The sequence below is a fragment of the Vulpes lagopus genome, chromosome 11, assembly GCF_018345385.1.
Source record: "Vulpes lagopus strain Blue_001 chromosome 11, ASM1834538v1, whole genome shotgun sequence".
Lineage (NCBI taxonomy): Eukaryota > Metazoa > Chordata > Mammalia > Carnivora > Canidae > Vulpes > Vulpes lagopus.
The window spans coordinates 24251726-24540083 of NC_054834.1; the positions used below are offsets into that span (position 1 = coordinate 24251726).

At 38.5% G+C, this 288358-nt stretch overlaps 2 protein-coding genes and 2 non-coding genes across 5 annotated transcripts; 2 read left to right on the forward strand and 2 right to left on the reverse strand.

The window, feature by feature from the left end:
* Positions 1-12368: 12368 nt before the first annotated feature.
* SEMA3D (semaphorin 3D) lies at positions 12369-216745 on the reverse strand. 2 transcript variants are annotated; one of them, XM_041723209.1, is made up of 18 exons: positions 216637-216745; positions 144956-145146; positions 123356-123516; positions 104771-104833; positions 95761-95880; positions 90382-90475; positions 87439-87567; positions 78813-78955; positions 65015-65129; positions 63739-63808; positions 61034-61178; positions 41675-41897; positions 39477-39565; positions 37617-37658; positions 34504-34661; positions 32277-32341; positions 25191-25330; positions 12369-16746 (listed from the first exon to the last, which is right to left on the reverse strand). In XM_041723209.1, the coding sequence occupies exons 2-18, from the start codon at positions 145104-145106 to the stop codon at positions 16321-16323; spliced, it is 2334 nt and encodes a 777-aa protein (XP_041579143.1). In that variant the 5' UTR covers positions 145107-145146; positions 216637-216745; the 3' UTR covers positions 12369-16320. The 2 variants fall into 2 exon arrangements, with proteins under 2 accessions (XP_041579143.1, XP_041579142.1); XM_041723208.1 differs by lacking the exon at positions 216637-216745 and adding an exon at positions 200180-200246.
* LOC121472396 lies at positions 110402-110506 on the forward strand. Its single transcript, XR_005982880.1, has one exon. It is a non-coding gene; the product is annotated as a U6 spliceosomal RNA (small nuclear RNA).
* Positions 203064-224359, forward strand: LOC121471502 (basic proline-rich protein-like). Its single transcript, XM_041722319.1, has 4 exons — positions 203064-203132; positions 203548-203646; positions 214545-216274; positions 224212-224359. Exons 1-4 carry the CDS (start codon positions 203064-203066, stop codon positions 224357-224359), a joined length of 2046 nt encoding a protein of 681 aa, XP_041578253.1.
* A 31273-nt stretch (positions 224360-255632) lies between these two features.
* LOC121472393 lies at positions 255633-255738 on the reverse strand. Its single transcript, XR_005982877.1, has one exon. It is a non-coding gene; the product is annotated as a U6 spliceosomal RNA (small nuclear RNA).
* Positions 255739-288358: the final 32620 nt, after the last annotated feature.

The following is a 288358-nucleotide window of genomic DNA, read 5'->3' on the forward strand; positions in this document are numbered from 1 at the left end:
ACCAGGGACTCTTGACTCAAGCTACTTCCTACCCTGCCACTTCTCCTCTTTCACTTAGGCAAGGCCCCTTCATAGGACACAGAAATCCAGAGGGGCAGTGCCCTAACCAGCTCTAGCCTCTAATACTCTTTTTCTTCTTTCTGTGCATTGAAATTCACCTAATTTATCCTATTTCTTCAGAAATTATACTCATACTGTAATAAATAATGCTGCCATATATTCTAATCCCTGTTTACATACATTTACATGTTATTCATTCAATGAATATTTGAGTTACTGACTTTGTGTTAAGAATTGTTCAAGACCCCATAGACAGTATGAAAAAAACAATAACAGCCCTCAAAAAAATTACCCATGGGGCTCCTGGGTGGCTCAGTGGTTGAGTGTCTGCCTTCAGCCCAGGGCGTGATCCTGGAGACCTGGGGTCGAGTCCCACATTGGGCTCCCTGCGGGGAGCCTGCTTCTCCCTCAGCCTGTGTCTCTGCCTCTCTCTCTCTCTCTCTCTCTCTCTCTGTGTGTGTGTGTCTCTCATGAATAAATGAATAAAATCTTAAAAAAAAAAAAAGAATTAACCAAAATAAATGAATGACAGCTGATGTCAGATTTAAGACCAAAATGGAGAGAGGGAAAATTTTGGATGTTGCCATCTGCCAAAGCAAACAATACGAGGTCACAGGTTCAGATATGCTTCTGTTGCTTTGAGATGAATGGTAAATCCTGAAAGTGACAGCTAACAGAAACTTTAGCATAAGAGTTTAGGAGAAGAGTCTTAGTACAGATGACTATTTGGGAATCTTAAGAGTAGAAATGGCAGGTAGAGCTGAAGGCATAAAATAAATTGCCCATGGAAAATTATAGTCACAGTGAATCCTTACATTGCATTATGTCATGATATTGGTGTTATCCTCAATTTACAAGTGGGCCACAGAAAGGATACATAACCTTCCTCAAGTCAAACAGTTCTCAAATTATAGAGCATGGATGTGAACCGAAGTGATATGGCTTCAGATAAATGAGAGTCTTCCCTGAGGTATGTAATAATTTAAGAACTACAGAAGATAAGAAGCTGGAAAAGACTTTAAGAAGAATGGCATAGTAGAAGCGAGAACCAAAAGGGACTCATGTAAAGTAGCAAAGATGAAATTAATTTGATGTCAGTTATCAGTGCCGGAGGTGGTAGATCGAATAAGAGAAGAGTAAAAAGTATGGTCACCTTTGGGTCACTGGTTATCTTAGCAAAACGCCAGTTATTGTTGATTCGGGAAATATGGGGAAGGAGAAGAAATAGATGCAGAAATTGTAGTAACTTTACCTTTAAGCACGACTATACAAGAAGAGATTGGAAGAGATATAACCAGAGAATAAAACTGAGGAAGAAGTGATGTTGAAAATAGGGAAAAAAAGAAGAACTGATGTAATGAGTCCTTGGTGAAGATGGAAATGGATGAGACCCAAGAGTACAAGTGGACAGGTTACCTTGAATTCTAAGGTACAGTTAAAGGCCTAAGAAAAGGTGCAGTTGTAATAGAGATAAGAGGGAGGTGGAAGAAATTTGGACCTGGTCAAGTTTTTTCCTTTGAGAAATAAAAGATAAATATATTTTCATTTTATTTTTTTAAAGGAGATAAATGGCCTCATACTTAGAATGTAGGTTTGTACATTCTGTACAATGTAGGTTTGTACAAAACCTACATTTCTAAAAGTAGAGATGCTGAACATCATGGCAGATGAGTAGAAGCAATGGTTCTTTGGTCAGAGGGAGTTTGTAATGCAGTGTATCAAGGTGTCAAGACGACTGTCAACTATACCTGGGAAAGAGTAGACTCTTTACCAGAACTTACGTTATTTTGAAAAAAAAAAAAAAAAAAAAAGATCAGTGCTAGGAAGATTTCCTAGGGATGTTTCACTTTGGTTACCTTAAAACAGAGAGTCTCGATCTTCCGGTGATGAAGGGGGAGGAATGAGGTCTCCACTCACCCAACGGCTTTAGCTCCGTCCTTCATGCTTTCTTGCCTTCAACGTAATCCCCAGCCGCTGTCCCCTGGATGTAAGAAATACCAGCCTTTTCTTTACATAGTGGCTTTCATCCCTGTTCTTACTGGGTCCCTCCAGCTGAGGATTACTTCTTCCCCTGGAGCAAAAGCCTTTGCTGACCACAACTCCACCGCAGTTCATACAATTCTCCCTGTCAAAAATCCCCCCCCCCAAAAAAAGAAAATCCCAGCTTCAGATGTTTTTCTATCACTTCCAAATCAATCTCAGAAACTGAGTGCCACCTTTTCAGCCTTTCTTTGCTTTCTTTCAAGACTTTCACTCAGTTCTCGTGTCAATTTTCTAGCTGTAAGCTCTACTACTGTTGGGGTTACTGATTCAAACTTCCTTTTAGTCTTATCCCATTCTCATTGCTCTTTTCACCAGCCTTCAATTCTTCACTTTGCTTCTCTTAATTCTCGATGGATCACAATCTCTTAACATCTGTTAGATGTGGACACACTGTGTGTGTCTACAAACGGTTATAATGCACAACTACACATGTACTTGATACCACTCCTCAGTGCATGGGTTCAAATCTACCCAGGAGAGGTATGTGTTAGGTCAAATGAGTATATGGTGGTTGAACATTTCTGACAGGCTAAATTGTGGAGACACAGCCAGGAAGTGTATTGTAAAAGTTCTCCTAGGCGAAAAGAAATGATAGAAATCATATGGGAGATGATTCCAGAAAGAGCAAGAAATAAATCTCTGTCAAACTCCTAGCATACTGAGATCTTTATAAACAACAACACACTTTTCCATGCACTTCTTGCTTCTTTTGCCCAGCCAGATTAATTTCTTACCTCAGAGATCTTCAAAACAGAAAAAGTCTGAATGATGAGTAAAAGTTGTCTACACAGGCACACACACACACACATCTGAAGAATTTAGACCCTGTTTATAAAGAGATTATTGTTCTAATGGAATGTCTGATCCTATTGGTTTAGGGATCTCTGCGCTTCAACAATGACATGGAAATTTCCACAAAGAGGTCTGAGAGGGAAGAAAAGATACAGTTTAAGAAGCCTGTGTTGCTTCACTTTCTTATAATATTGGATGGTTATATAGTATATATTAATCTACAATGTGTTCATATAATAAATATGTCTAAAATAAAAAAAATTGAATAGGACACAATTTGAGATAAGAATATTGCTGGAGTGATGCCAGGCTTCTACTCACCAGACATTTATAAATTGGAATATCACTAATCCCTACTCCCTTTACCTTTTATTTTTATTTTTTTCTATTTTTGCTCCTAGTCAGTCTTAAGACAGGCGTTCTCTGTAGTTCACTGCTTTTATAAATACCCATGCTAGTAACTGCCTGCAACTTCCTATTGGAATCTACTCTTCTGTGTGCAATCAGTCCTGTACCTTGGTCAGCACAGAACACGCAGATGCGGTTCTGGAGTGAAGCACAGCTGCGTCTCCTGGTAGTGTTACCTGACAAATGTCCCGAGCACAGACTCGCCTCTCTGGAGAGAAAGCAATCTGCACCAAAAAGAAAAAATGGAATTGAGTCCTCTGAGCCTCCAGAAGAGGCTTTCTGTCTAACATGCCTTGTAAATGGAGCCACAGGTCATTACGTTGTACAGATAGCATCACTCTTTACTTCTACGCAGAAGAGGGGTAACTTCTGACCAACAGACCCTTTCAGATTCAGCAAAGAGCCCTAATTTGAGATTTATTTGATACTCTGGAAACCACAATTGTTTTAGCTGACAGGCTATTGCGAAAACACAAAAGCAACTAAATATCTCTAAAAGGGAGGGCTTCAATTTTATGAATGTGAATGAATAACTAGAATGCTATTGACTGAATTTATTAAAGTACATAATTGAACTTGGTGCCACAACTACCACCCAGTTCATTCCACACCATCTTCTAACTCCATGATTGTGTTTTCTAACTCTACGGGAATATATTAGTTTGGAAAATCGTAAGAATGAGACATCACCTCAGGAGAAAGAGAACAAATGATTAATAATTCTTACATTGCAACATGGAAAATTACTATAAATATTCTATTATTGTCATCTAAGAGTCATCCTAAGTATAATTTCTTGACTGTGATAATGTAACATATGGCTGCTTCTAGAACAGGGTTTATGGGTTACCCTTGAGAATCAGTGCTTGCTTTTATCAATTTGCAGCTGCAACACAGAACGATTCAGAGCCAACCAACTTGGGTTCAAACACAGTGTCTGCCTGCATGTGGCCTCGTGCAAGTAATTTATTCTCATGGTGACTCAGTTTCCTCATTTGTAAAGTCTGGATGAAAACAGTACTGGTTTCACAGGAAGCTGTGGGAATTAAATGAGTTAATATTTCTAGAGCATTTAGAACTGGCACAAAGTATGTCTATGTTAGTATGGGTGAAATAAAATATCGCTGGAAAGTTCATTTAATCTCTGGAATTCCGCATCTTTTCATCAGGAAATATAGATTAAATTAGTATTTACTTTATTAGGTTATTAAAAGAATTGCATACAGGTTGCATTATGCAAATATTAACTTCCATAATGATTAGCTATTAATAAACAGAAACAAAACCAAACCTCCGTATAGCAGTAAGGAGAACACTCATTAGAGACATTTCTAATTTACAAGCGGGCCGAGACTCAGGATTGCTGATACTAACCACTTGGAATTCAGAATCAAACAGCCAGGATGTGACTCTTGGTTCTGCCACTTGTTGGCTTTATAACATCTGTCTGGACATTAGGTCACACATTTATTGTCTGCCCAGTCTTGGCTTCTTCTGAAAACTGGATGATAATTCCTAAGTCCAAGTGCAGCCGTGGGCATTAAGCGAGGCCACGTCTGCGAGGCAGCCCGCGCGCTGGATACGCACAATAATTGGTGGCGTAGGAACTCCCAGTTTTGTTGTGTTGCAAAGTTTGAACCGCAAATCACATTTTCCCCAAGAAGCTACCTTTCAAATCGTGGCCAATACCTTGGGAAAGTCCACGTAAAGATGAACACAGCAGCAAGCCCACAGCGAGACCCCCGATCTGAAGTCCCCAGGTGCCAAACCTGCGCTGCGCTCGTCTGCGCTCCGCCCTCGCCTCCAGGCCCCGCAGCGGCCCGTGGCTCTCCCTCGGCCTCCCAGCCTCGGCGGGGGCTTCAGGCCACACGCCTGCTCTCCATCCCCGTCCCTACCCGCCCTGAACCTGGGACGGCGGACTGACAAGCCTCTTTCTGACAAGCGGCCCCAGGCCCTCTTCCGACCACACTCTGACCTCGGGCCTCAGTGTCCATCCTGCAGGACCCGCAACGCCCAGTTTCCTAAGAATCCGGTCGAGTCGGTTCATCGAGACTCTCCCACCACCTCCCGCGTGTGACCGCCCCTGGGACCCCAGCGCATCCTCATCCTGCACCACCCTCGTGTCATTCGGTGACCCCGGCCCGCCCTCCCCAAGAGTCCTGTTAGGTTGGTTCAGCCTTTCCCAGCTCTGTTTTTTTTTTTTTTTTTTTTTTTTTTTTTTTTTTTTTTTTTATGATAGTCACAGAGAGAGAGAGAGAGAGAGGCAGAGACACAGGCAGAGGGAGAAGCAGGCTCCATGCACCGGGAGCCCGACGTGGGATTCGATCCCGGGTCTCCAGGATCACGCCCTGGGCCAAAGGCAGGCGCCAAACCGCTGCACCACCCAGGGTTCCCCCTTTCCCCGCTCTTACCTCCGAGGTGTCCTCTTAGGAACATGCTCCCCGGCGACCCTCTCTGACCGCATTGCCCAGGGTACATTTGGAATTGAGCCCAGTTTTTCTTTTTCTAAATTTCTATAGAGGTTGTCTTTAACTCAAGACACACAATCCTACTTCTTCACTGTTCCGGATTCCTTCCGCTTACCTATATTCCTCCCTCGCTCCAGTAAGACAAGAGGACAACTTTTATCTTCCTTTTGGTCCCCTCACACCATTACATTGACACTAAAGAGGAATGAACTGGAACCCGACCCAGGTTGCCATCTTGGCAAGAGACACTGCAAACCACTTCTCCCTGTTGGTGGCTCTCCTGGGAAGATAAAGCGGAAAACAAAGGACAGTTGTCTAAATGCGTGTGGCACGGAGCTCCTTTGTAGGTTCCTCAGATACACAGCTGTATCGTGGAAGTCTCAAACAATTCTCCACATTCCCAAAAATAAGTACTTCTATGTTTTGTTACTTTGATCATTTGTATACCTGATATGTAAAAACCTGTTGGATAAATACATTTACAAATAGCTTGAATTTACATTGTGTCCAAAGGAGGGGAATGTAGGTTTTTTTTTTTTTTTTTTTTTTTTTTTTAGCAAATAGTTCTAAATGTGGCTACAGCTAGGAATGTTTGTTTTTCAGGCATGGGGACTTGAAAGCTTGATTTCTTCTGCGAATTACATACATCATTCTGGGTTCAAATTAAAATCAAAACTCCCATATGTCACTATTTCACTTTTCTTTTTTTTTAATTTTTAAAAAAGATTTTATTTTATTCCTGAGAGACACGGTGGGGGGTGGGTAGAGGCACAGGCAGAGAAGCAGGCTCCATGCAGGGAGCTCCACGTGGGACTCGATCCTGGGACTCCAGGATCACACCCTGGGCTGAAGGCAGGTGCTAAACCACTGAGCCACCGGGCTGCCCAGTATTTTGCTTTTAAAATATATAACGCATCTTTTAAAATTTATTTTTATTTTTTCTGATTGGAGTTCAATTTGCCAACATCTAGCATAACACCCAGTGCTCATCCCGCCAAGTGCCCCCCTCAGTGCCCATCACCTAGTCACCCCCACCCCCCACCCACCTCCCCTTCCACTACCCCTTGCTCGTTTCCCAGAGTTAGGAGTCTCTCATGTTCTCTTTCCTTTTCTGATACTTCCCACTCATTTTCTCTCCTTTCTCCTTTATTCCCTTTCACTATTTTTTATATTCCCCAAATGAACAAGACCATATAATGCTTGTCCTTCTCTGACTGACTTACTTCACTCAGCATCACACCCTCCAGTTCCCTCCACGTCCAAGCAAGTGGTGGGGATTCGCCCTTTCTGAGGGCTGAGGACATCCCGCTGTATACAGAGCCCACATCCTCTCTATCCATTGCCTGTCGGTGGGCACCGCGGCTCCTCCCACAGTTGGGCCACAGTGGACATCGCTGCTATATAACGCATCTTAATAGTACCTAAGTGACCGAAATTTCCTTTGCTGTGTAAGAGATCAAATGTAACCAATAGACCTAATCCAATCACATTTTCAGGGTAGAAAATGGACAAAGAACAATGTTAAAATTTTGGTTTGCTTTTATTTAGCCCTTGACTCTAAAGGTCTAGTAGAAGATTTCGTTTAACACTTACATGCTCTTACGTGTAAATCAAGCAGGACAAAACTATGGCAAAAATAAAATATCATTTACCAAAGAATATCTGTCAGAGAAATCTATATTCTTCTTTTTTAAGAAATCTATATTTTTGACTATGCTATGAACTTAAATCTTTCAAGTTTTATTTTTTTTTTTCAAGTTTTCTTTAAAGATTTCTTCAAAGTCCTTGTGCTTAAACAAATCATCCATTACAGATTACATGGACCTTCTCCCTATCAGTTTAAATCATGTACTTTGTGGCATTGAGTCCACCTGAATCAAAGAAAAGCCCCAACGACATGAGTTTGTAACTGTTGTTTAAAACAGACGAACATTCAAAATGAAAATAGACCTTCATCAATTTACCAATTTGATTTAAAAGGAAGCACATGGTGTAGGAATTTCTAAAAATGCTTCCATTTGGTGGAATCTTTTTTCTTAATAGTTCCTTAAAGAATCACAATAATTTTGAGGGAAACTCTTGTTGTTCCACAACACTTGTTTAAGTCGTTTTCAGTCGCTAACCGCGGCTAACTGTAGAGAGGTAGTTCTCAGGCAGTTTGGCTTCTGTGGAAGAAATAAGGAAAATTCATAACTTTGTAAGCTTTTTAGTACTTGGGAAATACCTCACTAAGGTACAGAGAAGCGCATGAGTCCCTAGGTCAGGACGCACAGATCCAGGCTTCCGCCCGCGGCCCACAGTCCGGGGGCCTGAGCACCAGCCCGGGTGTCAGGCTGCCCACGGGCTTCCTTCAAGCCGTCTCGACCCCGTGTGTGATGCCGACACCGCGAGCCCCGGCCATAGCTTCACAGCTACACCCCCCCCACCCCCGCGAGACGCGGGCCCCCAGGCCCACCTGCGGCCGCCTGAGGGCCACCTGCAAGCACAGTGCTGAGCTCCTGGTGCTAGGGGCCCTGGGCCCACTTGCGGCCACCTGCGGCCACCTGAAGCCACCTGTAAGCACAGTGCTGAGCCCCTGGCGCTAGGGGTCCTGGGCCCACTTGCGGCCACCTGCGGCCACCTGCAAGCGTAGTGCTGAGGCCCCGTGTGCTAGGGGCCCCCAGTCCACCTCTGGCCACCTGCAGCCACCTGCAAGCATAGTGCTGAGCTCCAGGTGCTAGGGGCCCAGGGCCCACCTGTGGCCACCTGCGGCCACCTGCAAGCACAGTGCTGAGCCCCTGGTGCTAGGGGCCCTGGGCCCACTTGCGGCCACCTGCGGCCACCTGAAGCCACCTGCAAGCACAGTGCTAAGCCCCTGGCGCTAGGGGCCCTGGGCCCACTTGCGGCCACCTGCGGCCACCTGAAGCCACCTGCAAGCACAGTGCTGAGCCCCTGGCGCTAGGGGCCCTGGGCCCACTTGCGGCCACCTGTGGCCACCTGCAGCCACCTGCAAGCACAGTGCTGAGCCCCAGGCGCTAGGGGCCCCGGGCCCACCTATGGCCACCTGCGGCCACCTGCAAGCACAGTGCTGAGGCCCCCAGCCCACCTCTGGCCACCTGCAGCCACCTGCAAGCACAGTGCTGAGCCCCGGGCTCAGGCGCTAGGGGCTTCTTTCCTATAGTATACAGAGGAGAGAGTCTAGTTTACGAAGTAGGCACAAGACATAAACGCGATAATAAAATAGAGCAAACATAGCAACGCACCGTGATAAAACCTGTGGCTCTGGTGGCCCCCAAGGCCCCGACCGCGGCCTCCAAGGCCCCTTGGGCGACAGGGCGGGAGGCGGGGTCGGGGGAGAGAGGGAGGCGGGGCGGGGGGAGAGAGGGAGGCGCAGCGAGGGGGCTCGTGCTGCAGCCTGGGCTCCGGGGCACCTGCCGGCTCGGCGAGGGCGTCGCACGGGTCACCTTGACGGGCGTCCCCGCGCCCACGGAGAGGGACTGCCCATGACGGACCTCGCTGGACCTCCTTCCTTTTTTTCTTTCCTTCTTTTTTTTTAAACTGTCATCCACCCAGTTGCAAAACATGGAAATCAAGAGGTCATTTTTTCACTCTGTGTTTATTTCTTATATGAAAATTTTTTTTTTAAACATTTTTTTAATTTTTATTTATTTATGATAGTCACACAGAGAGAGAGAGGCAGAGACACAGGCAGAGGGAGAAGCAGGCTCCATGCACCGGGAGCCTGATGTGGGACTCGATCCTGGGTCTCCAGGATCGCGCCCTGGGCCAAAGGCAGGCGCCAAACCGCTGCGCCACCCAGGGATCCCTCTTATATGAAAATTTGATGAGAATTTCATTCTGTCATTTCTCGGGCTTAAAAATACCAAGATGCCCCCCTCTGCCTACAGGCTTAACTCCCTAGCCATTCTGAACCCTAAAATTCCTCATAATCAGGCCCTTGGCGTCCTGTCCAGCTTCCCGTGATTGGCACACAGGAGGAAGTTAGGTGATTCTCATCGTTCACTTTGCCTGTGGCCACTGACACCTAAGGCTGCTTCCAGATGTGTGTTCAGACTAACCACATCAACCACACAAAACCACAACAGGTGATTCTGTTTGTTTTTCAATAGTAAAGATGACCTGTATGAGAGGCTACTCTTAGAACACAATTCAGTAATTGAAAGATAACTGTCCCATCGTACTTGTTTCAATATATTCAAAGCTTAGAGGAACATGGCCCATTAAATAATCCTTTTCCTGATTCTAAATGATAACCTCCCATCCTGTCAATTGGTTTCATGCTCTCCTTATCCAGATTTAGGTAGTCTAAGTGAATACTCCCTGAATATGCCCCCATACACTCCTGCAATACTTATTTAAATACACTAGCCCCTCACTAACAGGCCCCAATAAAATTGAGAATTCGTAAAGGGTAAAATGTTGGGCTACATTTTGGCCTATCTCTACACATAAAGAAAACATCCATAGTAAATTAAAAGGGCAAATTATATTGATATAAAATCTTTCCTACAGAAAATCATGATCTATGGGACCATTTAAAGACATTTGCAAGTTATAAATATTTCTCTTCCTTCTCCAGTTACCTAAAGAGCCTAAGTCGGTTTATAATTTTGATACGTAAGCCAGAAAGAAGAAACTCTATATTTTAAATATCAACCTTGAACAGTGTTCAATGCAAGAAAGGCCAACTCAGCTGTTTGGAGTCTTTTTGGCATGTTAAGCACATAGTTGGATATCCCAGTTGCCTTAGGCATTTCCATAACAATAAGGTGTGGCTTTGAAAACTAGACATTATCCCAGGGTCCCTGAGGCCAACCAAGGTCCTAGCTGTCACGTTTTTTAAAAATAATCAGGGTGCCCAAGAAAGTCCATAACGTAAGCCTGGAAGGCTGCATCTATTATGATGGCTGAGTATGTAGTGTTCCGATATGCTAGTTTCTCTTTCCCTCTCTCTTTCAAACTGACTCTTGAGTAATTCGTTCTGTGAGATTTAGAACCTTAATTTACTTTTTACTGTGAAATATTTGAAGCACATAGAACTGTATTGGGAGTGATATATTTAAATTGCAATCCAATGCCCAACTTCGTCAACTATTAACATTTAAATACACTAGTTCCTACGAATGTGTGTAATAGAAATGTAACACTGGGTTTAGATATGTTTTTAAGAAAATAAAACATTATTAAAACAATGGTAGCTCCCTTTATCCTCATTCTCTTGTTTCTTGAGGAAAATGTTTTTGAATTTGGTGCTTAACTTTTTCTGAAATGATTTTTTTATATGTTTACTACTTACATATGAATGTATGCATCCTTAAGCAGTATCATTTACTTCTTTAAACTTGATATACCCAATATAATTCTGTTTGCATTCCTATACTTCTTGATTTTACTCATTTGACATTGTTTCTGAAATTTTTCTATGTTGATGAACACAGATCTCTTTTTAATTTAAACTTCTGTATCCATTTAGCAACTGTACTTCAATTTATCCATTCTCCTTGTGTAGAACATACATATTGTTCTCTTTTTTCTAGTATAATTAATCCTACAATAACTATTTTTGAAAATGTCTATTATTGCGCATGTGGAGAAGGTTCTCAAGGGTATGCACTTAATTGTGAAAAGATGGTTCTTGGTGTATGTGCATTTTAAACTTCATTGGGAATATCAGGTCACTCTCCAAGAGGAGTGTTTGTACCAATACACACACAAAAGACAAGTATATGAACTTCTGAAAGAAACAATGAAGTTATTTGCAGCTTCATCTTCCCAGAAAAGACTTTCCAGGGATAGAAACACTGCTAATGCAGGTAACAACTTGTGTGGTTATAGATACTTTTATTTCTCAAATGTTAAACTCTTGTTTCTTTTGTCTTGAGAATGCCTCATGCACTTTTCTAACTTATACAATTGGAATTTTCTTCATTTTCAATCTTGTGTTATGCCTTATTTACAGTAACGACTTGGACATGACCGTACTAAGGTCCTACTAAGAGTGCCCTATATAAAATTATATTTTTCTTTTAAAGATTCTACATTTACTGTACTCTCATGTTTAAAGATTGTCAGAACACCACAAAACCTGACATTTTTCTGTATAATATCTCTACGAGCTATCTGATAACCAGGTTTGGGGAGGTATTATATGTTACCTATTAGAAATATATCCTTCACGAATGTACCGAATTGGCAAGAAATATAATTTTCTCTAAAAGAAATGTCTTTCTAAAGCAAAAACAAAACCTCAGCTAACTCCTTTAATAAGTTATACTCATTTGGCTAAAGATACAGATGAGTATTTTCAAATTTCACTTATTTGGTGATCACTGGAAATCTTAAAAGTAGTTACTTGTGGTAGTAATGTTTATGTCAGTCTGCCAACGTCTAAATTTAGATCACAGTAAAGTGCAACTATATAATTGTATTGGTTGGGGAAAAACATATATTCCTTTCTTTCATAAGAGAATTTACTGCAAACTTAAAATGCAAAATATATTTACTGAATGTTATCAGGAAATATTTTCTTAGGTATTTGATTTAGTGCAATGCCACGTATAAAATCCAGTTACCATGTTTAGGGTTTGAAAAAAAACTTGCACAAAACCAACATTCTGTTTATAACCATAGAACACTAATGTTTGCATTTTATTATAATACAACCAAAATATACATTTGACAATATTCAATTATTTTAGATTACAAGACTACATTTCTTTTAAAATACCAAAACTGTAATTTGAAATTGATTGGTAACCACTTACAATACCAGAATTAAATTAAATGATTAAATGATAGATTGTTGCCCTTTCCCAAAAAATCATCTATCTCAAACTTACCATAAATACTTTACACTACAAAATATTTAAATGAGAGGTATAAGTCATGTGCATGTTCCTGTCTTTGCGCTGTCAATATTTAGAATGTTGGAATTTTAGATCTTATATTTTAACCTCAGATGTAAGCTAAGTTATTTAAATATTTTGGTCATTTCCTGTGAGAAAAATATATCTTTCTATACAAACATTTCAAATATCTCTTTTTTTCCCCTTAAACTGTCCATTCCCAATAAGGCTAATCAATTTTCCAACATGCTAAGACAAATGTAACATTCTAAAGAGAAGCCATTTAGGTTTTAATTTTCATTTGTATTTATGATATATGTATATATAGCTTATATTTAAGTTTAAAATATCAGTGTATAACTAATGCTATTGTTCAACTTAATATTTTGTGGACATCTGGATAATACAAAGTTGTCTTTGAAAGTTTAATTTTGATAATGTTGAAAAACAGGCACTGGCCACTGTAAACTTATTTTTTAATTGAGTCTATACAATTCAGCAGGAACGAAACTTAATAGCATAAAAGAACTGAAATACAGACCGAAGACAGAGTTCAAGAGTAAGACCGTTTTGTAAGCAGCATATTCTAAATGAGCATCAGTAGCCAAGAGATTGATGAGATTTGGTGAAGATTGCAATTCTTCTACTCTTGTAGCTTTTGCAAATTTCTAAATTTCTCTATGACTATTTTTTCCATCTCTTAAGTAATTTGGTTGGTTTTCAGACTGTGTATTCTGAAAGTAGGTAACATAAATGTAGTGTTTTGAGCTTTTTTGGAGGAAAAAAAAGTTCTACATAAATTACTTAGACTCTTCATTTCTAAGGAAACTCTTAAAATTCCCAATAAATTGAATGTAAATGTATGCAGAAAGGCAGGATTTCATTTAGCAGCATGAATAGCTGGAATGAAATGCAAGCGAAAATATGCAAGTTAAAGACCTATGTATTTAAAACGGGAGGAAAATACAAAACCAAGACTAGGCAGACATTGTATAAGACCTCTCCCTTGATAGCCAATTCCTTAACAAACATATTTGAGGCTATTAACTGTAATTTTATTTTTAATTATTTCAAGGATAATTTGGTAAAGCCTTCAGGGGTGAGGAAGTATATATTGTGTCTCATTTCTAGACTTAATATATTCATACTGTCCTGCTAAGTGTTCTATGGCAATTAAAAGGTTAAAAAATTAAATGTAGCTTAGATGTTCTCTATCTTTATAAATACACAAAAATCTTTGCCCATGTTTTTTATTATATGACATTTTGTTTTACTGAATATTTACTCAATATTTCAAATATATTTTAAGCAATTATCATAAATTAATGTTTTAGATCCAAAGCAGCCAAAATATTAGCTGTAAAGTAAAAGAGGTTGCCTAAATTTTATCTAAGTAATTAAGAATAGAAAGGAGTAATTAAAAAATGGCTTAAGCACTCATATTGTGATGAAAACCAAATTTATTACACAAGTCAATCCTAACATTTGAGCTTCATTTTCCAAAAGTCACCTGTACTATGATCATTACTGTCTGATATACAAATCTTAGGAAATCTTAAAAATAAATCATGCTCCCATTTACTTCCTTTGAGCTTACCATGAGTTCCTGGAACATTTAAACCCAGGAAATCAATAGTTAGAAACACTCTCCTTGTGATATTCAAATGGCAGCCTGATTCCGCCCTACAGCTAATCTTATGCATCACTTTTTAAGAGTGATTGTTTCTGGTTCATTTTTTAGAAGAAGAAGAAGAAAAAAAAGAGCCTTAGTTTTCTGTAGAGTGAAACATCTACAAATATTTACGGGTATCATTTCAAAAGGGGTACCTAACCCGCTCCAGCCATGTGGCTACTTTGAGACAGGTAAGCCAGGCGAAGATGAACCTACGAGCAAATGCTGGGAACACAGAGGCAGTCAGACCTGATGCTGAAACTCCTCTAACCACACAGGTTCTCACAGGGTCTTCTTTCAAGACATGCAGAATCCATGAGAGACGAGCAATGTCTGCTATTCAGTTTTCTGAAAGGCTGCCTTCCATGTGAGGAAGTGACTAATTTTTCATTTCACACTAAAAAGGGCGTGAAGAGGCAAAACAGAAGAAGGCAAAGGGTTTTGTGTTCCAAGAAGGAAAGGTGAGTTCTGCTCCAACTGACAGAAAACAGCATACGTATGCAGAGAGGGAAAGTTAAATTGGAAACATTCAAAAGTGCTAACAGAATATGAAAAATGTTTATGTTAATGCTGTGAGTTCAGTTTCTTTACATGCATTAGGCTTATTTATTATTAAATTACTAAAACGAGGCTACTTGAATTACAGCATACAATCTCAGAAATGCAAACAGATTGTGTGAAGAAAAGATGTCAAAGAGTTAATTTAACTCTTTCCGTTGTCAACATTTTTGCATTTGTTCTATTGTTCAACAAATACATATCCCGCTCCCCATCACTGTCTACCTAATTCTATCTTTCTCTATATGTATATAATGTTATTTTGTATTCACTCAAATAAAATCCAATATTCAGGAGAGAATAAAGGCAGTAAATGGAAATAATTTACAGAGCATAATGAAATTTTAGAAAAAAAAAAAAGAAGTAGTACTGAAATCCCATTGGTTGTAAATAAATTTGTGTTCATTCTTCCCATGATCTTTAGAAAATTTACTTTTCCCCAGACTTTCGCTAGCAGTTTGTTATAAGGTAGAATTTTTTCAACAGATGGATTACAAATTGGCAACTACTTATACCCTAGTGCATAAAGCTACATTACATTTTGCCCACTTTATTTGTGATTGTTCTTCCTTTTTATGGGGATATGAGTTTTCCTCAAAGCCAGAATTTATGGCTGTCTTTCTTTCTGTCTCTCAACAAATCCCATCTGCATGCCTTCCCATTAGGACACAGTATACATCATAGTGTTTCCCTTATTAAGATGTTTTCTCATGTGCTATTAAAATATTTATGAAGCGTTTCATCCCTGTGAAGCTCAGGATATATTCTAAAAACACCTAACGGAGCACCAACTTCTCTCTCTGTGAACCTGCTACTCTTGACAAGTCATAAATCGCGGGAGGAGCATGTACGTCCTTCAGTGAATCACGCTGCAGTACAGGGAGGGTCACCCCCGTGTCTGACACAACGCACCTCTCCACGTTCCTAAACCGTGTGCCAGGAGTGACCGGCTCGCTGGGAAGGTTCCTGGTGCAGGCACGAGCTGCAGGAATCTGCATCTGCCCTCCAATCCCTGCCACAAGGTCGCCAGTTCTAGAGGGGAATGGTGTACCTGTTCCTAAGGACACATGCCCAGCACGGTCAACCCCACACTTAATGGTCGTACGAGGAAAATGAAACACCTTATTACAATGTCAAACTGGTTGCTTGCTTAGCTCAATTACTTACATGACATAATCGATTCAAAAACTCGGCACATTGAACGTTTACCCATGTAAATGTAAAGCCCCTATTTTGAGGATAATTCTGATACTTGGCAGGGACATGTTTCGTTCTTGGAACACGGGTTCAGATGAACGATTCGCCCGCACTACAGCAGGTTCCCTGCAGGCAGTCTCATTTGGATTCTGTTCCTGTGTCCCTTGCCTTAGCAAAGCTCCAGGGAAAGCGCCTACGAGTTCGTATACGGGGTGTACAAAACAGAAGACGGTACGTTTGCAGGTAAAGAATTCTTTTCTTTGAATTAAATAGACAACTACGTGTCCACAGCTCTAGGGAGCTCATCCAGGTTTCTGTGATGTCTTCGATTTCGTTTCTTCTTCATTTCCTGCATGTGCTTCCACTTTGGGCCGCCCTTGTTCCGCTGTCTTCGCTTCTCCCTGTGCCACATCTGCTCGCAGTACTGGTCCAGGCTGAAGTTTGGGCTGCTAAGGATTTGGATGTAGTCTTTGTATCTCAAGCGTGACTCAGCCAACAGATCCTTGACCTGCCCCTCCTCGTGCTCTGCCCTCTGGGTATTTTCCATCTGTTCGTTCTCAATGACATTCAAAGTCAGCTTCACTATGGTGTGGATAAAGGTGTGCTCCTGTGCTTTGCAGTGATACATCCCAGAGTCCTTCTTCTGCAAACTTCGAATCAGTAGCCCATATTCTGTTTTGATGATCCTTTCATCAGGTTTCAACTGCAGAATTGGAAAAAGGTAGGTAATAAATGAAAAACAGAGAGGGCCAGGAGCAAATGAACAGAGGCCACATAGTTTTACTTCAATGAATCTAAGAGATACCTTTCCATCTCTGTCATCAAGCATAATATTATCAGCCGTAGCTGAAGACAGTAAAAAAACTCCACTGAAGTAACAGCCCTCAAAGATGCATGTTTGCTTCTCATTATTACCTAACCAAACCCTTGAAATATAGTTTTTCTCCCAGTCTACAGATAGGAATGAAAAGCTATAAAAACCAATGAAGTAAAACTGGAAACTATCAACTGACCATCTTTACAGAGATTTCAGATACCAAGTGGCATACTAAGAACACCAGTTGATACTTAAATCTTAGAGCTACAAACGAACATTGACAGCCATCGTGTAGAAAAAGCTCTTAGGGCACACTAGTCCTTGTCATGTGGAAATAGAACAATGATTTCAAAAGGAACGTGCTCTGCTTTCTGGATGTCACCCAATAAGTGAGCAGAATTCATATGGAGACTGTAAGTGGTGACTTGTTAAAAGTGTAATGGAACAGCATGGGTACAGCTTCTTGGACGCTAGAGCTGTAACTGAGTAGCGCCATAGTCAGAAGGTTAGCAACATTTAAAGCTGAATTTCCCTTTTTACTATGGATTGAATTTTGATACTGCGGGTCTATGTGATACTTTAAATTATGTCATTTGTGGAAATATTTGCCATACCTCTCGGTATACTATAACAGAGTAATGTGATTTCAAGTGTGAGAAAACTCAGTGAACAAAAAGAACCCCTCCTGAAATGTGATGCTCTTGACCCTTTGAAGCAATCGTACTGAAAGACAATTCAAACATTTAAGCTTGCCTGGCCCGCAATCTGGTGTGAAGAGCAAACCTACCTTCAATGAAACTGGAGGCATGTTTACCGACACAAGAGCCCTGTTTAATGTGGAATATTGCTGAGCGTCTCGGCATTAAGTAGAATAACAACAACAACAACAAAGAGGTCTGGAAGATTTCCCAGTTTACACATCTGCCCCTGTATTGTAGACTTTTCGTTGATGGAAATCAAGGAGGCATAGAGGCAGCTAAATTAAATTTATTCACAGTGGGTGGACTCTACTCTGCATCTTTATGTGAAAAATATGTAGAAAAAAATCCCTCCGATCCTGGAAATATGAGAAAAAGGAAAAGAAACATCTCTGGCTACCAGCCCAGTTAACTAACAAGTCCATAGCCAACCACCCTCTGTGCCAGAGAAGTGCAGCTGGCGGGGTACCACTAGAGGCCAAAGGCAGGTCACAGCCCAGATCCCTGGCTAATGAGGCTGAATGGTCTCCAGCTTGCCTTCGTTCTACACCGAATCCATTTCACCAGGGTTTTGTTTGTTTGTTTGTTTGCTTCCCTTAACTTTCTCCATTTGGTGATTTGGGCGTGCGCTACTTGTTTTGTTTTGTTTTTTTGTGTTTTTTTTGTTTTTTGAATGGAGTTGTTCTGAAGGCCCAGGCATTTTAAAACGCTGGTGTAATACAAACTAACGTTGAATTTACCTAACATTCTCAGAAATTTGGGGTCTCGTGCCTAAAATAAATGTGAATTTGAATTGGTAGGATTCTCAAGGGCTAATCTTCAACAGAAATATTAAACCCAAACTTAACACACTACATATACCTTTTCCTTTAAATAGTTTTATTGTAGGAATTATTCTTTAAATTTTAAATAAATCTTGGATCACAAAACTCTGACCCCATAGCCAGAACCTAGTCTGTCTCTGCCGACTCTACATCCTATGATGACTCATTTATCTTCCCCTATGGGTCTTCCATTTATCAAGTTGGTGACATAGCATATGGTGTATCTGGGGGGTTAAAAGTAAAGCTCTCTGAAGGTTAAAGTGTGAAGTATTATTGGCAACGTCATAGAATACTGCCGGGTTGCTGGCGAGCCAGAGAGGTGAGGTTCAGAAGTCTTTATTTTTTAATTCTTTCAATAGAAAATGGCCCCTGGTTATTAGCATGACAAAGTTGGTGAGTTAGTTCCAGACCATCTCTATGTCTCCTTTTCATCACTGGGATTCTTGCTGATGCTCAAGCCGCACTTTATGTGGCTTTTAGAGCCCGTCACAGCTCTGACTCACTACTTTTTATTGTTCTCTTTAATCTCCTGACAGGAAGAAATCAGGACTTCGATTTTGCACACATTATGTAACACTTCATCATTATCTTTGCTGCTCTCTTTTTGTATCCTGTTTATCCGTTTTACTCTGAAGTCTGGCTCCCCTTCCCTCCTTTCCAGGCCTGTCCGTCACTACAGGACTCAGAGTTTCATAAACACCTGGCACCTCCTTACTCCAATGCCATCCTGCCTTTTTCCTTTCCTCGTGGAACGTTGAATTTTTCTTTGTTTTTTGAGCTATAGACATAAAACTTGCTGTAATAAATTTCTTTCTGGATTTATCTAATGTTGATGAGATCACTGAAGTGCTTTTTTTCTTTCTGAATCTTCAAAAGTAGGCCTGGATTAGAAATCGTACCTTTAATAAAATACAGTTGGGATTGGTGTATGTTTCTCCAATTTTCTGCGACCTAGAGACAGGAACCTGTGCCGCAGAAATTAAGCGGCTGATTAACATTTGCCTACTTGACATTCCCATTCTCTGTGCTGCTCTCATTCCGTGCTGCAATAGGATGCATTACGCACACTGGATCTCGACAGTGAGATGTCAGTACAGCCCATTTAGAAAAGTCAGCTCCTTTACAAAGAGATAATGTAATCTGTGGCCACTGATTTAAACCCATGGAATGTTCTCCACTCTAAAAGTGATAAGTAGAAACCGCTCAGCTAAATCAAAACCATGCTTGAACTGGGGTCAACTAGTCATTTGCCTAATGTGAACAAGGGTAATATATTTGGCATTATTAAATGTAGATCTTCAGTGGAGGGCAGTTCATTTAAAATGAGAAGAGAACCGTGGAGAGGACAAAGGACGTTTAGGTCCTAAGCAGCAGGTAAAGGTCAGGGACTCTGCTCTCTGATAATAGCAGCCTAATGGTAATTCCTCTGCAGATAATTCACCTGTCAGTTCTTTCATAGCTAAAGCATTGCATGTGTCTTGGAAGTGACTAGGCCTTCAAGAATATGTCCCTTCTCCAACAAACACAGAAGGAAGACTTATTTAAAAATAGGGCAGAGGCAACTGACTCATTACTTAAAAGAAAAGAAAAACTTAATGTATACATTTCTAACCCCTAGATTAATTTGGTATCTTCAAGGAAATAAAAAATGTAAACTGCGAGGGTAATAAAAACATCATAAAATAACTAGAAAAATATATATTTGCTGTTTCATTGGGGAAGGAGTTTCTAAGCATAATAAGTGAGAAATCACAGAGATATAATTCCATAGATTTGTCTAAATAAAATGTAAGACTCTTTTTTTGTGAGGAACACACAAAAATTTAGAGATGTAAAACATAACAAGTTACTTCTAATATGTATGACATTAGAATGTTAACATGTTAACTTTTATATAATATATAAAAGGCTTGTGAAAATCATTTTTTTTCAAGATTTTATTTATTTATTTGAAGAAAGAGAATGAGAGAGAGAGAGAGTGAGCACGAGCAGGGGGAGGGGAAAAGGGAGAGGGAGAAGTAGGCTCCCCGCTGAGCAGGGAGCTTGGTGCGGGGCTTGAACCCAGGACCCTGGGATCCTGACCTGAGCAAAAGGCAGACGCTCAACCAACAGTCACCCAGGCGTCCCTGAAAATCAGTTTTAAATGAATACTTCAGTGTAAACCAAGCAAATGATGTGTAAAGCACTTCACCAAATACAACTGAAACCAAGAGTTAGGAAACATAACAAGGTAAATTCACATCCACTCATTTTTCAAGAAATACATATTTACAGGGGCATCTGGGTGGCACAGTTGGTTAAGCATCCAACTCTTATGTCAGCTCAGGTCGTGATCTCAGAGTTGTGAGATTGAGCCCTGTGTTGGGCCCCGCATGCAGCTAGGAGTCTGCTTAAGACACTCTCTCTCCCCAAATCATAAGAGACTCTTAATCATAGGAAACAAACTGAGGGTCCCTGGAGGGGGGAGGGGGTAACTGGGTGACGGGCATGAAGAAGCTCACGGGATGTGAGAGCACTGGGTGTGACCTAAGACTGATGAATCACTGACCTCTACTTCTGAAACCAATAATACATTATATGTTAATTCACTGAATTTAAATAAAATTAAGGAAAAAAAGACTCTCTCTCTCTCTCTCTGCCCTTCCCCTCATGCTGCTCTCTCTCTCGAATAAACAAATCTTTAAAAAATAGATATTTATATAACATGTTTACATAATATGACATTTTTCATATCAAACTTGTAATTATGTCCTTAAACTGTAATACACAATTTTGCCTCAGGAGTTCAGAAAAAGTACTGATATGGTGATGATAAATTGATGATAAATTAGCAACATACCGTTGCTTATCAAAAGCCATAAAAATAATGAAAGCCTTTCACGCAGTTATTTTACCTCAAAAGATCTGTCCTAAGAAAGCATTATGGGTAGCCCCGGGGGCTCGGCGGTTTAGCGCGACCTTCATGATCCTGGAGACCTGGGATTGAGTCCCACGTCAGGCTCCCTGAATGGGGCCTGCTTCTCCCTCTGCCTGTGTTTCTGTGTGTGTGTGTGTGTGTGTGTGTGTGTGTGTCATGAATAAATAAAATCTTTAAAAAAAAAAGCATTTAGGAAGGCAGAGGAAGATTTAGATATTAGAAAGTTGACTACTTTTTTTTAAAGAGGAAAGGTGCTATTTAAATAACATGGAATAATCATGAATGACTATGGCATCAGGGTAGCAGGTATAAGGGACAGGAAAAATACAGTATTATAATTGCATCATAAGGAAAAATGCCCACAGTGTAATCATCAGTGGAAAAAAAAAGCTGGAATTGACATCATTAGAGTCTTTGTAATTCTTTATGTGTCACTCTATTTTCAAAACCATTTATATGGCTTTTCTAAGACAAAGAATAACAATAAAACAAGGACCTACAAGGAGAAAAACACAAATATTTGAAGATATTTTTAAAATGTATTTTAAAAGACACACACACACACACACACACACACAAATACTACCACAAATGGCATATGGTACTACCTCTTCTAGTCATTCTGACCCCAAAAGTTCAACAGAAGCCCAGGGACTGCCGATTAACTCGTTACTTACAGCAAAAACATCGTCAATTTCAAGAATAGCTTTATAAGGAAGTCAGCAGATAACTGACTCACGACCTCCCCACGGCACCCAACTGTGAAACGGCTCAGTGAGGAAATGTTCTCCTCCTGGCCGAGAATAGGCTGGTGACAGCCGCTGTGCCATGGGAGATGCTAGGCCCTCCCACAGGCCTTCGTTCAGTGGGGGGAAGATTCCAAACTGTGACCTTCTTGGTAAGAAGCAGAAGGCAGCCTGCTGGGAAAAGTGTTTCAGATCTAGTCTGGATCTTGCTCCTTTTCCTCAGCTCAGGCAGCAGGATTGCACATCCTGGACAGTGTGGTAACTCCCTAATTACAAAGGTAGATGAAAATACCAGCTGGAATATTACAGCTAAGATACTTTGAAGTAAAATATGCTATTTCTGCTCTATTAAAATTCATGGAGCATGGTACCACCGTGACTCTGTGATACATTCTTAAAAGGTACATTAAAGTAATGCATTGCCTTCTCCGGAAGATGAAAGATGTGAACGCAAACATGAATAGGCAAATGTATGTATCTACAACTAGGTGATTACCCCAAGCAGAGTACCATATTTTTTTAGAAGTCAGATTAAATTTGCCATGGAAGAAATGTAATTATCAAAGAATCATATTTAGCTGATGAGAGATTATCAAAATTTATTGACTGTAAAATTAAAATACAAGTTTGGGACATTTAAAAGTAAAATACTGTAATGTAACTAAAAACCTACATGTTGAGAAAATTCAGAAACCATTACTCCAATATTTCTTTGATAAAAAGTTAATGCTTTATGTTTCAAAGTTACATAACCACTTCCAGGTCAGATAATACTTTAACATATGTTGGGAAAAGTTGGGCCCTTAAAGTAAACATTTAGTATAAATATGGATATGCTATAATCTTAGAATTTATGGATGTCAGGAATGATCAAGAATCAAGTTTTATCGAAGAAATCTGACATGACAAACATTTGAGAATCCCCTTGTAAAGAGTCAACATTTCAATTAAAAACGTTCTCGGAGATTTCAGATGAAGAAAAAGATACTCCTACCCTAATGTATTGGTGTGACATATCTTTATGTCAATTTCTTACGCTAAAATTTGGTTCTTCTATTGTAAAGCTTCTCAACTTCAGAACTACTGAGATTTTGGGGCAGAGAATTCTTTATTGTGAGGGACTGTGAATTAAAGAAAGTTTAGCATCATCCCTGGCCTCTAACCACAAGATGCCAATAGCACCCTCCACTCCCCCCACCCAGCCATGACAACCAAGAACGTCTCTTGATATTGCCAAATGTGGACACTGGAGCAGCAAAATCGCCTGTGGTTAAGAAACACTATTTTATATTAATGTCTGACTGATTACATAGTTTATTTTAAAAAATATTTTATTTATTTATTCAAGAGAAGAGAGAGAGAGTGAGTGTGAGTGAAGGGAGGAGGAAGAGCAGAGGGAGCAGAGCAGAGGGAGAAGCAGACTCCCTGCTGAGCAGGAAACCAAAGTGAAGCTCAATCCCAGGACCCAGAGATCATGACCTGAGCCAAAGGCAGATGCTTAACTGGCTGAGCCACCCAGGTGCCCCTTAAATGTTTATAGACTCATCAAGGAGGCTGTATCTTAGAGCATTTGGTCTGCCTATTTATATGACAGAGAAACTAAGTGTTAAGAGTAGTGACAATCTGCTCATAAATCCTTAGCAGTCAAACTGAACATGTGATCAGTGCTATTTCATATTTCACACATCTTCCTGATAGAGTGTCTTCAATTTTATATATGTATTTTACACTTGTGAATAATCCTCTGCTTTGAGATTCACATTCCCATCTGTATTTTCTCATTTTATTTTCATAGTAACTTTTGTGTTTATTTTGTTCACATTAGAAAATTCTGGCCTATACGGGCTCAATGATGTTAGTTTGTTTTTTTTTTTTCACATGCACAGTTAGTGTTTTATTATTTGAAGAATGGTTATGAAACATTACACTAAGTCAGGCTGAAAGGTAAAGTTTAAAATAGTTTTGTAAGGATATAACATATGATTGTTCACTCCACAAAATTTTGACCTTAGAGCTTATGATACACCTAGTTGGCAGTAGCACCCAGGTTTTTCCAAATAGTCATCATTTTTCTCTTGTCTGCATAGAGAGAGACAGGACCAAAGGACAGGACTGTGATGTAATCGAACATCTAATTCTGAATGCCGAGTTCATTCCATTACTCACTACAGTGTTCTGTTTAATACTGAGAATATTAGAACTCTCCACTGTGTCACTGGTTTCTCTTAGGCACTGAAAGAGAAAAATAAAAACTCTCCTAATTACCCTTTGTTTCACAGCACTCAAATAATAGTACAGGATTTCTCAGGCTACCTGAAGTTGTCTTATTAAATTCAGTAACATATATAACCTATCTACCTCACAAAATTTCTGTGATTGCTTTAACCTCTATGTATGTCCTAGAAAGAATGAAACAGAAAAAGTCAAAAGATGAAGAGAACAGCCATGTTACTTCTCTCTCTGTTGATTTAATTTTAATACATAAGAGTGAATGGTACATGTCCAGATAGTTATCCAATTTGTTTTATATGATATAATTAAGGTTGATTTTCTATTGTTATATATATTCAAGCTTTCACTTTATAAATTAAACACAATATGAGTTAAAATTTAGTCCTTATCCTACTCTACAGGAATATATTATGTTCTTATTTTGGATCAGGGAATTGTTCTAAAATATAGACAATCTATGAGAATGAAAATTTGAAAAAATTATGTAAATTTCTTATAAAAATCAAATCTGCTTTTAAGTATACTTTATTAATGTATCTGTATTAGGGCACCGGGTGGCTCAGTCGGTTAGGCGTCTACCTTTGGCTCAGATCATTATCCCAGGGTCCTGGGGTCAAGCCCTGCTTCAGGCTCCCTCTTCTCTGCCACTCTCCCCATTTGTCCACCCCCCCCCCCACTCTCTGTCAAATAAAGAAAATCTTTTTAAAAATGTATCTGCATTAAGTTGTCCTATTCTCATCTCAAATGCATTAAGTGTCATGTTAGTGAGTATAAATTGTTATTTCCCTTTTTATCAAATAGCGGTAAGAATACTGTACGGCACTAAACATTGAAAATCTCTTGCAGCCAAAACTTGATTTAACTTTTACACTGTTTCCTTCAAGGTGATCATTCTCTGATGACTATAACTTACCTCCTCTCGATGCTCATCTCCTGACCGCTGGATATACCACTTAATAGATGCTTGTTGGGATTTAGGTATACATTCCAGAAAGGTTGAATTAAATTCAATGCCAAAAATCACCTTTTCATCAGCAGTTTCATGACTAATGCCTGGAAAGCAAACATGGAATAGGAGATTAACCTTGACCTTATTTTAAAAGCAATGGGAAAATAGACTGATTTAGAACAGATGCTATGGGAGAAAGATTCATACACCTTATTAAAGAGAAAGGAAATTCATGTGATAATATTGTTACCTAAGAGACAAATATTATCTAATAGATTGATTTTTAAAACTCTATCCCTGCATTGCAATTTTCCCCCTTTCATGAATATTTGCAACTGTTTTTTTTAAAAAAAGAATTCTTAAGACCTAACTGTAAACACTGAATCTCTTTATCTGAGCTAGACTGAATAAAACTATAGTGTCTTTTACGCTTTACACTTTTTCATTCGTATAAAATTTAAAAAGAGGGATACTTGAGCCCAACATGCATTTGCTATAAGATAGTTAATGGGATGCTAAAGCAACAGTGTTTCAGACACCTTATTCTTGTAAATCAACTGCACCATCTGAAATACATTCCATCCAGAGTAGCCAAAGGCTGTGTCCCATGTGTGATCTTAGATCTGTAGCTCAAATTTGATCAAATAAAAAATGACGGCTGCTCAGTCTGGCTCAAACATGCATGTTTTCATCATATATTCAGATGTCTCAATTCTGCAGATGGGCCTACTTAGCATTTTAGGCATAAACTAAGGGTAAGGCGTAAGGGACCTCTGTGAATCCTAAATATAAGCACACAAAATTATCAGCAAATGGCATGAATGCACATTTATTCAATAGTTAGACTTTCCTTTGAAGACACTTCTTTTGAACTTGTTTGTACTTTACCAGCAATGATTAAGTCCAGGGTACTGACACCATTATGAATTAACCTCATCTAACCTTCAAAATGTGTGGATTCCATTTGAAACTTGTAATATATCCACTACCCCTGCAATTCCATTGATTATATCTATGGTTTTCACAGTTAATAAATTCCTAATGCACAGAAAGATCACCAGTGCCAATCATGGAAGAGAAAGATAGGCATCATTTCATAGCAACGGATGCCATTTTCCTAAGCAAAAGAAGTTCATGAACAAAGCCGGGAGGTTGCAGGCTGATTGTCAGGTGATGGGGCAAGGGCTGGGGAGAAACTTAATTAGACTGATTCAACCAAAGAACTGGTCGAGTTAGGAAAAGATAAATTAGCGAAGGCAACTGGAAAAATGAAACAGCTGATTGTACGAAATCCTTTTTAAAATCAGGAAAAATAATGACCCTTTGACACAAAGTCATCAATATGTCAGTTTGATAGGAAATGAATTTATTGTTGTTACCACTAATCTCTGTTTTATTTCTGACTTTTAAAAAATTCCTATTTTAAACAATCTCATTTATAATTGCATCAACGAGAATGAATACTTGGGAATTTTTTAAAGAGAATACTTAGGAATTAATTTAACTAAGGAGGTGAAGCACCTGGACACTAGGAACTATAAGGTATTAATGAAAGAAGTGTAATAAGGCACAAGTAAATGGAAAGATATCCCCTTGCTCATGGATTAAGAGTTCACATTGTCAAATGTCCACACTACTCAAAACAATCTACAGATTCAATGCCATCACAGTCAAAATTCCAATGAAAATTTTCACAGAAAAGTAAACAATCTTAACATTTGTATGGAACCATAAAAAATCTCTGAATAGCCAAAGCAATCTTTAAGAAAGGACAACAAAACTGGAGGCATCATGCTCCCAATTTCAAACCATATTACAAAACTATAGTAATTAAAACAGTATGATTTGGCATAAAAATAGACACAGATCAATAGAACAGAATGGAGAGCTCAGGAATAAACCCACGTGCAAGTACTACATTATTTTACAACACATGAGTTGATAATATACAAGAGGGAAAGGACGGTCTCTTCAATAAATGGTGTTGGGAAAACTGACAACCACGCATCAAAAAATGAAACTGGACCACTGTCTTAACACCAGACACAAAAATTAACTCAAAATAGATTAAAGTCCTAAATGTGAGACTTGAAACCACAACATTCTTAGAAGAAAACACAGGCAGCAAGCTCCTTGACATTGATCTTACTGATGATTTTTTAAATTTCATGCCAGGGAGCAAGTAACACAAAAATAAACAAGTTGGACTATATCAAGCCAAAAAGCTTTTGTACAGCAAAGAACTTCATCAACAAAATGAAATATCAACTTACCAAGTAGGAGAAAATATTTGCAAATTATATATCTGATAAGGGCTTAATATCTAAAATATATAAGCAACTCATACAACTGAATAACTAAACTCCCCAAATTATCCAATTTTAAAATGATAATAAGAACTTAAGAAACATTCTTCCAAAGAAAACAGAATAGATGGCCAACAGGTACATGAAAAGATGCTCAACATCATTCATCATCAGGGAAATGCAAATCAAAACCACAGAGACATATCACCTCATATCTGTCAGAATGGCTATTGTCTGAAAGACAAGAAATAACAAGTGTTAGTGAGGATGTGGAGAAAAGGAAACACTTGTGCACTGTTGATGGGAGTGTAAATTATTGCACCCACTATGGAAAACAGTACAGAAGTTTCTAAAAAAATTATAAATGTAACTAACATATGATCTGGAAATTCCACTTCTGGGTATTTACTTGAAAAAATTAAAATAAAAACACTAACTCAGAATGATATATCACCCCATGTACATTCCAGCATTATTTACAATAGCCAAGATATGAAAACAACGGTGGGTGTCCGTCAAAGGATGAATGGATAAAGAAGATATGGCATATAGCTACACAATGGAGTATTTCTCAGTCATAAAAAAGAAGAAAATCTTGCCATTTGTGACAACATGGATGGGTCTTCAGGACATTATGCTAAGTCAAGTAAGTCAGAGAGGCAAATACCACATGATCTCACTTATATGTGGTATCTTTCAAAAGGAAAAGAATGAGCTCATAAATACAGAGAACAGATTGGTGGATGCCAGAGGTGGGAGGTGGAAGGTGGGTAAAGTGTGTGAAGGGGATCAAAAGATATAAACTTTTGCTATAAAATGAATGAGTCCTGGTATCTGAACGTTGCCAAGAGAAGTTCTCATGTTGAGAAAACAATGTTTTGTAACCATATGTGGTGATGGATGCTAACCAGACCTATTGTGGTGATTGTTTCCCATGTATGCAAATATCAAATCATTATTGTTGTGTACTTGAAACCAATATAATGTTATATGTCAAATTATAACTTAATAAAACAATTCCTTCAGATTACAAATACTTTAGTTTGTAAATACCCTCATAATCGCTACTTTAATTCCCATAGTTGATTCTCAGTCTCTGGCTTCTATACAAGTGTCAATTCCTTCTATTTTTTTTAAATGATTTTTCTTAGAAATATGAAATAATTCCTTGTAATCTACAGGAAAAACAAACACTCACAAACTTAGCCCAACCTATGTGAGGTCTTTTTCTGATTTTTATTGTCGCTGCTTCATCTACTTTAAAATTTCTTTCCCCTACAGGGCAGCTAGAAGCTAAGTATCCTCCTCTTTAGCCACGCATTCCGCAAACATTATTCTGTGCCTACAATACAATGTACATTCCAGAGACAGAGACAAAGTCATCAAGTGAATGAATTAAGTAAAGAATATAGTATTTGGCAGTGTTATGCACTATATGTAAAACTAAGGAAGATTAGAGAATAAGAGGTAGAATGAGGAGAAATGTATTTCAGTGAGGATGGTCAGAAAAAGGTGTCTTTGAGAAATTAACTTTTGAAAAAAGATTTTGTTTATTTATTTGACAGTGAGTGAGCGCACAAACTGAGGAAGAGGCAGAGGGAGGGGGAAAAGCAGGCCTGGGGCTCCATCCCAGGACCCGGGGATCATGACCAGAGCAGAAGGCAGACACCCAACAGACTGCGGCACCCTGGCGCCCCAGAAATTAATATTTTATTTTATTTTTAAATATTTTACTTATTTATTCATGAGAGACCTAGACAGAGGCAGAGACATAGGCAGAGACAGAAGCAGGCTCCTTGCAGGAGCCCGACGTGGGACTCGATCCCAGGACCCTGGGGTCATGCCCTGGGCCAAGGCAGATGCTCAACTGCTGAGCCCCCCAGGCATCCCCAGAAATTAACATTTTAAAGATAAATTTAAATAATGTGAACCTGGAGCTACATGGACACTTGAAGGGAAGAGTTCTTTAGGTACAGAGGAAATAAATGCAAGCCTACCTGCAGCAGGAACCAGCCTGGGGCTTTAGAACAAGAGGAAGTCAGTGAGCGAGCCAGGTTACAGCAACGTGAGAGAGGGTCAGAGCACGCATCGGGACTAGATCAAGTAGAGTCTGTAGGCCACGGTAGATGCTATGGATTTTTTTTTTCCTAATTGTTCTAAGAAGCTAGCAAAAGATTTTGAGCAAAGGGAATGGTGTAATCTGGTTGAACTTTTTGAAAGGTTACCCTGGCTACCAAGTGGATAGAGATGGGCCAGGGGCAAGTCTGGAAGCAGGAGAACCAGATAAACAGCTCCGGAATGGGGATGGTGGTGCTGGTTGAGAGGGTGTATATGGAGGTAATGAGAAGTAGGAGCAGTTGTGGCCATAGAGCCATCAGGACTTATTGGGAGGTTGGTACTAGGATGTGAAAGAAGGAAGAAAATAAAAAGATGATGCCTAGCTGCTTTTTTCTCCCCCCTAAGCAGTTAGGTAAATGGGCATGCTATGTATTAATATGGGAAAGCCTGTAGAACAATGGAGTTTAGGAGAGAGCACACATTCTTTCTCAGATATAATTTGGGATGCTTACTAGGCATCTAAGAGGAGCTCTTGTGTGGGCACGCAAGTCATACAAGTATGGCCCACAGGAGAAGGTTTAGGACTGGATTCAGAATTTAGGAGCCAATTGCCTCTGATCATATTGGCATTGATGATGTTAGGCAGTGAAGAGGCAGAGATTTTATGTTTAGATGACGGGATGAAAAGGAAAGTTTGAGAACATTTGGAAGGAGCAGCCTGTAAAGTAAGAGGAAAACCAGAAGGATGTGGGGGCCATGAAGCCCAACGGTGCTGAGACACCATCTCTTCAAAAACAAAAAGCCCTGATACGTAGAGCTTGCCCATTTTCCTGGGGTAAAAACTCCCCCTATGGCTGAAATCAAGCCACAGATGGTTTAAAAGCAGCTCACAAAATTCCTAAATAATAAGCAATCAGCTCTCATGGGACCCGAAGAATTGGCTCTAGCACGTCACTGCATGGAAGTCAAACGAAGAATGTGTTTTGAGGAGGAGGGAGTTAGACATTAAGTAAATCATGAGAGCTGAAAACTGGCCATTGGATCTGGCAAGGAGGAAATTCTGGGCACCTTGATAAAAAATGGATTGGGGGCAGTGAGGATGACGACGAGCAAAAAGTGGGCGTGGTGGGTGGTGGCAAGAACAGAATACAGTGAGACACCATCTCCACCCTCGGCAGGAACTGTGTTTTGTGTCACTTTCTTTTCTTTCTTTTTTTTTTTTAAAGATTTTTTATTTATTCATAGAGACAGAGAGGCAGAGACACAGGCAGAGGGAGAAGCAGGCATCATACAGAGAGCCTAATGTGGGACTCGATCCAGGGTCTCCAGGATCACGCCCTGGGCTGCAGGCGGCGCTAAACCCCTGTACCACCGGGGCTGCCCTTGTGTCACTTTCTTTACAATACTCACCACTATCTGACATAGAATCTATCTCACTTGTTTTTAAGTGTACTGCCTGCTTCCTCCCTAACACAGCCTGAACAAAAGTTCCACGGATGCATGGGCTGTTCTCTTTCTTCCTCACAGTGTATCCTCAATACCTGTAATGGTTCCTGACCAAGCTCACGCACTCGAATGAAAACCGTATCCACAGCAGCACATGGTCATGACTGGAGACGTCATGAGCAACACATTGGACACGACAGGGAGTCACCCATGCCTTAGAACAGGAAGTCCAACATACTATTCTGGACCAGAGCTTATTTTTCAGAAGAATGGAATTATGAATTATAAATAATCGTTTTGTTTTTAACCTGTAAAACTTCCGGGCCTCCTGTTAACTATGAAACTTGGGTTGTCTATTCACAGCTGAGGTGGTCCCTACCAACGTGATGAAGGCAGGGCAGTTTCCTTCCTCCAGCTGTGTGTGTGTGTGTGTGTGTGTGTGCATGTGTGTATATTTTCTATATGAAGGGAGAGCTTGGGAGTGGAAAGTAACCAAAGTTTTGGAATATATACTCTGAGTATATACTCTTATAGATTGTTCTTTCTCTGTGATCCAACTCTCTCAACAGAATCCTCTCTATTCTCCACTCTGTCCCGTTCATACTCAGGCTCTCAAGATCTTTCATGAAATTTTCTCTGCACAATAGAGCCTCTGGTGATCGCTCTCTTTGTTAAACTCCCATATCACTAATTGTGCCTTATGACATCTCCCCAAAGGATCCCAAGCTCTCTAAGGAGTTTCTTTGTCCCAGAATGTACTCAGGACAATTACATGCACATGGAAGTCACCTCATAAACATTTATTGATTGAATGAAACCATGAATTGATAACATGAATTCAAATAAAGCATAACAAGTACCTACAGTCTCTTTAGACTTTTCTAGGAGGGTCTCCAACTTTACCCTAAATGTCCATATGTTTTGGACTATATCCTGTTTTATCTTTATTAGCGGTTTTTAAACTTTACAAGGATGGATAAGGCAGTAAAAAGTACCCAAAAAAGGACAGGAATTTTAAAAGACATATGAAACAAATAATGATATAACAAAGGATTATTCACTTAGGCATGTAGATGGGGGGTCAATTTATAAAATCTCCGGTTGCTTTTTCAGAACATAAGCATTATATGAAATAAGAGCTTCCTATATAATAGATATTTCAAGTCATATAATAAAAAGACACACAAAGAGTAGGCTTAAAATTTTAAATGGGAGAAAAGCATATGAAGCCTGTACTTACTGTCTTCTATGTCCCAGCACTGCGTGATTGGGTCTCCATATTTCACATCTTGCCGTCTAGCTCGCCTATGGAAAAGAGATTAAATGGCGTAGAAGGTTGAGCATGATAGCCGGAATATATAAGGTCTGCATCTAACACTAATAACAGTGGCGGAAGCAGAACTATGTTTGTCTTACTGCTCAGCTTAAATGCTGAGCAATATTTCCATCACTCTAACATCAATTCAAACACTACTAGCAAAAGAGTCCTAACAGAGTGAATCCTGCTTTGGAAATAAGTTGAGTTGAATTTTACTCAACTCCTCTGACTCTTGATAAATTATTCAACAGTCAACAGGTTGACTGTAAATATAATTCAGGTTTGAGATACATCCAATGGGGACAACTCTCCCTCTCCTCTTTTTTTTCAATCAGTCAACAGGAAAGTAATAAGATATGAAAGAGCTTTACTTCGTGGGTAGGAAAGTAAACACAAATGCCCAATTCCTTACCATATGAAGATGCATATTACATAGATTTGATTAAGCAATAAATTAAATATTGTCACCTCAAATGGGAGTACAGGTTTGACATGATATAAATGGCTCGAAGGAACTCTTATCTGCTGACAGGTTGTTCACACTGTTCTTCTGAGAGTAGAGGCAATGATCATAATAAATAATTCTGTTGGGCATTATTGTCACATATTTTCCTTTAGAGAAAATAGTAGCTATTGCATAAAAAAAGAAGAAACTGCTACATCAAAGTTAAAGTAGTCTTAAACTCTTGCAGCATATTTTCATTGGCTTTGGCTATCATATGTTGCTGCGTCGGCAACTATAAAGTCACAGTAAACTCTGCAATATCCAGGGTGTTCCTTAAGGGCATTGCTGACCAGGTGATAACCCCGTACAAGTTTCATCTATCATACACATTTTTGGCTCACATGCACGTTATGTTAAGGTAAGGGAAAATATCACAGCGGCATGTCTGTAAGATCAGAGATACAGTCTTGGGAAATATAAGAAGAAAAATTATGATGGTATAAGGCACATAAGGTCAAGAATGTTTCTAAATCTTGGCTTCTTAAGAAACAGGGTCAATTCATCAAACTGAAGGTTCATTACCAACTAATGAGCACTCTTGTTTTTTAGCTTCTAGAAAAAAAAAATATTCCCCAAGGACTCACTCTGATAAGTATATCCCTAGCCAAAAACTATAACAAAATATTGATGTTTTTTGCTTTCGACTTGTAATAATGGTATCTCTCCGTTCACATCTAATGCAGACATTTCAAGGAATATAAAACGTCTCCCAGTTCTAAGCAGTATCTTCTGTGGTATTATATATTCAATCTGTGACTCCTGGAATTTGAAATTTGACTGATTTGTCAAACAAGAAACAAGTGTGTATGCTCTAGTGTAACTCACCTGTTATCATTGAATTTTGTTAATTTAGACCTAAAGATTAAAAACAAATCCCATATACAATTTGCTGATATTTTACCTAGAGGAAAAATATACTTTGAACAATACTATAAAATACATTTAAAAAATTATTATCATAATATATTTAGCCAGCATCAGTCATGTTGATGGCATTCAGGTTCTTTCTAATAATTTTGCTTTTGCAAACAGTACTGAAACGATCAGTGCTTAAATGACTTTGTGGTGCTTGTGCCCATGTGTGCCTAGAATAAATTTCTAGCTGGGTATCATTGGCCCGAAATAGCATGATTTTTAAGAGCACATAAAGCAATGAACAACAAACAGCAGGGCAATGTTGGCAGAAGCTGACCAAGTTAGAGTTATTGTAGTAAAAATAAAATCGTACCAAGTCACTGAGATGTGCTGTGAGCTGTGTGTAATCCACACTTCTACAAACACACATACTTGTATATTATTTGCAAAACAGTAAGGCTAAGTATATACATATTTTAAAATAAGGGAAGAAGGGAGGAATGTAAGCAGGGGGAACGTGGTCAAGAAAAACCTTTAATGGTGTTTAACGTAGATCAAGGAAAAGAATATACACAATTTCTCAGCACTTTTAAAGTTCCACACTATTATATCTTCCTTCAACACTGAGTTTCATGCAAAAGTGTTAAACAACATCTAATTTTAATATTCTTGCCACAGACTACGTTTGCTATATATTTTCTCTTTAAACCAGAAGACAGGTATTCATGTGACATATTCACTGTGTAGAAAAGACGGCTTCCCCTGAGCTCGACGTGACGTGCCTCTTACCTCTTTGAAGTGGGTGCGTACCGAGAGCATGCATTTCCGTCCCAGGCACAGTAGGGGTCTCTGGCCAGACAACAGTCTGCACAGGCTTTCCCATAAGTGTCGCATCTGTGCAAGGAGAGCTGAACCAATCCATCTCGGGAGCCAATGTACAATTGTTGCTACAAATCAGGCAAAACAAATGAATTGGAAGCATCTTTCAGACTAGTCTTAGGAACTTCCCTTTCTTGAAAACCACACCAAAGCCCTAAATCTGCCTCCTCGGGTGTCCCTAGTCCAGCACATGATCACTTGTGTAGAAACAGAACACAGAGTAAGATAAGTCAGGCACTTCCACTCCTGGCAGGTCGGTGGTTTGATGATGTTGACGCTGAAATGGGCAGCATTCTACGGCTAGAATAACCTTGGCAGTAATTTAAGAAGGTCAAGAACCAGCTGTTAGACTGAGGAATTAAGACGTCAAATTCTTTCCCAGTGGTGGAAAATCTGTGTTAGTAGATTATATTAAGCACAGACGCTATAGGCAATGTGGATGGGCCCCCTCTGCTGCAGCTTCTTACACGAGAGATGACTGAACAGGGATTTACATGACTTTCTTGTGGTTTGAACCATTTCATTTGCTAATGAAATATATACTGACCCCTGAAGGAAAATGGGTTATAAGATGGGATGCCTGGGTGCCTCAGTGGTTGAGCCTCTGTCTTTGGCTCACGTTGTGACCCTGGGGTCCTGGGTTCCACTCCCACATCGGGCTCCCCACAGGGAGCCTGCTTCTCCCTCTGCCTGTGTCTCTGCCTCTCTCTGTGTGTCTCTCATGAATAAATAAATAAAATCTTTTAAAAAATGGGTTAAAGGAGGGAGAGAAAATATTGGGGATCACTTGTGAAGAAAGTATTAAAGAGGCTTGGAAGATGCCACATCTCTAAGGGAAGGTTTCAGGATACTACGACACTTGGCACACACAGTCCCATCCTGAAAAGAAGTCCTGGAAGTAACGCCTTGCTCTCTAGCTGCATTTCCTCGAGGGAATATGTTGGAGGAGGTGGGGAGAGGGGTAATGCAGCTGGAGAAGCCAGAGTCTGTGCCTTCGGGGAACTCCGGGTAAATGCTACTGGACCATATCAAACATTGAACAAAGGAGGAAGATCTGACAAAGAAATATTGACACAAACAACATGCATATCCTGGGACCGTACAGATCAGTCTTCTCCCTCTCTGGCCCATTAAAATGTCATTAGGACTTCCTGGCTGCTGAGCGCAATGCATCCTGCTGAACACTTGTTTTACTTCAATTCCCCGTAGGGTTTGACACCAAGAACGAACCCTCCTTGAAACTCTCTTCACTTTTCCTCATTCTCCTTCTTCAGTTCTGCCCGAGGCTCTGATCCACTTTGATGATCCCTTTCTTTGCAGTCAATGTTAGGTGTTCCCTCTTCTCTATTCTCATTTCTTCACCTTTCTTGGTGTACAAAATCAGTGGCCATCCTGAAATGGACGTCCTGATTGCCCTAAATCTAGCCCTGCTACCCTGCCTCGCTGAGAGGCAGCTCCCCGGTCCCCCGGGACACAAAGGGGGCAGTTCTCCCTCAGTCAGCCACCGTCTCCTTCCCATTCCCTTACATCCAACTCTCCACCTCCCCTTCTTCCTTCTCACTGGCTCTGCCATTGTCACCGCCTTAGTCTCGGTCCTTATCATTTCTGTCCCAATTAGGTCTAAGTGTCCTAAGATTCCCACTGGCTTCAGCCTTGTTTTCTGGCAACTCCCAGCTCAACCCCAGGACTCAGTCTATCCTCCTGCCACACTAGACGGATCTTCCTAAGAGGAAAATCTTATCACAACATATTCCTGCGGAAAATCTTTAAAGGTTTTCATTGTCCTTACATAAAAAGGATGCATCTAATTTGGCTCTGTCTTAAAATCCCAGATTCATTTCTAGCCTCCTTGTGTCTTGCATACACATATGCCCTTTGCTCTAACTGTCCACAAACTTGTTAGAATAAGCCATGGCCTCTCGCTCTTCCCACCTTTCCAGATGTTCTCATTTTCCCTTTGGCATAGGCTTCCTCATCTCACCCTCTTTCAATTTATCTGGTTAATTGAACCATCCTTCATAGTTCAGGTACATGTCTCTTCTTTTTGCTGTCTTCACCCACTCCACTTGGCTCCCTCAGACTAGCTCCCAGTACGTGCTTCCATTATTGCTCTGCACTCTTAGCATGCCCCTTCACCTCCTGGCTCTGCTGTGAGCTTCTGCAAATTAAGGGCTATGCCATTCATTCATTTCTGTCTCCAAGGACAGTAGTAAGCCTCCAAGAACTAAATGTTGAGGAAACAAATTAATGGAAAAAACCAAAGAATAATTCTACTTAGATCTTTTCCCTAATAATCTCTGTATCATTTCTATGGCATAGTAGATTAAGACAATGTTAGCAGTACCTAATATATTAAACATATTGTCCCAGAACTTTCGTATCCTAATGCAAGTCTGAACTTCTTGAATCGATTGGGATTTGGAGTATCATATCTAAACTCTGTGGAATCTAATATCATTATTGTTGTTATTATTAGCTACTACTTACTTCACACTTACAATGCACCAACTCTCTGTCTAGAATTTTGCACGCAGCATCCATTTATTAGGAGGCAGATTTTATTTCTCTAACTTCACTGTTAAGGAAATTGATTCCAGGAGTCAGATACTAAGTGGAAGGCTGGAGGTTGACTGTTGGTCTCTTCGCCACCACAGTCCATGGTCTAACTCCTAGACTCCTTGATTAAAAAAATACTTTTAGTGATTAGGGCTGGTGTTCTACATTAATTTCTTATGGCCTTGATAGAAACACATCTTCATGAGACACAGAAAGTGAACTCAGTTTTCAGGAGCCCAGGGAAGGGGGGAATACATCATTCAATTCATGATATTTGATTCTACATCTCCTAAGGCAAGACTGCAACAATGGCCTCTAATCAGTTCATAGAAAACACAGATAATCTAGAGCTTTGTACATCACTTATAATTTAACTTCCAATTTTGATAGATTTTCCCCAAAATGAACTTGAATTCAAGCAATCTGTTGCTTTTGTAGTTAATTTTTACACAAAAATTAGAAAGTACCTGCTTCAGAGACAATTCCATGTTCAAGATGATTGATGAGTGCTGAAAATAAAAGTCAAATGTTAATAAAGACAATTATTAACAGTCTTTTATAGTAGCTAATATGTTGTTTTGTCATGTACCAAAGATCACTGCAGTAAACTTCAAGGGCCTGTTACATAGTGGGGAAAAGGATCTTACTGTTTGCAATTTCCTTCCAATGTGTCGTAATTCTACCTTAGTAGAAATTATCAAAGTAGTTATTTTAAAGTGTGTTATTACAAAAAATTATCTAAATGTATGAGGAAATACTCTGCCTTGAAAATCTCCCCCAGTTACCCACAAGGCTTCTCCTTCTAAATCTGCTTATCTTAACTGCTTCCATATAATTCAAACTAGCGTTGACAAGAACATCTCCATAATTATTTATTACCTCGTTCTGTTCTTACTTAGATCAGTAGTTCAAAAACTTGCTCAAGCAGCAGAGTTCTTAAAAGTTATGGGTGAGCATATTCTTTATGGAACACTGCAAGCTACTGATGCACATGATTTTGTGATATGAACTAGGGCTAGCTTTATTTGTAGAAACTACAAATAGTTTGTGCATGCAATATAAAATTAGAAACATGAACACAAAAGCTACCAAAGGATGGAATGCTTGAAAATTTTTTCATCTACTTATCATCTACCTATTTACTACTCATTCATTTCATACCAGCTGCTATTTACACACCAGTAAACAGAAGCAGGTATCCAAGGGTTTTTTTTTTTTTAATACATAAAAAATGAAAGAAAAATGTTAAAATGAGAAAGTTCTATCCAATAGCCCTGGGGTTTTTTTGTTTTTGTTTTTTTTAATGAAGGAAAGAGGGTCATGTTCTAATCTTAACACTGGAATCCAAACAATTGCTCTTGACCACTAACAGCCAACAAGTAAAACTTATTCTAATGCGACCTATGTATTGTGGGGGGTTTATTTTTGGCTTCTGGGTTCACACTTCTATTTGACATGGCTTTTCCCTCAGGAACCACACAAGACTTTGTTTTTGGTAGATGCCAGATAGCGGATCTTGTTCTAGTTAACTCCTTGACCACTATTATCATCACAATGTAAAGGATCCTGTGGGACTCAGCATGTTAATTACCTTGAGCTCCTCACAGTGGAGGGCTCTGCTCCATTTTGAGGCAATGGATATTCACAGAGAAACAGCCCATTTTAATGAATTATCTCAACAAAAATGTTGTAAACAACATATTTTTTAAAAGCCCCTCTTAGAGATATAATTTTACTTCTAATGTTATTCTCAGAAAATACTTTTAAAATAAACTTCACTGAGCATCTACAAAGAACGCCACAATTCAAATGTGTTGTTAAAAGTCAAAGACATTCCCCAAATCCAGAAAACTATTATTTTAAATCTACTAACTCTTTAGGGGAATGTAGCATACATAAAGAATGAAGACTTACTCTCATGAAACCTTAAAAAAAAAATTCCTTACAGAAAAGCAGGGACATGTGATTTATACAGTCTTCCAGTTTTCTCAAATTCAATTGAGGAAAAGTTGAAAAGTAAAATTTATAAAGTAGAAAAGCATCTGGATAGTCAGAGACCCCAGGCTTTCATCTACTGTGGCGATTTGTCTGACGACATGCTTGGAGAATAAAGTAATGAGGGGAATCCCAGGAGCTCTGAATTTAGTGGCATTCTACAGAGAAATGGGGGTCCCATTGTCAGTTGCTTTTAAAACTTTTTTTCCATTGCTAAGGAAAAGGAAAATAAGGGAGTGAGATACACAGACCTGTTCAGGAGAAACACACTGTCCTGGGTACCGGAGGCTACTAAGTTTCACCACGGCTTCTGGAGCTCTGGACTGTCTTACCTTGAATATCTGCAACTCCTCCAGTACTACTTCTTCCATATTCCACTTCTCCTTTGAAATGCTGACCACTTTGAGGACCGTCCCAATGTCTGAAAAAATACATCACCTATGATCCTGCTGTTTCTGCTTCAGTGTTTGGCTGTAAGTATATGCCTAGCAACCTTCACATTGTTCCCCTCATGTTTCAAGAAGTCAGATAAATAAAAATGCAAGAAGTGAAGCTTAGGGGATATGATTCCCTCCTTCCAAAGCATGGTAGTTTTTAGCCCATAAAACACATATTTATAAAGAAAATTTTAAAAGAATGCACTTGAAGTATATTCCTAGCGAAACGAATATATGTCTCACTTAAATATTGGTAAAAATTATAACTAAAGTGAAATAACCTTTCTGTAACTTAATTGAAAGGTAAAAATATGCTAAAATAACTTTTCTTCTCTCAATGTAAGAAATATTTATGCAGTTCTTATATCCAACTTACCATGAAAGGTAAGATATATACAATTTAAAATCATGTTAACAAATGGAAGAGAAATCACTGAAGCCATCCATATGGGGAAACTGTAGCACACTCATCAAACATTTTATTTACAGAAACATTCCTAATTGGCTAGAAACTGAAGTTTTGTTTAAAATTATTTTAGTTTATTTTAAAAGATTAACCAAAATTTGAAAGACTACACACCAAAAATTGACATTTAGTAAAGATGCCTTAAATGGAGGATCCTGTATTGCAGTTTACAAGGTGGCATGCTATTGCAGTAACTCAATCAAAAGAAGGTTTTAAAAAAAGAGAAAAATCTCATTTGGAAATTAACTTATACAAAATACATGCTGCCACTGTGGTTGAAGAATATTCACATGTATGGTAATGATCCTATTTGCAAAAAATAGTCTGAATTATTTAACTCTGTTTTTAAATGATTCTAGGATCTTTGAAAAATATTGAATATACATTTTCCAAATGTCATAATTGAAAGTCAATCCATCTTAGTCGGCTACAGTTTTCTCAGTGAAAGTCAGGTAGTACCACCTAGTGGCTGAGTGGCATTTATAACGCTGGAAATGTTGGCCTAGGAACGCTCTAGGTGGGGACCGCAAATTAAGTGGCAAACTCCTTAAATTTATGAAATACTAATTATTTCGAATTTTGTCGTGTCAGTAGCAATCTCCATAGTCTTGAGAGCATCACTTACTTTCCTGGGTCTTGGCGTTGCCATCTGCTACATAATCAGGCTTGACAACTGGTGATCCTGAAAGCCCTGAGCCTGTTACACAGGCTCTGTAAGAAACCCTACTTTGTAAAGCCAGTGTATTTTAAAAAATAAGACTGTTCTGTAGTTCTGAAAATCTATTTCAGTAAAAATATCCATTTCTTGAAAACCCATTAATTTCTATTTCTTTATGCAATGCCTGATTCATTAAATCATGTAACATTATCCAGGATGGAGTACTTCTGTCTAAATGGTGCATGTTACCTTTACTGCCATTAGAATTCACATTATATTCTTAGAGAATTTTTTTCTTTTTATTTTTTTTTTTTTGAGACATACTAAATAAGCAATACTTCTTTTTCTGGAAAAATATTTTTAATCATTTTATAATTATTGAGTTGAGAGACAAAAACAAATAAAATGGGCTCTAATAATGAAAGTGATACTTAATCCACAAAATTCAGAGACAGGAGAGATAATTTCCAACAAGTTTCTGCTTAAAGATCTTTACAAACTATTGTGTAACTTTTTGAAAAGCCATCTTAAATCAACTTAGTCAGCCATTCTCAAAATTAGGTCAAGGGATCCTTTGAGGTGGCTTATCAAATATCTCCCCAGAGAGAGGAAAATGTGAAGTTCAAAAATAAACATTGCTTAACCAAACTTGTTTAATTTTAGTTAGTCCACAGTCAACCAACAAATATGTGTTGAGCACCTACCAAAGCAGGCATATTATAGCATCTACATGTATATTGTCTGACATACAAATATATCCTGAAATCTCAAATAACGCTAAGGGAGGCTGGAGATATTGACAACTGTCACTTCAAAGCACGTGTTCTGCAATGTTAAGAAATACTGACTAGATATTAGCTAATAATCACTCAGTTTGATTTTGACCAATAATCTTTTTGAAGTTTTTGTTTTGTTTGTCTAATAGTGAAAAATTCTTTGGAAAGAAAGCATAATCTGGCTCTAGCATACCTGTTCCAAGGAACATCACGTCGTACTGGCCATCTTCTGCAACAACATGATCCACCACGATCTGGGTCAGTCTGTAGTCTACATTGATCCGTTTGAATGTTGGTCCTCCCGCAACTGGGTATATTGGTTTAAACATCACAGGGTGCCGCTTTATGAAACTGATGACGTCATCTGGAAAATCTCGGGTGGATTTAATCAGTGGGTCATAGGTTTTGCTTGGACACTGAAAAGAAATGAGGAGAGGAGTAAAGATATTGTTCATGCACCTGAGGAATTTATACTTACTTAAAATAAAGTGTTTAGGACTTATCATTAATAATATTAAAGGAAAGGTCAATGGGATCAATATACATGTACTTGTAAATAAATGCTGTTTACCTTGAATATATCTATAAACAGTTTTCTGTCTCAAAAATATTTTGATTATTAAAATGGGGTATTATTCAGCTATAAAAAAGAACGGAATTTCGTCATTGGAGACAACATGCATGGACCCAGAGAGCATTATGTTAAATGAAATAAGTCAGATAGAGAAAGGCAAATACTGTATGACCTCACCTATATGTGGCATCTTAAAAACAAAACACCAAACTCATAGCTACAAAGAACGGACTGGTGGTTACCAGAGGCAGGGAGTGGAAGGATTGGCAAAATGGGCGACGGGGACCAAAAGGTAGAAATTTCCAGTTATAAAGCAATCATGTCAGGGGATTTGGTGGATACCATGGTCACTAGAGTTAGCAACACTATACTGGATATTTGGAAGTTGTTAAGAGGATACATCTTAAAAGTTCTCATAAGAAAAATTGTGTGACTATGTAGGTGATGCATGTTAACTAGACTTACTGTGTATTTTTCAAAAGATGCAAATATCAAATCATCACTTAGCACATCTGAAACCAGTATGTCAATTATACCTCAATTTAAAAATTACATGAGTTTTAAGTCCTTTATCTATGCCCAGTTGGGATTTTGCTTTTGAAATACTCTTTTCAGCTTCCCTAGCACAAGTGAAAATGTATAATTTCAATCCCAAGCCAGGTGTCTTTTCTTCCAAAAAGTCTGACTTCAGAAAGCTGAATATAAAACCCCCATGCTAGATCTTTCTGTTGTCTTTAGAACCGTTCTCTTCTTGAATTAACTTCGGTTCTTAAAGGACTACCGTCTTTCCTCGTCGGCAGGTGAAATGGCTAAAGGTTATCAGAGAGAAACTAGTAAAACAGTATTTTGTTTATTCAGGATTCCCAAAAACCTCTCAAAAAAATCCTAAATTACATATATTTTTCTATGTTTTCTAACGTTTCCACAATGAATTTCTTTCTTCTCAAGATTACTGTTCTTGGGCATGCCTGGGTGGCTCAGTGGTTGAGTATCTGCCTTCGGCTCAGGGCGTGATCCTGGGGACCCAGGATCGAGTCCCACATCAAGCTCCCTGCATGGAACCTGCTCCTTTCTCCCTGTGCTTGTCTCATGAATAAATAAATAGAATCTTAAAAAAAAAAAAAAATACTGTTCTCTATGAAGATCTATGAGATTTGAGTTGAAATAATTAGGAAGAGAGTGATCTGTAAACAAGGGGATATATGAGAAACCATTATTTTCAATTTATTTCAATTCATTTATGATTGCAGTTTTAAATTAAGCTCATGATTATTAAAAATTAAATGGGACAAATCACCACATCATAAAAATTACTTATAAGAGAGATTTAATAGTTTTCCGCTATAATTAGTCAATTTTTTAAATAACTGGTGTGAAAATTATGCTGTGAACAATTCAACAGCTCCTTCCCTAAAGGATCTGTGGAGAAACCATTCAGAGAATTTTCACTTCTGTCTGAAGTTGCCTCTTCTGCACTTGTGTTCGCTGATTCAACAGTTAGCATATCCTGCCCCCTGGTGCTCAAACACAAAAGTTCAAACTAGCACCAAATGAATGAATTTATCCAAAAAACATGCATACAAAGAGGATTCTTTTCTAATTTGACTTTTTTCAGCAAATATTTACCCTTCCACATACCAAATCTATTTCATTATTTCAAAATATTGCAATTCAGAAAGTTAATTCAGATAACTTCTGTTATCCCATTTGAATTTTTCATGGCCTAATACATTCTGTTGGAATGGAAAACTTTGGCTCTATGTTGCAGGCATAGTGAAGAAAATGAGTGACATTAAGGAAAGTCTGTAAGAAAGTGCTTTTTCCCTATTTTCATATTTAGACAAGTTGGAAACATAATCTCTACTGAACTGAGCTATTTACACCAGGCACTGATTAGAGTCCAGTCAAGCCTTCAAACTACTTCTCTGGTCCTTAAACTCAAGGGGATCATTCTTGGGGAATTAAAGATACTGGAGTTAGTGACAACATATGACCTGACCTCCAATTTTATAGGAAGAAAATTATAATGGGTCACTGAATCACAAGAAATATCAAACAAGTTGTACTAAAAAATTGTTAATGATGTTCCTTTTGTAATATGAGAATATATCTTTTACAGAAATCTTACATGTCTGTTTTTTTAAAAAAACTAATCTTTTCCTGATATCTGTTCATTTGTCCCAGGTCTGCAACAAAGAGGTGCAGAATAGTAGCCATTTGGTGATTACTTAGTATATTCTTAACTGGAAGCTGGTCTAAAGATCTAAGTGCCTTTAGTTCTTGTTCCAGCATTTAGCCTCCGGCCAAGTGGAATCTGTCAACTGTATAATAGAAGGAACCTTGTATTAAATAGATTAAGCTACAACTCAGAAGGATGCGGAGCTCAAGTGATACAAAGCTCTCGCCCAATTACAGGCTGCACGTCTGAGGCTCTGTCAAGGTGACTCGGAGTGGGTTCAGGGCTTACACTGCCTGAGGTACAATCTGGTGGGTCTATCATTAAAATCAAAGCAAAAGCATGATTTTTCTTGCATTACATTTTTGAAACAGCCCTCCAATTTAAGAAAACATTTTTTTTTTTACTTTAGCTGTAGTTATGCAAGTAGCCAAATTTTCAAGAGAAATTTCATGACATTCAAACCACAGTTTTTGATATCAAAGTTTCAAACAATTAAAAATGTTAACATGAGGGACCCCTGGGGGGCTTAGGGGTAGAGCATCTGCCTTAGGCCCAGGGCATGATCCTGGGGTCCTGGGATCACGTCCCTCATCAGGCTCCCTGCATGGAGCCTGCTTCTCCCTCTGCCTGGGTCTCTGCCTCTCTCTCTCTCTCTCTCTCTCTCTCTCTCTCTCTCTGTGTCTCTCATGAATAAATAAAAAACAAATCTTAGAAAAAAATGTTAATATGAGAAAAGTATAGATGAATGAAGGCATGAATGATTTAGCAAAGAAGCAAATGTGACAATTTTTGGGCTTGCTCACCTCTGACAAAAAGGTTTAAGGGTAATAGAAGAAGAAAAGAAGAGAAGGGAAACCTGGTTTCTATTGACTATTATAAAATGATCTTTGGAAATGTATTTTTTCCTATGGCAGCGTTTCCATCTGGCATGCTGCCACTGTTTGGATAAGGTCTTTATCCTTTAGGTTGCTGCGTGTGATCTCTGAGGTCTGCGTCTCCACTCTGCTTTCACAAATGAAAATGATTTGGTAGAGTTGCTCCCTGAGGGCTAAGATAGTATAGTTCGAGCTAAATATTGTTATTTTAGCACATTAAAAACAGTGGACTTCTTCCTTTGATATCGTACAGCTGTGCAGCACACAGATCTAAGAAAAACTGGCGATGCCAAGCAACTCAAGCAGGTAGGAGAGTAAGAAGAAAGAAAAATCCCATTAAAAAAAGGAGAGAGACAGAGAAAGTGTGGAAAGGGGCAGCTGGGTGGCTTGGTCAGTTGAGCTTCCACCTCTCGACTTCGGCTCAGGTCATGATCTCAGGGTTGAGAGATTGAGCCTTGTGACTGGCTCTGCACTTGGTGAGGAGTCTGCTCGAGGTTCGTGCTCTCCCTGCACTCTGCTCCCCACCTCCACTCCTGCTCACTAGAAGTAAATAAATGAATGAATAAATAAACAAATAAGGGCGCCTGGGGGGCTCAGCGGGTGAGCATCTGCCTTTGGCTCAGGTCATGATCCCAGAGACCCTGGATCGAGTCCCAAGTCGGGCTCCGTGCACAGAGCCTGCTTCTCCCTCTGCCTGGGTCTCTGCCTCTCTCTCTCCCTCTCTCTGTGTTTCTCATGCATAAATAAGTAATAAAATTTTAAATAAATACAATCTTTAAAAAAGAAAGTGTGGAAAAATGGTCCATCTGAAGTAAATGATCATATCAATTGGTTTCCTGCAGAAAACCCTAGTAAACATTCCCATCGAAGCCATCTATCCAGGTATCAAAGATCTCATGAATTTTTGTGTACGTATATATCCTCTTAATTTCTACCTAGTAACACAGCCCATCTGACTATAACGTATATAACTATACGGTAGGGGATCATTTATTTGTGCCTCCAGCTTCCTTAACATTTGCCTGATTTCCAACACTTCAGTTCCTGTGAAAGAAATCTGGGAACTTATCTGTATTTCTACCTCCTTGCTGAAAAACTCAAGATAGTTTCAACTTTGAGAAGGAAAGAAAGGGCTATCCCAACATTTGAAAATGTGAGTATCTTGCTGGAAACAAGAGCAACAGTAGAGTATTCCAGAAAAGGGACCTTCTAGGCTCTCAGTGAGAGGCAAGGGGTAGGCCCCCAGCAGGCCGCTTGGCTCAGCGCTCATCTCCCTGGGCTGGGTGCTGGGACCGTGTCCTGCTCGGCCCACCTGCCTGCTGGTCTAGGGCCTTCAGGAGTGCAGTGGCAAGTGACGCATAAGAGGAGAAAAATGGGTTTTATCCAAGGAGAGAACTTTGCCCCTTGGCAAGGCACCAGACGGCTGTTAAAAGTTCTCTACAGGTTGCATTTTCCTTTTAAACAAATCAGAGGGTTGACTAACGCGAGGGAAGAAAGGCATGGCACAGGGAGGACTGAACCAGGCTTTCAGTTTTAGCAAGCTGATAAATAAGCTGATAAATAAGCTACAGATGTAAAGGAAGTCTGACTTTCATTTATTAAAAAAAAAAAAATGTGATTCCCTCAAGCTTCTTCTTTATCATTCAGTGTCTAATAGAACAGTATGTCTTCTAGCATTTGAAAAATGACTTTCTCAGTAGCAAATCTCCATGCAAAATTGTATCTAGAATCAGCAAATGAGTTTTAACCTTGGGATCTAAAACTGTAGTAGTGAGCTCCCAGCTTGCACGAAGGTTGGGTTCTGTCCACCATAGTCGGGCAGTAATGAAAAGACAACATTAAATCAACAATTTTGGATCATTTACTTTCTAAATTAAATAGTTTTCAGCTGAATTTAATCTTCTGAGATATTTAACAAAAGCTATAGCACTTTCTCTTTTTTAAAGGTTCCTTTCTTTTAGAGGAATTTCTATAGGAAAAAAAGAAAAACACTACTGAACCAAGTAAGTGGCTTGGGATTTGGAGAACTTCATTTTAAAATACAACGTTGGCTCCATGGGAAAAAAAAAAAGCTGAAAGCCAGCTGAAAAAATTAATTGAAAAATGTTAGAAATGAGCTGCCTCTCACCGTTTCACAGAAACAGCCTGCGTGCAGTTCATGCGAACTGACAATGATGTCACACGCCCTGCGGGCCCTGAGGCGTAGGCAGGTTGGGCACATAGGGTCAGGAGGCCCAGATACACCTGCCTTTGCTTCTCCCTTCTGGAATCAAAACCCTGAAGAGACAGAATTAAAGATATCTGTCGTAGTTTAGGGGTGATGAAAGTAAACCGTTCATTATCCAATGAGAAGAAAGCCACGCAGGGAACAGATGTTGGGAAGAAAATAAAACTGTGAATTTAAAATAATTGAGGCCTCGATGAGCTAGTGGTGCACAAAACGAGACTTCCCCAAAGTTTCCGCAGACTTTTAATTAGTTAGGAAAGCCTTCCTGAAAACCACCAACCACCCCGTGTCCCCCGTGTCCACCTGTGGCACAGGTGCGGGGAAGCAGCGGGAGGCGCTGAGGGAGGCCTCCGTGACTCGTCAGGCCCCTCGCTAGGCCCATGGCAGCCACACTGCACGCGTCCAAAGGCGGTTTATGGCACTATTTCTTCATTAAGGTTTTTTGTACGACTTCCAGGGGAGTTAACGTGCAGTGTTACATTGGTTCCAGGTGTGAATATAGTGATTCAAGGATTCTACACAGGTCGTGGTGCTCAGTGGGAAGCGAGCGCCTCAGCTCCTGCACCCGCCTCCCTGCGCACCCTCCGGTAACCATCGTCTTGTCTCGTTCTCTACATTTAAGTCTGGTTTTTTTTTTTTATTTGTCTCTATCCTTTTTCTTTTGTTCTTTTGCTTTGTTTCTCAAATTCCACGGATGAGTGAAATCACTTGGTATGTCTTTCTCTGACTCACTCTGCTAGCGTCATACTCTCTCGCTCCATCCTGGCTGCTGCAGATGCAAAGATTCCATTCTTTACTATCAGAACAATATTCCACCGTTTGTATGTATGTGTGCAGAGATATAGGCACACATATCTGCTTTATCCACTCATCTGTCGGGCTGCTTCCAAAATTTGGCTCTTGTGAATAATGCTGCCATAAACATAGGAGTCCATGTATACCTTTGAATTAGCATTTTTGTGTTTTGGGGGGTAGATATGCAGTAGTGTGATTACTGGAACATAAGGTAGTTCTAGTTTTTATTTTTGGAGGCACCTCCAAACTTTTTTCCACAGTGGCAGCACCAGTTTGCAATCCCACCAACACTGCATAAAGGTTCCTTTTTCTCCACATCCTCGCCAACATTTATTGTTTCTTGTGTTGTTGATTGTAGCCATTCTGAGGTATAAGGTCATACAGGATATTATTTTTGAATTATGTATTTTTCTTTTTGCATATTATATTTGAAGTTAGCCTTAAAACATTTCTTTTTCTACAAGAAGAAAATCCTTACTTAATTGGGCCAGCTTACATTACAATTCAGAGGTGATTTAGATTAATGAAGACCTACAATTCTAGAATCTTCAGCTATATGAAAAAATATATTACAGGAATATGTCAGTGCCCCAGCAGACAGTTTCAGTAGATCAGAAAGAGAAAGAAGATAGGGCGCCCATAGAGTTTTGGAACTTGTGGGTTCCATGGTTATACAAGTCCCTTCTCTTGAGAACTTAGGCCAAGGCAAAAGTTGGAATGTCAAAACATTCAGTCTAGTTCTAGGTGAAGTGCCACTGCATACAGCCAGTCTGCTATATACATCAAGCTATTAACATTACGTATTATTATTCTATGATACTATTCCTCTGGGATTTGCTTTTTTGAAGCAAAATCACAAATCAATCTCAGTCAAGGCAGTGATGCTTTGACACAGTAACGTAAAAATGGTCTTCTTAGCACAGGTGGCTATGCCAGGACCCAGAACTGGTCCATGGCAGCATATTTGGTAAGACAAAGTTTCCAGTCAACCTGGAATCAAAAGAATTTTGTGACTTTTTGATGTCTTTTACAGTGTTAGAAAGTTTAATAATTTGGTGGAAATAAATAAGGACTGTTAAACATATCCATACCTACATCCGTAGTTTAGGAGATTTTATCTCATAGAAGGGGGGAATGTTTAGCCTTTACCTTTTATTTACTCTGGAGGAAAGCCTGTATGAGGAGCTGTACACGATGCGGCTACTTATTTAGACAAGGATTCAAAATGTTATAGAAAGGAAGAGATTTCATTATCTTACATTTGGTGCTGGTAATTGAAAAATCACTTAACATTAAAACAATGTTAATGTTAACATTTCGTAGTGGGTTGGTTAAATCAAATAGCTAATTGATTAACACACATGAAAAAAAGATGTCAAATTTCCTTAAAGATCTAAATTCTTAAAATAGAATTGAAGAGGGGAGATGTTTATTCAGTGATTACTGGAATTCTAACAATTCTTTTTTTTTTAAAAGATTTTATTTATTTATTCTTGAGAGATAGAAGGAGAGACAGAGCCAGAGACACAGGCAGAGACAGAGCCAGAGACACAGGCAGAGGGAGAAGCAGGCTCCATGCACCGGGAGCCCGACGTGGGATTCGATCCCGGGTCTCCAGGATCGCGCCCTGGGCCAAAGGCAGGCGCCAAACTGCTGTGCCACCCAGGGATCCCCAATTCTAACAATTCTTAGTCAATTTTTTACAAGATATGAGGGCCAATAAATAGGAACAAGGAGGTTAGCTTGGTAGATTTGATATTTCATGTCACTTAAAGGCACCCATAGTCAAATCAAATTAAGGAATTGAAAGAGTGCCTGTAACAACCTCTCTTTGCTCCCTACCAAAAAATGGAGACTTAGCTGGGAAATTCATGTGTACATTTTGATCTTTGAAAGTAAAATTAAGGGGAATCTTCGGTGGCTCAGCGGTTTAGTGCCACCTTCAGCCCAGGGTGTGATACTGGAGTCCTGGGATCAAGTCCCGCGTCGGGCTCCCTGCATGGAGCCTGCTTCTCCCTCTGCCTGTGTCTCTGCCTCTTTTTCTCTCTCTCTCTGTCTCTCATGGATAAATAAATAAATATTTTTTAAGAAAAAGAAATAAAGTTAAAACATTTAATAGTAAAAGCAGTAAGTAGGGGAAAATGGAATTTAAAAAATGAAGTGATTTTTATAAAATGAGAAGTTTAGAAATTGTCAAAAACTGTGGCAAAATGATTTGAGGATAGTGAAATGGACATTTCTTAAATATTTGAACTTCAAAAACAAGTTCTTTCCCCGTTTTGGCTACTGTCAAAAGTATAGCAATGAACATGGGAATGCTAATCTTTTTTCAAGACCCTGATTTCAATTCTTTTGGATAAATACCCAGGAGTGATACTGCCAGATCCTATGCTAGTTCTATTTTTCATATTTTGAGGAACCTTAAGACTTAAGGTGGAAACAGTCTAGATGTCTATCAACTGATGAACAGGCTAAAAAATGTAATAGATACATAGGAAGGAATATTACTCAATCTTAAAAAGGAAGGAGGCCCTTTAGTAGGTGCCAGCATAGAAGAACCTAGAGCCCATTATGCCAAGTGAAGTAAATTAGTCCAGGAGGTAAATAGAAGTGCAAACCTCTGTTTACAAACACGGCCAAATTCCTAAAAGCAAAGGACAACCCTGCGGTTGCCTGCGCGGGGGAGTGCACACTGGGAGGTCACTGGTAACAGGTACCCAGTTTCTGGAAGAGAACACGTTCCAGAGGCCTGCTGCTCAGCGTCATCTGCAGGCCATACTGTCCTGTGCGCCTAAAAATCTGTTAAAAGTATAGACCTCGCATTGAGTGCTTCTACCAGCATAAAATTTTTTTAAAGCACTTTCTTCTCACCTTTTTGGTAAGGGAACAATGGCTTACAATCTGAACCTGGCTCCCTAGTGAGCACCTGCTAACCTTTACCACTTGGGCACAAATGAGGACATTCCTCATCCACAGACACCGCAACTACCAAGTAGACCTTTTCTTTTTCTTTTTTTTTTTTTAAGATTTTATTTATTTATTCATGATATATAGAGAGAGACAGGCAGAGACACAGGCAGAGGGAGAAGCAGGCTCCATGCCGGGAGCCCGATGTGGGACTCGATCCCAGATCCCAGGACCACACCCTGGACCAAAGAAAGGCAGGCGCTAAACCGCTCAACCACCTAGGGATCCCCCCAAGTAGACTTTTTCTAATTGAAACCTTCCGCCTTCAGAAATCTTCCTGGGGGCACCTGGGCGGCTCAGCCATGACCCTCAGGCCAGGTCATGGGCTCGTTGGGGACCCAGCGCCCAAGTTTCCGGCTCAACGGGGGCCTCCACCCTCCCTCCACAGCCTCCGCACCGCCCCTCCCTCCCCCCTCCCTATTTCTCAATCTCCCAAATAAATAAATACAACCTTAAAACACAAAATATCTTCCTGACGCCGAGTTTCCAAGTAGCCTGCTGGGGTGGGCCCGACCTCAGACGCCACCCGCCTCCAACCCCGGGACCCCAGGGCAGGGGACAGGTGACAGGTGCAGGGGCCTCGGGGTACACAGCCCCCCCTGAGCCCGGCACCTGGGGGGGATAGGGGCCTCACGGGGTACACAGCTCCCCCTGAGCCCAGCACCCAGCAGGGTGGGGGGGGGCATCACCAGAATTCACCAAAAAAGAATGAAGCAAAAACGGTACACTCCACCACAGAGTTACAGAATGGATTTAATATGATGTCAGGAATTCAATTCAGAAGCACAATTATAAAGCTACTGGTTGCTCTGGAAAAAAGCATAAAAAGTTCTAGAGACTTTGTTACTTCAGAATTGACATCTAATCAGGTCAAAATTAAAAATAGATTAAATGAGATGCAATCCACACTGGAGGTCCTAACAATGAGGGTTAATGGGGTGGAAGAGAGAGTGAGTGACACAGAAGACAACTTGATGGTAAGGAAGGAAGCTGAGGAAAAAAGAGAAAAAAACAATTAAGAGACCATGAGGAAAGGCTTCAGGAAATAAATGATAGACTGAGAAGGAAGAACCTATGTATAATTGGGATTCCTGAAGAGGCTGAGAGGGAGAGAGAGAGAGAGAGAGAGAGAGAAACCACAAGGCATATTTGAACAAATCATAGCTGAGAACTTCCCTAATCTGGAGAAGGGAACAGGCTTTCAGATCCAAGAGATAGAGAGGACCCCCCCCCCAAAATCAATAAAAACCATTCAACACTTCGACATTTAATAGTGAAACTTGCAAATTTCAAAGATAAAGAGAAAATTCTTTTTTTCTAAGATTTTATTTATTTATTCATGAGAGACACACAGAGAGAGTACAGGCAGAGGAAGAAGCAGGCTCCATGCAGAGAGCCTGCCATGGGACTTGATCCCAAGGTCTCCAGGATCATGCTCTGGGCTGAAGTCGGCACTGAACCGCTAAGCCACCAGACTGCCCTAAAGAAAAAATTCTTAACGCAGTGAGGGACAAGACAACAGCTTCCAGGACAGGCAGAAACTGAAAGAATATGTGACCACCAAACCAGCTCTGCAAGAAATATTGAGGGGGAACCCTGTAAAAGAAAGAGGAAGCCCAAAGAAATAATCCACAAAAACAAGGACTGAATAGGTATTATGATGACACTAAATTCATATCTTTTAGTAGTTACTCTGAATGTGAATTGGCTAAATGATCCCATCAAAAGATACAGGATATCAGACTGGACAAAAAAAGCAAGACCCATCTATATGCTGTCTACAAGAGACTCATTTTAGACCTAAGGACATCTCCAGCCTGAAAATGAAAGGTTGAAGAACCATTTACCATTCAAATGGTCCTCAAAAGAAAGCAGGGATAGCAATCCTAATATCAGATAAAGTTTATCCCAAAGACTGTAGTAAGAGATGAATAGGGACACTGTATCATACTTAAAGGGTCTATCCAACAAGAAGACCTAACATCACGAATATTTATGCCCCTAATGTGGGAATTGCCAAGTATATCAATCAATTAATAATCAACACAAAGACATACTTAGATAACAATACACTAGTACTGGGAGACTTCAACACGGCACTTTCTGCAAATGACAGATATTCTAAGCACAACATCACCAAAGAAACAAGGGCCTAAATGATACACTGGAACAGATGGATTTCACAGATATTTACAACACTTTGCATCTGAACACAACTGAATACACAGTCTTCTCAAGTGCACATGGAACTTTCTCCAGAACAGACCACATCCTGGGTCAGAAATCAGGTCTCAACCAATACCAAAAGACTGGGATTGTCCCCTGTGTATTTTCAAACCACAATGCTTTGAAATTAGAACTCAATCACAAGAAGAAATTTGGAAAAAATTCAAACATGAAAGAACTTCACGGACACTAATAAAAATGAAGATACAACCATTCAAAATCTTTGGGATACAGCAAAAGCAGTCCTAAGGGAAATACATCACAATACAAGCCTCCCTCAAAAAATTGGAAAAAATTCAAATACACAAGCTAACCTCGCACCTAAAGGAACTGAAGAAAGAACAGCAAACAAAACCTACACCAAACAGAAGGAGAGAGATAATAAAGATTTGAGCAGAAGTCAATGAAATAGAGACCAGAAGAACTGTAGAGCAGATAAACAAATCCAGGAGTTGGTTCTTTGAAACAATTAATAAGATAGATAAACCCTTAGCCAGCCTTATTAAAAAGAAAAAAGACATGACTCAAATTAATGAATCACGACTGAAAGAGGAGAGATGACAACCAATACCAAGGAAATACAATTTTAAAAACATATTATGAGCAGCTGTATGCCAACAAATTAGGCAATCTAGAAGAAATGGATGCATTTCTGGAAACTCACAAACTACAAAAACTGGAACAGGAAGAAATAGAAAAACTGAACGGGCCAGAATCAGGGAGGAAATTGAAGCAGTCATCAAACCCCTCTTAAGACACAAAAGTCCATGGCTAGATGGCTTCCCAGGGGAATTCTATCAAACATTTAAAGAAAGTGGCCCTCCAAGCAGTGAGGATCACCAGCTGCGAAGTCTGGAGCACTACCTGGCTGAGATGAAGAATACTCAGGCCCAGTTGAGGAATGTGGTCCAGAACCTGCAGCTTCTTCCCAGAACGTTGGGATCCTGGAGCCAGTCCCTACCCCTCAAACTACCCTGAATCAACAGAGATACCACTTGAGTTGCCCACCCTGTTCCACATGGTCTGGGAGCTGTCTTAAAAGACCTGTCCAACCCCTGCCTCAACCCTACAGTGGTCTATAGTAGAAAGTGGAGCCATATGTCAACCAGTCTGGCACTGTGAGGTTACCCAGTAAAATTTTTACTTAAGTAAAAACAAACAAACAAACAAACAAAAACCCAAAACATTTAAAGAAGAAACAATACCTATTCTACTAAAGCTGTTCCGAAAGATAGAGGGGGACAGAATACTTCCAAACTCGTTCTATGAGGTCAGCATCACCTTAATTCCAAAACGGGACAAAGACTCCACCAAAAAGAGAATTATAGACCAATATCCCTGATGAAACAGATGCAAAAATTCTCACCAAGATACTAGCCAATAGGATCCAACAGTACTTTAAGAAGATTGTTCACCATGACCAAGTGGGATTTATCCCCGGGATGCAAGGCTGGTTCAACACTCGTAAAGCAATCAATGTGATAGATCATATCAACGAGAAAAAACGAGAACCATATGGTCCTCTCAATAGATGCAGAGAAAGCATCTGACAAAATACAGCATCCATTCCTGATCAAAACTCTTCAGAGTGTAGGGATAGAGGAACATTCTTCAGCATCTTAAAAGCCATCTACAAAAAGCCCACAGCAAATACCATTCTTAATGGGGAAACACTGGGAGCCTTTCCCCTAAGATCAGGAACATAACAGGGATGTCCACTCTCACCACTGCTATTCAAAATATACTGGAAGTCCTCGCCTCAGCAATCAGGCAACAAAAAGAAATAAAAGGCATTTAAGTTGGCAAAGAAGTCAAACTCTCCCTCTTCGCAGATGACATGACACTGTGCATAGAAAACCCAAAAGACTCCACCCCAAGATTGCTGGAACTCATACAGCAATTCAGCAGTGTGTCAGGATACAAAATCAATGCCCAGAAATCAGTGGCATTTCTATACACTAACAATGACACTGAAGAAAGAGAAAGAACGGAGTCAATCCCATTTTCAATTGCACCCAAAAGCATGAGATACCTAGAAATAAACCTAACCAAAGAGGTAAAGGATCTATACCCTAAAAACTACAGAATACTTCTGAAAGCAACTGAGGAAGACTCAGAGAGATGGAAAAATATTCCATTCTCATGGATTGGATGAATTAATATTGTGAAAATGTCAATGTTACCCAGGGCAATTTACACATTCAATGCAATCCCTATCAAAATCCCATGGACTTTCTTCAGAGAGTTGGAACAAATAATCTTAAGATTTGTGTGGAATCAGAAAAGACCCCGAATAGCCAGGGGGCTGTTGAAAAAGAAAACCAGAGCCAGGGGCATCACAATGCTGGATTTCAGGTTGTACTACAAAGCTGTGATCATCAAGACAGTATGGTCCTGGCACAAAAACAGACACATAGATCAATGGAACAGAACAGAGAATCAGAAGTGGACCCTCAACTCTATGGTCAACTAATATTCGACAAAGCAGGAAAGACTATCCACTGGAAAAAGGACAGTCTCTTCAATAAATGGTGCTGGGAAAATTCCACAGCCACATGCAGAAGAATGAAACTAGACCACGGTCTTACACCATACACAAAGATAAACTCAAAATGGATGAAAGATCTAAATGTGAGACAAGAATCCATAAAAATCCTAGAGGAGTACATGGGCAACACCCTGTTTGAACTTGGCCACAGCAACTTCTTGCAAGATACATCCATGAAGGCAAGAGAAACAAAAGCAAAAATGAACTATTGGGACTTAATCAAGATAAAAGGCTTCTGCACAGCAAAAGAAACAGTCAACAAAACTGAAAGACAACCTACAGATGGGAGAAGATATTTGCAAATGACACATCAGTTAAAGGGCTAGGATCCAAGATCTATAAAGAACTTACTAAACTCAACACCCAAGAAACAAACAATCCAGTCATGAAATGGGCAAAAGACATGAACAGACATTTCACAGAGGAAGACATAGACATGGCCAACTAGCACGTAGAAAATGCTCCGCATCACTGGCCATCAAGGAAATACAAATCAAACCCACAATGAGATCCCACCTCACACCAGTGAGAAGGGGGAAAATTAACAAGACAGGAAACAACAAATGTTGGAGAGGATGTGGAGAAAGCGGAACCCTCTGCACTGTTGGTGGGAATGTGAACTGGTGCAGCCACTCTTGAAAACTGTGTGGAGGGTCCTCCAAGAGTTAAAAATAGAGCTACCCTATGACCCAGCAATTGCACTGCTGGGGATTTACCCCAAAGATAGAGATGCAGTGAAACACCAGGACACCTGCCCCCTCAATGTTCACAGCAGCAATGTCCACAATAGCCAAACTGGGGGAGGAGCCTCGGTGCCCATCGACAGATGAATAGATAGAGAAGATGTGGTTTATATAAACAATGGGATATTCCTCAGCCATTAGAAAGGACGAATCCCCACCATTTGCTTTGATGTGGATGGACCTGGAGGGTATTATGCTGAGTGAAGTAAATCAATCGGAGGACAATCATCATATGGTGTCACTCATTCGGAGAATATAAGAAATAGTGAAAGGGATTATAGGGGAAAGGAGGGGAACTGAGTGGGAAAAGTTATAGAGGGAGACAAACCATGAGTGTCTCCTAACTCAGGGATATAAACAAAGGGTAGTGGAAGGGGAGGTGGTAATGAAGGTAGATTGTGGAGGTTAATGGCATGTAATTTGGAGTCAAGCAGTGTTAATTTTTCTTTAAAGATTTTACTTATTTATTCATGAGAGACACAGAGAGAGAAGAAGAGACACAGGCAGAGGGAGAAGCAGGCTCCTCGCAGGCAGCCCAACGTGGGACTCGATCGCAGGACCCCAGGATCATGCCCTAGGCAGGTGCTAAACTGCTGAGCCACCAAGGGATCCCTCAAGCAGTGTTAAATTTAATCTCACTCTTACCACTGCAGACCAAGAAAGAACCTCGCTTTTAAACAAAATCGTAAAGCAAAATAAACCGCTTCTGACAGTGACGAGGATAGTCGTTTTCATGTGTCTAGTTCTATGGAAAGGACACCATCTTCCCGATCAAAGACAGTACTGTTCTGCTGGAGACTTTCTGGAGTGTCTTGCTGTTTCCATTACCAATATGGGCCCGAGTTTGGGCTATGAGTAAAAGTTTACAGATCTTCTTTGACTTGCAGTGGGGGGACTTCCCAATAAACCCATTGTAAGTCATAAATATCGTTAGGTCAAAAGTGCCTTTACTACACGTAACCTGGCCAAATGGCAGCGTAGCCTAGCTGCCCAGCCTGGCTCGGGACCCTCACCGTGCTCTGCAACTGGGCACACTCTTCCAGCACAAAGCCTATTTTATAATAAAGTGTTGAGTATCTCATGTAACGTACTGAATACTGTACTAAAATGAAAAATGGAATGTTTTTAAGTGCGTGGGTTGTTTACCCTTGTGATGGTGCGGCCGATGGGGAGCTGCAGCTCATTGCCCTCCACCCCCCCCAGCTTCCCCAGACTCTCGTGCTGCATATGAGTAGCCCATGGAAAGACCCAAATTCAAAATTCTAAGTGTGGTTTCTACTGAATATGCATTTCCTTCGCACCATCATAAAGTCAAAAAAAAAATCAGAACTCAAACCTTTATCAGTTGGGGACGATCTCTAGTCACAAGGCATAATTCTCAATGCTTTGCTACAGATGTGAATGTGTTTACACATTTAATAAAGCTTAGGAATTTCATGAGAAATACTGATGTTTGGAAAGATAAAGGAAGAACTCTGATAAATGGCACTTTCTTACACCGGATATTTTTCCATTTCTAAGTTGTTAAAAAGAAAGAAATAAAGCAAAAACTGGTATGTTTAGTGTGATGAGCTGCTTCTTTCCTCATTGATGAAGAACTCTCCTCACTGACTTTTATGCATTACTATGGGGTTGAGGGGAGGTCACCTGTTCAGCTTTCAGAGCAGTGGCTGTGTTCTCATGAGGAGAATCCTGTGACCTGTGATTTGTCTTTAAGCCTTGTATGGCATTTTCATGGCTCTTCAGGCAGGAGCAGTGAAATGGTGACAACAACCCTCTCAGCAGCATTTCTAACCTATACTGTCACCTGAAAAAATATGTAATCTGGATGCATTGGCATGTGATCCTTTTCATTGTTAATTTTAATTCTTTAGTATTATAAGAATCAGATACTATATATATGTATGTAAATTATTTTCTGTAGGGGCACCCACGTGGCTCAGTTGGTTAAGGGTCTGACTCTTGATTTTGGCTCAGGTTGTGATCTCAGGGTCATGAGATCGAGCCCCACATCAGCCATGCTGGTCCTGGAGCCTGCTTAAAATTATCTCTTCCTCCCCCTCAGCTCCTCCTCCCTTCTAAAAAACTGATATTTTGCAATTAAAATGTAGATGATTTTAGTCCTAAATTCTCCAGTAACATCCAGATAACTGAAAAAAAAAATTTAATGGCCTGAATAGTCATAGTATTTTTTTTAAAAACAAACTCATGTAGAAACAGCTCAGAACATGACAGTCCATGATACTTAACCCTATAGTTCTAGTATGGTGAAATTTCCTCAGCTAGAGTTCCCTGCAAATTTTAACTGTCCTCCTCAAAAAAGCCCCAGATATGTATAATATAAGTTGAAATTCTACATATATTCATTTTATATATATATGTACATATATATATACATACACTACAGTTCAGTATACATGTATATAGAATATATATTCAGTAAAGATATTCTATCGAAGATGAAAATAAATATAATTTAACATAAAAAAATTAATATATCATAGTACAAAGACTAAGAGCTTGGACTCTGCTACCAGAGTATCTGGATTTAAAATTCAGGTATACCACGCATTAGCTTTGTGACCTTGTGCAAGTTACTACACCTATCTGTGCCTGAGATTGCTCATCTGTAAAATGGAACCAACATCAATAGCTCTTGTTTCTTAGAATCATTATGAAGTTAAGATTTGTAGAACCTTTACCTGCATACCCTAACCTACACCTTACATTACTGTTGAAGAAATAAATAAGACAAGTGAGTACACTTTGATGTTCAAAGAAAATGAAAAAGTGAATCCTGCAAAGAAGATGTACTATGTATCTTCAATAGATTATTACTCACCCTTCAAGAAGAATGAAATCTTGCCATTTGCAATGACGTGGATGGAACTAGAGGATATTACGCTAAGTGAAATAAGTCAGTCAGAGAAAGACAAATACCTCATGATCTCACTCATACGTGGAATTTAAGAAACAAAACAGATGAATATAGGGGAAGGGAGGGAAAAATAAAATATGATGAAAACAGAGAGGGAGGCAAACCATAAAAGGCTCTTTTTTTTTTTTAAATTTTTTTTTTTTTTTTTTTTTTTTTTTATGATAGTCACACAGGGAGAGAGAGAGAGAGAGGCAGAGACACAGGCAGAGGGAGAAGCAGGCTCCATGCACCGGAAGCCCGATGTGGGATTCGATCCCGGGTCTCCAGGATCGCGCCCTGGGCCAAAGGCAGGCGCCAAACCGCTGCGCCACCCAGGGATCCCAATAAAAGGCTCTTAACTGGGAAACAAACTGAGGGTCACTGGAGGGGAAGGAGTGGGGGATGGGGTAACTGGATGATGGGCATGAAGGAGGGCACGTGATGTAATGAGCGCTGGGTGTTATACGCACTAATGAATCACCAAATTCTACCTCTGAAACCAATAATACATTCCATGTTAATTAAATTGAATTTAAATAAATGACTTTTAAAAAATCATATTATTTGCTAGATATTTTTTCCACAAAAGTGTGATCACCTTATAATTAGTCCAGAAAGCATATTTGAAACATATTTCTATTAGAGAATTATGAAAGGCAAAATAGACATAGTTGTAAAGTGTGTTTCCCAAGTTTAATTAGGTTATGTAACCAGAAGATGAAAAGAGAATTCAGAAAGCCTGGCTATCAACTGTGTCCTGTTTAAGAACAAACATATGAAGAGACAAAATTTAGGAGAATTGGATGGATTAAGTCAATATTTTTGACTTACTTATTTTGATAAATATTTTAGACCTCCTGGTAGAAATATTCATACTGAATCTTGAGTGAAAAAAAGGCATTTATCTCTTTTTATTAGATCGATCAGCTAGTCCTAAAGTATTTAAACAACTTAAACTGTTCTAATCACATCAACAACAAACAAAACAAAAACTTTCCATTTATAGTGCAAATACAGATTATACAGTGTAAAGTCTTTTTTTAACAGATGCAACATAATAAAGAAATAAATAAACCACTGTAATTGTTGTGGTCTTTTAAAAGTGGAAATGAGGACCTGAAGACTCTAACTATATAGAGAGCTGTATGTGGGAAATAAATACTTATTTGACATTTTCATTTAACTTGGAATATTTGTCATTCTAGATGTTAAATCATCTTGATTATTATGTAGACTCACTGAGGGTAAGCACATGGGATCAGCATAGCCTGCTCCTTAGGATATAATCCATTGTTTCCTTTACTACTTAAAGCTCTTATTCGAAAGAAGAAAAACATTAAGTTCCAGTGAAGGATGGAAGTGCTAATACATCACTGTGAACGGGTAATAGGTATTTTTAAAACCACAGTACATGTTGCTGTGGTGAATAGCATCGTTTGTTAGAATTAGGAAGAGGATATGGGCTTAAGAAAATAATGTGATTATCAAATTGGATACATACTGTGCCAGGTCGGGGATAAGGAATTCTCCCGTCGTACTGCACCCAGCGATGGTCTGCACTTTCCTTGTGAGCATAAGGACCATTGAAAACTGCTCTGATATCAGCCATGCTGTACACACAAACCGCCGAGCCTCTGAAGATGGAGCTGAAAACCAGCAACATGATCTAATCACTCCCTGTACATCAGACACTGGACGTTTATTGAGAAGATAAACCGTGTGTGGACAAGCTTAAGCGGCACATTCCATTTAATAAGTGCTGCAGACAAAACGTGTGGCTGTCCTTAAGGAGCTTATAACCAAGTAATCCCGACAAGAGTGTGATAGCAGTTACATTGCAGATAATTATAGTAAACGAAGCAAGCACACAAATGGGTCCCCATACACGGCTGCCTGTTAAGCTTTCAGACAGTAGGTGGCATCTACAGGGACACCTGATGGATACGTGGGAATCACCTAGAAAAACTGGAGGACAGAAGGAAACATGCAAAAAAAGAGTATCACATTTATATACATGCTTTTGAATTTTATTTGAAGGTCTTACAGTGTAATGCCTTCTAAAACCTTATAAAATAAAGAAGTTACATTACCTGTTTTTTATAGAGGAACACTTTAGACACATAAGTAATAAATATCTCATTTATGTTTTCTTAAAGTGAGTGAATGTCCATAAATATTGGCTATTAATAACTTCCTTATACAACTTTTACTAATTTAAAAAAATGTTAAAGCTATTTTGTGCTTCTTCCTGAATTTCTGAATTTCTTGATGTATGCAACTTATTTGCTACTTAAAAATAATCTTAATCACACAGGAGTGGAGAACACATAATTAAGAAGTGGAAAAGCTCCATGGGAATTCCACAAATTTTTGCAAATTAGTGGTGAAAACTGTTAACACTGTCATCAGATGTTTCTTTTTTTTTTAAATTTCTGGAAAATAAAAGACATTTTCTCTGCATCTGAAACTTTCAGGTATTCCTGTTCATAAAACCGAGATCATCCTTTACAATCTAAGAGACATATCATCCCAGCACTACTCAAGTGAGCCAAGGATTCTCTAGCACGAGTAACTCAATCATTAATATTCTTGGAATGACATTAACAGGAAACAGTGGGAGCTGATGGCAAACAGGCAGCTGGAAGGAAACTAGCTGCTAAGAAGGGAGGTAATGCCCCCATAAAAATCACATCCTCTGGCCAGGATATTTTAAAGGAATAATGCATCATGCTCTATGGTGTTGCTCTTGTTGCAGATTACTTACATCTTTTTATTGGACAATGGATGTGGCACTGCTTCCCAACATTATCTCGGTCCTCGGGGCGGCATTAAAAATAGAATAATAAAGTACACCCAGAACAAAGAGTTGACTTGTAACTTCGCACTCTGGGTGGGCAGAAAACTTGGTAGGAGAAAAAAGATAACTATCTTGGGGCTATATTTCCCTGGCACATGTCTATGTCTTGTGTGCGGAACACACAGTGACTTCAAAGACAGTTCTGAAGATGGAAAGATGCCAAGAGGACTAGCGCTGAGATACTTAACTTGAGTAACTACAGGCACTTGTTCTTCCTGCATCTTTTTAGCTCAGATATAAATTAGCAGAAAAATGGAATCCAAAGAGCAGCATTCTTAGGCTATCTTCCTTATTTTCATTTTAAATATTCACATTCTCTGGGTCGCCTGGGTGGCTCAGCAGTTGAGCATCTGTCTTCACCCAGGGCGTGATCCTGGGGTCCCGGGATCGAGTCCCACATCGGGCTCCCTGTGTAGAGCCTGCTTCTCCCTCTGCCTGTGTCTCTGCCTCTTTCTGTGTGTCTCTTATGAATAAATAAATAGTCTTTAAAAAATATAAGTAAATATTCACATTCTCTATCGAAATCACATTTTGTTTTCTGCTACCTTCTGAACTGACACAATTGGTATAAGGTGTGAGGTGAACTGATTGAAAGCAATGCCACAGAAAAGACTTATAAATTGCCTACAAACTGTTTTAATAATTTATTCAAAAGGAGGCGGTAAGCCCATTTCTCTTATACCAATACCAATATTGCCAATTCTTCCAATACTAGTATCAACATAAACCACAGTGATTGCAGAGCTGCAGAAGTAAAAAAATAGTTCAAGAAAGGTATTGTAGGCAGTAATATGTAACAGAATAAAAGTGTCCCATGTTCAAATGTAAGTTACAGAATTAAATGAAATTAATATTAAATAAAATTATGTAAGGTCCATATAATCTTTGAGAAAGCTTCGTGGATGCTAGGACGATTTTTAAGGAAATCACAGAGTCTCAGTGACAAGTACGGGACAGTATTATATCGGAAGAGGACAAAAATACAAGAGTGGATACTAAGAGAACAGCTTTGGTTCTAGCTCACGCAGAGAACAGCCATACGTACTAGTTTAGGCACTGAAGCATTATGCACACCACCAACGCCCTGGAAACAATGGAGATGTTTATGTATAGGAAGCTGACTAAATAAATTATGGTAATTGATATGGGACTACTCTGCTGCTATAAAAAGAACAAAGAGACATTTTATGTGTTGATATTAAAAGATTTCTAGGAAACACTAAGTGAAAAAATAAAATGAAAATGTGTTTTTTTTCATACAAAAAGAAGGGACAAAGAAACACATAACTATTTCTTTACATGTACATTACAATTGTATAGAAGAATTACAAGCATTTTTTTAAACATACCTGGTTGTGGTAAAGACTCCATATACTACAGGATTTCTTTCATCTCTTGTGGGAAGCAAGTAAATATCCTCTATTAATGGAAAAAAAATTCGTTATATTTTTATATTTCAGTATTACATATTTGCCTTTTCTTTAAGAATACAGTATTTCTGAGACTCTAACAATATGTAAAATTGACATAACAGTGAGAGTCATTCTATTATAACATCAGAAATTAGGGGCTAAAGACTGGTTTTCTCTCTAGCTATGTGCCACTGCACTGGGTGTCTCACTTCCTGGGTGTTTACTCCCATCCCCTGCAAATGGGATGATTTGCTTGCTAATCTCCATGACTATTTCCAGTCAGAGGTATGTGATTTCTTACAGAATAGAAATTAGAAACATACATTGTTTTAACCCTCCAATGTAAAAAAAATTCTTGTCCTGTAACTGTGCCAACCTACTAATAATTCAATTACCTACTTGCTAGCAATATAAAAATAGCTACCCACGTTACTGTGCAGAATGACGTCTGTAATTACTTGTTCAGTACCTTGTTACTACCTGAGCACTACCAACACCAAGGGAGGTGTAAATAACATCCACTGTAAGGTCGTTGGAGATGTGAGCACGCTTACCTGTAACGTCGGGGATCCACCGTCAAAACTGAACATATAATAGACTTGAACATATAATATACTTTAAATACCATATGGCAAAATCCTTCAATGGTAAAATCATTTTCACATTGCAAGGCAAAAATAGTCCAAAAATAAGATTTGATGATGCTAACTTCATATATCACTGAAAAAACCCTCCTAGAATTAACTTTGGGAGCAGTAAAGAGGGGATATGAAAGAGAATAGCCCTTCTGACACTTGCCCAAGCATTCTTTTTCCCACCAAGTCAGAGGGGCCGGTTCCCCAGTCCCGTGCTCTCCAGCAGAGGGCACCGCAGAATAAGGACGAGTCCTTGCTGCCTGCGAGCGGCTGCTTCGCAGGTGAAGGCCACAGGAGGAGGGGCGGTTCTGCAGAGGCACTGCCAGCAGCTCTGTCTCCTGCTGCAGCCTTGTTTCCTCCTAATTTTGAGGAGGCTGACAAAGAGGGGAATTGCTTCAGGACAATATGCCCCGAGACCCGGAGCACACCCGTGTTCTTCGTGTGTGTGTAAATTCAGTAATAACACTCCCGCAAGCTGTCCTCTGCTATGCTGGGGGCGAAAATAAAGGCCTGATGTATTCATCAGTAAGTTATTTTTAAGACAACAACAACAACAACAAAAGGAGCCTGTAACTTACGAAGCTCATCAAAATGAGTATCGGCTCCATCATTTCCAGGAATTGAGCAAATCAATCTGGCTTTAAGGAAAGTCGTCCATTTGTTTATCAGGCTGCGCTGTCCCCCAACATCATTCTGAAAAAAAAAAAAAAGGAAAATAATAAAGATACAGAGTTAACATCATTGTTTACAAAGTCAGGGAGCCCAGATTCAGGGCCTTGAACTTTCCAATACAGGAAAAGGCTCCTTAACACTGCATGCTTTCCTCATGGTTGGATGAACGGTGTATACAACAGGGCTCTACTGAATGAGCAGAGGTGAGTGGGGCGACAGTACATGAATGAGGCCTGCAGTCAAATCTCACATCTGCATATTTTTGTCCCATGGCCAACAAAGGGCTATTTAACTCTCCAAGTCTCTGTTTCCTCATTGAAAAAATATAGCTAATGCCTTGAAATTGTTTATTTTGATGATTTCCATTAAAATGGAAAAATCTGTGTACAGTGCCTAGCACAGGGCCAGACAACATGTGTTCCATAAATACCAGCCCTGACCTGTATATTATACACATGATGAAGATCATGATATACAGCCTTTAGAAATATGCCTTCCTATAGACTTAAAAAGTCTTTTTTCCAAAATTAGTGCCTTACCAATTAAGCAATAAGACAATGTAAACATACATATAAACCAATCTTGTTTTAAATGCTAATTGATGTTTTTCTATGCTTTGACTCTGAACTATTTCATTAAAATGTTCTTTAGACACTTACCAAACATAAGCACTTAAATCAATTCAGTAAAATAAATTCAATAATTCAGCATAAAATGATCTGTGTCTTATTTTTAACTTAATATGTTTCTATGAACATTAAATTAATACAATTTGTTATCTGACTGGACTTGATGTGCTATGTTTACAATAAGTAAGATGACACTGTTTCATGACATAAATACAGGAAGTACTTAAATTAAACTTTCAAAAATTACTTTTAGAGTCACTATTTCCTTTAATGTATTTACATCTAAATGTAAATTATATAAACATTTTTATCCTTCATGCAATCTATGTTTTATAAGATCAATTAAAAGTTCACTATCAAATACTAACTCTGAATATTTAGGAACTGTATTTCCTGGGCTTCTTTAATCTCTGAAAATTAAATGAAATTACAGAAAAGTATGCAAATGACTACTCCAAACAGGAGAATTCAAAGTCATAGAATTACTTGCTCTTCTTCAAGAAAGTGGGGGGAAGAAAAGGAAGAGGATGGAAGACAGAGAGCCCTTTGAGTATTATCTTGGGTGATGTGGAAATCCAAATTCCAGATGATATAATTTTAGTAACAGAGCAAATTTCAGAAAGCTATAGATTTGTGGGGGAGCTCAGAAGACAATGAAGTCCCTGAGACCACAGGCTGCAGCCAGCCTTAGCCTTAGCACCTAACACCAGGGGTATCCCAGGGCACCCAGAGTGAATGAATCTCATTTTATTTTGTTTTATTTATTTGAGAGAGAGAGAAAGTACTGGGGGAGGGACAGAGGGAGAGAAAGAATCTCCAGCAGACTCCTCCCTGAGCATGGAGCCTGACTCGGGGCTCGATCCCAGGACGCCAAGATCATGACCTGAGTCAAAAACCAAAGTTGGAGGCTTAACCAACTGAGCCACCCAGGTGCTCCATGAACCGCACTTTATTTCCCCTCTGCTAAACACCAGAATACTTGTAAGTAATAACTCTGTATAAATAAGTAATAATTTTTATTTTTTTAATGTGTTCTTCAGGTTTATAACAATGTAAAAGGGGAAAAAAAGAAATTCAGAACATTTAAATTCAGTATTTCACATATGAACTAAAGTTTGCACTTGAACAAAAAAATTGCACCTCACAGTTTGCACTACGTCTCTCTCTGTTTTAAATTTTAAATGATCCAAATCGATGTGCACTTAGTCTTGGAACACATGTGTAACTGAGTTCATGTGTGTTGGCAGACATAATATAAGCTCAACGATAAGTACAGCAATTGTTTGGAAACTGGACCAACAAAAGACCTTTCTGGCAATAGTATTTTGACACTGATACTGTTTAGAATTGCTGACACATGGTGATAATACATAGCAAAGGAACATTTAGTTGATTTTCTCATAATTATTCATTCTTTCCAGAAACCACACTCCCTACTCTTTTCATCCAACACCTACTGTACATGTTACTAATGCCCTGCTTATCAGGTGTTTAATAATACATGTTTGGTTATTAGTGAGTAACTAAAAATACAAGATAAAAATGGTAAATATCCTTAGAAAGTATAGATAAATGCCAAAAAATTTAAGTTTCCTTTGAAATGCCTTTGTAGTGGAAAAAAAGAGGACAGGCATTGCTGTGGAGGTAGGTTCAATGTTATTTATAAAATGAGAGGTGAATTCAGACATGCATAGATTGGAATATTCAGGAAATATTCTAGGTGCTAGAAATTAGAGAGAAAGGACAATAGGTGGAGCACTTCAGAACATGTATGGAGACCCAGGACAAATTTGGTTTAGATGAAGACTGGGATAAAATGAAAACAGGGGAGGAAAATGTTATAAAAGGAAATCGGGGTGCAATCCAGGAAGCCTTTAATACCAGACCAAAGCATTTATATGTCATTTAATAATATGCTACGTAGTACAAAGAATTACTGCAAAGAAGTGGAAGAAAATGAATACATAATAGATTTCACACAATAACCCTCTAAAAACAAACATGTCTGTAACTGCTGTTGAATTTAGGTTTTGTAAATGGTGTTTCCACTCTTGCAGTATCATTGCTCAATAATAAAAATAACCAATATTTCAGCCAGCTATTGGATGATTAATGATGGCTGCAGCTGTGAAGACAGATTTATCTAGACATGACCTTTATTTTACTGCTCACATCCTCAGATCATTTAATAAATATAAATCCAGATGTTAATATGAATAGGCAAAAACACTAATGCTTCCTTCTAGTAATGGTAAATTCTGTGTTAATGTTTAGTAGGATTTCAGGGAGAAATATGTTACCTAGAGCCACTCAGAAAGAAAGAGATTTTTAAATAAATTTAAAAATAAAAAGTAAGATACCTCCCCATCTTTCTCATGAACTTTGATTTATATCTTTTTAAATTCACATGTTCTTTTATAAAAATATAAAATATTTTTATTTTAGCAGAGCCCTACTTGTACTAAGCCAAGTTCTAGTTAAAATATTTAAATTTTAGTGCATTCTTCACACACATGTATAATATTTAAAATTTTTCATTGTCCATATTTGCATATTTTGAGTCAGCAAGAAATACTAATAAGTGTTGATTCAATATACACAAGGGAATTTATCAGCTACCATTAATTTAACGCCAGGGACTATGTTTGGTTCACTGCCTTACCCCTAGCAGAGTAGTTGCTTGAATTATTTTGTTAAATGAATAAACAGATACATAATATGTGCTTTACAACATTCCTTTAACAGGTGTATACATCACTACTTCATCATAAAAATTAGCAATGGCATTCTCTTTTAAACATTTTGTGAGATAAAAAGTAACAATAAATGTCCATTTTCAAACAGCACCCTCTTTCTATTTGCAGTTATCATCCTATTTAAGACAAACTATGAAAAAAAAAGAAAAAAAAAGAAAAAGAAAAAGAAAAAAAGAAAGAAAAAGAAAAAAAAAAAGACAAACTATGACAAAATTCTAATGATTCTAGGTTCAAATTTGTTGGATGGGAAAGAGTCTCATACTGTAGCCTGCATACTGTAGTCTCATACTGTAGGCTGTATATATATAATATATATATATATATATATTTAACCTGACAAATGGAAATTGGAATCCTTTGAACAAAAGAATCTTTAAATGTTCCTGCCTATCCATCTAGCAGCCTTCTCTGGCCTCAAGGAATAAAGAAGATAAAAAACAAGCAAAAAAAAAAAAAAAGGTCCAGGTCAAAGATGAAAGCCACCTGCTGTCAGCAGGGAAACAAGTATAATTTCTGGGATACACGTTCTCAGGAGTGGATTATAAGCACTTAATGACTGGATAGTAACTCTTACAGACATCCAGGAGCATGACCTGGAATGGCAAAGTTCAATTCACAAGGAGTTGTATTTCTCCTGTAGGCAAGGGTCAGTTGGCTGACTGCTGACCAGCTCTCAGCCCCTGGATTTGTTTGGAAAGCCACAAAATCCCCCGAGAACTTTAAGCCCAGAGGAGGGCTAAAGGGGAGGTAACCACTTTTGTACTAAATTGTCACCTCCTTGCTTATTTTTGTGAAGTTCTAAAGAACGCAACTATCTCACTAACACAATAGATTTACTATTGAGATGTCAGAATCAGCAGCTGAGAGTCACCGGCCACTTCTCCACTCCACTCCATCACAGCTTCTTTGTGGTCAGATTGCCAAAAGCCTTGACAGTCTCTACACAGAAATAGAGATGAAAGTAACAAAGAAATTAAATGTAAACCAGCCAGACCACATGGGTTCCATCTGGGTGGTGAGCACAGAGGGTGACTATTTTCTTATTCTCTGTGGCTTTTTACATGTTTGTGACATTTCTTAATTTTAAAAACAGAAAAGATGAAAGATGAAACAAAGCACAATTTACAACCTTTCAGCAGCTTTAAAATAAACTCTCTCTGAGTCGGGTGATTGAGTGACGGCTGCATAGTATAAAATACTATGATCACTACTTGTAGGCTACTAATGGGTAGATGAGTCAGAAAGCAGGTTAATGGTGATTCCATTTTGCTTCTACTGTCCCAGCAGATTCAAGGTCTTATAAATCTTACATAGACACGTAGAGTAGCTACAAACTGTCACACATGAACTTTCATTGAGTATGTCTTTTGACCTTTGGGTCACTATGCTGGGTTCATCTGCTAAACACAATGTTATCTGTACACATCATCCTCTTTGAGGATCTCTTAGCACTTTATAAATATGGTCCTTTTCACCTGAATCTCAGGAAAAAGAAGTTCTTGGAAAATATAAGAAATGACTTTCAGCTCCAATGCTCTTTACGCCTAAAGACTTTATAAATCAATGAAATCACCGACCCTTCTGTGGACATGTTGTATTCCATTATAATATGGGTTAGCATTCAGACATCTGTAACCATACTAATGAGTTTAAGTTGAAAGACACCAGGCTTTTCTGATCAACAAATACTGAAGAATGACCCATCTTAAGCACTTATAAAAAAGAAAAAGAGAAAGAAAGATTTGATGCTGGAGTCAGACTGGTTCACAAATTCTTCTTTGCTTAAAATCAGTTCTTTTGCCTAATGCTTTTCTGCATCTTTGTGCAGTCAAGAGAATGGAATTCCCACAACGCTTTGAAAACCCTCATCTATGCATCTTTTATGCACACTTCTCCCCAGTTCCAGCCATTAATGACATTTAATGTCAGAGATTAATTAATGAATCAATAACATCTACTTCTTTTGAAGTGTAATCTAAGTACTACAATATTGTAAATCAATGAACATATTTTTTCCATAACTGAAACTGCCCCAATTGAGGTAAACACACAGGCTTCCTATTGATCCTTTTTTACGCATTCAATAAGATTAGAGCAATTTGATACTTTTGTGTTTTCAATGTAAGGTCTGCTGTATTTCAATACATCATTCATATTCTTTATCTGATCTGTCATTTGTGATAACAGCTGTCCTTTGTGGGGTCTAAACAGTGTCCTGTTGGGATGTGGCTCCTAATCGCCTGAAGACCCGTTACACCAAGAAATACTGGAGATGGGACCACAGCAGCTGACATTTCAGAGCAGCTGCCCACTGTACTCCCCCCGTGCTCCCTCAAAATTCACGCACTTATTTCTAGAGACTAATTTTAGAATTTTTGTAAGCCTCAATCCAGATGGTCTGTATGGGGCTGTATAAGTAAATAAAAATGATAAGGGTAATCCAAACACAGAATGGCCTGTTTAGAAGCTGGAAACTATAATGGTGGGTGATGAGACAGAAACAAAAAAGTAGAATCTGGAATAAGTGGTTCCAAGAGCCTCACAAGGAAAGCGTGCCATATACACTAAAGGACAGTATTATTATACTGACAGCAGAGCTGAAATGGGGACATTTTTAATACATTAAGTAAACTAATGTTAGTGAATTTACATGGACTGAATCAAATGACAGTACCGTATCGCTGTGTTTTCCTTTTCAGCCTGGATCTTCCCTCGCAATGTGCTGTAACTACTTTTCATCATGTTAGCTGTTTCATTGATATGCAAAATAATAATAATGATAATAATAAAGTCATGACCACTACGAAATAAAAGCAAAATCAAGAGTCTTCTACTTCACCTACAAATAATCTTGAATCTCTCAGTGGTAAAAGAAACAAAACTATACAAACTCAAACGTCTCAGACAAAGGAAGAGGAGAACAAAATAGACAAAAAAACGTGTATGGCAGGTATTAATAAGCATGATAATTTTAAGGCATCCATTCTGAAGAAGCTTTCAAAGTAACCTATATATGTTTTTTTATTTTTTTCTGGAAAGGACTCTAGCATTTAGCGATGATTGTTTTCAATTTGCCACTGGAGAATCAAAGTGGAAAACATGTTTTTCGAACTACTCCAAAAGCCTGTAAAGATTATTAGACATGCTGGACCTGATGATAAACTCTACTAAAAATTTCAGTATATTTCTAAGAATTTAACAGTTAAAATTAGGTAGGTCTAGGCACGGTAAGCAGTTTTTTGTTTTGTTTTGTTTTTCAGGTTAGATCAGAGCTTGGTAAATTAAAAAAAAAAGAAAGAAAGAAAGAAAGAAAGAAAGAAAGAAAGAAAGAAAGAAAGAAGAAAGAAAGCAAGCCACAGGCAACAGTATAAATTCTTGCCTAGGAATTTCTGACAGGAAAACAGATGGAAGTGAAGCAAAAGCACATCTGTAGCTCAGAGCTCTAAATCTCTCATTTAGGTTGTAAGTGACACGTTAAAAGTAAGCAGAAAAAAAAAAAAGAAAAAAAAAGAAAAAAAAATCCCACAACCCGGCAGAGATCAATACACACAGAATGTGTCATCGGCCTAAAAACACAAATCTTCAAAGGCAGCAATTGTCCAAATAGGACCATATATCAACGTGGACAATGCAAGTGGAATTGAAGCAAAGGTCTATTAATTAGCCCCCCAGGCAAGTGCTGGGAAGGACCATCCAGACTGAATTCCTGGCTGGACAATAGGAATCCTGCAGAGCAGAGGGGAGAGCTGGCCTAGCCTAGGCTGGCACCCAGAGTGGCTGGCACCCCTAAGCAAGCTGCCCACAGTGCTTCCAACGGTGAAGAGAATCCAAGAGTAACGCGAAACAGCCTCAGGCGAAAAGTTGCAAGCAGGCCTCCCTGGGGTGACTGGCATTTCCGCCTGGAACTTGAATTCAGGGACACACACGGGCAGTGACGACCACCCCCCCAGAGAAGCAGTGTTCAGGGCGGTTTCACCTGTCCTTTTAGGTGGCATGCACCTTGCCGCAGAGACCCGTGGGACCCACTGCTAGCGGGAGCAGACCGGGGTGGCAGGGGCACCGTTGGGCGCTTGAGAATATTGACCCTACGACAGGATCAAGAATCACAAAGCCAGGCGGGTCTTTAGAGACCATCTAGGCTCAGCCTCGTGTGATAAAGATGAGAAAATGGAGTAAGAACTTTGCCTGGCAGGTGGGGACACCCCTGAGAAATAATCGTCAGTAAATGCGTTCTCACACAAAGATGGACAGGCTGAGTTGGAAAGAGATTCCTTAGACGAAGGTACTTATTCTCTGTCCTTGATCAATATTTTTCTAAGAAATGATACCCTAATTCAGCTTCTTTACTGTTTTTAGGGTGTCTCCCTGTCCATGCCTCTCGTCTAAAAATTTCATAGTTCAAATTGTTGACATATCTCCAAATTCTTTTGACTACGTCCAGCAAGAAGATCCACCCTCCAAGTGCAAATATTGCTAACAAATGAAGGCAAAATAAGAACAATTTCAGACACTGACGCTAATTAAGTTTGCAGTCTTCCCACTAACCTCTAGTAAGTAACTGACCTGTCTCTAACCAGCGCCTGTCCCTAACATGCACACACCACCCTTCCACTCCCAGCAGCTAGTTGCCCTGGTCCCAAAAGTGTGAATGTGTATGCGTGATGTGTGCGTGCGTGTGCCTGTGTGCACATGATTTTTGATATTTAACTCTCTGTAGTATGACAAGGAACTTACCTTATTCATACATCAATCTTCTGCATTATTGACTGCTTGAAAATAGAGACCTACATCACTCTGGTTTTCCAGTACCTTCCTCAGGATCCGCCATATCCCAATGCATATGATCTCATTTAAGTCTTTCATTTGTTTGGTAACGCAGTCATGGAAGAGACAGGTGCCCTCATTTCCTAAGTTAAGGAGCAGAGCTAGGAAGGCGTCTACACCTAGAGGTGGAAGCCTAGGTCTGCTTTCACATTGAATATCCAACCACTCACACTAAAGGTATTGACGATATCCTTACTGCCAAATCTACTTCCTGATTTGTAATCACATTCTTATCTGACTTCCTTTGGGTGTGTGACCTTACTGACAAGTGCTGTCTTCTTCTTCTTTTTTTTTTTTTTTTAAGATTTATTTATTTATTTATTCATGAGAGACACACAGAGACAGAGAGAGGCAGAGACACAGGCAGAGGGAGAAGCAGGCTCCATGCAGGCAGTCCGATGTGGGACTTGATCCCGGCACTCCAGGATTATGCCCTGGGCCCAAGGCGGTGCTACACCACTGAGCCACCCGAGCTGCCCAACTGCTGTCTTCTTGAAACAACTTTTGCCCTTGACTTGTGACACCACTGTCATCCAATTCCCCACCTAACTATCAAGCTATTTTTTTCTCAATTGCCTTAACAGTCCACTGTTTTTTTTCTTAAAAATCATTGTCCCTCAGGATTGGGTCCTTGCTCTTTGATCTTGTACTACGTATTTCCCTGGGGAACTTCACACACTTCCGTGACTTCAAGAACTATCAGTATATTGGTGATTTCCAAAGTCATGATTCCAGACACTACTGAGCCTCAGGTTCCTATTTTCCACTGACTATTTGGGAAGCACATCCCAGAGCCAGATCAAGTTTGATATATCCAAGTAGAAAATCTCTGCCCATACACTGGTTTTGGTGTTTTTTGTCTCAAATGTCAGAAGATTTCTCTTTTTGAATGTTCCTCATCCCTGCTTATCTTCTGGAAATCACAAGGACCAAGAATATAGAGGTCCTTGTCTATAGGCAAGTATCAAAGCCTCGGGGGCAGCAGTAAGAATTAAAATGCATCCAGGATCCAACAGCCTTTCAGATGCATCATGAGGTCCATACTTGCAATATCAGTCCTAGATACAAACGGGGAAGATAAGACTTCCTAAGACTTGAAATTTTATGATATTTTAAAGGGGAAGCAACCACTATCCTAATTTTCCATGTATTCATTATGCTTCTGTCACAGACAAGCTCTTTTGACTTCTTAAATGTTTTTTCCCGCCTCTGAGGTTTCACACGTGCTTTTCCTCCTGCCTGGAATATTCTTCTCTATCTCTGTCAGCTTTGCCCTGCAACTCCTTGATTATTTTCAGTATCTGTTCAAAAGTTACTTTCTCAACAGATCTTTCACAGCCAACCTAAAACCCACCCATTTTTCCTAACCACACCCTGTGATGTTTTTCTCAATTTTAGCACTTAACATACTTTCCGATCATACATTAATCTGTGTTTTCTTGGCCAATGCATATGTTATTTACTAGGCTGCAAACTCATTGGATACAAGTATCACTTTTTATCTTTTATAAAACTACTGTTTACTTAGCATAGAGTTGTGCACAGGGTTGTTAAGTAAGTGAACACTCTGATAGTCTATATTTATACTGTAGCCAACGGCCATGGGATATCACTTATTTATTTTTATTATTTTAAGTTTTTATTTTAATTCGTTAGTTAACAATACACACGATGCTATTTAAGTCAGACTTATTTAGGGGCTCCTGGGTAGCTCGGTTGCTACCAAGGGCTGCCTTGGGCTCAGGTCGTGATCTCGGGTCCCGGGACCCAGCCCCACACTGAATTCGGCACCCAGCTCTCTGCTCCGTGGGGAGTCTGCTTCCCCCTCTCCCTCTGCCCCTCCCCACTGTTCCTGTCCTCTCTCTCTCTCTGTCTCACATCAATCAATCAATCAATCAATCAATCTAAAAATCAAGTAAAATTGGTTAAAATTAAATAACATTAAAAATCAGTCTTCGGTCATGCTAATCGAATGTTAATACAGCCACATGGCTACTGTGCGGGAGCCTATGCATATGCAATAGTCCCATCATCATGTAAAGTTCAATTGGACAGATAGTCGACACTAAGCAATTAATAAGACACTAGCAATAAATTACAGACTTATTAGACATCTACATCTAGATTCTATGCATTCACAGTTCTACTCATTCCTATTATCTTTGTGGAACCACCTAACAGGTCCCTAGTCCCAGATATTTCTTAATCCAGATGCGTTCCTCAACTTATTGCTAAGTATATATACCCATCAAGTCACTTCTCTACTACTAAACACTTATAACTTCTCATTGCCTACAAGATAAAGTTGAAACACCTTCATATGGAAACAAGACTTCTTTTCTTCCAATTTACCACTCCAATCTCCAATGACATTGCCACTCATATACCCCCCTCGAGTTCTACTTAGGAGATTTCATCCTTCTGTAAACCAAATATACCCTGTCACATGCTGCCGGAAAGCCCTATCCTTTCCTTTCCTTGATTTAGTCCTCCTCCCTCTGTAGGATTCAATGTTTGAGCTTCACCAAATACACAGTGTTCTCTGCTCCAACCTTGTCACATTATACTGTGATTATCTGTTTCTGTTTCCATTTCCTTCACTGTACTATGAGGTTTCAAAGAACGGGGACAGTGTTTTACTTATCTACCAGTGTCTAGTGTATTGCATTTTGTACAGAACTCATATTTTGTTATTGTCAAAATAATGAAATGATATAATAATGAAAGAGTGGGTTATAGAATTGGAAAGACTCACCCTTATTCTATAAACAATTCTTTGCTAAGTTTTGTATAATTTTTGCCTATTTCCAAAACCTTCTCTTTATCAATTACTATACACTACTCAGTCTAATAATATTATCTTTGACAGATCAATAAAATAAAATAACAATAAATAAATTGAAAGTTGTTAACAATTTAAGAGCTTCCTCCCTCTTCAGCTACTAAAGTAGTAAACAATTTAGGGGCCCAAAGTCATCAGTTGCAAATGGAAACAAATAAAAACAACAAAACCAGAATATTTCTAAGTAAATGAGCTGTAGGAATATCCTGGTGGAACAGACAGTATAAAGGACTCCCACATTACTAAAAAAATTTATAAACTCAGTAAAGTGTAGACAGTTCACTCTTAATTCTCTCTAATATGACCTCTGACTCCTTGGATCTTTGCTTCTATCTATTGAACTCAATTTTGTTTCATAGCATAGACGTACATATATTATTTCTTAAAAACAGAAAAACAATATTGTAATAGTCCCATGGGGGTAAAGAAAAAATGAACCAACAGAGAGAAATAATATGTTCTGAATAATGTCAGAAGAACATCTCTATGTGAAGATAATATATAACAGCAACAATGATGATGCTCAACAGTTGTTTTCTTTAGTTAAAACTTGTTACCATTCTGACATAGTTTTTAAAAGACTTCAAGTCATTTTTAATCTTGTCAGTGCAATCTCCACTTACAAATGCTCACTTTTTGCCACACTTTAATCCTAAATAATTAAGTAAAGTTAAAAACTGGCAAGACATGCTGCAATTAAAAATTTTGAAAGCTGCATGCAGAACCAAATATTGCAAACATTTGATCAATGGGTCATATGTGTAGCAGGAAATTCTGAAGATGGTACTAACTGGAAACAGTGCCTGGGTGAAGAGATGTAAGAGGGACCTCTCTTCTAACTTTTTTTTTTTTTTAAGGAAATTCATCCATCACATGTCCTTATTTGATCTCACAATTTGTTAGCTTTTTATCCAAACACAATGGCATGACAAAATCTTGCTGTGTGGCCTTAGAGGTTTTTTTGTGGTGGGAGGATTCCTGTACTACAATTCTCTCAGCCTTTTCAATTCTATAGAAGATTGTTCATAATTAAGATATCCCAGGGCTGATAATTGGAGTTTATATCATATTTTGAGTACATAAGTTTATAAACAGGGCATCTAAATTTTTCTTTAATATATTTTTCCATCTTTAACTTAGCTTTCAGTATATATAATAATGGGGTAAAAATAGCATTTTGTAATGAATGATTTTCTATCAAATGCATTAGGCCTAGTAAGAAATAAGTATTGAACTCATTCACAAAACCTCACTTGTTATGTATGTTCATCTGAAAGTGACTTGTAAATCTTTTATGACATATATAATGTAGCAGATTTATATAAATGATGTCAATCCACGGCCCAGGTTTTCAGGGTGGGGATGCTGTTGTTATAAAGCATGCTTCAGTACACTAACACACTACAGCTACTCCAAGCAATAGCCATTCATCTCTAGGCAAGAGGCTTCAAGAGAAATTACTGTGAATTCTTGGACTCTGAAAGAATGAGGATGCTTTTTAGAGAATTCTGTCCCCTGGGGGTGAAGGGATCAGTGGGAGACAGCATCACTGGCTAGGACACTAACTAGGTAAAGAATGATGTGTGCTCACAAGCTGGCCTCATTCAAAAGCCATGTTTTCATTAGCAGTTTTAAGTGCTGTGATGGTTTGTATTTCTGTCCCTGGAAGTGTTCAAAAGCCTGAGGGTACAGACTGAGACAAAAAAGTGATAGGCTCAAATGGAAGAAAATGAAAAGTTTGTACAAGACCAAAAAAAAAAGCTTCCTATTGAGAGTATTTATTAACTTAACAGCTCTTCTTCTGAATAACAAGAGTTTACGTGGAAGGTGTCTGGCTATTTAAGAAAAGTTATTTCAAGGAAGATAAAACCAACTAAAAAAAATAATATATTGAAATCAAAAGTGTGATTCCCGTAGCATTATTATTCTATAAAGCCTATACTCACTCAAATTAGAACCTGAATGGAAAGAAATGGAAGTGTTTCATAAAATTGCTTTCCTATAACTTACATAAAATGACAATCTTAAAAAATGAACTTCAGTGTTCTTTAAATGTTTTGCATTTTGGTTTATTTGTTTTTCCCCCTCCTTATCTCATTTATTCTCAAAAACCTAACCTAGATAAATGCTCTAGAAAATATTTACTGTAGTATTACTATAACCATATTTTCAACTTATTTGATCCCTATACAGATACATAATTTTACATGTGTGACTTGTTTTCATAAAATATCAGTTGTGATTCTGTTAGTGTTCAAAGTACTACAGTGATTATGTTACTTTCAATTTCAAAATCAAATTTAATGCATAAAAGCATTTTAAATTCCACTGACCAGGAAAATGCAGTGATCTTACTGGGAATAGTGAAAACTGGCAAAGGGATAACCTGTCTACATAAGGAGCAAGCTGCCAGAGATCTAACTCAAACCTGAGTAATAGTTCACACTGGAAAAAAAAAATCCCTATAATACTGGAAATTTTTGAATCTTTTTTTTTTTTCTTTTCACTTCTGGATCCTAAAAATTATTCATGTAGATAGTATTAATTCATCCTACTACTTATGAATGATGGACGTTAACTTCTTCTTCAACATCACACAATTAATTGTTCATACATATACATACATGCCTTAAGTAACATAAATATATCTTGCCTTACAAACTCTTCCAACTCGAGAAAGGATGGTCTTGTCAGAAGTGGTGCCTTCCTGAGATGATTCCCGAAAGAAGAAATATATTTTATCATCATCTGGATTATAAGTGTCTGGTATAGGGAAAGTTCCAATGAATTTTGCTCCTGTTTGAAAGAAAAAAGCTACAAATTAAAATACTGAGACAGTTCAGCCAAGATAGCGCTAGTGTCTTTGAATGGAAAACAACAGCAGAATAAACAAAACAAAACAAAACAAAACAAAAGAATGGAATGTGGGAAATGAGACATATAACAAATAAACATGACACAATGTAAAAACATGTATTAGCACACAGAGGTCTGGAACAAGTTCTCTCGTAACTCCAGGAACTCCAGAGAACGGGTGACAACATGATTGGCTGATATTCACGATTGTTAGAACCCAACCAAGTTACTTAGAAATTCCTTTCATATAAGGAGAATCTATGACTTTATATTTTCCTTTTATTTGATGGAGTCATTGTTTTTTTTTTTTTTTAAGATTTTATTTATTTATTCGTGAGAGACACACAGAGCGAGGCAGAGACACAGGCAGAGGGAGAAGCAGGCTCCATGCAGGGAGCCGGACGTGGGACTCGATCCCGGAACCCCAGGATCACGCCCTAAGCCGAAGGCAGGCACTCAACTGCTGAGCCACCTAGGCATCCCGTAGTCACTGTTTCTTAAATCACAATGTATATAGTGAAGAGCTTAGGGAAAACTATAAATATATCCCAAATTTTGATACAGTATGATGTTATTAGCTGCATTTTGTGTAACTGCTAATGGGAAAAAAAGAAATTAAGATAACTAATTAATAGTGCTTGGTTGACTCCAGTAGAGACTCTGAAGTTCTCTTTGCAGGTTTAAATCCTATCTCTCGCCTTTACTACAAGGGTGGCCTTATGTGAATTTTTTGTCTTCTCTATGCCTCAATTTTTTCATGCCTGATATGAGGCTACCACACATCCACCTAGTAGGATAACTGATACATTAACCAAATGAATGAATATATGTAAAACTCTTGCTATATGATAGTGCTTGATACATAATAAGGGTTCAATAAATATTATTTATTATTAAATAAATCTTGAGGATGATAATCATTATTATGAACACAAACAAGAGAATGATAGAAAATTTAGCACATCCACACACTTGTTTGAATAAGAGGTAGCTGATAAAAATAAAATACATAGTTCTAAATGTATTAGCATGGAAATATGTCCATAATACATGTCAAGTGAAAAAAATATTAGCAACTCAACTAGCCCCTTGGCACTGCACCAATGAGAAGCCAATTTGTGTTACTAATCCTTTGTTTAAAAAGTATTGGGCATTTTTAAGTCTTGGTTTTATAGAATTGTGAATGAACCAGGTAACAGATCTGTAATGAGGTGATACTAATTCAGAAATAGTTCCTTTGATTAAGATAGACAAAGAGAGTGGTTATTGAGGAAGGAAGGACCTCAATTAAGTAGAAAATATAATGTGCCTGGAAGGAAGCCCCCCTCCCCCCAGAGCACTCTTTAGGAAGTGAAGCAGGAAGCAAGAGAAGACAAAAAAGTTTCAAACCACAACCATCAGCACAACAAACAAAACAGAGAGTAAGTGGTAGGTGAAAAAGATCAACATTGCCTTATTTGTCATGTACCCCAGGAATCCTGAAAATCATCCCCCTTGCTAATGTAGAGCAGTAGGTCAACAGCCCAGTAAACAAGACTTCATAATAGCTCTCTTCAATAAACAAAAGTTAATGTTTGATTCCAAGTGATGGGTAGTTCAGTGTGGATCATGTCAGCCACGCTGGGTCAACTGGGGTCTCCTATCCAATCTCTTCTTTACATAAATGGGAAACTTTAAGAAAGTGAGGGGGAATTATGTGCATGAACTTTCTCTCTTTTGTTCTTTATTATTTCCCTGTTCTTTCCCTGAAGTTTAGAACTCCAATGGATTCTTATGCTCTTGATAATCTCACTTTGATATAGTCCTAGGTTACATAAAAATAAATAAATAAATTTTAGAAAACCATGTAGAGTTTTGCAGCTCCTGGGAGGCTCAGTCTGTCAAGTGTCTGACTCTTGGTTTTGGCTCAAGTCATGATCTCAAGGTCCTGGTATCAAGCCTCACAGTGGGCTCTACGCTCAGCAGGGAGTCTGCTTAAGGATTCTCTGTCTCCTGCTTGCCCCCCCCCCCCCCCGCCGTGTAGGAGCAGGACACAAAAGGGATAAACTGAAAATACACATAAATTATAGAAATACGATTGGCTTGTTTTATCTTAGTAAATATTTGAACTTAAAATGGGGATTTACACAAGTAGAATTTATCATAGCACTCAAATATAATTCAAATAAAAGTTCAACATGAAGCATGTCACTCCGTAACATTTGTATCTTATCACTTTAGTGATTGAATTTACAATTTAAAAAAACAACATTGTGGTACAGAATTTACATAGTATCTAGAGAGGTAATAAGAATTTAGTAATGTGAAACAGAAAATCATTACAGGTAAAAGTAATTCCAGTGTGAGACAGAGTTGCTTATAAAGCTTTCCTCAGATACTCAGATGGGCGAAGTGGTTAGAGGAGCCAATTGTTAGGTCTTCACTTGCTTAGAGTTCAACAAAAAAATCAATTCTACAACAAATTAGAATATAAACAGTCTGCAAATAGTCCAAAAATATATGGCAAATCATATTCTTCTACTGCAGAAATACACAGAAAAACCTACTTTGGATATTGAAAACCTTATCCAAGCGCAAGTATCACCATGTGAAATGGTCAAAGGTAGACTATGACACTAGTCTAACACTCCAGGTGCTTTATCATCAGTGGGGGAAGCAGAGTAGATATTTTCCCAATGTATATTTCTTTTACCTTTCAACCAATATATCACACAGATGATCAAGAGATCCTAGATGTTCACAGATGAACAATCACTTTATTCAGATTAACAATCACTTTATTCAGTGACCGATGATTTTATTGGATTCTCTTTTAAGTGTTGGTTCTCTTTTAAGTACCATAAGACAACCATTTTACAGTACTGTAAAAAACTGAATGATGGAGTTTTTAAGCCAAATGTTTATTATATGAAGAAACATAATCCTGAAAAATGAGTTAGTATCAAATAATACTCTACTGTGTGATGTAAATAATAAGAATACACATGAGTTAAAAATAAATACATTTCAAGAATACAAAATATTTTTCTTACAGATTCAATTGAGGTCCTGTCTTAGAAGAATATTGATGCTAGTATTTTAATATAGAAACTCTTTCCTGAGCTGCTGCCAAGTTTGAGTAAAAATAGTTATCATTTCATCAGCGTATGATGTGCACAGTTGTTACATTAAATAATTAAAATGATACCAATAGACACCTGAGCTTTATTATAAGAGCACATTTTTCCCCCTTCGGTATATAAAAGACATGCTCTAATAGTGATGGAGTTTGAAATCATGCATTTTCACAAATGAGCTATTAGCATTAGCATCAACCCATGGAGCCTGCAGTATGCATCACTTTCGTTTCTCCCTATAAAGCTCTTTGCACACAGATGAGTTAACAAGTAGTGACTGCCTTAGTTTCCTTTACTCCTTCTAGTATCTTTTTTTTTTTTTTTAAGATTTGATTCATTTATTCATGAGAAACACAGAGAAGAGGCAAAGACACAAGCAAAGGGAGAAACAGGCTCTATGCAGGGAACCTGATGTGGGAATTGATCCCAGAACTCCAGGATCATGCCCTGAGTCAGAGGCAGACAGACGCTCAACCGCTGAGCCACCCAGAGATCCCATCCTTCTAGTATCTTCTTGCTACCACTTTTTAAAAAGTTACCCTTTTTGGTGGAAGAAGAATTTGGAGACAACAGAACTCTCCAATAAAAATTTCAAATGAAAACTGCCTCCATATGTTAAAAATAAAAATTTAAAACAAAAGTTCTTTTCCACTCCAGGAAAGAAAACAAAAACATATGCATTTGAGGCATCTTTGTTTGTTTTCATTTTCCAAATGGTCATACTTCTAAACTTTATCTTAAAATTCTCACAACTCAACTGTATTTGAGTAACCACTCTGATTTGTATCTACATTCCTATTTCTTGATAGTTCTAAGATTAAGTTGATAAAGGAAAGTGAAAAAGAGAAGTGTGGAACCATCAAGGCTTCATCTAGAACTGCCCATAACATTGCATCTTTGCAATTTTTCATGCTCCTGGTGAGGTATTTAATAGATGGATTAGTCTCTCGAAGAAGGAGTCAGGATACCTACTTCTTAAGGCTACTGAAACTGAATTAGGCAAAGTCCTAGAGAAATTCTGACAAGGATCCTTGGACTGGCAAGTGAAGAGGATAGCTCCTGGTTAATCTCTGCAGGGCAGAGAACAAAATATGACAAATACACAAACATAAAGGATTCTTTTGACTTATATAAGATTCACATAGGATCATATTTCTTAAAGGGTTAATTATTTAAACATACTCAATTGCAAATGTAATTTAATTCTTGTATTTCACTTTATCTGAATGTAATAATTTACAAGAGTTTAGTCCCAAACAGCTAAAAAGTAGGATTTTAAACTAGATGTGAAAGCATAGAGGACAAAATTTAACAGGAAAACAACTCTCAAACTGTCTAGCCAGGAGTAAAGCACACGACGATGTTACAACACAGGAGAAATGATCTGACACGGACGCTGACTCCATCGTCTGCAGTCCCGAACGTGTGTCAGTGCCTTCTACCTGGCGACACCTTTAGGAAGCTGCAGCCGGAGCGGCACCCACGTGCTGCGTGAACAGGGAAGCAAACCCCGTGGTGGTGGGAGGCCCGGGCCCCCTGCAGCCTGCACTCAAAAAAGCAGAATTTGATCACGAACTACATGATAAAAAGAAAAAGTGTCTAGAGCAAGAAAGACATCCTGAGTTTTAATCTCCCATCTACTAGCTATGAACGATACATCTGGTTTCTAATCGATCCCCAACTGTAACATGGGAATAGTAACTCTCTCAGTAAATAGAACAATACCTTAAAAGTACCTAAAGTAGTGTCCAGCGTGGCTGCTATATAAAAGAAGTTTGAAGTAGAAGAAATTAGCAGTAAGAAAATGAATTAATGAACAATAACATAGTGGCAAGAACCCAGATGCCAAGTGATGAAGACCTTGGAAGGGTGGTGGCCATGGCAACAACAAGGCCAATAGATATTTTGACGGAAGTAAAGGCTCCTGGTGATAGATAAGATAAAGGGGGTGTGGAGAGGAAGGAATCAAAGATAACTTCAAGGTAACTGGATGGATAACGTTCAGAAAATTAAGATGGAAGTCAGGAAACTGGCATTGAAGGCCAGGTTAGAGAGGGAAACTAAGATAATTTTAAGTTAGACTCACAGGATTTTAGACTTTAGATCCAATTAGTCTTTCACATATCTATACCTATATCTGTATCTGCATATATTTAAAGAAACTCAAGCAAAGGATTGCAACTTAAGCAACATGTAAAAAAAAATCAAAACACATTAGTGGCAATATCAGGGAGGAGGCTTCGATACCTGTATTCACATTACAGAACAATCGATTTTTTTTTTAATCTGGGATGAAAATGTAAGACACCAAATAAATATTTTTAAAGGCTCTGAGTGGCAGAAAAAGGTTTGGAAATACAGTTTCAAAAAACACGAACACAGGAAACAGTTGGACATCTGAGAGTGGCTGAGCTCACAGAATTATGAAATGTACAGAGAGAGAAAGAAAAAGGGGTCAATGGTTACAAATGCTAAATAGATGTCAGTCAACCACAGGGCCTTCAGGGTTTTAGGACCACCTCCCGCCTTTCTTACCTTTAAGAATAATGACAATGAGGGTGATGACAGCATTGACACTGAACTGCTCTTAAAATTGTCTTCCATCAGACTTCCCAATATGACCTTCCCTATACGATCTAAGTTAATCTTCAGAACACCCTGTGACTAAGCACTATCATTATGACGAACTTTTGACAAAGAATGTAGATGCACAGAAAGGTTTGACCAGGGTCACAAATAAGTGATACTCAGGACTTAAACCTTGGTAATTAAATTCCACAGAAACAGAGCTGCGATTTTTGTCTAAACTCGGACACTTTAAAGAGTCATAGAACATTAGAGGCAGCCTGGAAGTGTCCAGAACAAACCAGGGTCTATGGTCTCCTGGCATCAATCACTAAACATTCTTCCATGAATGAGCCATAAATGTTAGTTCCTGATTCCTAGTCATTCGACTGCATTCTATCCATTGAGACTTCTCTTCTGTGTATCTTGTCTGCTTTCTTCCTTTCTACTGACTTCTTTAACTGCAAAGTTTTCTCAGTATCTAAAATCTTCTCTTGAATTCCATTCTCATATCATTGGATTCTTCTCCTCCCAAACAAGTATCTTCTATTTCAAGTATTTATTGCTGTATTTTCTCACATCTGTCTCCACTGTCAAGACCTATCTTCTGGTCCCACCTTTTTCCTGTATCCTTGCTATGGCTACTTTTTCTATCCTCATTCTTAGTCTTCTCTTCATGCTACTGTCAGTTACCTTTATAAAAAACAAAGATCCAGTTCCCTGATTAACATCAGGGCATGGATGAAGGGAGTGAAAAAGCACAAACTTCCAGTTATAAAGTAAGTCTTGGGGAAGTAATGTACAGCATGGTGACTGTAGTTAATATACCATATTGCATATTTGAAAGTCACTAAAAGAGTAGATCTCAGGGGTGGGCTGGGGAGAACCTAATAAACGCCCTCCTAAAAAAAAAAAAAAAAAAAAAAAAAAGAGTAGATCTCAGGCACACACAAAAAATTTCCATCTATGTATGGTGACAGATGTTAATAGACTTATTGTGGAGATCATTTCGCAATATTATCATTTCGCAATACAAATACCAAATCATTATATTGTACACTTGAGACCAATATAATGTTATGTGTCCATTATATCTAAAAAAAAAAAAAAAAAAAAAAGCTAAACCATAGCAGCTAACTTCCTTGCGATGTCAGGATAATATTTACAACTTTCCAGCCCCATCTCTCTCTCTCTCTTGTAATGCTTCGTGCAGTCATCATCTATGAGGTCAGTAACCCTCCCAGGGTCCAAGTCCAGGAACAGAACAGCATTCAGTATGCCAAGGGTCCTCAAAAGTTGTTATTAAATGTTAAATCAACTCAAGCTTTCCTACTTTGTAATTCCCTTCACACAGCACTAAGAAAAGCCCATTAGTCAAATAATAGTTGAATGAAGATTTCCTACATTTATTAATTTAGCAATGCTCCACACTTCTTTATGGACATATCACTGTTATGAAATAAATAGAATTATCTCTGAAAAGAGTGGCAAAATGATGTTATTTGCCATTCGAAGATTAAGAAATACAATCTGTACTTAATTTTAAAGTCATAGCATATCTTGTTACCTAAGTTTTTAAGTAACTAAGGTAAGTTTTTCTATTTGGTAAAATCCATAGAGTCACACTCTCAAACCGTGTATGTCCACAAAAACATCACTGCTCAAGAAAGATAGTCTTGCCCTGTCTGAATGTAGAGAAATTAATGAGAAATCACATTGAGAGATCTTCCAAATTTGTTTTCCCTATTAATAGGGCTCTTTTGGTCCACAGAGATCCCACTGTTGGGTAAACAAATGGATCTGGAGGTTCTGACTAAAGAAATGTTTTAAAGTGTTTTCCCCTTTTGTTTACATTGTCACTGCGTAAATGATACTGAGAGATAGAGAGATAGCCCCCAGCAACTGCCTACCCAGGCCGCCTCCACTGAAACCCAGTATTTATGGTGGGAATGAGAAAGGTTGTTTGTCTGCGTCAAAGGCCTATTCCTGCCATGCTGGATAATAAAGTCCTATGATAATTAGAAAAGTTTAGACGATCATGATAAAACCCAACCTGCTGTACGGCAGGAGTGCATAAACAAACGTAAATTAGTTAACTAATCAATTAATTCATTGGTGGATTTTTTTTTTAACTCAGAATACTGCATGACCTCCAAACAAAAAAGTAATCAGATAAACTAATGTCAATATTAACATGCTTGACATTTTAGAGGGACATGCCAACCCAAGTATAAATTATCTTTAAATAAAAGAAGTTAGCACTACCATCTAACTAACCCCTTTGTATTAGGCTCACAGACAGTATGTGGCTTAGTCATTAAAAAAACAGACTGTAGGAGAAAGACTGCCAACTTGAACCCCAGACTCTCCAACTGACAAGTTGTAAGGACTTGACCAAATTACTCAACTTCACTCTACCTTTCTACTCATCTTTAAAAGGTACATTAATAATAATGCATATTTCAGATGTCACTGTGGACATTTAAAAACTCAATCAGAGCATGGAACAGTGTCAAGACACTAGCACACTCTCAATAAATGTCAGCTATTATTATTATATACACAACAGGTTCTGGAGATTTGTCTAACTTAGTGGGGAGTTATATCAAATGTATTTTATAATGTGAAGCTAAACCACTTATTTCAAAACACATTTGAGTGAGTAATAATGAGTCTCTTATCTACCCGAAAGCAAAGGCAAAAAAAAAAAAAAAAAAAAAGAAAAGTGAGAAAATCACTAACCATTGAGCCAGTAGTGCTCTGAAATGTCAGTTCTGATGTAATGATGGTCGTGAGTAGGCCCAAGGGAACGCGTGAATGCCGTGTCTTTGCCAAGGAAATCAGAAGCTGTTCCAGAGTAGAGGTACTCATCTGAGGGGGAGAGAGAACACACAGGACTTTTAAGAGTGCAGCAGCAGATCCTATTTGCAATATACTAATCTGATTGCATGATACCAAAGATATTTATTGCTTAACACGAGAAGATAATGCTTCCTAAGTTTTACATTCAAATTTTGAAAAATTTGTAGAGTCGAAGACAAGATAACTCAATGAGCTTTGGTGCGCTGATGCTACATAGCTGAAGATAAAAATGGCCAATCTTGTGAATTAATAACTGCACGTGCATCAGCTTCTCTTATGAATAAGCTCTTCCTCCTTTTCCCTCTCCCCATAAATAATTCAAGGATACATCACAATTGGGAGTTAGTCTCTGTAGCAGCACAAAAAATACTAAAAAATAAATGCTGTAATGAGGAATGGATTGTGTAATGAGTATTTACTTAACCGACACAACCTCAATGACCACAACTTTTCTCTGCCTAACCTCTGCTGAAAGGGAGCTTTCAGCACTGAAGTCATTCTTGGTAATTATAACATGTTGCATTCCTTGTAGCTAATCACATCTCTAATGGTTCTGATAAACAGGAATTCCTGAAAAGGGAAAGATGTGGCTATTACTGCATACCGAACTTCCTTGTCCTGTTATTTATGTAAAATGCATATCCATGTTTTACCAGAAAGAGAGAAGTTTGTGTGTGTGTGTGTGTGTGTGTGTGTGTGTGTGTGTGTGTGTGTGTTGGTGGGGGAGCAGAGGAGAAAGAACAGGGGAGGAAGAAGGAAGGAAGAGATGGGGAAGAAGAAGAAAAAAGGATTGGGGGAGTGAAGGAGGAAGGCGTCTGTGTTCCCTATTGCTAGTCGGCACTTAAGAGGGGGAGAGACAAGAATGCTGTCCCAACAGAAGAATATATTTTCCCTTTGAAAGCTAAGCTTCCATTTTAAGAAATCTTTATAGTCAACAATGTTGAGTACACCTAGTAGATCAAAATTTTAAAAAAGGGGCTAATCTCTACAAAGCATTTAGATTTTTAAATGGCTAAGTATAAGAACGAGACACTGTTTTATCACTAAAATCCAATTTTCCTCAGAAACATTATCTTTAAAATTCTGAATTTCTCTAAGTGATTGAGATGCTTCCTAAATCCTTTGATTATGTCCACCTAAATAACCTTTTACTGAACTATTTGAATCAAGCAATATAAATAATGACAAGAGTCAATTTCCAAAGGAAACAAAACAAAACCCAGGAGAGAGAAATCCAGTTAGGTAAAGTAAATGTAGATAGGACACCACTTCCATCTCTTAAAGCAATTCCCTAAAATACATGGTAAAGGACGATATTTCATGTGTGGGGCAAATTTTTAAAAATGGAAGAAAAAAATAACAATATCAAGTTGTTATCAAAAATACCAACTACTTGGTAAGAGTAAAGGAAACAAACCATTCATCTGAAACATAAAAACTGTGGATATTTGAACATATTGTCAAAAAAAAATGGTGTGTTTCAACCTAAAAATTGCATCTGTATATCCAGACTTTAAAACTGTCTTTTTTGTATTTAAATCACTTAGGGATTTGTAAGAGGGGTCACTGATGCCTACAATCCATTGTTTTTATTACGGGTATGTCAACCCCACTTGACAGATCAGGATCCCAAATCATCTATCCCACTCTCTGAGGATAATGACTGAACATCAGTCATACAATTTTCAAAACACACAAAAACACACACGCTTTCACTTCAAAGGAAGATCACTAGTTCTCACTAAGTAAAAATTAAAATGTCATGGTGCTTCACCCTTATCGTCTATTCAAACATTGATAGACAAGTTAAATAAAAAGAGAGTAAAGGCATGAACCAAACCAAGACAAAAGGTGTCCTCATTATGGTTAAAATTCAGAGGTCATGCCGACATTCCTCAGAACAGACTGCAGACCACACAGCACTGCCTTCTTTAAACAGGATAGTCACCTCACAAGCGAATTTAAGATGTAGACAAAGCAAGAGGAGACTGAATGTGCCAGCAAAAATTTCACATTTTCATTAATACAATCAGGTTAATGTGAAATTGAGGGAAAGGGTGTTACAACATTCTATTATCTGTATTCTATCATTTGTTTTATTAATGTATCTACTACATCTTATTATTAATCCTTCCACTCAAATATTCAGCATATTTTGTAACTATATTTCTTTAAAAATATTTTATTTAAATTCAACTTGCCAACAAATAGTATAACACCCAGTGCTCATCCCATCAAGTGCCTGCCTGTAACTTATTATGTTTAAGGAATTGCTAAATTTAACTTCTATAGTAAGCCAAATAGGAACATAGCTTGGTATAAGAAAATCTGAGACATCTAAATATAAAATTATAGAACAAGTATGTATGTGTCATTTGCATTAAAAAGAATTCAACCAGAAGCTCATTTAAAAACTGTGTGGAGGAGCACGTGGGTGACTCAGTGGGTTAAGTGGCTTCATTGGGCTCAGGACATGATCTTGAGGTCCTGGGATGGAGCCCCACATTGGGTTCCCTGCTCAGCAAGGAGTCAGCTTATCTCTCTCCCTCTGCCCTTGCTCTTCCTTGTGTTCTCTCTCCCTCTCTCTTTTTCTCAAATAAGTAAATATACATTTTAAAAAATGTGTAGAAATGAAGGATTGCTCAGGTCTCCCCTGAGGATAGGATGCTAAATATAGATATTTGGCACTGAAATACTATAATCAAATAGCCAGTGAAAGAATATCCAACATAATCTTTAACTCAATAAGAAAATGTGGTTTAATCTACACATACCTTTTCAGAAAATCACCTAAAAGCAAGAACTGCCTGCTGTTGATCTTACCTGTCATTATCGAAGCAAAAGGCTGCTGAGGATCAAAAGGACATTTCAGTCTGCCAGACTCCAAATTATGTGTGTCCAGTTTGAATATTACTTCCTATTATGAGAAATATTAACACAAGTGAGATTTTTTTAAAATAGCAGAATCAGCAAGAAGATAGGAGATAAGAACTAAATTCTAATTCATTAATTCAACGAAAACCGATTGAGCATATAGCATATGCATCATGCTATGCTCCTTAACTCTTTAGCAAATATTATTTCTGGCAAGGCTCAATTCCCATGCTTTGGTCTATGCTTGCCCAAAGTCATAATGATAAAATTGAATGAATTTTTCAATCAGAAGTAGTGATATAGTCTTCAATTCACTAAATCTGGACCACTCCCATTATAAAAATCACCATCAAGCACACATATTTCTTTAGCCTAGTAACAAATTAATTGAGCCTAATAAGCTAATTTTCTCATCTAAGAAATGAATTTATGGAGTGCCTGGCTAGCTCAGTTGTTTTCAGTTGTTTGAACATGTGACCGTTGATCTCAGATTTGTGAGTTAAATCTCACATCGGGTATAAAGATTACTAAAAGAGAGAGAGAGAGAGAGAGAGAGAGGGAAATGAGTTTACTATAATAATTATACTTCATTACTATTGTGGCTTATTTACTCACATATCTGCAAGGACACCAAAATATGTCTTGTGACATTTTGTGATTTTAGAGACCATAAAAGCATCCTAAGACATGCAGTTCATTTACGGAGCTGTTGATACATGAGGGGGGAAAAAAAAACCCAACAACCCTGTTGTAGTATTTTCACTATTATGAAAACACTGTACACATTAAAACCACATAGTTATTTTGGCTGGAATATCTATTTTTATAATAGTGGCCACAGACAGAATGACATTGGCAGACTTTTAATATTCAGGAAAAAATAACATCTTAAGTTGAACTTTCCAAGAAAAATATGAATGTATAATGAATATGGCCCCATGAGTCTGAGTGTTTCATAACAATGACAACACTACCATCCCGCAGAAAGGCTGATGACTCACCCTGCATGTGCACTAAGAGAAATCCAACATTTCAGACATTTTCTCTAGATGGTGTATCTACCAAGTTATATCAGAACACATGCGTAATAAGAAAGGAACATTCGGTGCTACTTATCTAGAAAGTAAGCAATGAAGCAAAAGGGACAGAGGAAATGAGATTGTTTGTTGCTTTATATTATAATTTCAGATTTGTTTCTTCTGAACAGAACCAACAGTAATGACCACCCTGGGGCACCTGGATGGCTCAGACGGTTAAGCGTCTGCCTTCAGCTCAGGTCATGATCACAGGGTCCTGGGATCTAGTCCCGCATCGGACTCCTTGCCCAGTGGGGAGTCTGCTTTTCCCTCTACCCCTCCTCCCTGCTCCCATTCTATCTCTTTCTTAAACAAATAAAATCTTTCTAAAAAACAGTGGTAGCAATTTAAATAGCATGATTGGTAATGGTTCTTTCATAGTTTGATGTGAATGCACTTTAATGCTAACCTGGATAGTGCCTGCTGCTAATAGACACTAACTGTGGGCCAGGAAATTTGCCTCCACTGTCTCAGTGAATTCTCCCCACAAGCCTAAAGACGTAGCTACTTTAAGATTTCCAGCTTTGGGAAGCCCGGGTGGGGTGGCTCAGCGGCTCAGGGGTTTAGCGCTGCCTTCAGCCCAGGGTGTGATCCTGGGGACCCCGGATCGAGTCCCACGTCAGACTTCCTGCATGGGGCCTGCTTCTCTCTCCGCCTGTGTCTCTGCCTCTCTCTCTGTGTCTCTCATGAATAAGTAAATAAAAATTAAAAAAGAATTCCAGCTTTGCAGGTGGAATATTGAGGACAGAAGGGGTTAGTAAGAGGCAAAGCAGTAGCTTGAACTCTCCAGGCTGTCGTGCTGGCTTCAGCAGCACATATGCTAAAATTGAAATCTCCAGGCTGTCCCCCAAGTTCCTGCTGTGAACCAATCTCATCTCAGAATTTCAAACTCAGGGATTTAAAAATGTGTTGAAATCAATTTATAGACTCACCGTGATCACGTAACATGATCAAATCCAACTATGTTTCGTTAGAACAGGCCAGCTAATGACAAGCTGTGATAGTGAAGCTTTGGCACAAGAAAGGTTCAGTGAGAACCCATTTAGGGCATGCTTCCCAACTGTGAATGGGGCTGGAGATACGTCAGGAAAAAAACACCTGTAGGCAGTGGCTCTCACGTGTGCTTAAACATCATTAAGGGCACATTATTTTCCATGGGTCAAACAGAACTGTTGACTCTAAAGCCTATAATGGGACATTGTAATGGGAAAAAGTAAACTGAATCCCAGTGTACAGACGATTATAGTAAAAAGCTAAAAAGGCAAGTCCAAGAAAAAAGGAGATTGTCACAGTTGATGAAAAGTACCAGATAAGCCTTCATAATCGTACAGACTTCTGTTTTTAAGATGCAACATTTCATTACATTCTCTAGATAAGCCCCTAACACTGATATCTTGAAGGCTTAGGACAAGGTCTCCCTTATAACCTCCTGGAGAAAGGAATTATCAGGAGAGCCAGTTTCCTTAAACCAGAGTCAAGGACACCAAGAGGGAAAGTATGTAAAAAAATAATAGTTGACTGAATGGACTCTGGGAGATAAATGAACTGAATTGCAGGACACTAACTTCTGAGACAGCTTCAGTTTTAGAAGAAAATTCCTTCAGCCTCATTAATTAAACAAAATGTACCTATTTAATCTGCACACAAATATATTGTAAGTAAAGAGACAGGATAGGAAACATTTAATGCTCAGGGCTCCGAGGCAGAGTTACTGGTAACACCACCCCTGCCTCCAGGGGCCGGGCTTGGCCGCTGAGTGCCCGCCTGCGGCCCAGGCCGTGACCCCGGGTCACGGGATCGAGTCCCGCCTCGGGCCCCGCGGGGCGCCTGCTGCCCCCTCGGCCTGGTCTCGGCTCCTCTCTGTGTCTCTCGGGAATACATAGCCCCCCTATTTAAGGGTGCGGTCCGCGGCAGCGGAGGGAGGCTCCCGGGGCACCTGGGGGGCTCTCAGGCCCCGCCGCGCCGCACCGCACAGGTGTGCATTTACCCGCAGACGCCCACGCAGGTGCACGCGCCGCAGGTGCCACGGCCAGGTGCGGCCTCCCGCCCAGCACCCGGGGCCCTGCCAGCCGCTTCTCCCTGCTGCGCCTGCGGCTCCGGAGACAGTTCCCATCGTCATCATCCTCATTGTGCTGCACAACCAGCATCTGGCCTCGACCCACCGCACACTGTGCAAACGCAGGATGGACAAAGCTCCCCATCTCCCTCGCCAACTCGTTACTACTCTCACGTCAGGAACACGGCTCTCCGCCGCCCCGCCAAGGACGGAAGCCTGGGATCCCTGGAGCTTTCGCCCCGCCCTCATCTGCCCAGTGGCCTCGGGAAGGGACCTCCCACGGTGAGGAGATCACAGTCCCTCTTACAAGGCCGGTCCCTCCCGCCACTGCAGGAGCAACCTTATCTATTTGAAAATGGGAGACACTTCCAAATTCCCTATAGGAAGAATAATGAATTATTGGGACTAACAATTCCTTTAAAAAATTAACCATCTTCAAGCAGCCTCACCATACAATCACCTGTACCGGTGACCAAGGAGATGACAAGGCTCACATCCCAGCTAACCCAGATCCTCCTATTCACAGAACTTGTAAATCTGACTGCCCCAGGGCTTCTTGACAGTTCCAAGGAAGTAATTAGCTCCATCGAAATTCCCTTTCAGCACTTGTGACTTTTAGGAGTTAAGGAACACTATCTGCGCCCCTCAGCAAGTTGTGACTTTGGCTTCTAGCCTCGGGACTCAAAACACATCTAAGCTGTGAGGCGATCTCCTATAATTACACCCTATGCCAGGAGCTACTGCTATACATTACCCTGCATCAAAGGTAGGCAAGAGGACATTACACCGGCAACTAAGAATGATGGATCCAAGTTGCCAAGTCTCCTAGTGGTTCAGAGATTGACCTAGGAGGGTTGCTTTATTTTCAAACAGTTGAGAATGGGCTGGTTAGACAAGTTGGTTAGAAAGTAAAATTAATCCAGCCACAGCTGTGGGTTTGATCTCTGCATGAATCAGTTAAATCAATGTAAAGAAACCTGTTCCATAAGCCCAGACTTTACTTTCAAACACACAGCCAATTATCCTGCAAATATGTGTGGTTATTCATAAGTAGTATATACATAAACATGAGGATGACAGCACAACCCATCAAACCCATACAAAGAAACAATTTACAGTGTGCAGCTAAAGCTCACTTGGGCCTGCTTGCTCTAGAGACAGACTGCTTTGGTTCAATTCTTTGCCAGACCACTTATTAGCTGGGTAAGATTTTAGGCATGTTATTTAATTCCACCGAGACTCAAGTTTTACTAACTTTTAAGTTGGGAGTTATAAAGGTAATAAGTTCACTTAAGAGTGGTGAAATTTCAAAGAGACAATCCATGTAAGGTGCTTGGCAGAGATACAAAGAAGGCACTTAGGGACGCCAGGGTGGCTCAGTGGTTGAGTGCCGCCTTTGGCCCGGGGCGTGACCTCATGGTCCTAGGATCAAGTCCCACATCAGGCTCCCTGCATGGAGCCTGCTTCTCCCTCTGCCTGTGTCTCTGCTTCTCTCTCTCTCATGAATAAATAAATACAATCTTCAAAAAAAAAAAAAAAGGCACTTTAATGTATTAGTTATTAATTAAATTACTGAAATCTATTTTAAAAAATTACTGAAATCTGCATGTTTCTCATTATTAAAATGCTCATTGATAGCTAGAATATAGCACTCTTAATTTAGCACATATTTATTTGCATAATTTATTTATTATGGCAATTTGGCCCAGCAGAAATGGCTAGATATTATGGCTATCTGTATAATTTTAAGAAAATAATTAAAATTCTCTAAGTGTTCACCGCTGTAACCACATATAATAGGCCAAATTTCCAAGACAGGACAATCGAAATTATAAGATACAATTCCACTTCCATTGCAAGGTCTTATGAGATGTGGATTTTTACTAGGAGCAACTTACTATATAGCTCTAATTACAAGGGTGACTCAAAAGAAAATGAAGACATACCCAGAACCCATAAAAACTACACTTTTAATTTTGATCATCCCATAAAAAAACTTCTGATAAAAAAAAACTTTTTATTGGGTAAAGTGCATAATCAAAATGGCAATCTATAAGGTGGTTGGGAACATGAATCTTACACACTTCACAAACTATGTGATTCAAACTTTATATTCATAGCTTCCTGTGTTATGTCAAAGACATTAAGTGACAAGGTATTAGGACCAATTGGTTTCATGCTATTTCATTATATTACCTCCTTGTAGACTCCAAGATCAATATAACCACATATTGGATGAAATGCTCCAGTTCCACACACATAAATGTGAGTTTTGTTATACGGCTGAAGTACACGGATGAAATTTGCACATTCTGTCTATTGGACATAAACAAATAAAAGCATTAGCACGAAACTCATGTTTTTGAAAGATTAACATTCATACCACCTGTTTCCCGAGTAAATAAATCATCAAGAATAACATCAAAAATGAAAAAGATTTATGAGACATGCTTAAACATCTGACTTAGCAAAGGAAGCACAACAATCTAGAAACTGTGACTTGAGTGACTGAAGCCTTTTTGAAGTTTTACGGGTGTTGAATGAGTCAGAGTGCTGGAATGCACATCCCTACAGGTATTCGGCAGGACCTAGAGGATGCTGATATTCGTACTTTCTTGCAGGACTTACCCAAGAACAAACCCTGTCATGTTCTGATGTTCCCTCATTGTCTGTTCCATATAGATCCTACTGCCCACAACACCAACTGTCTCAGCTACATGAATAAAACAAGAACACACTCGTGTATGACCATATACGTAGTCCATTCTTCTTGGATGGAATGGTTTCCACTTTATTCCTAACTATTTTCAATGTTTCAGAGCCTTTAAGATTCAACTTAAATTTGATTTATTGTTTGTTTGAAGAATCTCTTGTTCTTGCCATATATTTTTTAACACCAAGTCAAATTTTTGAAGGGATTTTTATATTTTTGCTTGTTTTGCATATACTTAGTTCTAAAAATATTTCTTTGCATTATTATTATTATTATAACACATATTATTTCTCCCCTAGTTACTTATAAGTAGTGACTCAATTTTTCAGAGTAGTCATTCCTGTTACTATTTTTTATTTACCTCCGATAAGTAATTCCTTATCTTTGCATAATTATTGGAACAATGTTAACCATGGTTCATGGTTCCTGGACCCCACAACCTCTGAGAAAACACTGGACTGGAAGATTTTATTCTAGATTGACTCTCTCTAGGAGATGGGGAAATGTTCACCAAGAAAGGTATAAACCTATGAAATTACTAGGATTCACAGAAAAAGTCTAGTTCTTCCCTACCCAAATAGCCATGGGTTCCTCTCCTGTCAGATGTTACCTAACGGGTCACCCTTGCTGGTAGGGTTCTTAAGAAGGAATATATTAAAAAAAAAGAACCCCAAAGGCAGAAAAACAGAGCCCTAACTGGCAGAGTGGTTTTTAGAATTAAATACAGCTACCAGAAGGCAGGCCAACAACTTAACTAACAGGATCAAGTTAAATAATAGAACATTAATAATTATTTTCTGCCCTGATTTTGATCTAAAATATCAATATCCCAGGGGCTCTTCAGATTTTAGAGAGCAAAGCTACGTCTGCATATGTGTGGTCCAGGGTTCCTAGTCTCTAGGACCTCCCTTGGCCAGCCAGTCTGGCAATTTTGTGTGTCAAGAATTCACAGATCCCGATCCCTGAAATGTGTACATTCTACCACAGAAGAATATTACAAGGAACTCATGGAATCTTCTGCTCTCCGCTTCCCTCTAGGCTGTATGAAAGGTCGGGATTATCAGTCCCTCGGGGAGCTGCACAACTCGAGGGTGCTTCCTGCTTCCTTCTCGGGGAGGCAGACCTGGCACCTTTAATGGGGACAGGCTAGGGCTTGGGCTGTAGGATGGGGGGGGGGGGCACACCAGAGGTGTGTGAGTCACACGAGGGGCATCCCTGAATATTACCTGAATATTTCCGCATGTTTTGTGTATGTTCTCGGGCATTCACTCTATGGAGTCTCTTAGGAAAGGAAGACTTTAAATTCACTGGGACAGTTTTCTGGCAAATAGTCTTGTTTAACAAAATCGCATTATGTCAGCTTTCCACCTTTCCGTCAAGGTGTCTGATAGAGACAATGATGTTCTGTTTGCACAAAGGGCTCCGCAGGGCCTCGCTTCCGATTCTCTCACATCACGGAGGCCAACTCGCAGGATAGGGGAGCCCACGCGGCCGCGCTCCTGCTGGCCCGACGAGCAGCGCGCAGCAGCAGGAGGAAAGCGGGGGGACTCATGGCCCACTAGGTAAACTGCGGTGACAGCTTCGTCACTAGAAAGAGAGGTTTTGGTATTCTCCAGCCTTTATTTTACTCACTCGTGCTCACTGAAGGGACGTCCGCGTTTCTTGCTCCTCCTCCCCCCCCCAGACTGTTCTAGGAGGGTGAGGCCGGGCCAGGCGGTGGCGGCAGGACACGGGCGGGGCGAGGGCGGGAGGAGGGTGGGGCGAGGGCGGGACGAGGGCGGGACGAGGGCGGGAGGAGGGTGGGGCGAGGGTGAGAGGTGGGCAGGACACGGGCGGGACGAGGGCGGGAGGAGGGTGGGGCGAGGGTGGGGCAAGGGCGGGACGAGGGTGAGAGGTGGGCATGACACGGGCGGGGCGAGGGCGGGAGGAGGGTGGGGCGAGGGCGGGACGAGGGCGGGAGGAGGGCGGGACGCGGGCCGGAGGCGGGCGGGACGAGGGCGGGAGGAGGGTGGGGCGAGGGCGGGACACGGGCGGGGCAAGGGTGGGACGAGGGCGGGAGGCGGGCGGGAGGCGGGCGGGGCGAGTGCAGGCCTCGGGCAGTCCGCCCCAGCCCCGCTGCCTCCTACGCCCGCTCCTGACACAGCTCAGTTTTCACAAATAGTCATAGAATTTAGAGCGTAATTGTTGTGAACTGATCACTCGTGTCCCACTCCCAGAGGCGCGGCGGGGCAGCACACGGCGGGGGGAGCAGAGGGGCAGTGGGGAGAGCAGGGGGACGGCGGGGGGGCACCCGGTGGGGGGAGCAGGGGGGCGGCGGGGGCAGCACCCGGCGGGGTGAGCAGGGGGACGGCGGGGGGGCACCCGGCGGGGGGAGCAGGGGGGCGGCGGGGGCAGCACCCGGCGGGGTGAGCAGGGGGGCGGCGGGGGCAGCACCCGGCGGGGGGAGCAGGGGGGCGGCGGGGGGGCACCCGGCGGGGGGAGCAGGGGGGCGGCGGGGGGGCACCCGGCGGGGGGAGCAGGGGGGCGGCGGGGGCAGCACCCGGCGGGGGGAGCAGGGGGGCGGCGGGGGCAGCACCCGGCAGGGGCCCCGCGGCCCCAGAACCTCCAGTTCTGCCTGAAGTGCTGGCGCGGCTGCCGAGAGCCAACATTTTAGTGAGCGATATGCCCAACCTTGGAAAAATACTGCATTTCTCCTTCCTTCCTTATTCCTCCCACCAACTTCCTTTCCCACCTACCAAGATTTCCATCCGAAGAAAAGGAGAAAGAGAAAAAAAAAAATTTTAATATTTTATTTGACGAGCAGGGGGAGCAGCAGAGGGAGGGGAGAAGCAGGGAGCCTGTCCCGGGGCTCGATCCCAGGACCCCGGGATCATGACCTGAGCAGAAGGCAGATGCTTAACCAACCGCGCCACCCGGGCACCGCCTTTAAAAAAAAATTTTTTTTTTAAATTTATTTAAGAAGGAAATCTAAAATTTGTATCGACTTTTTAATTCTCTCAAGTAAGATTTCAATATTTTGCCTCACATATACATTTAATAAGACAAATATAAGACTGAATTAATACTTGGAAGAAAACACTAATATATATTGGCATTATTTATTAACCTTTGGAATTTTAGTTTCTTCCTAGATATGTGAAAAAAGAAAACCAAAACAGAAATATGGTAACTTTAATTCTCTAGACTTATATATAGTGCAATTAAAGCTAATACAGTTTTATATGTATTTCTCATAACTAACTTATAATTGCTGATTTCAATTTATTCAGGTTATATCCGAGGAGACACTCATGATTTAGGTATCTAGTTTATTTATTTTTTTTAATTTTTATTTATTTATGATAGTCACAGAGAGAGAGAGAGAGAGAGAGAGAGAGAGGCAGAGACACAGGCAGAGGGAGAAGCAGGCTCCACGCACCGGGAGCCCGACGTGGGATTCGATCCCGGGTCTCCAGGATCGCGCCCTGGGCCAAAGGCAGGCGCCAAACCGCTGCACCACCCAGGAATCCCCTATCTAGTTTATTTTTAGTTTTGGTATATTTTGCAGAATATAGTGATCATCAAACACTTTTAGTAATCACCACAGACTTGCCACCGTGCTACACATTGGGTTTGTCTAACAGACCTCAGAATGGAATCCAGTCCACAGGGGTGTCCGGGTGGCTCAGGTAAGAGGCCCACTCTTGATTCTGGCTCAGGGCACGAGCTCAGGGTCCTGGGACCAAACCCAGCTTCCCGGGCTCAGTGCTCAGTGGGGAGCCTGCTGGAATATTCTCTCTCCCTCTCCCTCAGCCCCTCCCCTGCCCACAGGCCTCTCTCTCTCTCTCTAAGATAAAAATAAATCTTAAAAAAATCCAGTCTACACAAGTGTCTGCTTAGGTCTTACACTCCCTGAAAATATAAAAAGTTGTCCACACTTCAAAATAAATACATGAAAATCCGCATATCACATCTCTCTCTTAAAAATGTAAGATATAAAGTAGAAATTTCTACAGAACAAAAACTAGTTGTAGTGGCAAGACAGAGGAAAATATTTTAAGAAAAAAAAGAGGTATGCCTATTTAATATAATACTATTATTATATTATAGTATTAATTACTATATTTAATATATTAATATTATATATTAAAATATAATATTTAAATATTTAAAAGCGTATATATCAATAGAATAACTGGGAAAATATTTTTATATAAGTTGATTGCAAAGTAATAGATTTTATACAGATATTTCTTGAAAATATGTATAATATGATATAATAACATATATATCTTGATAATCTATAAATAACCAATAAAGAAAAGGCAAACACTAAAATTTAAAAATGAACAAATGATAGGAATATGACATTCCAAAAAATAAGCTGTAATCTTACAACTATATAAAATATTTAGTACTGGGGCTCCTGGGTGGCTCAGGGGTGGAGCATCTGCCTTTGGCTCAGGGCATGATCCTGGGGTCCCGGGATCGAGTCCCACATTGGGCTCCCTGTGGGGAGCCTGCTTCTCCCTCTGCCCGTGTCTCTGCCTCTCTCTGTGTCTCTCATGAATAAATAAATAAAATCTTATGAAAATACTTTTAAAAATTTAGCATTTATAGAAATGAAAGAATTTCAGGCAAAAATAACAGAAATAATTTTTTGGCAAAGATTAAATACAATTATTTTTCATTTACATATTAGCATTAACTATTAACCATATGTTGTACCCACTATTATCAGCAAGAGTATAGCAGCCTATATAGCCTCTCGTGAATACGCACTGCTGGTTAAAGCACAAAAGGCATAAACTTTTGGAAGAGTTAATTTTGCAATGTGAATAAAAAAATTTATAGCCTAAAAAGATTATATCCTTTGACCAGTAATTCTACTCAACAATCAAAGATGTTCACAGTATTTACATATAAGATTTTTCATGTGAAGCATCACTTCTAATAGCTAAAAACTGGATATATACCAAACTTCTAACAATAGAGGATTGATGAAATAATATATAAAGGAATGCAGTGTAGCTATTAAAAGTAGTGTTATAAAAAGGAATTTAATGACATGGGAAAATGCTCATGGCAGTTTGCAAAAAGAAAAAAAATGTTTTAAGCGACTATGTATACAATGATTTCATTCTGAAAAATAGTAAATAGATAAGATAGAAGAATAAACATCAAAATGACACCAGCTATCTCTGGGTAATGTTCATGGGGGAGGAGATATTTACAGATGACTTCCATGCAATTTGAAAACTTTCTACAATGAGCACTTTGTTTCACTTTTAGACATTCTTTAAAAAAGAAGAAAGAAAGAATGTAATCATAGAACTTGGGCGATGGAAGATGCTTTGACTCTACGTCATGTCTCCATTGACAAGGTTGTGTGCCTCCGGGGTTAAGATGACAAACACAACCCAAGCTGCCCACATCCTGTCCGCTCTTTTGCCTGGACTGAGCTGTTGACTCCACTCTTTATAGTCAGGATACAGACATTTCTTTAGTGACTTTCTTTTGAATAATATTCTTAGCAGAAACAAAATACTATGAAATAGCTTCCTGGCACTATTTCCTTTCTTTGGACTCAACTGGAAACTGTGGTCAAGGAAGGGGAATAGTTCTCTTTTGTTTCCTCGTCTTCCACTCCCTCCCCACTCCAATTAGCTAACTTTCATTATGGTAAATAATTCACTATTTTTCAGTTATATAGTACCTCTGTGTAAAGGGACAGTCTTTCCAAACACTTGTTAATCCTAAAAACACTCTTGGGAAGTAGGTAAAAATTACTAGAGAGAAGGGAGGAATGAGGGTAATGCCAAAGGTAATAAAAGAGGTCAATAAAACCACACATTTGTCTCAGTTTTCTGTTGGCTAAAATCTATGCAGTGCTGTAAACTGAGGATCTCTGTTATGTGGATATTCTAGAGAGAAGTGATTTGAGGGGTACACTTTGAGGGATAAGGTTTTCAGTCCTTATATGTAGAGTTCAGATCTTTATGTATAGATCACAGTGTTGTGTGAGAGCACTGATTATGGAGCAAGACTTCTGGACTCAATTCCTGTCTTCACTGTTTATTAGATATGTGATGATATTGGACAAGCCATTTTATTTTTCTGGCCTCAGTCTTCTCATCTACAAAATGAGGCATAATCATAAAATCTAGCATATAATATTGTTACAAGGATTAAATGAGATTATAAAGTATTGGAAGCAGTTCCTGGAACTCAGTGAGTGCTATAAAAGTGTTACCCATTCTTAATAATTCCAAAATATAATATTTTTAAGTGACAGATTAAAAAGGAGACAAAGAATTGTATTATCCCTACATGATTCAACATCAAACTTTACAGACTGCAGTAAGAAGAGAAGAACTCCCCCTATCTCTAATCCTGGGCTGGCAGTAGGTGTGCTTAAAGGTTCGAGGTGACTAGTAGCTCCCAAACACAAATGAATGGCAAGAGTACGATCCGAGCACTGGGTCCTTCCTGCATGCTCTAGAATACCACCTCTAGAAAAGTTTACCACCTCTTGCTTTAACTTAATAATAGGGCCAATGAGTTACTATATAACCAGAATTAGTGAACATACGGAAAGGAGAACACTGTCACGATTAAAACCTTCACTGATTGTTTGACCTTGGGTGTTTACCCCTCATCTTCTCCATGGGAACACTGACATTAGTTTAGTGGAGGAAATTTAAGCCACCTTTTCCTACTTGCCTCCTTTTGAAACAGTTAATACTGGCAAAACACAAAATATTAAAGTGTTCATGCTGTGTATGGCATGTTTGTACTGTTATTAAAATAATTTTGAAAGCTCCCAGAACCAGCGCAATCTGCCTGCCCCCACAACTACAAGCAAACATGGAGGATGTGCAGACCTGAGCACCTGCTCCCTTGGGTCCTGAACAGGTGAAGAGATGAGGGACACGGAGGAAGAAGGATATCTTTTAGAATAGTTTGATCCTCTTCATTTCAGGTAGAATGACTGTAAAAACGGTCTCCTGCTGCCTTTGATGCTAATACCCCCACTATATTTCTGTTAACATAAATGTACCTGATAACATTTAACATTGAATGAATACAAAATCGGGCATAATCAAGTTTCCTTCTTTCCTTTTGCTTTGATCACTTTGTTTTATAGTGTCGTCACTATGTATTAAAAGCTCTATGACAGCAGATACGGCAACCTTTCAGACACCTGCGTATGTACACATTGAGGCTCTTAATAAATATTTGTGAAATAAACAAATACATGAACAAATGGGTGAACAAACTAGCTGTTTCCAATTCTTAGTTTTCTAAACTTCCTCTCAAATATGTCAGGCATCATGTGTCACGTTGCTTTATTTTTATCACATTGATAAAGTGAGAATTTTTGCATCTAATTACACTTTCCCATAACACACACTTATTTGTTGTTATTAAATATGAAGGCATTGCTGGCTTGACCCCCCCTGGGTTACAGTGTTTACGGCGACATTACAGAATGTTGCAGAAAAAAAAGCCTCAAGATATCCATGGTTTTGGAAAGTTTAGAACCTCTTTTCATCTTCAGATACATTCAGGAAGTGATTTATTTTGTCAAAAAAAAAAAAAAAAAAAAGAAAGAAAAAAGCAATTTTCCCTATCACCACAGTGCAAGAAGTCAGGGCAGGATGCAGCGCATCTGGCCTGAGTCAGAGCCCCGGGAGGGGGAGGAGAGGCAGAGAGGGCCGCAGCGCTCTTCCATCCCTGCGGGGGCATAAAGCAGGCAGCAGGCGGGCTGGGGGGCGGGGAGCCAGGACAAGGGGGACCACGCGAGAGCAATTCAGACGGAGCCTCCAGGGCAACTAAGTGGGTCGCTTGTTGCTAAGGGTTTTCTCTGGCCCTTACGGCAGCTTAAACCAGCAGTTTATATTTGAGCCCCATTATTTAACCTTTATAAATTATTTCATATAATTACGCTTAAGTGAATTATAGAGTAAATTATTTCTAGTTCTTATTCCAGAATGTAGTGTCATTCATCTTCACCCCATCGTTCTTACTGTCTCTATAATGCAACACTTGAAATTTTTCTTCTAAATGCTGTAAGTTTAATTTTAATCCAAATTAAAAAAATTTTTTTAATCCAAATTAACTTAAACACCAATTGTATGTTTGTGATGCTAAAGTACTCATGATTTTGTGTGCATTTGCAAAATACGGGCATATAAGTGAAAAATATGCAATACTATAAGTATTTTTCTGATGACTTATTTTTTGATATTTCAAGTGTTTTTCTGACATTTGTTTGAAGAAAATAAGAATATCCAGAATTAACAGTTTAGAAAGTCTAGTATTTCTAAATTTCTGAGAATAATGGCATTCCTTTTGGCAAGATAGAAATATTTTATATCTTCTTGATCTTGACACAGAATGTTAATGCAGCCTTAAAAATAATACACCAATGCTGTTAATTCAATAAAAACCAATATTGACTATCATATCAGTACCAGTTTAACAAAGATATTTTTAAAGTCTCGTACTTACATTGGCATCTTTCCCAGCTAATTTGCATAATTCCACTCGTTCCTTTGCAGCGGGCCAATAAATCTGTAAAACATTTCAAAGTGTGTCAGAATCTGAATATCTAAAACACTCTGCCATTCTAATTAGGAAAATGAGTGCATGAAATTGAAGAGTGGATAACAAATCAAGCTCAAAGCATGTTGTAAGAATTTTGAGATTTAAATATTTTCCAAAGCCACCCTAAAAAGGTTTCTAAGAAAAAGCTATAGGACCATCCATTTGTATATTTTGATCTAGTTTCTTTTTAAATGTATTTAATAAGAGATAAATTATGTTGAGAAGGCCACAAATTCTTATTGTGATGTCAACAGAATGTCAGAAGCGCATTTGCTTAAGTAAGAGATTCTATTTACGCTGTTTTTCTGTGCTTAGAGTGCTGGAGCATATATAAACATGTGCAGGGAAGTGTGTGACAAAGCACTTTGTTACAAGCATAAGTTAACACTCCGAGTCAAAGATCAGTGTGGATTTGCTGGCAAATTTAACACGTATGGAGCTCAGATGCATCTGTCGCTTAAACATTTTTTATGTATTATCTTATTTGAATCTCACAATGACCCAGTGAGATGGCTATACTAACTCTCTCCATTCTCACATCAGAAAACTCATTCATACGGCCATTAAGTAACATGTCAAGGGCCCCGAACACAGTCACCAGCAAAGCCAAAATATGATGCAAAGTCTGTCTGAAGTACGGGGGTCTCAATCACCACATAATAATTATTATTTGGGCAAATGATTAAGGATAAAGGCAGCAAATCCCTCGGGTGGTAGCTTTTACTCATGCTTTAACTGTCTGGAATTTATCACACAGGTTTTCTTTTGTTTTTAACAAAGTTTAGCACTTCTGTCAAGAAGGTTTTGCAAAATAAGGTTCAAACAGCTACTTTACTCCATTAGCTTAAAGGGAGAAATGCTCTCTACTAAGCTACAGGCAAGAAGAAACAGGAAGAGCAAACTTGGAGTTGCTCATAATATATGTTCCAAGAGTTCCTGACAAACTTTGATGTTTCTCACCAATGTTAGCAGAAAAATGCCTTAATAGGTGAGGAAAAAGGGAAATATCCTGAGGGAATGCACTGGAAGAGACTTGTTAAACCTGGAAGTCCCAAATGACTTAGAAGTTACAAAATTTTAGAGTTTCATGTTTCTGGGTAAAGAAGAATAGAGAATACCACTCACATTCCCTTACTAGACAAATTTGATAAAATTACTGAGATTTTTAAATGAAGCAATGTTGTTCATTTAGAGCACACTTTAATAGGCTGCAAATTGTAATCCAAAGATGTGCCTAGGCAGGGTGGCACAGCCAGAGCAGGCTCAGGTGATGTGGTTCACAGTAAAGGACTAAAGACGCTACTTATTAAAACATGGTTTAAATCATGGCAATTATATTTTCACACAATTTTGAAAATTAGCCAGCCATAACATATGAAGGGACCACAGCAATAAAAAATTGTATAGCTGGATCTTAGCAGTTAGTTATTAGGTAAAAAGTATAGTTTCCAAAACTACAAACAGAATGATCCCTTCAGAATAATGTTAAAAACAGCTAAAATAAAAGAGGCACTTTAAAGGTATATGTGCAGATGGAATAAAGGAGCAAAAGGCCGAACAAGACTGATGAATACAGGATTCAAAACCATGGGTGCCCCAGACTGGAAAAAAAGACTTAGGTGGCTCAGTGGTTGAGCATCTGCCTTGGGCTCAGGGCGTGACCCCAGGTCCCGGGACCGAGTCCCACGTTGGGCTCCCTGCATGGAGTCTGCTTCTCCCTCTGCCTGTGTCTCTGCCTCTGTGTGTGTGTCTCCCTCATGAATAAATTAATAAAATCTTTAAAAAAATAGAAGGCTTAAATTGTAGTAAGAAGCAGCCATTTACCAGATCTTAGTTTCTGTTCTGGATGATGCCTTTTCAGGTATTTGAATGCATAATTTAAAACAACTGAGTAATACAGATTAATAAATAAATTAATCAAAATGGGCCATGCATAGGCTGATCAACAATAGTCAATCATCAACCCAAAATCATGCGGCCCTAAATAAATGAATGAATGAAGAGTAAACACAGAACACCATAGCTGGCAAGAAATTTTAGTTTCTTCCAGTTGTTTTTTAATTGTTTGTTTGCTTATTTTTAACCACTAGTAGCAAAAACACTGAAGCCAGTGTTCTTTTTCTCTCATAAAAATATCATCTTGATTTCATGGTAGCTTTGCTTCTGATTTGGGCTCATGAGCTCAAGGCACCTTCTCTTAAGACATTTTTTTTCCTAGATGACTCATTTTTATTTTTTATTTTTAATTGTGGTAAAATGGACATAACAAAATTTATCATCTTAGTCATATTTACAGTTCGATATTGTCAAATATATTCACTTTGTGCAACCGATTTTCAGAATTCTTTCATCTTGCAAAACTATAACTCTATACTTGCTGATTCTGAATATTATAGTGATTTTACAAAGGACAACTTTGTATCCTTGGACTGAAAATAAGGGGTATGCAGGATACATAACCATGATCTGTCAATGGGTTTAACCTTTAGCTTGTTTTATTTGGTTTCTAGTCTAGATTAATATTTCTTTGAGTCTTTTCAATACATCAGACACCATTCTGTTTTTCATGATGGTAAATTTAATTTCATTTTATTTCTGAATAAATTTAGAAAAATAGCTATAGATATCTGTTCTGATCTAAATATCTTATTGGTATAAATTCTATTTAAAAAAAAGAAAAGGAAAATATGGAATTCTTCTACATTAAGTAAATAAGATTTAAAGAGGAGAAAGATTATCAAAGGATGTTTTCACCCAACCAGCCTATTGGGTGATGACTTAAAGCGAATCATGAGATAAATGTTTCTAAAACTGATTACAAATACATTTGTTGAGGCTTGAGAAGGAGGGTGTTATTTAAAGAGGGAGTCGGGGAAGCAATCTTTATGTCTTCTTTGAAATCTACATGAAAGTTCCAAAGTTAGCACAGAATACGTATTGTTCTTTAATTATTTGTTTATTACACACATAATTACAAAGGGCCCTTGGTCTGCCGGGCGAGGTGTGGCAGTGAGTCAGGAAGGTAGTTCTGCAACAGAGAAGGTAACTGCATTTCTCCAGGAGACACAGGTGAGCAGAGAGCTCCGAGGATCCAGCCACCACACCCCGGGAGCACTAGAGGCCCACGAGGGGCCCACCAAGATACAGGGCCCGACTTTTGAGCCATTGTTTTCAATTACTTGCTCCGAACAGTCTCGACTCTAATTTTTTCTTAAGGACTTAACACTAAAATAGTAATTACAGATTCCTTCCTTCTCTTTGCAAAGGAATACAAATCTCTAAAAGATGTTTTAATGGTTTGTTGTACATTTTCAGCTATTAATTGTAAGTCATATAATTGTAAATGGAATTGATTGTAAGTCACATAATTGAAAATTGAAATGTGTCATCCTAGTTAACGAAGCAATAAAACTAAAATTACAAGCACCAGAGAATCAGGTTTTTGATTAGTGGGTAAATGTTCTACAAAGATACCCAAGCACCGAGAATTTGTTGAGCTCCAAAAACCAATTTTAATAAATCTTCTAATCTCTGTTTATAGCAGGTATTTGTTCCCAAAATGTTATCTCACTTTTCACCATTTACCTTCAATCCCATAATGTTTAGACCCGTTAAAAACAGAAATGATCCTTTAATCATTATTTTTGCACAGTAATTCTAAGATAGTATCACAAAGATAATTTTACTTCTTAAGATAACATAAGCCTTAAAAATAAAGATTCATTAAAATTATATATTGGCTTATTTTGACACAATGCTGTCAAGAATTTAGGAATCACAAATAGAATTACCTTAATAACAACAACCTAGGAGATATCTGATTATCTTCCAGACTCAAAACATTTACTTAAAAGGGGGAAAAAGGAATCTTTGTAGTTGTGCCAATATTTAAAAGCTATCATTTTAATCATGAGTTATAGTGGGATTTTCTTTTACTTACCACCTAGTCATTAGAATAAAGGGCCTTCTAAAAAATATTCCTTTTAATTCTATGTTGGTAAAGAATTTAAAGAAGCAAAATTTCACTTAATTCAATCTAAAAATATAATAAAGCAAAGCAATAAGTAAAAACAACAACAAAAAAACCCATGTACTTGCATGGGGTTGGCAGAAATATATCCAAGTAATATTTTTGTTCTTCAATAATCTTTTGAAGTGGCATATTTGACATATATATCACATCTCTGTATCTATATAAAAGTCTTCCATCATTTCCATGTTTTTCTAGTCAAATTGTGTGCACGCATGTGTGCATATATGTGGGTACATGTGCAGGCTGTGCACACTGGTGCATATACGTGTGTACGTGTGCAGGGTATGCATGCAGGTGACATGTGTGTGTTCATGCGTAGAGTGTGTGCATACTTGTGTGCATATATGTGGGTGTGTGCGCAGGGTGTGTGCACATGGGTGCATATATGTGCATGTAGCATATGTGTGTGTGTTTGTAGGTGGATAGAGAGACAGATGCACACAGAGATACGTCTAGAGAGAGAAATTAACTCTGACTGATTATACAACAACATATTTCATAAATATTCCCAAGTTTCAGCATAGTCTACCCGAAAGCCCAAGAAGTACCTGCGATTCTCAGAATATTTCAGCCCAGTCAGTACACTTAGAAATACAATGTCCACAAAATCCATAAAAACCCTTTTGGTCATTAGGTAATGTGAGCAGATTTGAAGCAGTGCATTAACATTCTCATTACTTCTGAATTTATTGGCAATAGAATGTCACACATGTTTTCTTGCACTTCAGACTGTGGTATGTGCAGTGTCACGCTCTCTTAAAAGCTGCATGAGCAGGACAACAAGACACACACTCCTAAAGTTGATGCGGTTGTACGACTCCCTTGGAAAGTTACTGTGGATATTTTTCTTTCACTTATCAAAAAGAGACACACCAGAGGCAGAGATGCTACTTGCATAATTGCCATATTAAGTGTCCTGAAATAGTCCCATGGGATACTAGTTCTTAACTTACACTGTATGACATACCGAAACCAGGCTGTAAGGTATCATTTTGGTGGCAAGTAGTCTTTGGAACCTTGGTGCTTAGATACAAAGGATCTCAAATATGTACAAAGCTTAGAGCTGCTCTCCCTACCCGTATGGAGGACAGACATTAGAAATCAAATATATGTTCTCTGTGGATCCAGAGGAGCCCGAGAATTTCTCTCAACATAATTATCCAGGGTGTAATTACTAATTGAACCACTACTAAATAATTTGGGGTTGAAAATTAATTTTGAGTGCTAATCTTATTGATCAAGTTAATGACAGAAAACTACTCTGAGAAATGAGTAAATTTATAAAATTTCTCCACTTGGAAGTGACAATTTATTGGTTGAGGTTTCAAAACAAGTGCATCTGATAAGTCAGTCTCCATGTCCTATAATTTACTGATTCAACTACTATAATTATGTTGCTTCCATAATATTTCACAGTTGAAACAGAACATTTCCAAAGGATTCATTTGTGTAAATTACACCTGGGAGGATCAAATATTAACGTCTAAAAAAATATATATGTAGTGCTCACTTTGGCAGCAGATTTACTAAATGGAATGATACACAAAAGATTAGCATGGTACCTTTGCAAAGATGGCACATAAATTCAATCCTTATTACTAGTTTTTTAAAGATTTTATTTATTTATTTGAGAGAGAGATCAAGGGTGAGAGACATGAGCTGGGGGAGGAGCGGAGGGTCAAGCTGACTCCCTGCTCAGCGGGGAGCTCAACGTGGAATTCAATCTCAGGACCCCAAGATCATGACCTGAGCCAAAGTCAGACACTTAACTGACTGAGCTATCCAGGTGCCCATTCATATTGTTTTTTTAAAAAGAGAATAAAAGTATATACATGTATATGTATTTTTTTCTTTCAGAGTTAGATGTAGATTCCCAGTATCATAAGAGATCACTCTAATAAAATGAATATTGTTCTCAGTGTCACTGTACATATATGCTCAGCTATTATAGTTTTATTTTAAACATATTTTAAAAGAGATACAATACTGATTTCCTTATGAAAGTATAATGGGAGCTGTATATGCATTTTAAAATACAACCTATGATCTGATTATCTTATACTGATTTTATTTGCTTATCTCTACCCCAAATCCAAAATGTTGTTTCTTTGTTCTTTGAAGCATTTTCACTTCCCTTTGAATACAAACAACTCAAAAGTAAATACTGCAATGTCTCTAACAATTATTGTTTCATTCATAACTTATGTAACTCATTAACAGTTATCACTTAGTAAGGTGAAAATGTCAGGCAATTTATTTTTAATTATTTAATCTTAGGCAAGTTACAGAAACATTCAAATAATGATAAGGCCTATAACGACATCTTAAGGAAATTCTAATTATATCTGTTCTTTGTTACATCTTCGGAGAAGCAATTTAATTGACTCAAGTTAGCCAGTGCAAGGTCAGTCAAATGTCCCTTGGCCTAATTCAGAGAGGCCAGAACTGAACGGAATACACAGAAGGGAAACTTACAACTTGTTCATAAAATCTAATTAAGGACAAAAATTCAGGGCCCTAAAAATGCAGATGGGTGTCTCTATCAAAGAACAGTATTCAAGTTTGTGAATGGTTGTAAAAAAAGTTGGGAAAATGTTGGTCTACATGCCAATGGTAAAGGGTTAAAGGAGTAAAGACTGCTCTGGGTTCCAGGAACAGAGGGAGGTAGGAGATCTGAGCTCAATGAAAAATAAGGACAACAGCACCCAAAGTAGAGCTTGCATGATTGAAACTGGCGGGGGGCAAAGTTGCTATAGATGGGTTGTTTTGACTCTTAAGTTTGGGTATGACCTGCCCATGTTGCTTCCTTCATTAAGTCTTGGGCGAGAATTGTCTCTCCCTTTTCCTTCTCAGGACTCAGCTCAAAGCTTCTTTCACAGTTAGCTTCTTCCACCTAATTTCTCTGAATGCTGATACACTTGTGTTTATCATATCCGTCTGCCACTTTCCTCTTGCAAGTAAATTTAGTTTGGAACCCTTTTCTGGTTGTAAAGATCAGTGAAATGCAATGGAATTAGAATACTAAATTCAAGTCCCTACTTCGCTGCTCATGAGCAGCTAATGCTGTGCTTTCAAATGTCACCTGAACACTCTCCTCAGAATGAATCAGTTCTCCTTGGAATATATCTGTCCTCCTCTGGATGATCCTTTCTTATATAAGTCCATTTTAATATAACTTCCTCAGAAAAATCCTTCTCTGAAGACCAGCTACTCCAATTGCCATTTGTAGCGATGTGGATGCAGCTAGAGAGTATCATGCTAAGCAAAAGGAGCCCATCAGAGACAAATAACATATGATTCTACTCATATGTGGAATTTAAGAAACAAAACAAACAAGCATACGAGGAAAAAAGAGAGAGAGGCAAACCAAGAAACAAACAACTAAAGAGAACAAATTGCTGTTACCAGAGGGGAGGTGGGTAGGAGGACGGGTGAAATAGGGGATAGGGATTGAGGAATAGGATGCTTGCTGTGATGAGCACCAGGTGTTGCATGAAAGTGTTGAGTTAGCATATCTACACCCGAAACTAATATTACACTCTATGTTAACTAACTGGAATTTAAATAGAAACTAAAATAGGGATCCCTGGGTGGCGCAGCGGTTCGGCGCGTGCCTTTGGCCCAGGGCGCGATCCTGGACACCCGGGATCGAATCCCACGTTGGGCTCCCGGTGCATGGAGCCTGCTTCTCCCTCTGCCTGTGTCTCTGCCTCTCTCTCTCTCTCTCTGTGACTATCATAAATAAATAATAAAAAAAAAAATTAAAAAAAAAGAAACTAAAAAAAATGAATGAATGAAGGAAGGAAGAAAGGAATGGATGGATGAGTGAATAAATGAATAAAGTCATTCCCCCCCGACCCCCAGGATCATCACCATAGTTTTTCACTACATTTAAGTGATATTCTCCTATTTGTTTCCTTTTTTCTTCTCCAACAAACATTCCCTTTAGAAACCAGAGGCACCATGAGGACAGACACCCAACCAGTTTTATTCTCCACCGGACGCCCGGCCTTGGAAGGCTGCTGGAGACATGGCAGGAGCTCAGGAATCACATACTGCATGGAAGGGAGAGGAACACTAGAGTATCCTGCTACCTAAAAGAAATTTTAAGAAATCCACAAAGGGTAATTTTGAATTTGTGGTGCAGTCACATGTGAATTTGAGTGCAATTATGCTTGTGGACAGACAATATAATTCTGTACGAAACCCAGGTCACAGTCTTCATTGTCTTCCTAAGCATATGCCTCAAATATATGACTCCGTGAAATTTCGTGACTACTGACCTCGAGGGACGAGGAGTGCTGCTTTGCGTCCTGCCTCTCTAGTGGCTGGCACAGTGTCACACGCCCAGGAAGCCCTCAGTACTTACTGAAAAGTGATCTGCGGAGTTTCCCTTAGAAGCAGAGACAGGAGGAGTTCTTGTCAGCGTTCTGGCAGGAGGCTGAGCCGTGTGACAGCACCCTGCCAGCGCGGCACAGTGACCAATGGGCCCTGCACATCAGCACCCGGGCTGGCAAGCCAGCACATCCCTGAACGAGGCGATTGTTTCACTGCTGGGTCACTGGATGGCATGTGCTCCGCGGGCACTGGGAAACAGATTAATCACCCTGAAAATAAGCAGGGTGCCGTGTAACAAAAGGTAATTTATTGGGATGTCCACCTGGTTTCCAATGTTCATATTTTCTTAATACTAAGTATTAAAAAAGGTGGCAATTTTCTTCTTTCAATGTCTTGATTTTAAGTGAGAAGTATTAATTCAGAGACTTTCACCCTAAATAATAGATTTACAGGGCAAAGCATTAGGGGGGAATGTCTTATTCAGCCATGATGTGAGTTAATGGGACTGGAGTCAGAAGGTCATTTGGACTTATAAAAGCATTTCTGCTTGTACTCAGTATAAAGCAAGCAAGTACGGGATCCTTGGGCATGAAAACTCTCTTGTTTTAGACTTCCTTATGGAAAGAAAAATAACAAAGCGCTTTTCATGCATGCTACACAGAGAATGGTGTTTAAATATTCCACCAAAAATTATTGTATTTAAAATTACAAAGTCATTTAGGTTGGTTATTTTTTTAAAATAAGTGCTTAAAAATAGGGGCACAGTTTGATGACCTTCAAGTAACCTAATTTTCATCATCACATACTGAGTTCATGTTAAATAAGAAGAAAAATAATCCAAAAATGGCATTATGATTGTTAGGTGGAAGAAAAATAACAATCACAATTATAAACATGGAATTACTTTACTACTAAAAAGAGAAAAAGAAACCCCTAATCCTCTTAAAGTATCTGAGTTCTAGCTTAAGTATTTCATGTTGATGTTTATACAATATTTCCTTTTAAATAATTTTGATTATTTTGTGGTTAAATAACCAATAGAGTCAAGTCAAGTTCTGAAGCAAATGTGGGGACCATGTGCAAGGCAAAATGAAGTTACGTCAAATTTTTTCACAAAAATATGGAATTCTCTTTGGTAGGCTACATAATGTATATATTGCCCTCGTACAATGCTTTCTCATTTCGAAATCCATAGGAAAACGTCCTCCCTCGCCTAGAAACATTTTTAGTATTTTTTATATTAGAAATGAACATGGATTACTTTAAATAGAAAAATTTCCTTGAACACTACAAGAACTAATTAGGTTCTTGGTGGGGCTTATTAAAAGATCTTAGCTAGGGATCCCTGGGTGACTCAGTGGTTTAGCTCCTGCCTTTGGCCCAGGGTGTGATCCTGGAGACCCGGGATCCAATCCCATGTCAGGCTCCCTGCATGGAGCCTGCTTCTCCCTCTGCCTGTGTCTCTGCCTCAATCTCTCTCTCTGTGTGTGTGTGTGTTTCTCATGAATAAATTAAAAATCTTAGCTAACATAGCAATTCTTCGAACATTTTCTAATATTTTTAGAAAAGATTTTTATTTATTTGAGAGGGTATGGCAGCTGGGCAGAAGGAAAGGGAGAAGCAGGCTCCCAGAGAGCAGAGAACCCAAAGCAGGGCTCGATCTCAGGACCTTGGGATCATGACCTAAGCCAAAGGCAGATGTTCAATGGAATGAGCCACCCAAGCACCCCTAAACATTTTATATACAATATTTAATTTTGACACGTATGAGTTTCAAGAGAAATGATTTTTTAATTAATTAAAAAGGAACAAAGTTGATTAAATATTATCTCAAAATTAAAGTAAACTATTTGAAGATTAATTTCAAAGATAATTGAAAAAATAGAGTCAGATTCCAGCAGAAATCTATGGAAAAGCATGGGAAACAAGATGTAAAACCATATATGTTTTGTTTGAGGCTATTAATAGTTAAAAGGTAAATGATACCAATAATAATATTAATATTTTTCATTTGGTTGCCTCTATGGTTCTAATTTATATGCTTCAGGAATATATATAATGAAGAATATAATGAGGAGGTCCGTTAAATTTGGAGGTAAAACAACATCCCTTTGAGGGCTCATTTTAAGTAGTAAGTAGTAAGGCAAAATGTTAAAAGAGAAGTTTTAGCTGAGCAAAAATTCAAAAATGAGATGGTAGGTTAAGAAGCAAAAAATTTCATTGTAGGTGGCCAAGAATCCTATGGATGATTTCACCCACGATCAGCTATAAATACATGGAAACTGGAAATTAGAAAGTTGTTTCCTTTCTCTAGAGAAGAATATTTCATCTGAGACAGTTCTAGTATGTGTTCTACAACCCCTAAAGTGAGGAGTAGGTGCCAGCAAAGGAGCTTTTACGGGACCTCAAGAAGCACTTGCTGTTGAACATGTAGTTGGTGGAACATTCTAGACTAATGTCTAAAGGTGAGAGAGAGACTAACAAGCTGCAGGGAAAATAGAGACCAAACTCAGTGGCTCCACTAATATCAGCCTGAACGTCTAGAATATGTCTAGGAAAAGACACATGATGGTTTTCCATGGAAGAGATGGGAGCCATGCTCACTCAAAAGTGGGATGACATGAGGCTACTTTAGGTCAAACTGCAATCCTTCTCAGGATTAAAAATTAGAACATACCAGTCAGAGAAGAGATGTAGTCACCTTATCCAGAGAACTGCAAAGGAAAGAACTCCAGAAAGAGGAAATCCGCCCCCCACCCAAAAACAAAAAACAAAAAACTCACTAAGATGCCTTTGAAAGAAAAGCCATCTTTAAACATCTGACAAGGCCAGAAAGTAGAGAAGTGAGGTCCCTCTGACAATGACAGTAAAGTAGACACTTGTCCAAACCCCTCTCCTCCTCCCTTCTCCTGATTTGAATAGAGACGTAGTAAACTCTGTTTCACAGGCTTAAGGAAGAGGAGGAGTGCTAGGTAGGGACAAAGAGAAGTCTCTGAACACCTCCCTGCCCAGGAGCCTTCCTTCACATGGCATGACCAAATGGGGACAGATAGAAGGAACAGAGCTTGAAAGTTTTATTACATCAGACCTGGACCTTTTAACTGCTACACAACAACTGCCTATTCTAAGAGTGACCTTGAAAACCATGGTTGCCTGCTGGAGTTACTCAACAGGTCCAGAGAAAGGAGTTCCACAGAGCAGACTGAAAGGACTGGTGGGAGGTAAAATACAGTTGTTTATTATTACACTCCGTGAGTTGACACACCAGTCACTGTTAGGTTAGTAGGTAAAATAAATAATAACTGTAGTCTCAGAGTAAGTTTATTTCTCATTGATCTACTTGACTGCTTCTATAGCCCACTTGAAAAAGAGAGAGAAGAAAAAAAAAAAGGAAACCAAGAAACAAATCCTTAAATAATATGAATACAAAAGCAGAACTTAGTTTAATAAATCATCCCCTTTGTGATCTGTTTGCTTACATCCTGGTTTAGAGACTCACTCCACCCATTCATGGTTTGAACTGCTTCCAAAGTGAGTTACATTTTCAGATGGAAGGATCCCAACAACTCATTAACTCAGAAGTCCAATTAACTAACATAATCAAACAGAGTACTGGATATTTATATATATATATATATATATATATATATATATATATATATATATATATATATATATTTACTGTTAACTATTAACAGTAATTAACAGACTCCATTTAAAAAAATGAGAAAGAGACAGAGAAAGGAGAGACAAAGAGAGAGACTTTCAGTTTGTATATATAACTCCTGCAGTTTACATAGAGGAGGCTCTGGATTTTATATGGATTATTGCTAGGACTACTTAAGCCTGGTTGAGGTGGAGAATGTTCATTTATAGTCAAAGTGTAGTGATGCCATCTAGTTTAGAATCATTTGTTTAGAAACTGTAGGCCCTTACGTCATATAATACAAATGTCAAAAACTCATTACTATTATCTCTGCATGAACAGGTTTCGGATGCATCACTAATAATGATAAATGAATGTAAATGTCTATCCGCCATTGACCATCTTTCCTGACTATTAAAATTATTTTTTCATTTACTTCCTCTGACTCTAGAGAATGGGCAAGATGTTAAGGGCTAGGCCAGGGAAATGTAGTTTCTTTAATTTGAACTGTGAAAAATATGGAAGGGAGAACAACTTTACTGGATTTCTCAAACATGTTTTTCCTCCACTAACTTAACAAGGAAACAATAAACTGCAAGTTCCAAATATAAATTATTTTAATTAACCAGTTAACAACAATCCAGATTTACCCATCCATCTTGAACTAGTTCAAATCCCATGCACATGTGACAAAAGTAGACACTCAACTGATTTTTTAATGAAAAAAATGGAAAAAATGCTGACTAATGTAGAAAAGAAAAAATATATATACAAAGTTAGTCACTAAAAAGTATCTCGGGGTACCTGAGTGGTACAGTCAGTTAAGTGCTTGGCTTTTGGTTTCAACTCAGGTCTGATCTCAGAGTTGTGGGGTCAAGACCCACTTTGGACTCTGACCTTAGTGCAGAGTCTACTTGGATTTCTCTCTTCCTCTGTCCCCCCCCACCTCAAATAAATAAATAAATAAATAATCTTAAAAAAAAAAAAACCCTCCCAAGTTTTAATTCTACAAATGCATATAATTGGTTTCAACCCCAGAGATGGACAAAATCCAATCAAAGGAGCCCTATTTTGGGTATAATTCTGCTAAGATACATATTCAATGATGCTTAAGTATATTAGCTATTTGGTTTAAAAAATGCATTCTCTGTACATTAAATATTTAGTGGATAATGCTAGCTACTGTACTACAGAATAATAATGCAGTCTTTAACTCTTTGAGTTCAATTGTAATCTTACTGTCTCTGAACAATGTCATCCCTCCAATGGTTAGAATATTGAAGGAAGAAAACTTACAGAGTATCAGAAAATTTGATGAGATCTGCAGCAGCCCAGAGTTCATAAAGCTCACATACATTAGAGAGACCACAGAGAACTTTCATAGAGGCAAATGAACTCTTACATAAGCAAGAGAAGTAAAGGTCAGCTGATTTTTCAATTTTTACCATGTAGGGTGGAGAAGAATAAATGACCTCAAGGATGTTTACTTGTAATGAATACTTTTCAAGCCTATCTCCTAAAAGAAAAATAAATCCTCCCAGAGTAGTTCCTTGTAGAACTAGCTAATCTTAATAGTTCTCTCCAAATAGTCAACATACATTCTTCTTGTTGATTGGCTGAGGAAATGATTATGTTTGCCTCAGGTAGCCTAAGTTAATGAAAAAAAAAATTGAGTCCTTTAAATAATTTTTTTCCCCAGAGAATTTGCTTTCTACTTCCTCTCGGTAAGTGTAGTGATCAATGTGATTGATTCCTGAACATTTCTTCCGCCTAAGGTAATTGATTGATGTAAGCAAATCATGGTCTCAGTACCCTTATTTTGAGTTCAAACACTACAATTGACATATTTCTGGCCAATGAGATTTTAGAAAGGATTCTCGAAAGGTTTCTTGCTCCTAAGAAGGAGACATAATAAGTGATAATCTTTTATCCCTTTACATTTTCTTTTCTGAATGTGACCCCTGAAATTGTCATAGCCATCTTGCTACCAACCTAAGGATAACGCCAACAAAGAATGGCAGGCAGAAGAGACCGAAATAACTGGGTCCCTGGTAGTATCATTAAGCAGATGATATCCCATCTCAGTAGCCACCCTGGACATTATTCTTATTATATAATATGATAAATTTCCTTAATTTTCAGATGTCTTTTATTCTATGTGGACAGCATGATAAATTGATAAGCATAATACATTGATCTCACAATCAAGAGAGAAAAAGAACAAAATCCCCAATTCAAAAAAAAAATCGAAGAAACATATTCTGTAGTGTCTTTTATGTGTAAGACTGTACTGTATGCTAAAGGAGGATCAGAAATGCATGGAAAATAGCCGACTCCCCATTCAAAGAGGCTATAATTTGGATTTATTTATACCAATGAATAATGATAATTCTATCAAGTAGGACAACTGAGACTGATAATGTATATAATGCTCTAATAAACACAAAGAATTTTTATGTCCCTTAACATAATATGGAATCTGGGGGAGTAAAAGGCTATATAAGAGGGCAAAATTAGGTAACTGCCTTCGAGAATTCAGAGGAGTGAAATGAGCAAAGGAGTGAATGGCAATCTCAGGAAGCTTTTTAGCAAAGGCACAAAACTTGAAAGGAATTTATTTTGAAAGGAACTAACAGAGCAGATTGAGTAAAAAAAAAAATGAAAGAGGAAGGGAGGGAAGCAGAAAATAAAGTGCAAATGAGGGAATAATGAACAGTGGATAAAAATAAGACTGGAAACAGGGAGAGCTTTAGAAGTCAACAGTAATCTGGAGTTCATTCAACTACATTGGAAATCAAGAACTCCAAAAGTATATGGGCAGAGGAGAAATACAGTCAGATTTTTATTTGTTTAAGAGATAACACTGATAGTCATGGTAAATGGATTAGATAGGGAGAAAATGGAGATTCCCTTTTATAAGATAAACTCAGTTGAATAATGGTATTATCACTTACACTACAGGGAAATATTGAAATGGCTGCCACCTTATCACTTTGGCCTGTCAGCTGAGGCTTTGCTAGGTCTGCATTATAGCTCAGTTCTTTCTTTATCTAATACTACTTCCCCAGTGGCCCTCTCACACGTGTTGATCCCAAGAACACTCCCTAACAAATACCTCATAAACTAATCTCCTTCTCCTGGTTGGCTTCTGGGGGAAATCAACCTACAGCACAATAGTAAAAATGGTTCCAGATCGATGTTCTTCCCTTGGAATGGGATCATGTTAGGCTTGTTCTGATTATTCCATTTTGTCCCATCAGTGTGTATATCTATCCTAAACCTATTCCACAGAGGGACCCACAGAGTATTCCCTAGCTGAAAAGAGAGGCCTTATGAACCAGTGGCGGAAAAGCCTACTCAAAGTGAGAGACATCACATCTCCATGTGTGCTTACACTTGCCCTTAAATCTGTTAAATCCCTATAGAAATGAAATAGTCCTTTCCTTCAAGAAAAGATCAGAATCTCTTGTATCTAAAATGAACAAACAAAAAAACAAAAAACAAAAAAACAAAACCCCAAAACCAAAAAAACAAACCACTTGGCATATTTTTTGCTTTCCAGAGAGTAGAAATACTCTGAAGGGTCTAATTTTTACTTTCTTCCTCTACAGTCACTTACTTATCAGAGCTTATTAAGCATATACCCGTACCATTCATTGTGGAAGACTCAAAATCTAGTTTGAACAAAGATAAGACAAAGGATATTTGCAAATATTTGTTACTGAATTCGTTTTGTAAAGGTTGTTTAGTGACTCCACATTGAAGGCCTGTGGCAAATATGAAGTAATGATGGCTATTTTTCAATAGGCACATCCTTGTTTGTACAAAAACTTATAAGCAAACATATATCCTAAATTTTGGCACTTCAACTGAATACTTTCTACAGATCTTGTTTTTAATTTGCCAGAGGAAAATATCCCCAACCAGTCAGTCACTCCTAACTCAATTATGTGTTGTAGATTGCTTTAAGTCTACAGAGTACAAAGGACATCCTTCAGACCCACAGAGTCCCAACATGTGTGGTTTCTTCCACAGAGAAGTTTGGATTTTTGCCGAGGGGCACAGAGCCAATGCAAACCACGTAGGTCTAAACACTGCTAAAGCACTACATCTTGACACTTAAACTTGCTACTGTGAAGTACCTTTTAGCACGAGAATGATTCATACAAATTTTAAATGTGGATACCTACATAAACATAAATTATTTCCTTTATATAACCTCTTTATGAATTATACATCTTATAAAGACAAAAGAATATCAGTTAGGCAGAAAATCTGTAGCACAGACCCTAATTTTACAATGTATCCAAATAACCATTTATTCCAATAATATCATAAGGGAAATCAATATTTCATAAGTATTTATTTTATTAAATATTAGCACATTTCAAGGATGGAATGCAGCCAAAGAGAGATTTGCTTAAAATAGTCACAGAAGGAAGTTATGTTATCAGAATTTATTTTAAGCAATGATCTAATACACTCATTTCAGATAAATGAACTTCTTCTTCTAATCCCTGAAGGCAGAGAATAGCACAAGAACAAATTCCCTTAAAAGTATGAATTGCTTTTTGCTATTATACTAAAACAGACATATTTGGAAGAATGCTTTGTTAGCTATGTAGCAACTCTTAAAGTAAAACTGTGAAGCTGACTAAGATTTTCTTTGGTGGTTTTCATAAAAGGAGTTATCTCCTGCTAAAATTGAGACATTAGTTCATACCATCAATAGGCTCTTTGAAACAAATACTTATTAAAAAATTTCTAAGGAAACCATATACCCTTAAAGACAAATAGAATGAAACTATAATGGCATAGTGAAGGTAAGCTTTTCAAATTCTAGCGTATAATTCACTGTTTATTTTACTTATTGTAAACAATATTAAACTACAGAATAATATTTTTAATAAGATAATCTTATGAGTTTGTTAGTGTATTTGAATTATGGCAAGTCAAAAACAACTACTGGCAATATTTTACCCTTACTCTTTATTCTAGTAATATCTAATACATGCATATACATTTGCACTCAAAGACTATTTCTTTATCAAGTCTGAGCACTCATAAGAGATATCTCCTTTTCTTTTGGTGGACCTCAAAAATGACAGAAAGACTACTTAAATTTAAGTTATTAAAAGGCAAGAAACATTGTTTCTGATGCAGGCATTAATTAAGAATATTAACAAATATGTAGATAAATATTTTACTTATGTAGACAAAAGCCTTTAGTCTTAATAACTCAAATAACTGAGCAATGACTATTTAGTTATAAAAAGTATTTCAAAATTAGAGCTTAAGTTAAAGTAGTTATTGTAGATGAAAGCTATTTGAAGATTCAAAGTCCTATGACGACTTATGAACAGCTCTTTGGGAATGGAAAGAATTCTCTATTAATTCAATATTGGAGACTATTGACCCGAAATCTTGTAATGGCTCCCAGTATTTTTTTTTTTTTTTGCAATACTTCTAAAAAAGGAGAGAAGGCAAAAACAATCTAAAATGTCTTGTAGATGTAAAATGGGTCATGTATTATGTCTTATCGTCATTCAATCCCTTCCAGTCCTGATATCCACCTTGCCTTGCATAGATATTGGTACTTGCTAAAGTACCAGCTGATCATAACTTATAAGGCCTAAAATGTGGCACTTCCCTTTGGGTATCACGTGGCTAACTGAAAATGTAAAGCATAGCAGCGGCTGCCTTTTGTTTTTTTAACGACTAGCAGATATTTTCTTTTAGTGGTAGATTGTTTTTCATGAGCCCATAGTTGAGGGTATTATTAATCTTCATCCTTTGAGTGTGATTGGGCCATAAGAGAAAACTATTCAGTTAAGAGCGTGAAAAAACTGTGGTGTTAAAATACCACCATAATCACACTGTCATTTTAGAGTATGGTTATTTGGGGGTACCAGGGTGGCTCGGTCAGTTAAGCATCTGCCTTCAACTAGGGTCATGATCTCAGGGTCCTGGGATCCAGCCCTGCATCAGGCTCCCTGCTCAGTGGGGAGTCTGCTCCTCTCTCTCCCTCTGCCCCTCCCCTGGCTTGTGCTCTCTCTCTCTCTCTCTCTCTCTCTCTCTCAAATAAATAAAAAATCTTTAAAAAATGTTTTTTAACGTATGGTTATTTGTTAATTGAAAGTTAATAAAAACGTAATTTTACATTAATTGCTACAGACATAAATGTTATATTTGCCAGCTTTTCAACCTAAAATATTGCATTTCTCTTGTATGATCCCTTTCATTCACATTTTCAAAGGCTTTATTATTATGCTCATTCACTCTTAACAGAGAACATGTATATGTACTTAAATCCACAAAAATCCACAACATGTATCTGAAGCTGGGTGTTCTTTTAATATGTTCTTTTTGGACATGTCAATGACCTGGTGCATTTGACAGAGTCACTTAAAAGAGGAGAAAGACATGAATGAAGATAAACGCATATGCAGTCAACTATACATAAGTAACTCACCTTCTTAAAATTTTTGTTTAAGTCAACCAGGCTGAGCAGGAAGATGTGGTCCTTGGCTCCTACAAGCAGCCTGCCCCTCTCCTCATCCAACAGAATGGTTTGGAAATCTAGTCCTTCTGATGAACCCAAAAAGGGAATGCAGCTATTTGAAAGCAGCAAGTCTATGGGAATGTAAAAGAGGAATAGAAAGAAAGAAACAATTAATTAGCAAAATATTTACTTGCCTCAAAACGTACATTTGCAAAAAACAAAACAAAACAAAAGTAGATTTGCGTGCTTTGTAAATGAATATATACAGCATGAATGCTCCAATTTAGATATAAGTAAACAATACACTTTTAAGCACACACTCATTTAGAAATCAATGTGATTTATGACATTTGTATTTTATTGATAGAATATTGATCTTACATATGAAAAATGCAAGATATTAAAATGAGTATCAAAGCAAGTAAATGCAAAATATTTCACAACTCTGGTCATCTTTAGTTATAGATTAAAGCATCAATCATTTCAAACTGGTTAAATCAATTAATATATGCAAAGTAAGCATCAAACTAAATATGTAAGAAACCTCAGAGCATTTCTTCACCTCCTACTTTTGATAACGTTAAGACTCATGACTGTGTTTGGAAGATTATACTGTTCCTATTTCATGTATTCAGGAAGTAAAGAAAGAAGCCAAATCCAAGAAAATGGATTCTGAAAGATATATGATCCTGAATCAATATTGGGATCAAAACTGTAAAGCAGAAAGGGACCTTGAAAGTCAATTAATACAAATTCATGATTTTATAAATGAAAGTATTTAATTCCTCCAAAGTGAGGCCATATGCCCGAAAGTCACAATATCACAGGTGGTAAATAAAGCACATAACATAACCTCAGTTTCAGTTTCCATTTCTCTTTAACACTTGTCTGTATATCCTAAATTCTTTTTTTCATTTATAGTTGTGATATGGACAGACTCCTATTAAAATTTAGGTCTGAGTTTACAGAAACCCAAATCTTTTTAAGATATTTTTGCCTTAAATATTTGTCATACCCTCTCATTTTCTATAACCATTTAATATTAAATACTAAGTAATAGTATCACTCATTACTTATTAAAGTCCATTAGATATTACTGGACTTTAAAACTAAACCATTATTTTCAAGTAAGCCATTATTAATTGATGAGAAAATATAAACGGACAGTGTCTCAGGAATAGGTATCAAGATACTTCTAAAATGTATCATGGCAGTTTTCAACCTCGATAAAATGGATATTTGAGTCTTTGAAATTTAAAGCCTATATATTCCATACATCAGCTGTCAGCTTTATTATTATTTCATATTTTTGAGATGAAAAAATATCCTCTCACTTTTTTCCTAATTTACAATGGTTTTATAGTATTTCCCTTATTCAGCAAGACGGATTTTGTTCTTCGTTTTGACAAAGCAAAGGCTGTGTGCCGAAGAAGATATGATACTATCTGAATTCTCAAGTGAGCGTGGTCTTGTTAATGTTTATGAATCATGCTTTATGTACACTGGATAAAATCTGAGTCTACACTAATTGTTTTCCATTAAGCTAAATGTAACTTTAACAGTTTTTCGGACCACAGACATATGGAATAATACTTTTTTGCATCTCCAAATACAGTAAGCCTGCTTTGGTAGGACTAATATCCGATAAACATTCCATATCAACTGTAAAATAGAACTAAAGGAAGAAAAATGGAACTGAGTGAATAGAGAAGGCAGATATGATCTAAAGCCTTAACCAAAGAAAATATATCACACAAACCTTTATTCAGTTTAGGTTCCATGAGATTCTCCCTTGTTCAACAAAGAATAAAATGGGCAAAATGGAAAGCATGTAAGGGAATATCCGAGAGTATATCTTGACCCAATTAACAGAGAAAAGTAGGCTAAATGACGTAAATTCTTATTATTTCAAGTGTCCATGGATAATAATCAACTTTATGAACCATCCATTTGCAATGTTAACGAAATGAAACATGGCGTAGCCTAAGAGTAAGAGTGTAAGAGATGTGTCCAGACCACTGAGGTCATATTGTAGCCCCACAAATCTGGCTGTGATATAGGAAAAGAAACTTAATTTCTCAGTACCTCAGTTTTCTCCTCTATAAAATGGAGATAATACTATGAGCTATTAATAAATCATGGAAGTGTGAGGAATAAAGGACTTAATTTATGATCAGCATTAGAATGGCACCTGGCACCAGTAAGTGCTATACAACTATCAGCTATTACAATGATGATGATGTATTTTTTAAACTTTCTACAAAATCCATAAAAAGGAAGTCATTATATTTCCCAACTCATATAATCATTAGGATGATTAAAGGAGATAATTTATATAGGGTTCTTAAAACAATATCTTGAAGATAGGAAAAGTTCAATAAATATTAACTGTTACTTTGAGTATGATTATTAAATTCTAGTTTGGGTCAGGTAAGTTCTATCAAAGAAGAATATGATCTTGTCTTCCATTTAACTTGACTTGTGAAGATAAGAACTTCTTTGTGTTTTTTTTTTTTTATATATTGGGCTAATATTATAAAGCTATTCAAGGGCATCCGGCTAGGTGAGTCGGTTAAGCATCTGACTCTTGATCTCAGCTCAGGTCTTGATCTCAGGATCATGAGTTCAAGCCCCACAGCGGGCTCCATACTGGGCATGGAGCCTACTTAAAAAAAAAAAAAAAGGCTATTTAGTCCACAAATATTTGTAAGAATCTATTACATGTTAGATATTGAGCATGTAATTAAGGGTGTGGTCATGACTAAGCCCTGCCTTCAAGGGGCTCACAGATCAAAACATAAGTAGATATGTATACAAAATACAATATAAGTAAAATAAATTATAATACAAGTATACACAGAATAAATCTTTTAAGTAATTCCTCATCACCTTATAAAGGCAGATGATAATTGACAACAGTGTTGAAGGGCAAATGGAAGTTCTAAAGAAAGATATAAAGAAAAGTTAAAAAAAAAAAAGAAAAGTTTATTCAAGGCAGAACACAGGGATATACAAGGGAATATCATCACATGTCACACACACTGCATTTAAAAAAATTTAAATATTTTATTTATTTATTTATTTATTTATTTATTTATTTATTTATTGGAGAGAGAAAGAGGAAAAAATGACCAGGGGGAGGGGCAGAGAGAGAGGGAGAGCAGACTTCCCGCTGAGCAGGGAGCCTGATGTGGGGCTGGATCCCAGGACCCCGGGGTCATGACCTGCACCCAAGGCAGACGTTTATCTGACTGAGCCAGCCAGGCACCCCCACACACTATATTTTTAACATGTCTCCTGCCCTCTGAGCCCTTTCAGCACAAAGACTATATCTAACCTATCTTTGAATCCCCACACTATCTCAGTGTCCGGGACACAAATTACGTACTTATTAAATGTTTGTGGCTTGACGTATATTCAGTATGCTAGAACACACAGACCATGAGAGGCTGGAAAAGGCAGCCTCCAAATAATCAGATCCCAAAATGGGGAGTTTGGTTATCATCCAGGTAACTGGAAGCCTATTGAGCTATATGTCACGCAGAACAGTGACAAAGACTCTAATGAGTGTTGGAAAATAGGTCTGGCTACAGTGTTCAGGATGGATGAGAACTGGAAAAGTGGGAGCAAAGAGACTAACCAGAAGTTTCTAAAAGATGACAAGTCCCTGAGTTACGGCAATGCCAATGAGGGGAGCAAGATGTTTAAGAATCTTGCATCTCATTTGTTGTTTCTACGGGTATGGCCAAGAAAATAAAGTTGAGGTAGTCATTTGCCTTATTTTCTTTTACCATTACCGATTCTGTTGGGTTTAGTTTCAAACTTGACAAGGAAAAACAGCTGCGAAATTAGTGACTCACGTAAAGTATTATCATTTCACAATGATTTAATGTTGCCTTGTGACAATGTTAGCATCAAAACGATTAAAGCATGCTTTGCCAATCCTTTGTAGCCAAACTAAATAATTAGACTTAGGCATTACATATGAAAATTTCTCAGGCTGACGCATACATTTTGAAAAGACCTTGGGACAGGGATTGGAACAGGTTCCCTCTTCCCCAAAAGCAGCTTATCTTTCTTGCATTTCTGCCAAACCAAGCAAAGTCATTTTTGTTTCCACAGGATCATCAACTGAAGCCTAGGATAAAAAAAAGGAGAAAAAAAAAAAAAAACGGGGGTGGGAGGTGGGGGGTGGTAATTAAGTCCAGAACCTGCATCTTCACACCTAAAGCTAACATACTCCCAGGATTCCTGGAACCAGAAATGGATGCTGTCTCTGCAGGCTGAAAACCCATGAAAGTTAAAGACTAAAACTTTGGCAACACATTTCAGAGCTTTATTTTTTTCTTCTCCTAAACTGGCAACTCTCAGACATGTAATTTTTAAGACTGTCCATAGTTTATAATCTCCTTGAACAGAAACTCTGTTCTGTCCGTTTTGGATGGTGGGCGAGCATGTTGCTTCACACATGCCATTGAGAGGAGTCCTGCCTGTACATACTTAGCCAGCCTCACCTCTGCTCAGATAACAGCATTTACTTCTAGGTCCTAAATGCACTCTTTGTTCTATCTACCTAAACTTTTGACCTAATCACCATAATCATTCCTTGTAACTGTTCTTTTAGCAATTCATTGTCCTATCACCCTGTTCTCAGCTTGTAGTGTCACTCAATGTCCCAGGCCCTCAAGTTCCCACTCCTGTTCTAGCAATATTCTTTTGAAAAAGCTACAAGCTAATTATTTCTGAAATAAATGGAACAAGGATTATTCACTTATACCATTAGTTTAAAAATAGAAATCATTACCATGATGCATTTTAATTGAATAATGACATAGAAAAGGTGTTCATGCTCCATGATCAATAAACCACTGCAGAGTAACAGGATGGTTCTGGGGATCAAAAACCCTACAAATAATATGATTTTTCATATGTTTGTATGTACATGTGCATTTTTTTCTGAAGGGTAGGTCCAGAATTTTCATCAACATCTCCTGATACCTCTTCAAAAGTCACAGAGAAATTACATATTTCCTACATGTAGTTAGTAACCATACTTAGCATAATTTCTCATTCTAGCACAAAAAAAGTGAGTCACTACCTTTATAAAACTTGATTTTGTGTTTTTTTTTTAAGATTTTATTTATTTATTTGAGACAACCAATGAGCCAGGGTGGGGGGCAGGTGGAGAGGGGCAGAAAGAGGGGGAGAAGCAGACTTCCCACTGAGCACAGAGCCAGATATAGAGCTCAATCCTAGGACCTTGAAATCATGACATGAGCTGAAGGCAGATGCTTAACTGACTGCGTCATCCAGGTACTCCAAAAACTTGACTTTGAAGGCAAACAACTGACTCACCTAAAACCACCAGATACTTTGCATGTGTTGCAAAGACTCTTATAACAAGTTCCACTCTCATGAATCTTATAGACTAATGCAAAGGAAATGCTCATTCACAACAAAAATGAAAATATGCTTATGACAGAGGAAAACAGTACTTAGAGTCACAGACTGTTAAATATATTTAATAGTTAAATGGAAAGAAATTCCCACTGCATCTTTTAGCAAGGCAAATAATGTTACTTCAGTTCTCTCCTCATTTTGTATGGGTGGAGACATGGAATGGTCTCTAAGCTCCTTCCAATACCCAAGTTCTATGGCATTAGAACATTATGCCTAACTTTGTTAACATTAAGGAGGTATCAAATAAACTCATTCACCTACTATACCTGGGCATTGCTATGTTCCTTGGAGCAGATTACTCTTAAGCTTTGGGAAGAACAGAAATAGAGCATAAAGAAATTCCAACTAAAAGGAAATTCTATCAATTCTATTGGACTCACAAGTTACCAATTTAGTGAGGCCCAGAACAGTTAAGGGGGGTTCACAAAACCGATTCCCTCTTAATGGTAAAGCTCAGCATGAATGAAACTCCTCACTCACAGCCAGATGCCCCTCCACATGAGGGAAAGGCTACAGATCCCACAATCCCTGTGCTTATTTGAAATAAACATTTGTTCTGAAAAGAATTCTTTGTATCTCCTGTTTAGTGTCCCTTAATACAATTGTTCATTCAGCCCGATGAACATTTGACCTGATGGTCTAAAACTCTTCCTCTTCACCCCAGAAAGGAAGGGAGTGGTTAGTCACATTGAATCTAATAAATTTAAGATTAAGCAACACAGACTTCCTCAATGTTTGACTGTTAAGTGAACAATTTCTCATACCCTTGAAATCACATTTATTGCCAGAAATCCTGAACTAGGTGGAGTTGACAAGAGGACTACATAGCCAAAAAAAAATGGCTTCCCACATCTTTGACAAAGAACACTTAACAGCTTTTATTTTAAAGAAGATAAAGTTATTAAAGGCAGAACTTCATAGGGGTAAAAAGAAAATCACCTTTGAGGAAAATCAATAGTCAATTGACTCCAATCTAAGGAATACAATTCCTCAGCAGAGAAAGCTTCCAACCCAAAATGGACCCAGATCAAAACCCAACTGCTTTTCCCTACCATCTCAAGATGTTCAGCACAAATCCTTGCCGCAGCCACTTCTGTTTTTCCTCAAAGGAAATCACCATTGTATTAAGTAAGGCTGTTCTAAGTTTCTTGAAATACGGTCACCTCTCCAGTGTGTTCTTTGCAAAGCTAAGTAAAGGAGTTTTTATTCTTGTCTTCCCCATAAATTCAGCTTTCTTCCCTTGATGATCTGACTCTCCAGGACTTTCATGCTGTTAGTATCTAAAGAATCCTGCTATGGAATTCCTTCTTCCCATAGTTGCCAGAAAACTTTTGGCTACCAACTCCCCCACCCCCTTCTCAGTTTGAGTCAGGGATTGAGTAAAAGGAGCAAGCTATTCATTCCAACACGAAAATTAGTCCCTAATGTTGTGGCTCACTGAGTTCCTTTGGCTCTCTGTGAACTTTTATTTGCTTCCTCAGCTTTTGGTCCATGGAAAGGCATGGATTCTGTTTTGGAATCAAGCTTTGGAAATTTAACTTGTCTTAAATTGGCCCCACTTGACTTTCAATCAGTTTTCTGAGGCTTGAGATCATAGGAAAAGATTTTGGTTAGCAAGATAGCTCACTTCCACCTATCAAAAATACAAATTACTCTCTATTTATGTACACTCAGTCTCCATAGCTAAGTGCTCAAACGATATCAAATATATAAAGAAAAAAACAATATTCAAACCTAAAATCCTTAGAAAAGATGAGTTCAAACTAAGTGTGTATTATATTTATACTTTCCTAGGTGAGAAGTCCAGCCTTGTTTTCTTCCTTCTAAATCAGGAAAAAAGAAAATCAGATTTTCATTTGCTCTTCTGCAATGGAATGTAGAAGATCATTCTGCTCATTAGGTCTTAGAACATTATCTATGTCAGTAACAAATTAGACAGTACCATGTAAGGAAACATAAATTAGAAGCAAATAAAGCCTATTATATCATCAGAGCTTTGTTCTTGCCAGAACAGGATGTGCAGTAGAGTGTGGCAATTTTACACTGTCACATTTCCATCTACATCCATGCTTTTAAATCACAGGTTTATTCTTATTTGGCTAGCTTTCAATAGCAGATGCTTTCTATAATCCATCACATGTGAGATTTGTAATTTATGATTATGAGTCCTTTTAAATTCTTACTTTGAATTAGTCCTTTTAAATTCTCAAATACTTTGCTATGATATTTTTTCCCATTGACCTATAAAAAAAAAAGGCTAACATTAAAAGTACCTAGTACATTTCCAGAAAAACAACGTCATAATAGAATAAACTTCCTCAGAAGTAGTTGACAGGATAATTCCGGCAAGATTGATTCTACTTTGACAATTATTTTCTTAACTCCCTTCAAGGTCTTGAATATTTCTCCCTTTTCAAATTTGAATGATTTAAAATCAAGACGCCATGTCACAAATGAATATAGATTTGTTTTCAATCAAGTATGTAAATTTAATTTTTACAAAACTCAGGAAGTCATACCTTAAAATCCATAGAATACTATGGACTCTAAATAGCAAGACAAATACAATAGGAAAAAATAATTCCTCAAGCTAAGATCATGATAAATGAATGTACATAGAAGAGTTATGAGAATAACTTTCAAAAAGGACAATATTTTATATCATTACTTTTTAAAATTACTTATATTCATCAAAATTAAGCATATGCATACCAAAAAGTAACATTAAGAGGCATACATAATGGCCATCTGTCTCCTCCTCCATCTGTGTCCACCTCCAACCTAGTCCTTATAAAAACACATTTAGCAGTTAACTTCTTATCTCTTTTTATATTTCTAAGACTATACTACTATCTTTTAAAACATTATTTCCAGACATTTTCATTGAATTCCCATTTACAGAAGTTGAGAATTTTAGCTTTTGGATGTCAGCTCTTTCCCTCCAACCAAGCTCCTGACATAGCACCCCTTTTATGAAAGTTGTATTCAGTGAGCAGTATCATCATCATCATCATCATCATCATCACATTATTATTGCAATGTAAATATTCCTCCCTACTCTGAAAAGTAGTTTTCTGACTATACTTTATTTCTTGAAAAAAACTGTTGCTTTTATTAATAATATCCCAGTTGTGACATTTGCTTAGTTTTAAAATCGTGATCAAATCTTTCACACTTTCTGAAAAGTGCTTCCCTAAAATTCTCAGATGACATTCTGTCAAACTGTGTTTTGGGTTTCTCCTGGCAACGTCTCTCCTGAGCCCGTCTTCTCCCTACAAACTGGAACAGCTTTCTCAAACTCCCTCTACCCTTCTCCAATGATGGATCCATCTTTCCTAGATCCTGTGTCTTCTTCCTTGACTTACTTTCTTAATTTTGGGGAGCACATCTCCAGAAGCTTCCTAGGAAAGGATGACTGAGACTTAAATTTGTGAAATTTTCAATGTGTAAAAATGCCTTTAATTTACCCTTATTAACGGGGGGCTAACTACAGAATTCCGGGTTGAATAGCATTCACCTTCAGTGACCTGAGGCATGTTAATATGCTCCTCCAGCCTTCAAAGTCATGATTGAGAAGCCTCGTGTCATCATATCCCCAGCCTTTGAATCTGTCTTTTATTATTTCTGGAAGTTATCTGAATCACCTCTTCACTCTTGCTATTATGAAGTTTAAAATAATTGGACTAAATATGTCTTGGATTTTGTTTTTGTCTTTCATTTATTATGCTGGGCACTCAGTGTGACATCTGGTCTAAAATTTAATTTCCATTGATTCAAGAAAATTTTAGTTTGGTTTTTCATTCTGAACAGATGTCAATTACCTATAAAACTATTCTCCAGGCTTTCTCCAGAAGAGGTCCTCTACTCACAGTCTCAAGGAAGATATTCCTGGTAGACGTGTGCAGAGAATCCACATTAAAATATGCACACAGACTTCCAAGGGGGAGACTAAAAATACAATGATAGAATAATGTTCTGAATTTCAGGCAGTGTTCATAGGGCATAAGCAATGAAATAATGTTTTCCATTTATAGTTTCCTATAATTATTTCTGTCTCACAAATCACTAGAACTCTGCTGATGACTTTGAGGCAGACACCTAAAACTGTGCTCTCTCAAATCACAGTTCAGAATTTCCAATAGTCTGCTTGATGTTGCAGTTTTTCCCCAATCAACAGATCTTACTGATTCTAATGGCTTACTGACATGACACGATGTAGTTCTCAGGCTCAAAATGGCAGGATCATGTTTAGTTTCCCTTCCTTGGTCCCTTATTCTTTTTTCTTGTATTTAAATAACTGGTACTTCTTAGTGTATTTCACTCCCCTCACAGCAACATCCAGCTAAATTTAAAGTCTTACAGATTCAATCATGCAAATTTTCTATTCTTCCTCCTCAAATATTTATTCCTATTGTCAGCCAAGCCAAGATCCCTATTATTCCTTCTCTAAACTACTATAACTGACACATAACAGTTGTGTTCTGTGCCCTCCTTCACCAATCTCTACCACATGATGCTGTCTCTTCTGCTTTTTCTCAAAATCACAATTAAGTTAGGTCAATTTCATGACCAAAATCCCCCTATGCCAATATATATACCTCATTCAATAAAGTCTAGGTTTTGTCCAAAGTCCCGTTTCTTACCCAACCTTCTTCAAACTTCTTCAATGGAATTCACTTAAAAAACGTCCTATTCCTATGGCATTAATAGGTTTGCAATTATTTTGTCCCTTAAAAAAACCGTAAGCCCTTTCAGATAAGAATAGTGTCTAAATCAATGCTGTAATTCATCACCACTTCTTGCACACAGGAAGTCTAATAAACATTTAACAACGATTTTCAACCTAGTGATTCTTGTGTGTGTTGGTTTATCTACCTTCCATCTAAATCAGAATTTATTACAGGCTTACTGATAATTTAGAGAGGTTAGTGTACCATTAGGAGACCCAATTGTGGGGGCGCCTGGGTGGCTCAGTGGTTGAGCGTCTGCCTTCAACCCAGGGCGTGATCCTGGAGACCTGGGATCCAGTCCCACACCGGGCTCACTGAGTGGAGCCTGCTTCTCCCTCTGCCTGTGTCTCCGCCTCTCTCTCTCTCTCTGTCTCTTATGAATAAAATAAATAAAATCTTAAAAAAAAAAGGAGACCCAACTGTGGCTCCAATGCTTTGCAGTCATTAAAGGTTCCTGTTGTAGGTTCCTGTTGCTATCTCCAAATGCTTGGGGGTCAGGGTGAGGGGTTGGGGTGGGGAAAGAGAAGGTCTGAAACAGACCACTCTAGAACAATGCTTCTCAGGATTTAACATGCTTTCAAATTAACTAGGCTTCTTGTATCTCATTTAGAAGAGGGTAGGTGCTGAGATTACGCCATATCTAACAAGCTCCCAGATTATGCTGCTGCTACAGATCCTTGAGCCAAAGTTGGAGTAGGATAGCTAAAGTATAATGTGGCCCACGGCACTGAAGAGAAGGGCTGGACTCTTCCTTCTCCACACTAGAGTTTCTCTCAAACACTTACAACATGTCACGTCATATGTTAATTTATGTAAAGTGGCCAGATTTTTTTTTTCCTTTACAATCTACATTAGTCAAATCTGCACATCCATAACATAATCTAAATTAAGCTAATTAACTTAAATTATAACCAACTTAATTGCTAAATAAATAAATGACCTGCTTAGTTTAAACCAATGCTATATGAACTATCCCCCCTCAGTTTTCTATTACAAAAAAGAGAAATACATATATTTAATATACATTAACCTGAAAGGAAGAGGCAAAGATGACAAATAATGATTTATTCTTAACTTTCAAGTAAATTTCCTATTACCTGCAGCAGCAGAAATTCTACCAAAGTTGCCTAAATATAACTGTATTTGTAAAGATCTACCATTTTTACGTCAACTAATTCAATAATATATTGTTTGGACTCACTTCAAAATCTGTCATAATATTCATTTTGTGCTTTGGAACATTCAAGAAGCTTTCCCTCCTTTATTTAACTTGATCCTCAAGGAGAACCAGAGGATTATCACTATTTTCCTGATGAGAAAACCTATAGACTCAGAAAGATCAAATCATAGTTCTAAGGTGCGTGGAGGGTACATGCCAGAGAAGGAGCTAAAATCTAGGTCTTCGGACTTGAAGACTCATCAACCATTACAGCTATATTTTATATTCGAAGATTTAGCATTACTTAGAAAAACAAGATTCTTTTTCAAAACAACTCTACTTATATTTTTACAGAATGTCCCCACAGACAAGTTCTAATGCTTCTTCCACTTCATCATTCCTTTGGGATTACTGAAATGTTTATCTTATTTTCTAGACTGTGTCTGGCTCACTGTGGCTTCAGTCAAATAAACTTCTTTATGAGTATCTTTCTTTGGACATTAAAAGCACTTAGCTCTAATTTATGCCTCTTTTTAATTAATAGGATTAAATCAGCATGTTTCAAGGACTCTTATAAAAATGCAAAATATATATTCCTAGTTCTTAAGAAGTAGGGAGGCATTTGTCAAATTTTCTGTGAAAAAAAGACATCCATTTTTAAAAGGACCTTAAATTCATATTTTCACACATGTACTGAAAGAATCTCATTCTAAAAATTCCTTTAGTAAAACTCAAAGAATTGGAGCCAAATTTTAGGTGGGTGAAGTCCTAAAACAAGTAGTCGCATATACAAACTTTTATCTCCTCAGTAATTTATAGTATAGTAAGCCAACCACGTAGAAGATCTGTTTAAAAGGAACTTTTTTAACTGAAAAAGAGTTGACTGGGTTTAATCCCAGAAAAAAATTACCTTTTACTTAAGCAACTACCATCCTAAAGTCCCTTCCATGTTTATGCATAACCAATGACACAGCCAAAGTGTCTCATGAGGTAACTCTCTTTTACCCTGCCAGGAGGGCACTGCTGACCTTTGCAGATCTCAGCAATTATTATATATCTTCTCAATTCCAAGAATGATTTTTTGTGTGATACTTCTATGGTAATATTAAATCATAAGTCATATTTTACATTATTGTGTAACTTCCATCACCTTGTGAACCTCCACAGATCAATAATGTTTACAACAGTACTCAAATACTATGTTAAATAGATTTTAATTATTGTTAATTAATAGGCTTGGATGTAGGCAAATTTTAGTATAAATACCATTGAACTGAAAAGCAGGAGACATGGATCAGTTGTGGGTTTTTTTGTTTTTTGTTTTTTTGTTTTTTTTTAATTATCTCTTATGGAACTTTGAGGTTATCATTTCACCTTTCTGGAGTTTTCTGTCCAAATCTTTATGTATCAATTTTCTAAACTTATAACCTGTATCACTGTATCAAACTGAACACATTTTAAAGTAAGCTCCATGTCCAGCATGGAGCACAGTGTGAGACTTGAACTCACAATGCTGAGATCGAGGATCTGATACTTAACTGAGTGAGCTACCCAGGTGCCCCAGGATACTTTTGGAACATATGTTAATGAAAGTGGCTTATTTTGCATAATATACTATTATCTGGGTCATTGTCAATGTCACCTATTGTGTAGATGAAAAGAGAGGTCAAACAGAAAACTATGTTTAAGGAGGAAGGTATTCAGTTTGATATAGTGATACAGGTTATAAGTTATAAGATAAAATAAAAATAATAATAAAATATAATAAAATAAAATAAAATAAAAAACATAAAAGTAACCTGTTTTCAGAGAAAAGAATGGAGTTTCATCAATATTTTCTTCAGTAAGGTATGGATTATCTCACATCTCTTCTGAATCATTGTTATTCTCCCCTAGATTATTTCAATTGACATATAAATATGGTGTTATTTAGTTCATGAAAAAAAACCAAATCACTTGATTTTATTTTCCTTCCAGTTATTACTTACCATGTCTCCATTACAGAAAAAATCCTTGAAAGAATTATCTATAATTGTCTACAGTCCCTGAGCCCATGCTCTTATGTATCCATCCTAATTGTGCCATGAGTCCCACACTCAAAGACACTGCCTTTATCAAGGTCAACAATGAACATTTGTTGTTGAATTCAATGTTAATTTTTACTTGTTATCTTTGAAGACACATTAGCTGAATAGGATACTGCTGATAATCCCTTTTCCTTTACTTTCTTCATTGACTTCCTGTGTATTACAACTACTGATTTTTCTCCTACATGATTTTTCTGGGCACTTCTTTTCAGCTCACTTTGATGCTCATTCCTCTTTTCTCTGCTTTCCTCACTTGAGAGAATTCCAGAACTCAATCCTTCAAATTCTACATCCTTTAGTTATCTCATGGAGTATCATGGATTTAAAAATTTCTATAGGCTAATTGCCAAATTCATATCTTCAATGACATCTCCCATAAATTATGTACTCAAGTGCCTTCCTGGCGTTTCACTTAGAAGACATCTACTAGTTTTATTTTCTCAAACAAATATGTCCACTTGATTTTCTCCCCAAAATCTACTTCTTTCACAAACTTCACCATCCCAATCAATGGTACTTCCATCCTTCAATTAAAAAAAAGAAAAAAAAAGATGAAGTCAGATTTGACTTCTCTTTCATTTCATATCCAATCATCAAAAAGTCCTATTGGCTCTACCTACTTATCATCCTCTCCTCCTACCTCCACTGCAACCAGTCTGGCCTACAGACGGTCATTTCTCATCTGCATTCTCAAAATATGTCTATTTCCCTATGTTCTATCTTTCAGTATTTTTATAACACAGAAACCAGAATGATACTATAACAGTGAGAGTCAGGTTATGTCACCCCTGTGCCAAAATTCTCCAGTAGGATTTCAGTAACACTCAAAGCCAATATTTTAACAATGACAGCAAGGAAGGATCTAAACTTTTTTAATCCCTCTACTATTAACTCATGATTTAACCAATCTTCTTTCCCCCATTCAACTGTTTTTCAGCCATATTGTCTTCCTTAGGATCCTTAAAGGTGGCAGACACATTATCACCTCATGACCTTTGCACTGGATGTTCCTTTTGCCAAAAAATATTGCTTTTCCAAGTATCTGCATGATTTGCAACAGCAATTTCTTAAAGTATTTGTGAAAACATCACTCTCTCAGTGTGTTCTTTCCTTATCACCGTACTTGACTATCACACTCCCACCATTCTCTAGCTAAGTTTCCTGATTCATTTTTCTCTATAGCACTTTTCCTTCTTTTCTTTTTAAAGATTTTATTTATTTATTGGCACAGAGAGAGAAGCAGAGACATAGGCAGAGGGAGAAGCAGGCTCCTCACAGGGATCCCGATGCGGGACTCGATTCCTTGACCTCAGGATCACGCCCTGAGCCAAAGGCAGATGCTCAACTGCTGAGCCACCCAGGTGTCCCTTTATAGCACTTTTCATCTTTTATTTTGCTATGCAATGTACTTATGTATGGTCTTTCTTTTCATATCGGCAGACAAACCACATGATGACAGGAATTTTTGTCTCTTCTATCTGGTGATATATCCCCTTGTTACCAGAACAAGGCCAGAAACATAGTGGGCACTCAGAAACTATTGTTACTAACTGTTGACAGTTAAACATCACATACTAGTAAGATTATCCTTGAACTCTTAAAACTACAGGAACCCAACTGAACAGCCTCAGTTTAGAGGAAATACATTTGGGAAAACAAGTGACTCCATTCAAATATGGCACATTAACCAAAATTAAATTATCAAAGATTTGCTTTATAGAAAAATACATATATTACATAAGAATTCTTACTATAACATTGATAATGCTTCTTCACTAAGTACTTTAGGGGGAGGTAGTCAGAGCAAGCCAGCTTCTTTTCCCATGAATTTCACAATAAAAATGCCCACTTTAGATTGCATCATGTGGTTTGAACCCCTAAGTGATTTTATGATTCATTTTAACCCACTCTGAGGGCTACCTACCAATCAAAGACACCACTCTTATCAAGGCCAACAATGTTCTTTTTCACTGTAAGGGCTTATTAACCACTAGAAGACCACAACAGTAAAAACACTGGAAAGTACCCTTAATAAATTCACAATCTGTGGGTGGTTCTTAACCGAAGGAAACTAACTTTGGTAGAAAATGCTTTGGGAGTAGCTGGAAGCAATTTTGATATGTGCTGTAAACAAGAGGGAGCTACAAAATAATTTTCAAAGTTGTTTCCAAAGGGAAACCTTTGGACTGCAGCCATTCACACGGAGCAAGATAACAACATTTCACAAAAAATAATAATTGATGGCATTTATTAAATACTTCCTATGCCAGACACTGAGGTGCTTAACATCCTGACTGGAAATAAATTAAATAAATCAGTAGATTAATAAATTAAAGCTAAATTAATTTAGATTTATTGTTACATTTACTGTGTTATGAATAAGAAAACGGCAGCAGAGAAAATAAATATCCAAATATCTCACAACTAGTAGGAACCGTTAAGACCTAAGCAGTTTAGGGGATCTCTGGGTAGCTCAGTGGTTTAGCGCCGCCTTCGGCCCAGGGCATGATCCTGGGGACTTGGGATTGGGATCGAGTCCCACGTCGGGCTCCCTGCAGGGAGCCTGCCTCTCCCTCTGTCTGTGTTTCTGCCTCTCTCTCTATCTCTCTCTGTGTCTCTCATGAATAAATAAATAAAATCTTTAAAAAAAAAAAAGACCTAAGCAGTTTGGCTTTCTTCACTGTTAGATCATACTGAATCAAGATCATAGAACTAATGTTAGACTAGTCAAATCAAACAAATCACATGAGTCAAGCATCAATCTCTTCTTGAGACACATGCTGCATTTCACAACTAAATAAAGCAACTTATAAAGAAAAATACACAGATTAGTCCACTCATTTCTCTGAAGATTTCAACAAAACAAAGAACCCTTCTATCAAATGCATTGTTTCAATTATACAATAGAAGAAAAAATTGTAAAGGTGATTTCAAATTTTTCTTGTGTATGAAAATACATACAAGTTTTGGAGAATCAAAAAGTAGTTCTTTGATAGTTATTGAGAAGAACATATTGCCAAAAAAGTAATGGTGAAACCTTATATATATTTTCTGTATCTTGATATCTGCATTCCTGGATATGTAATGTTTCCCTCAAGGACACAGGTGGCAAAAGCATGGGCCTTGGAATAAAAACACACAACTCCATTCTGCCACTTACTATAAGCTGCTTGTTTGGGGGCAAGGCCTTCAGGCTCTGAGTCTCAGATTTTTCTAAAACACAGGTACAAAACCAGTGGTTTTCAGGGTATCCTAAAACAGATACAATAAAGTCCAAGTAGGGTCATTGGAGCCTGCTATTCTCCTGTTTTATATTCTTTAAAAATTTTTTTTGTTTAAATTCAATTAATTAACATACAATGTATTATTAGTTTCAGAGGTAGAGTTCACTGATTCCTCACTCTTCTACAATACCCATGCTCATTATATTATACCCTCCTGAAAATCCATCACCCAGTTACCCCATCTCCCCATCCTCCCATCCTCTCCCCTCCAGTGACCCTCAGTTTGTTTCCTATGATTAAGAGTGTCTTAGGGGTAGCCTGGGTGGATCAGCCATTTAGCGCTGCCTTTGGCCCAGGGCCTGATCCTGGGGACTTGGGATCGAGTCCCACGTCGGGCTCCCTGCATGGAGCCTGCTTCTCCCTCTGCCTGTGTCTCTGCCTCTCTCTCTCTCTCTCTCTCTCTCTCTCTCTCTCTGTGTGTGTGTGTGTCTCTCTCATGAATAAATAAATAAAATCTTAAGAAAAAAAAAAAAGGAGTCTCTTAGGGTTTGTCTCCCTCTCTGATCTCATCTTTTTTTTTATTTTTTCCTCTCTTCTCCTATGATCCTCTGTTTTTTTTTCATTGTTTTATATTCATCATAGCACTTCCCACTATTTGAGATAATATTAATTTATTTGTTTACCTGTTCTTTGTCTTCTTATCTGGAAAAGAAATTCAAAGGGAACAGACCTTTCTCTGACCCAATGAACATAGTGGTTGCTCCACACATATCTGTAGAATGGATGAATACATGCTAACTATTAAGTGGGTTAGTTTCCTTCCTCATCTCTAACATGTGGGACTTCAGTATTGGCTAGCTGGTGTTTTGTGTGTTTACTATGATTCTTTGAGACAGCAAGAGTTTTAGGGGGAAAGTATTCAAATGGAATGATTGCTGAATTCTCGTTATGTTGGGTTCAAAAGGATGTGGTAAAAAAGAGACTATATGTATGAGCTATATGCATATACATGTATTATACATATACATAGGCGTAATACACATACACATACATATACATACACATATTACTATATATATATATATATATATATATATATATATATATATAGTCATTCACATGTTAGCACTAAAATCTAAAATTAGGAAAGGAAAAAGAAATGCCAAAGAGACTATGCAAAAAAAAAAAAAAAGTATGAGAAAAGCCCTACAATCTATCGTAAGAAATGGGACTTTATTAGCTAACTTTCATTTTTCTTTTCCTGTTCCAAAGTTTTTGTCCATTTCCTCTATATCTATCTTACCTACATCATTTTCTGGTTTCCCAAACAAATAACTTTGCAGATACTAGTGATTCTTGGATATAAATAACCTTAACGCATATGAATTCCCTCATGATGATTATGAAATACAGAATGTTTACACTATTGGGGACTTAGAGGAGGTCATCTCTCAAAAGTTATTTTTACATCTGCAGTATAACCTGTACACATCACTGTGAGAAGCCCACCTTGTAGGGTAAAATATATGTAATAACCTTATAACATGAAATCCAGAATTACAGAACATCTTGATCCCCGAAGTTCTTTGTTAGTCAAGAAACATTTAGTATGCATACATGTGCAAGAATTCAAAATATGCAACTGAAGGGAAATCTCTTTACAAAACAATAGAACCAAACAAGCTCCTGTGGATTCAGAAGTTCAAAGCTAAGTCTTTATCAAACAGCATTCTTTGGATAAAATGGTTATTATTATATTTTCTCTAGGCCTTTAAGAAATCCTTCAAAATAATCTTGCAGCTGTTCAAAGTAGCTAACTCTACTGATACTGGCTGCATCTCTGGTCAGCATCGAAGGAAGCATGAACATGGAAAGCAAAGAAAACAATGCTAAGTCGGTGACTATAAAAATTATTTTTGAAAATAAAATTAATTTTTCACTCTAGCTGATTTTTCTAACCTTACATTCTGGCAATGTTTTAATGCCCACAGCTCAAACTTTTAGACCCTCCCAAAGCTGTCTAGCAATGGATGGTACTAGCTGATCTCAATTCATTAGTCAGAATCAGAAGAGAAAGACAATGCCAAGGGAGAGTTATGATCATTATCTCAGAAGTAGGAATGTGGTATAGAGGCAGTTTTTGTTACCATGACCCCAAATTAGCAGGAATTTTTATGTCATAACTATTTATTCTGGAATAGCCCACTTAAAAATATTAGGGTTTGAACTATTTTCTTCCAAAACTTTCAGATATGGTATAGAAAAGGTGTATAGAAAAGGAAATTTCCCATGTTTGGAAGTGGATGAGAAATGTAGACTTTATAGTGTTGAACTGATGATTTCCAAAGAGAAGATGCCATATTCTTTGAAGTGAAAGAAGGAATGTTCTATAAGGGTTGTGACTACTTCTCCTGGGAAGATGACTACTGTAATGTTAGCATACAATCTGGACATGAATGGCTAATAGTAGCTATGGGGACCTAATAGGTGTGTGTGTGTGTGTGTGTGTGTGTGTGTGTGTGTGTGTGTGTATTTTTTGAGGGTAATTTGGGAGATTTCTGTAATTCCTATCCTGCATTCAATCTTTGCTACTGCTTACCAGACTTTGACATGTAAATTACCTAAATGTAGATAAAAATGTGAAAAATACGATACTTGGAAAGTATACTTAATATAAGAACCATCAAAAGAGTAGTTCTTATTGCCTTTAATCCAACACTTAGACCAGTTCTTCTTTTATATAAGCACTAGGTGTTGAGAGGAGTGACAGGCTATATAGAAATAAATAAAACAAGATTTTGAACTCACAGGGTTGATTCCAAGTTCAAAAACATTCATACAAAAAAAAAAACCCTCTAACTAGATAAAATAATTAGTAGTAGCTAGGTGGAATTAATTAATAATGTTTTTCTATTTGTCCAGATTGATTTGTTATTTTCAAATGATCAGTTTACCACATTTGAGTTAATATTTTACAATCACTTGTATGAAATTGTGATTATGAAGTCAAATGATCACTATGACAATCTATTTGTATCCATACATTTATCAAAAGACACAACATCTCACAAGGCTATAGGTCTCTTTTGGTCACCCAGAGATCTTAAATAGAACATGCGGAATTCTTCAACTCTTAACTCTGTTAGTTTTGACAACTAAGAATCATATAGTCAGCCAAATACGAGCACGGTGCTTCTGTAAATGTTAACATTCACTCTGGTAGGTAAGTGTCTCAGTGACGAACTGCTAATGACCAGGACCTTATGAAGCAGGATCAGGGCCCTGGCTCCATGCTGCATGAAACTGACTCCGGACACGAGGCGTGACCCAAGCTGAGACCTTGGCAAATTTCTCAGTTTCCTGGTACCTCAGCATCCTCACACATAGGAAGAGGATGATAATAAGCCCTACCATCCAGGTGGTGGTGAGGATGGCATGACAACACACAGTCCTTAATGCCTTGCTCATAATGAATCATCAGTGACTGTCAACTATTAAAGTTTCTTTGCAAGTCTGATTTATTTTGCATTGTTCACACATATCAATGCAATGTTCTAGTGTTATTTACTGTATCATAGGAACCAGATAATGTTTCCTTTTTTTTCCCTTCAACCTCTTTATTTTCAAACTTTCTCTCTCTCTCTCTCTCTCTCTCTCTCTTGTTTGGAGTTTAATATTTGTTTTCTGTTCCTTTCCTTAAGGTGAATTTTAAATACAGGCAAATGAACAAATCTGATTTGTGCATATGATGGGTCGTGAAAAATTCATATACTTGGGTCATCACATCTCTTATTAGGATAGAGAACTCTTCCATAATTCCAGAAGGTTTTTCTTCATATCTCTTTCCAGTTAATCCTCCCCTCAAACACAGAGGCAATATTCTGGGGTTTTTTTTTAAACCTGCTTTAAAAATCCTAGAAAAATATAAGAACTCAAAAATAATATGTTTCCCTAACTCTTTAATTCATGAGATATAAATTCCAAACAAATGCCAACATATGAAATGTGTAATGAGTACAATGCTAAATCCACTTCCACCTCCACTCTATGTCAAGTTAGGTTTTATTTTTGATATTTCATTCGAGTTCAGAAAATAAGTTGTCTTAAAGATCAGAGGATATTAAAACTGCAGGCATAATTTTTTCCTCCCAAGTTCAGAATAAAGGAGTATAAGTCTCCTACATTCCTCTCATTACTTGAAGTATTAAAGAGGCCAAGAAAAGAAAAGAAATAAATCTTTAAGCATAAAACTTGGCGCGCGCTCTCTCTCTCTGTGTGCAAGTATCTGTCTGTGTATCTATCTACACAAACATAAACAAACTAAATATACATGACAGAAACATATACATGACTAAGTATAACTCATATAAACCTTGCTTTTATGTTAATTTAAACATTTAAAACAATTAGCAGATTTCATTTCTTAGTTTTTATTTCTATATTTCTAGCTTTTCACATGGCCTTTCTAAAATAAAAATATATATGTTTGAGATCTTAAAGGTTATCTCAGTGGTTTATCTTTTTTTAAGATATCTTGCTGTGTTTAAAAATAAAGTGTCTCTAACGAGGGATAAACTAATTAGTATGAGCCATGTGAAATTAATGTTTTTCCATTTTTAGGGATTTGACTTGTTTCAGTACAAAACTGATTATAACCTTACAGACCAAAATCTCCTAATTATGTTAACCAGTAGTTGATAGTTGTAAATAATAAGCTGAAAAGTGTGCATGAACACCTCTGGCACCATTCTCCTCACAAAAATAAGAAATAATTGGGCTTTGTGTACTATAATAATATTTTTATTAACTGATGCCAATACCATAAACATGTCACTGAAGTCAGTATGCCTTTCTAAATAAAAGAAATACAGTAATCAAAAAGACAATCTGGAAAACATTTACACACTTACCTTTGTAAGTCAGCTTGAGTCGTGGAATATTTTGCTTAGAAGTTCCAATGACTGGAAGAAACAGCATGGTCATGCTTAGCATCATCAAGGCATGAAAAAGGTGAAAATTGTGGCTTCTGGACTTCGGTCTCTCATTTTTATTAGCACTCATGTTGAAAACAATGTCTTCTTTCAAACAGTGTTAGTTTAATCTAAAAAATAAGAAAATAGCTATTAATATAGCAGTTTTTAGATTTTCCTAGACTTACTACATTATAATTTTCTGAATGCATGTAGATTTTAAAAAGTAATTGCTCCTTCCCTCTTGTTTTGATCATGCAAACTGTTACAAGGGAAAGAAATCAGAATTGAATAACAAAATTCAGGTCTGCCTTTACTCAGATGCAGAGATGGCAGAGATGAAGACATAATGAATTTCAATTCTTTATGATAATTAGCATTTCTTCCTCTATTCAAGTTTGTTTTCACACAAATGCAGAAGGAACCAACTCTTTCTGACTTCAGAGTACTCAGGCAAGAATACTAGTAGAACAGGACACCTGGGTGGCTCAGCGGTTGAGCGGCTGCCTTGGACTCAGGTCATGACCCCGGGGTCCTGGGATCTAGTCCCACATCGGGCTTCCTGCAGGGAGCCTGCTTCTCCCTCTGCCTGTGTCTCTGCCTCTCATGAATAAATAAAATCCTTTTAAAAAAATACTAGTAGAAGCCATTCTTTCCTCATATCATCCCCAAACAAAAACAGATAAAAGCTATTATTTTCAGGGAGTTCATCTCTTGTTTCTGATGTAAAGGTGTTTTAAAAGTCCACTTAAGGGCGCCTGGGGGGCTCAGGTGGTTAAGTGTCTTCCTTTGGCTCAGGCAATGATCCCAGCGGAGTCCTCAGTGAGGAGTCTGCTTCTCCCTCTTCCACTGGCTTTCCCCTCCCCCTTTTCCCCCTCTTGCTCATGTTCATGTGCATGTGCACACTTTCTCTCAAATAAATAAATAAATAAAATCTTTAAAAAATAAAAATTTAAAAAAAGGCCTAATTAAAATTGGAAAAAATAGGAATGATTAGGTCTGGGCCACCACTACAAGTTTTAGGCCTGGGATAATACAATCTTACCTGTACCCTATATACTAGTCCACACAGGGCAGTACTAAATAGAAAAACAAACCATAATATAAAAGGGTTTATAAAAGAGAGGAAGTTGTTATGAACCAGGTTGCCATAAATAAGCTCTTGGTTATCTTTTTTTGTTTAAGATTTTATTTATTTATTTATTTATTTATTTATTTATTATTAAAAAGCATATTGTAATAAATATGCCACATATTACCTATTTTATTCACACTTACCTGACATTCCTTGAGAGGTATTATTAGATATAATTTGAAAGAAAACAGGAATGTCATTCTGACCAAAAAGATCAGTAGCACTTTATGAAAATTTTAGTTTTTAAAATTTCTTTAATTCATAAAATAAAACACTAATAAAGTCCTTCTTTAAATAATATTTTTAAAAAAAATTCCTGGGATGCCGAGGTGACTTAGCAGTTGAGTGTCTGCCTTCAGCTTAGGGTCTCGGGATTGTGTCTCACATCAGGGTCCCTGCATGGAGCCCGCTTCTCCCTCTGCCTGTGCCTCTGCTTCACTCTCTTTGTGTCTCTCATGAATAAATAAATAAATCTTTTAAAAAAACAAATTCTTAAAAAAATAAATAACTATTATTTTACAGCTAGTAGGACAAAATGTTTGTTACTGCCACCCGTCACTGTAGCTGGTCTACAGAAAAATTTACCAGGATTAGTTTTAAATTACATGAACTTTAAGTTAATCTCTTAAGAAATGAATCTTGCAACCTTTCAATTTGTCACTTATACCAGTAAAAAAAATAGATATAATCTTTGACTTATAGGTGCTCCTGAAAAACTTACTACTTTTATACAAATAAGAACATATGTATAAGAATATATATATAACAATCATTAAATCATAGCTAGTCCCCAACCATTTATTAAGATGAGGAAAAAGGTGACTCTTTTCTGAAAGAAGTGATTGATTATATACAATAATTAAAGCACATTAAATTATTTGTAAAATCAAGATATTTATGGGATGTTATGGAAGATAGCTCAAAGAAGTGTCATATAAATCTAAGCAAGACAAAGATAGTTTTCATGGAGGACAATGAGAGGAGAATGGAAAGCAAAAAGAGAGTTTCGGAAGACAGTGAAAACTCATTAAGGGTTCTTGAAAAGCCAGAACTTGCTTAGATTGCTATGAGGAGAAGGGAGGGATACGGTAGCATAATCCAGAGACGGGAGAGAGAAGACACCAAAGATGAACTTGACCTAATGGCTAAATGTGCCTCCTGCCTGCTCTGGGACCTAATACATTATGACTTGACCGGCTCTTGCTTCACACCGCCTTTGATATTAGATCGTTTGTGCTGATTCCATCCAAATTCATGAGCGACTCTCTAACCCCATTGGCCTGTTCTTTCATGTTCCCCTAGATCTACACGTTGGCAGCATGTGGGTATCTGATTATAGATCGTAGCCTTCCCCTACAGACAAGTATTCCTCCACCTACCTTCCTCTCACTCCCCCTCCCCTGCAAAATGAAAGGCAAATTGAATATGGAGTTTAACGGTATTAAACTTCTCATCAGGCTTAGTTTTTCTGAGCTTCTGGACTCATGAAATCCTACCTTTTTCTTCATGACATGCAACAATCCATGTAATGTGAATGTATGTTTAGGTACACAGGCAAAAGAGAGGGAACTTTCCATGTGTGCATTTTATTAGCAATAATGACCTCAGTACAGGACCTCTCTTGGGAATTAATGACCAGTTGGGGTTAATGGCCCTTGGTTATATATTGAGATATCTACTCCTCCAACTGATCATTAATCGCTAAGACATGCCCTGTGCCTCCAACACTATAAGTTAAGAAGATTGATGTTTTGGTTTTCAATGAACAGTAGTCATACTGTTCCTTGTAACCCAACTCATTAATACTGTTAAATAAGTTAAAAATCAAAGTGCTGTTTTCCTTGCTATGTGACATTCCAATAAGTGCATGCAAGTGCTATTACATATGCTAAGGATGAGAGACAAAATAAAACAAAAATCCTGAAACTGCTGGAACTTTCTTTTTAACTTTAAATATTTTTCTACTATAAAACAGTCATTCTCTATAATCTGCTTTCCTGATTCATTGTTTTTCTTCCCAACAATCCTCTGAATTCAATAGTTAATCTTTTAATTGAGGTAATTTATGGGTTAAATGTATAACCAACAACCTCTCCACTAATCTATTGATATTTGGCCATCTTCCTTTCAGTAAATGTGGATGTGTGTGTGTGTGTGCGTGTGTGTGCGTGCGTGTGTTGTGTCCTGCATCTGGGAGGAATTACAGAGAGAAGTAGGTGTGATTTAACCTAAAGTAGGTGGATTTAGTGAATTGTATAGGTTATACTGCGTGCTACTGTCTGTAACAAGCTCGACCTGGAGCCAATTAACTGAATGTAATCTATTCCAGATGTTCACTGGAACAAACAGCACTCTTGGGGATCTTCAGATGTGGAGCCAATAGAGAGTGTTCTGATTATGAGAGATTTTTACACACTGTTCCACTAAATCAGAGATCCAAATGCATAATCTAACATTCAAGAAGGCCTTGCGCCACTTCCCAAAGGAATACAAAGAGACCAAAACTTATTGGATGGACAGTAACTCATCAAAAATATTATCTGAGGAGCAAGGGATATAAAATTTTATATGTTAACTTCACTGATTTGCCTTATTTCTTTATATTCATCTATTCAAAAGTCATTAAGATAAGGTATAATTATGGTGAAAAAAAAATATATTCTACGCATAGGACAAGAATTAAAAGGTCCAGGTCTTGACACATAAAAAACCTTGGACATTTAGTTTTAGGATTTTTTCTCAGGGGTGTGTGTGTGTGTGTGTGTGTGTGTGTGTGTGTGTTGAGGAAAATAATCCTTGACTTCATGGTAAGGATATGGACAAGATACCAAACAGAAATTATAGAAGAAACTTGAGCGTCAAGGAGACCATATAGGCAAACAAAGAGCTTTTTGTTTGCAGAGGGCTATCTTATATTCCATGGATCAAGTACAGTGATAACAAAGTAGAACACAAGTGGTATGAGTGAAATCCACCAGGATGGAGCTTGGAGTGCTAAAACTTTTATATATGTGTATTTTATCTCATCCTTTCTAAATTTTTCTTTGTATATTTTCTAATATATCTAATACCCTGCTACTTTAGCACAGTCAGGAGGGTGCAGTCACCACTCAAGTGTATAGCGCAATCACCAGTGAGTAGAATTTATGCAGCAGGAAGTTTTCATTGAAAACTTTTAACTGTCCATTAATGGACTTTAGTGTTTCAAGACGTCATGAATTCCTCAACAATTAATATATTCCCATGGAGTCTAGAGACTATCTGATTTTTCAGAGACCATGAAGAACAGACTTAACATTTAATTAAACGTTAATTTACTTCCTAACATCCTTATGTGATATTTCACTATATGCCAAACTAAACATCATCAGTAATTGGCTGTAAAGTTGAGCTGAACTCTTTGTAAGTAGAGGTACATTACAGCAGTTACATTTTTATTTTGCAGCGGTTTAACCACAATGTCTACATTTCTAAAATACACTAATAGTATATCCTATAAGTACCTGCTCAACAAAAGCACCATTGTTACATGTTACTTGGGTTATTGTGTCTTATAGACTTGTACTTGTGGCCAGATCAAATTATTTAGGATCTCAGTCCAAATGAATCCAGTTCAGTAGAAAATAGATTTCAGAACATACAAGTGTAACCTGTTAGAATTACTATCCTGGGTTGTACTTTTTTCCCGAAAATAACAGTAACAATAACACAATGCTTGTAAAGGGGTCCTAAAGACATCAAGTGTCTCCAAAGTCCAAATCACTCAAATAATTAACACATTTACCAAAAAATAATAAAACACTGCTGTAAGTGACTTTACCATCTTCCTTATCCTAAATTTCATATCATTTTGCTACTTAAAGAAACACAGTTATTATCTTGTAGGATCAGAAAAAACACCAGCAGCATAACCTTAGTTGATCTCTCCTTAAATTTATTAATCCACAATTCAAAGATTTAAGATTTTGCTTTTCAAATTCTCATACTCCACAGTGTTTTAATCAGTGCACCCTGTCATGATCAAAGTCATTTTATTTCTCACCTTTTAGAATTCTGATATGCATTTTGAGGATTACAGAATATTTATAGATATTCTACAGAGGTATTTACAGAAATTATAGAATACTTTGCAAATTTCAATGTCTGCCTTTTATTTTCAAAGCATAAATGTATAATTATTTTAACTGATTTTTTTAATTTAACAATCTCCACCTCAAATATTCTGATATTTGACTCTCACAGCTCAAAAAAAGAGTTTTTTAAAATTATTTTTTACATTTTTTAAAAGATTTTATTTATTTATTTGAGAATGAGAGAGAGAGAGAGAAAGAGAGAGAGCACACAAGCAGGGGGGAGGGGTAGAGGGAGAAGCAGACTCCCTGATGAGCAAGGAGCCCCATGCGGGGCTTGATTCCAGGACCCTGGGATCATGACTTGAGCCAAAGGCAGATGCTTTACCATCTGAACCACCCAGGCATCAAAAGTTGTTATCATTCGTCTTTCTTTCCTTCTTTTCTTTTCTTTTCTTTCTTTTCTTTTCTTTTCTTTTCTTTTCTTTTCTTTTCTTTTCTTTCTTTTCTTTTCTTTTCTTTCTTTTTTCTTTTCTTTCTTTTCTTTTCTTTTTTCTTTTCTTTCTTTCTTTCTCTTTCTTTCTTTCTTTCTTTCTTTCTTTCTTTCTTTCTTTCTTTCTCTCTCTCTCTCTCTTAAAATAAATAGAATGTTAAATAAAGCAGAGTAGGAATTACTGCAATTAAGATGGCAAAACAATTGTATTCTTTTGAAATAATAAAATGAGAATTAGCCGTGTGTTTATTATTGAGAGGATCTTCAAGTTTATTTTATTGCTTTTATCTTTAAGGAATGTCATTATTATCAAAACTGAGAGAAATTTTGGTAAAGATCCAAAAATGTTAACTTCCTTTCCTGAAATACACATCTAGTTATTAATGTAGACATTGAGCTGTATGTCCAATACTTTCCCAGACTTTATAATATTTATCTAATATTTTTGCTAATGTGAGCAGTAAGTGGATTTAAGTCTTAAACTGGCTCTTTAATGATAAAATATATAAAATATTCTATATACTAACTAATGTAGTATCCCAGTGGCCTCTGTGTCAACAGAAATAACCATGCATTTGGAAACTTTTCTGTCAAAGCAACATAGGTATTTTATTATATCAAAAAATATTACCATGGTGTTTGCTTCAGCAGCGCTTACACCAATGTTGAAGCAATGCATAGATGCATAAAGAGAAGAGCATGGAATCAGCATAAGAATGATGGATAAATGTATGGAGTTAAGAATTCTTTATTTCCTGACCTGCATGTTGGTCCTGATCTTCACAATTGTCATATGTGTTATATTTTCCAATTAAAAATATTTATTGAAATAATTAGTTATGTTAAAAGGAGGAAATATAGAGTTTTTTATTACTTAATGCATACTTTCTAAGACTGGGAAGCAGGAAATTCATCATGCCCTCAGAAACAAGATACAGAGGCTATAGTTGCCAACCTATAAAAATTATATCAGCTTTATACAAAACCATTATGTATAGCAAATAGTATTTAAATAATTTCCTACAGTAAGTCTAAATTAAAACATGGATTCACACTATAGTTAATTTAGAATCTTAAGGTTGTAACTATTGGAAACTACATATTTACAAATAAATTAAGTCATGTTTTAACACATTTAATATAGAATAAATATAAGGATGCTCTGTAAAACTCCTCACATTTTTAAATGAACAGACCAAGAAATCCAATCAAATCTACCAGTAATTCCAATATTTAATGACAAACTTTTTAAGCAAAAAATGCTTATGGCAAGAAAAACGTGACCTTGAATTTCATAGTCACATAAATTCTCCAGTAATGCATGTACTTTTAAGATCAAAATACTTAAAATAAGTTAAATGATTCCTGTATAGTCTTTTTTTTTTTTTCAAGGAAAAACGATGTACTAAACACATTAGCACTACTTGTTTAATCACTATTTAATGAAACACCTTAGGGAAATAAACTTTTCTAGCACCATGAGGCATTCATTCCATCTGCATAGGGAGGAGAGTTTAAGTAATTCACTTCATAAACAACACTACCCGGGAATAAAAATAGGCAGTGTGTGAAAGGAAACTTAGTGTCATATGCAGACTTCAGTAACCCAGTCTTCATATTAGATTTGAATTTCATGATACTTGAAATTTCATGACTTACCTGGGCTAAATGGGTGATGGGTATTAAGGAAGGTACTTATGGTGATGAACATTGGATATTATACACAAGTGATGAATCATTAAATTCTATCCCTGAAACTAATATTACACTATATGTTAACTAACTAGAATTTAAATAAAAACTTGGAACAAAAAATAAAATAATTTTAATGTAATCAATGTTGTTTTACTTATTTTTAGCACATTGAATTCAACACAACTGAAGACTATACAAACAACAAGGCAGCCTTTCAACAAATAAAAACATTTCCAGCACTTTTGGCAGCAGTAGTTTTTTAATGATTATTGTTTACATTTTTAGTGATGATGACATATGTTAATGGATTTCATCTTGGTTTTTTTTTTTTTTTTGTCATCTTGGTTTAAAATGCTTCATATGCAATTGTTCCAATCTCTGTATTTTTATTTTTACTCTACTGTTTTGAGCTTGATAGATGAGGAAACTGAGGCAAAGAGACAGTACGTCAGTGGCCAAGGCTCCTCAACCAGGATCAGATACAGGTCAAGTTACCACACACACAGCTCCTCCAGGAATTTGCAAGGTGGATGGCAGGGCAGGGAAGAGAGCCTATCCTGGGGTCCACATTGTCTAGGGAAGGTGTCTGGAGATGGAGAAGGGCTCTCAACCTAGGAGCTGTGACTGTTGGCAAGCCCCCAGTCTTTACTTAGCAATGTCCATTAGAACATTCTCAATGAAGGCAATGCTCTGTATCTTGTCCAATATGGCACCATAAGCCACACATGAACACTTGAAAGGCATGAGATCTAGAAACTGGATTTTAAATTTTAATGAATTTAGCTCTTTTTTTCATCTCTTGCTGATGTGCAGGTCAGGGGCTAGTCTATGTAATCTAGAGTAGTAAAAGTAGTATTTACTGGGTAATAATAGTAACCCTAAGTGTGGGACATTAAATGCAAGAACAGAACAGGAGAGGGCAGAGCATTTTTTTTCTTTTTTTTTTCTGGGTAAGAAAATATAGAATAGAAAATTGAAAGAATATTAGGCACAATTTATCTGTTTTGTAGTTCTGAATGGAAAACTAACACAGATTAACCTTAAAATTTTCCATTTTCTTTCCTGTTAAACTTGTTTGAATATGATGATGATAAAGGTACTTTTCATCTTTTTACTTCAGTGGCGTTGGAAACTAAGTTTATACAAGAGTTATTTTTTTCACTATTTGCATTTCTAATTGTGTCTCTCTTAAGTGACAATTGCAAAAGAAGTTTGTATGCTCATTGTAGGAGGGCTAGTCCAGAAAACGGCTAGGTCTCTGGAAGGTTATCCATAATAGAAGTCTGCAAAATTTGTCACAGATTCCTTACCAGCTACTACCAGAATTCAAGAATTCCCCAAACCCTGACCTAGTCAATATTGTCACCTGTGGTTTAGTTCTACTATTAAATTCTAAAAATAATTTTTGAAATATAATTATAACTTTTATAAACAAACCGACATTATAATTTCCATTTTTCTACACTTAGATGGTTGCATTGTTAAATTTATTTTATTTACACTTCTAAATGTAAATGGTCCCAGTTGCAACTATAACTCCTGAGGGTCATATCAGAAATAGAAAAGAGGTGATTAAGCACTCAGGCACAAAGCCCAGGTCTGCCATAGGCCTCCTGTTTATCAATAAAATTACTTATCCTTATTGTGTCTCACTTATTATATCTGAAATAGTAAATAATAAGAGTATTTAACTCATATGTTGTAAGGATCAAAAAACCATTCATTCTATAAAGAAAGCACTATATAATACCCAGTACAGGTGTAAGTGATCAATGAGTATTAGACTTTTAAAAATCATTATATTCAATGTATCTTTTCTACTAAAATTCTTTTTTTTAAGATTTTATTTATTTATGAGAGACACACAGAGAGAGAGAGGCAGAGACACAGGCAGAGGGAGAAGCAGGCTCCATGCAGGGAGCCTGATGCAGGACTCGATCCCAGGACTCCAGGATCACACCCTGAGCCAAAGGCAGATGCTCAACCACTGAGCCACCTAGGCATCTCTACTAAAATTCTTTTTAAGTACAAATACAAATGATGGCTTTAAAAGCATTTAATAAGGGATCCCTGGGTGGCGCAGTGGTTTGGCGCCTGCCTTTGGCTCAGGGCACGATCCTGGAGACCCGGGATCGAATTCCACGTCGGGCTCCCGGTGCATGGAGCCTGCTTCTCCCTCTGCCTGTGTCTCTGCCTCTCTCTCTCTCTGTGACTATCATAAATAAATAAAAATTAAAAAAAAAAAAAGCATTTAATAATGATCTGAGTGTATGTTTAAAAATTTTAAGGCCTGGGGATCCCTGGGTGGCGCAGCGGTTTGGCGCCTGCCTTTGGCCTAGGGGCGATCCTGCAGACCCGGGATCGAATCCCACGTCAGGCTCCCGGTGCATGGAGCCTGCTTCTCCCTCTGCCTGTATCTCTGCCTCTCTCTCTCTCTCTCTGTGTGACTATCATAAATAAATAAAAAATTAAAAAAAAAATTTAAGGCCTGTAAAATAAAGATGTCTTAGGAAAATAATACATAACCTCCAAGAATATGAAGACAAATGAAGAAAATAATTAAAAGAGATCATCAAAAGAGACAAATGAACATGCCAGTAAATAAACTCCATTTCAATGGTTTAAGAGGAGGCTATCAGTGATAGTTTGAATCTTGTTATGAGGGATAAGATACTGTATCTCTAGTGCTTCCAGTTCTACTCATTTAAATTAAACCATGCAATTTATCAAGAAAGGGAAAATAGATAAATATCCAATAAAACAGTAATTTTAAATTAAATTTAAAAATTTATATTTTATTTGGTGTACTATTTTCCATTCCAACCACTAGCTTTTATTTTTAAAATGGTCATAAAGGTCTTTCATGAATTTAGTTCTTTGTTTTTCACATTCTTTAAACAATTTATTTACTATGATGCCACTGAAGAAGTTTACATACTTTATATATTTGGTAAGTTATGACATCCTTGACATATATATATAGGATTATTTTAAATAATTAACTTAAATAATTTTCCTGTATCAATAAATAACCACATTTAAATGTAGCTATATTTTATCCAAGACCAGTTTTTATAAGTATTTCTTATTTACATTAAAATTGTTACTTTATTTTAAAGTGAATTTTGAAATTCATATCAGCTTACAAAACATGGTTGATTCTATTAACACCTATGATTATATACCATAACATAGAAAAATTTTGTGTGATATGTAACAGGAGTTAAAAAATAATTTTTAGTTTATAATAACCCCAAAAATAGCGAAGCAATAAATCCTGGCTGAAAGCAGAGCAAAATGAGTTGTTGATATTTGATTAGGTTTAGGTAAATTAAAAAGAAAAAAAACCCCTTACTTTACATTTTAAATTATTCCAAATCTGTAAACATGCCAAGTATTGTTTATAATAGTTTTCAAAATTGCTGTTATTTATAGCATACCAAGGATTTGAGGTTGTCTCTCCCACAACTTCAGAGTTATTGTACCTCCTAGAACACCTTAATATATCTGCTAGCCCTAAGATGGAACATTAAAAGCACATATCAAAAAATTTCTTGCATATTCAATAACTGTTTCCATATATATTTGCACAAGTATTCAATGTTTTTATAACATGAGTTCTACTGTCCTCAAGGTGCATATTTCAATTCATGTTAATTAAAAACCAATAAAAATACAAATCAATGACAATGTATTGTGTAAAACCAAATAGCATTACTGTAAAGTGATTAAATATTGTTTTATAATTAATACAGGTTTTAAATTTTCTGTATTTATACCTTCATATGAAGATATTGTACTTTTTGCCTGACACAGGAATTGATCTCATGACCCTAAGATCAGGACCTAAGCTGAAACTAAGGGTCAGCCCTTTAACCCACTGAGCTACCCTTGCACCCAGAAGATAATATCCTTTAAAGTATGATTCAGTAACTGATTCGGAAACAATGTTAGATATACTAGATATGCAATGTGGAAGGACAGTGCGAACCTTTTTAAAGGGCCATGGATAATAAAGCTAAATTAATCCCTCATAACTGAATTCTCTTAATAAATATAAGGGAATAGTTCTTGGACTCATTTGCTTTTGAAAAGTAACATGCAAGTGCCCAGTAGTGAGCAGTGTGCCTATGTAAAGAATGGACTGGGTGTCAGGTGCCTGGGTGGCTCCGTTGGTTAAACAGCTGGCTCTTTATTTTGGCTCAGGTCATGATCTCAGGGTCTGGGATCAAGCCCTGCCTTAGGTTCCACACTCAGTGGGGAGTCTGCTTGAGGACTCACTTCCCTCCTCTTTCTGCCCACCCCTACCCCCGCCCCCGCTAAAGTGTGCTCTCTCCCCCACCCCCCGCTTCTAAAATAATAAACCTTAAAAAAAAAAAAAGGAATGAACTGGGTGCTTCCTTATAAAGTGAGACTGATAAATTTCTTTATCAGGCAGCCAGGCCCATATTTATAAACACCCTCTGGTCTTTCTCATGTAAGCATATTTTGCCTTTTTAATTAATTAATTATTACATAATTGCTTTTTTAAAGACTGTTCTGAATATTTGACTATCCAGTTTCCCCTTCTACCCTCACTACCATCCTTACCTAGTTCCCTATTAACCATTATCAATTTCTTTTCTTCTTCTTCTTCTTCTTCTCCTTCTTCTTCTTCTTCTTCTTCTTCTTCTTCTTCTTCTTCTTCTTCTTCTTCTTCTTCTTCTCCTCCTCCTCCTCCTCCTCCTCCTCCTCCTCCTCCTCCTCCTCCTCCTCCTCCTCCTCCTCCTCCTCCTCCTTCTTCTTCTTCTTCTTCTTCTTCTTCTTCTTTCTTCTTTATTGAGATATAATTGACACACAATATTTATCCATTTCTGAGCTGTGCTTAATTCCATCTTTACACCCTCTGGTGTATTTGAAGAACTGGATTTAAATGGCCATCCCAAATCTTTCTGTTTCATTTAGGATAAACAAGGAATTCCTGCATTTATCACACAGCTACAGATGAACTTTTCCCCATTTTTATTTTTTACACATTTCTCCCCTAGAAAAAACATTTTATCTACATGACCCCTGAAGTTTCACTAAAAAAATGAAACTAGCACTATACTCTTGATTTTTAAATGCAGAATTCACTTTAGGTAATCACTCAAAATCCTCAATAATTAAACTCATTTATTTTTACCACATGTTATAGCAACTGTTATAAAATTCTTGAGTCTTCCAGAGGTAACACAGACTAAGAAATCAGGTCTTGGTTGTGCGATGGTTCAGGTTGCAAATCCCTGTTTTGCTATTTATCAGCTTTACACCCTAAGAGAATTCACTTAATTTCTTTAAGTCAATTTTCCTCATCTATATGGCCAGAATCTCAGTTCTTATTAAATATAATTATTGCTAGAATAAAATGAGATAATGCAAGGAAAGCACTTAGCACCTTGTCTGGCACCTCACTAGCTCTCAAAAAATGCTAGCACAAAGCTCTTCCATTTTTGCATGGACTGTGATAGCAAGTATTTTTCCAAAGATATTAATGAATATAAAACTTAAAAGGAAGCCTGGAAACTCCCATGCACTCCTATCATGCTTGCAAACGTGTTTGTGTAACTTGGCATAAATGTTCCTAACCTTCATTCCACAATGTAAATTTTTTCAATGCATAATCAGATAAAATCCCTGTTAAAGTAATAAAAATACATTATTTTCTCTAAACTTCCAATTTGTTGGGCCATATGCACTGCCAAAATGAAACTCTAACCAAAAGAACACATTTAATTACTTTATAGGATATGGAAATTGTTAGAAAATAAAAATAAAGGCAAAGTAAAAAAGAAATATTTTTGTTTGAGAACAATTAACTTGGAGTTACCAGATACGTTTGCAGACAAAGTCTATGGAGGAAGTCTTAGAAGTGCGATTAATATTTATAAACAGTTTTGACAGTAAGCCAATATAAAGTTACTTTTGAAAGCTTATTTGGATATTGTTAAGAGCTTTAATTATAACTGCTGTACTTTTCAGGTTATTCAAAACACTGAACTGTTACAGCAGAGTAAAATCACAATTTAAAGACCTTTCCAAATAATATTTAAGCCATTCTGTACATCTCACAAGATCCATATCTGTACTTTCCAGAACAAGCCTAGTTTCCATCTAGGGACACTTGTACTGTTTTCAGCCACAAGAAGGCAAGGACATCAATCACATTCACCACTCTATCACCAAAGCCTAGCACGTTGCCTCACAGAAGGTAGGAGAGCTGCATATGTTTGTTTAAGAAATGAAAGAAGCAGTCAGTCTCCTCTTTGCTTTATCAGCCCACTTCTCTGACATATGGTAATAAGCAGCTCAAATCTCTGTGTATCATTCCTGTGTGGATATCTCTGTGTAAAATTCCTGTGTGGATATCATGAAGACTCAAAAAATCTGTGCAGCCTCAAGAGTCCTAGAATCTTAAGGGAACTTTGGACCAAATCAGAATGACCCATAGCTGCTACAAAGATTCATATAAACAATTAAAAACAAAAGAAAAAGAAAAGGAAAAAAATAAGAGGGATGACTGAGTGAGTCAGAAACATTCTTGGTATTTCTGTGTATCTTTTTTTCAAGAGTTTTCAGAATCTGAGTTTTCTTTAACCTCCCTTGAGAATGTTATGGAAAACCCCTGTATGTAGAAAGAAGCCATGAAAGGTGAAGAATTTGAAATTTGGAGTCAGGTAAGCTTAGGTATGAATTCCAGTTTTACCACTTTGTGAACAAGATTTTCTTTGAAATTTAGGAAATGATGTCACCTTGTTATGCTATTCAATGTGAAATAATACATATTAAGTAGGTATAAAGCAAACATTAGCCATTAGCAAGATTATTCTCTATTACAGATTAAGATAGCTCCATTGCCCCAGTTGAGTGGATCTGTCAGTGAACACATTGATACTTAAGATTTGGAAGTAAGCAAATGCTCGCTAACTATTTAGAAAATTCTAAGTTTCACCCCCTTCCTCCAACCCCATGGTCTCAGTGGAGAAACTTTCATAATAATAAAATGATATTTTAATGTGATTCTTCACGATCTCCTTTATACTTTCTGTTTCTACCTTTCTGTCAGCTATTGAGCTTTATGCAGAAGACAAAGTATAAAAGTGAACATAGGTAGAAATGAAACACATATTAAGAATTCCCCACCGAGGGCCCCTGGGTGGCTCAGATCGTGTCTGCCTGCCTTAGGCTCAGGTCAGATCCCAGCAGGGCAGCAGCTTCTCCCTCCCCTTCTGCCCATCACCTCAGCTCACACTTGCTCTTGCTCCTGCTCTTTCTCTCAAATCAATAAATCAGACCTTTGAAAAAAAAAAGAATTATCTGCCAAGTATTCATCCTGCCTTTACAATTTGCACATTCCTAGAACAGTCACAGCACAAGTCTTACTCAAATAAATGCACATCCAAATTAAAAGAGGGTGGGAGAGCAGTGTCTAAGTGGTAAAATATGCAAACCACTTAGAGAAAAAAGTAGAGAAGTAAAGATCATTGCTGTCTTAGGCAAGAAAGAATGTGAAGTCCAATTACAATACCACATGCATGTGTCTTTTGGAATGTCAAAGAACGGCAAAGAATTCTTGGTCATAAAACAAGGAGAAGAGATATCTTCCTATTTTTGGCACTTCAAAATTTCAGTTTTTCAGACCTTTCTTCAGTAAGACTGTGTCTTACATTACTAATAAAATCAAGGGTTTTCTTTTCAAGTTACCTTGTGTACTCAGAAAGCGCTGCCATGGACTGTGATAAGCATTAGTATTAAGTAGCCATACAGCTTTGATTGTTCCAATACTGCATGTGATTCATCTAAAACAAGCATATGTAACATCAATCTAACACAGATTTGTAAATCCATACACCTCGGGAAAAACTGTCACAATCTATAAATGGTATTTCAAGTGTAGAGCAAGTAAGTTATACATTTGTCTATAATACTGATTTGCTTCAAACACAATTAAAAAAGGTAAAATCATTACCATCAGAAGGCAAATCATGCCTTATTGCTGCTAAAAAATAAATTGACATCAACTAGAAGACAATTCCAGTACTTTGCTACTTGCAGATTTTTGTCACACAAATTCAACCATTATATTATGACTTTTAAAATATATGCCAGCTTCTCTAGTTACTAGTTTACAAAGGATGCAGAGACCATGAGCAAGGATGAATCATGTTATAGCACAAAGCGCACTGAGTTAAGGGCCTACAGACCTGACTAAAGTCTGGCTTTATCTCACACAGAACATCTCATCTTTAGGATTTTAATCAGCCATTCAGAGACTCCTTTTATGTAAAGTTAACATGATCTAGACAGGTCACTGATCTAACATGGCTATTACATAGTTCTCGTGAAGTGCATACTAATATTTCAAAAATGGTTAACGGGCAATATACACAGACCTCACAGCTTCTTTAAAGGGGTTAACTTTTTAAGCTTAATTTCAGAAAACCTGCTTTTAGATCTATTCTAATTTCCTCTTTATTGAATAGACAAGAACACACACACACACACACACACACACACACACACACACACACTCCAAGAGAGGAAGGTGAGGAAAGATCTGTTACACTTGCTTTTTTTTTTTTTTAATTTTTTTTACACTTGCTATTTAATTACCAAACAAAGTTGCCATCTGTGTCAGTGATGCCATTTCATAATGTACTTGTTATTTCATCTCTAGGATTAATTTTTCCACTCCAGTTTTGAGGCCACTAACGGAGCCTGGGTTATGATGACTGTATGCCTGAGTTACTACAATTGGTATTCCGGACTCTCCCTGTAGCCTCCAATCTAGGCAGTGCCTGATGTTTCCAGATTTGTTTTCTTAAATGTCTGCTTTCAAAATGCCATCTCTAATCTAAAATATGAACCCCATGTTTTGGCATGCCAGTTCCTTCTTTACATAAATCTCTGTTCCTTGATGTGCACTCCCTCTGTTCCAGGCAAGATGGTCAACCAGTACATGCCATCCAAGTCATGTTCATTTCCTTCTCCGTGTGCATGATGGCCTGGCTTCTCAAATCCAATCTCATCCAAAAAGCATTCCTGGATGAATTCCAGGTCACAACATTCACTCCCTATCAGGATCACTATATTACATTTTTCTCTACCACACTAACTTGCAGTCAAATTATCTTGTATATGGTTTGAATTGTGCACATCTCTTCTCCCTCCAAAAATGCTGAAAGATGCTTAAGCACAGAAAATGTATATATGCTTTAATCCACCTCAAATAGCCCTGAGAACATGATGAGGCTCCAAGTAGAAGCCTAATAAATGGTATTAGATAGATAAGGCATAAACCAATTTATAAAGGAAAACAGAACAAAAATATCTTCTCTCCTGGCCTATTAAACACTAAATTAATTTTGGGGATAGAAGCCTCTATAAATTTTCAAAGAGAAAAGATATCCTTTAAAAAATCTAGAAATCACATGTAAATTTGTGATAGAGAAACTGACAAAATACAGTAATTATTGTAAGGAATTAGAGACAGAGATAGGTTTTGCTTTACTGAGAAAAGAAAACACTGAGGTGTGAATGAGGAGATAGCACACAGGTCCACAGGACCTGGGGATGGCTATGCCATTCTTCACTTTAGGTCTGATGATATCCATTTCTTTAAGATGTTTAGCCATACATAAGATGATTTGATTTTAAAACAAACTCTCATGTAAATTGGTTTTCCAAAAATCTTCCAATGGGTTTATAATTCAGCCTAAAACAACTGCATTTCAGATAATATATCCAAAGTCATGGTTATGATTTACATGTATATCCACATAGTAACTTGTGCAGTTCTTAGCAAGGGGTGGTTTGACTGAAAATCTATGATGAAATCATACCAAAAGATACAAGTTAACTTGTAAGTTTACAAATGGTATTTTCCTTCAAAAACAATCTGTTGTTGTTGTTTTTTTTAATAATCTCTATCTTAGGACAGGAGTGGGCATATGGGTATGAGCAGGACCTGGGGACTGTTTTCAGCATAGAGTCCTATTTCACGTCAGGAATGCAAAGGTACCAGCCCCGAATTTGAGCAAGGCACGTGGTGGAGGTCACGTTTCGCATCCTTTCTCAGAGCTGGTGAGACAGGGTCAGTAAAGACTCACTAATTCAAAGTGATGTGTATAATGCCCTTGACATTTCTTTAAAATAAATTGCTTACCTCCACTCCCTTTCACGCCCTGTTCAAACCAGCTAGAACATGGACCAGGTGCTTGTAAGCTGGCTGTGGTAACACCGCAGCTAAGGGCAACCCTCTGAGGAACTCAGGGCAAGAAGACAGAAAAAAATCTGGGGGCAAAACAGAGCCACTGACTCACCCTTTATCTGTCCTGCTGTATAACAGAGAAACACATTACTGTCTCGCTTGAGCACTGTATTTGGGAGTCTTTTTGTAAGACTTTTAAAGAACGGTTTAAAACCTACAGATATAAAATCTCTGATAGGTTTTGTACCTTCTATTACTTATAATACATTTCATAATAAAATTATTTTAAAACAACATAAACGTAGAATATTTGCCCTAAAATTATTAGCAAGTAAAGTTTTAATATTTCTATCATGTGATCAGAAGATAAGAATCAGTAGATTAGATTCTCTTCAGTCTTTGTAGAATTTCATGCTTCTCAGCCCAACAGAGTTCAACGGTACTTCCTCAAGACTGTTCTAGGTTTGTGTCTTTCTTTGAGCTTAGAGATGCTCTCACTTCTTTCTTTATTCATTTTTGGTATGGAATTTCACAGACATGTTCTCTAACAGCACCACAAAAACAATGCTACTGCTAAAACACTGGTTAATAAGCTGTTAATAAGGGATCCCTGGGTGGCGCAGCGGTTTGGCGCCTGCCTTTGGCCCAGGGCGCGATCCTGGAGACCCGGGATCGAATCCCACATCAGGCTCCCGGTGCATGGAGCCTGCTTCTCCCTCCGCCTGTGTCTCTGCCTCTCTCTCTCTCTGTGACTATCATAAATAAATAAAAAATTAAAAAAAAATAAGCTGTTAATAAATATGGATCAAAAGTCTGAAATGGTAATTGACATGGAATTGATTAGAAAGAAAAAATGGGAAAATAGAACTCATGACTTCATTTTATGGATAACAGTGTATGTGCCACTTGTAAACATGATAAATGCAGCCCACCCCTAATCAGTAAAAAGTACACTATGGAATTATTTTATAAGTTAACCTCAGAAAATATTACTTATGCTTATAAAAATATAGGATGCTCTATAACTAAATCTCCTGTACATAAATACCACCATAGTTACAATACCTTTCATTTTGTGTTTATTTATACACATAACATCATGTTAGAATACTTATGTAATATATAAAGAATATTTAATAAATATGTAAGTTGACTTCTAAGCATTCAACATTGAAATCTATGGGAAACTGATACCAGACTAGACAGTAACACCCACTCTCGGAACACCTCTACTTCAAAACATATTTAGCGTAATCAGAAGAGTCCTCACACAAAGGGACCCAAGAAACCTCATTTTCAGCCTCTTAGAATTTTTCATTCTTTTTAACAGCAACCATAACTGACAAATATCTTTTTGTAACGATACAATAGTCTTTAACTGAAAACAAACCTTTAACTATCAGTCTGAAGAAAGCAGTTTCATCCTGGGTTCCTGACATTAATTCGAGGCCAGTTCTCCCACCAGCAAGTCTTCTGTCCTTAGGTAATTAATGAGACCTTGCTATGTTCTAGATGTTTGTATCTCCCCGCCAAATTCATATGCTGAAATCCTAAATGCCCACAAGTGATGGTATTAGGACATGGGGTTTAGGAAGGTACCTGAGTCATGAGGACAGAACCCTCATGAATGGCTCAGTGCCTTTAAAAAGGAGGCTCTAGAGAGATCCGCAGCCCCTTGTAGCAAGGAAGGACACAGGGAGAAGTGCCAACCGCAAGCTGAGAAGAGGGCTCTCAGGAAAAGGCAACCGTGCTGGAGCCTTCACGGTGGACTTCCAGCCTCCAGAACTGTGAGCCGTTAGTCTCTGTTGTTTGTAAACTACCCAGTTGGTGGTATGCTGTGGAGCAGCCCAAGCAGACTAAGACAGACCTCTCTAAGCTTTACTGTCCTTTGCTTTACTGCTCTTTTCCTTAAAATAAGGAAACTGGAACCCTTGGAATGCTAGGGTCTCTTCTAAACCTAAAACCCCAGCATGGCAGGTCTGGTCATGTTGGAGCGTCTCCCATTTTCCCAAATTAAAAAGCCACACAGATAGAAAGAAAAGTTTATTGGTAACAAGAGTGTTTGCCTTTATATATAGATTCTTCCCCCATATTCATCATATTTACTAAGTGAAGTGTTGAATATGATTTTGTCAAAATGTTTGAGTGACTTAAAAATTTCAGATTTACTCAAGAAAAACAAAGTATATCATAGATAAAATCAATCAAGAATTCCAAGACAGAAACAAAGCCGAATGATGTTTCAATAAGCATTCATAAAATTAAAAACTGCTTTTAAAATAAAGTGCTTTACTTCAAAGCTTTAAAAAATGAAAACATTGGGGACACCTGGGTGGTTCAGCAGTTGAGCTTCTGCCTTCAGCCCAGGGCCTGATCCTGGAGACCCAGGATCAAGTCCCACATCGGGCTCCCTGCGTGGAGCCTGCTCCTCTCTCTGCCTGTGTCTCTGCCTCTCTCTCTCTCTCTGTCTCTCATGAATAAATAAATAAATAATCTTAAAAAAAAAGGCTGAAGACATTTTACTATGCCAGTGTTTTAAACTTGAAGCTACAACAACATGACATTGGTATAACAAGATACCTATTCTGTTGGTTACAGGATGCAAATAAAAGGGGGGCTACAGGATGCAAAGTTGAAATATAGTAATTAATTTTTTAAATTATTAATGTCAGTATAATCTCTAATCATATTTGAAATGGCTGGATATTTGTAATGAAGAAAACAAAGGGGCATCTCTAAGTAGCTAGGCAGGCTTTGGTTGAAAGCAACATGTTAGTATAAAGAAGAATGTTAAAAATTTATAATAAACTTATTGTGGCAATGATAATACATTTACTTGTTTGATATGATTACAAGTTTTAGCCTAAACTTATAAGTGAAATGTACAATAGAGTTTAGTAATATAGCTGGGCTAATTATTAGAAGCACTGGAAAATCCTATTTTCCAACAGGTATATTTCTCTGTTAGAAGACATTAAGAAATGTTGGAAAGAAAAACAGAAATAAAATTTTTAATCTTAATAATTGAACTTTTATTTCTTAAAAAGTCAGCCATAATATCTAACATCAGATTTATTATTTTTGTCAATCTGAGAAACCATTACTGATCAGAACTAGATTTTAAAATGGATTATATTGTTCACAGTATTTGTCACTTGTACTATTGTCTTAAGCATCTTATCCTGATATTACCATAAATAGCAACGCAGTGGTAACATTATCACACTGAAACCAGATAATGCTTTGCATTATCATTTATTTGGTTACACATAAGGAAGGGGAAATCAGGAAGAGTTTAGACAATGCAAAATGTATCCACTATCATTTGACTCTTATAAACAACATATTAAATCCCTTAATAAAGTACTTTATCAAGTACTCAACATAATATACAATAGTTTGCTATATTATAATTCATCCTTGGGGAAAATCTGTTAAACTATAGTATGAATAAAGATAATCCAAAAATTGTGTTTAATAAAGAGTTGTCATAAACTTTAGATGCACAGCTAACTAAAATAGGTGCTCTATGAACCATAAGTCTGAAACACACGCTAAATAATATATTTTGCTGGAAGGAAGCAAAGAGGAGCATTAAGGAGTATTTTCGATGGTGGTAATGTTAAAGTTTTAAATTTGTTCAGCTATGATTTATAAAGCATTTACAGTGTGACAGAGATTCTTGTAGGTGTTGGGGATAAAACATAAAAACCAATAGTGAAGTTTCCACTCCTTGTGGAGCTTTCTTTCTATTAAGGATGAGTACAAGGAGGCAGATAGTAGTTAAAAGACATATTGAAAACAAAAGACATATTGCATAGATTATGACAAGTGCTACAGAAAAACAAAATGTGAAAGAATAAAGCACAGGGAATGCCACTGTTTCGGGTCTGCAATTATAAGGAAATGCTTACAGAAGGTCTCAGTGAAAAGCTAAATTGAAGCAACGATCTGGAAAAGGTTAAAATTCAGTGAATGAAATACCCAGAGTCTTAGCTATGGAGGTGGTAAAGCAGTGGTCAGATTCTGCATGTGCTCTAAAGTTGGAGCCAACACCATTCATCAAGAGCCTGATTATGGGATGTGAGGGAGCAATGCTCAAGAGGAGGTTCCCTAGAAGATCAAAATTTGGGTTTTGGAGATGTTAAACACCTAGAAGGCAGCTGAATTAAAGTCAGCAGGTAGGGGAGCAGTCAGGGACAGAAGTAGACCTTCAGGAGTCATCGGTGTGTAGAGGGCATTAATGCGAGGGGAGCTGCCAAGGGCAGGCATGCAGGAAGAGGAAAGAACAGAGGCGTGCACTGATCCTGGACATGCTCTTTCGGGCAAAGTGCAGGGAGATGAGTCAGAATTGGCCACCAAGCCTGGGAAAAAGTTGATAGTGATGGAGTAGGAAAGCCAAAGGTGTGTGGGCAGTCTGGATCTGTGGGAGCTCTTTAAAGGAAGGTGATGTGATTACGAGAACCTGTGTGTCAAATGTTACTAACATGTCAAAAAGTAAGATCTGGAAATTGACCATTAATATAAATGGTATTAAGAGTTGTGCAGTAACTAAAAAATCAGCTGCCGTTCAAACAGATAGCTATTTTTATATGCTTTTAACAAGAGAAGTATCATTTTGCATCAGCAAATGCCTTAAATTTAAGGCTTACAGCAACCTGAAATCAATGTAAGAAGACAGCATTTCCACCTTTCTCACAAAGAATCTAAAGAATAATGCCCTTAATATATTGCAAAAGCATATGTAAGAAAGCAAATTAATATTATTTACTCTCACTTACTTAATGCAACCTAAGCCACTCTTAGGATATACATCATTGTGTTCGGTCTCACTAAGACAAAAATGTTGCCCAACCATGATGCGCCATTGACTGTATGATACATCCTGTTTTCAGAATTGTTAAAATGGGAAAAAATACCCATCTTAGAATTCATAAAATACTATAGAATTATCCCCTTTTTGTGGCTAGACTAAGTTTGACATTGTTTCCCAAAAAAATGAGACAAATGATAAAGACTATAATTTATAGTGCTTTTACACCATAAGGCATCACTGTCACCACACAATAATAGTAACAAAAACACTCATCATCACCTTTTTCTCCCTGCGTGAAAATCAAAACTCTGTAAACTATCAACACAGCAGAAAAAGTAAGAAGGATGAAAATAAGTAAAATTAAATAAATGTGGTGCATGCTGTAACTATCGAGCAGTTAACATGCTACTATAGGCTACTGTGAGTGAGTGTCCCATGAATTGTAAATGTATGTATGTGAAGGACATTTACTAACCTATTGGCAAATTTAAGTTTATGAGGCATGATTTATAAGAGAAGACAGACTATTACTATGCCTGAAACCAATTTCACCATACGTGTTCACTAACTGACTTCAAATAAAAACTTGAGGGGCGCATGCGAGGTTCGGTCGGTGAAGTGGCCGGCTCTGGATTTCGGGCCAGGTCTTGATCTCAGGCCTTGAGATGGGGCAGGAGCTGGCCTCCATGCTCAGCAGGGCGCCTCCCCCCACCACCACTGCTCACACACTCTCTCTCTCTCTCTCTCAAATAAATAAACAAGTAAATAAGTCTTTTAAAAAACTGGAAAAGGGAAAAAAGATGACACAATTTTACAAATATAATACCTACAGAGAAAAAATATTCTATTTTATCTGATTTAAAATAATAATTGAGCCACTACTGTGAAAGACTATTATTTAACTATTCAGTCAAGGAAGCATTTATTGAGCACCTTCTAAGTGTCAAGCACCTTTCCAGGCATTGCAGATACCGAGTGAACACAGAAAAAAAGTCTCTATTCAAACAGTTTGCATTCTAAAGAAAGGACAGAAGAAAAAAAAAAAAGGAAATGACATCTGTATCAGAACGTGGTAAGCGCTATGGAGAAAAACAGAAGCGATAAAAAGGTGGAATGGGGAAGTTGCCGTGTAAATAGGATACCTTATTTAAGTGACATCATGTAGGCTTATTACGAACATTTCAAACATTTCCCCTCTTTTAAACAGAGCACCGACATTAAAAGCAAAGCCTGAATTCTCATTTGGAGCACTGCACTTCCTGGGCATGTAAGGGTAGGGCAAAGTCTCATTTCCTCCACTTTAATTGGAAAGAGAATGATGCTTTTTTAAAGTGAAAAGAAACTGCCTCTGAACTCTCTCTGTTACCTGGTATTGCTTTTCTCTGTGTATACCAGACGAATGGTTAAGATGTCCAAATGTATTTTCATGAAATGGTTACAAGCCATAATATCTCAGACATGATGATTGAAAAGACAAATGCAAAACAAGTTTTTGCAGAACATAGCCAAGAGTTGTCTCCTTTTGAAATATCCAAATTAGAGTGAAAATATAATCGGCCTACTCATATTCAATCAATCTTGAGATGAGTAATGAGTGACTTCTGGAACTTGTAATTCTTCCAAGACTTATACATTGTCTGAATCTGAGAACTAATTAAATTGAATGGCATTTATAATGCCATGTGTTATATAAAGGGCTAAAGTAAACCCGTAGCATCAGTGGAAATGAACTAAGGTTCTAATGTGCGTGAGATCAGGTACGGTCAAAAAACACTGGAGACAGTCTTCTGCATGAGGCCACTTCAAATATCAGCACACGATTTCATTCAACTGTCCTCTTACAGCTAAATTCTTATTTCTTATTTCCTGACTTTATCATCTATCACTTATTGTATATAATCAGTGGTCTAAAACTTGCAAGACACAAACACATTGTTAACAGTTTCTGATTACTGAAGAGTCCTTATTAAGGGTCAAACCTATAGAATCCAAGTTTCAAGAAATTTTCCTTGGGTGAATGCCTAGTGTTAAACGAATGAATGTATAATGTGACTAGGGATAGGAGGGAGTGGGGTTTGAAAACACTTTTAATTAGAGCAATTTTTTGGCTTTTTTTACATAAAAATGATAAAATTCAAAATATATTCAGAATTCTCAAAACAAGAAAAATAATTGCTTTAATCTATTTCTTGCTGTAGAGACAGAGACTTGGTACTTTAGCAAAGTCTGATTGTTCTTCTTTGTACCAACTAGTTTACTGTCAAGAAAAACCAATTTTATATCATTAAAACAATCTCTGGGACTTCACAGCACAAAACAAAGCTCCCTGCACGGACTAAAGTCAAAGGGTTCTTTACATTCTCTCACAATACACAATATCTTGGTGTAAAATTCAAGGTAAATTTTACTGCTGCTTATTTCATTAATAATAAATTATAGTTATTACAAAAGTGATATCTTTGCATTCTACACAATTCAACCATAGAGAAGCAAAAAGAACGTAAAAGCTTCTCAGCCCTATTTACTCTCCACTCAGAGATTGTCGCTGTTAAAATTTTATCTTTCTGTATTTTTCTGTGCATGTGCACAGATACACCTTATCACTGTGAGATGATATCAAATACTCTTTTGTAACCTACTTAGAAGTTAATTTATCTTCATTTTGCCTGTCAGTAACCATTTACTTCATTTAATAGCCATTCCACATTAAAATTTTCGGGATTGCCCCCAAAGTGTTCTTTACCTGGTTTGCCCAACTTAAGATCCAGATGCACGTGACAGACACACTGTAAATAGTTATTGTGTCTCTATCATTTTCAATCTAGGGCACAAATCATCTCCCTTTTCTCTTTTCCTGACATTAACTTGTTAATGAGACATAGGTTCAAGTTATCTTTCTAAAAATGCTTTAACCTCTCCATAAATTTCAGTGTTATCACGAGTTAAGAAGTTATTTGAAAACCATGTGTTAACTAACTGCACAGTGTGCCTATTCTCAAAGCTTTTGTTGGAATCCAGAGAAAATTAATCACTGCACTATGGGGGATATTGCGCTAATTTTTAAAAGATTGAGTGTTCTCTTGATCTTTCTCCACTGGGAGAAGGACACGGTGCATGCCTCCCTGACAGAGCGGCACCAGCCTTAATGAATGAGCATGAAGGTTTTTAAGGACACAGTCTGAACTATTACTTACATGCACCTTCTTTGTGGTCTGTACAAAGCAATTTCCCCCACGAACTCTTTCACCCATCAGAGGGAAATCTAAATAAGAGTGTACTCCTGTTGGGCTGAGTAGTACCAGTTTACCTAAATTAATGTTTATTTAGTATTAATAATGTTTTCTATAGAGAGAAGTTGGGCTCTGTTTTCTCAAGGTTTTTGCCAAGTCTCATAAATCTGGGAAAAACCGGTCAATGTAACCCCTCCTAATAACCAAAGTGGCCACACACAGAATAAACAAGGACCCAGTTTATAAAGTCGTCACTGAGAGACCCTATTGGAGTAAATTTGGATTTCTCAGTATTAATTTATGATGTGTGCAATGCACTTTGCACCCAAAGAAGGAGAATAGGAAAAGAGTTACAAATTGCACAGAGTTACAAAATGTTTAATGTGTTAAACGGAGCTTTAATACATTAATGCACTATTTAAATTTAACAACCACCCTACCCTCCAAAAAAGAAAAGAAAGAGAAAGAATGTGTTTCTGTGAATTACATGGAGGTTGGCTATGCATTTGAACTGGTCTGACAGTGTAAGAATTTCTAAACAATGATAGACAACATCACTAAAAACAGTTTGCTAGGTATTTCTCCCCCAGTTTTTAAATTATTTGATTGCTTACTTAAAACTTGAGATGTCATTTCTTTACCAACATAACTGATTCTTGAACCAAAAATGTCTAGTAAAACATTGAGAAAGTGCTTAGCTTTATCTACAATTTCAGTATCAGCTAGAGTTAATTCTATATGAATTTTATTATTTTAAAAATCAAAATTTATTTTTCTGGACATGAAATTACAACCTTATTTGGGATGCCTGGGGGGCTCAGCCATTGGGCATCTGCCTTCAGCTCAGGTCATGATCTCAGGGTCCTAGGATCAAGTCCTACATCGGGCTCCTTGTGAGGAGTCTGCTTCTCCCTCTGCCTATGTGTCTGCTTCTCTCTCCGTTTCTCATGAATAAATAAAATCTTAAAAAAAAAAAAGAAATTACAGCCTTATTTAAAACTCCATAATAAAAACTTTCTGAAGATGTAATAATTTATTTATAAAAGACAGAGGCCACATTAGGGAAATAAGGACTCTAAGTGTCTCACGGTGGTCCTAATTTTATGTAATCCTTCTTCATGGTAATACATTTTCCTCAATTTGCATTCACATGGATCTCAGAGAGCAAGATGCAGACACGTTTTAGAAAGAAGAGTAAAGGCTTTTGGTATTTGTTTGGTTTCAGAGATCCCAGAAAGAGGTTCTTCATAAGAAAGGAAAGAGGGATGGCATAGCTTAGTGTCTGAAAATCCTGTCAATGTTTTCTTTAATTTTATGGCTCCTTTTGTTTTCTCACTAGAAAGATTCCCAGACAAGCAACATGATGTGAATGTAATAACCTTTTCTCTTCTGGCTGAGTGATGGTTTCTCAAAATAAATATAAACCATCTTATACATCTTTTTTTCTTGAATATTTCTTTCTTGAACCATACCCACAAATTGAAAAGACTTTCCCTACAAATGCCAAGTGCTAAGATATCACTCCCTTAATTAAGACACGTAAAGTCAAGAGCAAGTCTACTTCAAGACAATTTGCTAAATTTTTCAAAAGGTACCTTGCAAAAAAAAAAAAAAAAAAAAAAAAAAAAAAAAGGTACCTTGCTGGAAAACATGGGAGTACTGAAAATACAACTCATAGAAAAGAACTTCCATAAAAGGAACAGGACATTATCAGGAGTCAAGCTCCTCACTGAACAAGATAATAGAGATAATAGAGTGTGTTTAATAACTACCCAAACAAGCAAATCTGTTAGGGAGAAGGCCCTATGTTGGGAGGAAATGGTAATGCGTTTGCAGAAAAGTTATTTTTGATGACTCAAACACAAAACTGTGAGAGATTCAAAACTCATAGGCATAAAGAAAGAGCACTTGGTATAAAAGGATAATTCCATCTACCTTATATTTTATACACTATTCCATAGTTTTGTTATATACACATACAACATATCCTTTCCCATGTTATACTATTTTAAATCCTTTACTTAATTAGGCATTTAAGATGGCATGTCATGGTATTGATTTAAAAAAAAAGCAGTCATATTTTCAAAATAAAAAACGGGGCATAGTGGCAGATACCATAGATAGAAAAAAATGGAGGAGTGGGCTTCTCATGTATTTACCACTGTAGATAGGTGGAGAAATGCACAGCGAAATCTCCAGGTGCTTTGGGTGCCACGGCAGCCCACTTCGGAAGTCTATAAAAGGACGCTGCTAATCTGCGCGGGCGCTCAGAGGAGCAGCAAATTTAACATGGACAGCTCAAGAGAAGAGCCTCAGGAATGAAAAGGCCAAAAGAAGACGTGTAGGCATACCAAGTGGGCGAAGTAAGCCACCCAGGAGAACGTGCCTCCGTCCAGGGAAGGGGGTGGCCCTGCTGCCAATCACAGTGTTAACATGAACTGCCCATGGGCCCTGGGCTTTTAATCATCCTTGTTTCTAACTACCTGTTAATACGTCTCTAACTACAGACCTGTTACAGCTACCTAGCCAGAAAGCCATTCAATACCAATCACCGAAAGCGTGTAATACCACAATCAATTGAGAGGCAAGCTACGGCTACACATAGAGGTACACACTTGTATACACAGAAAGCATGTGCTTCTATTTCTGACATTTAGGGGATAGGATTTCAAGAAATGGGAAAAATCAAATTCTTTTTCTTCCAGTACCTTATTTTTACATGTTTTATTTCTTCCTCCTAATGTTTTGCTTGCCTAGATACTGCACATCACAGCATCAGCCGATTTATTGCTTTCTGCCCATGTAGTTGGATCTGAAATAATCAGAATCAGTCCTGGACATATAACATAGGTGACGTGTCCTTCCCATTACCTTCAGAAAGCTTTCATCCATGTGACCCACTCCCTGCTGTCTCCCACTAGATTCTTAGGACTCTTTCTTTGCTGAGAGAATTCGGAAGGTCCCAGACAAACCTGCTGAGCGCTAGTTCTGGTTTTCATTTCCGCAGACACCTATTACATAGTAGAGGGTAAATGATTTCAACCAGTGAATAAAAATTAAGCGCATGACACCTGCTACTAGAGCCCTGCTACTAACTTGTTACCACAGCAAAAGATGATGATGATCTATTCTTTAAAGGCTTGGAAACTTTGCTGACAAAGTGTGTGGTAGGAAATTAGCATTGAAATGAACAGGTGGGAAAAAGTTAAACTTTGATTTCAAAGTCATAAGAATTTCGGTGACAAGGAACGAGTATCAACATTAGCCTTGCCCTGCCTGAGATAAGAGCTCTATGCTATTACATTTTCTATTTTTCTCTTTTCAATTAAAAACTGATTTCTACCTCTCAGGATTCATTTTATTATAACTTGACTTAGTTTTCTGTTCTGAGCCTTCAGGTTCGGACACTCATTAATTACTTTCATGGTTGATTATGAAGGAAACAAGTATGTAGTTTAAAAATTCTCATATGCGATTTATTCTAACGACCCAGATAAGATCCACCGAGTTCCTCGCTGAGGGCAAATACACATTTCTGTAAGATATTTGTTTTTAAAAGGAAACAATGTTTATATAGTTAACTGGGTTACTGAAATGCAAAAATGAGATAAAATGGAAAATTAGTTCAGATCCTCTGACCCAGAGCACACCAGGGTTTCTGTGTAGTTAAGACACACACGTGAGAACACGGAAACTCTCAGTAAAATACGGCTCACATGGATTGTCAAAGAAAAAAAAAAGTAGTGCTTCTGAGTGAAAAGTGTCATCAGAAATGCTGAGAAACAGCCCAACTCTTAAATTGCCACATCAAAATTGTAAATGGCCGAAGAGACACTGATAACATTATTTTCTTAAAAATGCACAAGGAAGAGGTGGCCCGGGCCGAGATGTGAGGGTCGTCGGGCATCCGGGGCGGGGACCAGCAGGCTACGGAGGTGGGAGCCTGGAGTGAGGGGACGCGGCACCAGATGCTTTTAGTTGCTTTATGCTACTTTCCACCCTCTGTGCCTGAGGCTTCCTGACTTCTGCATTTTAGGATCCGGGGGCAAGGACTCGTTCTGGGGGCGCCCAGAGGTGGGAGTGAGTCCGGAGGTGCAGGCCGGGCAGCCGCAGCCCTACAGCCCCCCGACCCCGACCCCCGCACACCGGGGCGCCGTGGGGCAGGTGTGCGCCAGGCAGCCGCGGCCCTACAGCCCCCCGAAACCCCCACACACACCTGGGCGCCGTGGGGCAGGTGCGCGCCGGGCAGCCGCGGCCCTACAGCCCCCCGACCCCCCGCCCTCCCCCCCCCACGCACACCTGGGCGCCGTGGGGCAGGCGGCCACCTCAGGGCGGACCTGCACCTGCACGTGTCGGGCTGCGACCTGACGCGGCGCACCGGGTGGCCGGGAGGGGACGTCCCAGCCCAGATCCCGAGCCCCCAGGAGGCGCGGACAAAACGCAAGCCCGCCCGTGGAGCAGGTGAGGAGGCGGCGCCGTGTCCAGGGGGCCCAGCTGCCCAGAACCAGGTGCGCACGTGCACACACACACACACACACACACACACTCAGGAAGTAACTGTGCTTGTTCATGAATGCAATGAAAATATTGATTTTATTCTTTCTTTCAATGTAGTTGAACAGGACATAAATAACGTACTAACTTGTTTGGCCTTAACTAATAAGTTATTTGGCTGCAACTAATGAACAGAATTCTTGGTTTTTGTTTGTGGCCTGATGGTACCTTAAAAATATCATTGAGCTGCTAACATATCATGAACTGAAACACTCTGGAAACTTGTAAGTGCTTTTCTAAAAAATTTAAAAAAAAAAATGTACCCGGGCACTTGGGTGGCTCAGTCAGTTAAGCATCTGCCCTTGGCTCAGGTCGTGACCCCAGGCCCTGTGTCCATCCCCCCACCCCAAGTCTCTTCCTTCTCTCCCTCTGCTCTGCCTAGGCTCCCCCTGCTTGTGCTCTCGGGCATGCTCACTCTCTCCCTCTTTCTCTCCCTGTCAAATAAATAAATAAATAAATAAATAAATAAATAAATAAATCTTAAAAAAAAAAGTATCACAGCAAATAGGATCACCCACCAAATCACGCCTGAAGAAGGAGTTATGCATGCAATAGACTAATCAGTTGGCCACTTAAATCTTCAAGCTCCGCTGTGATAGCTCCTTCACTCTATTCCACACTTTCCAGCTTTTGCTAGATTTATAGCCAGAAGATTATGGTCATTGGAACTTTTCCTATATTGCTGTTTTCTGAGTTTATGTCTGAGTTCACTAGGTAGGGAGAAGCCTGGTCTAACAATGTCCTCATTGTAGCACCACAATTAATCCCTTCTGGAAAGAGTCCAAAGCTGACTTTCTTCACACTGACTTTCCTCTGCAGTAATGATGTTATTTTGTGTTTCCTGTGAATTCCTTTCATTGTGAAGGTGGAATAAACAAAGTAACATTTCAAAAAACGTTCCTAAGGTTTTAAAAATAATCTAAACCAGTCATAACATAAAAGTTTAATATTTGAAGCTTTCTTCAAATGCTAAGCAATATAAATGTTTAAATAGCACGGTTACCTGCAACAAAGAAATACACACACACATACACGCACACACACACACACCTATGGAGTTAGAGAGATGATCTGCTATTCCTGAGACCAAAGGCAAGTAAAGCTACATAAAAAAGAAATTGCCACAGAAATCCTGTGTAAAAATTGAGTAGAGGAAAGAAATAGTCATCTATGAAGTTTATTGACTTTCTCACTCCTTCTTTTGGTCCTGTGGAGTCTGTCTCTTTTCCTTATTTTGGAAATCTTCAATAAAACCAGGTAAACTTTCCCATGTTTATGTATATATTAAAAATTCCTGAAACTCCTTTCCAATCCCCAGTTAAAACAAAACAAAACAAAACGAAGCCAACACACAAGCAAACAAAAACAGTGTGATGTTCTTAATGAACGTTATAATAGATTCTTTTCAAAATCAGTTCCAAAAAGCATATAGTTTCTCATCAAAAGTCAATAATCAGATAAGATGATATCTCAATATCAGTTAAAATTGAGCTTCATGGTGGATTTGTGTGTATATGTGATGATCATACAGGCATGCAATTTTTAATTCAGTTATTGGAGTTGGTCTGGATACTATTCTACCTTCTCAAAGTATCTCGCATAATGCTTTTTGCATTAACATTCTATATTCAATTTATTGTATTGAATTGAAGGTTCTAGGGCATCTTAAGTTTTTATCTTAGACTTTTCCTAAAGAATGTTAAATAATTTTAATTCATATTATAAATTTACAGATTTTAGGTCCTCCCCAAAAAAGAATGAAAAGTTTTCTGAACTTACTTTGGTCAAAATAATGAAAAATACCACAAAACCATTTGAAAAGAAAACCTCTTACAAATATGGTGCCCTGAGTGCTTTTCTTTACTTCTAATTATATCAAATGTTCATTATCATATGTATGCTATGTCCTGATAACAAAATATAGAAAAATATCATCACTGTACAATTTTCTGTTTCCCTCTGATTAATTAACCACTTGTCATCATTATCATTTAATCCCTTCTTTGCTTTGTTTTTATGTTTTATTTTGCACCTATACTTCCTTGTAGAAAAATATTTGCTTATCCAAAGAGAGTGCTTTTTGATCTCAGGTTTTGATCATTTCAACTACCTGTTGGACAAATTCTGAAATGTGCAATTAAGTAACAACTGAATTGACTTCCTACTGATTTTTTGGCTAAGTCAAAGCTGTATACGAAAGGATCACTCTTATCCATAAGCAAGTAAAAAGAGTATCAATATATGCAAATAAAGTTGATCAGATAAAAAAAAATAAATGATTTGGCAGCCAAAGACAAGCTGTTCTTGTCCAAAAAGGAATAGTCTATACTAAGAGGACAACATAAGCCTATGTTGGGTTTGTGGAGATGACAAGTCGGCAAGGATGAAAATTACCTCCTGCAGAGTAAGTGCTTAAAAGGTTAATTGTATCTTATAGTGAAAGAAAATTAGGAACTGTTGAAAACAGTGGAACTGTTGAGAAACAGCAAAACTACACGCTACCAGCATATGATAATTAGAAACAATTTAATAAGGGAAGGGCACTGATTACCCTAGACAGCATTGCGATGCCTTCAAGTATGTATTGATAATTTCATTATCAAAATAATCTCCATAAAAAAAATGTGGTTTAGAAAACAAACACCAAAACGATCACCATGAGAACATGACCAGTGGCTTGTAGCCCATACAGCCAATTGTGTTTTTCTCTGAAACTAATAAATAGGAGAAAGGCCTGGCCCCGCTGTCAGTCGCTCTGGTTCTCGCGCAAAGCAAAGTCGCCTGCAGTCGTGCGTCCGGAGCAGGAGCAGAGCCGGGAAAGCCAGGGCTGCTGGTCCCGGGGAGGGAGGGAGCTGTCGCGGGGACCCCCAACCTAGCACCGAGCGCGCGGCTCAGACTCAAGGCATCCTCGGGAGTTTACCCTGTATTTGTCTCAGTGGAAAACAGCAGTAAAGTTAGACGGCAGAGACCAAACATCATCTGTAATCCAAGATCCTTCTGAACTGATCATTTCTATGGAGTATGGCAGGCGGTACCCACACAGGTCCCCGAGGACTAGCTCCCGGGTAAGCCAGAATGTGGGACGGCCTCCTCTGTGGGCATCACCTCCACCTGGGGGGCCTCCTCTGCAGGCATCACCTCCACTGGGGGGCCTCCTCTGCGGGCATCACCTCCACCTGGGGGGCCTCCCCTGCGGGCATCACCTCCGTCCACCCACAGTGCCTACTGCTCCTCCCTGCCGCCGGGGCTCTAAGCCGCAACCCCCCGCCCCACTGAACCCACAGATGCTCAGACGTTATCGATCTCAGAGCATTTCTAAGCTTCTAAGCCCCGTTTTCTCTCCCTGTGCCCCATTTTCTTAGGACTATCTAGGACATACATGAACTAAAGCAATAGTGGCTGGTGACATTGGCCACTTAATGAGACACCTCGAATACTTCATTTTAGAAAGGTGGAACAGACCTGAAGGCAGGGGGGCAGGGCAGCGAGGTCCACTCCTGATAGCCCATCCAACCTCACAGGTATCCCCATGTGGGGGGCCTGGGGCTCCCTCTCCTGCAAGGCTGGCCAGACTTTTACTTATTAACACTTTGGAAATGGCCAGGGACGAAGTGCACTTGCTCAGTTTATTCGTACTTTTTACTGCAAATGAAGTAATGGCCGCTGTAACAGTGACTTGAAATACAGCAGTAGACTGTTTCCTTGTTTATAGGGAACTAGAAAGGAGGCCTAAAGTGCACTTTGTAAATGGACCAGAGAGAACCATTAAAACTGAATAAGCCCATTGACGAAAATACAACAGAAGGTGATAACTTTAGGTTAGCTCTAAATAATAGACAACCATAAAAAATAATTAGGTTTGAACACATAATCTACAGAAAAGGTAAAACTTCTTTTCAAAAAAAAAAAAAAAAAAAGCATGACCTAAAGAGAATTTAACTAAGGTTTAGATGTACTTAAAAATACACATCTCATTTTAAAATATGGCAGTTTGTCTTTCCACTCATAAGGAATTATGTTCTTATTGGCATCTCCCTTTATGTTTTATCACATTGATTGCTTTAAAATAATGTAATAGCCCTTTTTATTCTGCAAAATTTTTAGTTATAAAAATTGTCAAATATACATAAAAAAGTGTACAACAGACATCTATATCCTGACACCTGGATTCTATAAGCAACATATTTCTTTACTCGCTTTAATACGTATCTATCCATCCTGCCAATCTGATTTTTTAAATATTTTTCAAAGTGAGATGAAGATATTATCGGTATACTTCACCACTAAACACTCTAGCATGATATAAATACTTTTATTTTGTTTTATAATTTAAAAAATACATTGCTAAGAAATAATGATAATTAACAAACTATGCTTCTTACTGTGACTACATCACTAGGCGGCTGGTTAACTTGTCCATTAGAGCTTAGTGCTTATGAGGCTGCGTTCTTAGTTTTAATCTCCCTAATGGGTCAATTAGTTATTTTTTTTCCATGGATACATACTAAACCCCTAATAACATTTAGTCTAACTGAAACTTAATGTATTTTCAACAAGGGAGTAACATGCAAGAATACACTAATCTTTAGTTATGGGCAAACTGGTGAGCAGCCCCTATTGATGATATTAATTAGGACATCTCGTGAATGATTCATTTGTATAATTAGTGACTGTGAAACATCTATTATTTGAAAGAGTATAATAAAATAATTATAGCTTGTTTACCTTTGAGGTATACCATCTTTACAGATATGAATGCTTTATTTTAGATATTTATTTCTGAGAGAGAGAATGAGCAGGGGGAGGGGCAGATGCCCCGCTGAGCAGGGAGGCCTGAGCGGTGGCTCCATCCCAGGACCCTGAGATCATGACCTGAGCTGAAGGCAGCACTTAGCCAACTGGGCCACCCCAGCGCCCCGGATATCTGCTTATTTCTACTTATTTCTAATGCAGGTTAGATCTTTAATAGAATGCAAATTAATAAAGAGCCTAATAATTACTGGGCTGATCTTCGAACCTATCATAGGACAATAAACAGTCCTTGATTTCTCATTAAAAAATGAAGGCACCTTAATGAACAATTTCATGTTGAGCTGTTGAAAATAATGAGTGAACAATATGACTTATCACATTTATGCAGTTCCCTTTATTTTATCTGATGTGCTTTTAAGTCCAAATTTATCTGGATTTGTTCAGTTATTTTGATCTTTCTTCTCAAGTTCAGTTGTTTTCATCATCTATTGCTGATAGCTTAGAAAATATATATATATGCTTAGAAATGCTACACACAGACAAAATAAGGTATTAATATACTTCTATTTCATGTTATGCCATAAGATAAATAATTAAGATTGTGGGGGCCAAGAAAATTAAGGCCATTCCACTTTAAGTTCAGCGTTAGCACAAGTACAGCCATCCCAGGCCCCTGTGAACAAGAGCTGAACTTTACCTTACTTCAGTTACAGGAATAAAACAGTTTACAGCTAAAGGTCCTAGAAAGCCCCATATTAGAATAAAAACAGAGCCCAAGCCAAGGGCAGGAAGCCCCTATTAGAATGAGAACAGAGCTCAATGCCCTTGAAGGCCCCATATCAAAATGTAAACAGAACTTGAGGAATTGCTCCACCCCTTCTGGAGGTCCCCTAGACCAGTCCTTAAAACTAAGCTGAAACCCACCTGGGGTCCAAGTCCCTGCTCCACTGTGTCGGGTGCACTTGGACCCAAGCTCAAGCTTGTAAATAAACCCTCGTGTGTTTGCATCGGTGTCGGCTCCTTGGTGGTTTCTCGGATTTGCAATCTTGGGCACAACAATAAAAAGCCTTCAATTTTCATGCATTTCATAGAATGTTAGAGCTAGATTGAATGAAGGAATAAGGGTATTTTTAAGAAGGTAAAGTTCCAAAATTGCCTCTTGAGAAAAACAAACCTCTCTTTAAGACTTAGGATCTTGATGACATTCTAATTTTAAGATGCTTACCAATTTAGAATCAAACCCCATCCCCTTGTATTGTTTACATCCCCCCGAAAGTTACTGCCTATATGTCATCCATATCCATTTAGTATAAAGAATATGTATAAAAAGATAGCAAGCCGAAAGTTAAGCAATCGACATTTCTTTATTTAAAAAGACCAACATTAACCCAAGAAAATCACTAGCATAAGAGATAGTTGAAAAAAAAAAGTTACAGGGACACCAGGGTCAGTCAGTTGAGTGTCTGCCTTTGGTTCAGGTCCTGATCCTGGGGTCTTGGGATTGAGTCCCATACGGGGCCCCCACAGGGGGCTTGCTTCTCCTTTTGCATATGTCTCTGCCTCTCTTAGTGTCTCATGAATAAATAAATAAAATCAAGAAGCTTCTGCACAGCAAAAGAAACAGCAAAACTAAAAGACAACCTAGAGAATGGGAGAAGATATTTGCAAATGACAGATCAGATAAAGGGCTAGTTTCCAAGATCTATAAAGAACTTATTAAGCCAAGAAACAAACAATCCAATCATGAAATGGGCAAAACACATGAACAGAAACGTCACAGAGGAAGACCTAGACATGGCCAACAAGCACATGAGAAAATGCTCCGCACATCACTGGCCATCAGGGAAATACAAATCCAAACCATAATGAGATCCCACCTCACACAGTGAGAATGGAGAAAATTAACAAGGCAGGAAACAAGTGTTGGAGAGGATGTAGAGAAAGGGGAACCGGCTGCACTGTTGGTGGGAATGTGAACGGGCGCAGCCACTCCGGAAAACTGAGTGGAGATTCCTCAAAGAGTGAAAAATAGACCTGCCCTCCTACCCAGCAATTGCACTGCTGGGGATTTACCCCAAAGATAGAGGTGCAGTGAAATGCCGGGACACCTGCACCCCGATGTTTATAGCAGCAATGTCCACAATAGCCAAACTGTGGGAGGAGCCTCGGTGTCCATTGAAAGATGACGGATAGAGAAGCTGTGGTCTATGTATACACTGGGATATTCCTCAGCCATCAGAAACGACAAATACCCAGTATTTGCTTCGATGTGGAGGGACCTGGAGGGTATGATGCTGAGTGAAGTAAGTCAATCGGAAAAGGACAAACATTATAAAGTCTCATTCATTTGGGGAATATAAAAATTAATGAAAGAGAATAAAGGTAAAGGAGAGAAAATGAGTGAAAATATCAGTGAGGGTGACAAACCATGAGAGACTCCTAACTCTGGGAAATGAACAAGGGGTGGTAGAAGGGGAGGTGGGCGGAGGGTTGGGGTGACTGGGTGATGGACACTGAGGGGGGCACTTGGCAGATGAGCACTGGGTGTTATGCTATATGTTGGCAAATTGAACTCCAATTTAAAAAATTAAATAAATAAATAAGTAAATAAATAAAATCTTTTTAAAAAAGTGACACTACATGAATATCTTATTAAACTCAACAGCCATTCATGAACTCAAACCGTTCATGGAAATTCCCACAGGAAACCTGTCACATAAAGTAATGATTCTAACACATTTTGTTTGGAATAGTGATGCTGCTAACACTTAGCACCACAGTTCCCAAATGCAAGTGAGTTTGCATAATAGTTTACTCTTTATAAAGATAAACACAGTAAGTCACTGTGCAGAGAACCAGACCTGCTTTAGGAATAAATGCCAGGTTAACATATAGAAAATCTCACTATCCCTAACACAAATGTACCCTTTTATTCAGTTAAAAAAATACAAGTTTTGATTCTGTTCCTTTATTTTATAAGAATAAGGATTGATTCTTGGGATGCCTGGATGGCTCAGTAGTTGAGCCACTGATCCCGAGATCTGGGATCAAGTCCCGCATTGGCCTTTGGCTTAGGTCCTGATCCCGAGATCTGGGATCAAGTCCTGCATTGGGCTCCCCGCAGGGAGCCTGCTTCTCCCTCTGACTGTGTCTCTGCCTCTCTCTCTCTCTCTCTCTCTCTCTGTCATGAATAAATAAATAAAATCCTTAAAGAAAGAAAAGATTTATTCTTATTTCCTTAGAGGTATATATAAAGTCACTACTAAAGATATGACAGTAAATAATGCTAATGTCAAGCAAGGTAACAATGTTGATGTTAAAATACTGATGTGGTTTAAGTGAAAATGACTTGAATGAAGGATGAATGATTTCAAAATATTAACAGAAAAATTTTATTTCCCCAAGTGAGACGAAGTTCCTAAAGAAGATGCTTCTATGAACAAGTCAGCAAGTCGGTATAGTTTTTGTGTCTTCCCTCCACCCTTTGATCCTTGCCCCAAACTTTGTGCATAATTAATATATCATATAGTCTTTCAGTAGTACAGTATGGATTATCAGTACAGGTCTATCTAAGGAGCAGTCTGAGAATGAGGAGAAACTTGACCTTGAGGTATACCATCTTTACAGATATGAATGTTTTATTTTAGATATTTATTTCTGAGAGAGACAATGAGCAGGGGGAGGGACAGACGCCCCGCTGATCAGGGAAGCCTGAGCTGTGGCTCCATCCCAGTACCCTGAGATCATGACCTGAGCTGAAGCCAGCATTTAGCCGACTGGGCCACCCCGGCGCCCCAGTATCTGCTTATTTCTACTTATTTCTAATGCAACACTCCCCCGCGGCAGCCACTGGATATTTCCTGAGGGATGCTGGTCATCATTAACCCCCTCTGGCTATCCCTTCTATTCGTACTCACACTAGACCCTAAAGCTACCTTATTTGGACAGTGACTGCTCTTTGACCTCAAAATCTTCTTAACCAGTTATAAGCATATAAATCAACTGAGGAGACTGTCACGATCAGTTTCCAGATGGCCATCTCCAAATATTCCGCACCAGCAGGGTGCAGAAGGGGGTTCAGAGTCTAGATTAACCATGAAAACACCCCAAGTGGTAAAACTCAATACAAGCAATTTGGACCAGCTACTCATTTTAAAGTTAGCTCCCAAACCCATGGCACCACACTCAAATTTCCTCCATGCTCCAATCTTTATGGACTCTATTCTCTGTCTAGTTCCTGGACTATTACAACATTTGCTAGCTCTCTTTCCACCTCCCTCACTTCACTTCTCCATTCATATACAAATCATACTCATGCTCTGAAGGTGTTTTGACAAATTTGATCTGGCAGGCAATGAGAAGACTTTCACTGTTTGATGCACAGCTTTTCAAGTTTTCAACGTCCTCCTCAATGATCCAAAACTTTTTGGGGATTTATTTCTCACTATTCCTATAAGCTGTGAATAAAATACCTTATTCTCAGCCATCATATTTTTGAACCCAATTCTTGTTATGTATGAGGACATAAGTGACAGAGTGTGAGCGATCTGATGTAGCTACACAGTAATCACCGTTAGAGCAGAATCTAGAATTCAGGGGCTGCGTTCCATCCTTCACACCAGCCTACAGACCGCAGGATGTCAGTAATGATCATGTGACTGGAGGGAAGAAGGAAAAAAGGCAGGAACAAATGGAGTAAAAGGAAGAAAGAGAGAAAGAAAGACTAACCAGTGTTTAAGAAACACAAGCCATAATTTACAGTGTAAACTATTCCAGAGATATCACACCTATCACATCTTTCCCCAAAATATATAATTTATGGATAAAAACCTGAGCTGAATGCCATTTTATTAAGTTGCAAAGACTAGTATTAAAAATAATTTATAGCTCTACTCCCTGAACCACTGTGATAAAATTAAGTTTTCAAGTTTAATGCTTAACAGAATCCCAAACCACTGATCAATTTGATCCCCCAAAACAAACAAGGCAACAACAAAAATGAAAAAAGGTAAGACATTAGATAAATGTGAAGGAATAAGTGTATTCTTTGCCATGGAGGAGTAAAGGAAGTTGATATGGTTAAGAGATAAGCAGTGGCAGAGACTGCTATTAGCACCAAGTATGAAATCGTGGAACTGGGAAGATGTTAGGTTAGATCAAGAAAAAGAGAGAAGGAGGAAAATAAACACACAAATTAGACCATGAGTCCAGCAGGATGAGTAAAATAAAAACAATAAGAACAACAGAGAGCTATAGGATTATATAGTGAGAGCTAAAGAGCAAAAAAATGAGAGAGAGAAATTGAGATTTCACCCTGGAAAAAGGATGAGCCAGAAGGGAGTTGCAAGGAGAATGGGGGAGATGAAGCGTGCTGACTCTGCCTGTAGAGACAGGCACAGTCTCTCTAATGAGTACCTCGGGGAATCAGAAGGCATTCTAGCAGCACTGGAGGCAATGGGACCCTCCTAGACAGGACTGGTGGGGCTGCACCTGGTGCTCAGACTCAGGCACCTCATTATCCAAAAGGTGCAGAGAAGTTGGAAGGAGTTCAGAGACATGATGGAAAAATGATTAAGATGCAGAGGAAAAGAATTTTTGATGCAAGATTAAAGTACTAAACAAGCACTAAGTTTGGCTGAGCAACAAGTTGATGGGCAGAGGAGCTATCTACAGACAAAAGATATGAATAATCTGGAGGAAAAACATTATTACTTAGCCGGTACCAGGAGGAGTGGTTCATGGAGAACAACTACGATAAGGAAGAAAAAAAAGCAGCCTTCAGATTGGGAGGGGAAGTATAAACATACAAGGGATAAATCTGTTTGTCTGATAATGAACAAGGCACTGTCCTGGGAAAGAGCTTGTATCAGTCTGTATGTGTAAGATACATGCAACTTGACCACAGATGGTGCCAGGATTCTAGAAAACACAATCAACAGAACAAAGAAATGTTAGAAGCATACTAACAATTCAAGCTCGAGTCTCAAAAGGACTCAAAAATTTAGCTTTATCTTCCACAGTGTGTTCATATTCATTAATGACTTGAAATGTAAAGTAGTTCAGCAGTTTCCAGAAAGGAATAAAATGGGTTAAGTCCTTTCAATATTGCTTCCAGTGATTATAAATGTTGGTTTGCAATACAGTCTTTTTAAAGATTAAAACGTAAATGAATCACTTATATAATTAGACATGTGGGTAGATATAAAACCTTGAAATCACCACCCTTGTGGGAGTGAGATGGCTCCCCACAGAAGGAAGCAAAGAATTCCCAGGTGGAGCTCCATCCATAATAACACATGTTGCTGCATGTCCGTGGCTGCCATCTGTGTCTTCCCTGTGAATCATACTGGAATACCCATCCCATCACGGGAAGAAACTGTGAACTACCCACACAGGTATTATTTTTGGATTATGCTCTCCAGGTCAGCAAAACAAGTATGGTACCCACCCACCACTTCACACTCCAATATTCACAGTGGTACCTAGAAATTTTCTTTTATTAAATAAAACCCAAGGTACAGATTTCACCATTTTAAGAAAACTCCTGATGTTCAATAGAACTGAATCAAGTCAAATTCTTATACTGATCTAGTCATTTTCCATTTGTTTATTTTTTTAAGATTTTATTTTTTATTTATTCATGAGAGACACAGAGAGAGAGAGAGGCAGAGACACAGGCAGAGGGAGAAGCAGGCTCCATGCAGGGAGCCCGACGTGGGACTCGATCCCGGGACCCCGGGGTCACGCCCTGAGCTGAAGTCAGACACTTAACCGCTGAGCCACCCAGGGCGTCCTCCGTTTGTTTTCATTAGAAATTTTTATGCACTTGACAAACTTCCATCTCTGCACTTTAAGAATCAATCATCTTTACCTGCTGGGTACCAATTTCCAATTTTTAATACACATGTGTGCTTATCTCATCTGAACTTCACCTTCGAAGTTAGGTATTATTATTAAAACTCCAGTTTACAAATGCTAAGCTGAGAATCAGAGAAGTTACTGAGAAGCCAAAGTCAGGTTGACATAGGAACCAACAACAGCAAAGACGGGCCTCTTCTGACTCCATGTCCTGTGATCCTTCCACTGCACTCTATTTCTGATGGGATTCGTGTCCTCAATCACAGCACCAATAAACATTTAGAGTTCTCACAACGGCAATTATTGTGTAAAGCCACATCATCATGAGTTTCTGGGGAGTCACTAGAGCAATTTCCCTAAAAGTATTACTGTAAAAAAAAAGGGGGGGGGGAATGAAAGAAGCAGATGAAGTAGATGAGGTAAAAAATAAGAACAAAACTTAGTGGCTTAAGTTTCCAGAATATGTAGCCATTTGTTTTACAGAAGAACGGCATTTCATAGTTGATTAAAATACTACTCTTGGAAATGACAGTGGAAGGTTCAGGTACATTTAAACATTTGGAACAACAAGATAATCTGACATGAACTGGGGTGGAGTGAAAACAATGTGGCAGAGGTGTATTAGGAGGGTGAGGCAAAACTTACGGAAGAAGAATGTGGAAAAATAGTGGAAGGTCTGTCAAGTTTCCAGGAACTGAAAAACAAGCAGATGCACAAAAAAGAAACTTGGCAACTTCTCTCCAAATGCACCAAGGAGCAATCTGCAGAACAGAAGGTTCCAGTAGCCGAGAGGAAATACACTTAGCAGAGGCAAACATCATCTTGGAACTGACTGAAAGGAAAATAACATTTAAAATGTTCAGATTCCTTGGAAGACAGAAGTAAAGGAACTGATTCGACTGTGGAATGTCACAGGGCAGAGGTTTAGAGGCTGGGGACATCCCCAGTGGTGAGCTAATGGCCTGGAAAGGACAGGGATGTGGTATGAAAAGTGAGGGAGAGGAGAGGGAAAAGCAGTATATTCTAAATGGTAATTTACATTTGAAGGGAAGGGGGAAACTCCCAAAAGAAATGTGCAAACATTAAAATATAGAGTGAACAAAGAAGAAATTAAAAGACAGGCCCTGAAAGTGCCTCTCCAAGAACTTTAGTATTTGCGTATTTGAGAGCCTCAACTCAGGAAATAAACTGCCTGGGTCCATATCCCGTCTTCACCTGTTAGTCGGAGGGAACTACAAGTTATTTAAACTCTGTGCCTCACTTCCCCTCACCTGTGAAAAGTAGAAAATAGTATCACTCACCACGTAGTAGAGTAATAACTCAGTAAGACAATTCTTGTGAAGAGCACAGTGCTCATGAGAGAGCAAACAGTAAAATAAAACTAAATTTTAAAAAATCATGAGTATTTGTAATAGTTGAAAAGTAAGAAATGGAATTTTAAAAAAACAACAACAATAAAGGCTATAAAGACTGAAAATCTAAATGGTAAATAAGAAAGATTCCAACAGAAAGGATACAAAGAGACTGAGAAAGATTAAGCCTGCTCTTTTTTAACGTAATAAGAAAAAATGAGAGATGTTACTTACAATTTATCTGATCCAAGGCAACTTACTATGAAAAATGTGAATTCATGGAAAATGGACAAAGCAGCCCCTTATTTCTGAAAGAATCAATTCAGAAATCCAGCTTCAATCATCCAGAGGTGCCCTTCTCCTCATTCTCAGAATGGTCTTCAACTAGCCAAGTGTTTCAATTCTGATTCAAGTAAATAATCAAGCATTTCGTGTTGGAATGCCCTTTCAAAAATACTAACGAAAAGTAATTCCTATCTTCCAAATATAAATTGAATTAAGTCATAGATGCCTGTTCCAACAAAGAAGTCTTAATATTTATTTATTTTTTTAATATTTATTTTTAAAATGGATCAATAACAATAATAACCAACTTTGTAAAATGCTCATTATGTGCTAAACCCAACATATTTCATTTCAAGCTCCTACAGACATTTTTTTTTTTTTAATTTTTTATTTATTTATGATAGTCACAGAGAGAGAGAGAGAGAGGCAGAGACACAGGCGGAGGGAGAAGCAGGCTCCATGCACCGGGAGCCTGATGTGGGATTCGATCCCGGGTCTCCAGGATCGCGCCCTGGGCCAAAGGCAGGCGCCAAACCGCTGCGCCACCCAGGGATCCCTACTACAGACATTTTTTTAACCCAAAATAGATTGTGATAAAATTGATACTCAGAGCAGTTAAACTAGTACTTCCTTTAGGTCATGTAGTCTTTCAGTAGTACAGTATGGATTACCAGTACAGGTCTATCCAAGGAGAAGTCTGCTCCATTAATAATGTTTCTATATCAAAGATTTTTTTGAATGATAACTTGAACTGAGCCACTACATCACATAATGCCAATTATCTTAGATTTTAAGTAGTTATTTAAACCAGTATTTAAAAAAATAATTAAAAAAATAATTTTTAATTTTGGTAAAACAAATGTAATGTGAAATTTACATCTTAGCCATTTTTAGGTATATAATTCAGTATCAAATGCATATTCACTTGTTGTGCAAGAAGCTCCAGAAATTTTTCATCCTATCCAACTGAAACTCTATATACCCATTGAACAAGTCCCCATTTAAACCCTCTTCCAAGTCCTGGAAACCATCATTTCACTTTGTATTTCTTTCAGTTTGATTACTTCAGATACCTTATTGAAGTGGAACCATACAAAATTTATCTTTTTGTGACTACATTATTTTACTTTAGCATAATGTCCTCAAGCTTTATCCATGTTATAGTATGTAGCAGGATGTCCCTATTTATAAAGGCTGAATAGTTTTTCACTATATATACATGATACCACATTTGGTTTGGCCATTTATTCATTGATGGACAATTGGGTTGTTTCCACCTCTTGACTATTATGAATAATGCTGCAATGAACATGGACGTGCAAATATCTCTTTGATATCCTGTTTTCAAGTCTTCTGGACATATACCCAGAAGTGGGATTGCTGGATTATGTTGTAATTATATTTTAAAATTTTTTTATGGAAACTCCATACGGTTATCCTAAGATGCTTCATGAATCATTTTACATTTCTATCAACAATGCAAAAGGTTCCAGTTTCTCCACATCCTCACCAACACTTGCTATTTTTATTGTTGTTGTTTGGATTGCAGCCATCCTAATAAGTGTGTGAAGTGACATCTTATTGAAGTTTTGATTAGAATTTCTCTAATGATCAGTGATGTTAAGCATCTTTACATGTGCTTGTTAACCATTTCTTTTCTGTGGAGATAAGAGAATGTCTATTCGAGCTTTTTGCCCTTTCTTTCAATCAGGTTATATTGTCTATGGTTGTTATTGAGTTATAGAAGTCCTTTATATATTCTGAATATTAACCCTTTTCAGATATGTGATTTGTAATTATTTTCTCCAATTCCTAGGCTGTGTTTTCACTCCATATCTCCTTTGACAGAAATGTTCAAGTTTAATATAACCAAAACTAGTATATTTTTACCCTAACCTCTATCTATCTATCTATCTATCTATCTATCTATCTATCTATCATCTATCTATCCATCTATCTAAACCCTTATGAATATGGGCAACCATATTTCATGAAAACCAAGAATATAGACTTTTTGAGCCATTTAGCTTTTAAAAGATAAATTCAAGAAAAAAAAATAAAATGCCCTTAGTCATTTTCATTTCTCATAGTCTGAGCATCTAGCCAAGCTGTATTTGATTTTCATGTTTAAAGATCCATGGATTTTTTTTTCATTCAACACACAGCCTCTAAATATTAGCCAATTACTTCATCTGTTCTGAAGTGAAAAAACAGTGACTTGATCCAATGCAGAGGGAAACTTTCAGTGTTTCATGCTGTTGAGAGACTGAATGTCAGCCCCTGATGTGGCACATAAACTCTGTATAATACATTTTATATACTACTTTAGAATATAGAAACTATATAACATTCAACCCTATTGTATTTCTTTTATAGCAGGCCAATAAAATCTAGTCCTTTACTCAAGAAGATAACAATGTAATTTAAAAATGTATACAAACAGCTGCATTTTAAGCAAAATGTAAGTGCTATAAAAGAAATAAAGTATAAGTGAAATAGTTAAAAATCATATCTTGATTGAGATGGGAGGGAAATGGAGCGGAATCAATAAAAATTTCATAGTAGGGATGTCATTTAAGCTGGAATTTTAGAGTAAAATTTCAAGAGACACATAAGATATGACATAGAGAGGTTATATCATAGTTTTATGTGGCTAAGATCAGCATGAGATTACAGCCGAAAGCATTTAGACTGGATTCTGCTATCACTCAGGGCAAGAATGGGATGACAGCAGTGGCATCTGAGCATGGTTGATAATGAGGGGATCACACTGGCAGGAGAAAATCATGTCTTACCCAGAATGGTTTCATTACTTGTGGATTTTCAGTAACCTGATGCATATGTACATCAACATCTAAAAACTCACAACATTTTAAGTCCACTTCAGGTCATTTTCTTTTGACAAAGGAAGAGGCTTAACTGTTCCTGATCCCTCTCATATAAAATAGGAACAAATGTGTGTAGGAATTGCAAATCATGAAGAGAATATGTGGTAGAAAAAAAATAGAGATATATAGAGATATATGGATATACATCAAGGAAAAATACAAACTGGTTCACAAGTTCTTAAAAAAAATGATACAAACTGGTTCACAAGTTCTTATGTTTTCCATAACATAAAATTATATAAATACATACCCAAGCATATTTGCTTCAGGAATTTTTAATCAACAGGAAAAGGTGCCAAGAAAATAGCACCAAACAGATTTAATAACCATGAGTATCTAAATTGGTTAGAATGAGGATGCTTTTACTTTTATCTAATACAACATTGCATACACCTACACACACACATACCCATACACACACACACACACACACCTATATATATATACATATAATACTTAATGTTTTAGTTTTGCTTAAATTTTATATTTTTCTATAAGCCCTTGATCCTGTCAAATATATTGTTCCTAACCTAGATAAAGGTTTGGAATGCAACATCCTAAATTTGTTAGGGCTTATGATTAAATGAGAAAAGGAATATGAGTTAGGAGACTATTAAAATAATTCAGGCAAAAGATCATGAAGGTTTGAATCATGGTGTTGGCAGTGAGAATGGAAAGGAGGGAAATTTTAAGAAAACTTGATGAACTAAGTGGAAACAGAGAGCAGAGGAAAGTGATAATAATAGCAGCTAACATTTACGCAGGGAACAGACACTATCCTACACTGTGAGCTAGCTCACTGGTTTATTTAATCCCCACAGTAATCTATTAAATATTCTTATTATCCCATTTTATAGATGTGGACACTAAGAGAGATATAATAAGGCATCCAAAAGCTATAAGCCAATAAAGTGGCAGAGTCAGAACAGGAACCCACGTCGACTAAGCCCAAAACATATGTTCTGCATTGGATTAGAAATGATTATTGTGCAAAATTCAGGCTATTCATTGGATGGTGGTAATAGAAATAAAGAAAAGAGGTTAAGAAGTTCAGTAAAGAACACAAAATGTTAAAAACCCCTGGTTAATTTTACACATTTGCATTAAATATGTAGAAGGCCAGAATGATCTGTAGATAAGAAAACAGGAGAATGAGGTTTTATACAAGAGGATATAACAGATTATGACCAAAGCAACTGATTATACCATTGTTTGAATAATGGTGCACAGGTGCTGTGAACGTTGAGTAGAAATCACCAAATTTTCAAAAGTTGGATGAGAAAATGTCCTGAAATCAACACATATGAATTGGCCCGAGAGAAGTATCTACCGAGGGTGGCTGGTGAACCAGAAGTATGTTGGAGAGCGAGACCTCAGTGGGTAAGAGAAACAGTAAGAACAGGACACACATAAACGGCAACAGCTTTATGCATGTGGTAAAAGCCAATTATTCCTGGCATCGGTCAGTACCGAAAACAGCACATGTTGAAAACAGTAATGATGGTGACTAGAGAGCCAGGCCTGCTGAGCTCAGTCTCCCATCGCCCACAGGCCCCTAGTCAATGCTTCTCTGAGACCCGGGCAGACAGTCACGTAGGCAGTTCCCTGCTGCCCCTCACCTGATACAGGCAGGTATAAACCACTGTGGAGATCATGGAGCACTGACCAGATTCTGTGTCCCTGTGCAGGAAACTACATCAACTACATCAAAGCAGCAGCATAAGAGATGTTACAATAGGCTGATTTTGTTTTGTTTAAAATGCCTGATGTAGAGATCTAGGCTGGATACACGGACAAATGGGACCAAGAGTCTCTGGAAATATGGAGGATGGTCAAAGGTAGAGATGCTCTAAAGGACACACAAAAAATTTCAGTAGACGTGAAGAAAAGAAATGAAAGAGCTAGAATAATAAGAGTTTCAATTATTGTTAAGTTTTCACATTTAGATGATAGCAGACTTTTTTAAAGATTTTATTTATTATAGAAAGTGCATACACAGAAGAGTAAGCATGAGTGGGGGAGCAGTAGAGGGAGAGGGAGGAGCAGGCTCCTGGCTGAGCAGGGAGCCCTAGGTGGGGCTGGATCCCAGGACCCCAGGACCACGACCTGAGCCAAAGGCACGTGCCTAACAGACTGGGCCAGCCAGGCCCCAGTAGTAAACTTTTCTATGAAGCTGATACTATTGTTGGAGATCCATTTGTTTATATTTTAGTAGGGATATGATTGTTTCCCCTAAAAATTCCCTAGGTTTGTTTTTATGCCATCACAGAAATATCCTCAGGAAGAGTTATAAGCAATCAAGCTCTACCTACATAGAGGTACAATCAAAAGACCAATACATATAAGAAGGGAGAATGTATTTTCACATCTATTCACTTCATCGGCTTAAAAAAAACATATAAAACTTGGGGAATTATTATTCCAGGAAGGTTGGAATTTCCCTCTACAGGAAAATATCCACAACTGAAAGATGTAATGCAATAAATAAATACATGATTAAGAGAAAAATAAGACTGCACATCTGCTTCCTGGTAGAATTATGATGAATACATTGGGAAATGTTGCTTTTGGTTTCTATTATTAAAGGTGACCACATCAAGAAAGTATGGTATTGTTAAAAATGTTATCTTTGTTCACACAAAGATGATAAATGGACAGTGACAACACTTCAGATGTCTATACCTCCCACAAATAAAGAGCCATTAACAACAAACCCATCACTGTACTGCATAGTGTTAATATGAATGTTTTTGATTTATTTATTCTGGATTAAAGTCTACACTATAGTTGGATAGTTTGACAGTATTGCATACCAGAGCTTCTTCCTTAATACATGTGGAAAAGGATGTATGTCTGCCCACATAATCTATCCATTACGTAGCATTTTGGGGTGGAGGATGAGTACAGTTAGACACCATATACACATATGTATGTATACTATACATGTACTATACTCCTTTATTTTTTAATAATGAAAAGTAGCTAGGTAGAGACTAGATCCACGGCAGCTCCCTTGCTTTGGAGATCATAAGCAGAATAAGAATCTTTGGTTACCAGACAAAAAATAAATTGTTCCTTTGGAAATGGTCATGATTATGTGGCTACTAATCATCGCTCAGGTCTATTTATCAACAATTCTGGTAGAACACGTGGTATGTCCTTTCTCCATTATCTGTCAACACGTGTAAGAAGGAGGATGCTTTCTCTGATAGGAGTGAAGAGACTTCAATTATAATCTCGGCTTTGTAACTACACAGTTGTATGCCTCCAAACACACGACTACTCTACAGACATGGAATATGAATTTCTCAAGCTGAGGGCTGTTCTTCCCCAAACATTCAACACTGATCTTAGAATACCGACGTTGTTCCTTTATGTTTAAAGAAGAAAAGAAAGGAGTGAGAACAGGAAGGAAGAACAGCAAGTAAAGAGGAAGGGGAGAGGGAACTCACGTGATTTCATCCTCAATCTTCTCTCTAAAATTAAGAAACTGCAGTAGACATTCTCTCAGTTTATTTTTTAAGATTTTATTTGCTTGAGAGAGAGAAAGTGCATGCATGCACATGAGCTGGGGAAGGGCAGAGGGTGGGGTATCCCGCTGACAGGGAGCCGGATACAGGGCTGGTCCCAGGACTCTGGGTCACCCTCTGAGCCAAAGGTAGATGTTTGACTGACTGAGACACCCAGGAGCCCTCTCAGGTTTTGTTTAAATTTTTTTAAGTTCTGAAATATCATGACTCAATGAGACAAAAAAAATTTATTTATTTTTAATAGATTTCCAAGTAAACATTCTGAGATTAACCATTTATCTGGCCATTTATCTGGTTTACCTGATTATTTCCAAGGCTGGAATTAAAACGATACTAGTTTGGTTAAATAAGTTTTAACAAAATATATCATGTTGGAGAAACTGAAAACTTCTGTACTGGATATGTAGATTCTATATATTCTATATATTTAGACTGTAATACAGAATTTTAGGAATACTATTTTCTGAACACTAGCAGGCTCTCTGTTACTTCACATATTATTTTTTATTGTTAACTGTTATTCTGAATGCAGGTAATCTAAAGCCAGAATGAACTGATAGTAAGGCAGCATATTTTCCTAGTTTATTAACTTAATAGTATGTAAGGCTATAAAAACCTCATCCTAGCACCTGACATTTTTTAAATTAAGTAACTACTGCTATTTTGTGAGACTTATTTTAGATTATTTGATTGAAAGAAGGACAATCTACCTAAGACTTCTTGACTTTCTAACTAAAACAGGAAAAGAAGAGCTAAAGTATGGAATTCCATTATTGAAACAAAATACTATTTTGCTGATGCAACCTATGACTTGGGATCTTATTTTGGCCTCTCATGATTCTACTTTGATTTTTTTTTCATTTGCAGTGACAAATCAACAAAGATTGATTGCTAAGTTATCAAGCTTTGCTTGTCCACAAAGATGTGGACAAAGTCTCTACCCTGAGGAGCTGCTAGCTGGTGAGGCATATAAAATATACCCATATAAATTAATATTAAATCAAAATAATTTATTATACAATGTGAATCTGTGTGACAGTAAAAATAAGTTACTGAACTTAGTTATGTTTCGTGAATTGTTACCCTGGTAAAGAAGGTGAGCTTGAATTAGTTTTGAAAAATGGACAGGATACTAAGAAATTTAAAAATAAAACAAAACACAAAGACAAAATGAAGGAACTCCATTCAGAATGAACAGCATGATCAACAGTGGATACCAAATGGTAAACATATATGATAACAAAATAAGGATTTACTATTTCATTTCACAAACTATTTAGGTAAGGTTGTCATAGGCTTCTATTCTTGATTTCATGATAGCTGCTTTAAAGTTGCTCTCTACACGAGCTCTTCATCTTCTGTATCTAAAGATTATTTCAGTGGGGTGCTTGGGTGGCTCAGTCTGTGAAGCATCCAACTCAATCTGGCTCAGGTCATGATCTCAGGGTCCTAAGATGCAGCCCTGCGTTGGGCTGCACTGGGCATGGAGCCTGCTTAAGATTCTCTTTTTCCCTCCCACCACCCCACCCACCCACCCCCTGCCCCCGTACTCTGGCTCACATGTGTTATCTCTCTCAAAAAATAAATAAAAATAAAATAATGTGTAAAGATTATTTCAATAACCTAAAATATTCAACTTCCTTTACCAGGAAAAAATTAATTAGGTATTCTATATCCTGCTGGAATCAAGTCTGACCTTAGACCTTCTATGTAGGGAGATATTATTTGTTCCTGTGAATTCTGGAAACAATATACATTCATTTCAAAAAGTGTAATATCAATGAGAAAATCTGAAGGTTAACACATATAGGTCCTCAGAAAAATATAAAACAGTTCTTAGGCTGAGTGCAAAGTTCTCGTTGTAATAAAATGCTCTGAATATACAATAGGACAAAATCATGAAATACACAAACAACAAACAAAATACACAAATTACAAAAAGTCCAATATAATAGTCTCAGATTTCTCTGGTACCTTTACTTTCTATTTTCATCACCACCGTCTAGTCCTTATTAGATCTGTGAAGAGTCTCTTAATTGGTCTCCTTGAAAACTATTCCTAGGACTATCTTCCTAAAACATGAAACCTTGGTTATTACATGGTTCAAAAACTTTTATAGCTCCCAATTACCTATGTAATAAAATCCGGTCTGTACCCTAGCCTTTCAAGGCTCTTGCAGCCAATAGAATAGCTTACTGTATATTGGTGAGAAGAAATGAAACTATTAATGCTGTTTCTTTTAAATAACAATTGTGTCAGGCACTGGGAGAGGTTCTTTATCTGCATTTTCTCATTTAATACTCACATGTATTTCGAATGCAGGGCTGCCATTTACTCCACTTCAGTGTGAGTAGACCAAAATTGACCTAGTTAAACAATTTACCAAATTTTCCCAGATGATAAATTGTGACTTCAAAGTGCACTCTTTTTCTGCCACTATATAGTGTAAATACTTGTGTGAATAAAATCATAACCACGATAGAAAAAAGTACACGGTGACAACATAATTAGAGTTTAAACTGCTTGCCAAGTAGATGATCAATAGCCCTAGACTGAAACCTACTGGAAAAAGCACTAGCAGAGTGACCAAGACCAGGGGGGAGTTCAGGGTTAGTAATTTATGTGTCCTTCCCATTTAAGTAATAACTGAAATGAGGAAAGTGAATGGATCAGTGAGAAGAGTCTGTAGAAAGAAAAGACAGACTGTACGTAAAGTGCAATTAGTGGGAGGAAGAGACAGGGGAAATGATCAAGCTGAAGAAGGAGCAGATACCGTCCAGGAATCATAGGGGCCCCAAAATAACAACCCTCGCAGTAGCCCACGGGTATTCCATCTTCCCTACCTGTCTCCAAACCTGGGCTACAGATCTGGAAAAAGAGTCATGATCTTGACCCAGATCCCTCTCTTTCTAGTTATCCTGGAACTCCCTGAAAAACCCACTACTAGCGTGGCTGGTCTCTACAAATAGCCCCTAAAAGTAATCATCTGAAAAACAAACCCTTCTTGCCCCAGAAAAATATATGGAAAAGTAATATAAATTATCACCTTTACTTAAAATTTCATCAAGACAGAAACCATATTTGTAAATATTCATTCACTAAAATAATTTAAAAACAATAGAAATAAGAGTAAAGTCATAAAAATAAAACAAGCTAAACTGACTCTTGATTCTATCTTTAAAATTGTTCCTTCTCTTGATTTGCTCTAACAAAATTACCCTTAAGTCAGAATAGAAAATGCCACATTCTAAAGGTATATATACAGAAAGAGTGATATATTGAGAGAAAGTGATCGGTTTTATGATTATTTAGAAAATATTTAGAAATTATTTCAAATAAATCCTATTTATCCCATTTCTAAAACATTTTATTTCCTATAGAATAGAATCTGGTTTTATAAATCACTATTGATACAAGATATATAATTAATATGATACACAATTTATAAATTATTATTACATATCAATGAAGATTCCTATGCAAAGTGGCAATTCAATGAACGGACTAATCTGAAACAGTACCAAGACAGGCATTAGAAAAGTATTTTCCCATAAAACATTATTCAGTTTCACTTCCACTTGTGCAGAAGCTCAAGTGACCTCTAAGTTCAATTTCTGGAAACTATCATTGATTAACATACTTGCTGCTTCTCTTAGTTATATTCCAGTGAACTGCCAAGGAGATGAAGCAACATGAAACAAAGATGTTCTTTGCATGTTAGATTGCTTACATCCCTGAGATGCGGGAGTTACTTATTTATCTCCCAGCTCTTCCTAAACTTCCTCCTTGAGAGATAAGGGTTTAGCTTCTCTTAGTGAGCTTCATCCCTAAGTGCTGTACTGCAGATTTCTGCAAGACCCCTCAAGTCCAAAATTTAGGGAGTAGAGATCCAGGGCTCTCTCAGTAGTTAGATAGCTCAAGTAGGGCAAGTTCAACACTGGTATGTGTGGTCTGGAAAAGGTCTAGTCCCTGGGCATCAGACTGAAATTAAGGAGAATGTGGTGGGCCAATTCCCAGCCCCTCTAGTGGCAGACAGTGAATTTGGTCACTTTGTTTCCCTTCACTCTCTACAAAGGGGACTAAAATAGAATATCCTGAAACTGTGGCATAGTAAGAACATTTGATGAAAAGTTTCAAGAGCAATAATACTTCATTAGGAGATATACAGTGATAAAGTAGTGGAAGCAAGCAAAGGGATGAAGTTGGCAGCAAGCCCATATGGGGGGATGATGCTAAAGAAATACCTATGCATTGGGTAAGAGAAATGAAGGAGGGGGAGAAAAGCTGTCGAACAAATCCGTATTGCTTACTTGGTGATGGAGCACAGCAAGGATATATGAAATATTACAAATCAGCAGTAGACAGCTGCATAAGAAAGGTGGGATGCTAAGAAATAAGTCTGGAAATTTAGATGGGGTGCATAAGGATTTTATTACTTGCTATTTAGCCTCTATAACTAGAGGCTGTCTTCTGTGACAAAATTTGTATTGATGGGTCCCTTTGCCCTGGATTCTTCCAATCCTTGTATCACGGCCTGTTGCAATGTTCTACCCAACTACAGGCGACCTTTGAACAATGCAGGCACTGGGATGCTGATTTCCACACAGTTGAAAACCCTTGTGTAACTTTTGACCATCCCAAAACTTACCTGTTAATAGCATACATATGTATTATATACTGTATTCTTACAATAAGTAAGCTAGAGGACAGGAAATACGGTCAGGAAAATCAGAATCGAGAATACACTTAAGACAGTTCTATACTATACTTACCTATACTGTACTTATACTATACTCACTATAAGTTCTCTTTATAAGATGAACCCTCAGTGCCTACATCAATATTGTCTTATATGGTACAAAACACTGTAGATGTTATAGTATCACTAACATCAGATATCAAAAACGAAAAGGTAACGTGAAAAAGAAATTCATATTTATTTACCGGTATAACAGGTCATGTGCTGATAATGAAGAAGCAGGTATATGATTGCTTTATGGTAGCCTAGTGTAATCAATACCTTTGTTTCATGGTAGCCTAGCCTATACACGAATGAGTGGTCATAAATTTTTATGGCATTCAGTATACAGTCATTCATAATACAGTATTGGAAACATTGTTATATTTTTTAAACCACTTTCCTGTGTTGACTGGTGAACACACAGTTACTCCATTTACCAGAGAGAGAGGCATACTGTCTGGTAATAGAACTCTTTGAAAGCAATGCTATAGGACAGTAAGACAACACATTATTAATTTTATATTAAATATCACTCACCTTACATACACAATGATCTACAGGATGACTATGATGATGATGGTGACATAGAAATGTCTCATACGATTCTTGTCATATAGTTACTAGATTTTCAACAAATAGAGTCACACACATACACAACAGGCTTATTAACCGTGTGGCATGATGATTACTTGCTGTTCATTAAGTAGAAGTGGATCATCAAAACATTTTCATCCTTGTGATCCTTATCTGTGTAGGCTGAAAAGGAGGATGAAGAGGGACGGTTGGTCTTGCTGTCCTAGGGCTGGCAGATGTGGAAGAGATAGAGGAGGTGGAAGGGGAGGCGAGAAAGGCCGGCCGACCTGGTGTGACGCCATGGAAATACACTGTAATGTCTGATTTTTTTTTTTTTTTTGCTTTTTCATTTCTGTAAAAAAAAAATTTTCTACACAACATCAACCTTTCTTCTGCTATTTGCTTTAATTTCAGTGCCCCTATCGTAGAAGAGTCTATGCTGTAACAGAAGTCCAAAGCAGTTTTGGATGACTGGACCTCTTCTGCCGGATTGTGTAATGTCAACTTGCTCTCTGCATTGCTTCTTCTACGTCTTTGTCCTCATCTGACCGGCACTGCTACAAAGGTACTCATCTTCATCAAGTTGTCTTCTGTTAATTCCTCTGGTATGGTGTCTATCAGATCTTTAGTTTCTCCAAGATCCATACATATCTCAAAGCCCTTCACCTTCCACTTTTTTTTTTTTTCCATATCCACAATCTCTCTCATGATTTCCTTGATTGACTTGGTCATAAATCCTCTGAAGTCATGCACAACATCTGGACAGTTTTCTCCAGCAGGGATTTATTGTTTCAGGCTTAAGGCCTCTCACAGCTTTTTTTTCTATAAGGATGACATCTTCAATGGTATAATCCTTCCAGACTTTCGTGATGTTCTCTAACAAGGGTTCCCTTCCATAATGTAGACAATCTTTTCATTAGAGTACCATGTGTAATGAGCCTTAAAGTTCTAAAGATCCTCTGATCTAGAGGCTGAATTAGGGACATTTGGTTGGAGGCAAGGAGGTCACTTTGATGCCTTTGGTGTTAAGTTCATGGGGTGCTGGGTGGCTATCAAAAGAACTTTCAAAGGCAGTCCCTTACTGACAAGGTCCTTCCTGATTTCAGGGGCAAAGCATGGATAGAACTAATCCAGAGAAAGGTTCTCAGTTGTCCAGGACTTGTTGTTATACAAACAAAGCCTGGCACCTGATGTTTATCTTTTCCCCTTGAAGGCTCAGGGGTGAGCAGCTTTACATATAAGGACAGTCTTGATCATAATTCCAACTGCATTTGCACAAAACTGTAGAGTTAGTTTATCTTTTCTTGCCTTAAATCCTGGTGCTCACTTCTTTTCCCTGCTAACAAATGTCCTTTTTGGCACTTTTTCCTGGAATAAACTCTTTCATCTCCATTAAAAACCTGTTCAGGTGGATATCTGTTCTCAATTTTTGTAGTGGTGTCTGGGAACTCATCTGCCTCCTCTTGGTCAGCAGAAGCTGCTTCTCCTCTTGCCTCGACATTTTTTAAGCCCAACCTCTTTCTAAAATTATGAAATCCTCTATTGGCATTACATTTTCCAGCTTTAGATCCTTCACCTTCTTTTTGCTTTAAGTTGTCATATAATGACTTCACTTTTTCTCAAATCATATTCGAGTCTATAGGTATGCCTTTCTTATAGCAACACTTCACCCACAAAAAGTTGTATTTTCTTTTCTTTTTTTTTGAGGGGGGGCTACATTTTCAGTAATAGTTTAAAAAGCTGTTCTTCAAAAAGTGGACGGTTTTTTTGCACCTGCTGATATAGCTGCAATGATGGATTCATTAACTTCCTTTTCTTTTTTTCTACAGTAGTCCTTACACGGGATTCATTTATCTTGAAATGGCAGGCAACCGCAGCTGCAGACCTCAATTTGTGGTACATATCAAGCATTTCAACTTTGTCTTGTAACATCATGACTTTTCTTTGCTTCCTGAGGGTACTTCCAGCATCACTAAATTTCATATGGTTTCCATGGTTTTATTGTAGGTTTACGGTATCGGACTAAACACCATGAAAAGTATGCGAGAACCACAAGAGGTCACTTTTTGCTATGATATGAAATTTACTGAAGAGACCAACTGTTCACATGGAGATGGTTAGTGTCACATCAAGTTTTTAGTGGATACTCCCAACACTTGAGATCACTGCAACAGCAACAGGATGTGGCTACAAAATTCTTTCAGTAGTACAGCACATATTACAGTTAATTTTATGCAGTTATGATTTAATACTGCATCTTCACATTTGTTTACATTTCTCTCGAGTGTGAATGGCACTATGATAAATTGATAAATTTTAACTTTTTATAATAGATTTGTGTATATTTTGTGGTAAATGATAAACTAGCATCTCCATATATTTTATGCATTCACAACATAACTTCTTAATTTTTCAATTATTCTATGCTATGTGAACTTTCTCAAATTGAAAATTTCTGGAAAATGTTCTGATAAACTTATCGAAAAGATATGTGCATCTAAGCGGACCTGTTTAGTTCAAACCCATGGTGTTCAAGGGCCAACTGTATGTCTCTTTAGACATACCTCTGTGCAAAATAAGGAAGTGGCAGCAGTTCAGTCCTAAAAGGTCACTCTACTATCCAGGAACAAAACAGTGAGGTCACCAAAGGATGGGTTTTTTAATGAAATGAATAGAATTCAGCAGATAAAAAACAAAAAGGAACTAGGAAGAGTTTGTAGATAGCGTGAGAATCTGCCCTGATGTGCAATTCGCAGCATCTGAACAAGGGTAAAGGAGAGGGAATGCTCGCAGATAAATGTGCCATGCAGCATTTGATTTTCCTAGATTAACTCATTTAATCCTCGCAATGCCCCTACGAGGCCAGCGCTTCCATCACCCCCCAGACGAAAGCCGGGAAACAGGTGCAGGAGGCGCAGTACCGAGACCCGAGCCCACCCGTCTCTCTCACGGGGCACAGTCGCCACTATTGCACCACATTCGCTCCCACACTTTAAAGCCTCAGTTTAAAGTTACACTGATCAAAGGCTCTGAAACTTTCAGCTACCAGAGAAACCTCCTTTACAAGTGGAATATTGAGCAATGAAGGCCAACTCACAGGCGCTGAAGCGGTGTGGTGCAATAACTGGGACCCAAGAGAGAACCTGGGGCTGGAGATGACACTTGGGACACAGAGAGAACAGCAGAAGTTAAGGAAGAAGAGGACATAATTTTTCAAAAGGCTCTAGACCAACAATATGAATAGGACCCTTTTGTTTATTGTATTTAAGATCCTAAAGAGATTTGATTTGACCCATAATGATAATGAATTCTTTTATAACTGTCCACTCCAGGGGAGCCATGGTTTCCATCTGTCTTTCATCAGCGACTCTCACAGTGCCCAGTACAAGCGCTGGACAAATACTTTGCAGAAAATGGAATGGGATGGAGACGTAGGAAGACTCAAAAGTAACATGGATACATGTGAAATAACCTTTGTGATGAAAGAATGTACACGTGAAAGGAATTTTATGATGAATTACATATCTAGAGCAGTGAGCAGGAAAAAACAGAGGCACAAGATTCCAAATGGAATCTTTTTTTCTTAAATTTATTTATTCATGAGAGGCAGAGAGAGAGGCAGGGACACAGGCAGAGGGAGAAGCAGGCTCCATGCGGGGAGTCCGACACGGGACTCGATCCCGGGACTCCAGGATCACGCCCTGGACCCAGGGCAGGTGCTCAACCGCTGAGCCACCCAGGCGCCCTCTGAATGGAATAATTTCAATTCAAGTATTAGAGATGGTACACTTGTCATACACAAGGCTTGGTGATATGCCTTGGGAACCTGAAACATATGATGTCTCAGAAACAACCATTCGATCCTTATCCTTGAGAAACTTAGTCTTGTGATCCTACAAGTAAGAGAGAGGGTGATAGTTACTGGGAACTGGAAAAGATCTTAAGGATGGAATAAGGTGGAATTTGAGTGTAAAGCACTTTTTCAGGCAAGATTTAGGGGACACATGTGAAGGTGCAGGGAGAATGGGCAACAGCGAGGGGCCCGGAGAAGTGGTGGCAGTAAAAGGCAAAATCATTTCAAGTGGAAGGAGAAATCAGTGCAAAGCCCCATGAGGAAGGAGTACAGAGAACACAGGCCCATGAGGTTGATGCTGGCTTGGCCTGCTTATTGATTTGGGGAATTTACAAGACTTTTCAGTTTTGCTTGTCCTGATACATTATCTACTTAATGCACAACATTTTCAACATGGCTTGTAAGCAATAAATTAAAGGAAGAAAAGGAAATTCTACACCCTCATTTCTGATTATCAGAAATAACCAAGGGTCACAAATATATAGCCAGTGATCACTGGCTGTCACAGAGATGATGGTTGTGTGACTGATAAATATTAGGGAAAAGTAGATCTGAATGCAATTGTTATCTTTAATAAATTTCAAGTGAAAGTGCACAGGATATGAAATGACTACTCACTATATTCTAAAAATTTTTGAAATGTGAGCCCAAAGTACCGTTTCTTGGAATCTGAAAAGGCCTATATGATAGTAACATAGCACAAGGTTCCTAAACAGTCAACATCCAGAGACGGGGGGTAGGGTGGAGTGAGGAATCCATAACATCTCAGCCCAAGCTCTCTGAAGGGTTTATTAAGTGCACATGTGTACGCAGAGCATTTCTTTTCTATGCAAGCTACTCCTGCCAAAAACTTGCCCTTTTTAAAACCTGAACAATGAACATTCTCTGCCAAACCTCATCACAGTGCAGTTTAAGACAACAATCCCCACGGCTCTGTGAAGTGAAATGTTATTCTCTCATCTGTGTATCCAGCACAAATGCTTTTGAACAGCTACTTTACAGGTGATAAAAGTCTTAACTTCAAAAGTTGATTTGTATTAACTTCCCATTTTAATATTATAAATAACATCTTACGTGATTTAATCATGCAGATACCTCTGCAGACAGAATTGTCTGGCTTTAACTGCCTACCGTCCAGCCAGGAGAGCAACCTGTGACACACTAATTCAATTACAATAAGGAAAATACATGAAACTACGAGACCGACACAAGTGGGGCCAACAGAGTGGATTCTGAATCCGTATGCATGTCAATGATAGAACTAGTAAGTATACAATTGCACCACGTAAGGATTTTGTCATCTGACAGAGTCAAATCTCAAAATTGGTAAGATTTTAGGTGATTATTTTCATTTACAAAGACTTTTAAAAATGTACTCTACTGATAACTCACAAGCCATCAATGACTTGAAAAGCCATCAATGACATGGATCCAAAGTAAAAAAGGAGGTGACAGGATAGTCTCTGGCACACATTTTGAGATTTGGGTCAGAGTATTAGATTTCTCTATTCCTCTTTCTGACTGGGTTAAATTACCATCAGCAGGATCTCTCTTTTTAAAAAAATGTATTCTTTTGTGTAACAAAAATGAACACCCTGAATCTAAGATTCTAGTGAGAACCCGGAACCTATTAGTCATATTGATCTGGGTCTTTCTCAGACACTTTCTTTACTTCAGGAAATTCAGCGGGGTCATACCCAAAAAAGAGGGCCTTTGGTCACATATTCTGGGATTGGTTTCCATGACTTTTCCTGAACAAGTTCTTCAAATGTATTTTTTATGCTATGACTCATACAAACTAAAAACAGAAAAAAAAAAAAAAGCATAGCTAAACTTTTCAACAATTGCCACAGTAGAACACAAATTCAGCAGGAACTATAGTTAACTATGAAGCACAGAGCCAGGTAATTGTTAGATAATTATAAATACGAGGTTAACACTCAAAAATTAGATTCCAGGGCAGCCCAGGTGGCTCAGCGGTTTAGCACCGCCTTCGGCCCAGGGCCTGATCCTAGAGACCCGGGATCAAGTCCCACGTCGGGCTCCCTGCATGGGGCCTGCTTCTCCCTCTGCCTGTGTCTCTGCCCTCCCCCCTCTCTGTGTGCGTGTCTCATGAATAAATAAATAAAATCTTAAAAAAAAATTAGATGCCAGTATAAAAGCTTAGATGAGAAAGGTAGTATGGTATGTCCAACTGTAAGAAGAGCTTACTCCAAGAGAGTAAAACTCGGGTTTTTAAAAAATATGAAACAATCTGGAACACAGGGAAGAGAAGGAATAACATGATTTATAGAGAGGGAAACATGAGAAACACACACGGTGAAAACCCACAGACTCGTAAAGGGAAACGGCAGCTTGTGCATCCTCCGTACTCTACACTGGCTCAGATGCAGGGGAGTCTCAGCCTCTGCGGGCTTTCGTGGAACAAAGAGGCCTCCTAAGTATATTTAGAATTTTCAAAGTAGTAATGATACGTGTATTACATATATAGGATTTGATAGGGAATAATATTTAACATACTTAATGCAGCAGAGATCCTTGAGATTCAACGAGGGATAAAAAGAATAGTCTTTGCATGATTCTGGCAAGAATTTTGGAAGCATAAGCATCATCTAGAACTGAAGACATCCGGCACGGGCAATGGATCTTGTCAATATCAATAAAACAGTGAGGACAGAAGTAGAAAAAAATTTGCCCTCTCTTTTATTTTTATTTTTATTTTTATTTTTTTTTAAGAGAGAGGCAGGCTCCATGCAGTGAGCCCCACGCTGGACTCGATCCCAGGTCTCCAAGATCATGCCCCAGGCTGAAGGCGGCGCTAAACCACTGAGCCACCTGGGCTGCCCTGCTCTCTCTTTTAATATTTAAGATTGATTCATAGGACATGACAAATACACAGCTTTCTTTGCATGGAAACCTATAATAACGGTAATCTGGATGTTGTTTAGTTATCCAAATACCACATTTTCTTTCAAAAAAGTAAGTATGAGAAGAACAACTAATTCCAATTATGTGTTTACTATAGTAAGATATATAATATTTAGCATCAAAAATATGTCAGAACAGTCCTATCCTGACCTAGGTGACGACACTAAGCATTTAACGGAATGACATCAGCCTAGCTGGCAGAGAATGGTTCCCGTCTTCAACCGTTTCTCACCATGCTTACTCTATATGCTTTCAAACATAATTTTTTTCCAATATAATTTTTAAAACAGTTTACACTTACAAAAACATTGAGAAGACAGCACAGAGTCTCCCTAAACCCACATCCTATAATGGTTTCCCCTATTATTTTTACATCTTATGGACATTTGTTATAATTAATGAAGCAATACTGATATATTACATGACTAAAGTCCGTAGTTCATTCTGACTTCCTTAATGTTTACCTAATGTTCTTTTTCTTTTCGTGGATCCCATCCAGGATACCATATTACATTTAGTCCCTGTCCCTTTGGCTTCCTTCCTCCTGCCTGTGACAGCTTCTCATAATTTCTTTGGTTTCAATGATCTTCACTGCTTTGAGGAGCACCAATCAGGTATATTATAGACTGGCCCCCTGTTGGAGTTGTCTGGTGCTTTTCTCATGGTTGTGTTGGGGTTATGGGTTTTCAGGACAGAGATTACAAGTTTCCCTTTTATCCCGCCATATCAAAAGCACGCACCATCAACATGCTTTATTTTTTTTTTTTTAAGATTTTATTTATTTATTCGTGAGAGACACAGAGGCAGAGACACAGGCAGAGGGAGAAGCAAGCTCCATGCAGGGAGCCTGATGTGGGACTCGATCCCGGGTCCCCAGGATCACACCCTGAGCTGAAGACAGCGCTAAACCGCTGAGCCACCCAGGATGCCCCATCAACATGCTTTATGACTGAGGCTGACCTTGATCACCTGGCTAAGAGAGCGTTTGTCAGGCTTGCTTACCCCCTAAAAAAAAAAAAAAAAAAAAAAAAAATTCCCTCCTTTCCATACTGTACTGTTTGGAGGAAGAGACCAGTCTCTGCTTCAGAAATAGGGAGTTATGCTCCCCTTCTTTGAGAACAGAGTATTTACATTAATCATTCAAAATTCTGTATGAAAGATTTGTCTCTTCTCCATTTATAATGTATTCAATCATTTATTTATATTAACATGGATATTTATTTTCTATTTCGAGTTATACTTCACACAACTTTCTCTTTCTTTCTTTCCTTCTTTCTTTCTTTCTTTCTTTCTTTCTTTCTTCCTTCCTTCCTTCCTTCCTTCCTTCCTTCCTTCCTTCTTTCTTTCTCCTTTTTTTATTTTTTGCTCAAACTACTTCAGCTTTGGCCACTGGGAGCTCTTTCAGTTGTCTCCTCTATCTCTCTGACATATCCTATGATTGCGTGCATGTGGTGGTGGTGGTGGTGGTGGTGGTGGTGGTGTGTATGAGTGTGTTAAGCACTTCTCTATTTTTTGGTGCTACAAGAAGCTCTAGGCTTAGGATATAGATTTCCTACCCCAGTTCTTGAATCAGTCATTTCCCCAAGAATTCCTTTTATTAGAGAATGGAAAACAAGACCTAGGCACTAAGTGTCACATATAGCATTTATTTTTTCAAATAAATTTCATGTTCAATAAATAAATCAATAAATTTCATATTTAAGCTAAGAATTAACATTTGTAGGTTTATGAAAAAAGTTTCACTAAAACTTCTCTATGCTTATCTATATTTTCTAGTTTTTCAGTAATGATCAGGAGCTATAACTGTGAGGCAAATAATTACTATAAAAATATACGATCTCCAAAAAACCATGTGTCCAATTTCAACAAAAAAACTCCAATTAGTATTAATTTCTCCTGACCCAATATTTAGCATTACAAGTAAACTGAGAATTCTAAGAGCTCCAAATATCTATCTTTGAGATGAAGTATTATATTTCAAAATTCAAAGTGTCTCCAAAGAAGAATGGTATTCATTTTATTTTTATTTATTTTTTAAAGATTTTATTTATTTATTCATGAGAGGCAGAGAAAGAGAGAGGCAGAGAGAGAAGCAGGCTCCATGCAGGGAGCCTGATGCGGGACTCGATCCCGGGCCTCCAGGATCACGCCCTGGGCCGAAGGCATGCACTAAACCACTGAGCCATCCAGGGATCCTCTGGTATTCATTTTAGAAAACACTTCTCTCTTTCAGAGAACAATAAATTCAGATATTAGGTGCAAACATTTGTCCAAAAGCAACGATGATAAATACCGAAACCCAAGAACGCCTGAATTTCATGTGGTACAGACTGGTCTTTACAATAAGGATAAAAAAAACAAAAAAGTGGGAGTATGAATTTCACTGATTTCATACATTCTATCAAAGAAAATCAGACTATTTAAATACAATTCAAGATTATGATATCATCAGGCATGGGTTCAACTGTCAACACAGTATGTGAAAAAAGGCTCCCTGAAACTAAGCAACTCAAGAGGGCACTTTGGACTTTATTTTTAAGTGGGTCATACATGCTGATAATAAATGTATGGAGTAGGATGCCTGGGTGGCTCAGTGGTTGAGCATCTGCCTTTGGCATGGGTCATGCATGATCCCAGGTCCTGGGATCGAATCCCACGTTGGGCTCCCTGAAGGGAGCCTGCTTCTCCCTCTGCCTGTGTCTCTGCCTCTCTCTCTAGGTCTCTCATGAATAAATAAATAAATAAAATCCTTAAAAAAAAGTAAATGTATGGATTATACTACTTCTTCACTAAGGCAACTCTAGACAAGATCTCTACTGAGCAATTTTATTAGTCTAATTTCGCTAATGTAGTATGTTTACAACTACTGATATTTAAAACTCAGTAATTAGGTTATGCAGGCTCATTACTGAACCAAATATGACACCAAAATCCTTAAAAGCTGTCTAATATAAACAAAGGATAACTGAAAAGGAGACCTAGTAAAATGCATAATATATATAGGAAAAATAAATCAGATATCTAACAGATGGTAGATTAACAACGTCACCTTCATATTCCTACACCATTTAACTTATTTTCCATGAAAGCAAGAATACTGTACTTCTTTTTAGGACTCTCAGTAATGTAGACATTTTTGCTTATTTTATTGACTGTGTTCTTAGTAGTAATAGTACCATTTAATAATACTTAATTCTATTTAATTAGAAAAATATAGCAAATGTTTCCATTTTTTCCCTGTGACTTGCTAGTAAAACCCACTAATAGAAACACTATTAACCATCAGTTTTAAAAGTATAAAATCTTGAAGTTATAATGTTAAGTGACTCACAGAAGAAAAACGGAACATAAGGTAAATTATTCCTAATTTCTGAGAAAGACACCACATCTCTAAAAAGATGATAAATTCAGATAGATGCGGACTCTTCTAGGAACACTTGGTCACTTAAGTCTCAGTTTATTTTATACATTTCTATAGAAGGGTAATACTTGTAGCTTTTTAAACTTTGCAAAAGAATGAGCAAAGTGGGGATTCCCGGGTGGCTCAGCGGTTTAGCGCCGCCTTCAGCCCAGGGCCTGATCCTGGAGACCCGGGATCGAGTCCCAGGTCGAGCTCCCTGCATGGAGCCTGCTTCTCCCTCTGCCTGTGTCTCTGCCTCTCTCTTTCTCTCTGTGTGTCTACCATGAATAAATAAATAAAATCTTAAAAAAAAAAAAAAAGACTGAGCAAAGTGTCTAAATTCACCAGATTAATCAATTTGTTAAAGATGCCCTGGTCTACAACTATTAGAAATCATTTAAATATTATTAACATGAAAATAAAAATAGTAATGAAGATAGGTTAAAGGTCATTAAAATTCTTATATGAATAGTATACTTATATTCATACTTATATGAATTGTATACTTCATTACATATTCCAGCTTCAAGTACCTATTATTCTGTTTTTAATAATTTAAAAATAATCTAATCATTTAGGTATATCTCATTATTATTAAATTTCAAAATCATTTCAAAGGCATCGCAGCTGTTTATCAGTGCAGTTCCTGTTTGTAGTGAATTTTACCTTAGCTATATCCTCCTTTCTTATTATTATTTAGATACTTAAAGTTAAGGAGAATGGAGATTGTCATGCGTTAACTGGATCCTTCTAAAAAACACAAGAAATTTGAAAATGAAACTAACTTTTTGTAGCATTCAACACTTTACTAAATATTCTTATGTAGCTATTCCATATGATCATTACACCAGTGCTGGATGTTATGCATTACAAAACACTCAACATCTCACTACTTTTTCTATGAAAGGGTAAAACTCAACTATAAGAGAAAACTGTCCTTTCTAAAAATCTCAGAAAAAGTAAGGTATAATACCAATGATCTTCAATCTGACCTTTTATAGGCAATAAGGTGACTCATAGTCACTGTATTGTTTAGTTAATGAATTAGACTTTGGTATATGTTAAGCATCTAGAATATGTTTAGCATTGTACTAACCTGAAGGTATAAAAAGTTAAAGACCAATTCCTTCCTTCAAGGTTCTTACGATCTAGTCAAGGATCATAAACAACAGAAGTAAAGAAGAAAACAAATTATTGGAAACTCAAAGTATTAGCTTGAAAGGCATGATGTCAAAACATGAAGTAAGTTTTCAGGTCACGAAGGCAATAGATAGCCTAAGGAGAACTCCACCGACCTCAGGAAAGTTTCTCAATACAGTCATTGGGTTACTATTTGACAAAATAACAATTCTTTTTTTTTTTTTTAATTTTTCCTTTACAGACATTATTAAAGCCACCAATAATTCCTATAAGGTACAGTATGACCTATGTAAATAGAAACCATTAAAAAATGATATAAAAATAAAAGGATCTTGGCCAAGGTTTCCTGGATTAGTGGAGTATTTTTTAGCCCATTTTGTGGGAGGAAGAAATGTGATTAACAAGCTTTGCCCATGGTCAATCATTATTATTGCTATTACTATTTATTTCACAAATGTGGATTATTTCTTTTTTCTTTCAAGGAAGATGTTACTGAGTGTTGAAATACTATTTTACTGGAGTAATCTGTATAGCTCCAGGTATTTATGGAAAGAGTAAACTTTCAAAATAGAGCCATGGTTACTCTTATTCATTAAATAAATCATTTGTTAATGGGCAAGAATGCTTCCCAAAGAACATGTCAATACACCATTATACTTCCCAGACAGAACAGTAAAGTTCACATTTGTTTTTCTCAAAATAACAAAGCTGTAACGAGCAATCTGAAGACAAATAAATATTTATTAAACCAGCACCAACTGAAATGTTTTTCTCTTGAGACTGAAAGTTCATATTCCAAATACTTAATAAAAATGGGGATGACTTAATCCAGTAACTCTGTACAAACAGTATACAAACACCACTGGTCCACAGAGATCCTTGCCAATTCCAGAAGACATCTTCAGAAACATCTTAAGGGTCTGTGATAAACCTCTTTATGGTTAACAAATGCCCAGGTATTAAAAAACAAAACAAAACAAAACAAAACAAAACAAACAAACAAACAAAAATGCCCAGGTAATGGAACGAGAACACAGTGTGAAGAATAAAAATGATGTACCCTGAAACTTCCTGCCTTAGTTTAACCCCAACCCAAACAGTGTATTTCCTACTTTTAGAAAATAAATGATGTGAGAGTAATTTAGCTCCATGACTCAAGTTCAAACCTATGGTTGATCTGTTAGCCTGTCATTGGAAACGGTACGTGTGCTTCCTCTGACTTTCCTACCCACAGAAAATAATTCCCACTCCCACCCTTACCAGCCCTACACAGACGCAGAGATTAAAAATTCAATTTATCGTTGTGCATTTTTCCACGCAAAAATATAAAGCAAACTCATTAAGATTTACCTCTAAAGGCAATTCTGCAAGAAGGCAAAATAAAATCCACATAATTATTTCTCTACCTTTTACCCTTAGTTTCTGCTGGCATTGATTATGGTTTCCTGATAATTCCAAAATATCTTGTACTGCCAGATACTTTTCCTCGATCTCCTCCTCTCAGAGAGTCAGTGGGAAGGTAAAAGGAATCACATCATTACTTCTTCTAAATAGATAGGCAATTGACTTTGACAAATGTGAACCAGTGGTGTCAAAACATGAAGTTTTCAGGTCACGAAGGCAATAGATAGGCTAAGGAGAACCCCACCAACCTCAGGAAATTTTTTCAATACAGCCATTAGGTTACTATTTGACAAAATATTTTTTTAAATTTTTCCTTAACAGACATTATTAAAGCCAGTAACAATCCCTATAAAGTACAGTATGACGTGTGTAAATATAGACTATTAATATCACGTGTATATGATTCTGGGCCTAGAGACTTGATGTGGCCTGTACCAATCCTCAATCATGGATTCCATTTTAAAGTCTTGGATGCTCTTCTCTGGTAAATTATAATGTACAGATGCAATATCAAAGTGATCTCAGAAAGGTCCTCCCTGTAAGTGGGCTCACAAAAATCCTCCTGAAGTCCCTGAAGAGGGAACCACAGTGAGGTAAGACAGTTCCAGCCTCTGCTCTGCCCCTTACCAGTTTATATTTGGGCATATCAATTAACACCTTTATATCTCACTATTCTTTTTTGTTTTTTAAAGATTTTATTTATTCATGAGTGACAGATGGGCAGAGACACAGGCAGAGGGAGAAGCAGGCTCCTCGCAGGGAACCCGATGTGGGACTCGATCCCTTGACCCGGGGGGTCACACCCTGAGCCGAAGGCAGACGGTCAACTGCTGAGCCTCCCAGGCGTCCCTCATTATTATTTCTACAATGAGAATAACTGCTTTACCTACTCCCCTAACCATCAATTCAATTTATTAAAGATTTTATATACTTATTCATGAGAGACACAGAGAGGCAGAGACACAGGCAGAGGGCCCCATGCGGGACTCGATCTGAGAACCCTGGAATCATAACCTGAGCCAAAGGCAGATGCTCAACCTCTTTGCCACCCAGGAGCCCCACCGGCCGTTCCATTTTTCAGCATGATGATTTGTCAGGACTGCAAAAGCCAAAGTGGGACACCACCCACTCCTAACTCTCTGCGTCTCTGAGTTATTCATCTAAAACAATAAGGAGAATAATGACATGTCCTGGAGTACTACTTGAATCCTAACGGTGACCGTGCACAAAGCACCTTGCACGCGCGGTACAGCGTTGCACACACGCCCCTTCCCTGCCACCCATCTTCCATCTCGTAAATGGGCCGCCCGCAGGTTAGACGCCGGCAGTGCCTCGGTGCCCAGTCGCTGTCGCCGCTACCCGGGCCCTGTTCTCTCCCCCACCCCCTGCCCGCGTTTCCCGGACCTTCTCTTCCCCGGGCCGCGGCCCTCTCTAGCTTCCCCGCCGCCCGGCAGGGTGCACCCCACAGCCCCCACGCAGCCCCGGCTCAGCCCCGCGCAGCTCCCCCCCGCCGCGCCCCGCGCAGGCCCCGCGCAGCCCCCCGCCCGCATCCCCGCACAGCCCCCTGCAGCCCCGCGCAGCCCCCCCCCCGCATCCCCGCACAGCCCCCTGCAGCCCCGCGCAGCCCCCCCGCCCGCATCCCCGCACAGCCCCCTGCAGCCCCGCGCAGCCCCCCGCCCGCATCCCCGCACAGCCCCCTGCAGCCCTGTGCAGCCCCCCGCCCGCATCCCCGCACAGCCCCCTGCAGCCCCGCGCAGCCCCCCGCCCGCATCCCCGCACAGCCCCCTGCAGCCCCGCGCAGCCCCCCGCCCGCATCCCCGCACAGCCCCCTGCAGCCCTGTGCAGCCCCCCGCCCGCATCCCCGCACAGCCCCCTGCAGCCCTGTGCAGCCCCCCGCCCGCATCCCCGCAACAGCCCCCTGCAGCCCTGTGCAGCCCCCCGCCCGCATCCCCGCAACAGCCCCCTGCAGCCCTGTGCAGCCCCCCGCCCGCATCCCCGCAACAGCCCCCTGCAGCCCCGCGCAGCCCCCCGCCCGCATCCCCGCACAGCCCCCTGCAGCCCCGCGCAGCCCCCCGCCCGCATCCCCGCACAGCCCCCTGCAGCCCTGTGCAGCCCCCCGCCCGCATCCCCGCACAGCCCCCTGCAGCCCCGTGCAGCCCCCCCGCCCGCATCCCCGCACAGCCCCCTGCAGCCCCGCGCAGCCCCCCGCCCGCATCCCCGCACAGCCCCCTGCAGCCCTGTGCAGCCCCCCGCCCGCATCCCCGCACAGCCCCCTGCAGCCCTGTGCAGCCCCCCGCCCGCATCCCCGCAACAGCCCCCTGCAGCCCTGTGCAGCCCCCCGCCCGCATCCCCGCAACAGCCCCCTGCAGCCCTGTGCAGCCCCCCCGCCCGCATCCCCGCACAGCCCCCTGCAGCCCTGTGCAGCCCCCCGCCCGCATCCCCGCAACAGCCCCCTGCAGCCCTGTGCAGCCCCCCGCCCGCATCCCCGCAACAGCCCCCTGCAGCCCTGTGCAGCCCCCCGCCCGCATCCCCGCAACAGCCCCCTGCAGCCCCGCGCAGCCCCCCCACCTCTGCGCCCCGCGCAGCCCTGGCTCAGCCCCGCGCAGCCCCGACGTGCAGCCTGGGGCAGGGCGAGCCGGGGCGTCCGGCGTTGGGGACCGGCTCCGGCCCCGCCCCCCTTCCACGCGCGGATCCCGGTCCTGAGCGCGCGCCTGGGCCACGCGGCAGCCGCCCGGGGCCCCGGGGGGGTCTCGCCCTCGCCCCCGTCCCCGCCCCCGCCCCCCGGGGGAGCCGCGGGGACACTCGGGGCTGCTGGGGCCCGGGCCTCCGACCGCGGTGGGGGGGCGCCTCGCTCGGGGGTAGAGGGCGAGAGGGTGGCCGGCCGGGGTCGGACGCCGGTCACCGGGGTCGGGCCGCTCCGAACCCCCCGCTTCCAGCTCGGGGCCGCAGCGCGCGAGTCCTCCGCTCAGGGCCCTGCGCGCCGCCGGGAGCCGCGGAAGCCGAGTCCCCGGGCGAGGGCAGCCCGGCGGGGAGCGGCCGGCCGCCCGGGGGGGGGTGCCCGGCGGGGCAAGTCCCGGCCTCTCTCGGGCAGCACGAGCCGCCGTCGGGGCCCGCGGACGCCCCCCCCCGACCCCCGGGCCCGCAGGACGCGCTCGCAGCGGGCCGAGCCCCCCCCCCCCCCCGCCGCAGTCCGCGGGTCCTCGCCCAGGGTCCCCGCCGCCGGGCCGGCCGTGAACCTGCCGCCGCGGGGGAGCGAGGAGCCCGGGGAAGCTGCCGGGAGACTCAGGAGGAAAACTTTGCAGAGTCGTGGCCGCGGGAGGCTCCGGCGGAGGAGGCGCGGGCGGCGGCGGCGGCGGGGAGGGGAGAGGTGGGGGGAGATGGGGAGATGGGGAGGGGGGAGATGGGGAGGGGAGCAGGTGGGCAGGTGGGCTGCGGGCCGGGCTGCGGGGATGGGGGACGTGGGCAGGTGGGCTGCCGGCCCCAGCGCGGGGTGCCCAGGCCGTGCGCGCTCCGGGGCGCGCCCTCCGCGTCGGCGCCCGCCCGCCCGCCCGCCTGCCCGCCCGCCGCGCGCTGCGCTCGTCCGCCCCGGGCCGCCCTCCTCCGCGGGCTCGCGGCCGCCCCAGCCCCAGTCGCCCCGCTGGACTCGGCGGTCCCGGCGCCCGCCCTCCGGGGGCAGGTGGCCAGAGGCAGCCTTACCTGCCGCGGGCTCTTCTCCGCCCTCCGGGGCCGGCCGTCCGCTCGCGAAGCCGGGCAGGGGCGCGGGGCTGCGGGCGCGGAGCGCGGGGCGCGGGGCTGCGGCCGCTCGGGCCGGGCGGGAGGCAGGGGGCGCTGCGGCCCCGGAGCGGGCCGGGCCGGGCGCGGAGCCAGGCGGCAGCCGGAGCTCCGCGGAGGCGAGCGCGGCGGGGAAAGGGCTGCCGGCCCAGCGCGGGGTGCCCAGGCCGTGCGCGCTCCGGGGCGCGCCCTCCGCGTCGGCGCCCGCCCGCCCGCCCGCCTGCCCGCCCGCCGCGCGCTGCGCTCGTCCGCCCCGGGCCGCCCTCCTCCGCGGGCTCGCGGCCGCCCCAGCCCCCAGTCGCCCCGCTGGACTCGGCGGGTCCCGGCGCCCGCCCTCCGGGGGCAGGTGGCCAGAGGCAGCCTTACCTGCCGCGGGCTCTTCTCCGCCCTCCGGGGCCGGCCGTCCGCTCGCGAAGCCGGGCAGGGGGCGCGGGGGCTGCGGGCGCGGAGCGCGGGGCGCGGGGCTGCGGGGCGCGGGGCTGCGGGCGCGGAGCGCGGGGCGCGGGGCTGCGGGCGCGGAGCGCGGGGCGCGGGGCTGCGGGCGCGGAGCGCGGGGCGCGGGGCTGCGGGCGCGGAGCGCGGGGCGCGGGGCTGCGGGCGCGGAGCGCGGGGCGCGGGGCTGCGGGCGCGGAGCGCGGGGCGCGGGGCTGCGGGCGCGGAGCGCGGGGCGCGGGGCTGCGGGCGCGGAGCGCGGGGCGCGGGGCTGCGGGCGCGGAGCGCGGGGCGCGGGGCTGCGGGCGCGGAGCGCGGGGCGCGGGGCTGCGGGCGCGGAGCGCGGGGCGCGGGGCTGCGGGCGCGGAGCGCGGGGCGCGGGGCTGCGGGCGCGGAGCGCGGGGCGCGGGGCTGCGGGCGCGGAGCGCGGGGCGCGGGGCTGCGGGCGCGGAGCGCGGGGCGCGGGGCTGCGGGCGCGGAGCGCGGGGCGCGGGGCTGCGGGCGCGGAGCGCGGGGCGCGGGGCTGCGGGCGCGGAGCGCGGGGCGCGGGGCTGCGGGCGCGGAGCGCGGGGCGCGGGGCTGCGGGCGCGGAGCGCGGCGGGGAAAGGCACGCTCCGGGCCGGAGGGCGGCTTTTAAGTTCGTGGTGCGACCGCAGCAGCTGGGGCGGGGGGCCGGGCGCTCTCGCGGGCGCGCAGGACCCGGGCTGCCCCCGCCGCCCGCCCGCCCGCCCGCCCGCCTGCCCGCCCGCCGCGCGCTGCGCTCGTCCGCCCCGGGCCGCCCTCCTCCGCGGGCTCGCGGCCGCCCCAACCCCAGTCGCCCCGCTGGACTCGGCCGGTCCCGGCGCCCGCCCTCCGGGGGCAGGTGGCCAGAGGCAGCCTTACCTGCCGCGGCTCTTCTCCTCCGCCCTCCGGGGCCGGCCGTCCGCTCGCGAAGCCGGGCAGGGGCGCGGGGCTGCGGGCGCGGAGCGCGGGGCGCGGGGCTGCGGGCGCGGAGCGCGGGGCGCGGGGCTGCGGGCGCGGAGCGCGGGGCGCGGGGCTTGGGCCGCATTAGCTGCCTGGGAGAGCCGCCTGCGATTGGAAGCCTAGGCTTGGAGTCGCACACCTTGCACTTATTAGCCCCATACAGAAAGCTGACTTGGGGGTAGAGCCATAGGAAAAAAAAAGCCGCCACCGGATTCTGCATTTGTCAGCTTGATTTAAGAGCACAGCTTGGAAGGGCCCAGAGCGCCTTTGGCAAATGACAAGTGGTGTTTTAGTTTGGGGGTAGGAGCAGTCAGTAACGACAATGGAAGAATTGGAAGGCGGGAGGTGACTCCTCATTCAGCATCTGCAGCGGGGATCCGAGGGCCACAGAAGCTAAATGAGTCATTGCAAGTTGCAGATGGTTAGTGGCAGAGACAGGCTCAGGAGGGATTCAAGTTTCCTAACTCTGACCAAGGTTCTTTCCTGTGTCTCATGCTGCCCCATTTCTGTAACCTTGGTTTTCACTTTCCACCAACCAACCCCATAATTTTCCTCTTTAGATACAGGAGAATTTAAGTCCCTACAGACTATTCTGACCTATAGCAAGTTTTTTTGAAAGCTTCGTATTTAATGTTATACCACTCGTTTTGTAATTGACCGTGCCCTTGGTGTGTTCATTGCCTTTTCTTGTATGTTTTATATCATTTTATTTGTTTATGCCATTGCCCTTTGATCCAAATTGCAACCTCATTGTAAGGACAAAATACCTTTTTTGTCTCCCACAGCATAGCTTAAAGGGCTTTGCACAGAGTGGACTCATGATAAGTAGTTTTTTTACTTTTGAAAACTCTCTACTTATTAATTGTCTAATAATTTTGTCAGTTTATTGGCCAGAATACTGTACTTAACTAGAATTACAGTTAACTGGATTTCCCCTTTTTTCCTCCTGTCAAAATCCTGTCTTAATACACTCAAGCCAAACAGCATCCCCTTTGCTACTATTTCCACCTTTTCCACAAAGCCCCTACAGAATTCATCATTCCTTCCTGTTTTCCCAAAGCACTTTGACTTCACCACTATTATAAGCCCTTTTCATGTTATGTCATAATTAGTTATGCGTGGGTCCTCGTCTGGGCTTGCGTGTTGTCTTCCTTTCCCAAGCCCCTAAAACAATGCCTCTGAATTGGTGTTAACTGGCTTAGTTTGGAATACAGTGACTTAAAATTTAGGCTACATTCACTAGGGCATCGGGAATGTGCCATGAGAAGACAACATCTGGAAACTGGATTCTTTTCATTGCTCTGAGCACACAGCGCGCAGCAGCACAATCAACTGTGCAAAGTTGTGACGCACGGCCTCAGCTGTGTCCACGGCTTTGTAATCCTCAGGGTAGTTCTCCAAAGTGTCTTGCATATGGTAGGTGTTCAACCAATATTTTGGTGGTTAAATTAGGTACTGAAAACAGTGGGTCGTTGATGATAACCAGTTACTGCATCTACTACTTAACTTTCACTAAGATACAGGATCGCATCAGAATGGCTCTACAACACTTTCTAAGAGTCTGAGACTCACTGCCGTGGAAAGCAGTTTGTAATCTGTCCTGTTGGGCTAATAATAACCTATCTAAATCCTTGCAATAACGCCTAGTGAGGAAAATCTTCTTTACATTAGGTTTTGTTAAAATGTAAGGTGTATCATACAGTTTAGCATATCTCCCAGTGTGACTATTCAAGATTCAACAAGTGATCCTTAATTATACTGAACGAGATGTGTATATTATCAGTTAGAACCACCGAATTGCTGTTCTATGCCTGTTTCATTCTGAGGGTGGAAGGAACAGACAGGAAAGAGGGACTACTTTACAGTTTCCAGGTGCTTACACACATTTTTGAATAAGTACATTTGTTTTGAGGGCCCAACCTCTTACTCTGTGCTATACTACATCTCACCCATCTCCATTTATGGAAGCTGAGTAAGTCATTATTACTGTAGGGTAGCAGATATGTGTTAGATTATGTGAAATAACACTATTTCTCATAGGATTCCATGTTAGTACTTCATGAAGCCACTTTCAGGACAAAGTTCTAATTGTACAGTTTCAAGAGTCATCAATCTATATTGGGAACCATAAGGGAAGGCAGCAGGAATGGCTAAGAGTAGAATAGGTATATTCTAGGCTTCTCCAACTCCACATATAGCTACCTTTGCCAAGAAGACAGGAGAAAGATAATTACTGGGTCCAGGATTTAAATGTAGCAGGATCTCAGAGGATTTGGCCGCACTTTCAGCAGAAGGTAGTAGCTTGCTGTTCTGTTCCAACAAAAATCTACAGTCTTAGTTCTCTCTGTACTGTCATGTATTCACAAAAAAAGAAAGAATTTTAAGGAAAAATAAGGATCGATAAAAAAACCTGTGAAGTTCTATGTACAGAGTTAAGGAAAATGGAGATAAAACTCAAGCATTTAGTGATCACATCTATAAAACGTGTCATACCTTGGTCATAGATTAAACCTCTCTGCCTTATGATAAATACACACTACTTTATGAATGTTTTCCCACGTACTAACATATCAGTACTGACAGATAAACGTTGTTATGCTCATTAGAGAAAACTGGAATGTATATTAGTTTGTGTCTAATTGGAACAAGTGATGGCATGAGTTCAAAGTAGCTCACCCACCTCCTACTCTCCTATCAGGTGTTTTCCCCTTATAAACTTCAGATTTTTTTTTTCCGTTTGTTTCATTTGATCATGACGATCCACTCATCATTGGATCATTAGGTAGTTACATGTTAAGATCATTAGATCATACGTAGTGATGGAAAAGAACACACTTTTCATCTTTATTTCAGTATTAATTACACATACATAGAACTCTCAGAAGTAAATGTATCTGTTTTTTCATCTTTAAGACAGAAGATAGTTTACAGTTAGTTAATCAGATTGTAAAACTATCAGAACTATGCTTAACATCTTTGAGTTTTAAACTCTTCTAACATCACAAATAATCATAAACATTCCGAGTTAGGAGAGGCCTCAGAGACCTACCCCTCATGTTATACACAGGAGAACCAAGGCCAAAAGGTGGAGTAATCATCCAGTGCCTTCTAACTCCTGCTCTACGCCCTGTGCAATACAGCACCTTGCTGTAGAGACTTTACTTGAAGAGGAAGATGAAGATGAAGAAGAAGAAGAAAAAAAAATCAGCTATTTTGCAAAACCTTTCCAAGCCAGAATCTTAAGGTTATATTTACTTAGCTGGTTTGGGGTGTGGTGAATAATTAAATTCAGCAGGAATGCACTTCAAAATAAAAATAAAAACACAACCCAACCCCTTTGGCCCAAGTCCTGAGACCTCAGAAAAGAAAACCTCCTTGACTAGGAACATTTGCTGGGGGTTAGAAAGCCTTTCTGAGCCTGATATAGGAGTCCATATAGCCAGTGCAGGATGGAGGAGTTTATAGTCAAATAACTGACTCTTTGTTTTTTTCTTTTTTAACAGTGTTCTTAGATCAACAAACAATCCCCAAGGAAGGATTTTAAGGAAAAATAAACACCTTTCTTACATATCATATAAGAAAAAAAATCGTCTTTGCGTTTGCTTTTCTTAAAGCAAAGCCACCGCCACCCAAGCCACCACCACTCCACCCTCAGAGCATACCTTAGAAATAATGTATTTCTTCTAAGAAAATGGGGGAGGGGAGGGACTCCTGTGATACCTAATCAAGGCAAGCCTTATTTATACAAGGGTGATGAAACCAAGAAAAATATGCCCTCTTGTGGCTTATTTGTTCTAGTTCACGACTAATCAACAGTGCTCTATTATTTCCTGAAACTCAAACATACCTATATTCCAAGTGGAATTAAACTATTCCTTTGTGCAGTAACTAGAGAGGACAGGTCCATGCAGACAGCATGAAGGCATTCCAAGACTTCTGCTTTGTCCAAGGTCATATGCAGCTACTTAGCCACAAGGAAATCAGTATCCCTAAAAATGGGGGAACATTTTCCAAAATAACCCACAGATTCTTTCAGATCTTATAAAAATACCTTTCAAATAAATGCATTGATAGAATTTCTTTCCTAAATAGTGAGGTTTGTTTTGGACAGACTTAAACTATCAGTTTCCACAAATAGGAGAAAATTCATAATTTCCTGCCCTACTGTATTTGTGCCTCTAATATTTCTTTCACTGTAGGATGATGCTTATTTTTCCACTGAGAAAAGTAAAATATGAAGCAGTTAAGAGCATGCTGATTTTCATTCTGTGCATCCTTCTTTCTCTTCTTTCCACTTACTTTACTCAGAAATGAGGCTATAACAAATGTCTTATATCCAATGATTTACAGAAACAATTAATTTCATTTTATGACAAAAAAAATGTCCACCATATTTTTCTGAAACCATTAAGTGGTGATGAGTTCAGGGGAAAGTGACTTCTGGTGAGCACGAGAAAGACTTTCACATAACTGTGATTTAAATAATATAGTAACTAAGTGAGCGTCAAAGGCTTAAAACAGGCCAGGTTGTTAAATCCTTAGTCTAATGCTACTGTAATAATAATTATGATTAACATTATCATTATCATTTTACATACAGAGAAACCTTAAGTGACTTAAATAACACATTTTTCATTTGCCTGGATCTGCTTGTGTATGAAGGGGGCCAGTGAGCCATTTCCTTACCTCAGCACCTTGCTGAAGAAATAAACCACATTGAACCTTACTTAACAGAAAGAAAAATGTGACTTTCCAAACTGCCCAATTTAAAACATGTAAGTGTTCTTTTTCTAAGTGACAGGCTAAAATGGGATCGTATTCCTTTAAATTCATGATCATTCTGACCCTTGAAGCACAGACATACTTTCCTTTGCATTACCATTTGAAAACAATCATAAAACAATTCAAGATTTTAAATTCTATTTACTTTAAATTTAATGAAGAAAAGTGAATCACTATAATACTACTAACAAATTGCATTCTCTTTCTACTCCATACCTCAGTAAGATTATCTTTCTTTATGTATAAAAAAATTTTACTTCCCCAATTTTATTCATGTATTTGCCAATAATGTCTACATTAAAAGTCTATGACTATACGTACATTTTAAAAATTATCTCTAATTTTATTATACTTAAAACTTCTAAGAATAGAGCCCATTTTAAAAGACAAAAACATGGTCATTTAAAAAATGTATTAAGGGGATCCCTGAGTGACTCAGTGGTTTAGCACCTGCCTTTAGCCCAGTTCATGATCCGGGGGTTCCGGGATCGAGTCCCGCATGGGGCTCCTTGCAGGGAGCCTGCTTCTCCCTCTGCCTGTGTCTCTGCCTCTCTCTCTCTCTCTCTCTGTGTGTCTATCATGAATAAATAAATAAATAATTTTTAAAAATAAAAATAAAAAACGTATCAAGAAATTAACATTTCACTAATTAGAATAAAAGAGAAGCTGTCCATAATGATGAAAGTCAATATTATAAGTATATTATGGATGGCATATCCAATGTCAAAAATGATGACCTGTCAATATTAGCTATTAAAACATTATAAATTTATGGTATTAAAACAGCAAGGTACTGGCTAGTGAATGGATAACCAAGCAAAGCAATTAAAAGTCCAGAACACATATATACATATATATTTATATTTATATATATATAAACATACATATATTATAATTCACACATGTAACAGGTTATTTTTTTTTTCTGGCTCCAAACTTGAATGGACAAGAAATGCCTTCCTTTCTAAAAATTACTTTTGCTATGTAGCATTTCCAAAACAAAAAATAGCGTGTGCCCACACGTGCCCACACAAGAAAAGAGAATTGACACTCAAGAATATGTCATGCAGCTTAAGAATTAGAGTATTACAAGTACCTTCAAAGTTACCTCTGTGCTCCTTCATGATTCCCTTTGCCTGCCACACAGAAGTAAGCAATACTCTAAATTCAATGCTTATTTCCTTGTCCTTTTCTCCCCATGTATGTATACGGCTCCAAGGAATGTCTGGCCCGACGTGGAAAGCTATCGTGACAGCTGTGTATAAATAGCATCAGCTTCATAAAAACGGCAACTTTCTGTGATTTTCTTTACTCCACACCAAGGTCTTTCTCCCCTGTTGTGTTTGCTGTTGTTTTGTTCTTTATGGCTTGCCACGGTGCCGCCGTGTGGGCCTGCCCTGTGTCACCCACCCGCGCGGGTGGCCCGGCCTGTGCTCCCGACCCCACTCGAGCTCGCCGGGAGCCGCGGTGAAGGCCCGGTCAGCCCCAGGAGGCGAAGCAAAGCATCTGCGGGGGGGGGGGGGGCGGGAGGGAAGAGATGCTGCAAAGCACCAACAAGCAGCACGAACCTTGTTTCTTCCTAAAAGTAGAACATTAACTTCGTGGTTTGCAGGTAAAGTCAGTCACTGATTTCTTTCAACATTTTAATGACATGGGATGCTAGAGTTCTGCAATTCTTTACCCTCTCTCAATTCTAGTATTTAAATCCCAAAGGGACCTAACTAAACCCAGCAGCCCAGAAGCGCCTAGTTTGCCTGCGGGACCCAGCAGTGCCACAGCCTGCGTGGCTTAAACAGCACAAACGTATTTTCTTGCACAAACATTTCTCCAGGTCTGGAGGCCAGAAGCCTGGGGCCCGCGCCGAGCAGGGCTGCTTTCTGCGAAGGCCTCTCCCTGCCCCCTTGGCCTGTAGCCCCCAGGAGCCCCCCCCTGGAATTCGGCCTTTTTTCTTCTATGTCTGTTGAATACCCGTCACCTAATCATAAGTTCTCAGGTTCTTTGTTGGAAACACTGGGCTCCTCTGAGATCATCAGTCCCCTTCGAGATGCCCGCCGGGTTCTCCCTTGATACTCCGGCATCTGTGAAAAATAGGGGTTTGGGGGCGATGGTTCCTCTCTTGGGTCCTCCTGAGGCCAAACATGTTAATCTCTTGTCCTACTTATGGACTCCACACCACTACATTATGGGACGCAACTGTGAGGCTACTAGCTCCGGAGGCCCAGAAGCACGGTACTGATCCCCTTTACTACCATTTTAACCAAATATACAGAATATTCTGTTATGCCTAGACTTTGTCAAACACCGGCAAGCTGGAAGAGACCCATATTGTTCTGCTAAGAGACCTAATCGTTTTGCTGCTTCAGCTCAATGATAACTTTTCATAACTGTCAAAACTTTGTACAATCCCTGAGTAAGGATAATCTGTGTGTGTGTTTTTTTAATCAATTTTCTTTCTTAACTCTTGGTGATGGCATATACTTTATTACTCAGGATTTACAAAGTTGAAAACCAACAGAGTTTTGTGTGTGTGTGTGTGTGTGTGTGTGTGTAAATGCAAAGCCTTGCTTTTTGAGATCGTGCTAGGAGTTTCAAGAAATATATTTGGAGGTCTTAAAGCTGAGAGTGGACTCTTTTTTTTCCCCTTGAATTCTTTTGGGCGTTTCATTAATGACCCCATAAGGACATAGAATACTAGTGACTCAATGCATGATGGGTTCTGAAGTAACCAGGAACTGCTGAAATAAAAATATTTACACCCCAAAGTTGTTATCTCTAAAATATATTCTATATATAACCAAAGATGGTCTTTCAAATTAGTGAAACAAAGATAAACAATCAAGAATTATTAGGATGTAATAATTAAATATTGAGATAACAGCATTTTTTACAACACTCTCTCAAATAGAACACATTCATTAATGGCTTGAGTGTAAAAATGAACCAACAGATTCTCCAAAAATTGAAGATTCAGAATTAAAATAGAAATGAATCAAGAACCCTACTTCACCCGTATACAAAATAATTGCAGGTTAGTTTCAGGTCTCAAAGTGAAAAGTAAGATAATACATTTCTTAGAAGACAACATGAGAGAACCTCTTCATACTTTGGAGTAAACATGGCTTGAACAGTACACAAGCCCGCTGGACACCACGGAACACCTTACAAACTGGACACTGTTGGGTGGAGAGTTCCTGGACATCAGGCATACCACTAATAAAGTAAAATGCCAGGCTATAGGGCCAGAGAAAACATATGCAATTTATATATTTCGCAGAGTCTCGTATCCATAATATGTAAAGAACTTCTTTAAATGAATAAGAAAAAGGGTCCAAATGGTCTAAAGATTTGGGCAGACTTTTCATAAAAGAGGCTACTCAAGGGGCACCTGAGTGGCTCAGCCATTGAGGGTCTGCCTTCGGCTGTGACCCCAGGGTCCTGGGATCGAGTCCCACATCGGGCTCCCCACAGGGAGCCTGCTTCTCCCTCTGCCTGTGTCTCTGCCTCTCTCTCTGGGTCTCTCATGAATAAATAAATAAAATCTTAAAAATAAAAAGAGTGGATATTCAAAGGGCCACTAACTTCTGCAGTAATCAAGAAAATGCCAATTAAAACCACTGTGATTCCTACATACCTTCCAGAATGATTAACATGAAAAACACAAAATCTGTAGTTGCTAAGGATAAATGATTCAGAATTCTTACACACCTTGGGCAGAAGGTGTGTAAGAATTCAACTGTGAAAACCTCATATAGAAAATTTCCATGCAAGATTGGAAGGTTTGACTCTTCATGATCTTGACTCTTCCAAACCAATTAACAAGGAACATCACTGCATTTGTTCAAGTTTATTTCTGTGTCTTTCCATAGTTTTAAAGCTTTTTTTATATAAGTTTTGTACATTTCTTAATAACATTACTCCTAAATATTTTACTTTATTTCTAATATTGTAAATGAGGTTTTTTTAATCTTCTAACCAGATATTGTTTATATGTGTAACAACTGCTTTCTAAATATTAATTTTATATTCTGCTAATTTTCTGAATTCTTTTATTATTTCTTTTATGAATTCTTTTGTGTTTTTTCATGAATACTGTCATACAATTATTATCTGATCTATGGTGTTTTGGTAAAAGTTGTTTTGTTTTGGTGAAAAGTTCTAACAACTTTCTTCTATAGAAATTTAACCTTTCTATCTCTAGTAGAATAAATGTGAGTAAATTTTATTTGCCTAGAATGTTATCTTTTTCATTTAGGCTTACAAGTTTATTTGCTTAGAGTCAGAATGACAGTCACTTTTCATTTTTTTGTTTCAATGATTCTTACAAGTTGTAATTCTTATGTTTTCTTTTTTATGTTTCTTCTATTTTAAAATTCATTAATTTTTAGCAGTGCATTGATCATTTTCCTCTTGTTTTTTTGAGGTGTCTTTTTTTAAAAAGATTTATTTATTTATTTATTCATGAGAGACACAGAGAGAGAATAAGACACATGGGTAAAGGGAGAAGCAGGGTCCATGCAGGGAGCCCGATGTGGGATTCCATCCCAGGACCCCGGGGTCACACCCTGAGCCAAAGCCAGATGCTCAACTGCTGAGCCACCCAGGCATCCCAAGGTGTCTTTTTTTAAGCTTTTAGTTTAACTCAATCATTTCCACTCTGATTTTTATTAATATAATTTTGTGAAGCTATACATTTTCTTCTGATTATCATTTAATTAGAGTCAGTAGTATCTGACAGGTAGGATTGAATTATTATTTTTCGGAACTTCTATGTATCTAGTTTTTATTTCCTCTTTCTCTGGTGAACATGAGTTAATCTTTTTTTTTTTAATTCCATGAAAAAGAAATATTGATATTGTTTAGTTTTAAATTGTGTTATTTTCTAAATCTATTGTATTCCTGTAACAAAATGTGGTTTTATGCATTATAGAAATATGAAGGATTTGAAGGATGCAGTACATGGTCAATTTTCATGCCTATCTTTTATGCACTCAAGATGAAGGCACTCTTTCTATTATTCTCTATATTTCCATAATATCTCTCCTTTAGATTATGTTGCTTGATTCTTTAACTTTTTTTTCCCCATCCATTTGATTTCTGTCACACTGATGGGTAGTTTCCTGCCTTTAGTAATTCCCTATTTATTTTGCATCACCTGTTGGTTCTACTTTATGAAGTTGGCTGTTCTGATGATCTGTCCATAGATAACCAAACATCTCCATTGTGTATTGTGGTGTCTAGTATTATAAACTCTCTGTGAATGCTTTTTCTCCTATTCTATTTTATTTGTTATCACGATTACAACCATACTTTCCTATTACTTACTTTTCCTGGTACATCTTTACCCTTCTTCTTCTTCTTTTCTTTTTTTTTAGCCTTCTAAACGACATCATTTTAGGTTTGTCTCATGAAACAGCATATAATTGACTTCTACTTTGTGAGGCAATTTGAAAATGTTTATGTTTTAATCCATAGGTTGCGCCCATTTATTTAATGTGGCTAATTTATTCTGACAAAATTTAATCATATTTTTGTGTGCTCTCTGTATAATGTTATGTCTTGTAATTTTGTTCTCTATGTTTTCTGGTTTCCTTTTATTTGCCTCTCCTTTTTTAAAAATATTGTTTATTTTGAATGGGAGTGATTTTCATCAGCTGAAATGTTTTGATTTTCATTTTCTGCTTTCTTTTCAGAATAACTATATCTATATCTATGCTTTCTCTTCAGAATATATATGTATATATGTATTTCTGCTTTCTTTTCAGAATATATCCTCTTTCTTTTCAATTATATATATTTATATAAGATATATAAATAAATATATAAATATAACTATATAAATATATTTTATAAATATATATAAATATATATATTTATATAAGTTATATATATATAACTTAGAGAAAAAAAATATATATTTGTTAAGGTTTCTCCCTTTTGAAAGAACAGATTTTCCTAAACCAGTGAAAACAGGTAATTCTCTATGAGGAGTTTAGGTTGTGACTTTTAAGTTTTTAGTTCTAAAATATACTCTTCTTTGGTTCCATTAAAGGTAGGTTTATTCACAGATGGCTCTTTTTATTTAAAAAGTGGAGAGGATGGGTAAGTCTTCTGATTTTGTGATTCTCCTCTGCTTCCATAGGATGCTTCATTTATACCCTTCATCGCCTTCTGTCCCACCAGCACCAATCTCTCAAGGAGTGCCTCCCTCTTTCCAAGAGGTGTGTCTTTCCAAAACTTCTAGTTTTGATCCTGAACTTTTAAATCCCTTCCATAATTCCCCAGCCTCCATGCTGTGACCCATCCTCATTGTCCAAGCGTGGAACTCTCTCTCGTGGGTCATTTATGTCATCTGCCCTTGCTCACCCCACCACCCTCTCTTTGTTTCTGTTCAGTTTGCTCCTCACTATCAGCTCCAATGTGGGCTCTACATCAAGTCTTACTCATTTAGGAATATTTTTTTCCTTACTTAAATATAAATTAAAGATTGTGGTATTTTCTGTCAAGATCTAGAAATGAATTAAGGGTGGTTTCATGTACCCTCCTTCTGCTTTCCTACTGACTTTTAGAAGTTGCTCTATATGGATTTTAGAGGTTGCAGAGAGAAATTCCAATGAAGTGGTTGCCATTATTCCACAGAAACCCAGAAGATTTTCCTTTTTTCCATAAAAAACAATTACATTGTGGTTTTGTTGATGGAAATTATATAGTAGAGATAGAAAGACATATGATGCTGTGGAATTAGAAGAGAACTTCTGGAATGACATCCTTGTGTAGGCAAGAGAGAATACGGTCTAGTGTCCAAGTAGAAATGTTACTGTTAATAAGAACAAGGAGAATTTGTGGTAAAATGAAGGAGGGCAGAGTTATGTGCATTGGGAAGCAGGTCAACAGGTAGGAGACTTGGTGTGAACTTGTGGAAGGTCTCTTCTTATTGCCTATTTTTTCTTAGTAATGTAGGATTAAGATCAGTAGCTGAAGTGAAGATTGGAATGGCTGTAATAAGGAGAGACTGGAAGTATGCAAGAGGGATCCAGAAGAGCGTGGGCTGCTATGTTGAAGTTCAGAGAAAAAAAGACCTAACTTAAGATTGTGCAGAAGAGATTACAAAATGTGAGGATAAAATGTAGTAAGATGGCTTTCAGGCAAGGTCTTGTGGGATGAGCAGAATATAAGCATCGGGGAAGCATGGGGGTGTTCATGGGGGAGGTTGCGAGGTATGGCTCTTTGATGAGAAAACAATTGAACAAAGTCCTGATGTGAGAATGTGGACTGTGTTGGTAAGGGGAAAATGAAAATGCCCAGTGTTACTAGAATGAAGATCTATAAAAGTGTAGAGGGGAAAAGAAGACTGAAAAAGTAGATGTGTAAGATATATTGCAGATTTGGGATGCCTAAGAAAGCTAGGGCTATACAAATTGAACAGGACAGAGAGATTAAAAAACAAACCAAAACAAAGCAAAAAATCAAACTTTGAACACAGTAGTGATGTCAGTGCTCCTCGCGTTAAGAAGTGCCTGCCCAGGGGGATCCCTGGGTGGCACAGTGCTTTGGTGCCTGCCTTTGGCCCAGGGCGTGATCCTGGAGACCCGGGATCAAATCCCACGTCGGGCTCCCAGTGCATGGAGCCTGCTTCTGTCTCTGCCTGTGTCTCTGCCTCTCTCTCTCTCTCTGTGTGTGTGACTATCATAAATAAATAAAAATAAATAAATAAAGAAGTGCCTGCCCATAAAATGTGTCAGAAGTGGGATAATTTAGAAGCAAGGAGTCCTTCTAAGAGATTATTACAATATTCTAAGGTCATAAGGATTGAAATTCAAGGAATAACCATAGAATCAGGGCAGGATTCAAGTTTAAGAAACAGTTGAAAATTCTGTTTTATGTAATCTAGATTAAACAGAGAAAGTTGCTTTAAAAATGAATATGCCTTTCTCTAGAACTAGTTCATAATGCAGAAGACTTTTTACAAACTTTGAGCTCTTAAAAGATAAATTCATGTTTTGGCCTTGGCTGAGGAGGCTTGGTAGACCAGAATAGACTATTACTTAATTGACCTTTTCTGCTTTAATCATCTGAGGGCAGTGACTTTTCCAACTTGCTAAAGGCATCTGAAATTGACTGAGAATTACTCCATAGCACTTGAATGAATAGACCTTTGAAGTGGCAGCTATTGGTCTCAAATAGTAAGAAGACACTGTCAGCCACTTAAAAATTGTCTCCCGAAGTTGTGTAGTTGATTTGGTTAGACTCAAAAACTAATCTTTCCTAGAAACAGCCCCCAGACCTAGGCCAGTGCAATACAACCTAGAGTTGCTAACAACAGCTCACACAGGGACCTGGTGGCTCAGTGGTTGAGCATCTCCTTTGGCTCAGGGCGTGAGCCGGGGGTCCTGGGATCCAGTCCCACGTCGGGCTCCCCTCAGGGAGCCTGCTTCTCCCTCGGCCTGTGTATCTGCCTCTCTCTGTATCTCTCATGAATAAATAAATAAATCTTAAAAAAAAATAGCCCAAATATCTACAGAAAAGGCACATTTAGTTCTTTTGGTGTGGGATGATGAGAGGACTTCTAGCAGTGAAGGGGATGGTGGTTGCTCCTTCCATAGGGCGGACTTAACACAATCAGAGGGAAGAGGCTTCTTGCACAGTGGAGGAAGTGGGGTGTCCTGAAGATTGGCTTTTGGAAGTAAGGAGAGACTGGAAACAGGGTTGGGTTCCCAGTCTCACTTGGCATCTTCTTCCTTCCTTTAACCTCAGATCCAGAGATAAACTTGGAGATATTGTGAAATTTTCTAATGAATTATAACGTCGGTAATCAGAGGGAAATTAAAGCAAATAAAACGTTCCTGTTATCTTTTCATTCTTCCCATCCCTTTCACCTTCTTTTGCCACCCCTTGTCTTCAATTAGCTTTGTAAATAAATAATTTAAAGTTTCCTTTTAAGTTGTTTTCAGTCTCTGGATAAAATAGCACCCAAACTCTGGGACAATGCGTCCCTCTCTTCACCTCTTTCCCTAAAATCATGGCCTGGTGCTTGTATAGCCTCAAGGGAGCAGGGAAGTACCAGAGGCCTGGGGTGTAAGCGTCTCTGGCTTCTTGTGTCCCCAGGCCATTCCCCTTACCCACGTGAGGGAGCCTCGACCTATTGGCTTCTTCGCTCAAGCCCATGATTGAAGCTAGCGAGGTTTTGATTTCATCGGACCCAGACTGACTGTCCCAGACTTACCTCAGCCCTCACTGGCTCTGTAGGACACTCTGAGACCTCCCTCCTCTCCCCTGTAGCCACGACTCAGGCAGTGTCTTTCACACCAATCAGTGTGGAGTTTCTCCTTAGGACATCTGGACTTTCCTCACAGTCTCTCCAAGCTCTTTCCTATGTCTCTTTACTTGGTTCCCATGAGGAGTATAGATTCTGAGGCAAATGACACCTCAGGGCCTCCCTCAGACAGACCACCAGGCTGATGTGAATGTGCCCAGGCTGGCACATGGTTGAGGCATAGCCTCCTTCCACACTGACTTATCTAATTAACTTTCCCTTCTCCAGGCCTACGTTGGAATGTACTAGAGCGCTTCGTGACCCTGTTTGCATTGTCTTCTCCTCTCTAATCCCCATTGCCCGCAAATTATCAATGAGTTCCTTCTCTCCCTCGCTCTAAATATGTCTAATCTATTTTATGTAACACTCTTTGGTTCAGCAAGCCAAGCTTGGCTCTGAACATGTTGAAGGATGAGGGGAAAAAGTAGACAACTCTCTTTCTGGAAAATCCAGCATCCCAAAACTATTGTTCACTACAGAGTCTAATTGTTGAACATCAGATGCAGAATGATGTTCTTTTTCTATGTATGCTTTCTGAAACTCATGATAGGGCTCCAGGAAATACTGTGGGCAGACAAGAAGAAGCCCAAGGGCTTGGAGAGATCAAAGGGAAACACATGAAGAGCTATGAAAATTTTAGTTTTGTTACATATACCTAGATGCTAATGAGGTAACTTTCAGGTCTAAAGATTAAATTCAAATACTCAAGTGCTTAAAATAGTATCACCTATATATTAGGTGATATATCATACATTAAAGTATATTAAAATAGTATCACCTATTTGGAAGAAGATGAACAAAAGATCATCTAAATGGCATTTCCTCATTGGCATATGGGCAAGCCCTGATCCTGGCCTGGAATGGAAGAGGGAAAGATGCTATACAATATGTGGTCATTAAAGTTTAGCTTCAGACTCAATGTTTTACCCAAACATGCTATTTGCTAAATGCCTACTTCCACATGATTTTTGTTATACATGAACCTTTGCATGATCAATGACTCTATGATTAATAGATTATAATCATATCAAATAAATCTTATTTCTGTTTCATCTTCTAACGGAAAGATTTTTCATCTCACAAAAGCAACAATATTTATCGTGTGGAAATACATTGTTATACAATTGTCATAGAGAGTAGAACAGATACAGTGAAGTTATGATTAACTGAGAAATCATAATCTTAATTTTTCTTCACATTCTTTAGTTGCGTGTTTACAAAGTGGGTAAAGTGACACGTGACGGGAATATTGGTCATAAGCAGAAACAGTGGGATGTGTTCATCATTTTCCTTCCGCCAAACTCCATAAAAGAAGAGAGGTTTTATAACTGCCTTGGCATTTATTTGTGCAAGATGTTCCACAAGATATAAACTCTCATATAAAAAAGAATACCTACAAGTGTTTTCATGCAGCACTTTTCAGGTAGCATATACTAAATAGCATCCAATGGTTGCTTGCAAAGAAAGTAGTCTGCCGAAGCCAGCTGTTGTAGAAATCAAGATGATATTTTTCCAGAGTGCAAAGGTTTCTGATGACACCTGCTCTTACGAGTCTACCATTCTACTCCAGGAAAGATATTGAATAAAGTTTACATTCAGTGAACTTTAGTTCACTGAAAGTGAGATTTAGGGAGAAGTTCAGAAATGTTATTTGTTTTTATCTTGCATGCCAATTGCATTGATGTGTAGCCAGATATCTACATCCAAAGATTAAGGATTTTTTTTAAGTGATTTTGTGGAAGCAGCAAGTACATGCAAATATGAATAAAAATGTAAGTTAGGACAGTTATGTTAACTTTGTGAAAACATTCAGTAAGTACTTCTTAATCACTGAAAATTTATTTAATCTGTGGATTTTTTCAATGAAATGTCTTTATTACCTGACTTGAGGTTCTGGAGCTAACATGGAGACATTTTTATCTTGGTCATATATTATAGGAAGAAAAATTGTTTTTTTTTTAAAGATTTTATTCATTTATTCATGAGAGACACAGAGAAAGGCAGAGACACAGGCAGAGGGAGAAGCAGCCTCCTTGTAGGGAGCCTGACGTGGGACTTGATCCAGAACCCTGGGATCACACCCTTGGCCAATGGCAGATGCTCAACCACTGAGCCACCCAGGCTTCCCAGGAAATAGTTTAATAAATTAGTCACAGAACCACTATTTACAGTGCCTACTGACAGAGTTGAATGAAAATGTCTTGTTTCTTTTACTGGCCTCAAGAAAGTAAGCATCTGCTTTCAAAATTTCAATTTCATTTATTTAAAGAATTTACTAAATGTATCCTAACTTACATGAATTCAGTTTTCCAAATTGAACACACTAATTTAAGAGAAAGTACAATAAGTCTTTACTAATTACAAAACATCATAGACATTTTATTTACATAGTTACATTTATCAAGTAAGTACATCATTTGGAAAACATGGCCTAATTTTAAAAATTTAACCTACAGATGTGTCAAAACAAGTTGAGACACTCCTTGCCTTATTTAATCATTGTATTATAATCATCATATAACCAATAAGTATCCTATCTGAGCATCCATATGATACTGCAAACTTACATAGTAGCGTAAATGCACAAAGGAACTGGCACAGTGCTAATAAAATGGCACATTAACCACTAACATTTTTTTGGAAAATAATTTTTTTTAACAGTGTTTTCATTTTTTTTCTTGTTTTTTAGGAATTCACTCCATGCTAATGAGATTTAGATTTGGCCTAATTTTGATTTTGCCACTTGTTCAGTTGGCACTTCCCCAAATAATAATTGAGCATATCTTTATCACAAATTCAACAAACTGGAAATCTGAGCCAGGAGAAGCAATGGACGGGACTGGGAAGATGACAAGCTGCCCTTCTGCCTGATCAGGTCTCACACACTGCCCCTGGGAAATGGGAGAAGCGGGGGGCAGAGTGCTAAGTAAACTAAGGCACTCGTAAGCTGTATCCTTGTCTGGCACACATTTATACACATAGCTTTAAACAGCAGAGAAAGTCCACACATCATTACCAATCATCTGGGCATGTTCATTGGAAAAGGGAGATTTTGTTTCAGACTGAGAGTGATGGGTGCCTCTGAGCAAGGACAAATGCGTAGTACATGAACAACCCAGCTGGATGTAGCCAAGGACAGTTAGCCTTTTTACACTCCACTTGCCTTACTTAACTCCAGATCTACACAATATATGGTCAACTTTTCAATGTAATAGATAGTAACAAAAAATATATTAATTGAAATTTGTGTAGAGAGTAGTCTGAGCATGAAATTTCTTTAACAGAACAAACTCAAAGTAGATCTACTGTGATGATTGATGGCAAAACCATCTGTGAGAGGACCACTTATTCTTATACTGTATAAAGATGTAGGTTTTAGATATAACACACACACACACATGTGCACACACGGAAGTGCAAATGGTACAATATACCAAAGCTTTGTGCAAATTACAGTTACCCGCAGCTCACGTACACCATCTGGTCCCCTGGGTAGATGCTCATTAGGCATTTGTGAATCAAGAGGATGCCTTGGAAAGCATAAGAGAGAGGGAGTGGGGTGAGACAACACCTCACAGTGCACCACTGCTGAGTACATGCTCTGTTTCTCACCAACCAATTATCTAAAAGCTTTTAAGAGCGAAAGAATTGTTATTCTTTATTGACCATCTCCTTTTTCTCTATCTTAACCCTCTCATCCCCACTTTTTAAATATTTTGTAACAATTCATTTATTTTTCCCCAAATAAATGTTTATATCAACAACCAACCAGTACAAACTCTAAAACTCAAGTGGTTCAGTTCAATATATTGAGATTTTTCAATAATAAGTGATCAACTAGTTTTTGAGCTCTTAGGCTCTAAACATTTTATATTTCGTGCCTACACATTTAATTCTCAAGATCAACTAAAATGTTTTCTTTAAAACAAAATTCAAAACTACTCTTTGCTGTAATTCTCACTCTTCGTTTTGGTTATTATTAAACCTGGCAAACTATTTATAGTGTATTCAAATTCTCCATTCAAAAATTTGCAAGAATATCAGAACTGGAATGATAAACCCGTGAGGCTGCCATAGAAAACTGTGAAACTTTTGGTTTGGAATTTATTGATCCAAACTCCTTATTTGCGGGATCCCTGGGTGGCACAGCGGTTTAGCGCCTGCCTTTGGCCCAGGGCGCAAACCTGGAGACCCAGGATCGAATCCTACGTCGGGCTCCCTGCATGGGAGTCTTCTCCCATGCTTCTCCCTCTGCCTCTCTCTCTCTCTCTCTCTCTCTCTCTGTGATGACTATCATAAATAAATAAAATTTAAAAAAACTCCTTATTTGCAAATGAATAAAATGATTTCCCCGAGGTTATACCATTAGCTAGTTGGGAGATCATGACCTAGGATCCTGTGATATGCGAAGCCTCTCACAGCAAATGCTAATTTTAGTAATATCACAGTAATATCACAAACCTTCCTTTTGATAACAAAACATACATACACCTGAGAAGATAACCTATTGATTAATCTTGCCTTTGTTTCTCCTGTCAAAATATTGATTAACCATTATGTAATCAGAACACAAATGATTTTTTAAATGAAGTTATTTTTAAACTACTTTATCTATACAAGCTAGCATACTCCTTTTTATTTAGTTTATGTTTTTAGTGATTTCCTGAAATCACAATCACTTGACACTGTAAAAGCTAACTGGAAATCATCCGCATGTGCACAAACTTTTAGGATCATTCACAGTTCATGCAGGAAAGGTACAACGAAAGATTCTGCATAACTAGAAGCAAAGCAGAGGCCTGAAATGAATGAAATTATATCATGGACTATACTTCTTTTACATTAGTAGCCAGCTCTAAGAGCTAATTAGTGTATTCACAATATATATAAAAATAAATATTTAATAAGAGTAAAGATTTTGAAAGAGACCGTTTTTAGAGATGGAAACTTTTATCTATTCTGGAACAACAGAGGGTGAAAAATCAAAAGTTACTATGGTAACTCACATTAAGCATTACTCCACCCTAATGTGTTTGATCTGCAAATACTGTAAGATATGGATCAATTTATGATCTTTGGAGCTATTAGACTTACTGGTTACTATGGTCTTTAGTGGGATTATGCAAATGGATTTTATCACAGTCACTTCAGCATTTATTTATTTTGTCATTAATCAAATATTACAATGAATGCCTACTCTGAGTCAGACGGTGCTACAGATGCTACAGATAAGTGGTGAGCAAAAACAGTCTCTCAACTCAAGGTTTCGTTGAGAGACAGATACTATCAAATTAACTCCCAAATGAATGTAAATTGGAACCGTGCTAAGTGTTGGGAAACAAGGTGCTATGAGAGATTAAGTAGGGGGTTCCCTGGCTCTCTCCCGTCCCAGGTCTGTCTCCCACACAGCACTCGTCAATACTGCTCACCGAAGGATGAATAAGCTTAAAGCAAGTTTAAGGAATTTCTAAAAAACTGAGCCATTAAGTTTAAAATGAGTGAAAATATAAAGAGAAGTAGTACCAATTCTAAATGTGTGTTAACTCTGTTTCTTTGCTCTGATTCTCCTTTGCTGCCTGCTGATCCCTGCTGACAGCCTTTTCCAGATTGAAGTCACCAGTTGCTTCTGTCTTTCTCTTCACTGACATATTTTAGAAAGGATTCATGCAGCCCGCACCTCTAGGTGAAGATAGAGCGCCTCAGCTTTTTCTTTTGTGTGATACTCGGATTTGTCACATCAAGGCATTTCAACAGAGCAAAAATTGTGTTTGCTGGAAAACCCCCAGTCTCAGAACAGCAGTGCGTACCTGTTAGACTAGTAATATTCCTGAAGCGGACCACAGGGCTGATGGGTTCCTGAGTCTGGGAAATGTAGGACCTGTGTGGTCTCTTTCATTTTTCAGCTTTGATAGGGACTTAGGGTTTAAAAAAAAAATTAGTCTGCCTATGAATTGTGTGCACATGCATGTATGGTGGGTGTGTTTGTGTGGTTAGACATTTGAAAAATATTCCTCTTTTTAATATAAACATTTTTACAGGAATAAATTTATCCTTATTCAATGATTTTTCAAAGATAACGTGTTTGATATTACAACTTCAGCTTTGCTAACAAGGCTTCCTTCCAAAATCTAACTTACAGATTTATATTATTATTTTTGAAATATGCACTATTATTTAATTTTAGGTGTTTTTCATTTTCATTCAATTTATAGCAACTTTTTGCCATTGATTACATTACAGGCAACATATCTATTAAATAAAACCTCTTGTAATAATGGTTTGTACAGTGCAGAATCACAGACTTGTCTAAATTTTACCTATAAGAAGCTTATTTTGTCAAATATTAGAACAACTATTTTGTATTCCTGCAGATTTATCCTAGAAGTTCTACATCATCAGTTTGCAATAAAACATATTAAGATACATTTTGATATTTTAATAGTAATATTATTACAAGATCAGTTTTTCCAAGATGTTAAGCAATGTATAATACTGATTTTTTTTATTACAATTGTCATATGTTGGACAGTCCAGATATGGTCATTGCCTTTCTTGCAGCCTATTTTATCAGTAAGCAGTTTATTAAATATAGGGTGCTTAGTTTATAGACACACATATAAATAATTAAAAATTCTATTTTCAAAAGCATGTGAAAAGATTTTACCAGATTTTTTTAATAATTTCTACAAATGTTGAAATTGCCCAAGGAGATACTAAGCTTTATCAGTCGGAATGAATTTCCATATGACATCTTTCACTTCATTTATATGTTATCAGTTGAATTACATATAATTGCAAGGGGAAGAAAAACCCTGCTCTCCAACCAGCTTCAGGTAAGAGTATTGTTATTATTATAATTCTAGAACATGTGTTTGTCTTTTAAAAAGTCACCCTTTAAATTCTGTATCTCCAGGAACTATTCACTAATTAGTGTATTGATCGTCCTCTGTGTGTCCCACAGCTATATTTCTTCACAGATGGATAAAGGATCTTCTTCCCTTTAGTGCTATATGTTCCCTTTAGGGATATGAGCAGACAGTATTCTGGATCAATGAACAAAAGCTGCTCTTCCTTTAATCACTTAATATAAGTGCATGATGTTTTTAACCTTTGTGACCTATATAGTATTTCATCAGTCCTAAAACTGCATTCGATACATATGTTTTATTTTTTATTTTTATTTTGTTTGCACAACATTATGCTCAACTTAATTTAGCCTACATCAGCAACATTTCTAGATGTGGCTCTCTTTGGCTGCCTTTCAGTCTCATGGGCTATATAAAAAATACATAAATTATTAAGTTTAGCATCATTGAAAACATGTGCATCTATGTAAAACTGTCATACATTCAGTGGCTCCATCTGTGGCTATAGTAATACAAACCATTAATGTGCACAATCCTGTATGTTAATTCAAATAAACAAAACCCAGTTGGATACATAACCTGATATTGTGGTTTGGGTAGGTACCATTTTATTTTGTCAAGCATCAAATAGGAAGAGCAATAATAGAATATACGTATTGTTTGGGTTTGTTGGCACTTCCTTGTTCTAACAAATGTGAGCCACCCTTCAGAGTAAAATCACTAATTCAGTGTGGTGGATTTGTAACAACAGGACCTTTTCCACATCCCAACATTTGTCATCATTAGAACATAAGCTTCAAGTGCATACATTTATAGTGAAATGTTTGCATTGTGTGTCCTAGGGTGATCTCTCTAGTATCATTTGTTAGGGAAGGGAATAGATAAATGACAAATAAAGAGAAAGATGTTATTTAATTTTAGCCTGGTGAGAGTAAGATGATTGTTGCTCTATTAAATTCTTTTAATTTAGCATCTGTTTTTTTTTATAATGACATTTTAAATGGTTACCTCTACACATAAACCCTAAATCAAGCATTCTAAGGATGAGTCAGACTTTCTTATGATTCCTTTTTTTGGCCTGTTTCTATAACAATAATTTGTAATATGTTTTTCTATAGAAAGAATAGGGAAAAATCAGTCTTTTCTGTAGCAAGTTTATTTTAAATTTGTATTTCATCACTGATAATTTAAGAAAGGTCTCTTCAGTCTAATAAACGTGTTGTACCTAAGGTTATATAAACATTTAAGATTGTTACCAAATTGGAGGAAATTCTACTAAGTTTTTTGTTTGGTTGGGGTTTTTTTTCGTATAAAAGCTATAAAGTTTCAGGACATTTCACATTTTCCTTAACAGTAAAGAATCTCTGCTTTCCTTTGTCCTGCAGTCATTAACTAGGGCCTTGAAAGGTTCCAGTGCAAACCATAGGGCTTTAAACATAACCTTTATTACTTTCATGTTACATCTACCTCTGTGAAGGCCCCACAAAGGAGGTGTTATTGTTATTTGCATGCCAGAAATAAGGATAGTGAGGCTTAGAAACATCAAGAGATTGCCCGCTCATACCACAGATCAAGTAATCTGGAATTTCTTGGATTTGGGGCCAATATGTTTAATCTGCGATGTACCTTCTTATTCTCCTCCAGTTACCTACACTTTTTTAGCTCTAATGCTGTAATTTCTTTTTATTTAGAAGCTTTCAAAACTAAACTGGAATTTATTTTTACTCTGTCTAGATATCACTAAGTGACAGTGGCATATGCTTATTATCATGCCAGACTGGTATATTCAGTCATTTATTCATCAAATATTTATTTGGTATCTACTTCATGTTTACATACTCTTAGGCTCTGAAAAGATAAAGATGAGTGAGAAAGATATGGTCCTTCTTCTCAAACATCTTTTAATCTAGTGAAAATAATGATGAGAGATTACAGACAAATGAGAAACTAAGATATTGTGTGCCGGGCCACTTAATTCGATAGACAAGGAAGACTGATAAGTGGAAAGAGTCAATATCATAAAGAAGTCTATGATTTAGCCAGTAAAATAGAGAGTAGATGAATGAACATGTTCTAACTCCCAGGGATCAATATGTGAGGACCCTTTTTGTTGTGGTGTTTATTTGCTCAGGAATGTCCTTTGCCAAGAGGTGCCTAAGCAAACACCTATGTATTTGCCAAGGACCAGTAAATATGTTATCTCTTATGAGGGCTTTTATGACCCTGCCCAGCTATTCATTTTCTTGATATACGTGTTTTCTCATTTATATATGGAGAAAATAATTGTCTTTGATGAACTTTTAGCACACTGCTTGCTCTACAGCTGTCATTAAATTATTATCGTCATCGGTTACTACTCCTGCTCTGTGGTCTCACCATTTTTGGGATTCACTTGTGGTATTGATAGCATCATATACTTTAATAATAATCATTAGCTAATTATTTTGCCATTTACAGATTTATCCACAAAAGGGGAAGTCATTCCTTGGCATGACTAAGTACCTGAGTAGTCCCACCTGGATAAGAGTCTCAAAGAAACAACAGTTGCTCATTTGAGATAAGGAATATTTAGTTATTCTTCTCCAAACGGGGGTTTCCTGCATAAAAAGTGGAAGCTTTTTGAGGGAATATATCCTTTAATTGGATAAAAAAAAAAAGTCTCTAGACTATTCTGAGTGTACAACTCTTCAGGTAACCTCTGTGTCCATTGAAAGATGAATGGATAAAGAAGATGTGGTTTATGTATACAATGGAATATTACTCAGCCATTAGAAACGATAAATACCCACCATTTGCTTCAACGTGGATGGAACTGGAGGGTATTATGCTGAGTGAAGTAAGTCAATCGGAGAAGGACAAACATTATATGTTCTCATTCATTTGGGGAATATAAATAATAGCGAAAGGGAATAAAAGGGAAGGGAGAAGAAATGTGTGGGAAATATCAGAAAGGGAGACAGAACATAAAGACTCCTAACTCTGGGAAATGAACTAGGGGTGGTGGAAGGGGAGGAGGGCGGGGGGTGGGGGCGAATGGGTGATGGGCACTGAGGGGGGCACTTGACGGGATGAGCACTGGGTGTTATTCTGTATGTTGGTAAATTGAACACCAATAAAAAATAAATTTATTAAAAAAAATAAATCCATAACTGTAATAAGTTAAAAAAACAAACAAACAAAAAAACCAACTCTTCAAGTAAAAACTACCTAAATGCATCCCAACACATGTATATTTATTTTTAAATGATGTGCATTTACTATTGTACTAGTACATTATGCACATTATAAAATATTCATGAGGGAACCCTGGGTGGCGCAGCGGTTTGGCGCCTGCCTTTGGCCCAGGGCGCGATCCTGGAGACCCGGGATCGAATCCCACGTCGGGCTCCTGGTGCATGGAGCCTGCTTCTCCCTCTGCCTGTGTCTCTGCCTCTCTCTCTCTCTCTGTGACTATCATAAATAAATAAAAATTTAAAAAAAAATAAAATAAAAATAAAATAAAATATTCATGAAATAGGAATTAGGAATAAAATAATTATTAAAAAAATAAATTTGCATGTACTTTTCACTTTTTCATTAGAAGTATATCAGTAACTCTCTTTGATGTGACTCCATATTTCAAATAGTCTTAAAGTTTTGGATACCTTTCTATGACTTTTTGACATATGTCAAAAATGATGACATCATTGATGATGACATCATCATTGATTTTTACTTCATGATGCATAGTTCAGGGAGTTTATACTTACAGAAGACAAGTCAGCTCTGCCTCTCTTTTCTGTTTGTGTTTCATCTGTGCTTGTATTTGTAGTATAATCTTCAGCCTAAGTCTTAAGATGAGATAATTTAACTCTCCATTTATTTTAGATGAAGATTAATATTCATAAAAGTTGAAATATTATATTTCTGTCATGACCAAGCCAGTATTTTTTATCTACTTTGGAGGTCACTGTCCTGGAATTGTATTTACCAGCTGTAATTTATGACTGTATGATAAGATTTTGAAGCAGTTTTTATCACTTAAGAGTTTTTTTTTAAATGGGAGTGGGAATTCCCACATCCCACTACCATAGATTTGATTCAATAGACTTAACTCAATTTTAATGTACTCCCTGAATGATTCTAAAACACAAATGAAATTGAAGGGTAGAAGACATAAATTCTAGAATTGCTTATACACTTAAAAAGAAAAAAAAAAGCTCTCCCTCTTTCTTACTCATGGTTAGTTGTAGAATGGTTAAGTAGAATATGGCCATGTTTACATTCTGGGTGTCAGCAAGTGGTGTACAGCTTATAAGGCCACATTCTCTATAAATCCAGGCTTAGGTAGTAAAGAACGCTAGGGGAAGGAGTTTGTAGTGCCAGCTACCAGAGAAAAATACTGTCGATTGTCCTCTAGAATACCTTGAGAATGTGAAGCGATTCCTACTAATAAATGGAAGAGGTGAGGTGGCTATGTTGGCTTCTCTGACAATGTACTCAATGAGTTAGAGCTCAAGTGGCACTGATCATATTTTATTTATGTTTCTATTTCAAGTGCTTTATTCATACATGGTACATGTTAATAGTATTATAAGATAGAAGACATTTTGGTTTGTTCAGCAATATGTTATTATTCTACAGTTATTCTCTATCATATAGTAATTATATGGGAGTTCAATTTATCTCATAGATGCAATATATGTAGTAAAAGGAGTTAGATAGCTACATTTAAATATTTATCTTTAGGGGGTCGCTGTGGGGCTCAGCAGTTGAGGGCCTGCCTTCAGCTCAGGGCGTGATCCTGGGGTCCTGGGATCGAGTCCCACATCCGGCTCCCTGCGTGGAGCCTGCTTCTCCCTTTGCCTGTGTCTCTGCCTCTTTCTCTGTGTCTCTCATGAATAAATAAATAAAATCTTTAAAAATAAATAAATAAATAAATAAATAAATAAATAAATAAATATTTATCTTTAAATAAGATTCCTAATATAAGTATGCAGAGTCATAACTCTTGCACCCACACACAGCACTCACTCATAGGAAAACTATTCCAGAATGTAGAAATTTTTCAGTGATGTGAGTATAATAAAAATATATGCTTATTATTGGGTATATAGTAATATTGGTAGAAGATTCGCATAATTCTATAATTATACATACAAGTATCATGATATTATACCTAGCAATATGGTTTAACCATCTCAAAAGAAAGAAATAGAAATTACTATAAACAAATAAAAATAAATAAATGTAATAAGTAACAATTATTGAATGAGCAAGTATTTATGTAGAAATAAACCACACTTAAAGTTTCCCCATAATTGACTAATAAGATTATTTTCATCAATATTCAATTATTCCAATTTGTCAATAGGAAATTTCAGATGAGCAAGGCTTAACAGTGTACTCTGGTGTGTCTTTAGCAAATTATCATTAAACTCCTCTACCAATATATTTGTTTGCTTCTGACTTTTTAAAAAATATTTTATTTATTTATTCATGATAGACATGGAGAGAGAGAGAGGCAGAGACACAGGCGGAGGGAGAAGCAGGCTCCACGCAGGGAGCCTGATGTGGGACTCGATCCCCGGACTCCAGGATCGTGCCCTGGGCCAAAGGCAGGCGCTAAACCACTGAGCCACCCAGGGATCCCTGCTTCTGACTTTAATAATAAAATATCAGCACTTTTTTTTTTAAGTATTTTATTTTTTTAATTTACTTTATGTTCTCTCTTTTTTTTTTTCAGGCATTATATTCTTTATATTAACAACTGGTAATATATCTGAAATGTTCTGAGTCAGATCTGGACACTGTGTGTTGTGGTTATGTGCCTAAACAATTTACTTTTCTAGTGACACTGGTTTCTTGGGCTACATCAATAAGTAATCTAGAAACATTTTGATAAAAATAAATATGGGTGATGGAGTTTCAGAGTCATTTTTTTTCCTCTCCAGGCAAAGTTCTATTCATAAATTTGCGTTCAATTTATCATTATGTTATTTCTGGTCACACTTCTTCCCCTAAAGAGAAACAAAAAATGTTTATTGGTACTATCTTCCTTCATTTTGATTCACATTTTATAAAATGACTTTTTCTCAAGTCATTGATTTATATGATTGAGTCATATGATTTTGGAGAAAAAATTAATGGTTTCTTATCCAAAAAACCTGAGGTTGTATCTCATTTTTTACCTTGCCTACTGTGCAACTTTGGGCAATTAGTTTAACGTCTCTGGGTTTTAATTTTCTTGCATATAAAATTAGAGTATAGTAATACATTGTCTGCATTATCTTGTTGGTAGAAGGGATTAAAAAGATAAGTATACATGGACTTTGTAATGCCTAAAGATGACTACAGATTTTAAATTAGTGCTTCACTTTTGCCTGATAAAGAGACCATGCTGTTTGAAAAACAACTATTGAGATGGTGTTGACACAGAATGAAAGGAACTCTCTGGTTCTTTGATCCAAATAATGATCATTTAAATCCGTGGTACTATCAGTTGGTTCAGGTCAAGGGGCCAGGGCCTGATTATAGAGAATCATCCTGCACAAACTGTAGGACAAAGAGTTCAACAGAAAACTGCATCAGACCAGTTAAGAAGTTGAAGCAGCAAACTGAACTTTTTTTTATATATAAGGGTCAGGGTCAGGTAGAAGGGTGAAGGCCTGAGATCTTTTCAAGCAGACCTGTGCTCCAGTATTGCAACCCTAGCAGAGAAACAGGCAAAATTAGCATGGAGCCCATTGAACCATTAGAGAAGACATGATAAGTCCATATCTAAACTATATATTGTTCCACTAGCCAGTTTCATTTTGGAAACAGAGGAAAATATGAGTCAAAGGCAACTTAAAAAAAAAAAAAAGAATGTGATTAAAATGCAAACTAACATGCAGAAGGAGGTAAAAGAGAAATTCAGATAACATTTTATTGTTTGAAGCAGAAACTATGGCATTTTAAAGATTACAACTCCAACACACCTTCCCTTTGCAGCTGAGAAAACCAGGCCTGGAGAGGGTAGGTCATATGCCAAGATTCACACAGACCAGGATTTGGATACAGTTTTGTCTGGGGTCAGACCCGGTGTTCTTGAACCCTACATCATACTCTCCAAGATGACTGTGAAGATGTTCTCATTTGGTGGTGACCAATGACAGTTTATTATGTTTAGTGCTCTCAAAATATAAGTAAATGTAAAACAGATAGTAAAGTATGTAATAGCTCAATTTCTCCTGTTGTCATCACTCACACGAAATTTATACACAAACACAGACAAATAAGATGTCTCATGGAAAATGTCAAATGACGTTATGGGGACCTTTAGGAGAAAGCAAGAGGGAAAACCTATGTTAAAATAAACTTAGAAATCAATATTAGAAATAGCACCAAAAAGTGAAGAAATAATAGAATTGACTTAAATGTCAAATTTTTCTTTCATGTTAAAAGCCACCTTCTATCATTAAAGAATTTCAACCTGGATTATTTTACGCCACTCAGATTCAGCACATGTAGGTTAATAGCCATCAAACAGGTCTTTCCTGAAGGCAAGGCACAGAGGCAAACATAATAATCACTGCAGATAATACGACTGCCAAAGGTTGCAGCGAGGTTTAGAAATCCGTAGTCAAATTTAACTGTCTGTTCTCAAGGTGTGTACATTACCAGGCCAATTATCCTAATGTGTATTCTCATTTATAGAATACACACCCTCAAAACTTAAAAAAAAAAAAAAACTGAAAGTCTTTATCTCTCAAGTTTAATTTGTTGCCACTTTCACCCCTTGAGAAGCTAAACATTTCCTTGTGTTTATACTTTTGACAGTGAGTTGGTATTTTATTTAAACAAAGCCCTTTTCTAAGTAGCGAGAGATAAAGTTGGAATTTTGTATTTAAATGTCGAATTACTTTAATGGAAAAAACTACCTAACGTGGGTGTTTGCAGATAGGTAGAAACTAACCATTCCGATGCAACGCATGTATTAATTTTAAAAAAGACTCCCTCTCTCTTCTCTCTCTTCTCTCTCTCTCTCCATGTGTATCTACTAATGGCTAAAGGTTAAATCACAATATAATTTTCCATCTTTTTTAAAGATGAATTCAGATGGTTTCACTTTTCTGTAGATAGAGGACCTGAGCCGTCATCAAGATACGGGCAGAATTAAAAGTTGCTTTCAAAGCTTAACTGGAGAGTTTTCCCCGCCCCACCCTGGAGGAGTGGGGGGCGGGTAGCAGCCCCCCTGCTTCTCAGAAGGGAAGGCAGCTCTGGGGCGGGAGCGCATCATCCAGAAGGAATGTGACTCTGGCCTGGGGGCGAGGTGCAAACTATAAATTTGCACTTCTGCTGCCTCTGCCCCACTGTCCACAGAGAGCGTCCTTATACTACGATGATAAGTGAGGAAAAGGTTAGTGACCATGTCATGGTCTCTTAAAAATAACTTATGTCAGCAGATTTTTGCCTAACTTCTTGATAACACTTTAAATAAAGGAAGTTTGTTAGAGCCCACTAGTGATATTGCTCACTAGTGATGTAAAGTGTGCACCAACTGGACTGTTTATAGAATCGCTGATATCAGGGCTGCACAAAATCTAGAGATGGTTTTGCTTTTCTTATAGGCGAGGCAACTGAAGTCCAGAGACTTTAAGTGACCTTGCTGAGTACCTCCCGCCACCCGCAGTAGAGCGGCCCTGGAACCCCGCGGAGGACTCGGGCTGCGCTCTTTCAACCAGGACAAGCTTCTCCTCAGGCAAACGAGCGCACCTTCCCCTTACAGGGCATCCCTCCGTGGAAACACAGTGGGAATGTTCTGGCTGGAAGCAATTGCAGAGTTCACCTAGTGGAGTTTCTTATTTTGCAACTAAGAAAACTGAGGCCCACAGAACGAGTAAAGTAACAGCAAATTTGCCTAAAGCAAGGATGACAGATGTGGGCCTGGAATGTGCACGTTTTAGCTACTAGTCCAGTGTCACGGTATCACGGTTTATCATTTTGTTCATACATGTGCAAAGGCCAATCATATCTATGGCTCATCCCTTTTTCTCTTTTTTTCCTGTGCTCTACTCTTTCCTTTGCTCAGAATAATTATTTGAGTATTATAAAGAACCATTGTTACGGAAATGGTAATTCCTTAAAGAATCACCAAAAAAAAAAAAAAAGAATCACCAGATTCCTGTGCCTTGACACAGAAAGTAGTAGAAGTAGCAGGAGCCCCGCCTACCCTTGTGTGTGCATCTGCATGAGCCAGACTGCTGTGGGGAATGGAGAGGGCAAAGGAAAGAGCCTCTTGTGTCCCCTGCAGATGGGAGCGGAAGCCTTGAAAGCCTGCAGTGTGAACTGTAGGATCACGGATACCAGAACAATCTCACTCCACCATGATTGCTGTTGGCGTGGGGCAACGCCTCACGGAGGACCTCACGGCTGGCCTTGAGACGTGTGCCAGGTGCTACTGCAAAATCTCATGGTCACGGTTCGTAATACAGAAAAGTGCTCACAAAATTGATCCTATCATAATCCAAAAGTAGTAATTCAGGAGAATGTTTAATAGAAGTTCAAAGACACATAATGTACATTAGAGAAAAGGATGGTTTAAATCTCCCTTGGGGTTTACTGACTTTTCCAATTTTAGAGCGAAATAAGGTAAAAATACCAACGGTGCTCCGGGCTGTTGAAGCATCTCGCTGTTCCGGGTCCAGCGCACACAGGCTGTAGCCACTTCCTGAAGTCACACTCCTCCGTCTGTAAGTTACAGCCGCACCCTTAACTCCTCTTGGTAATATGTTGTTGTTTATAATATAAGCGTCTAAACCAATTTACAAAAACCGAATGGCACAGAATGTAGCTACTGATTTTGAAATTGTCTGTGCTCACAAGAGACCTTAAAATAAAAAAAAAAAATTTCCTATATTTCATCATCACCCTCCTACTTAGTAAGCATTACATTAATATTTCAAATTAAGTTACTTGAAAATACACAAAATTTACAATGCACTGTGTTTCAAATTGGTCTAGATAGGTAGGATAACATTTTTCTGGTAATCAGTTTTTTAGTGCTAGAAATTAGGATCTAGGATCTTCATTTCTTTGGTTTTATTGCAATGGCTACACAGAGATATCGATTTGCTAAGTCATCCACTGTGTACCTACGGCTCAAACTAATACATGCCACGATTTCTTGTATAGAGAATTTTATATATGCTCAGAGATAAAGTTTTGCCTTTACTTTCCCTAAGTTTTCTTATTTTTGGGGTAAAATTCAAAGGATTCACTTAGTCCTTAGTTTTCCAAGGCTTAAATCACTCAGCATATAAATTGAGGAGTTCTAGGATATTTTTTCAGATGCCTTTTTGGATAATTAAAAATAAGAAGAGAAGGCACTTAAATACTTAGCTAGAAAGAATATTAAGGCATACTCTCTTTATTTAAAGAAAAACAATAAAATTTTCTCTTTGAACCTGGAATAAGATAGAGTTAATAACTATTTATTGAAGAGATGAAGAAAAAGATTATTTGGAGAAGAACAACAAAAATAAACATAAAACCAATCCTAACCCCAGAATATAATGATATTTTAATCTATACCTAATCAGACCCTTTTCTATGTACAAATGCACAAATATATACATATATTCATTTGTTTTTTAAACATAAAACCATGTTCATGTATACTGGTATATACTAGGTTTTCACTCAAAAAGATAAAAAACAGCTATTTCTTAATCAGTATCCCAAATTGTTTTTAAGATCATAATATGTCCCATCTTGTGACTGTGAAATAACTATTCATCACTCTTATATTGTTGGGCATCAAGTAGTTTCCATTTAATTTTTTTTTTTTTTGACTTTTTAGAGTGAGAGGTAGAGGCAGAGGAGAGGGAGATAGAGAATCTTAAGCAGGCTCCACACCCAGCAAAGAGCCTGATGCTGGGCTTGAACTCTCCACCCTGAGATCATGACCTGAGCTGAGATCAAGAGTTGGATTCTTAACTGCCTGAGCCACTCAGACACTCCAAGTGGTTTCCATTTTTAAAAATTTATACAATCCAATTATCTTTATTACTATCACTCAAAATTTGTATATCTTCTGATTTTCTTAGGAAATTTTCCTTAAGATAAAGTCTTAAAATTGATAATGCAAAAGACATGTTACAGTTCTTAAAGGCTTTCCCCCCACTTTTAAAAAGTAATCTCTACACCCAACATGGGGCTCAAACTCACAACCTCAAGATCAAGTGTTGCACACTCTACTGACCGAGTCAGCCAGGTGCCTCTCAATTATTTCTTAATTGAGGCAGAGCATTATGCTGTGGCCGCCTGTTGTCATTTTTATATGTGGAAATAGCCATGTCCAAAGTCGCCCAAATGCAGGAGCAAGGTCACTAATACATGGAGTGGTCTTACAACTCTATCAATAATATCTCCTTTAATAATGGAGGCATTATAGCTTTCCACTCAGTTCATTTCTGATTTGTTCACATATTTTGGATGCATTTAATAAAAAATAAGAAAACAAAAACAAGAAAATGACTTTCTAAATAAATAATCATAGATTTTCCCAAGTAAGTACCCAAAGTACTCAATACCTTCACAAGTACCCAAATACCTCCAATGTAAAAGAAGTTTTATGATATTAAACATTATATATGTACATACATAATGACATTGAACAATATATGCAGTGATGTCAAACATATATATATATATATAGAGAGAGAGAGAGAGAGAGAGAGAGACTAAAAGAGAGAGAGAATTAAAATTTAAGGGCATTGAAGATTTCCTGGTGTTGAATTATTTAAGGGTCCTCTGTCTTTCACTCTGCAATGCTGATAAATGGGGAGTGAAATAAAGCCAGCAAACAGGTATTTCCTAAAACTGAGATATCTGTCTTGTGTGACAATATTCTAAAATCCATGCTTCATTTGGATAAATAGAAAAATCTCACTTTTTCCTCATCACCACAGGATCTTATCCTTACCCAGGACGATTTTGCCTAGCTTCATTTTGACTAGTTTGTATCTTGAAAACAATACATTTTTTTTCCTGCTCCAAGTACAGAATTGTATATTGGCCATGGCTTTCAAACCACAGAATCTGTGGCATTTCCCTCTTCTCTTCCTGAGCAATTTAGCCCTGCGGCCTTTAGGTGGGGCACAGCACAGTAAACGAGGTATGAGCTCACTTTGGGGTGGCCCTAATGAGCAATGTTTAGAATCAAGCAGAATGAGTAAGTCATCCCTGTGGAAAGGGTGGGGTAGCTTGGTGTGGGGCATCCCTGCAGAGGGATGGCCATTGTGGGGTTTCAGAGCCCAAATAAGGTGGGAGGATGTCTACGTGTGGAGTGGATGAGTGTGAGATATTACACCTTGAGTGAGGTGACGGTGGTGTGTATCCTAGTGCAAGAGCTGCCAAGCAGAGTGTCCACACGGGGGATGTGTGGCTGTGGTAGTGAGGGATTGGTTAGCATAGGGAGTGAATGAAATGTTAACAAATTAAGAATAATGGGACGTAGCTTTCTCACTGTCAGAGAAGGAAGTTACGAATAGGGAGAGGGAGTAAACTAGAATGAACCCTAAGATGTGATTGGAAGTGGGGTGTGAACTCATGGATTCCAATAACTACGATAGAGAAAAAATTCAAATGCAGACACGTAATATATGTACATATAAATTGGGTTAGAGCTGTAAGTAGATAAATATCAACGTGGTTAAAATGCATACACAGTACTTATTCATGAGCGGGCCTTGGAGCAGCAAGCTAGGCCGCAGCTCCATATTACAGGGAACTCAAGTCTGACAGCGAATGTTTTAGCCTTCCATTCCCTTGTTGAGCTGGATAATTCCCGTGGGTCCTGTAAAACCGTGCCAAGCATCCCCTTCCCTGGGAGCCTTCTTTGCTGTTCTCCAGACTGGCAGCTGTCTATTTCCTGCTCCCGGGCCTGCTTCTATCAGAGCATTTATTACTCTGCTTCTCTATTCACTTCTCTGATCCCACATCGCTCTGCTCCTCCCTCATCGCTTTTCTCCCACAGAGCTCATGTAGAATGGACCCCATCGTGGTTTGTTCAACACAAATTTGAAGGCGTATGAGAGAAAGAACACATTTCAGGTGAAAGAACACAAGCTTTGATACTCGTGAAAATCTTGGTTAATATCTTTCTGCTGTAACTTACTGGCTTGGGAAACTTGGATGCGTTTCCTAATTTCTTTGAGCCTGAGCTTCTTCATCTGTAAAGTTTCAATAGTAGAACTTCCGTATCTGGCGATGTGTGATTTTTATTTTGAGAGATGTAGAAGAGTAAGTATGTAATGAGTAGATACATGAAATTTACTTCTAAATTTTCATTGTTATGTGAGGAATGATTTCTATTCCATACAGATATCTACCCACACATGAAATAATAACCTGCTTATGAAGAGACATTCAATGAAACAGTGGTTGGTTGATTATAGATGCATAAACATTGAGTAATTCTCCCTTTACACTATGGCTTTGTTTTCATTTATTCTTTTCATATTTTAAGAAACCTCTCATTTCTTAGTTTTTATAAACACTCTTTGGAACATGAGTATTTTTCTAAAAAGCTAAATATTTTCTAAGAAAGAAAATGAAACACTTTCTGAATGCCAATTCCCAAGATATGAATCTGTTTTTCACCCTGTATGTCATCTTTACACATACATACGTACTTTTTACTTGAAAATGCATTGAATTGGCTGTCAACAAGTCATATCTAGCCAAATGGAAGTGTAAAAGCTGTTCTAGATAACTATCAGCAATTTTGATTTAGATAATTGTTCCTCTACTGAACTGAAAATTGTGATAACAACAGCAGTCTTAGTCGGCTTGGGCTGTCATAGGAAAATACCAAAGACTGGGCTGCTTAAACAACAAAATCTATTGTCTTACAGGTATGGAGACTGAAGAATTCTGAGATCAAGGTGTCAGCAAGGTTGTTTTCTGGTCAGAGCACTCTTGCTTGCTTGTAGATGGCCATGTTCTTGCTATATCCACTTCTGACCTTTCCTCAGTGCGTGTGGGAGGAGAGAAAGCAAACCCCAGCGTCTCTTCTATTTTTCTTTTTTTTTTCTTCCAGTGTCTCTTCTTTTAAGGATACTAATCCTATCCGGCCAGGCTTCCAATATGACCTCTTTGAACCTCAGTTACTTTAGAGGCCCCATCTCCAAATAAAGCTAGCTTAGTATTTAGGACTTCAACATATGAATTCTGGTGGGGAGAAACAGTCAGTACATAACATCAGTATTAATAGGAATTAATTTCTTCTTTAGTTGTGCTTATTAAAAAAATAAAATTTATGAGTCATATGAATTCGCAGGCATTATATTAAATAAATCTGATATATGGGCACCTTTATTTTCATAACCAATATTTGCCAATGATTTTATTTCTAAAACATTATCCGACTAATATATTTTAAGAAGTTACAATGATACATATGTTCAAGGATTTTCGTTTCAGCAATAAAGTAATAAGAAAAAACTGGAAGCAACTTAAAGGCTAATTTCTAACTAAGGTATTAAGTAAATTTTAATATATTAATATGTTTGAAGAATATGTAGCTGTTCAAGAGAATGGGGGAGATCTGTATGTATTAATATGGAAATATGGCTAATCTATATTTTTATTGCAAACAAAATAGTTGAGGAGAGCTATTTGTTAAAACAAATTATTTGGGCAGCCTGGGTGGCTCAGTGGTTTAGCGCCACCTTCGGCCTAGGGCGTGATCCTGGGGACCCGGGATCGAGTCCCACGTCAGGCCCCCTACATGGAGCCTGCTTCTCCCTCTGCCTGTGTCACTGCCTGTCTCTCTCTGTCTCTCTTAAAAAAAAAAAAAAAAAACTTAAAAAAATGATTTATGTATGTACAGTGGCAATACAAAGTATTAGCAAGAAAATGTATGTAAATAAATATGTGTCTTAGAAGGAGACCCTAGGAGGAAGGAGTTAAGGAAGAGATATTTTGCTTTATTCTTTAATTTTTAAATTATGTTTACAATGAGTATACATTATCTTTCAAATAATTTTTCAAAAGATGTTTTTATAACTTGCTAGAATGATTAAATAGAAAGGAGTGGAAGCCACGAGGCCTGCTCTAAAAAACCTACTCTAACCAGTGGCATATATAGGTCTAACACACAGATCTATTATTAAACATATATTTAGTAGCTACCTCTATTTTTAGAACTCTACTTTGTCTAAAGATAGAACTGTGGGGAAGCCTGAGTGGGTTCAGTGGCTGAACGCCTGCCTTCGGCCCAGGGCCTGACCCCGGGGTCCTGGGATCGAGTCCCACACGGGGCTCCCTGCATGGAGCCTGCTTCTCCCTCTGCCCGTGTCTCTGCCTCTCTCTCTGTGTGTCTCTCATGAATAAATAAATAAAATATTTTAAAAATAATAAAAGATAACTGTGAAGTTATCATAAGATTTGTAAAATAGGGCAGCCCGGGTGGCTTAGCGGTTTAGCCGCCTTCAGCCCAGGCCCCCTGGAACAGGGATCGAGTCCCAGGTCGGGTTCCCCACATGGAGCCTGCTGCTCCCTCTGCCTGTGTCTCTGCCTCTCTCTCTCTCTCTCTCTCTCTCTCTCTGTGTCTCTAATGAATAAATAAATAAAAATCTTAAAAAACAAAACAAAACTTTGTCTTTAAAAAAAAATTGTAAAATAAAAAATTGTAAAAAAATAAGCCTACTATTAAAAGCATAGAGGATCATTGGTAATCAATGCATTTATGCTACATCAAAGTTTGTCAGTATAGATCAAGTGTTGAATTTTACTAGGGCATGTTGCATCAGCACATTTTTAAGCCCTGGATGTTAGCATGCATTTTTAAATTAGCAGAAATGGATTTACGATTTCATGTTGCAAATAGAATTTCTAAGGAAAGGTAATTACTATACTGCCTTAAAAGTTTACTTACTATACTATGCAGATGCTCAGCAAAGACTGAGCATCTGCCTTTGGCTCAGGGCCTGATCCTGGGATCACGGGATCGAGTCCTGCATCAGGCTCCCTGTGGGGAGTCTGCCTGTGTCTTGGTCTCTCTCTGTGTCTCTCATGAATAAATAAATCATAAATAAATAAATAAATAAATAAATAAATAAATAAATAAATAAAGGAGAAATTTTCCTTAAATTACATTTCTTTTTTTTACCAATTCATCGTTAAATTGTCAAAATCCTTATTTAGCCTTTCCTCATCAAATTCCCATATTTTTCTACAAATGCAGAATTAATACATTTCCCTACAGCATTAACTCTGTTTAAAATTCCATGGTTTTCATGTTTTATTCACTCTCTTCTGTAAACATTCTTTATCCGCTTGAATTTGAATTTACATGACAGTCTATTAAACAAAAAGCTTTTTTTTTTTTTTTTGAGAAGTGAGTTCAAGAGTTCAGTTTCAAAAAAACTTGAGATATACTTATCCTATTCTTTCAATTTTTTTAGGTTTGACAAATTTAAAACAGCAATTTCATGTTGCAGGTGAAAATTATAATCATTGGGAATTTTTTCAACTTCAATCCAGAGACAATTCAGTACCCTTATTTTTATAGAACTAGTTCACATTCTTTTTTTCTGCCCCCCAATATGGAACGCTTCACAAATTTGCATATCATCCTGGCACAGGAGATATGCTAGGCTTCTCTGTATCATTCCTTTTTTTAAAAAAAATATATGTGAGGAGAGCACTCACATTCTTATTAAATGACATATTGTATACTTGGTGACCTCTCTTTTGCTACTTAAATATAGAATTAAACTATAAATGATAGCAAATATTCCTTCAATTTCTGTGGTTATGGAAGAGCACCAGATAGCATATTTGCAGGCTTTGTGGTATAGTTTTGGTATCAAAAATGATTTTGAGCTTGTAGTTTGCTTTGATGAAATGACTACATGAAGCAAAGGGCAGTTTTCCAGTTTCAACATTAAAAGCCTAAGACACTGATTTTTTTTCCTGTTCCTATCCAAGAGAAAACTTTGTACCATAAGCCAAAGACTTGCACCAAATTAGTTAGTATTGTTTAAAGGGAAGGTTGAACACAATCTCTTCTTTGGCATAGAAATATTATAGATGGCAAGTGCAGATGTTTCCAGAGTGCATGCCATGTAGCCTTTTATTGAGTTTATATTGTGGAAATTTATGGTACTGTAAAGATTTATCCAGACATCAGTGGGTAACAGATAGCAAATGAAAAACCTTATAGTTCCTTATGAGGCATGTGCATTAAGAGCAATGACCTTTGTGCTCTTTCAAATAAAAATAAAATAGAATTATAAAAACAATAATTGAGATCCTTGTCTACAGTTTATCTTTTTGAAAACTAATATCCAGCTAATTGACTCTTTATCCTTTGTATTTATCTTTTACCACAAAGTTTTATCCTCCTGGAAAGTATTTCTTTAAAATCATAAGAATTCTGTCTATAAAGTGTAAGGATTAGGGCTGAAAATGTTTGAATACAATAAAAATATCCACATCACTATCTTTGAAGCATTATCAATTTATCTGACCTTTAATTTGAAACATATGTAATATACATATGAATGAATACCTCTCACGTAAAGTCTACCGATAGAAACTGTATTTTTTAAAAAGAAAACAAATATGTGCTGATTTCATAAATTAGAATGGTTTACCATTTTGTTGTGAAGAAATTTTAATTTTTTTTTTTTAGATTTTTATTTATTCATTCATGAGAGACACACACAGAGAGAGAGAGGCAGAGACCCAGGCAGAGGGAGAAGCAGGCTCCATGCAGGGGGCCCGATGTGGGACTCCATCCCGGGACCCCGGGATCACGCCCTGGGCCGAAGGCAGGGGCTCAACCACTGAGCCACCCGGCACCCCTGTGAAGAAATTTTAAAGTAAGACATCATTACCTGTAACAAGTGCAATCTCTTTCAGATTCTTTGTACAATAATACAAAATTCTTCTATTTGCTTGTGATCATTAACATATTTTACGAAGACAAATTAAATTAAAAACAATGATTAACATTGGCAATAAATATGTAAATAAAATAATTTATGAATTAAGAAATTGTTCTTGTCTACTTTCTTATTTTCCTCCTAAGCAACTTGGCATAGAGATATAAGAAAGCATTAGCTTCTAAATTTTTATTATATGTATTAAATTTGTAGTAAGTACAATATTTATTTATTTTGTACAGGACAGCAGCATATATTTTCACTTATAACTATGAATACTTTCTGACGTACTTTGAACTTTTGATGTTTGTCATACTGATAGATGTCAGGGATCTCTATTTTTGTTTTACTTGTCAAATGTTTGCCCATAGATTGTCAATAAGTATCCTGCAAACTACACATTTGTGACTGAATAATTTCCTTATGCCCAGATAAAAAGAAAGAAATAATCATCTAGATATTTTTCTACACAATACATCAATTTTCTGAATGATGGCTTTATTTTTATTTTTTGAATGATGACTTTATCATCAACTAATCAGTATATTTATTCAAAAATGAAACAAACCAAAAATATCTCTATTCTATTCTTTCTATCAATCAATCGATCTATCTTTCTATCTTGACAAAAATCTACTGGTCTAATCTACAATGATCTAATACTTACTTCCAATGTAAGATCTGAAAATCTCATCGGATAACTTGTGTTGATACTTTCCAAGCTGCAGAGTTGAAATTTTGTTATACCTTCATGCAATTTTTAGATTCTAACCTTTCTTTGACCACCTATGTGTTCTAGAAAATTATTTTTCAAAAAGAATAGTAAATGTTTATTTTCTTATCTTTCATTTTACCTCCTCTGTTTTTATTATTTTGCCATCTTAAAAGCTGCAATTTTTTTGTGATTCCACTTTTAATGAAATATTGAACAATGAAGAAATGGGTGAAGACAGAGGAAGGCAGATATTTGCTTGACCACTCATTGTTCCAAGTTATGACGTAAAAACAACAAACTAAATGGAGTCTGTGTCTTGCGACCTATTTGTTTACAAGGTTGGTAATCCTTGAGGACAGCCGAGTTGTCCAGTTTGTACAAAGCACAGCTTAGTGGCTGTAATGGACTCTGTAAGGTTTCCATAAAGTAAAAAATTAAAAAACAAAAAAAGCACCTGCACTTGTTTAAATGTTTTTGTTTTTAATTCAGTTTAATTCCTAAATAAACTGAAACCTCAATTTTTTAACTTCTCTTTGAAAACTGCATTTCTTACCTCCATTGTATTCATCTTTTCTTATCCAAGCATTGTTCACTATAAAAAAGCGGAAATGTCTGGTTATAAAATAGAACCTATCATTTTCAATAGAAAGAAAATATGTGTCATGATATTTTAGAAATCCTGAAATCACATATAATCTTAAAACTTCAGAACATAAATATCTGTAAAAAAAGCGCAAGACATTAGTTCATTAGATAATCCTTTTGTCTTAAAGACTTCACTCTCTAGAGTATGCCCAATACTTTTCAAAATATGTTTGAAATGCTGTACTTCTCAGTAAGTATCTTGATTCATTGCTAATTTAATATTTTTATTATTATTTTAGTAATTTCCACACCCAATGTGAGGCCTGAACTCATGACCCAGAGACCGGCAGTCTCATGCTCCTCCAACTGAGCCAGCCAGCCAGGCTCAGCATTTCATTGCTAATTTTTAAAATGTCTGCCAAAACCTGAATATTTTGGTTCAACAAAATCATATGAAAATATTTCCCATATTCAACAAGAACATTTGATAGAAATAGGAAATACTCCTTTGGACCTTGTCCACAAAAATGGTCATTACTTTTAATAAAATAATTATTTATAATAAAAAGCATTATTGCTGAACTCTAAATATTGCATATTCTTGTTTGGTAGTATGTGTCTAACTTTAATATGAGCATATCTTTAAATGTCTTTTATGAAAAATCAAAATAAAGTGAGTAAAATTTTATAGTCCTATTTTATCCTGTTAGCATTCCAAATGGAACACTGGAAATGATTACTATAAAAACTCTTCCAATAATAGAATTTTACATATTTAACATATTTAGGATTTCCCCTCTAACATGTCACATTGAGCCTATTTCTAAATCTTTTAGTCCCTTATTCCTCTGGATCATTTTTTCCCAACTACCAATCTTCCCAGCCTCCTACTTATTTTCAACCCTATCGTTTGGATCTTGGTTTTAAATGCAAGCAAGCTCCAGTGTACATTTCCTTTCAAAACAAGACAGAACAAAATAATAATAACAACAACAAAAACAACAACAAAACAAACCCTTTAACTGCTTTAAATGAAGCCTAGTTATCTTGAGCAGCAAAACCTGGACATCTTCTGTTTCTGCAGTTCATCGGCCTTCACTCAGTATATTGTCCTTGCCCACCACCACTGGCAGATCATTGCACGAGACTGTGCCTGTACCTGTGAATCTCAACCAGTGCCTTCTTTTCACATTGCTGACTCCCTCCTTTCTCTTAAACTTCTTCTACCCACTGTGAGGCTCCTCTGTGTCTCATTCAGTAAACATTTTGGAGCCCTTAGCAGAATCGCATGCCTCTACTATGATCAGCCATTTCAACCACAATATTGCTCAAATTCTAAAAATCTCTTATTTCCTTCACCAAAATCAAAACCTTGTGTGTCTATCTCTACACAATATTTTCTGTGTCGTGTGTTTTGGGCTGCTCTTTGGGTTCAACGAACATGCATGGAATCAATCCTATAAGGACCCTCGATGGTGAAGACCTACTGAATCACCAGTAGTGTTTCAGATCATTCTTATCTCCTGTAATTATGCCCTACCCCTGCGAAGGTAGTCAACATATCTCATTTCTTACGCTACAGAAATTGAGGTAATCCAATGTGAGTTGTTTTAATACCTCTCCTCCTCCATACCTATTTTCTAGCTTTTCTTAAGATTAATGTCCCAATGAATATGGTGAGTGCCCCTTTGCTTACTTAGTTTGAATTTAATCCATTAATGGTGAATTAAAGGTATTCAGATCTTCTCTCTTCCTTTACTGCTTGCTGCTTTTCATGCATGCCTAATTCAACTCCACATCGGAATGGCTTCCTTCAAACTTTCTAGGTGTTCTTGTGGTCATTAAACCACTCTCCTTCCTCTCAATGTCAAAGGGCATGAAGGAGTAATCCCTACTTGACTCTCGAATTTTCCTATCCCCACTCCGCTTTCCTTTTATCTCTTGTTGCCTATTGCAACAATCTCCATAAGAACACCAGCTTCCCCCTCCCAGTGTGTTTTGGTCTCAGCCTTTGAGCACTTTGAGCTCAGTTCCTGTGATATTTTACACCTTCCCCTCCATCAGGAGTATTCTTTCATTGATATATTGTTTGTAGCTCTTATAAATCTTTTCTAATCCTCTCACTGCACCTTTTTTTTCTTTCATTCTTTCATGGGTTTCTTTCCATTCTCTTCCCAAATGTACACATTCCCAGGATTCTATCCCTTGCTTTTTCTTGTTTTCTCTCCGACCCTTTTACTAAGTTATAATACTTACTCCCTTGTCTACATCCATCACTTCTGTGTGGATTTGTTCCTAGTACATTTCCAGGCCAGCTTTTCTCCTAAACTCCAGAAACATATTTCCAAATGGTGGTTAGAATTATCCATCTTGGGGCGTTGTGAGCCTTGAGAATTCGAATTTTGTAATTCCAAGTTAATCATTAATTTTCCTGAAGTGGATACTCTATTTTTGTTTTGTTTTTTAATACTGTAAGTTTTCCTAAATACTTAAGACTTGTACTCTCCAAACTGATGGGGGGACAGGGGGCAGCTGAGCAGAGGCAGGCCCTGCCGAGTCCTGGGAGCAGGTGGGGACCTTCCCGAGGGAGCCGGCCGCCCCAACGGCCCCTGTGCTCGGCCCGAGCCCCCACCCAGCCCGCGAGTCTCCTTCTTCACTGAGTTTCCTATGTCCCAAGATAATATGTTGAGATTTTACTTTTTATACTTTTTCCTTCTCTTATTTTATTACATGTGATCCTTCTTCAAGATATCCAGAGGTTTCACATTGGCTGAGGGAATGGCATTGCTACATGCAGAGGAAAAAGAGGAAAAACAAAATTCTTCTTTTCCTTAAAAAAAAATGAGGTCTCTGTGTATCAAAAGGAACAGTAGAGGAAAGCAGAAAATAGGTTAGAGAAGAGCCAATGTGGCGGGTGCCATGGTGCAGTTATTTAAGCATCCAACACTCGGTCTCAGTTCAGGTGGAGCCCTTGCATCAGCAGGGAGTCCGCTAGGACTTTCCCTCTCCCTCTCCTTCCCCACCCCCAGCTCTCTCTAAAATAAATGAACGGATTTTTTTTTTTTTTTTTTTAAGAAATAGAAAATAGGGATCCCTGGGTGGCGCAGTGGTTTGACACCTGTCTTTGGCCCAGGGTGCAATCCTGGAGACCGGGGATCGAATCCCACATTGGGCTCCTGGTGCATGGAGCCTGCTTCTCCCTCTGCCTATGTCTCTGCCTCTCTTTCTCTCTCTCTCTCTCTCTCTCTCTCTCTCTCTGTGACTATCATAAATAAATAAAAATTTAAAAAAAAGAAAAAAAAAGAAATAGAAAATAGACAAATTGGAAAGAAAATGAGGATTCATCCACTCCATCTAAAGGACTAGGAGGTGATTAGAGGATTATATGGGCTGGGCCAGGGAAGAAAAACACAGATGGGAACATGGCCTATACGAAGGATTCCCAGAGACAAGAGAAGGGGGCAGTGGGCATTGGGAGAGAAGCAGCTTATCCTCAGACGCTGCCCCTCATAATCAGCACTGGTGAACCACGGGAAAGCTAAGCCAATATTGGCTGGCCACACGTCACTGCTTGTAACCTTGGCAAGATTGGTTGTGGAGTCTGAGCTCATGACTTCAAATCATCATCACACCATCCAGCAGAACCCCAACCACCCAAACATTTAACTAACCGTAATGCGAATTTTCCTTCTTTTTTTAATGAATCAGACATTTGTAAGAACCTCTAACAAAAGATGGATACACATTACACCCAAAGGAGTGGTGGCAGTGTGGGCGGATAAGCTTGTTATCTATGCTTGAGTAAAGGCAGACAACATCTTCTTACAAATGGGCCTTGATACACCATTAACTTATGAATCTTTTGCTACTGGAATTGCCTCACTCACAAATTCTTACCAGAAGGCAAAGAGAAAGTGTGTACATATATGATGTGGTCAGATACTCTGTCGAAGGTGCACAGTCCAAAGGATTATTAGATAAACACCCTGGCAGTAGGTTAAATCTGATCTCCACATTGTTTACCTAGACAGAGCATCCTCCTCTGCAACTTTCACTTATTAATCTTGTTCAGTTATTGATTTTGATGTGGAAAGGGAAAAAAAGGTAAGATATTGGTAATAATCTTGCTATGGTGCCAGCATGGAGGCAAGGGGCTAGTTCTACCCTGTTGGCTGACGTAGAGGAAGAGATATCAGTAACAACAATAAGAATAGAGAAAACAATAATAAAGTTTCTATTCCTACAAAACCGTAGGCCTGGGCTTGAAAGATACCATGGTTGTGAAGGACAAAGAAAGGTTGCAGGAGTGTTCTAGGTCAAAGGAGACTAAAATAGCATGGCAGCAAAAGGCAGTGTGCAAGGGCTTGAACTGGATCCAGATCAGAAAAATGTCATAAATGATATCATGGAGCATCTGTCAAAAAACTGATGACAGAAGTGTATCAGATAATAGTATGTCGTCAATGTCAAGTTACTTAATTTGATCATTTTACATCGCCAAATGTAAGAAAATACTGTTGTTTTTAGATATTACAGGCTGAAATTTTTAGAGCGGAAAGGCAATGCTATCTACAACTTTTCTCTTAAATGTTTCAGAAAAAAAAATAAAACTTCAAGGGAAGCTTTTTAAACTTTTGAAAGTAGAGTGAGTGTGGTTTGCTGAGAGACCCCAGAAGGGCCACCTGGGAAGATGAAGGACTTGGTATCTAACTCTTATCTGTTATCTTTGTAATGGCCCTGAGCATACCCCAAAGATTATGATAAAGAAGAGAAAGCTGGAAGCTTTAGTAAAGTGTTGGGAAAGGGCAAAGAGATATAAGACCAAACCTTCTGTGAGATGAACCAGAGTAGATTCATATCATGCTGTTCATCAAGATACTTTCCTTCAGGATGGCTGGGCCACAGAAAGAGGCATGTGTGAAGCAGAAACCATTGGAAGATAAGTAAGATACTGTGCAGAGATCAGTGGTCCTATGGCCAATGACCATGTCACTGGAATTGCCCACTGGCAAAAATCTGAATCGTCTCCCAAGACAATTGCTTGAAGGCTGCACCTATGGAGCTTAAGCTTAAAAGAGCTTAAGAAAGGCTTAGAAAAATTCCTGAAAGGCTTATAAGTGAACACTTTTCCCTCCGAATCATGCATAGACAGAAATAGATACCTACCATACAATTTATTTTCACAGAAATCATGTTGAAAGATAACAGTTATTTTTTTAAAAAAACTAAAATGATTTTGGCAGTGCTAAGAAATAAGGAGGTAAATGGAGTTATTCATTTTGTTCTCCCTTTTAGAATTTATAGATTGGCAAAACAAAGTCTGAAAAATCCAGGGAAGCAGGTAGGGGAGCATAGAGTGTCCCTTTGCATCACTGTCCAATTCTCTGTCATAGATCTGTCTGGGCAGAGGCTCCTTCACCCAGCACTGGCTAGCAGCCCTCAGGGGCTCAGATAAACACTAATTCCTAAGAAATTTCTCAACTGTTTAGGGAGTGAGCTGAGCTTGAGAGGAGCTGACACAGGTGTGCATGTCATTAACCTCAGCAAGGTCTTTAGACAGGGCATAGCTGCCCCAGGGCTGCTCAGTAGCAACTTTGGGCATATTAAGGAAGAGGAAAATAGTAGTGGTGGTAGAAGGTGTTATTTTTTCTTCTGTAGAAAAATTCCCTGTCTCAGATCATCACTGTACATATATGTGTGTGTGTGTATGCATGTATATATGCAGGCACACATATAATACAGTAATAGATGTATACTATAATTAATAAATAAAGTATATTAAGTATAGATATATATCTTCCATATTTACCTATTTAGTTCTTTGGGGTGTATGAAATTATTCTTCTTTAGCAGAATTTGAGTGTCCTACTAAATGTGTTAGAATAGGGTATTTTATAAACCAAAGAATGCTGCAATCATTATGTAAGAATTCATTTTTTTCTGAAAACACATCTAAATACCTGAATGAACTTATGAAAAGAGAAGTCTGCTAATTTTACCTTGTATTTAAGGAATCTCAAGTTTATGGCTATTTTTCAGAGAACAAAGGAAGGCAATGTTTGGTAGAAGATATATATATTCAAGGGAAGGATTTTGTTTGCTTTTTTTTTTTTTTGATGAAGGAGCTCTGAGTAGGCATTAGCTAAGGATCAAGAGTCACTTAAGCGGGTTAGATGCATGATATAAATGAAAAAGAAAATAATTAATACTGACAGAAAATTGTTCAAAAGCAATAGAGTTTATGATCTTGAAGCTCAAGTCGGGAATAATGAGGCAGATATTTTTAAAGATTTATTTACTGGGACACCTGGGGGTTCAGTGGTTGAGCGTCTGCCTATGACTTGGGTCATGATCCCAGGGTCCTGGGATCGAGTCCCACGTCGGGCTCCCTGCAGGGAGCCTGCTTCTCCCTCTCCCTGTGCCTCTCTCTCATCTCTCATGAATAAATAAAATCTTAAAAAAGAAAATAAAGATTATTTATGTATTTTAGAGGGAGGGAGAGAGAGAGAGCCATCAAACAGTGACCGTGCCTGAGTGGGGAGGCGTAGAGGGAGAGAATCTGAATCTCCAGCAGATGCTTCCCTGAGCTGAGTGCAAAGCCTGTTGCAAGGCTGTCTCATGCCCCTGAGATCATGACCTGAGCTGCAAGCTGCAACCAAGAGTCTAAGGCTTCACTGACTGGGCCCCCCAGGTGTCCCAAGACACATTTTTAATCGTGTATCAGAGGATGAGAATGGTGACCATGTAGGCACAGTTGTAGGTGAGACGTGTTTTCTTGGGGAGTAGGGAAGCCAGCATGAGGAGGGCATCAGGTGAGGCAAATGGGAGAGGAGACTGGTCAAAGTTCAATGTTTGCATTTTGTTCTAGGGACATTATAGTTTCTTCAGTCTCTAAACTTGAGAACAATTTATGCTTATGCAAATCTCTTAGGAGTTTTTTTTGTGCAACTAGGATTTGTGAGTTTCCCGCCATTCTGCGGGATTTCCCCTAGATTTTCGTATAGCGCTTCAGATACCCCACTTGTTTGCCGTTGCACACTGACACCTCCAACTGGTTATCACGTACCAAATTCAAACTCGTCTGAGCAAAATTGTCACATTTCAAGCTACTTCCTTATGACACTCGGCAAACCAAGAACTTTTTACAGTATCATCTCTATCAGAACAGCTTGCATTTGTTCATAATGATTTAAATCTTTTAATTTTTCAGTGCTTTCTCTTGAATTTTTGCAAAATGAATGGAATATAGAGAAATGAAAGTCATATCACTAGTATTAATAACAGCAACTCATTAAATGAATATAATGAGATAAAGTGGAAGTAATTAGATGTTTTAGAAGGAGCAAACCTTTGACCAATAAATGCATTCAATTTCACTTAAACTAGTCAACTTATCAATTTTGAGTAAAGTACTCAAGAGAAAGAAAAGGCACAAGATACTGGAGGCATGTAATTAAAAATTGTCTAGAGAAGGAGGCAGAATTAATGGATTTGTATTTTGAGGTAACTTTATATTCATCTGCAATTGCAGGAAATAGAGAAATCCAGGGCATTCTTCACCCAAGTTCCCAGAGGTAAATTTCGCCTCACTCTGCCACGAGGTTAAGCCAGGAATGGACCCTGGCAGATTTCCCTGGCATCATTTAGATGTCGCCAGTTTTACATGCACTCACAGTTACTGGATTCTAGAACTTTTTTAACTAAATAAAAATGCAATCTTTGAAATGAAATTTATAAGTCTATGGGAAGTTTTAAATATTTGACATGTTGCTCTTCCAGGAATGCATCATGTAGGAAGGGTACGAGATGGCTTTATCTTGAATTTATTCTAACATCTTTTACTGCAGACTTTGTCATTTCAGAATTTCATATTTTGTAAATCACATCTGAGCAATCTCTTATTGGCAGTAAGAACAGTAAACAGCATTAATGTTCTTTATAGGTATTCCCTTTAAGAAAATGATTTCTTGGAACTCCTGGGTGGCTCCGTGGTTGAGTGTCTGCCTTGGGCTCAGGCAGTGACCCCAGGGTCCTGGGATCGAGTCCCACATGGGGCTCCCTGCAGGGAGCCCACCTCTCCCGCTGCCTGGGTCTCTGCCTCTCTCTCTGTATCTCTCATGAATAAATAAATAAAAATATTTTTTAAAAAGGAAATGAATTTATTAATAGATAAGTTATGGGGATATAATAAGCTTAGAATATAATTTATTGTATTACCTAATGTACATTTAATGTACAGTTTCTCTATTCTTCATAATAATTTTGTGTTAGTATGTTTATGCTTAAAAAACATTATTTACTTTGGTGCAAGTCACATGTAAATGAGTAGAAAATACACTGCAAGACTCACTTGGGAATAGTCCAGGGAGATATCTGGCTGTCTGAAGTAGAAGTAACGGAGAATGATGGGTAGTGGAGGGGTACATTTCAGGTAATAGTCAAATGTAGACAATAATCTTCCAGGAAAAATCCTGGGTAATCTACACAATCTGTTATATTATTGAAGTGAAGCATGAGCGACAAACTTCCTTTTGAAGGAGAGTAGCAGCGATTTGCAGTTTACAGTCTGTTGAAAATGTATATGTGACAGTTGGAGACACAGAATCTAATGTGCAAGCTTTGGAAAAATAAAAAACCCTGACACAAAAGGGTTTGATTCAAAACCACAAGGTTGGGAATGGAATGGTATGAAGTCAAAAGGAGAATCAATGGGGATTGTAGAACCAGAATGACTACAGGACCAGCAGATCTGCTGAGGCTGGGAATAGAGATTCAGTGCCTACATCGTGATGTACAAAATGGAAAAAAAAAAAAAATCCCCTACAGAACAGTGCCTGAAAAAGCACTGGTAGAAATGTAAATACGGGTTTCCATTGCAAGACATTATGTAGTCACTACAGGTATCCGTGTGCCTATTTTTAAGAAATAGCACAAAGAAAGAAAAAATCCTAAAAGCTTTAATCAGCTATAATGTTTGACTTTCTCAAAAAAAAAAAAAAAAAAAAAAAACTTGTCTCAACACTACTTGAATACCTTCATTACTTGTGTTTACTTTACATTAAATCAAATTGAAATTGCTGTAACCTTTGGTTTCCCACCTTAGTACATACATGAAACTTAAACATTTGTCTTACTTAGGACCCAGTTAAGCTTTGAAATAACTACAACTAAAGAGGTGGACTGATTAAATATGTCAGCAATCATCATTCTTTTACATAACATTTTTTTTTGTTTTATAAGAAATAAATGACTAAGACAAAAATACTATTTTAGAAGCTATAGATTATTTCCCATTGTGCCTTCTCTTAAAAAGATTTCTTTACCTGTTACAATTATTTCTCATAGAATAACAAAACATGTATACATGTATATACTGTCTAGACTTGTTATCTTGTCTTTGCCTATGTCATAATTTGAAAAAACTAGGTGAGATTGGAAGAATAACAGACAAACCAGTAAATCTACTGAAAATTAAGAATTTGTAACAAAATATAAATAACACTGAATATCTAAGATGTAGAAGATATGAGTAAAAACTAGTAAAACTGGAATAGATGTTAGTAAGTACATTCATTACAGGTAAATGTAAAGGAATGATAAATTAAATAAAAATTGAATTCTCAGGGATTATATAAAGATAAAATAGATTGATTTAGTTGGTGTGAAGGCCTAGTAAACTTGGTGAGCTCTCAGAGAATAGAGGCTACACAAAAGTAATTTGAGAGGATTATTAAACTGTGACGTACTGACTTAATGCTGCCAGTGGGTACCCCTAGGTGAGTACCCCAGAGGCCCAGGTGAACTTCCGTATCAGAGAAATGGTAAGCTTCTAGAGTCTAGGTTCAAGCAGAGGGTAGGATGGAACTCTGATTTGAGGCTACTTAGGTTTAGGTAGCGTTGTGTTGTGGCTGGCATTATAGGACTTACACATTGGAAATTGGACTCCAAATCAATTTATAGCACCTTTCCTTCCACCTCCTTGGTTTAAAGTTTAGTTCGGTAATGTCAAGGATTTAAAAATTAAAAAATGGATTGGTTAAAAAATGCTTCATATTTGAAAAAGCTGGGAACTGCTATCTTGAACTCTTTGTTGGTGGTTTTTTTTTCTCCTTCTCACTCCCCACCCCCCACCCCCCCAATCCCTGTAGCGTTAAGGCCTTTGTAGGGAGAAGGGTGGGCCTGGCCCTGGTGTTCTCTCCAGCCCTTTTCACCTACTGGTAGGATTCCTCTCCAGCCCTTTTCACCTACTGGTAGGATTCCATTCCCTTTCTGTCCCAACAAAGGAACACGGCAGGCTGGGCCTGCTCTGGGATATTTGCAGACAGTGGGGCTCCCCGGGAGGGTGACATCCCTCCAGCCAAGTTCCAGAGAGAGGCCTCTGCCCATTTCTCTGGTAGAGAACAAGGGTTTCCCCAGATGGGAAGAAAAGTATGCCCATTCGGTAGGGACTCCGATGAATGGCAGCGCGTCCTCCGGCCGGCGGCCCGCCCCATCCCCCCCAACCCAGTCTCAACGGGGAAAACTCTTAGCCAGGAACAAAAAAAAAAAAAAAAAAATCTTTACCAAGATGTAAAAAGCTAAGGAAAATAAGATTTCATATATTTCTGAGTGTCTCACCAACCCGTTCACTTTTTAATATAATATTAATAACTTCTAAGACATAATCCAAATGAAGCTTGAGTACGTCTCAACATTAATCATTTATATAAGAAATTTTATTCTTTCAGAGAAGTTTTTGGTTCACAGCAAAATTAAGCAGAAAGTACAGAGAGTTCCTATATATCCCTAGTTCCCCCAATACACACAATCCTGCCACTACCAACATCCCATGTCAAAATGGTACATTTGTTGAACTGATGACTCTACACAGATACATCATCACCAACCAAAACCCAAAGTTTACATATGGTTCACTCTTGGTCTCGTACATTCTATGGGATTGACAGATACATGATGGTATGTATGTAACATACAGAAAAGTTTAATTTCCCTGCAAATCCTCTGTGCTCTGTCTATTCATTGTTCTCTCCCCTCAAATTCTTGGCAACTACTGATCTTCTTACTGTCTCCCTGTTTTTGCCTTTTCCAGAAAGTTGGAATCATAAAACTTTCCAGATTAGCTTCTTTCACTTAGTTATATGCATTTAAACTTCCTTCATGTGTTGTCAAGGCTTGGTAGGATTAATTTTTAAAAGATTTTGTGGGAAAAATATGTAACCTGAGAGAAGTAAGGTAAAGGAATGCATTTTACAACTTTTACCCGAGGCTGTCTCCACTTTGTCATAGAATCTGCACAGTGAGCCTTCCTTGCTACTTGACACACAGCTCACAAAACAAGAGTCAGAACACAGTAATGTAAAGCTTGAAGACAGATCAGTTCACATTTCCTTTTTGTTTACTTGGCCTCGGTATCCAAATAAATCAGATTGTGCTAAAAACTTTGAAAAATAGTAACGTGTACATACGTCAGACCTTGCTGTGAAATCTACTCCTGTTCCACTCTCCTGTTAGTGATATCACCAGTCACCAATATCAGACACCTGGTATTTATCTTTGACTCTTCCGGTTTCATCACTTCCATGTCAGATGGTCACTAAGTCCTGTAACTTCTATTTATTACCTATTATCTAACATGTCACAGTCTCTGTAGCGCAACTGCTCCTCCCATAGTTCTGTTTCTCATCCTTTCCTAGCTCACTGGGAACATAGTAATAATCCTTTAGCTGCTCTTCCTCTCAGTACTGCATTCCTCTTTGACATTGCTTCTAAAGTTAGCTATCTAAAAATAAAATCCAGTATTGTCACTAACTTGAAGAAAATACTTCATATAATTAGCATGATGTACAATGTGTGTAATGATTTAACTTTTTGCCTTTGATTGTTTTGTGCCCAACCTTCACTGTAGATTTATATCCAACTGCCTGTGGTTCTGGGATTATTTGATGGTTCTTTGGTATCCATTTACTTTTACAATGTAAACTTTGTTCCCTTTTTCCAGTCAGTGAACTTGTATTTATAAAAATATATTCATTCGGGCACCTGGGTGGCTCAGTGGTTGAGCATCTGTCTTTGGCTCAGGGCGTGACCCTGGGGTCCCGGGATGGAGTCCCACATCGGGCTCCCTGCATGGAGCCTGCTTCTCCCTCTGTCTGTGTCTCTGCCTCTCTCTCTGTGTCTCTCATGAATAAATAAATAAAATCTTTAAATAAAAATTACATTCATTCAATTAGTCCATAAAAACTAAAAACTTAGTCTGTGCCAATCATGGTTCTCACTGTGGGATGATCAGTATAGAACAAAATTGAGAGCACAAGGTAGGAAAAAAAAAACCCACATCAAAATCATGGTGCTTACATTCTAGTGTGGGAGACCAAGAACAAATAATAGAGGAAAAATAATCATATAATTTTATATGATGCTAAAATAGTAAGTCACTGAACTCTGTGATAGAACATATCTGTGGGGCTCTGAGGGCCTATATTTGATATACTGATCGGGAAACACTTACTGTTATTTGAGCTTATAATCAATGATAGGAAAAAGGTAGGCATGGAGAATTTAGGGGCAAACCACACAGGCAAATAGAAATGTGGGGGGAATGGCAACACATAGGCCCTGTGCAGAGGGTCTCTATCTGTGCCAGGAACTAATGGCAGGCTGGTGTGTCTTGGTGTAGAAGGCATGGATGGGATGAGGTGGTAAAGGAAACCAGGAGACAGATCACACAACCTCATGAGTTATATAATACGGAATTTATACCTTATTGCACGTGTAGATGGAAACCACTGGAGGTTCGTAGAGAAACTATGGTCTGATATGCATGTTAGTGGATGTTGTAATTTCTGAATGGGGAATGAATGGCAAGGGAAATGACATAGAAACGAGACATCTGTTTGAAAGTAATTAAATATAGTCTAAGCAAGAGACGGAAATGGCAGGAGCTAGACTACTAGCAGCAAAAATAGAATGTACAAATATCAAGTATATCACAAAGCTAAATACTAAAACTCCTTATGGTGAGAAATGAGGAAGAAGGTGAATGGTGGCAAAATAAAATTGAAAGGGAAAATAACTAGGTTATTTGTAAGTAGGGAACATTGTAAGTAGGGGACTGTAGCACCATTTACTAATATGAGGGAAATTATGGAAGAATTAGATTGAGGCCTAATCCAGGAGTTATATTTTGAATAATTTAACTGAGTTTCCCTTAAAATACTCAACTCAAAATATCAAAGGGTCAATTAGTTATAAAAATTGGATCTCTGAAGTGAAGGCTTCATCAGAGAAGTAAAATTGTAAGTTAGCATATAAATATTATTTAAATTTATGTGAATAGAAACATCTTGCAGGTAGAGAATGTAAATAGATGTGCCAGGAGGTCAGGACTGCACCTGAGGAACTCCTATAATTTGAGAAAAAAAACTTTAGCCAACAAATAAGTATACTGGAAAATTCAAGACAAAGCTAAAGAGCATATTAGAGACAAGAGAATTTCAAAAAGGAGCAAAAAGTCAATCTGTTATATATCACACCAAGAATCAAGTATACTGATAACCAAATAATGTCACTTGAATTTCACAATATGGTATGCAAGTCACTGGGGGCTGTGACACCACTGAAATTGTAGCTACATGCATTGTATTAAAAAAACAAATGGAGCAGCCCGGGTGGCTCAGCGGTTTAGCGCCGCCTTCAGCCCAGGGCCTGATCCTGGAGACTGGGGATCAAGTCCCATGTCGGGCTCCCTGTGTGGAGCCTGCTTCTCCCTCTGCCTGTGTCTCTGCCTCTCCCTGTGGGTCTCTCATGAATAAATAAATAAAATCTTAAAAAAACAAGAAATGAGAATTTGTGAACTGGGGTTAAGCTGTATAAACAATTTTTAAGAGTTTGTTTTTGTTTTTAGAATCAGAGCCAAAAAATTAAGCACTCTCTAGAGGATGCTATAGGTGGGAAGGAAGACTTATGGTAAGTCCTAGAGCAAATAGAGGAAGTGAGAAAGGATGAATTTGAAGATTTCAGGCAATGTTTGAATATATCTTTTGAGAAGTTTGTAAGAGCTGGAGTCTAGAGTAAAGGTGCATGGTCTGGAGCTCCCTGGGATAGACGGAGGGACATTTTCACCTTGGAAACCTTTGCAGGTGCTGTTTCACTTGTACATTTGGTCTAGAAAGATGAAGGAATTCCCGCTTGAAGTATGAGGCCATTAGCCACCAGGTTGGGTGAGAAAAGGGTCAAGGTTGGAGGATGTCCTTTTCCCTGTAAGTGAAGCTCCTGAAATTGTTGATGGTGGGGCCCCTAATGAGGCAAGAGGTCAGAGGGGAGAAATGTAAGCCAGTCATCCAGGAGCAGAGTATTGGGAGGCCTGCGGGGGTGTAGCAGGGCCTCCCTCTGGCCGGCATTGTTTGCATGCCTCAAACTTGTGATAATCTAAAGCGAAGTCAATCACCTCAGTTTCTTAATGTTTTCTAGAAACATTTAAGAGCCAAGATATAGGCCCAGAAGAGGGGGAAAATTGGGTTCAAGCCCAGCGGGACTTCTGTTCCATAATTATAATGCAATTAGAAGACAAGTGTGCTAAGATCATCTACAGTGTTGTGCGTATATTAACAAATCAGAACTTTAACCTGGAAAAGAAAGCGGATGGATGGTGAAAAAATGGTGAGCTCAAGGTCAGGGTGAGCTGCAAGGGCGGGGGGGGGGGGGGGGGGGGGGCGGGGCGGAGCCCGGGACCTGAAAGGGTGAACTCGGGAGGCCAGACGCGGAATAACTGGGAGCACCGGTGGGACGTGATGTCCGGTAACGCTGGGCCTATTAGGTGCGCAGGGAGCGGAGCTGAGGGAGCGCGGCCGAGAAGGGCCCGCGGCTCTCCGTGCTCCCGGCCTCTCGGTCCTGCGGCGGCGGGATCGGGACCGCGGGGCGCGGCCGGGACCCTGGGACGGCTCTGTCCCCACCTCGACTTCCACCTCAGCCCTGAGAATCAGGTTGGCGGGACTATGAACACACGTCCAGGGGCCCCCCGCCTCTGCTCTGCGCCCGCCCTCCCTGCGGGGGGACAGGGACACGGATAGGGACAGGGACAGGGACACGGACAGAGACACGGACAGGGACACAGACACGGACAGGGACACGGACACGGACAGGGACACGGACGGGGACACAGACGGGGACAGGGACACAGACAGGGACAGGGACACGGACAGAGACACGGACAGGGACACAGACACGGACAGGGACACGGACAGGGACACGGACACGGACAGGGACACAGACAGGGACGGGGACACAGACGGGGACAGGGACACAGACAGGGACAGGGACACGGACAGGGACACGATCAGGGACGGGGACACAGACAAGGACGGGGACACGGATGGGGACAGGGACAGAGACACGGACAGGGACACGGACAGGGAGAGGCCACCGAGCGCTCTGGCCCCAGCTGTACATCCGCCTGAGCACAGGGCAGCGCTTGGGGCCCTCAGGGGTGGGGGGGTGACAGGGGCCTCGCGGGGTCCACAGCTCCCCCTGAGCCCGGCACTGGCGGGGTGGGCGGGGCATCTCCCCAGGTGCACACACCTGAGAGTCAGCACAGCAGCCCCGCCCTGGAGACCAGCTGGAAGGTCAGGGGAAGAGCCAGGTGTGGACCCAGCAGCGCTGGAAACTCCAGGAGGAGGCGAGGGATTTATAGTCTATAGAACCAGAGGGTCCCCCTCCTTTTTTTTTTTCCTTTTCCCAGTACAACTCACTTTTATATCAGACTGTAAATTTCCATTTTTTTCCTCTTTTCCCACCTTAACTATAGTATTTTACCAGCTCTTCATTTTTAAGTTTCTTCCATTGTGACTCTCATATTTCTACAACTACAGGTCTTAGATATATTTTTCACTTCTGGATTCCCTTCAACATACTCAACTTAATTTTAGGAGATTATGAGATACGGTTTTCTGTTTTGGGTTTTCTGTTTTCTCTGTCTCATTTTGTTCTACAAAGGCAGAAGTTACTACCTTCTAAAACACGACCAGCATATACCCAGAACCCAGGGGAACACCGTGCTGGGTCATTCTGTGAGATTATATTCTCCCTTACTTCCCATTCTGCTCCAATCTTTGATCTCCTTTATGTTGTGGGGGTCACTGTGGGTCTCTCTACAAGTATTGCTGGTTTATATAAATTTGGGACTCAGCATCTTCTAACATATAGAACAAAATACACTCAGAACCAAGAGGATCGCCCTCTAGGACCCCTCACATAGACTACATTCTCCCTCTGCTACAACTTCTTCACCACCATTTCCCAGTGTCCCACCCCCCTTTTTTTCTTATTTCTTTTTTTCCTCTTTACTTTTGTTTCCTATTCTCTTCCTTTTTACATTTTCTTTTTTTCTTCTTTGGGATTTTTGGCCTTTATTTTTTACTACTTTGTTTTAGAATTTGTTTTTCACTTTAGTGGTCTTTTTGTTTTATTTTGTTCTAATCTTTATTTTCATTTTCTGGTCTCTGACCTCATCAGAATCATCTAGGGTGTATTTTACTTAGGTTGTGGTTCATATTCTTGACTCAGCCCACTCATACAGCCACTCTGCACTGAGCAAAATGAGTATAAGGAAGAATTTGCCACAAAAGAAAGAAGCAGAAACAGTCCTCTCTGCCACAGTGTTACAGGATATGGATTTCAATACGATGTCAGAAAACCAATTCAGAAGCATAATTATAAAGCTACTGGTGGCTCTGGAAAAAAGCATAAAGGGTTTTAGAGACTTTGTTACTGCAGAATTTAGATCTAATCAGGCCAAACTTAAAAATCAATTAAATGAGATGCAATCCAAACTGGAGGTCCTAAAGACTAGGTTTAATGAGGTGGAAGAAAGAGTGAATGACATAGAAGACAAGTTGATGGCAAGGAAGGAAAGAGAGGAAAAAAGAAACAAACGATTAAGAGGCCATGAGGAAACGTTAAGGGAAATAAATGATAGCCTTAGAAGGAAGAATCTACGTATAATTGGGGTTCCAGAAAATGCCAAGAGGGCCAGAGGGCCAGAAACTATATTTGAACAAATCATAGCTGAGAACTCCTGTAATCTGAGGAAGGAAACAAACATTCAGATCCAGGATTTAGAGAGGTTCCCCCCGCCAAAAAAAAAAATCAATAAAAACCATTCAGCACCTTGACATTTAATAGTGAAATTTGCAAATTCCAAAGATAAAAGAGAAAATTCTTCAAGCAGCGAGAAACAAGAGATTCTTAACTTCCAGGATAGGCAGAAACTGAAAGAATATGTGACCACCAAACTGGCTCTTCAAGAAATAGTAAGGGGAACTCTGTAAAAGAAACAGGAAAAATCTACAAAAATAGGGACTGAATAGGTAACACAATGACACTAAATTCATATCCTTCAACAGTTACTCTGAACATGAATGGGCTAAATGATTCCATCAAAAGATGCAAGATATTGGACTGGATAAAGAGGCAAGACCCATCTATTTGCTGCCTACAAGAGACTCATTTGAGATCTAAGGACACCTCCAGCCTGAAAATGAAGGGGTGGAGAACCATTTACCATCCAAATAGCCCTCAAAAGAAAGCTGGAGTAGCAATCCTCATATCAGATAAATTAAAGTTTATCCCAAAGACTGTAGTAAGAGATGAAGAGGGATACTGTATCATACTTAAAGGGTCTATCCAACAAGAAGACCGAACAATCATGAATACTTATGCCCCTAATGTGGGAGCTGCCAAGTATATCAATCAATTAATAACCAAAGTAAAGACATACTTAGATAATAATACATTAGTACTGAGAGACTTTAACATGGCTCTTTCTGTAAATGACAGATATTCCAAGCACAACATCACCATAGAAACAAGGGCCTTAAATGACACACTGGACCAGATGGATTTCACAGATATATACAGAACTTTGCAATTCGAACGCAACTGAATACACATTCTTCTCAAGTGCACATGGAACTTTCTCCAGAATAGACCACATACTGGGTCACAAATCAGGTCTCAACCAATACCAAAATATTGGGATTGTCCCCTGCATATTTTCAGACCACAATGCTTTGAAACTAGTTCTCAATCACAAGAAGAAATTTGGAAGAAACTCAAACACCTGGGTATTAAAGAGCATCCTGATAAAAGATGAATGGGTCAACCAGAAAATTAGAGAAGAATTAAAAAGACTCATGGAAACTAATGAAAGTGAAGATACAACCGTTCCAAATCCTTGGGATACAGCAAAAGCAGTCCTAAGAGGGAAATACATCACAATACAAGCCTCCCTCAAAAAATTGAAAAAAACCTCAAATACACAAGCTACACTTGTGTAAAGAACAGCAAGTAAAGCCTACATCAAGCAGAAGAGAGATTAATAAAGATTTGAGCAGAACTCAATGAAATAGAGACCAGAAGCACTGTAGAGCAGATCAACAAAACCAGGGGTTGGTTCCTTGAAATAATTAATAAGATAGATAAACCCCTAGCCAGCCTTATTAAAAAGAAAAAAGACTCAAATAAATAAAATCATCACTGAAAGAGGAGAGATTACAACCAACACCAAGGAAATACAAACGATTTAAAAAATGTGTTATGAGCAGCTATATGCCAATAAATTAGGCAATCTAGGAGAAATGGATGCATTTTTGGAAAACCACAAGTTACCACAACTGGAACAGGAAGAATTAGAAAACATGAACAGGCCAATAACCAGGGAGGAAATTGAAGCAGTCATCAAACACTTCCCAAGACAAAAAAGTCCAGGGCCAGATGGTTTCCCAGGGGAATTCTATCAAACGCTTATAGAAGCAACAATACCTATTCTAATAAGCTATTCCGCAGGATAGAAAGGGATAGAAAGTACTTCCAAACTCGTTCTATGAGGCCAGCATCACCTTGAATCCAAAACCAGACAAAGACCCCACCAAAAAGGAGACCAATTATAGACCAATATCCCTGATGGACACGGATGCAAAAATTCTCACCCAGATACTACCCAATAGGATCCAACAGTACATTAAGTGGATTATTCATTATGACCAAGTGCGATTTATCCCCAGGATGCAAGCAGCCTTGCACACAGCGTAAAACACTCATAAAGCAATCAACGTGATAGATCATATCAACAAGAGAAAAAATGAGAACCATACTGAGAACCATCTCTCAGTAGATGCAGAGAAAGAATTTGACAAAATACAGCATCCATTCCTGATCAAAACTCTTCAGAGTGTAGGGATAGAGGGAACATTCCTCAGCATCTTAAAAGCCATCTATGAAAAGCCCACAGCAAATATCATTCTCAATGGGGAAGCACTGGGAGCCTTTCCCCTAAGATCAGGAACACGACAGGGATGTCCACTCTCACCACTGCTATTCAACATATACTGGAAGTCCTCGCCTCAGCAATCAGGCAACAAAAAGAAATAAAAGGCATTCAAATTGGCAAAGAAGTCAAACTCTCCCTCTTCGCAGATGACATGATACTGTACATAGAAAACCCAAAGGACTCCACCCCAAGATTGCTAGAACTCATACAGCCATGCGTCAGTGTGGCAGGATACACAATCAATGCCCAGAAATCAGTGGCATTTCTATACACTAACAATGAGACTGAAGAAAGAGAAATTAACGTCAATCCAATTGATGATTGCATCCCAAAACATAAGATACCTAGGAATAAACCTAACCAAAGAGGCAAAGGATCTAAACTCTAGAACTACAGAACACTTCTGAAAGCAATTGAGGAAGACACAGAGAGATGGAAAAACATTCCATGCTCATGGATTGGAAGAATTAATATTGTGAAAATGTCAATGTTCCCCAGGGCAATGTACACGTTCAATGCAACCCCTATCAAAACACCATGGACTTTCTTCACAGAGTTGGAACAAATCATCTTAAGATTTGTGTGGAATCAGAAACGAACCTGAATACCAGGGGAATATTGAAAAAGAAAACCAGAGCTGGGGGCATCACGATGCTGGATTTCAAGTTGTACTACAAAGCTGTGGTCATCAAGATACTGTGGTCCTGGCACAAAAACAGACACAGAGATTAATGGAACAGAATAGAAAATCCAGATGTGGCCCCTCAACTCTATGGTCAACTAATATTCGACAAAGCAGGAAAGACTATCCTCTGGAAAAAGGACAGTGTCTTCAATAAATGGTGCTGGGAAAATTCCACAGCCACGTGCAGAAGAATGAAACTAGACCATTCTCTTTTTTTTTTTTTGTTAATTTTTTTTAAATTTTTATTTATTTATGATAGGCACACAGTGAGAGAGAGAGAGAGAGGCAGAGACACAGGCAGAGGGAGAAGCAGGCTCCATGTACCGGGAGCCTGACGTGGGATTCGATCCCGGGTCTCCAGGATCGCGCCCTGGGCCAAAGGCAGGCGCTAAACCGCTGCGCCACCCAGGGATCCCTAGACCATTCTCTTATACCAGACACAAAGATAAACTCAGAATGGATGAAAGATGTAAATGTGAGACAAGAATCCATCAAAATCCTAGAGGAGAACATGGGCAACACCCTGTTTGAACTTGGCCACAGTAACTTCTTGCAAGATACATTCATGAAGGCAAGGGAAACAAAAGTAAAAATGAACTATTGGGACTTAATCAGGATTAAAGGCTTCTGTACAATGAAGGAAACAGTCAACAAAACTAAAAGACAACCTACAGATGGGAGAAGATATTTGCAAATGACCTATCAGATAAAGGGCTAGGATCCAAGATCTATAATGAACTGATTAAACTCAACCCCCAGGAAACAAACAATCCAATCATGAAATGGGCAAAAGACATGAACAGAAATCTGACAGATTAAGACCTAGACATGGCCAACACGCACATGAGAAAATGCTCCACATCACTGGCCATCAGGGAAATAAAAATCAAAACCACCATGAGATCCCACCTCACACCAGTGAGAATGGGGAAAGTTAACAAGACAGGAAACAAGTGTTGGAGAGGATGCGGAGAAAGGGGAACCATCTGCACTGTTGGTGGGAATGTGACCTGGTGCAGCCACTCCGGAAAACTGTGTGGAGGTTCCTCAAAGAGTTAAAAATAGACCTGCCCTACGACCCAGCAATTGCCCTGCTGGGGATTTACCCCAAAGATACAGATGCAATGAAACAGCGGGACACCTGCACCCCGATGTTCACAGCAGCGATGTTCACAGCAGCAATGTCCACAATAGCCAAACTGTGGAAGGAGCCTCGGGGTCCATCGACAGATGAATGGATAGAGAAGATGTGGTCTATGTATACAGTGGGATATTCCTCAGCCATCAGAAACGACAAATACCCAGTATTTGCTTTGATGTGGAGGGACCTGGAGGGTATTATGCTGAGTGAAGTAAGTCAATCGGAGAAGGACAGTCATCATATGGTTTCACTCACATGGGGAATATAAGAAATAGTGGAAGGGATTATAGGGAAAAAAAGGGGAACTGAGTGGGAAAAATTAGAGAGGGAGACAAACCATGAGAGACTCCTAACTCTGGGAAAGGAACAAGGGGTGGTGGAAAGGGAGGTGGGCGGGAGGAGGGGGGACTGGGTGACGGGCACTGAGGGGGGCAGTTGGCGGGATGAGCACTGGGTGTTATGCTATATGTTGGCAAATCAAACTTCAATAAAAACAAATGGAAACAAAATAAAAACCGGACCTGGGGTCCACATCTGACGTGGTGGAAGGGAGCCATAGCATCAGCCTTAGCTGTGAATGTGTTTGTTTGGGGAAGGGGGTGGGGGTGGGAGTGGAGAATAAGCTGTTAGGTGGTATGGAGGGTTGAGGTCGCTTATTCACTCAGGCTTTACATTTTGCTGAGAAAGAGTCAATGTAATGCGGCAGCCCTGTATGGCCTTGCTTAGGGAATTCAACCCAAACATCCCCCACTTACCTCTGCCGTCTGCAAAATCAACTCAGTCGCTACTTCTTCCTTGCTTTGTAGCCTCTCCAGCATTGCAGGTATCAAGAGTAGTAATTTTGTGCTTCCTAGTTTGTACAGGGATGCTGTGTGCCCTTTGAGGGCCGGGACTGTGCCTGCTTTTCATCTTTGTGACCTCAATGACTAGCAAATGAAAGGAGTAATTTAATATTTTTTGAGCACCAAAAAGAACACAAAATTGTGCAAATTATTGGAAGAAACATGAATAAGACACTGTTTCTAACCTCACAGAATTTATAGGGCAACTGTAAAACCATAAGAAGAGGAGCCAGGAAAATAGTAACAAGAACCAGCTCAGGAAAAGGCTTCTAATTTTGCGCCATGGAAGAAAGAAACAGATATTACTACTGAGGAGCCCTGAGGTCCAGATTCACAGGACCCATTGCCTAATGTCACATGTGTTTGGAGTTCCCATGCCACCTCATGTGCAGCAGGTCACTCCTAGTTGAGCATGCCTTGTTTTGGATGGTGTTTCCATCATCCAAGTTTTTGTAAAAATAAGTACTTGGCAATCCCCCTGGATGCTTCCAACCCTCTCATCTGTAGCCACTCAGTTGGGGGTACTGGGTTCTGGGAATTCTACTTCACATGTATTTTATACATCTATCCTTTCACTTTCTGTCCCCAATACCATTTGTTTAATTCAGGCTCCTGGTCTTTTTTCCGTGGATCGTTTCACATATCTGGTTTCCCTGCCTCTGTTCTTTGCCCTCCAAACACCTCCCCAAATTAATTTCTCACACTATCCCTGCATTCTAGAATGCAAAGGAGACTACATTGTTCCTTTGCTTGGTAACTAATACTTGGCCATGTTGACATAACCACGTATAAGACCCTCAGTGATTTAGCCCGGCTTCATCCATTCTCAGTATCCCTGTCCAATTTTTACATTTCAGCATTATTATTAGGATTACCCCTAATTATGCATCATGTCCATGTGATTACAGCTTACTTCTATCTCCACCTGAAACTGCTTAGGCTGCAACTGGCTTCCACACCACGCCCATTCTTGGCCAGCCATACTCCTCGTTAAGTTTCCAGTATTCCTGAGATCCTTCTAGCTGCTTCTTCCATAGCATCCTATGCATCTCAGCCTTATTAAAATGTAGCTGAAACTATCTGATTACCTGTATGCTTTTTCTTCTAGATAAGCTCTGCAAAGCATGTACAGAGCCTATTCATTATTTAAATACACCAAATAGGAATCATGGGTGTTCAAATATTTGCCAAATTGTGACAAAATAGTATGAAGAGTTATCAGTGATATATTTACTTGATTAAAAATACTTGATAAATTTACTTAAAGATTTATTCCTCAGAGCAGTTTTTGATAAACTATTATCTCAATGTCTTAAAAATTCATCCAGTTTAGAGGTATATGCATTTTAAAAGTAGGCTTTTGATTGTGCAACTATTTCAGTAAATAGTGAGTTTTATTTTCAAAGAGTGAGGCTAGTTGCCAGAAAATTTGGAGGATGTATTGTCAAATCATTTAGATGATTTAATTTTCTATCCTTCTAATACTTATAAATGAAATGGTAGTAGATTATAATGACTAATTAGCCCAATTTAAGAAATCCGCTTAATTTTTGAAAAGCAGAAAAGTAAAAGTCAAAACACTCAACCATAAAATAAAATAGGGAGAAAAAAGAGTATCAAGAAGGTAAAATAGGAAAAGATGTGATTCTCATGCTTTAAAAATGATTTATACTTTACATGAATTGAATAAAAATATTTGAAAGTTCTTCATATAAAAATGGAAACATTTTGAAATTATTAATTACGTTAGGTGTGAATTTGTGTAGGTTAATTAAATCTCAGTGAAAACTTGTTTATAAGACATTATCTGATTAGACTTCAAAAAACTTGTTAGGAATGTTTCCAGATGTGTTTTTTCATTAAATCTGACATTATATCAGATTTTGTTTAGACTTTTTAAATCATGTAGGTTTAGAATACTACAAGAGAAGAATGTTAAGCAGCGATTTTCTAACCTGAAAATCCCCACAGAACTTCTGTAACTCTTCTAGGAAATTTTATTGAGAATATTTGTGACTGCTTATCCTAACGGATAAAGTAGCCAGTGCGATTCCTGAGCAGAGCAAAAATTTAAAGTCATTAAATTAAAGGAAGCAAGACAATCCATAAGTAAGAATACATAAACAAATTTCCCCCACGTGCCTAATGGAGGGGGATGAGTAAGGACTTTCAGGCATGGGATGGGCTCAGGGCCACACTCTGCATACCAGAAATAATTTTATAGCTAAATCTTTGTTCATGTTTCACCCTCAGGAATATAAAGTGCTCTCTACCTTTTGGGTGCAGAATGACACAGCAGCAGAGCCCGTATGACACCATTAAAAACATATTAGTAAAACAAGCTGTTGCGTGTTATGCTGATAAAATAACAACTTAGAGTGAGTGATGACTAAATGCTTCATTTTTCTTTCAGATTATTTTACCACCCAACACACCCTCTTCTGAACTATGCCAGAATGGGAGCAGCGCCCCACAGTCCTAGCAGTGCACTTACAGTCCTCTGTAAGGGGAGTGCAACCCTTCCTCCTTGTCAGAAAACCAGCGGGTCATTTCCTACTGAAGAGTCTTTACCATTGACGGACCCATGTTTCTTCCTCCAAACCTATTCTCTTCCAAGTACATAAAACAACATACGCGCACTCTTCTGCCTATCTCTTGTCCCTGTTGTGTGAAGCTTGCTTTACTTGAAACAAATCGAAGTAGGAAACCAAAGGTAAGGTACTATACTTACATGTGTGGTTCATATTTGCATATATAATCATTAATTCCCAAAGATGAAAACTGAAATGGAATTATTATTTACATCCAGTCTGTGTATTTAGGATGGAGATAAATCTATACACAGTATTATGGAGGCTGATAATATCAATGAGGTAGTCAAATAAGGATTTGGGATAATTGTTTACCTCCTAGATCTTTAAGTTCCCTCAAATTAGAATACATTCCTTATATCAACCAGGAAAAGTAATAAACTTTATTACCTCTCCATTCACAAGAGGGGGGGGACAACAATCAGTAACGAACAGTGAAAATAGGGGGAGAAAAGATTTCATAGAAATATCCAAAACAGGGCAACCCTCTCAGATCCCCTCCCTCCTCAGGAGCTTTGTACTATCACTTTGCTATTGCTCAGTAAACTTTGCTTTGCTGCCCAAGAGGAAAAAAAATCCATAACAATGCTGATGAAAACAACTACGAAGTATCAATTTTTTCATTAACTCTCTTGCCAAAGGAAGAGGAAGTTGCATATGGTTGGTGGAACTATAATTAGACAGTCTTTTCAGAAAGCAACTTGCTAATGCAAAACCAGAATATAACTATATTCATATTCTTTATCTGCTGAATCCAAAATTGTTATATGTATCCTTTGGAAATATGGGAAAAATATACTAAGGTAATTTTCCTTACAATATTAATTTTTATTCAAAGAAAATGGAAATTGGAGCTTTAAAAAAGAAAAGATTTTATTTATTTATTTATGAGAGACACCCAGAGAGGCAGAGACACAGGCAGAGGGAGAAGTAGGCTCCCTGCGGGGAGCCCAATGTGGGACTTGATCCCGGGTCTCCAGGATCAGGCTCTGAGCCGAAGGCAGATGCTCAACCACTGAGCCACCCAGGGATCCCAGAAATTGGCTTTAAAGTCCAAGATTGGTGGTAGCTAAGTAAATTTGGGAAGATCTGATTCATGACAACATATTACCTTGCCACTAAATATTATGGCTATTATTTCTATTCTTAAGACATGAAAATATTTATTTATATTATTCAGTGAGAGAATAATATTCCAAAAAAACTCTCATTTTAAAAAAGGAGCTACATATATATGGTGATGACGAACCAGAGGTAAGTGAACTAATATACTATTAATGGATAATATAATGAGAAATTTCCATTTATTTTCCATTTTATTTTCTTCAAGTTAAGAAAAAGTGGTTACGGTATTCTTATAATGACAAAAAATTATTAAACAAATAGAAGAAAATGGAAGTATAGTAAGTAGATTCTGACGTGAGAAAAAATTGACTAAAGCAGCACTAACACAGTGTTAAATTGAACTTACTAATAAATGCATAATTATGACAATGTTTCCATGCTGATTCGATTGGATTTAATCATTTATTTGGTTCAACACTATTTAGATGTCTTGAAGAAGACATACTGTAAACAGCTTATTTAAAAAATGCATTCCTTAAAAAAAATAAAAAAATAAAAAATAAAAAATAAATAAAATAAAATAAAAAATGCATTCCTTTGCTTTGGAGCGATGGGGTGGCTCAGTTGGTTAAGCATCCAACTCTTGATTTCAGCTCAGGTCATGATCTCAGGGTCCCGGGAAGGAGCCAGGGCTGCACTCCACACTCAGTGGAGTCTGCTTGTCCCTCTCCCTCTGCCCCTCCCCTGTCCCGTTTGTTATTTCTCTCTCTCTCTCTCTCTTTCTCTCTCAAATAAATAAATAAATAAATAAACCTTTAAAAAAATGCATTCCTTTGCTTTGGATTGAATGGAGAGAGTAGAGTTCAGTAAACGTAGTGAATTGTATTGTTTAAATATTATTTAATCATTTATTTATTTTTTAAGTAATCTCGCACTCATGACCCCAGGATCAAGTCACGTACTCTTCAGTCTGAGCCAGCCAGACACCCCAGTCAGTGACTTTTAAGTGATGTCTGTATTTTTTTTCCTCACTTTCTCAACCTGCCACTTCCCCTCCTCTCCCTCCCTCCCTTCTCTGCAATCCTTATTATGCTTTTGAAATTTTATAAACTTCAAAAACTGGTATTAGACTTCTAATAAGAATGCCACCAATACCACCGATAAAATAACTCCTAAAGGCAGGATGCCTGGGTGGCTCAGTGGTTAGGCGTCTGCCTTCAGCATGATCCTGGAGTCCCAGGGTCGAGTCCGGCATGGGGCTCTTTCAGGGAGCCTGCTTCTCCCTCTGCCTGTGTCTCTGTCTCTCATGAATAAACAAACAAACAAACAAATCTTTAAAAAAAATACTTAAAAGTTTATCAAAAGGTATATTTCTATTATTTTATTTTTTAATCACAATTTCTTTGTCTTGTTGTGTAGCTGGAAATTTTGGCTTCTTTGCAAAGATTGGAACAATAAAAATCAAGGACATGCTTTACTATAATATGTCTTCTAAACCATAATTATCATGCATTAAATGCTCTAGTATATTTTCATTTAGAGGATCTGACATCATGCAAACAAGCATGTGGAAATGTTCCCACCAAAAAAATGCTTGCTTGTTTGATACCTAGTGGGAAATGTAAGGGGCTATCTCTTATTAATGTCTATATTTTATTTTTGTAGATGTCTATCAGATTCTGATTTTTCATTTATACTCTAATGTAAGGAATGGGAATCTCTAGCAAGAGGAAAAAAAAAAACAGTGGTTAAAATCAGATAATATCAATCATGTTTATATTCACTAATTTCAAGGTATCTAACTGTACTTAACTCCAGAAAGTTTATAATTTTGCTCTTCTGAACTGTGGCAGGCTACTAAGTTAATACAGACTCTAGATAGACATCAGAGACTTGGTCATAATTTCAAGAAAGACATTTCTTACTGAGACCTACTTCCCTTAGTCCAGGCACTTTGAATCAAAGTCAAAGTATCAAAGGGTGAGTTTTAGTTTCTTTTATTTTTTTTTTTATTTATTTATGATAGTCACACAGAGAGAGAGAGAGAGAGAGAGGCAGAGATACAGGCAGAGGGAGAAGCAGGCTCCATGCACCGGGAGCCTGACGTGGGATTCGATCCCGGGTCTCCAGGATAGCGCCCTGGGCCAAAGGCAGGCGCCAAACCGCTGCGCCACCCAGGGATCCCGAGTTTTAGTTTCTAAATTATCTCTGAAAAAATATCTTTCACTTTGAGGCTGGCCTGTAGTGGGTGGGTCATCATCTTCAGATATTTACAGGTTGTAGGAGTTGGAGATTATCTATTGCCAATCTCTCATTTCACAAACAGGGAAATTAAAACTCAGAGGGGGCGAAACTTGCTGGGTTTTTATTATGATTATGATTATGATTATGATTATGATTAAAAGCTATAAATCTTTATTTGAAAGTAAGCAATTTTTTTTAATGTTATAAATGAATGCATGAAGTGGCAGCTAGTTGGCTCAGTTGGTAGAGCTTGCTACTCTTGACCTTAGGGTCTTGAGTTCCAGCTCCATGTTTGAGCTCCAAAAACAAAATGAATGCATCAGTATTGCTCTTTGAATATTTTTTCCGCTAATTATATATGTGTATCTAAGGAAGTTGTAAAATTAAATTGAGAAATTATAATTATTTCACAGAAAAATTAAAAATCTAGCACTAGCAGCATATTTTTCTGAGTTATCCAGGTAAATGGCTTAATGCATTTATGGCTGTAGTCATTTTTTTTTTGCCTATTTATTTATTTATTAGATTTTATTTATTTATTTATGAGAGGCACACACACAGAGAGAGGCAGAGACATAGGCAGGGTCCATATAGAGAGCTTGATGTGGGACTCCATCCTGAGACTCCGGGATCACACCCTGAGCTGAAGATAGACACTCAACTGCTGAGCCACCACCCAGGCATCCCTCTTTTTGCCTATTTATTATCCACACCCAAACTTTTTCACCCTACTTAGATTTAGTCTTGGAACAATGAACCAAAACACTCCCCCACGTTTCCTGGCAAAGGGTTTGTCATATGTCTAGAGCTAAGTCAATTAGACTCACTTTGGAATTTGATGCTTAAGCAGAGTGTCTCAAAGAAAGAAAACACTTGCAGAAGATTTATTCAGAAGGTAGTGGCCTGATGACATTGCCTTTTAAATCACAAGAGCTTCTCTGGTTTTGATGTTTGGAAGCCTGTTGTTCAGCCTGTTTACCCTCCAGTAAATCTTCATGTTGCTTAGATTAGTTGGAATTAGTTTCAGTTACTTGCAACCAAAGAAATCTTTTTAAAAAATTCATTTTCATTTCCCCCTCTCAATTTCCAAAGTATATTTGAAATATGGGACATATATTTTCTTATTTACACTTCTCTTCTGATTATCTCAGGTAAGGGCAAGAAAGTTTTGCTAAGCCATACCTGTCCCATATTTCAAGCATTCTGAGGTCTCTTTTCTTAAGGGCACAAATCCCATGAGGGCTCTGCTCTCATGACCTAATCACATCCAAATACCATTAAACTGGGAATTAGGTTTCAACATATGGACTTGGTGGGTTGGTGATGGATACAAACATTCATTGTATAGCTCCTTGCCCCTCTGCCATGTGAGGACACAGCCCAACAATGGCAGCCTATTTATGAATTAGATCCTCACCAGATGCTCTATCTCTTGAAGCTTTGATCTTGGACTTCTCAGCCTCCAGAATTTTTAGAAATAAATGTTTATTGATTATAAGCAACCAAAATATATCTTCTTATAGCAGCCCAAATGGACTAAAACAGTAAGTATCAAGTGATGTGTGATAACTGAACTTCCATAGACTCCCCAAATTCTGCATTTTCCAAGGTCCTTTATCTTACTTGTGGTGACTGAAGAGGTGTAAAGGTTTTGCTCACTGACTCTGTTGCCTATTGTATGCTACCGTCTTCTTCCTCACCTCTTAGCTATGAATCTTCTGTTGGACAAAATAGGAATCTTTTGTTCTGGGAATGGTGTGTGAATTATTTGAAACCACTTTGCACAAAGGAAATGTTCTGTAATTATCTTGGTAAAATGTCATCATTTTTTTTTTTCTCCATACGGGCTGTTTTTGTTTTTTTGTTTTTTTGATCTCTCCATGGCTTTCTATTGGGGAATGTTACTGCTTAATCCTGTGGAGTGTCACTTGAGATTTCACTAACAGGCCCCTCTTTGCTATGGTACTGTTGTACATGTATGTGTTTTTATCTTCATGCCTCCCAAAAAAGGTATTTTAAGGTATCATAATTATTCCTATATTATAGATATGGGAACTAATGTTTAGGAACCCTTCTAGAATGGCACTTGGGTGGCTCAGCTGGTTGGGTATCCAGTTTGATTTCAGCCCAGGTCTTGATCTCAGGGTCTTGAGCCCATATTGGGCTCCATGTTGGGTAAAGAGC

Bases quoted from the DNA above. Each gene is read 5' to 3' on its own strand.
- SEMA3D (XM_041723209.1), bottom strand. From the start codon at position 145,106: ATGAGTGCTAATAAAAATGAGAGACCGAAGTCCAGAAGCCACAATTTT. The intron at 34,662-37,616 runs GTACTTTCTAAT...CCTGATTTGTAG, and splicing joins TGGAATTGTCTCTGAAGCAG to CAACAATTGTACATTGGCTC. The intron at 32,342-34,503 runs GTAAGAGGCACG...TCTTTTCCATAG, and splicing joins TACGCACCCACTTCAAAGAG to GCGAGCTAGACGGCAAGATG.
- LOC121471502 (XM_041722319.1), top strand. From the start codon at position 203,064: ATGCCCCTACGAGGCCAGCGCTTCCATCACCCCCCAGACGAAAGCCGG. The intron at 203,647-214,544 runs GTAGGAAGACTC...ATCCCCGCACAG, and splicing joins AAATGGAATGGGATGGAGAC to CCCCCTGCAGCCCCGCGCAG. The intron at 216,275-224,211 runs GCGCGGGCGGCG...CTCCACACCAAG, and splicing joins GGGAGGCTCCGGCGGAGGAG to GTCTTTCTCCCCTGTTGTGT.